This window comes from Trematomus bernacchii, unplaced genomic scaffold (assembly GCF_902827165.1).
Source record: "Trematomus bernacchii unplaced genomic scaffold, fTreBer1.1, whole genome shotgun sequence".
Classification (NCBI taxonomy): Eukaryota; Metazoa; Chordata; class Actinopteri; order Perciformes; family Nototheniidae; genus Trematomus; species Trematomus bernacchii.
This window is the reverse complement of record NW_022987685.1, coordinates 1,224,217-1,478,401: the sequence shown is the minus strand read 5'-3', so window position 1 is coordinate 1,478,401 and position 254,185 is coordinate 1,224,217. Positions and strand designations below refer to the sequence as shown.

The following is a 254,185-nucleotide window of genomic DNA, read 5'->3' as shown; positions in this document are numbered from 1 at the left end:
ATTAAATGCATGTAAGAAAGTTGGAAAGGAGTCAAATTATCATTACAGACACAGGTATACTTATTACTTGACTTGTGAGAGAGACCTTAAAGTATGTAGTTTGGATGGGAGTTTATTTAGTGTCTACAGAGGAAGAGGAAAAGAAGGATAACCTCCGATGAGACTAGACAGGGGTGTGAGGGGATGAGAGATGGATGAGGGAGAGAAGTGAGAATAATGGAAAGGTGGACAACAACAAAAAAATAAATAATGGGAGAAATGAAAAGATGAAGGCCAAAAGAGGAGAAGGGAGAAAAAGGAGGGAGACAGAGGAAGGGGTGGGTTGTGTGAAAATGGGAAGAGGAGAGCAGCTGGAGTCAATGTAAATAATGAGAGAGAAAAGAGGAGTACTTTTACATTATCCATCTTTTGGACACAGTTGATCAGAGTTCTGTCTCAGCGTGAAGCATGGCCTCTACACCGCAAGCTAATTCACACCCCGAGGGGGACATCTCACACACACACACACACACACACACACACACACACACACACACACACACACACACACACACACACACACACACACACACACACAAGCATGCACACACTGACACTGAACAATTACAGCCAAACTCTTACATTCGCTGAGAGAACATACACACGTCCATACACATTCCAGCTAAATGCATAACTGCAAATTCATAGCCGGACAAACGAGTACATTTGCACACACACCAAAACAAAATATGCATGAAAGAACAGAGCACATAATCACATGTGCAGACATACACATGCACCCACACAGACTTGTATTACAGTGAGGATTCTGTGAATGGTCTTGCATTTTATATTAAAGCACATTATTCATTTATGAATAACATGGTGGGCGGTCCACCGTTGTCACATGACAGAAACAAAGCGGATCAAGCCAAAGGTAAAGAAAAGCGGGGTTTTTTTCCATAATGACACTTATTATGTGGTGTCACTTGACCGTGCAGGATTGCCCAATTACGTCACAGGCTGCTTGGTGTGTCAAGAAGAGTTATTTCTCAATACTGAACTGAATTACAGAACTGATGTCCCTGTAGTCACTTAGAAAGAGAAACATAGAAACAATAGCAAATGTACCCTTTAGTCTCTGGTTTTGTTATCGTCAAGAAATCCCATGGAAAGTCCAAAAGCTTTAAGTAAGTTTGTACCCTGTTTAAGGCTCATAATAAACTACCGTACCCACAGTCATGAAGGTGGGTGTGTTTTTGGACAACAATAGAGCTGTGTAGTAAAGAGGAATAAGCTACAGTTGGTCATGCTAAGAATAAACTGACAATACTTGTCCACAGAGGGAGGAAGTCAAGGAGGGTGGGTCAACAAAACGTTAACCATTAACAAAACGGGAGCTGATGCTGGTTAACCGTTTCATACTGAAAGTCAGCATTGGCCAGATACGTTTCCCTTTCCTAGACCAAATGATAACATCCATCAAGGACTTATGTTTAAAGTTCCCCGATGTTCATGGAACTTGGTGGCAGTTTGTTACATGGACCAAAAAATAAATCATCAGTAGAAAACAGGAGTGGATCAGCACCACAGGCTGGATACACAAATGAACCTTCACTGTCCTTAACATTGCGAGATATGTACTTGCCAAAAGTCTACAATCTCCGAGGGCTTTAATTAATATTTAAACTATTAAAACAAGGACACCCAACCGAACATATTGAGTTTCTCGACTACGTTTTTTGTTGTTTAATTTAACTAATCCATAACGATTGCGGCATTAGATCAACAACCTAATCTGTTGTTGTTTTCTTCTCCCCATATATCCATTGAACAAAATGGTACAAAATGCTAAGAAAAAAGCTTTCACAACAAATGTTTCTCCAGAGATTTATGACTTACATAGAAAAAGTTCCAGGAATGTGTTCCCACAGTAACATACAGGCTTCAATTACAATAGTTTAATTTATATTGCCAAAGAAAACAATGATGAAAACATCACCAAGAATATTTTTCTTCCAAAATAAAAAAATACTGTATCGGGAACTCTATTTTTCATTTTAACATTCAATTCCTCAATTCATTGATTAGCTGCTAGAAAATTAACCACTGAGATAGCTTGTGTCATTCAAATGGAGAGTCCCAATTGATTGAAGGTAAAGGTTATACATCACAGAAACAAGAGTCTAACACCCACACTGCAGACAAAAGGCAATCAAAAAACAACTAATGAATTCAATGTGAGAACAAGCTAAATAAATAATTATAGATCGAGTTTTACGTCACTGTACCAGAATCCTGTTCCATGTATTGAGATTACTGGGAATGCGATCCCACCGCTGCTGTTTCCCTCCTCCCTGCACAACATCAAAGCATCCCAGATTCAGCGCCTAGTAACCCTCCCCCATCATCTCGTAGTGCTTCTGCCTGCCTCACTACTACACTGCAAATCAAACCACAATGAAACAGAGAAAGCTACATTTTTCCCATGCAGTTTCTATGGCAATGAGAGAATAATCGGATCCCTCCGTCTTATTTCTGTAATATAGCAGAATACCATGAAGTGTGAACAGTTTCTGCCCGGAGGTTACATTCTGTTTTCCATTAAATATTAAGTTGCTTCTCTAACTTGATATAAAACTGTCGTCTTCGTCATACAACAAGATGATTTATGAGATCTAAATGTGGTTATTATTTATCTGATCACAACTTAATAGTGGAATACATTATGTGCATACAATAGGCAATTGGTATACTAGAATGTCGCTCAGGTCCAATACCTTTCTTTGGCAAATGAGAAAAGCCTTCTCCTATACGAACTACTCGTGTTTTTAATTTTCCTTTACCAATTCCTTTGTCAGGAGAAATAATGAGAATTGTCACATGTTTTACACAGATTACTTCAGAAATACCACATTTAATTAGCCAAGGTCACACCCATTTTCAGGTGATGCCTATTACTTGGTGCCAAGATGACAGCCGGCTCCCAGGGGTCCATTGACCCCTCAAATCCAAATGAATAATTAAGTTACATCGGCCCCAGCGTAAAAACTAAAAAGGTAGCAAACTAACATTTCCTTTAGTACCAAGGTGACACCTGTAAAAACTCTTCTTAAGAGCGTATTTTTCAAGCTGGTTTTGGACTGACTCCCTGGTCTCTTTCATGTATTACAGACTCTTTTAGCAGACAAAAAGACTAGTTGGCACAGCACAAAAGCCAGTTAAAAAGTAGGCTAGGTTTCTTCACACTGATTTGGCCCCTGTTGATGTTCCCTACAACAATCCCCTTTGTACTCGATACAAGCTGCACCAGGCTGCATTCATTGTACCTAACAGTAAGCACCAATAACACACAATTCCTTTCATTTTGTATTCAGAAATGCAACATGTGTTTAATTTTATGGTAGGAGGATTATTTGATACATGACAGGGGCAACCAACTGTACCAGCAGAGAATTGTGGATGTACTGTCCCCTCTCATGTCTGTTTTGTAAATACGAAGCTAACAGCTAGTTAGCTTAGCATGAACGCTTTGAAAAACAGTTAGCTTGGCTTTGTTCATAGGTAACATAAACCAACTTCTAATAAACAGATTTTACATTCTTTGTTTAAAGTGACAATGGACAGATTATTTGCTAAATCTTATCATTATGTAGTGAATTGATTGCACAGTGAACTGGCTGTACAATAATGAAGCAATCAGCGTCTACTTTGGTCCCATTCAAGCATTTACTATGTTATTGTATCTGCCAACGCGTACGATCCCTTGGGAAAGTGAAGACTCCATTTACAGCACTCAAAGGAGGGGATAGGGCTCGAGTCGACTATATCCTCAGTAGAAAAACAAAATGTTGAACAGTTCTTCATAGCCAAGATGAACCAAACTCTTTCTGACCTTGTCGACCGTTCTACACCAATTTCACAACCAGTGAAAAAAATAATTGACTTCTCATTTCTAAACTACATTCACATCACTTTCACTTCTTGGAATAACATATAGTAGAGCTTTCCTGAGAGGATCACAAGGTCTATAGACAAAATTCAACCACTAACACTATCACCGACTGATATTATTTTGTAGCTAGAAAGGAGCAACTGTGATTAGAGAAACTATCTTCGGTAAATAAAGGTCAAAACCCCAAATCTCATTTCAGAATCCTCTCGTGTGCTCAGGAACACAGCTCAAATATTGGCCATGATTACACAGAAGACTATACTAATGAAGGCATTCTGCTCCATCTCTAATCTTACAGCGTTGTTGGCTGCTGATTATTACCAAGTCGCCTCGCACTCATTGTGTCAGGCCAAGGAAGCAATTGTAAGTCATGCTGAGTATGGTCCATAGGGGAGCTGTAAAACACAACTAAATGATGATGAGGAGGATTGCAAGCAAATGAGCCTTGATAATTTGAAAGGGAAAAGATGAGCGCCGCCGCTACAATACACCGTATCTCTCTCACACCAGCTGAAATAGGCACGATAATACATTCTTTCCTTCTTCCATAAAGTCATGTTCAGGCTAATTAAAACCACACATGGATTCAGAATCACTGATACATACATGGTCGAATTCCCTCTCCTTGATGGTTTTCTTTCTGTCCACACAAGGTTAATAAGGCTTTAGCAGACATACAAGTGCATTTGTCGCTTTGCCATCTTGCCGTTAGGCCACCATCAATCACACCAAATGTCGATGGCTAAGTGCTTAAATGGGGCCGATTGTTATGGGCACAAACACACACACACACTGTGTTCTCTAGCTACTATTGCAACATCTATCCGTTTAAATAAAAGACATACTTTTAAGCAGATGCATGCATTTAAACTGTCATGGTCTGATACTGTATTACACTCAAACACACATACAAAAGATTCAGACGAGGTGGGGAAAGCTCCAACCTGCTGGGTTATTGACCAGCATTGAAATGGAGCCGCATATCAATCAGGAGGCTGAAACCAATCAGATCTATTAGGGACAAACGCAGCATCCCAGCATGTTTCCTGCTTGATCTTATTGAAATTCCATATAAATGCACCCTGAATGACGGATGTATGATGCCGATGTTACCAAAGGTGGCACTAAGCTGTCATTAGAAACTAAAAGCCAACAGCAAAACGAGAAGTGATTTACTTTAATTGTTAAGACGTCATTTATGACGTACATCTCCACCAATAATGAAATGTTTTTCTTGTTTGAGATTCTTATGCCCGTTGTTGCAGTTGTGTAATTCTTCAGTAAACGTTCATAAAGGAGAAGTAGCTGCCAATGAAACATATCTTAGGGAACAGCTAACATGAGATCTTGCAGCAGGTTTGCAACACACCAGGCAGCAGACACCAAATGGCGAATGACAAGGCAATTTCCTAAGTGATTTAACGTATTATCACAAGTATATTTTTCTTTTTGTTGCAATAATAGATGCTAAGACGCTATAGGTCAGGTTGAACACCGGGCATCTTTGAAACTCCACTGAAAAAAAGCTCAAATCAAACGTATTGTGTATACTTCATCATCTACGATACGATATACTTTATTGTCCCCGTAAGGAAATTTGTTCTGGACTCCGTCCTGCAGTTCCGCATACATGTACATATACAAACATAGTGGACATTAAGAGACATACACATATCATCAGTCATACACCATTTGAACAAACACAATACACAGACGCACATACTGACAATGGCGACCTATTGCACAACCCTCAAAAAGTACATTTCATTACATTTCACTACATTTCATTTCATGTGAATGTTAAGAAGCTTAATGGACATAGGTAGGAATGAGTGCTTATAGCGGTTCAGCCTGCTCTTGGGAACCCTGAATCTTCTACCAGAAGGTAGGAGCTGGAATTCTGGGTGGAGTATGTGGGTGGGATCAGACACAATTTTGTTTGCCTGTCTGATAATGGACTGCTCGTATATGTTTTGGAGAGATGGGTGTTTTTTAACCCCCATCATTTTCATAGCAGTCTGTACCAGGCGAGCGATCTGTGACTTTGACTGCACTGTCAAGTCACCATACCAGGCAGTAATACCATACGTCATGATGCTCTCCAACACTGCATGATAGAACAGTAACATGAACTTCTGGTCGACTCCGAAAGCCCGGAGTCGACGCAGAAAGTACAATCGCTGTTGAAGTCTAGAGCACAGACCTTGAACATGCGCCTTCCAGCTGAGTGTATTATCTAGATGGACACCAAGGTACTTATAGGAGCTGACCTGAGTTATGGGTTCATTGTGGATAACCACCGGCCTAAGGTCACCCACTGCCTTTGGGTCCCACACCATCTCCTCAGTCTTCTTCACATTCAGCACTAGATGGTTAAAATCACACCACTGCACAAATCTCTCTATTTCAGAGTGATAAGCCGATGAACTGCTGCCTTTGTGCATTAAGCCAAGGATGGCTGTATCATCTGAGAATTTGATGATATAATTCTCCGGGTGGATTCTCGTGCAGTCGTTTGTGTACAGTGTGAAGAGGACCGGGGAGCTCACACAACCCTGGGGGGCTCCTGTACTGTGTGAAGAAGCGATTTACTTTAATTGTTAAGACGTCATTTATGACGTACATCTCCACCAATAATGAAATGTTTTTCTTGTTTGAGATTCTTATGCCCGTTGTTGCAGTTGTGTAATTCTTCAGTAAACGTTCATAAAGGAGAAGTAGCTGCCAATGAAACATGTCTTAGGGAACAGCTAACATGAGATCTTGCAGCAGGTTTGCAACACACCAGGCAGCAGACACCAAATGGCGAATGACAAGGCAATTTCCTAAGTGATTTAACGTATTATCACAAGTATATTTTTCTTTTGTTGCAATAATAGATGCTAAGACGCTATAGGTCAGGTTGAACACCGGGCATCTTTGAAACTCCACTGAAAAAAAGCTCAAATCAAACGTATTGTGTATACTTCATCATCTACGATACGATATACTTTATTGTCCCCGTAAGGAAATTTGTTCTGGACTCCGTCCTGCAGTTCCGCATACATGTACATATACAAACATAGTGGACATTAAGAGACATACACATATCATCAGTCATACACCATTTGAACAAACACAATACACAGACGCACATACTGACAATGGCGACCTATTGCACAACCCTCAAAAAGTACATTTCATTACATTTCACTACATTTCATTTCATGTGAATGTTAAGAAGCTTAATGGACATAGGTAGGAATGAGTGCTTATAGCGGTTCAGCCTGCTCTTGGGAACCCTGAATCTTCTACCAGAAGGTAGGAGCTGGAATTCTGGGTGGAGTATGTGGGTGGGATCAGACACAATTTTTTTTGCCTGTCTGATAATGGACTGCTCGTATATGTTTTGGAGAGATGGGTGTTTTTTAACCCCCATAATTTTCATAGCAGTCTGTACCAGGCGAGCGATCTGTGACTTTGACTGCACTGTCAAGTCACCATACCAGGCAGTAATACATACGTCATGATGCTCTCCAACACTGCATGATAGAACAGTAACATGAACTTCTGGTCGACTCCGAAAGCCCGGAGTCGACGCAGAAAGTACAATCGCTGTTGAAGTCTAGAGCACAGACCTTGAACATGCACCTTCCAGCTGAGTGTATTATCTAGATGGACACCAAGGTACTTATAGGAGCTGACCTGAGTTATGGGTTCATTGTGGATAACCACCGGCCTAAGGTCACCCACTGCCTTTGGGTCCCACACCATCTCCTCAGTCTTCTTCACATTCAGCACTAGATGGTTAAAATCACACCACTGCACAAATCTCTCTATTTCAGAGTGATAAGCCGATGAACTGCTGCCTTTGTGCATTAAGCCAAGGATGGCTGTATCATCTGAGAATTTGATGATATAATTCTCCGGGTGGATTCTCATGCAGTCGTTTGTGTACAGTGTGAAGAGGACCGGGGAGCTCACACAACCCTGGGGGGCTCCTGTACTGTGTGAAGAAGTGATTTACTTTAATTGTTAAGACGTAATTTATGACGTACATCTCCACCAATAATGAAATGTTTTTCTTGTTTGAGATTCTTATGCCCGTTGTTGCAGTTGTGTAATTCTTCAGTAAACGTTCATAAAGGAGAAGTAGCTGCCAATGAAACATGTCTTAGGGAACAGCTAACATGAGATCTTGCAGCAGGTTTGCAACACACCAGGCAGCAGACACCAAATGGCGAATGACAAGGCAATTTCCTAAGTGATTTAACGTATTATCACAAGTATATTTTTCTTTTTGTTGCAATAATAGATGCTAAGACGCTATAGGTCAGGTTGAACACCGGGCATCTTTGAAACTCCACTGAAAAAAAGCTCAAATCAAACGTATTGTGTATACTTCATCATCTACGATACGATATACTTTATTGTCCCCGTAAGGAAATTTGTTCTGGACTCCGTCCTGCAGTTCCGCATACATGTACATATACAAACATAGTGGACATTAAGAGACATACACATATCATCAGTCATACACCATTTGAACAAACACAATACACAGACGCACATACTGACAATGGCGACCTATTGCACAACCCTCAAAAAGTACATTTCATTACATTTGACTACATTTCATTTCATGTGAATGTTAAGAAGCTTAATGGACATAGGTAGGAATGAGTGCTTATAGCGGTTCGTCCTGCTCTTGGGAACCCTGAATCTTCTACCAGAAGGTAGGAGCTGGAATTCTGGGTGGAGTATGTGGGTGGGATCAGACACCATTTTTTTTGCCTGTCTGATAATGGACTGCTCGTATATGTTTTGGAGAGATGGGTGTTTTTTAACCCCCATAATTTTCATAGCAGTCTGTACCAGGCGAGCGATCTGTGACTTTGACTGCACTGTCAAGTCACCATACCAGGCAGTAATACCATACGTCATGATGCTCTCCAACACTGCATGATAGAACAGTAACATGAACTTCTGGTCGACTCCGAAAGCCCGGAGTCGACGCAGAAAGTACAATCGCTGTTGAAGTCTAGAGCACAGACCTTGAACATGCGCCTTCCAGCTGAGTGTATTATCTAGATGGACACCAAGGTACTTATAGGAGCTGACCTGAGTTATGGGTTCATTGTGGATAACCACCGGCCTAAGGTCACCCACTGCCTTTGGGTCCCACACCATCTCCTCAGTCTTCTTCACATTCAGCACTAGATGGTTAAAATCACACCACTGCACAAATCTCTCTATTTCAGAGTGATAAGCCGATGAACTGCTGCCTTTGTGCATTAAGCCAAGGATGGCTGTATCATCTGAGAATTTGATGATATAATTCTCCGGGTGGATTCTCGTGCAGTCGTTTGTGTACAGTGTGAAGAGGACCGGGGAGCTCACACAACCCTGGGGGGCTCCTGTACTGTGTGAAGAAGCGATTTACTTTAATTGTTAAGACGTCATTTATGACGTACATCTCCACCAATAATAAAATGTTTTTCTTGTTTGAGATTCTTATGCCCGTTGTTGCAGTTGTGTAATTTTTCAGTAAACGTTCATAAAGGAGAAGTAGCTGCCAATGAAACATGTCTTAGGGAACAGCTAACATGAGATCTTGCAGCAGGTTTGCAACACACCAGGCAGCAGACACCAAATGGCGAATGACAAGGCAATTTCCTAAGTGATTTAACGTATTATCACAAGTATATTTTTCTTTTTGTTGCAATAATAGATGCTAAGACGCTATAGGTCAGGTTGAACACCGGGCATCTTTGAAACTCCACTGAAAAAAAGCTCAAATCAAACGTATTGTGTATACTTCATCATCTACGATACGATATACTTTATTGTCCCCGTAAGGAAATTTGTTCTGGACTCCGTCCTGCAGTTCCGCATACATGTACATATACAAACATAGTGGACATTAAGAGACATACACATATCATCAGTCATACACCATTTGAACAAACACAATACACAGACGCACATACTGACAATGGCGACCTATTGCACAACCCTCAAAAAGTACATTTCATTACATTTCACTACATTTCATTTCATGTGAATGTTAAGAAGCTTAATGGACATAGGTAGGAATGAGTGCTTATAGCGGTTCAGCCTGCTCTTGGGAACCCTGAATCTTCTACCAGAAGGTAGGAGCTGGAATTCTGGGTGGAGTATGTGGGTGGGATCAGACACAATTTTTTTTTGCCTGTCTGATAATGGACTGCTCGTATATGTTTTGGAGAGATGGGTGTTTTTTAACCCCCATAATTTTCATAGCAGTCTGTACCAGGCGAGCGATCTGTGACTTTGACTGCACTGTCAAGTCACCATACCAGGCAGTAATACCATACGTCATGATGCTCTCCAACACTGCATGATAGAACAGTAACATGAACTTCTGGTCGACTCCGAAAGCCCGGAGTCGACGCAGAAAGTACAATCGCTGTTGAAGTCTAGAGCACAGACCTTGAACATGCGCCTTCCAGCTGAATGTATTATCTAGATGGACACCAAGGTACTTATAGGAGCTGACCTGAGTTATGGGTTCATTGTGGATAACCACCGGCCTAAGGTCACCCACTGCCTTTGGGTCCCACACCATCTCCTCAGTCTTCTTCACATTCAGCACTAGATGGTTAAAATCACACCACTGCACAAATCTCTCTATTTCAGAGTGATAAGCCGATGAACTGCTGCCTTTGTGCATTAAGCCAAGGATGGCTGTATCATCTGAGAATTTGATGATATAATTCTCCGGGTGGATTCTCGTGCAGTCGTTTGTGTACAGTGTGAAGAGGACCGGGGAGCTCACACAACCCTGGGGGGGCTCCTGTACTGTGTGAAGAAGTGATTTACTTTAATTGTTAAGACGTAATTTATGACGTACATCTCCACCAATAATGAAATGTTTTTCTTGTTTGAGATTCTTATGCCCGTTGTTGCAGTTGTGTAATTCTTCAGTAAACGTTCATAAAGGAGAAGTAGCTGCCAATGAAACATATCTTAGGGAACAGCTAACATGAGATCTTGCAGCAGGTTTGCAACACACCAGGCAGCAGACACCAAATGGCGAATGACAAGGCAATTTCCTAAGTGATTTAACGTATTATCACAAGTATATTTTTCTTTTTGTTGCAATAATAGATGCTAAGACGCTATAGGTCAGGTTGAACACCGGGCATCTTTGAAACTCCACTGAAAAAAAGCTCAAATCAAACGTATTGTGTATACTTCATCATCTACGATACGATATACTTTATTGTCCCCGTAAGGAAATTTGTTCTGGACTCCGTCCTGCAGTTCCGCATACATGTACATATACAAACATAGTGGACATTAAGAGACATACACATATCATCAGTCATACACCATTTGAACAAACACAATACACAGACGCACATACTGACAATGGCGACCTATTGCACAACCCTCAAAAAGTACATTTCATTACATTTGACTACATTTCATTTCATGTGAATGTTAAGAAGCTTAATGGACATAGGTAGGAATGAGTGCTTATAGCGTTTCTGTCAGGGTTGAGTAAGCAGGCAGGACCCAAATGCAGATTTCCAAGAATATTCCTTTATTCCAAGGTACAAAGTAGAAACACCGAACACTACCCTGTGACACACAGTCAACTACAAACAATGAACCAACAATGACAGACAGAAAAACCAGAACTAAAATACACACAAGACCAATCACACAAACAAGACACAGGTGAGGAGGGAGGAGAAAACACAGGGGCACCAGGTGAACACAATCGGGCAAGACAGGGGTGAACACTTTTCAAAACAAAACAGGAAAACAAAGACAGAAAAAGACAAGACAAAACCCAACACAGACAGATCGTGACAGTACCCCCCCCTCAAGGGACGGATCCCAGACGTCCCAAAAAGTCCCAAAAAGTCCAAAACACTCCAGCAGGGTGGGTGGAGGGGGTCTGGAGGAGGGACGCACAACCAGGACCAACAGGGTGGGTGGAGGGGGTCTGGAGGAGGGACGCACAACCAGGACCAACAGGGTGGGTGGAGGGGGTCTGGAGGAGGGACGCACAACCAGGACCAACAGGGTGGGTGGAGGGGGTCTGGAGGAGGGACGCACAACCAGGACCAACAGGGTGGGTGGAGGGGGTCTGGAGGAGGGACGCACAACCAGGACCAACAGGTTGGGTGGAGGGGGTCCGGAGGACGGGCCCGGAAGGGGTCCCGGGCAGACGGCCCGGGAGCAAGGCAGAGTCCAAAAAGGGGCGAAGGCCACAGCGGGCGAACTCAGGGACCCGGGCATGAGAGCGAAGGCAGTGGTTGGGAGAGTCAGGAGGCCGGGCTCGAGGGCGAAGACCACGGCACTCAGGGAGCCGGGCTCGAGGGCGAACAAGAAGACGTCTACGGGACAGCTCCGGAGGACGGGCAGGAAGGCGCTGACGGGACAGCTCCGGAGGCCGGGCAGGAAGGTGCCGACGGGACAACTCCGGAGGACGAGCAGGAAGACGCCGACGGGACAGCTCCGGAGGCCGGGCAGGAAGGCGCCGACGGGACAGCTCCGGAGGCCGGGCAGGAAGGCGCCGACGGGACAGCTCCGGAGGCCGGGCAGGAAGGCGCCGACGGGACAGCTCCGGAGGCTGGGCAGGAAGGCGCCGACGGGACAGCTCCGGAGGCCGGGCAGGAAGGCGCCGACGGGACAGCTCCGGAGGCCGGGCAGGACCCAGTATCGGCCGGACAGGAACCGGAGCCGACGGGACAGGCGTAGACGGGATCCCGAACATGACAAGGGCTGGTGTCAATGGGACCCCGGATGGAGCAAGGGCTGGTGTCGACTGGACCCCCAACGGAACAGGACACAGAGTTGGCAGGACCCCCGGCGGGACAGGTGTCGGCGGGACCCCCAACAGGACAGGATCTGGTGTTGGCAGGAAATCCAGCGGAGCAGGTGTCGGCGGGGCCCCCAACAGGACAGGACATGGGGTTGGCAGGACCCACAGCGGAACAGGTGTCGACAGGAAACCCGGCGGAGCAGCAGTCAGCGGGACCCCCAACAGGACAGAATCTGGGGTTGGCAGGGCCCACAGCGGAACAGGTGTTGGCAGGATCTCCAACGATACTGGACGTGGAGTTGGCAGGACCCTCGGCAGGAGAGTTGTCGGTGGGACCCCCAACGGGACAGGACATGGGGTAGGCGTCGGCCGTAGAGCCAACAGGACACGGGGGGCTGGCGTCGGCCGGAGAGCCAACAGGAGACGGGGTGCTGGAGTCGGCCGGACCACCGACGGGACACGAGGGGCTGGAGTGGGCCGAACCACTGACAAAACACGGGGTGCGGGAGTCGGCCGGACCACCGACAGGACACGAGGTGCTGGAGTCGGCCGGACCACCGACAGGACACGAGGTGCTGGAGTCGGCCGGACCACCGACAGGACACGGGGTGCTGGAGTCGGCCGGACCACCGACAGGACACGGGGTGCTGGAGTCGGCCGGACCACCGACAGGAGACGGGGGTGCTGGAGTCGGCCGGACCACCGACAGGAGACGGGGGGCTGGAGTCGGCCGGACCACCGACAGGAGACGGGGTGCTGGAGTCGGCCGGACCACCGACAGGACACGAGGTGCTGGAGTCGGCCGGACCACCGACAGGACACGAGGGGCTGGAGTGGAATCCACAGGTGGACTGGAGGAGGCAGGAAATGCAGCAGAAGACGTCAAAGTCGAGACCCGAGCAGCGAGGCCCGGGAAGCATAGAGCCAAGGACCGCTGGCTTTCCTCAAAGTCTCGCCACGCCTGCTCATGTTCCTGAGAAATGGCGTGCTGGAACGGAACAGAGGGCGGAACCATGGCTGCCGGGGCCAGAACTGGGGCTGGAACCATGGCTGCATGGGCCGGTTCTGGAGCCGGAACCATGGCTGTTGGGGCCAGAACTGGGGCTGGAACCATGGCTGTGTGGGCCGGTTCTGGAGACGGAACCATGGCTGCTGGGGCCTGTACTGGAGCCCAAAGCATGGCTTCTGGGGGTCGGGCTGCTAGCCTGGACTTGCGACTCCTTCTCCTAGGAGCCTTTTGGAGGCTCCGTGGACCTCCAAAAGCCAGACGAGTGCCCGAGAACGGCTCCTGGACAGGAGCAGGAAATGGGGAGCAGGGGTTGACTTCAGACGGAACACACCGAGACGTATGGTGTCAGGTTGGGAGTTGGGAGGCAGGGGGCTAGCATGCCTGGGGCTAGCAGGCCGGGAATCACACGTCGACAGGAAATCCAAAATCCAGTCAGGTAAGAACTTAACTAAAGATGGATCCACTGTTGCCACCTGGTGAGCCTCTGCCAGAGCAGCCTCTCTCTGCTGAACACTGGACGCTCCCCTCCACCTACTATAGCAGCAAGCCAAAGAAAAGGTAAAATGTTGTAATTCCACCTCAAATGGATCTGCTGGGCCCATTTCTGGTTGGTTCATTCTGTCAGGGTTGAGTAAGCAGGCAGGACCCAAATGCAGATTTCCAAGAATATTCCTTTATTCCAAGGTACAAAGTAGAAACACCGAACACTACCCTGTGACACACAGTCAACTACAAACAATGAACCAACAATGACAGACAGAAAAACCAGAACTAAAATACACACAAGACCAATCACACAAACAAGACACAGGTGAGGAGGGAGGAGAAAACACAGGGGCACCAGGTGAACACAATCGGGCAATCAGGCAAGACAGGGGTGAACACTTTTCAAAACAAAACAGGAAACCAAAGACAGAAAAAGACAAGACAAAACCCAACACAGACAGATCGTGACAGTTTCAGCCTGCTCTTGGGAACCCTGAATCTTCTACCAGAAGGTAGGAGCTGGAATTCTGGGTGGAGTATGTGGGTGGGATCAGACACAATTTTTTTTGCCTGTCTGATAATGGACTGCTCGTATATGTTTTGGAGAGATGGGTGTTTTTTAACCCCCATAATTTTCATAGCAGTCTGTACCAGGCGAGCGATCTGTGACTTTGACTGCACTGTCAAGTCACCATACCAGGCAGTAATACCATACGTCATGATGCTCTCCAACACTGCATGATAGAACAGTAACATGAACTTCTGGTCGACTCCGAAAGCCCGGAGTCGACGCAGAAAGTACAATCGCTGTTGAAGTCTAGAGCACAGACCTTGAACATGCGCCTTCCAGCTGAGTGTATTATCTAGATGGACACCAAGGTACTTATAGGAGCTGACCTGAGTTATGGGTTCATTGTGGATAACCACCGGCCTAAGGTCACCCACTGCCTTTGGGTCCCACACCATCTCCTCAGTCTTCTTCACATTCAGCACTAGATGGTTAAAATCACACCACTGCACAAATCTCTCTATTTCAGAGTGATAAGCCGATGAACTGCTGCCTTTGTGCATTAAGCCAAGGATGGCTGTATCATCTGAGAATTTGATGATATAATTCTCCGGGTGGATTCTCGTGCAGTCGTTTGTGTACAGTGTGAAGAGGACCGGGGAGCTCACACAACCCTGGGGGGCTCCTGTACTGTGTGAAGAAGTGATTTACTTTAATTGTTAAGACGTAATTTATGACGTACATCTCCACCAATAATGAAATGTTTTTCTTGTTTGAGATTCTTATGCCCGTTGTTGCAGTTGTGTAATTCTTCAGTAAACGTTCATAAAGGAGAAGTAGCTGCCAATGAAACATGTCTTAGGGAACAGCTAACATGAGATCTTGCAGCAGGTTTGCAACACACCAGGCAGCAGACACCAAATGGCGAATGACAAGGCAATTTCCTAAGTGATTTAACGTATTATCACAAGTATATTTTTCTTTTTGTTGCAATAATAGATGCTAAGACGCTATAGGTCAGGTTGAACACCGGGCATCTTTGAAACTCCACTGAAAAAAAGCTCAAATCAAACGTATTGTGTATACTTCATCATCTACGATACGATATACTTTATTGTCCCCGTAAGGAAATTTGTCCTGGACTCCGTCCTGCAGTTCCGCATACATGTACATATACAAACATAGTGGACATTAAGAGACATACACATATCATCAGTCATACACCATTTGAACAAACACAATACACAGACGCACATACTGACAATGGCAACCTATTGCACAACCCTCAAAAAGTACATTTCATTACATTTCACTACATTTCATTTCATGTGAATGTTAAGAAGCTTAATGGACATAGGTAGGAATGAGTGCTTATAGCGGTTCAGCCTGCTCTTGGGAACCCTGAATCTTCTACCAGAAGGTAGGAGCTGGAATTCTGGGTGGAGTATGTGGGTGGGATCAGACACAATTTTTTTTGCCTGTCTGATAATGGACTGCTCGTATATGTTTTGGAGAGATGGGTGTTTTTTAACCCCCATAATTTTCATAGCAGTCTGTACCAGGCGAGCGATCTGTGACTTTGACTGCACTGTCAAGTCACCATACCAGGCAGTAATACCATACGTCATGATGCTCTCCAACACTGCATGATAGAACAGTAACATGAACTTCTGGTCGACTCCGAAAGCCCGTAGTCGACGCAGAAAGTACAATCGCTGTTGAAGTCTAGAGCACAGACCTTGAACATGCGCCTTCCAGCTGAGTGTATTATCTAGATGGACACCAAGGTACTTATAGGAGCTGACCTGAGTTATGGGTTCATTGTGGATAACCACCGGCCTAAGGTCACCCACTGCCTTTGGGTCCCACACCATCTCCTCAGTCTTCTTCACATTCAGCACTAGATGGTTAAAATCACACCACTGCACAAATCTCTCTATTTCAGAGTGATAAGCCGATGAACTGCTGCCTTTGTGCATTAAGCCAAGGATGGCTGTATCATCTGAGAATTTGATGATATAATTCTCCGGGTGGATTCTCGTGCAGTCGTTTGTGTACAGTGTGAAGAGGACCGGGGAGCTCACACAACCCTGGGGGGCTCCTGTACTGTGTGAAGAAGTGATTTACTTTAATTGTTAAGACGTCATTTATGACGTACATCTCCACCAATAATGAAATGTTTTTCTTGTTTGAGATTCTTATGCCCGTTGTTGCAGTTGTGTAATTCTTCAGTAAACGTTCATAAAGGAGAAGTAGCTGCCAATGAAACATGTCTTAGGGAACAGCTAACATGAGATCTTGCAGCAGGTTTGCAACACACCAGGCAGCAGACACCAAATGGCGAATGACAAGGCAATTTCCTAAGTGATTTAACGTATTATCACAAGTATATTTTTCTTTTTGTTGCAATAATAGATGCTAAGACGCTATAGGTCAGGTTGAACACCGGGCATCTTTGAAACTCCACTGAAAAAAAGCTCAAATCAAACGTATTGTGTATACTTCATCATCTACGATACGATATACTTTATTGTCCCCGTAAGGAAATTTGTTCTGGACTCCGTCCTGCAGTTCCGCATACATGTACATATACAAACATAGTGGACATTAAGAGACATACACATATCATCAGTCATACACCATTTGAACAAACACAATACACAGACGCACATACTGACAATGGCGACCTATTGCACAACCCTCAAAAAGTACATTTCATTACATTTGACTACATTTCATTTCATGTGAATGTTAAGAAGCTTAATGGACATAGGTAGGAATGAGTGCTTATAGCGGTTCAGCCTGCTCTTGGGAACCCTGAATCTTCTACCAGAAGGTAGGAGCTGGAATTCTGGGTGGAGTATGTGGGTGGGATCAGACACAATTTTTTTTGCCTGTCTGATAATGGACTGGATAATGGATAATGGCTCCTGTACTGATGGTCCGGTGCTCTGAGAGGGCATTGTTGACCCTGACATGCTGAATGCGATTGCTTAAAAACGAAAAAGCTATTTCAAGATAAAAGGATTTATACTGATCTTTATCAGTTTTTGAAGCAAGATGTGAGGCTGCAGTGTGTTAAAAGCCGAGCTAAAATCCACAAACAGTAGGCGTACATATGCCTTAGGGTCTTCCAGGTGTTTAGTGACCAGGTGTGTGATTCTATTTAGAGCATCGTCTGTGCCACGCCCTTGCTTGTAGGCAAACTGAAAAGGGTCTAAATGTACATCAACCTCTTTCTTTAGCAGCGGCACCATGATCCTCTCAAAACATTTCATGACAATGGATGTCAATGCAACAGGCCTAAAATCATTGTTTACCTTTGGACAAGGTTTTTTGGGGACAGGTTTTATTATTGATTTTTTCCAGAGGGTGGGGATGGTGTGAAGATCAACAGATTTTTGAAATATGGGACACCATGCTGATGTCAGTTCTTCTGCAAATGTCTTGAGAAGGAATGCAGAGATGCCCTCTGGCCCTGTGGCCTTCTTAGTACAGGTGTGTTTGAAAAGTGATTGGACCTTTAAAGGGTCAATCACCACCCTTTCATCCTGGTCAGTAGCAGAGATTGTCTCTAAGATGTCTGTACATTCAGAGGAGAAGTCCTGGGTTTCCAATCTCACGTAAAAGTCATTCAGTTCATTTGCTTTTTGCAGGTCATCAGAGGTACAGAGAGTTTTTTTAGCTGGAGTCATATTTGTGATTGCCTTCATAGTGTCCCAAAGTTCCTTGGAGTTCATTGTAGAAAAGTTCTGTTCAATAATTTCCTTATGTCTCCTTCTAGCTCCTCTGAGCATGTGGTTAAGCTCCTTTTGCACACATTTCAGTTGCGTTTTATCCCGGTTTTTAAAAGCTATCTACACGCCGCTTCAACTTGTAAGCAAACACAAACCATTTGTATTAATGTTGTAACTTGTGTGCACACATACTTTACAACACATAAATATTGCCCTTAACTTTGTCTCGGCTCATTCACAAACAGAAAAACACAAGCAAATTCAGGTGCAAAAACAATTGTATTCAAATGCACCTCTATACACTCTTTCTTCCTGTGTCTCACACACACTCAATCAGTTCAATATAACCTGAGGTGTTGCAAGGGAAATGGTACCAAAGTGCTATTCATCACTTCTGTCTCTTCTCCCCACAAGCAATACTGACCTTTCCCTATGATTCATACGACTGCAAACACAGACCACTAATACACTAACACACACAAGTGTACTTCCACACACATGTTGCATTTTTACACACGTATTGTGTTAACTTTCAACTTGGGGCTTTTATGCTTTTCGATTTAGTAAAACTGAGATGTTTCCCTCTTTGCAGAAATGTGTAGTTGATGGGATGTGGAACCGCCTGCAGCGGGGACTGGACCCACAAGACTTTAGATGAATGATATAATGGGCTTCAAGTAGCAGAAGTGGGATGAAAAATACTTTGGGTAATTGGCAAATGTATTCCCATTCCTTTCCTTGTAATGATGGCCATCTATCACAGCCGTTATTTTATTATTTTGTAAGGAGATTTGTATTGTTATGCTAATTACAGTTACTTATCCCCTTGCTGTTTTGCTGACTGGGACTTGCTGGAGCCAGGAGTCAGTGTCCGTTCTCATTAGTGTCCCCCGGTTTGTTAATGTAATTGTGCTGCTCCTTCAACAGTGCTTTACAGCACTTTTCTAACTTTACAGAAAAAATAAGTGTTATTAGGGCAAAAGCTAAAGTTGTACAAAATGTGAGACTGTATGGGGAAAACATCAGGGGTAGAAGTCAGTTTTGTATTTAAATAAAATAACACCAACATTTTAAAAGTTAAACTCCTTCAATCATTCTAGAGTATAGTATAGTAAAGTATACAAGAATGTTGAAGAAATTGTAACTAATCAGTATGTAAATGAGTTCTTCAGTCCGGACATTATTATATATTGTTACACAGCTTAGTTGGATTCTCGATTCTGATTGGTCAATTTGGACATTACAGAGGTTGTTAATACTCGATAACACACTGCTGCTAAGCTATGTAATGACAGTTGCACCAGGTGCAGATTTGTATGTGTTTAAAGTCTGATTTGTATTATGATTATTGATATGGTGCAGCTGGCTGAAAAAGAGGTTATTGTATGCATTTTTGTAATCAGTTGGGTAGTTTTATTTACTGTAAAACAATGCATTGTATTTGATATACTCAAACATCTTAATCTGAAAATAACCAGTAACTAAATTGTTCATACATTACATGAACCTTTGACTCTGGATTTTAAAGTCATTTAATAAATTAAGTGGTGTAAAGCAATAGGTCCCTCTGAAATGTAGAGCAGTATAAGTTAAAACGTAGCATAAAAATACAAATCAAAAAGACTTAAGGAAAGTACAAATACCTTCAGAATTGTGAGACACAGATTATACGATTTTGTGACTCCAAACACATTGTGTAATGGAAAGCTTTTATCACATTTAGATTTTAAGCTTGTTCTGGTTTTAGGGCAAAATATGAAGACTTTGTTACCACCTGACTGAATCCAACAAGCAGCTTGTCTCTATAACAACACATCAATTAAACAGGCGCCATGACGCCACCAGCAAGAAAGCACGACATGAACTAGTTCAGTCAGCAACCCAGATACACAATGGGGGAGGTAAAAATGGGGGAGAGAGAAGGGGGAGACAGAGATTAAGACGTGAGGTAGAGATGGAGAGAGCTTGAAGGGGGAGATTTGAGAGAAGGGGAAAAAGGGAAAAAAACGAATGGCACGGATGGACCAAAAGTGACGGAAGGCACAAAAGGCAGGGAAATGGAAGAGGAGACACAATGGTAGAATAAAAAGGGGGAAACGCTGGGAGTCTGAGTGGGTGAAATGAGAAAGATGGGGCAGAGGATTAAGGCAATGGGGGAAGACGGATCTACTAATGCAGATACCGTGTTTTCTCATCTTGTTTTGTACCATGCTGCGCCTCTCCATCCAATTTCCTGCCTCACTGTCAAAGCAAAGCAAATAAAATCTTTAAGGAGGATGGATTACCTAGACTTCTGGTGATGATGGAAAGATAAACGGAGGCTTGGAGTGGCACCTGACCTAATAATTGCTAAGATACAATGTCTGGGAGTAGCAGTTTGACAGGCCTCCTAAGTGGACTTTAAATATATCAAAATAAAATTCCACAGGAAAGCCAGGGTTTGCTTTTTTTAAACTACACAGTTTAGTCAAACATTGTTGAATCTACGTATTCAGGTCTTTTTTTCAATTATAGATTTGAAATAACAATACAATTCATAAAGTTTGACTGGCAATATCATTTTAAGAAAATACCCAAATATTTGCTTATTTTCTGCTGCTGCTTTTTTTCCTTGTTGCTTTTGGTATTCCTTCATAACAAGTACAAAATATGTCCTTTAATTCTGTCATGTCTAAAGTGACTTGAGAATTAATTTTTTCTTGCAAATGTTAGCTAATGTTTAACTTTTGTAATACATAAAGAAATGTTATACCTTAAAAGGATAACATTTAAAAGAATGTATATACAAACCTCTTTAATAGTGCTTGAAGTAAATGTTGTCTTCTAATTTGCACCTCACTATGTGGACAAAAGACTAATACGGAGGGTCTGCCATGATAATTAAGTGAAGCATGAAAAATGTTTTGCTTCAGGCAGACCTCAATGGTGGAATACATAAACTGATTAGCCAACAAAAGCTAAATTAATTGCATTCAATTAAAGCAGCATAGTGATAATGCTTACTTAATGATCTATTATTAAGTTGCAGCAAACAGTGAATAATTAAAACACTGAACTTGTGCACATCTATATGCCAGGACGCAATGGATTGAATGTGAATGATTTGCAGAACAGGACGTCGCTTATCATGATTTCATTTCCACAGCCTGAGCCATTCAAAGACTACATCTACTCATTAACTATTATTAGAAAACATAATGACAGTGTGCACCTAACAGATTTCATATGGAATACATATGTTTCCGAGCAGCATGTATACATATACATTAACTCTCTGAGCACACGTACCACTCACACCACATGAAAACAGCCCAACCATAATTGATGATATTAGAGGGTTGAGAAGGGCTGAATGAGAGTGTGGGTGGCTTTCACGTTGACAAGATAGAGAGCAGGCGTGGGTAGGAGTGAGTGTGTGTGTCCACTAAAGTCAAGGCAGGGGTTAATTACAGTGTTTAACCTGGTTTTTAAACTTTAGCCAAGCCAGGACTGGGAAGACTTTGACTAAAGTCCCATTTACGCATGCAGTCTATCCCTACTGTATCATATCACGCAAAGGAACATGTATCAACAGTAGCATGAACTTATTTTCAGTCAAATCTGTACTGCTGATTTCCCCCAGACCTAGACGCATTTAAGGGGAAAATGCTGATAAAAGACTAGCCTGTAAATGCCATAACATTGCAGGGACAAGCACATATGCGACAGATGAGCTTAACACCTTTTATGCTCGTTTTGATCTCTTCAACAAAGAGTCCGCTGTCAGTCTGCCCCGCCTCCAGAGGACCAGTCACTGTCAGTATACAAAGTGGATGTGAGAGGACTCTTTCTAAAAGTGAAGACGAGCACTGACATCAAGTCGATTGTATACCTAAAAAGTCTTCTGGTTCTACAAAACAACAGCCACCCTGGATCTACACCATTCTGCATACAGTACAAAGCAAACAGATCATTCAAAGATACCTTCTACATTGCCCTAGCACCTCTGAAAAATAACAACACTTACATTAGAATGGGGTTTGTGCAGCATTCAACACAATCTCCCTCATGAAACTGATTAGCAACTTTAGCCCCTTAGGCTTGAGTATCACTCTGCGATTGAGTATTGGACATCCTTACAAATAGACCTCAGGCTTTTCAGAAGGGTGGTCACACCTCCTTCGCTCTACTGTTGAACACTGAAGTCCCCCAGGGCGGTGTGCCCAGCCCCCTCCTGTTCATGCTATATACCCACGACTGCTGCCCTCAACATGAAGAGAACTCAGTTTCCGGATGGCATCACCACGATTACATACAATGATGAGAAAATCAACAATTCTGCTTAGAGCTGTGCTTTCTTGCGAAAATCACTCATTTCCATAAATGTCAAACCGTTCTTTTAAAGTTTGGAGATATTTGGGTGACAACAGCTTCTTGAAACAAAAACCTTTTTTGCACAGGGGAGGGGAAAGTTCCCTCAACACTATGACAGTTTTCTCACTTGTCAAAAGAAGAGAAAGATTTCAGCAACGGTCCTCAATCAAATGTCTTGCTGAAGGGGACATTTTTTGTATTTTTATCTACCTAAGAAAAAGTAAGCAAACCATTTTCAGCCCAAAACTTTAGTTTATAAGAAGAGCTGGGTTATAAGATTGGAAGGCTGCACCAAGGGTGGGGTGGATGAAATTAGAAAGCTGCTTTATGCCGCCCTTGTGATCACAGTCTGTGACTTAGTTATATAGCGAGGGAGCGGCTCGTAGATAATGAGCATGTACTGAAAGAAACGACGAAAGTGCTCCGGTTGGTAGCTAAGGCTGGAAGAGTGTATTCACTCTGATGTAGGTTAGGTTTGCTTTTTCAGCTCTTCTTTACACTTTTGCCATTCCTCTGATATCCGTCTCACAGACTCTTCCTCAGTCTTCCAAAAGTCAGCCAGTTATTCTGCTCTCCTATTACCTTCATTCTCTCTTTGCACCCCTAAGACACATCTCTTATGTCATGGTCTGCCTTTGATCCTACATCTGTTGCTTTCTCAGTAACTGTGTCCCTTCTTCCTTCATTTTTAAGTGCACACTGTCAGTATTTCTGGTGTGCTTCTAATCTTTTTCTCAGGGATTGGGAAACCCACTTCTTTGACACCATCTTTCTTCTTCTCTCTAAGCTTTCCCACTTCAAATAATTCAAAAGCCTGCTCTGCATCCTGCTCAGCTCCCACATAGACTGAACTGGAGTCTGCAGAGAGGGGAAAATGTTTCAAAGGACGGTGAGTGAAGCTGCGGCGGCGGCAGACAGACAGACAGTGCCCTGGCATAAAATTGGAAGGAACATTTGGGAGCCGCTTGGAAACGCTGCTGCTCTCAAACAGCCACACACACACTCACACACACACTGTGAGTGGTGGTTTAGAGACAGTGTGGGAGTGCGTACGCCTCCGTGTCCCAAAATAATCACCAGATGAGGGGCAGGGAGGCAGGGCGAGGCTGGTACAGGAAGATATAAATGGATGCTAATTGTAAGGTTCCTTCAGATTATACTGCAAACTTAAATACACTCTGTCTGTGTACGTGTGTGAAAATCATCCAGCATGTACAGGACAGTCTTTCTCACTCACACACTCTAATGGATAGTAGTGTTATGTATAAATGTAGTACAACATGGCTTTACACTAGCACACACAGATTAAGATTGTAATAACTGTATGGTCTCTCATACAGCACCGGAATCTAACCAACCAAAAGAAAACTGAGCTTCCATGTATTATTTCTATAATCCCTCTAAAATAGTTCAAAAGAGGCAAGTCTTAACTGTAGTTTTCCAGAGCTGCACCATCCTTACACCAAAAGCTGACTCTGCCTGTTTGCCTAAGCTTAGAAACTCACATTAGTTCTGTTTGGATACACTGAATTAGAAGAAGCTGCATCGCCTCAAATCCCATCACAGTTTCGACAAAAATAGTTTGCTCCTCCTACTCAAGTGTCACTGACTGACTTAGCAAAATACACTCATTTTCTTTCTAATCCCACAAGAGGCTCTTAATGCAAGAGAGGCGAGAGAGAAGGATGATGTCGAGGAGGAATGGAGGCAGCTCTAGATATAAATGGTAGATAATTACATGGTCGACTCTCTCGCATTGATGTGAGGAAAGTGCAAGAGAGCAAAGTAGAGAGGCAATCAGTGGTGGATGCACAGACACACACCCCTATATACAGTACTGTAATGATTTCGTAGAAACAATAAAAGACATGTTTTCAAATAAGAAAGACTCAGTTAAAAGCATCACTTCTGCAATGCCAGCTTTTCAGGAAATAAGAACCACTCTATGTTCCCGTTGACGGAGATTTCATATTGCAATTTTAATGGAAACCCCAATACTGACATCAAGAAAAATACACATGTTACAAAACACGTTATTGCAAAATCAGAAAACTAGACATGGGATTATTCTCTCTTTTCACAGGAAACCACACAACCTGTGACAGATGATGTAGCAGTGAGACCAAAGAGGAACACAGCTCAGCAACACCAGTAAAAATGTGTTTATGGGCCTGAATCGCCATCTGCTGCCCATACCAGGCATGACATCAAACTCTATCCTCTCCTCGTCTTACATTTCTCAGTAAGAGAGAATAGGAAACAAATTGTGTAAATGTCTAACACGTCATACACAAATAAAAATCACTTTAAAGAATGACTATTTCCTAATGTTCAGTAAGACACAATCTGCGTGTTTACACGTGCATGCCCGCCCAACCCTCTCCTTATCAGCTTCAACATCTGACAAAAGCAGACCTCATATAACTGTTGTGTAACATGGGACTTTCCTCCATGTCTATGTCATATTAATTAACCTTTACCCTGCAGTCTGTGAATTCCTTTAGGAGAGAAAGCAATGAGCGGCCTTTAGGAAGAATGAAACTCGTTTTATATCAGCAGGCAACCCAACATGGACCAAGCCTATTCAAGTATTTCCATATTTCTGGTCTGTCTGTCAGTCAGTATGTATGTTAAGTGTTTATCTGTTTTTTATAGATGTTCTCTTTTCTAGACAGGATAGAGAGAATGGATATAATGGAGAATGATACTCAACTTTACTGCTAACAGAGACAATAAGTATTTATTCTGCTGAGGACGACCATGTAATATAATAAAGCCTTGATACAATTAATTAGTGCACAAATACAATTTAGAAATGCCTGTTGTTTACTTCAGTATTCATTGTATGCTTTCTTTTACTTCTACAAAACTTCATTGTCATTTGAAAGCTAAATAGAGTAGTAACCTTGGCTTTTAAGATTTTACATTCAAAACAGATAATCTGTCAATTAAATATGATCCAATTGTATGCATTAAACCCGTGTTTTGCAAACCTTTTGGTCTGAGTTACCACATTACATAACTGCAACATAACCACCCAACAATAGGCTATATAGGCCTAAGTATAGGCCTAAATAAGTATAATCTCCACCTAGACCAGCTACACAATTAAAAGGCTGCTGCTTACACAATAACCAGCTACAACATTAAAAGGCTGCTTGCACATTAACACATTAGTAATAATATTCCAATAATACAGTTAATAACAAAATGCCTCTTAAAAGGGACTATTCTGCTGCATATAAAAGATAAGTAAGGACTTTAACTTGTAATGGAGTTGTATACAACTGTAGTATTACTTTTAGTAGTATAACAATTGAATCCACCAATGATTCAAATAGAAAAAGATGGATACAAGTACAAATGCCAATACTTCTGTGCATTTTAAATCATTCTGTGCCTCTAATCTGAGCATTACGGTACCCGGTGAGACAAACAAAGCACCAGCCCAGTTCCTAGCTCGCAACAGTGACGTCATCGCGCAGCGGCGGTACACTGACGCTCGGCGATTGGGTGAGCGAGGAGCTAAAGTGTATTGAACATTAAAAAGACAAGACGCCGATAACAAAAACAACAGCTGCGGCCGCATGAGGCCAGCTAAGGACACACTCGCACTTTTCGGGCATCCGCTAAAATGATTTCGGGTAAGGAAACCTATTAATACTCCTTTTTAACGAACTAATTTAGCTCCGGAGCAGCTTCCGCCCTGTAGTAAGTTTCTTTTGTCCTCTTCAGTCAACAACAACAAAACAAGCGAGTCCGCGTGTTGACCGGAGAGGAAGGTGTGCTGGCTTCTTTTAAAAACAGTGTAACAACGGGTGGTTTTTTATTTCAAATATTGGTCCGTGTTGCCAAAACGGGTCGGTTATCTCACTGTGAATACCTTTGGACTGTCTTGTGTCAGGGAAGCGTAACATATATGCTGCTGGCTGGGTGTGTTAGGCAGCATCAGCCATGATGCCATTTTAAAATTCTCGAATAATTAGCTTAGTAAAACGAAAGCACACTTGCTATATGGACACATTTTTGCAGCCTTGCTCTTCTTTATAATAGATATGTACTGTATAGGAACACATTTAGCTTTACATTAGAATGGACATTTCTATTTATTGTTATCTCATACAGGTCAAGTGCAGGGCAACACTGATATCAGCCAGCTGTGGTTTAATAACAATGATTCACAATAATATGTGCACAGCATGTACATCTACTTATGACTATTTCATTGTCTGCCATATGTAGTAATTCATTAATGTTTTGTATTGTTTCCCTCTTTCCAATTTTTGGGAATCTTACTTCTCTAGATGTGACGATGGCTGCACACTTTAATATTTCTGACAGTGAGTCAGACTCATCAGAGGGGGTCGAGGAAGGAGAAAATATCCAACCGTCCCCTGTGCAGGGGCAGCAGCTCCCTCGACACTCCCTCACCTTTCCTGAGCTCAGATTGACAGGTAGGAAAACTCAAGGAATTGTGTGAAAAATGAGAATGAAATAAACAGTGCTTTAAAAACTGGAAAAACACCAAGCAATGTTTGAGCATCCTTTACCACAAACTGATCCAGGTGGGACCCAAAAGTGTGTTGTATTTTCTGCTCCAGTTAACAGTATGTGCAATACCATGCTCAACGCTACTTTATAATTAAAGATCCCCAAGTGTTCCAACTTCTATTCAGTTTTGTGATAAAAAAAGAAAGCAATGCTCTTTTTAGTTTTCTGCAACAGTCCTGCCATTTGTTAGCTTTGTTTTGTCGGCATCATTACACAACAAATATTATACATTATAGTTATGTACTTGGTGACATTAGGTGAGATTGCATTTTGGGTTGAAATGTAAGCATTTAAAATGTAAATCCCCCTAGTTTGACATTGTTGAACACATTTTTCCAGCCCAGTGATAACTAATGATTTATTTTCATTCATTCTCATATAAGCCCTCATGCTCCTGTGATCAATACTAACTCCTCTCACCTTTGTTTCTTTAAAGGGACCGGGCGAACCAGGCTCAACTCAGAGTCCCACGCCTACACTGTCTCCAGAGACGAGGAGCTCCAGGCTCGGGGGGAAGACGAAGTCGGCACGCCCACGGAGGGTGCTCCATTCAGGGTACGGTCCAAGTCAGCTCCCCCTGCTCTGTGGGCAGCCAAGAAATATGGCCGGCAGCTCCGGAGGATGAGCGACGAGTTCGACAGCATGCTGGACAAAGGGGTGAGAACGAGGGGTCAGAGGGTGGAAGCCCATCTTCAGTTGTATTTGAAAATGTGGGGAATAACGGCTAAAAAAGTACAGTTTTAACATTTCAAAGGATTGACTAAATCTATGTTATTCATTTTGTTAACAAATGTTCCAACAGTTTTCAAACTCAGAGAAAATGTGATGTTTAATTAAGGTAACGGTGTGTTTTATTTGGCCGCCAGTAATGGTTTCTTATCCTTTTAGAACATGCGTCAGCGCGTTGAGGTTGTAATACATACATTTACTTATATCCAATTTGAAGGCACATTTTTATGATCTACTTTTTAGATCCTAGATGTTTTTAACTGTATATCATATCCAGTTTAAAGATTGGCTCAGCAAGCGTTCAAAAAGCCTTAACGGTTACAGGGGGAAAGCACTGCCTTTAACATGAATCTGCTTTTTTTTAATTGTTATTAATTGCAAAAACGGCCATGATCCCACTCTACTTAAGGGCATCAATTGTTATTTTTTGATTGAGATCCCCCCCTAGATAATATCACATAATGTCACATGTCTTAAACATTGTCTCTATTTTGCCCAGGAAATGAAAAAGGTGAGAAGTCCCGGGCCGGCCAAACAGATGCCACACTCGAAAACCTGGTGGAGCTACCTCTTCAGTCACCAGGAGATGGAGGGAGAGAACAACCACCATGAGAACCACACTCACCGCAACGAATAAGCACCGGGAGAGAAAATTAAGAGGGACTTGAGGTTCAAGGAATGAGAAGAAAGCAATGGGGAAGCCAGGAGAACAATCGTGATGAGAACAAAAAGACCTGCTCTGGTTGGTTTGAACAAGGTTGGTTTGAACAAAAAGATCCAAAAACACAAAGGCGTGGCCAAGTGTCCCATCCTAGTCATGTCATTTTTATACGTCATTGGTAACTACATTTAGGTAAATCTTTTTGCATTTGTGTTGGTTTTGACGTTAACTATATAGCTGGGCAGCGCACTTTGAAATGGTAAGAGTCAGTCAGGCATGAGGATGGACTGGTGGCTATCTGAACCCCATAGAATGGATAAATAGACGGGCCAAGAGAGGAGAGAAGAGCTCTTGAAAACATAAAGAAAGACCAGCATTAAGTGGATTTGAGCGGTGACTACTCAGTTTAAAAGGGGCTAACCACTTCAGTTGTCTCTCCCATCAACACTATGCAATATACTGTGGATGGAGAGATATAAATGCACTGGAATCAAAACACCCAAGGCCACCTTGAATGCTGTTAGAATTTCCTCCCTCCATCTTCTTGAGGAAATGTGTTACTTATGCTTGTTTTGCTTCGAATGTTAGTTCGTGGAGACCACTGTAATTGTGTGCCAAAATAACCTGCAGGTAACAGAGGATGGAGGATAAAATGGGAAGGATTTTTTTAGAGTATTCAGCTCAGGCCTTTATCTAACTTCCTTTACTACTACCTGCAAGCTAGTACAATTTAAACAACTGTACGTACTTGACTATCATTAACTGCTTTATATCTCAAATTTATCAAAAGAAGAACAATCTTGTACAAGGACAATCTCTAACAGAAAATACTATCTTTTGTAAGACTTCAGGTTTAGATTATATCTGAAGAAAATGACATTACTATAACATAAAAAAAAAGCACAAACCAATGTGAATTTTATCTTTTCAAAGCCTTTGATGAGCAAAAAAAATAAGACCTTGTAACTTTAATGTGTAAATATTTTGTTAATATTTTATCAAATTGCAGGGGTGCTGGAGGGGTTATGAGCTATGTGCTTTAGCCAGATTTGTATTTATCGAGTTCCTATTTTACAAGGTTACCATGCTATTTAATAAGGTTGGCCAACCTAGCAATAGGCAGTGTACAATCCATGGCTGTTGTGATAAATGTAATTGCATATTTAAATATTTGGGCGGGGATATATTAACTGCTATACAAGAAGCCTACACACAAGCCTTTGGCCTCATTTTAATCAGCACCGAGTGCATAAAGGAGGTGGATTTAGAGTAAAATCACATTTCAAACACTGGTGGAAGGGATTTAAACTTGTCTTTATAAAACTATCTGTTCAGGAAAATCAGTTTCCAGTGCTTTTAAGGTTATAAAACAATGAGTTACATGCAGGTTGGTCACTCTTTATCTGCATTAGGATCTGAATAAAATAGGATCTTAATTTATGAAGCCTTAAGTCTAAGTGCTGATCTAGATTTGCTTTTTATGCGTTATATTCTGGCTTAAATATTAACTAAGATCAGGACTTCTACATGGATTGGCTATTTGTGAATTGTTTATCAATGTGATTATTGAAAATGGTAATAGGTTTGTTCTTCTTGTGTCTAACTCTCTTCCTCTTGACTGGTAGGGTTGAGTTGTGAAGTGTTGCAGGCTGACAGGGCTGCATTTGTATCGTCTTTTAAACTAAAAAACCTTTATAGCTTTTCCTAAACTTGGTTAAACGGGAAACTTTTTTTTAATCAGAGATTTTTAGACAATCTGAAAAAGGGGCCATTGTTTTTTGAGATTCAATCAAGTTTACTATATGTTTTGGTAAAGCTCCCAACTCAATGAATACAGTTAGACTAGGCTGTTACATTAGCTACATTAAAGTGACTCCATTATTTGATATCCCATTTCATAAACAGATCAATAGGGAAATGAGGAAAGGGTGTTTAAATAAAGTGTTTCCACTCCTAGTAGACCTGTACTTTGACACAAGAACAACAGTAAATTAGCTGATAAAGAGTTTGTACACGGTGTTCAGAGCTTAGGGTCAGATATGAATTTAAAAGAAAATCATATTGTCAACATGAATGCCTTGAACATGCTGTAACTGTGGTGTACCTGTGCATTATCAGCCATATCTGTTTACCCGATTACCGCCTTAACTTTTACGGTCACTGTCACCTTTTACGCTCAAGAAAAACTGTGAGAAAAATATAAAATGTCGATTGATGGAATTCACATTGTGGTTTTGACTGTTAAACATTAGTGGCAGTGAACACACCCCAGAGGAGATACCTGCCTTGGCCCCTGGAGTTTTGCAACCATCCTTGGTATTACTTGAATCTGGAGATGTGTGTGTGTGGGGAGAAAGTAGAATTTGAATATTCCCTCTTTTTTTGGAAATTCCTTTTCCTTTTTTTTAATAACTTTTGTAAATTTTCTCTACAGCTGTGAAACTTCTTGTATATGCGGTCTTGAATAAAGAATTTTAGAGTCGTTTAAAAGTGAGTCGCTGTGTAATTCTTTAAAGTTCCCTAGTACAAAGGACAATCATATTTCTTTCAATGCAAATATGTTCATTAACAATTCAAATGCAAAGCTAGAACACAAAAAAACTGAATAATACTTTGAAGTCTAAACTAGTCAGTTTACTAGTTATAAAAGGTGGCACATATGTCAAAATGTTGTTGTTGTTGAAAGGTTCAGTGTTTCATGGATTATTGGTCATGATAAACAGTATACATGGAAAAATGTGTCCCAAATGTTACTTGAGCTCTTAGATATTTCAGTAAGTACATTTACTAAATCTTTAATACATCAGCCCAGCACATTTGATACATTTATTTCCCATTTTTTCTGGTTGTGGTATCCTATAATTGCCAGTAAAAACTAAAGAACAGCATTTAGGACGCTTCATATGAGCCCATGTGTGGTTTATCAAACCACCTGTGATGCGTCCCGGCAGAACTTGTGCCCACAGTCCAAAGCTGACAGTCTGTCCATGTCTGTGTCACTCAGTGTGAAGTCAAAAAGCTTAGCATTGTCCTTTATTCTGTCTGGATTTGAGGACTTTGGCAGCACTGGGACACCCTGCTGCACAGCCCAGCGCAACAGGACCTGCAGGGGAACAACAGACCTAAAGGTTTCCAAATAATGTCTAGAGGGGAGGCTGCCACAAAAATGTTAATTGAGAGGTATTTTATTTGTTTGTATGCGTGTGCGTTACCTGTGCAGGCGTGCGTTCACAGTTCTTTGACACCTCCAGCACCACAGGGTCAGTTACCAGATCTCCTTTCCCCAAGGAGGAGTATGCTTGAAAACACACTCCATATTCCTCACACACTTTCCTCAGCTCTGTCTGGCAGAACTTTGGGTGAAACTCAACCTGAAGAAACAATTAAAAAAACACAGTGTGCATCAGCTCTTAAAAAACTATTATACATGTGATCCATCCTCCTCCTCTATCAGTGTCCTACCTGCAGCAAAGCAGGAGGGATCTTGCAGCTCTGTATCAGTTCCCTCATGTGTGCTGGTGTGTAGTTGGACACTCCGATGGCCTTCAGCTTACCCTGGGCATGCAGCTCCTCCAGAGCGGCCCAACTCTCAGCTCTGTTACCTGCAATTAAATATTCATTAGGATCTCATCATCCGTGTAACTCAAGTACAACTAAACTGTGGAGGAGCGTGAAGAGATTGAATCTTAACTCTTAATTAGTAAAAAGCATTACATTATCAAATATTGCTACACATGGCAAAAGTTATTCAGTGTCTCTTATTACAGTATATGTAATTATGTTAGTAATGCATGTAGCTATAAAATGCATTTCTCTCTCAAATGTAAAAGCTAAAGGTAAATTCCTCTCATGTAAGGTAATTTAATCTTAAAATGGATAGTTAGGTAGAGGTGTATTTGTTGAAATGGTCTAAATGATTAGCTTCCTCTTGTCCATAAACTAATGTTGTCTACTTTTGTGAGGGTGTACCTTAACATCCCAAGTAAATACTGTCAAAAAAGTACCCTTTGAAAAAGATTAACTTTAGATGATGTGGCGCGGACCTTTACAGTCTTTTTTGCTGAACTCATTTATTGCGACTGTCCTGCTTTCGTCCACTAAAATGAAATCTGTTTTGCTGTATACCGTCTTAAGCAGCATGAATATGAATTCTTTACCAGAGTTGCGTGGGTCAGTTATCTCTAGATCCAGTGTTCCAGGCCAGTGGATCAGGTAGAGGTCAATGTAACCCATGTCCAGATCAGACAGGCTGTGAAGGGCTCCTTCCATGGCTCGCTCACCCTGATCCTTGGAGCCCAGCTTACTGCAGGAAGAAAGAGAGAAGTTGTTGAGTATTGTACGCTGTGCCTCACCATCAACTGAGCTTCAGTGCCTCAATATGGTTTCTTAGATAAAATAAGGTTATGAGGGCACCGTACAGTGTACATTTGTAGGCGTATATTTGTCATTTTACCTAGCATCAATTTGATTATATTCCAGCTGTATTCAAGACACAAGTAAACAAAAACAAAATGCAATACATTTTGCTACTATTGTACTTAATGTGCTCTTTTGGAAAGGACATGAGCCTAAACATCACCTGGTTATGAATACATCCTCTCTGGTTAAGCCATGTTTGGGCAGGAGCTGCTTAAGCGCTCGGCCCAGTTCAGCTTCATTCAGGTATACGGCTGCACTGTCAAAAGCCCGATAACCAGCAAGCAGCGCTGCATCCACAGCCCGGGAGACATCTTCAGGAGACACCAACTTGTAGGTCCCAAAACCCAGGAGGGGCATCTGAACCCCGGTTTTTAGGAGGACAGAATGTGAAGAGGAAGACATCTGATCTGAAGGCAGTTCTGCTTTTCTGTATCCTGTTGGTTTACCCAAAACTGTTAAAGAAAGAAACTGATTTTTCTTGTTGAGACAGTAGTTTGATTTTATACATCGACCTTTAGCAACAGTTTCATTCATTACAGAGGAAGGTCAGAGGGTTTTAATGTGGAATGTTTTAAAGAGGGATAAGTCATGTAGTGATGAATTTATTTGTTGCTTCTTGTTTTATGGTCCTATATTGTTTAAGTTTGTGTCAGGTATTGTTCTGTCTGTATTTTTTTTGTTGAGTTTTGTGTATTTAATCTATCCATCTATTGTTAAGTGTGTATTCTGTACCATCATTTGTGAATGTGTTGTTGAGTTTTATGCATTTTAATAGGCCAATATAGGGACAGGCTTTACACATATGCATGATAAAAAAATGCTGTTGTGTGGCATTGCTTTATGCTACATACCTGTCCCTATACAAAATATACAGTGTTCATGCAATATCAGGACATAAGGATGTAACAGTGCAACTAGTAGGAGTGCAATGTGGCTGTGACTGTATATGCAAAATACAATGCTATCTGGTAGTACAGTTTCTCATAACAGATCATGTAAACGTGGTTAATGATCTACAATGAAACAGAACATGACAAAGTACAGACTAAATGAGCAGAGCCATGCGATATAGAGGGGTCACAGGAAAAACTGTCTCCCTTTAAAGCAGGGCTGTGCTCTCTGCACCTTAACAGAGCTACAATTTCACACCAAATGTGAAAAATAAAAAAGCGTTAGGGAATTCTTATTGCATTTTAAGAGTTGCTAGCTTACAGCAATCTTTAAGTTTCCGTATGCCATTATAACTGAAGGACAGTGAGGGACATTTATGTTATTTGTGGTTGTTTGTTACTTTTGCTGTTTTAAACGTCACAGAATTACGAACATAACCGCAATTATGTTAATATTGGCAGTGTGACAGCTATTATGACGTAGTATTTATAAAAACGAAGAAACCGTTACATTACCATAGTACAGTGTAAAACGCGATTAAATGCCATATTTACAGACAATATTTTCATCTCACCTTTTCAGCACTTTCAGCGGAATACTTTCGAATTAGAGCAGCAGAATCTGAGTGACCATGCAAGGAAATCTCGCTTTATTTCTAATTTTAGCCGTTATACAGAGGAGTGTTTACAAGTACTTCTTCCTGCTACACGTGGGAGCTGACAACCATGTGACAGTTAGGACGCTGCTGATTGGTTGAAGACAATCAGAAGGTCAAGAAACCGGAAGGCGGGAATAAAGAGATAGAGAAGGGACACCTTTTTCTTTTCTTTTTTTTAAAGGAGCACAATCAAGTATCTTGTATATTAGATTGAAGAAGAAGAATATGCACTGTACACATTTATATTTCAAATTGAAGACATTTAATAAACACAATGTTTCTGTTTTTTAATTATTTTATTCTGACTTTGCATATGAATTAAAGTGTGAGGCACCAAAGAATATAGAAATAGTCTTAAAATGATGACACGGTTTTGCTCTACATGCAGCACATTTAGGCCTAAAAGGCTTCGTATGTTTCATGGCATATGGGTGACAATTAAAAGGACCACTTATAAGTAAATGTTTTCTAAAACTCTGCTCCATAGTTTCTCTTGAAATAAAACCACGTTGTACATTTTACTCATACATAATCTATATATATATATATATATTTGTATATATAATATCTGCATGCATATTTTCTATTTCAACATGTATATTTTCTATTTTATTTTACTTTCTATTCTTGTTTATTTTGTAGTTTTGTTTTATTGTAAAATGCCTTGTCTATTATGCTGCTGTAACAAAAACAATTTCCCAATTTGGGATCAATAAAGTACTATCTATCTATCTAAAAGGTTTCCTGAACTCTCAGAAGCTTAGTACATATATTTGCCAAATTTCTGAATACATCAGTCCAGTGCATTTATTACGTAACTGAGTTGTCCATATCCAACCTCTCACCTTTACCACCACTTCGTCTTTGAGAGCTAAAGAACAGCCAAATTAAAGAGGCATTGTGAATATGTGGTCTTTCAAACCACTTCTGATGGATCCCAGCAATATTTGTGTTCACAGTCCAAAGCTGAAAGTCTGTCCATGTCTGTGTCACTCAGTGTGAAGTCAAAAAGCCTGGCATTGTCCTTTATTCTGTCTGGATTTGAGGACTTTGGCAGCACTGGGACACCCTGTTGCACAGCCCAGCGCAACAGGACCTGCAGCGGAACAACAGATGTCAGTGTTTGTACAAAAATACTGTTAATCAAGAGGCTCTTTGTGTGTGTTTACCTGTGCAGGTGTGCGTTCACAGTTCTTTGACACCTCCAGCACCACAGGGTCAGTGACCAGCTCTCCTTTCCCTAAGGAGGAGTACGCTTGGAAACACACTTCATACTCCTCACACACTTTCCTCAGCTCTGTCTGGCAAAGCCTTGGGTGAAACTCTACCTGAAGAAACAACATAAAAAAGAAAATGTGTGAATTGTCTCTTTTAAAAAAACTATTATACATGTGATCCATCCTCCTCCTCTATCAGTGTCCTACCTGCAGCAAAGCAGGAGGGATCTTGCAGCTCTGTATCAGTTCCCTCATGTGTGCTGGTGTGTAGTTGGACACTCCGATGGCCTTCAGCTTACCCTGGGCATGCAGCTTCTCCAGAGCGGCCCAACTCTCAGCTCTGTTACCTGCAATTAAATATTAATCAGGGACTCAATCAAAGATAAGATTCAAGATGTCAGTTTATCTCCCTCTTCCATAATGTAGCTGTACTTGGATAACACTGACCATTAGTGAAGCAATTGTTTATAAAACATTTGATTCATTCACTAGGATTTTGAACAGAGATTAGCCGCTTTCACACCAAGTACTTTGCCGTACTTAGTGCCCCAGGGCACTAAGTACCAATCGCGTTCACACCGGAGTACTTTTCCCTGAGGGAAGATTACGCAAATGAGCAGCTGACGTCACTTCTTCTTCTTCTGCTTTGGGTTTACTGGCAGGCCGCAAACAACTTCACGGCGTATACTGCCACCAGCCGCTTTCACACCAAGTACTTTGCCGTACTTAGTGCCGGCACTTAGTGCCCCAGGGCACTAAGTACCAATCGCGTTCACACCGGAGTACTTTTCCCTGAGGGAAGATTACGCAAATGAGCAGCTGACGTCACTTCTTCTTCTTCTGCTTTGGGTTTACTGGCAGGCCGCAAACAACTTCACGGCGTATACTGCCACCAGCCGCTTTCACACCAAGTACTTTGCCGTACTTAGTGCCGGCACTTAGTGCCCCAGGGCACTAATGGCGCATTTCCACTACACGGTCGGCCTCGGCCACACTCGGTACGGCTCGGTACGGCTTGGCCGCGTTGGGCCTTAACAGGGCCGACTCACTTCATGCTGCGCTTCCATTACAGTTTAGGAACTGGGGTAGTTACTATAGTAACGCAGTGTAGGCGGAGCCGTGACGTCATCTTCAATGAGAAATCCAGAAACACAACACAGCCGTTAGCTGTGAGCACTCAGAGCTCACAGCTCCTTATATATGTTCAGAAACTCGACAAAAGTTAAACAAGTACACACCACAGACTGCCTGTGTCATGGTGAATACAGTCGCTGCCTTATTTATGTCTGTATAGGCCGTTGTTGTGAGTGTGGACGGTCGGGGCATATACTGCGTTAGCTTAGCCAATCTCCATCTAGAAAAACACGAATTTTAAAAGGTTTTTCGCCTGCCGTCTGTCTGCAGACTTGACAAAGCATTAATTCATGGTTTTTACTAACCGGTATCAGTATGTTGTTACTTCGGCATCATTTTGAAACGTGTATTACAATTAAATCACGGTCAAATATGTCCATCTTGTTGTAGTTCTAGCCCTCTTGCCAGCGCTCCTCTCTCTAGTTTAGCATACTCAGCCCGACTCAGCCCTGTTTGTTGGCCCCGATAGAACCACAATTTTCTAGGGCCAGAAAAGAGGGGAAAAAGTGGCCCCGCGCCGTGCCGCGCCGGAACGAGGCCTAGTGGAAGCACAACCAAAAAAGGGGACGGCACGACACGGCACGCTTAAAGCGAGCTACGCGCTGCAATGGAAATGCGCCATAAGTACCAATCGCGTTCACACCGGAGTACTTTTCCCTGAGGGAAGATTACGCAAATGAGCAGCTGACGTCACTTCTTCTTCTTCTGCTTTGGGTTTACTGGCAGGCCGCAAACAACTTCACGGCGTATACTGCCACCCGAAGTCCCCGGCCGGAAGTTCCCGGAGTTGGGGACTGGCTTCAGTAGAAGCTGCTGGGACTCCCAGCAGCTTCTACTGAAGCCTTCCGAGTAAATCGCCAGAACGCCGACACCTCCTCATCACTCCACCGCTCCCATGGTGTTTTTTGTGTTGCCATAAGTTATTCTCTCTCCGTTGGTGCGCGGGGCTAATGCTAATGCTAATAATGCTAATGTCACAAATACAATGGCGGCTTCACAAAACTTTTCAGAGTTTTACGGGGAGTGGTTTGCAATTCGCCCAGCCAATAGAAATTGGTACTTTTTTGGTACCACCTCTCTAGCAGGCACTAAAAATGGGGGTAAAAGTTCCCGGCACTAAGTACTCTTTTTGGTGTGAACGCGACATAAGGGGTACTAATGGAACTAAACGGGAAAAGTACGGGGAAAAGTACAGGGAAAAGTACGGGGAAAAGTACTCCGGTGTGAACGCGCCTAATATGTTTACACTGATGTTACAACTTCTACTTAAGTTAAAGATCTGAGTACTTCTTTCACCACTGAACACATGCATACGCAGTTATGATTTCAATTACATTTTTGTACCTGAGGGAAAACGTTGACTTTATCCGGATTCTTTACCTGGGTTGCGTTGGTCAGTCACTACACGACCCTGTGTGCCAGGCCAGTGGATCAGGTAGAGGTCAATGTAGCCCAGGTCCAGCTGAGCCAGGCTGCGGAGTGCTCCTTCCATCGCTCCCTCCCCCTGATCCTTGGGGCCCAGCTTACTGCAGGGAGAAAGATCACATGATCAGGGTTATATACAGCAAACGATTTAGTTTCGAATCAATAATCAAATATTCCAGCTGCATTCTATATGTATGTTTTAAATGAGTTATGGACCAACCCATGTATATCACCTTGTTATGAACACATCCTCTCTGGTTAAGCCATGTTTGGGAAGGAGCTCCTTCAGCACTCGGCCCAGGTCAGCTTCATTTCGGTAGACGGCTGCACTGTCAAAAGACCGATAACCTGCCGCCAGCGCTGCATCCACAGCCTGATAGACATCTTCAGGACCCACCAACTTGTAGGTCCCCAGACCCAGGAGGGGCATCTGAACCCCAGTATTTAGGAGCACGGAAGGTGAAGAGGAGGAAGACATCTGATTGTGCTTTTTGGCACCCTGTTAGGACAGTTGGTCTACCACAAACTGGTAAAGGGAGAGATAGTTAGGTAAGAAATACATAGAAAATATTAATTTACTTCAATGAAAAATCAGTAACTGTAAATACAATTGTACAATGTTCCATGTCCTACAGCTTTCTGTGTATTACAGAAAGGCATTCCCACCATAAACATGATCCTGGGAAAGGACCCTGGAGTCCCTTGCCCTAATACCATAGGGAACTGGGTAGGAATGCCACTAAATAATGATTAAAGATTATAATCTCACCTTTTAAGCCTTTTCCCTTCAATTAAAAGAGGTGAATAAGAAGGCAATAGCATGTCGCGTTTCACGTTTAAAAAAGTAAGTCAAAAGTTCATAAAGGCAAACGTGAAATTACTTCTAATGTTTACAACTACTCCTTCCTGCTATGCGTGGTCACATGACAGACATGTGATCTTTGAGGCGGTTTTCTCATGGGTTTTCTCCGTCACCATAGTAGGCTCGTTTGAGATGAGCGAGAACGACGCAGACCTGCGCAATTGCGACCGCCGTCTTGCTAGTGCTTTGCATGAAGGTTAGTAATTTTGTCCGACTTGCTCACTTGATGAGACTGCATGAGACGTTGAAATCTCGCGGGACAAAGACGCCGGCAGCCACTCCGAGCTGTCCGACTTCAGGCGAGCTTTTTGAGACCTCCCCCAGCTGCAATCGGCAGCTCATCTCAAACAAGCCTAGTGACTCCTGCTCTGCCGCTGGTGATTGGAAGAAAATCTAGCTTATCAAAGTAGGCCTAACGATCCAAAGGCGGGAACTCACTTCTTCCAGCGAATCATGGGGCGAGGAGCGTTTGATTGACGGTCATGGTTTTAACCGTTGGCGTGCTGGTGGTGGAGGGGGAGGTACATTGCTGCTAGACGACCTACCAACTTCATGCCCACCGTTTCTCTAGATATTACGGTAATTTCAATAGAGCGCGAATGAGAAAAACAATATTTTTGGCAGTTATTTCATATACTAAGTAAGGAAATGTTATCGCCATAAATATTGAATTATAAATGTGTGCAAGCTAGTTAGCTAAATCAATTTAACATTTCCGGTTATGTTGAACTGTATGTTGGTTGCCCTCTGAACCAAAAGTCCATCAATAAATAAATGAATAGCTTGTTTTTGTGATTTTGTTTTCCAAATCATGTCAGGTCAGTCATGCCACTGCAGGCCTTCTCCTCCACTTTTGCTGAAACTCGATTCTTCAGAGCTGGCAGTTTTATCTACAAGTTCAAGATAAGAGGAGGCTGCAGCTTCAGGCAAGACACACATTGTCCTTTACATCTTCACAGCCCCGCCTTATTTCTTGATATATGTTCTTCCCTTCTCCTGTTCTCTTTGTTGATAAGAGCGAGACAAGTCAGCGGATACATCCCAAGACAGCCCAGTACAGTCTTGCTGTTTTACTCGAGGCTTAGCCTAAAGGGGAGCAAAGAGAAAAAGGGACTATTGTGACATAATGAAGGAACCAGTCCAAAACCAGGCCAGCTGGGATTACTATGCTAGTAATAACATTGTCTAAAGTAGCTGTTAGTTACTGGTCGCACATCTTGGTGCTTATCATTCAAATAGTGATAAGCGTACCTTAAAAAAAAGAGAGAAGGCTCTATTAGAGCAACTAAAGACAGGAATTATTTTCCTTCTTTCTTGAAATCAGAGAAAAACAACACTAGCCCATAAGCCAAACAAACAACAGTAAGACTATTAATGGTATCCACTCTTATCTCCTTCCCTACTTTCCTTTCCTTTTTCCCCTCGAGATTCAATCCCGCAAAGCATTGCAAAATGTTCCTAAATCTTAAAAGCAGTTGGGGAGATGGCTGAGCTTCAGGCAACAGAGGAAACATTGATCTTTTCTCTCCATTTTAACTTGTTTTCTTCTAACACTACTGCCTGTAATGGCTGCTGACATTCTGATGTGTGTCTTATTTTGTTTCATCTGTGAAAAGAGAAGAAAAAGTGGATCAAAGGCCCCATGGGATCTGTCTGCTTTGATTCAGGGATAAAGCCTTAGAATAAAAGTCCTAACTGATCCTGAAATGCCTTAAGGCTGCAGAAGCTTTTCAGAAAAAAAAGTGTAAAAAGCATATTGTGATGTGTTTATTTTTCATCAGGGGAGAAGAGGTCATGGGAGGAAACTGCTTCAATCAGGAACTGGAGGTAATTATGGGCGCTGCACAGCACTCACATGTGTTTTGTTCACACTATTCTTAAATTAAATGTCTAATTTCACACTTAACTGATCCCTTCTTGTTCACAGTTTTCTTTTTCCTTTCTAACTCCCTCTTTTTCTGTTTTTAGGAAATTATCAGAACGGTTCTTGGCAACCTGGACAGTCTCCAACCCTTCTTTAGTGCCCACTTCAATATCTTCCCCTGTATCCTTTGACATATTTTATTCATGAACAGTATTTATTTTTCAGTCAGCTTTCTACCTATCCCATTGCTGTGTATCTCTCTACCACACTTCCAGCCTGTGTCACCTTTAAACATGGGCACGAGCTCACCAATTTTCACCAAGTGCATGACACAACTAAAGTTCAGTCTTGAGATCACCATAATTCATTTTGATGCTTTAGCAAATTGCACGGTAGCATCTTTGTTCATTATACTGCAAAACACAGATCAAGGAATACATCTCCTGAAGCATATTCACTGGATATTACCTGTATTTTGTTAACCGTGAGTACCAGATAAGAAGCGGTGGGAAGGGGCGCGTCAGGTGGTGCCCAAACACGGTGACAGGAAGCTGGCAGCCTACCCCTACTGCCTGACCCTCTACCTGGAGAAAAACATGCAGCATGGTGAGGGCTGGGAATTCATAAAGGGGGAACGAATAAATGTTATTAGCACAAAGACATGGGCATCTGTTTTTAACTGATTGTCCTGCTGATGTAGCTGTGTGATACAGAACAGACATTGTAGGTCTTAGTACAGAACAGTACACAAACAGACACACAACATACAGTACTATCAGGCGCTTTGATGGCTCACATGTAATGTATCTTGCAGAGGAAGCAAAGCAAGCAGAGGAGAAGCTGAGCTCAGTGAGTCACACAAAACATAGATGAAATGTAGGGTTCATGTTTTACTATCAAACCGTCTTTGTATCTAGTAAAAGGTATAACTGCTGCATGTTTTCTAGGAGAAAGACGCTGCTGTTTCTGAGCCCCGGTCAAAGCGCTATAGAAGATGTTCACCACTAGAGGAGGCCATACTAAAGGACTTCAACCAGGATTTTGAGACTAAAAGCAAGGCTTCTGCGGTCGGGTGAGTGTGTTTGCAGTAACCTGAAGCTACATTTACTCTCACATTTAACCTCACAGGGAACCACGACTAAGTGTTTAGAAGAGCAAATAAATGTATGCATTGACTAAAAACCTACCCTGTGGTTGCAAAGAGGGTCACATATGGGCTCCTTAGTGAACTTTATGAGTTTAAGATTTGTTTCTGAATATGTATTGTCTATATTTGACCAAAATCTAATACTAACAGTAGTCGTATGCACCCGAATATGCACTTATATTTCACAATGTGGCGATAGAAAGAAGTGTTTTTATTCATAAAATCACTGGGACATCTATTCTGCCCTGCTTCACACACAGAAACACACACACACACTAACACAGAAACACACACACACACGCTCCAGTGATTCTTGCAGTTATGACACAGACAAGAGGCGAACGGGCGCCACCTCAATCACACTGACAGTCAGATCAGTGGGGCGCAAATGATGATTTTAGAAGCACACACACACAATAACTAGTTTGTGTTAAACTTATATAAACAGAAGTGTCTCTTCTTGAAGGACACACACTCAGATGCACAAACTGTGTAAACATCCTGCAAGCAGCAGAGCCTCAAGCATCATTACCAGCTCACAGGAAATCAAACTCTCATTGCATTATATTCACCACGCTGACCATTACACTTACATGTCCTTACAAAGGTGCTACACAAATACAACACACACTTGTATTCTCACAGGCTGTGAGTGATGCCCTGGAGAGACAGATGGTTTGTTTTCCTGTTAAACCTGCTGGAAAAATGGGAACAGAGAAGAATGAGTTTGAAAATGACTCAGTGAGCAGTCAGACTTGTCAACAAGGGGCATCTAACAGAGAAGTGTTGGTGTTGGCTGCGTAATCCGCCATTTAATCTAACATCATCTAACTGAAGGTCTTTGGAGGCCATGCACTTTGGAGGCACGAGACCCACCAATTTACTATTTGAAGATGAGCTTTTTTAAACCTTGCAAAGTGGAGCCCCGTTGTTCATTGACAAAAAAAACAGACTATTTTCAGATTTATTTCTTGTAAATGTATTTATTGTTTTTTCTTTGATTTCTCGCAAATTTACGGGATAATATTTAAGTTTTTTTCTGGTATATCTGTGACTTTTTAAATGTATCGTTACCACTTACATCTGAGAGAATATCCTCTCTTTTTTCCATAAAGGTATGACTTAGAAAGTAGAAAGCTTAGTTCCTCATGTATTTTAACTTGTTGTTTTTTTATGTCCAACTCTCAGCAGGCTCTCTCTGGATCGTCCACATACACTCAGAGATGCAAAAGAAGATGCAGGATGCTTTGATGAGGTGATTTTTTAATTACGTCTACAAAAAAAGTCCACATCAAATCTAACTGCTTCACTGATTTGACACTTTCCTAAATGTCAAATGAAGTAATTTCATCCCACAGTTGTTCTAAATAAATTGAATAACACATGTCCTTCTAATTTTAGCCATTCGTTTCCTCTCTACCACATCTATAAACACACTCTTGGAGCATCTCTGTCTGTATTGTAGCCCCAAGCTAACATTTGTGCAGACAGGTAGCATAACAAGTGTGATTAAGGTGAATAAAAGCATTACATCAGGCACAGAGTGTGTGTTTCTGGGTAATTGTGCTCCCTCCTCATCTCATCTGATCCTGGTTTCTTTTACTCCTGTCCACTCTTTTTCCCCTCACATTTGTTTCAAGTGGAAAAAAGGATTTCAACTAATCGTGTTGAGCTTTAAAAAGGATTACGCTTGAACAATGAAGGCGGTCATTAAGTTCATGGCACAAACCCACTCATGAGAAATGTCAAAAGACCAAGAGACAATATTCGGGTTATCAAAAGTACATTCTTAAGCTCATGAAGAAGTCCAATTGACCGTTAACTGAGCCCCACCACTCAGATGTACTGTTTATATGCAAAAGCCTGATTTTAACCTCTGTCTCTTTTAGTTTTTAATATTTTTGGCCAGAAACTGCATTCTTGAAATGCTGAAATGGCAGATAAACATTATTTTGTAAAAGACAAGAATCCAAACTCTATTTATGGTTTTTGCTCGTACCACAGACGCATGTACACTGCTTAAACTTATAAATAACTCTAGATCTGCATTAGATACATTTGCAAAGCTAATCTGGGACAAGTCCTTTTTGGTGGGAGGTGTGAGCAAAAGGTGAAATAAAATACATTTGACTACTATAACTGTAAAATAGATTTTATATTCTGTCCTTTTATTCTCTCCCTCAGAAAGACGCACCGCAGCAGAAACCAGGTGTCACAGTGAGAGGAAGTGGGACTCCAGGTGATGTGCATTCTGGGACAATAGAGCCCATGGAAGAGGATGAGGAAGAAGATGAAGAAGAAGATGAAGAGTCTCACCCTGGGACCCCTGAGAGGGCAGGCATTCTGAGTCGACTAGCCAGGTCTGTATGAAGCCCCTGAGCAGCCATACTAGCAAACAGGGATTTGTTAGCATGCTAAAAGCTAACGCTGAGAACAACATCATATCAGTGAATTGGCAAACAGTAAGCGTAAGACTCATACCTTCTTCAGAGATGAGGGTGATGTCACTGTTTGTAGATATGATTGACTTCAACACTCACAGGAGAAACAAGAGCTAATTGTTGCTGCACATCTGAAAGAAGAAGGTTGACAAAGATTAAAATGGATCGGGGAAATCCAGCTATTATAAGCACAGAGATGACAATATTCCTGGTTGTGTTGAGACAGGCGGAGATGACCTGAGGCGCTCAGAGAAGCAGCTCCGCTCTGACACAGCATGCCAAACAAATGGAGTCTTTTCCTGGTAATAATGATATGCAGTAGCCATTAATCACAGTGCGTTAACGTTATCTGTCTCCCTCTCTGCAGCCATGTCTTCCCCTTCTCCCTGCTCTTTGGAGACCCCTGAGGGCCACGGCACGGAGACAGGAGCTGTTACTGGGGAATGAAGCGGAAACTCGCCGGGGTTTGTTTAGTTCATGTTCTGCACAGAGAACTCAGGATTTGTTTTTTCAGGAACATTTTAATAGACCTGTTTGTCTCCCTGTATCCTCTTTTAAGAATCTGTTATATAAGGGTCATTATTCATTATTCCTATTGTTCAGACTTATGTAAGATTTTCTAATTTATTTATATATCTTAAGTATATTTTAATAAAACTATTACGTGCAGAGTTCTTTATGTGAGTTTTCTGTTGCAGCTCTTATAAGCAAATAAAGATTTTGCTTCCTTGTTTCCATTGGTAGTTTTTTGTGATTTGTATATAGCATCACCTGCAATAACTCTCTTTCAATCAGTGTGAATTCATATATATGGACATTTTTTCTTATCGATTAACTTTCATGAACTCCGACCCCCCTCCAAATCTAACAAAAGAGCAGCATGTCTTTTATTTCTTGGTTTCCCATCTTGAGTTCTGTTAGATTTAAATTGCCTTCATGATCTGCGGCCCCATTTGCATCTGATCTCTTTTCTTTGCCTACACACTGCTTTAATGATGTTTTATGTTAAGCAAGTGTTTGTTATGAATAATGTACCAGTTTAATTCATCAAACTCATCTTTCATAGGAGTGCGCTGGGTGTTTAATTCATGTTAGCACATTCCAACGGACAATGCCCGCTTATTTCCACTCTTTTGTGTGTGTGTGTGTGTGTGTGTGTGTGTGTGTGTGTGTGTGTGTGTGTCCTCATAGGTGCACACCTTGAGCTACAGTTTGTATCACCTTGTGGAAACTCCACTTTCCTCCTGTCAATCTAAATAAGCTAAGTGTTCTATCTTTGTGTGTGTGTGTGTGTGTGTGTGTGTGTGTGTGTGTGTGTGTGTGTGTGTGTGTGTGTGTGTGTGTGTGTGTGTGTGTGTGTGTGTGTGTGTGTGTGTGTGTGTGTGTGTGTGTGTGTGTGTGTGTGTGTGTGTGTGTGTGTGTTATGGACTTTTTTAGCTGACTTGAGACTGTATATGCACATGTTAATTTAAAGATCTTTCATGTTTCTCACCTATTTGCAAAAGAAACATTGAAAACATCTGGGTAGAGATTTCCTCTATGAATGTGTGTGTGTGTGTGTGTGTGTGTGTGTGTGTGTGTGTGTGTGTGTGTGTGTGTGTGTGTGTGTGTGTGTGTGTGTGTGTGTGTGTGTGTGTGTGTGTGTGTGTGTGTGTGTGTGTGTGCCCGTGTGCATGCTTGCATGTGTGTGTGTGTGTATACGTCGGGGTAAATGGGTCAACTGGACTCGAACATCATCTCAGAAACAGGAAAACTTTGCCTAATCCTCTCCTGACATTGTCATAGAGCCCAAAATAACACACACATAATCTTACACTAACGTCTACTTACACACTTTGACCACACACAATATCCTGTCAGACATAATGATACATATAAAATAACACACTCACACATCATACACTGCAGCACAGACACACACATGCATCATATACTTTCACACACACACGCTGAGATTAGAATAACAGGGCAGAAGTGGAAGCGGACACATTAATGATATTATAGTTATTCAAGACGCCACGGTTTCCACGGCAGCCGAGAGCGACGGGGCCACTCAGCGATACAAACATCAGTCACCCCGCTGACTCACACTGGAGAAATGTGTGTGTGTGTGTGTGTGTGTGTGTGTGTGTGTGTGTGTGTGTGTGTGTGTGTGTGTGTGTGTGTGTGTGTGTGTGTGTGTGTGTGTGTGTGTGTGTGTGTGTGTGTGTGTGTGTGTGTGTGTGTGTGTGTGTGTGTGTGTGTGTGTGTGTGCATCTCAGCTACAAGAGACTCCAGTTTAACAAAGTCCATTCACATCTAATTCTCTCCTGATGAGGTGCTGTGGGCCACTCAGATTTATAGTCTCTTTCTCTCTCCCTCTCTCTCTCCCTCCCTCTTTCTCTCTCCCTCTCTTTCTCTCTCTCTCTCTCTCTCTCTCTCTGGTTGGCATGGAATCAGAAGAAACACACTGCAGCTCACAGTCAACACACTAATTTACTAGTTTAGTGTGTGTACATACGTGTGTGTGTGTAGGTGGGGGGTTTAGGTGATGATGTCACACATTCCGTTTTCCATTGACATAACGGTGTTTTGGGATGGAGGGGCCATAAGATGATAATTGTGTTTTCCTTAGAAAAGTGTGTATGTGTGAGGATGTGAGTCAGTGTGAAGCGCTGGGAGCCAAAGCATCACCATCTACACTAAATCATTAACGGACAAAATGGTATTTAGTAACATTTTTGTCCATGTTGTTCATTTGGTTAACTAAAAATGAGACAAAACGATGGTGAGACGGCACATAAACGTCATTAGACACTAACTGGTGACATAAACATGTGTTATTGATGACGCAAGAAGACTAAAATGCAGTTTGGACATAAGATCTTTACCAAAAACAGGGTGAGAATAATTCAATATGATAAAAAAACAACTAATAAGGACATTTGACAAACAAGAAGCTGACAAACTTTATTTTTTAATGTATTGTAAAAGGAAGGTTTTAAGAATAGGGCTGGAGTTATTCTGTATTATTCTAGTGTCAAATAAAAAAATATGTTAGTTTATATCCCTATACTATCTGTGGCAGTTGGCCTACAGCAATTCTTTTCTACTAATATCATATATCTAAACATATATCTTTACAAAGAAAAAAAGTCCCAAATATATGGCTTCATTTAAAAAAAGAAAAGAAGGCTAATCATCTATTACAGCTAGTGATTGTAGTTTTTTAGGAAACAAACGCCAGTACAATTTGGATTAGTTTTTCAGCTGAACATTAATACACATTTGATAGTCGAGTGAGTTTATACAGCAGCAGTGTGTATTTTAGATTGAATATAAATAGAAATGTGTTTTTATGGTTCATTTAATGGAAGAAATTCATGTTTGTGTTGTTATTTTATTGAATTTTGTTGATAATACGTCTTTGTAGGTAAAAGTTGGATTGAATTTTGGCTGTGTTTTGTGAAAAGTTCTGCCAGCACATTAAATCAACATTCATTTAAAGCAGATATACTCAAATTGGTTCTAGTGTGGTGATATACCTTATTCTCATTATTGGAATGTACAACAAGTGTTTCTTTTGAGATCTTTCATGTTTTAGGACTTAAATGTAGATCCTGTTCTTTGCCATGAGTAAAACACTCAAAAAGAATCAATCAGATCCTTTTGTTTCCTGGATGAATTACATATTAACGGTTAGTTTTTCTTGGAACTGTTTGGAGAGTTGTTTAAAGGTCATAACAAACGTCTACAGTTTGTATTTCTGGAAGAATCGCCTCCAGCTGTCCCGAGTCTGATTCACAATACAAGACAGATGTGGAGCTCTTGCTAAAGCTAAAAACATACAATAAAACAACTATTATTACTGCAATATAATAAACTGCATCTGGGAACCAACCAAAGTATTACGCTGAAAGAAAATGTGACGCGGCAGTGACTGTTTTGTGACTGTGATTTTGGTCTTTGACTTCTTAAATCAATTCTCCTCGCAGTAAATCAAAATCTGTCAAATATATTATTATATTTATGGCCCAATATCAGTGGGTGTCGTATCTCCGTGGGCGTTATAGACCCGCACTGGCAACAATTCCCAACCCAGCCCAAATTCTCCCGGGAGACGTGGAAAAACTCATTGAAAAACCAAAGACGTAACCTCGGGAGATTCAGATCCTTTGCTCTTCCAGTAAGTATTACATCTGTTTCCTCACCCTGAAAGCCACTTTAACCACAAGGGCACAAAAGACACTCATTTTGGGACATTTTAATGTCATCTGTGGTCCGATTGGAACGTCAGTGACCTTTGTGACATGTCACCGAAGTGTCCAGAAACTGCCCAACAAATAATCAAAGTTTAATAAAGGAATAACCCGCTGTAGTTCGGACAGTGCGGTTGCTAAGCTGGCTCCCTCCTCCACATTTTACCCATCATGTGCCACACAGAGTTGACCCAAAGCAACAATATCTTCTGACCCGACTCTGCCCTTCCTCCTGCAGCCACAAATGGAAAACCCAGGCAGTGTGTGTGTGTGTGTGAGGTCTCCCACTCACTTTATTTATTAGCATCAATCAGGCCGAGAAGATAATTGTTTGTGTGATTTTGCGTAGCCTGTGCGTAGCCTGTGCGTAGCCTGTGCGTCTCTGTGCATGTGTGTGTGTGGTAAAGCTGTGTGTGTTCTCACTATTGTGGTGGTGCGTTGATGGAAAACCTATCTAGTTTTCCTCTGTGTCACAGCCGTGGTCCCCCTAAAGGTTGAAATCAGAGGGGGAGGGTGCAGGGACAGAGAGAAAGACGCTTACACACACCAAGAGGAAGACGTTAAAGAAAAGAAGGCAATTTTAATCATTTTTTGTAATCATTTCACTTTTTGCGTGCAGGTTGAGAGAGAGGGACTTGTAGAAAAGAAGGGAAAACATTAACACACTGTCAGCTCTAATTGTGGGTGTGTCCACAGCTATAAGTGCCTTCACTCTTACCTGTGGTACTTATATCCCTGCATGAGGCGAGCAGACACACACACCTGTCAGTCGACTCACCTGCACTCCAGAAGCTAAACTCTGCTCCACATCTCCAGGTAAGAAACACTGAGCTGCTTTTTACACCTGGAATGAAATTGAATGCATCATGTTGGTGGAATAGACCTTTAAATCATCTGTTTCTGTCTTGAAATAGTTGCTTTCTTATAGATTGTAATCTTTTTTTTGTTATTTGAATTGAACATGGAAGGGGGGTCCATTCTTATTCTGCAGAACTCTTCCCTGTAAGTTAATAATAATAATAACAGTTCCACTGCATTCATGCACATTTTTATATTGCCCAAGTAAAGCTTATTTCATTATTTTTAAAATTAGCATAAGTTTTGCTGTGTTTAGAGGGTTTTATTATGAAACTACTGACTACTCAGCTGTCTTCTACTGTCATGACAATAGGTGTTTTTGTAAAACCCAGTATTGTTTTTATCTAGATGCTGGACTATAAAGATATTTTGTAAAGAAAATGGATTATACTGTGTGTCTCCTTTTAGTCTGTGCTATTACTAGACAGTATTCTTTGTGACCATTTTAACTTAGCAGAGAACATGCATGGGGATTTTTCTTACTTAAAAAAATAAAACTGTATTGAACTACATCCTATTGGCATTGTTCAGTGTCCAGTTTATATAGAAGGGGTTTCAGGCACTTGACTTGGCAGAAAAAGCTGACTCCACTCATGTATCTATATCAGCTATTTATAGTATTCAAAATAAAAATGTCACCTGCAGCTTTTGGGTCTGCACCTTACATGAACTGAGGTGTTCAAATACTGTAATGTACATTGAAGAGAATTAAGAAGTCCTATTTCTCCTTTAACTTTCCTAATATCTGTAATATCCAAATCTAGATCCTTGTAGCATTTTGCTGCCTTTACAGTTCTGAAGGGCGTTTTAAGAAAGCTTAAGGAAGAGTTTTTTTGTGTCATTAATTCCTTCTATTCACACCTTTAAAATGATCTTTAAAGGCAGCACTGAGAACATGATTTTGACAATGTTTTTGGTAGTGTGTTTACAATATCTTTAAGGATCTAAGAGTATTCATTCTTTGGGCTGTTTTGGTGATCTTGGTCTATATTACAACCCACTTTCCTCAAAGACAAACCTACCCTTCAGGCGTGGAAACCCCACATAAGAGGAAAAAGCGGAGCATTTCCCCTGCCTCTCCAGCTGACACGGGGTTAATGAGCTCACACACACAGTCCTGACCCGTTAATTTGCCCGTGCCACCGGCGTTAATGGCGTCCCCAGGGGTCCTTCCACCATCACCACGGAGGCAATTCCTCCCGTCGGTGGGAAGTGGGGCTGGAAAGAGCTGCCATTTTACAGGGCAAGGGTCAGGATCACCAAATTCTCAGGAAAACATGACTTTATTGTTTACACACGTGTTGGAGTGTGTGTGTGTGTGTGTGAGGGGGGTGTGAGCATATATGCACACATACATGTTCCCATTCATGCTTATGTGGGTTAACAGGGAAAAGACTGATGCCTTACTCTATTTTAAAGAAAGCTTTGTATTGTGATTATGCTACCGCTGCCGTGTGTGCAGCTATGTGTACGTTTGCACGAGTCAGTCAGTGTGAGCTGTGTACGTATACGTGTGTCAGCAGGTAGCTGTGAAGTGAGGCTGACACAAAAGATGAACTCTGTATTGTTTTTATTCACATTAGCTGTGACACACCGGCAGGCAGACGAGCAGGGTGGGAAATCACCCTGGTAGATAAGGGAGGGGGCTCTGGGCTTTGATTTGAGGGGAAAGTTCAGCAGGAGAAGATCACCTCAGGTTGAGGGAACTCAGGGTTTGAGAAAGCTGCGGCTCCTTTCGTTTATTCAACTCATTAAACAGGATTAACTAAACTCACAATTTTAACTAAAGTGAAAAATGATTTGTGTGTCCACATCATGATTCAGATTCGCTCCTAAGTCCTACCTTTTCCCATGCTACAGTTTCATTTCATTTAAAAAACAAAACTGGTGTTCTTGTTCAGTTTGTTTGTAGTAAAAGTCTAAAGAGGATCAACTCTTGCTGAGATTGGAAAAAAATATTTGTTTTGCTTGAAAACCTCTTAAAGACCATTAAATGTCAGATTTTCTATAAATCCTAAGGTCTTACCGTACATACTTTGCTTTTTTGTTTGGGTCCTCCAGGCTGCCGTCCAGATGTCGCTGTGCACAACTTCACATTTCTGCATGCTGGTCCTTCCAGTGATGTCACTGCTGCTGTTCTTCTCTCCCATTGGTTGGAGCTACGATGGCCTCACCCCAGGGTGTCACCTACATCGTAAGTAACCCACTGCCTTTCAAGCCAAAACCGCATACATTTATTTGCACATTTTCCTTGAGTTTTTTTTTAACTCCAACTCTGCGGCTTATACCAGTTTATTGCAATAAATATAACAGTGTTGCTATATTACTTACAGTCCCACACACGTACACAGTGCTTGATTCCCTCCACCCTTTCTCCTCTCTCCAGCCTTCAACGTGACTATCCGCAGTGACCGCCGCGGCACGTGTAAAGGCACCCACCTGGTCTACGCCTGTGTGGGCTACTGTGAGTCCAGCGCCTTCCCCTCCAGATACTCAGTGCTGGTGGCCTCCAACTTCACCCACAACATCACCTCCGCCTCACGATGCTGCACCATCAGCAAGGACGCTAAGGTAAAAAACTACCTTCCAAAACAAAACAAAGGCAATGTCAGTAACTCTACATTTTGGCACATTTTTAATGTCTGGCTTTTCCCACCTCAGGTCAAAGTTCGCCTGGACTGCCCTCGAGGTCGTCACCATGAAGAAATAGAGATCCTGACCGCAAAGGCGTGTCGATGCGACATGTGCCGCAAGTCCCGCTACTGAGACATCAAGACAATATGCTGCAGTGTACCATAGGACCAAAAACTAATTTAGTCAGTTAAGCCGTAGAAACTTAAAAATGATTGAAATACAGGTGTTTCAGGGATAAACCATCATTTTCCTATCTCTACTCTAAGTATTTTGAATGTTGAAGAAAATGCCCTTTAAACTATTTAAGTGAAAAATAATCAACTAAATTACTGTAAATTAATTAATTAATTTCCTTCATTCGTGTTCTGAAAGAATAAAAAGAAGGTGGATGGAAAATAGCCAAAAGATGAAGGGTCTATGCAGATCTCCCATGTCATCAAAAATGTTTGACTACATTTAAGTATAGGCAGAGTAACCCCTGCTCACGATTATTCCCCAAGAACATTAAGATTTAAATGAGAAATTCACATTTTTAAAAGTCTAAAAGATTTGTGTGAGTGTGTGTTTGCGTGTTTTTGTGTGATGTGTACAATGTGATGTAAGGGAGGTTTTTCAAGAAAACTTGATTGATGCACATTTGTGTTTAAAGGCGATATAAACCATTCTGTCACTCCAGGATTATAACCAATCAAACCCCTAAAAAGACTGCCTTCACCTTATTTAACATGTTCAAATAGGCCAAAAATGAATAACAGCTTTACATTACAGTTAAGACAGTCAAGCCATCTGCATAAAGGTTATATAAACAAATAGTTTCACCCATTGCAATAACCACTAAACACAGACCAAAGAGACCAAAGAATGTACACATTTATTTATATTTATGAATTTGAAACTAAAGGACATTTTGTAAATAATATGTATTAATGAAACTAAAGAATGTTGGAAATGTCAATTTAATGAAAATAATGCACTGTATAGTTTGCAATGAAATTGTAATTCAATAAATGTCTATTCTGCAACAGTAAAGTCATATTGTGGACATTAGATTTTTCTTCTAACTTTCACACATTTTTCCATAAATGAATGAGACATCACATTGACTTGCATTCATTCCCTGGTGACTAACCCTTACCGTAATCATGGCAACTTCATGGTCCCCAACCTTGACCCTGTCCTTAAGCCAAGTCTTGGGCCTCACATTAAAGGTTATACTTTGTGGGGACTTGGATTTTGTCCCCACAATGGAGGAGAGTCCCCACAATGACAGTGGTCCCCAGTTGACCCCTATCCCAGTTTGTGTGTACAATGTATTTGTGTCTGTTTCAGTTTCAAGTAAACACATTAACCTGATTAACATAGAAATATGTGAGTACAATATCAAATTAAATAATTGAAAAAATTGAAAAAGTATTTCAATCCATTTCTAATGTGCAACTGTTAAGTAATTGTTGTGGACATTTGATTTTCATTCTCACTTTACACACACATATGCACTTGTGTCCATCATCTAATAAGACATAAATGAGTTCCCTGGTGATTAAACAATATCAATTTAAATAATGAAGATATTGAAAGATATGGCCTTAAAACTTACTTATTTTTTTACTTTTATTTAACAAACATCATAGTGTATTTAGGGGATTAAGGGATCAACATTATTTCTAATAGACTCGAAGATTCCCGTATATGTAACAGAAAATGTAGTTTTCCCAAAATATTCCCGCCCTTCTCCATCCCCGTTAAAGGTGGGGTAGGTAATTTTGGAGAAACCGGCTCGAGATCGCTAGAATTTGAAAATACACAACCGGAAAAAATCTGCCACTTCCTTACAGAGCCCCTCCTCCAACACACACGAACGTGCACATGACCAATGAGGGCACGAGATAAGTTTGTGCACAGATGGAAGGCTGACAGGCAGGTAGGCCATCCAGTTACTTTAGCCGGGCCGGCTCAAATGATTGGTCGTGCTTTTTACAGTACTACGGCTTCCACAGATTACATTTTTTTATGTATTTATTGTCAAAGCATTTAATATATTCATTGCTATCGGGATATTAAGAGCATTCCATGGAATATAACAAAAAGTGTTTCTGAAATAAATTACATACCCCACCTTTAATACATTATTTTTAACCTCCAATTTTGCTTACATCAAAATCTAAAAACTGATATTTTGAGATATAATGCTTTCTCTGGTATTTTCTTCTTTCTTAAATACAGACATATAATCGTAAACATACACATCGTATACAGAAAGACACACTTTTAGGTGTCAAGAATCACACTTTTTACAATGTCTTATTTTCATAATTTTATTCAGGTTCATTCATTTGAGTAAAACTGTTGATAACATGGTTAGCTGACGCAGCATCCTGCCCCTCAGAATGTCTCACACTCTGCGTCCTGCGTGGAGCAGATGGCGCAGTGGCAGTGCAGAGCCATGGGGTAATGGTAGAGGGGGGAGACGTTGGGCTGGCACCCCGGCAGGCGGGCCGTCATCTGGCGGGTCCGATTGTACGTACACACTCGGTGGTGACGGTGGATGTAGGGAGGATCCAGTATAGGTTTCTACAGGGTTCACACACACAGGTGGCTACTTTGCTCTCCATCAACTGTTTTACTAGACATTACTTTCCCATGCACTAATAATGTCAGTAAATGCAACATGTTTCTGAGATGTCAACCAAATCTGACCAACAGATTAAAAAGGCTAGGCTACAGATACATGTACAAAGGAAAGACCACATCATTGGACAAACACTCCTACTTTAAAGGTCACAAAAGACTTAAACAGGTTTTGAGATATGGGTGAATTTCTTTGGATGGGATTTATGATCATTTGAGTATGCACAGCTGCATGTAAACAGGAATATTAATGGCATATTAAATTCCAATAGCCATGTTAACAGCTTTTAGGAATATTATCTTTTTCAGTATAATCTTTGAATCCTTTTGTGAGTATATACATAATGACTGGAGTTAAGATTTCTTATCATCAGGAGCCTCCCTCTGCTGAGGAGGACAATGAAATGCTGTTGAATGTCCTGGAAAAGTAAGTCAACTTACATCATGATTTTAAACTCTAATATTGACCTTTGCCATGTGACTGTTGTTGCTGATTCAGAGCTCTTTCTCCTCTAATGACTTTGAATCGGACTGAGTTCCCCTAAGATCGTTTTTTAAATGAACTCAGAGGTTACATTTGAATCCCTGCAAAAGAGAACAAGTTCATAAAAGGTTCAGTACCCTCCCTAACTGCCCGGAGGGATTTTAATACTTCTTACGACAATGACATATGGGTCATAGACGAGAATTAGTCATGGGCCTTCTTATGGTTTGGGTTGAGTCATTAGATTTCTTAAGATTCCAGTATTATGGAATCTTTCAACAATAGCAGCGGAAAAAGACTTTGGTTTAATGTGACTTTTGTTCTCTCACTTTTTATATGTGTGTGTGTGTGTGTGTGTGTGTGTGTGTGTGTGTGTGTGTGTGTGTGTGTGTGTGTGTGTGTGTAAATGTTACCTCCCAGGTTTGACAGCGCCCCCAGCAGGCATCTGTGGTGATACGCAGCCCCTTGCAGCCCGGCTTCTGGGCCACGAACGAGAACTCTCTCACGGCGCAACCTCGGAAGCCATGAAGCGGTGTCGTCACGGCAACGCACACCTCTGAGGCCACGGCAACAACGAGGACGAGGAAAAAGACGGACAGGGGATGGAGATACATGCTGGGGATGATGATTGGAGAAAGAAAAAAATTCAAAAAAAACAAAGTAACTTTATCATATATCAATATTTTGCCCAGCTACAGGTGACGTCATGCACCAGTTCAAGGTATGACATTTATGTTGTCATATTAACAGACTAAAATATTCAGTTTGGCCTCTTAAATGAAAAAATTATGAATTGCTGGAGGTGTTACAGCCAATATTGTACATCTATAAAGAAAGATGATCCACAAAGCTGAATTTCAGAGCAATGTTTTGACATTCAGTATGACTCTCAACTCCCTCTAGTGTTTGTTATGCTAACTGTAGTCAATGGTACTAGTGACCTATACTAAAAATGTAATACCCATTTTTATCCAAACTAAAAATAGAGTAAAACATTTCTAATTATACTACAAATGACAAATCGGGAGTGTAGTTACTTAACACATAAAAAGTAGTTTTCTTTTCTTGTTTCAATCATTTCTTTAATACTACTGGAGACATCTGCTTAATTACTCTTCAAGCAAACCACTTAAAGTGCGCTGTAAACCGACTGGAATCAACTCAACTCAGCCAGACTGTAGACTGCCCGACTTGAATGAAGAAATATTACACTGAAATAAAAATACTTTCTGCATGATGTGGATACTTTTATAGGCAATGAGACACCCCACTGTGAGTACAATGACTCCACATAGGCTACGAAAAGTGCACTGTGTAACATAGCCTGGTAACATCATTATGTACACTTTCTGTCCTTTCAGCAGTTTTTAAGACTCTTGAATGAATTATTAAAACATGAATGAACCCCTACATTACTTATTGAATGAAGAAAAAAACACTTCTCACCTTTTCAGCTGGAGATCTTGCAGAGAATGGAGCTGCTGGACTGCGGTGTCTCTCTGTCCGGACAACAAGCAGTGAATGGAACCAATCTGTCCTTGTTGTTGTTTTTAGAAGGCCATTAGGGCGGACGGACACTCTGACATCATAGCAATTACAATGAAATACCATTAGAGACCCCAAGCCAGAAATAATGGAGACTCCCTGGAAAATCCTGATGCTTGTCTATGTTTTCTTAACCTCAGCCTGTATCTCTCTGTGTGACTGTGAGCAGTTCCAACTTTGGGCTACGCTCAGTGATGTGAGGACTTTCAGAACTCAACCTGACACTTACTGTGACAAAGGATTAGTGACATGGGTACAAAGGACGGGACTTTTTAAACTCTTACCGGGTGATTTCAAACTTTTGACACCATGTAATTAGACCAAAAGGCTAGGACTTTAAAAACTCCTGTCAACTCCAAAGTTAAGGGTTTAAACCAGATAATATGAACTAATTTGACTAATTGTCTCCACTTCTGTCACATGGACATCTTCTCAAAGTTGCATACAATACAATTTTGCATGTGTAAGCCCCATAAAAAAAATATATATACTTAACATGACAGTTTTTCAACATTTTGCAAACCATGTTGCTTTAGACTTTTGGGCATGTTTTTTCTGCAGTTAGACAGCCATTGACTTCCATTCACTCTTCCATATGTCAGGTAGCTCTTCATGCAACAGCTATTTGGCAGATTTGATGTTAACTGTGGCACAAATAACACAACTCAACTAAGTTTAAAGTCTACTAATAGATTCTGACCCAAAATGGAAATCAATGGAAATCAATGGTCTCCTGGAAAACTGGTTTTTACAGATATTCAGCTTATAAAGTTGGTAAGATTCGTACATTAGTCAACAGTTGATAATGTACATATTCAGCAGGCAGAAAGCTACATTAGCAATCTCTCCTTTTAGCTCTGTTTTGGTCTCCACCCACTCCGGAGGGAAATATATGGCTATTAAGCTATTCCAGTAGCTAAGTGTTAACTTTACCTGTTGTTTGATGCTAGGCAGATAGTCTACAGTGGGTTTATAAAAACATGCTAAAAGAGGCAAAAAAAAGTTCTTAATGCACATTGTACCTGTTGATCAAAACATACATTTAAGGAAGTGGAATTCATATTATCCAATAGCAATTCATGAATGTTATTTAAGAGACAAAGAGGTGACACAAAAAACAGCAGACTCCCAGAGTGTTTTCTCAAAGTGAAGTTTCATTTTTAGCACATAGTTTTTTTTCTCCATTCTACACCCCCCTGTAATACGTACAGTAGTAAGCCTCTCTACATTCAACCCCCCCACCGCTTTGTTGGTCCCCAAAATATACATCTTCTTCTGCATTGACTTAATCATCTTCTCTAAGGTTTTTCTTCAACACAACAAACACAGACCATTGGGCAGACAGTGCAAATCTAGAAATTCAGTGAAGTTGCTACGTAATGCAGTTGTAGGTTTCGGTAACATTATATTCTCATTCTGTTACTGTTGCTCTGACTTATTGCCATTCTATCGTGTCTAACTCTACGTCTTTTCTCTCCTCTGTCTTTCTCCTCCTGTTTTTTTTTTTAATCTACAGTATACCGGCTGCTTTCATTGAATCCGTTCACACCTCCCCTTTGATTTAAAACATTTTGTTTCAATTCGGCCTCAGAGGGGATATGTGACAGAGAATGAAACCAGCGTCCGATGTCTGTGCGGCGATACCCGAGCTCTCTTCTCATACTTTCCATTTCTGGAGCGGTTCTAGAATTTACGGCAGGTTTCTAGAAGTACAGTAGGAATATGACTGTTGTTTGATATGAGTGAGGATTGTAGAAGAGCGGGAGCGTGGGGTTCCGTTTTCCCCGAGTCAGCTGACCGACTGACAATAACAATCAAGAGGGTTTGTGAGGAAGCTAGCCAAAACTAAAATCATAAAGTAAGCTGAGTTTTATGACAGTGAGGTCAAGTTTTGTCTCTTTTCAGTTGTGTTTTTTTTTTGCCTGAATCAAAACAACGTTTGAAATCCTACAAAAGGGGGCCTTGGTGATGTTTGCAGGTGCAGGCTGCTGTTTCACCTAATGCAGCATTGTATTTTCTGTGAAGGCCATGGAACACGTCATGTGCAGAAACAGGACAGAAATAGGCTTATGTTCCTAAGTTTTGGGTCCTTCAATAAATCATTTAATTTTGGGATGTTCCTTAAATTAAAGCTAATTTGAAATGTTGAAGTTGAGCACTCAATTGGAACAAACACTTGATTTTCTTTTTGCCCAAGACTTATGAATTTTAATAAGGGGGACCTCTCAAGGCTTCTGAAAAAAACATGAAAAAAAAAAACACTCTTTGGTTGATCTCTGTCCACAAACAGGCCTAGGAGTTTTGTTTGTTTGAATGGGTCACAAGCCAGATGGTTGGGAACAAATAGTACATGTGAATTAATTATAATTCCGGTTCCAATTTCAAGCTTTTTCTGGAACTCTTAATTGCATGATATGCCATTAACCATTTTAGTGTCAAATTAGTGAATCCAAGTTCACCAAATTAACTTTCATGCACACATTTGAAAATATGGCTGCCAAATGTGTTAGACTTGAAATTATATGCAAAGCAGCAGTTTTAACATTTGAAAGCAATACGTTTTTTGTTTTTTTCAACAAAGCAATGGAAGAATAGGTGATTGCAGCCTGAAAGGAACACAGTTGGCCAAACTCAGACTTAAAGTGTTCAGAAAAAACCTGGAAAATTGCTTTAAATGCTAAATCAGTCGTGTACAGCTCAATAAAACTTGCCAAGTGGATTTCAAAACCGTGTTGACTCAGGCATGATTGGATGTGAGTTTTAAAAAAAAAACTGCTGGTTTGAAGGGTTTTTGAATGTTTGGTTACGAAGCAGCCGACAGGTAGCTCTGCGTCTCAAGCGTCAAAAAAACAATCAATCGATTTGTTTCACGATACATTCAGATTCAAACCCTGTCCCTCAGGAAGGAGAGAAGGAGAGAGAGAGAAAAAGAGAGAACAGTTTTTCTCTCGTTCTCGATCGCTCTGTCTACACTCGTCTCCTGCTCACTGATTCACTCACCACGCACACGCACACGCACACGCACACGCACACGCACACGCGCACACACACACACACACACACACACACACACACACACACACACACACACACACACACACACACACACACACACACACAACCTGACCATCATCTTCAAATAAGGTTACATTTCCTGATCAAATAGAAAATAAATAGCATCAGTATCAGAATTCCACAAAATGAACAAGATCATACAAAAACAAAGAGAAATTAACAACGTAATTACAAAGCAAAGATTCTTTAAATAAATGTACACAGAAAGTACCTTTAAGACAATGTGAATATCAAGGACGCAACAGGAGTAAAAACAAGAGTGGGGGGTAAACATTTGAGAGTGACACCCACTTCCTGTTTAACCCCCTAAAAAACACAGATTATCCTGAAAGAATGAAAATATTGCTAAAATATTTTTTTTCCAGTTTTTTTTTCCCCTTTCTATTCACCGCGTCACTTTTTCATCATGATCAGACAAGAATCAACTGATTTTTCTCGGTTCACACCAAGTCGCCACCTAGCAGCGTCAGGTCTCTGCCTAAAGGAACAGACGCTCCGGCTCGGAAATCAAACTGGATGTGTGTTTTTCTTTTTAGTCTGAAACACTTGTGGTGCGCTTCATTTGTACCCCGGTAACCTCTGTGTGGGGTGGGGTTTGCTATTATGCATGGATACATTTTTGGTTAGAAATTGGGGGGTTAAAAACTTCAACTTTGCGATAAGTATGGAAGCAAATTAGTACATTGTAAACAAAAAAAGACAATTGTGTGCTGCAAATTTGAAATAAAAGGTACCCTGTGGAGTTTTTGTTTTGATTAAGCGGGCCTGTTATGTTTCTATTACGCACAAGGGGCAATGTGATTCCCATCATGCTACCAGTTTCATGCTATTCCATTGTTTGTGTGCGAAAATGTGCAAAGAAAGTTAGCAGTGTGCTGCTAAAACAGGGAAGAAGAAAAATGCTAGCAGGTAAACATGGATGTAAACAATTAAAGAGTTCAAATATCTAAAAATCAAGTGTTTTATAAGGAGGTCATCACATTTGGTATATGTGTTTTGTTGAGCAACACTGGATTTAAAAACAACTTTGTTTACAAGAAAGCTCCACTTGGCAGCCTAGCGCAAAATTATCTCTAAATATGGAATGTTTTTGGATTTGTTACGAGATACCCCTTTTAAATTAAGCCCGCCGCACCACAAACATCCCGATTTTCAAAGTAAAAGAAAAACAGCCACCACCAGTCCAGTTCATCCCCCTACTCTTTAAGGTCTGTTAAAGGGGAACTCGGCTGAATTCCAGCACTCACCATGATGGCCGCGTACAGCCAACGTGTGAACCCAGAATTCCAGCCGGCCTTCCCCTCTATGGTATCTGCTACACTAGTGTTTCTCCCATAATACACTACAGAAATATCCAGAGACATATGTATATATATAAAAACATTATCATCATCATCATCATCATCATCATCAGTAGTACTTAGAGTAGAGTAGTAGTAGTAGAGTAACAAGTAAGAAGAAGGAACAGTATTGTACTTTATATCATCATCATCATCTTCATCAGAGACTTTAGGTCCGACCAACCCGGCAGAACCAGCTGTGTGTGTATGTGTGTGTGTGTGTGTGTTTGTTTGGGGGTGTGTGGAACAAAAACGGGATGAAATAATTTGATGCATTTTTTTTGTTTGATACATTTTCTCTCTGCTCTGTCTACTCATATTTACAGTAAATATGTACCTGCGACTATGTGTGTGTTTCTGTGTGTTTCTGGTCTGTGCAGCAACAGTTTCGGGACATTTGTGTGAAATTGCTTCCTTTGTTTTATTGATGTATTGTGCTGTCCACGCATGAAATAAGCATCTCTGAGCAAAAGATAAATACGCGGCCACAGTACAGACTCGGTTGGTTAAATATCAAGACAAGTTAGACACGTTAAACTTGGTAAGTGTTGCACCAAAAGAGAAATTTCATCTCTTATTTTGAGGCTGATTTTAAGCAGGCCAGCTACCAATGTTTGGATACTGACCTGCAGTTAGGAACCAGCCGCTGATTAAAATGACAGTCTGCACTTTTGGGCAATATTCATCTTCTGATCTGCGACATGATGTGTGTACAGCAAAAAGTGAACCACTTTCACACAACTCTGTCAGAAAAGAAAGGTGCAGCCTTTACCTCGGATCACTGAGCTTGTGCGCTTTTTCACAAAAAGCCACGCCCTCCATGATACAAGATAAAAAGAGCTGTGGATTTGTTTTGTACCTTTTCTCTCCCAACACTTTTCACCATCAACCTTGTGTCGTCTCCCTGTCCCCTAACCCCGTGCTATCCATTCTCCGTGGAGCAGCACCTAGGTGGCGCTCTCCCCGGCTCCAGAGGAAGAGGAGGCCCCGCTGGGCTTGGGCTCGGGCTGGTCGGAGTGAGCCGTCTGCGGGGACGAGGGGCTCGGCGGGTCCCCTCTCTCGCCTCGCTCCTGGAGGTTTCGCTGGTTCCTGGCGGCCTCTGTGAGCATCTGCATCCGGCGGTCCTGGTGCTCCTCCAGACCCCGCCAGAGATCGGCACGCTCCCGCTCCCTCTTCATCTCTCTGGAGAGGCAGGGGGGGAAGAAGAGGAAAGGAAAAGGATGAAGAGAAAGAAAAGGTGGAGAAGCCGCATATCTGAAACCCCTGGAGATATGTTGCTCTGTGTTGGAGAAACCTTCACACTTTCCTCTTAAATGTCCTTTATTATAATTGTACTATACAGACCACCTACTGCAAAGTCTATGTGCACTTCATTTCAATCTTAAAAGACAAAACATGTGGAAAAAATATCAAAATGTATCTGGTTTTCACAAATAAGGCAGACATGCAGTATATAATCTAATAACAACCATGTCAGATAATAATCTCATTTTAGTTGCAAGGAAATAAAGACTGTAAGCAATTGATGAATACATGGGAACTTAAAAAAGTAAGTTAAGTTATTTAAATGAAGCATGTTTCAATATACTTAAGTAATTCCCCAGGAGCAAAATAAAAACCGCTGGCTGAATAACATCCTTTAAATGAAGACAATAGATGCAGCCTTGACAACATCTATTGAAACAGCTGTGGCAATTGATGGGTTAATATATAAGGGTCTTATAAAAAGTGCAATTTAGGTAGAAGTCTGTCAAATATAGGAAAAGTGAATACAAATGGTATCTGAACAGCTTAAATACAAAAGACATCTCAATAAATAACCTTTACAGCTGTTAGTAAGCGTATTCATTTTTAAACAGAACCAGGATAAAGGTATCTTGTGCCCGTCTCTATGATGCAGTTAACCAGGCCATGACACCGACTCCGCACTGAACTCACACACTTCAATAGAACCCATTATATTCCCTTTAAAACCCAGTGATGAATGAGTGGAATCATGATGTGATTCATGTTGAAAAGATGACCTAAGTGATAAATACTTACGCTGTGAAATATAATGTGATGGATAATGGAAGAAATACCATTTAAAACATGACTCAGGACCTCTGATCTTCCTGTCGTTGTCACTGTACTATCCAGTGACACACACACGCACACACGCACACGCACACACGCACACACACACACACACACACACACACACACACACACACACACACACACACACACTCACTCACTCACTTCTGTTTCTCCACTTTGTAGGAGGCAGTGAGGTCATCAAACAACTTGCTGTTCATCTCCATGAAGGTCTTCAGCACGTTGTAGATCAGAGACACGATGGTCCTGAAAAAAGAAGACATCATGATGAATCTCAGCCCCATTGCATTATGGGTCAGGAGTTAGAGGTTTGCAAGTGTGAGATTTACCGAGAGGCCAACATGTGTTTCGTGGAATATGACCTGGGCATCACTCATATGTCCCTTGTAGTTTATCAGCTCTGATGCTAACGTTTTTAGCATGTACTTAATACGTATGATGGGAGGATTGTACATATGTGTCACTGCTGGAAAGTTAGTGTTGCTAAGTGATCTTCTTACATAATAGGAGTGGCGCAGTGAGACACTACGGGAACATTTTTTTTATCACGGTCAATTATGAGGTTTTTGGCTATTTTGCTTCAATAACATGTTTTCTCTCAGACTTGTTGAAAGAAGACGTCCAAAATGCAAATGTGAAATTGAAAATGAGTCAACAATCAACCGGGAAAGTTTCATGGTGATATCTATTAGACTTGTGAATTATAGAATACATCCTTTTAAAAGCAGTTTTCTCAAAATACTTTTTTTTCTTATGTTCTAAGCCAGAAATCTCTTCTTCAGTGGCTCTTACACACCAAACGTTTCCTATATTAATCTGCACTCTGATGGTTCTTATACAAGGGTTTGTTTATATATCGTTCAGAGACTGATTTTAAGAACCTTTGTGTTCTTTAAGAAAAGCCGAAACCTGTATTTTTGTATGGCTTTTGACAGTCTTTTCTGATTTATGGAGGGATACAAAGAGATATCTCATACACAAATTGCCCCTAATTTAAAATAAAAACAACATAAATTATGAGTGGTGTGTGTGTGTGTGTGTGTGTGTGTGTGTGTGTGTGTGTGTGTGTGTGTGTGTGTGTGTGTGTGTGTGTGTGTGTGTGTGTGTGTGTGTGTGTGTGTGTGTGTGTGTGTGTGTGTGTGTGTGTGTGTGACTGACTGGTTCCAGTGCTCCTTGGAGACTCTGTACAGCGTGGCGAACACCAGCGGCAGGATGACTTGACAGTTCTCCTCGATCAGACTGAGGATGTACTCGTTGTTCCAGAAGTAAAGAGCCCGCTCCGCTACCTGAAACACACACACACACACACACACACTTCCATTTAGCAAAGAGGTAACGGGATTATTTCCATCAGACAAGTGTTAGTGCCCACAGTTTGTAAAGTTGTACGATCTTGAGTGGATTGTTTTTTTCTAAAAGTGATATAATACAATCTATTTGCAATTAGGTTGATATTTTCAGGGTTATTACTCCCAAAACTGTTTAATTCTTGAACTGTATATATAACCAAATGTTTATCGTAAACTGTGTAGCCAATATACAAGACCAAACACACAGAAATTGCCAGATTAAAACCATATTGTTTGAATCCTACAGTCCTTACAGAATGGAATCACAAGTTCTATTATATCAGGCTTTAGATCTAGAGCTCTGTTGTCCCCCAGACTAAGACTTATGGGGACATTACTATGGGTGTGTGTGTGTGTGTGTGTGTGTGTGTGTGTGTGTGGTGTGTGTGTGTGTGTGTGTGTGTGTGTGTGTGTGTGTGTGTGTGTGTGTGTGTGTGTGTGTGTGTATGTGTGTGTGTGTGTGTGTGTGTGTGTGTGTGTGTGTGTGTGTGTGTGTGTACCTGGAAGTGAGGGCTGGAGATGCAGGCGGCGATCTGCCTGAAGAGCGGCTCCTGGACCCGGATGAACTGAGAGGGCTCGATTACATCCAGGATCTCCTCAATCTCCCCCAGGAACATCACCTGAACACACACACACACACATTTGTATCATCAATACATAGAGGACAGAGAATCTGCATCTTTTTATGATTTCCCTTCTCACCTCTTTCTGCGTGCACGTTTTTGGCCAGTACTTGAGCAGCCCTCTGATGATCTGCAGAGAAAATATGAAGCACATTAATATGAATAAACACGGCAGCCTTTATCTCAGCAGGGGGTCTGGCTAGCGTCCATCTGTGCCGTTAACTCAGATTCAGACTCTGGCTGGGCCATTAACAAATATGTTATAAACGTTGTTCTTTTTACTGTATTGGTTGTTGCCAAATTAAGATGTTTTTGGTTATAGCAAAGACATTGGTGAACTAGTAACAGGACTAACACTGATTATGATGTTTGATGGTCATGTGACTTCAGTTTATTACTACTCGAGTCTTACTTCATAGTTTTGTCTATCACTTATATCATTTATTTAACTGTGAGCGATGTTTGGGTAAAAAATGCGAAAGTTTTTTTATTTTTAAACTACTTTGACCAACTTGGGGAAGGCAAATCAAGTTTATTTATGTCATATCTCAACACAATTCAAAGTGCTTTACAAAAAAATGAAAGGCATTAAGATATAGTGCAACACAAACAACATTTCAATTGATCATTAAAAAGCCAAGAGATTAAAACTAAATTAAAAACAAGTTAAAATAGAATAAGACTGGAATAAAATACAAGAATAGAAGTTACGGTGCAGGGTAAGACATGAATATCTGATTTATTCTAAAGCAGTGGCAGTGAAAGTTCATTAAAGGCAGTGTTTATAGATCTTCTGGCACAACAATGATATATTATCACCGAATAATGTTGACGTGGCAAACAGGAACCAACTTACTTCACACATCGTGCAGACACTAGCAGTCATTAGGAGTCATGTTTCTGGCTACCTGGAGAACCCAAGTCCAGTATTCATTCTCCTTATAGCTCTGTTTTGGTCTCCTCCAACTCCTTAAGGAAATATCTGGTTCATGGCATGTACAACCATTGACTATGTTTTTTGGGAAATTCCCCATTAGAGAGCTAGCTGATTGAAGGCTTATTAACTTTTACCAGGAATCAGACGTTGCTTATTTTTTCTACTTTTTGTCCAGCACCATAGAGCACCTTTATTACACTTGTTTGAACGTGAAAGGACCCGGGGCCTTTCCTTTTGGTAAAGATCTCAGCAATTACTTCGGTTGATAGAAATGATGGCCAAAACTTGAAAACCAATATGCTTTAAATTTAACGAGAAAGTGTAAAACACAGTCTTACGTATTCAGTCACTGTAGCATCTTTCTCCATAAACTGCACCACACAGTAGGCCAGCTGTAAGGAAAGAGGAGATGTGGTTAGAACACACACACATACACACGCACACACACGCATATACACACACACATATACACGCACACACACTAAAACACCCAAAACACAGTCACATTCCCTGAAGCTGTCAAGGAGACAATGGGGATCTTAGCACTTATCCCTCAGGATTACACCCGGCTAAAGATCGGAAAGGCAAGTTTTCCAATGGGAGATGTGTGTCACGAGTGTGTGTGTGTGTGTGTGTGTGTGTGTGTGTGTGTGTGTGTGTGTGTGTGTGTGTGTGTGTGTGTGTGTGTGTGTGTGCTTGTGTGTGTGTGTTACTTCTTCTACATCAGCCCTTGTCTCATCTTATACGATCTGGCAATCATATCCTATTATTCACGAGTGTGTGCGTGCGTACATGCGTGCGTGCGTGTGTGTGTTTTGCGGTTGCCCCCTCCACCCAGGCCTGTTGCCGTGGCGAGTGGGCACCGTGGCGACGGAGTCTGTGTGTGCGTGTGTTTACTTCGGAAGGAGTGATGTCACACACACACAAAGTCCCTTAAGGGCAATGTGAGATAGAGGTTAGACCTCCTGTCTCTGCCTCTCTGTCTCTGTCCTATTTTTACCTTTGCCTTTTTCAACTTATTACTCTACTGGTACATTTTACGACTTTCAGATCAATATGTTCATGTCATCAATACAAAACTATGCTGGATTGTCCAATTGTAAAGTTGCACAGTAGAGGATGTGTACCGTCAGATTAATAATGTTTGGTTTTTACTTAATTTTTGTAACCGTCCATACCTTTTCCTTACCCTGTCTAATCCCTTTTCTTTCTTGTTCTATCGCTCCATCCCTAACTTTCCTGTCCCTAACTCACAACACAACAGAAGCAGAGGATAAGAGGAAGCAAAGGCAAAAAAATAAGGGCGATCGGAGAAAGGAGGGATGTTAAGTTTGACAGAAAAGCAGGAAAAATGAAGGATTAAAGTACTGATCGGTCAAACTATTTAGAGTATTAGTGAGACTTTAAAGAAGCCTCTTGGGGTAAATATGTTGGATTCTGTTGTCAGGCTTGTCATTGTGTGTACAGGAGGCCGTTATTAGGCTAAGGACTATGGAGGTTTTAATCTTTTTAAAGCTTATATTTTATTAATATTTATATGTCAAGATGACAGGTCAGATAAGGGTCTATTTTTAGGGGTGAATTCATTCTAGAGATGTTGGCTTCTTGTCTGCATATTTCCTATGACTTGCACATAAAAAAGTTGACTTTTCAATCTTTTAGCACTACTTAAATGACTCTGACAGATATAAACACACATTAGCACGATCTGTGAATCATGTAACAAATGTCAAATTGGAAATGATATTCTCCTCACTTTTTACTATCACTGCAAAAACAAAGATAAAGTGTCTTTTCTTTGCATTTTTTACCAAATAAGTGCAAAAGTAAAATCAGCCATCAAGGAAATACTTTTTTTTTTTTAGCATTAAAAACATATATATCAGCGCCACTTTAAAATAAACAGTCTTTTATGTGCTTAAAATATTAAAGCACTGCATTTGCTTTTTGCCATTTGGAAGCATGATACGTAACCATGGTAATGCTTCACATTATAGCTGTTACTACAATCCAGTGACCTGAATAAAAATGAGAAAAGGCTACGGGAAGGATGATTCAAAGTGTCTGAAAACCTTAAAGATGAATCAAAGGTGCTGCTTTGATCTAATATCTTGATATTAATATCCAGAAGTGGGTCACTCATGCAGAGCCACGCCTACGGAGCACAAACTGCTGTCCGCCATCACTGTATCCCCCGTGACCCTGTCAAACTGAGAGTGTGTTTGAGTGTGTGAATAATGTATGTGTGTGAACTACAGAGAGAGACGGGTAGGATAAATGTAGGGCACGGTGATGCTGAGCCTCAGAATACACACACATCATCTGATAGGTGTGGTGGAAACAAAATGCACACACCAAAAACTGGCTGCCATCTGCGTTGTCAAATATTATAATAACCCAAACACACATTCACGTACAGAAACACACCGAAGGCCAATGAGTGTAATTCAAAGGTGAGTCTCTGCAGCATTATCTGTGACCTAACTCTGCCTCCTAGTGGCACGTCAGAGACATTGCAGGAAGGAGACACATTCATGTATGATTGATTTGTTAGTTGCTAACTCCTCTTAATAGTAGAAAAGTCTGAAAATAAAATACAAATCAGTTTGATTTTATGACAGTTGGGGGGAGTAAGTTCTCTATAATCTTCAGTAATGCATGCCTAAGTTAGGAGAATAACTGCCCATTTTGGGGTTAATTTCGTAGTTTTGTAGTTTCAGTGGCAAACACAAAACATTCATCAAAGTTTTGTTGTTCTTTGCCTAAAAATCTAAAATCATTAGAACCTTGTCAAAATATCAGAAATAACCTTAATGTGAACCCTTGAAAGACATATAATACACATCGAAGAAATATTACGACAAATATTTACAAACTAAGACAATTAAATACTGGAATTATGCATGGGAATGTCCCTGACCTGTGCGTGGAAGATGGAAAGGGACTTTGCCGTGTGTAGCGGGATGAGAACCCGGACCAGGAACTGCTTGTGTTCGGCCTTCAGGGGCAGGGCGAAGCCGTTTATGATGCTGCAGGAGGAAAAGGGACAGGTAAATACAGTATAAATACTTCCACTTTGTGGCATTTTAACTCTTTTAAAAATCATGTTTGCTTTCTTACTTAAGAAGGTTATGCCTTTGGTATGTTAACTTTATGGACAGTAGTTAAATTGATATGTATTTACCAAAGAGCATTGCATTAAACTCCTTAACCTACTATATACTTCAATGAATGTATTCATGTACAGGCCTACAGGGCCAACTACAAAATGTCACTCAAAAAGACATACATCAACCAAGAAGAGATTCAAAATGTCTACGAAGAAACATAAAAAGACTATAAAGAGATACAAACAGACTCATGATGACTATGAAAAATTGCATAACGACCACAAAGAGACAACAAAAACACCAAACAGCTACAAACCAATCAAAATGACTGCAAAGAGACAAAAAGAGACTCAATGCAAGTGTCTCCTAGCACTTGCTTTGAGTCTCTAAAAAAAGTGGCGCAGAGACCACAAAAAAGACTACAAAAGGGGCAAAGCAACTACAGACAAATAAAAAAACGCAAAAACTATTATAAACACAAAACAACAACAGCTGAAAGAAACAAAAAGAGCCTATGAACAACAACTATGAACATGTGCAAAACAACCACAAAGAGACACAAAATAACTATGACAAACAGTTACTACAGAAATAGGGGAAAAACAACTACAAATATAAAAAGACTAATACTATATAAAAGAGACACATTAATTAACTATAGAGTCTGTGTATGTTGCTTCTATGTAGGAGCGTTGGCGGGGCCTTTCTGCATATACTGTATGTGCCCAGGGGCCGACTGCCTCACAATCCTTTCATGTTCTGTGTGCGAATGTGTGTGTTGGAGTCTATTCTTGTACTGTGTTCATTTCCAAGTGACTGGACAAATGTGTGGTCTGTGGCCACCGCTGCACTGATTGTCATAGATGTAGTTTAGCCTGCAGGGGGGCCTGAAGGGGGGGGGGCTAAACCTGGAGTGTGACTCTTATTTACCTGTCTGTCTGTCTGCCTTCATTTTCTATTAGCATCTTTGTCTAAAAGAAGATTTCTTCAATAATATCTCCCTCCTGCTGTTCCTCTGATCTTTCCCTCAGCCTCCTCTTCTCTTCTTCCTCTCCGTCTCTCTCTCTCTCTTTTACTTCCTGTACAACGCATCCTCCCTCAGCCATCCCTCTCTCCCTCTCTCCGTGTGTGGGAGGAGCTATAAATACCTCTGTTACCACCAACATGAATACGAACCTCTCTCTCTCCTCTCCTGCTCTCCTCTTCTGACTCACTCATCCTCTCTCCATCCCTCCCCCCCCCAACCCTCCCTCCATTTTCTCACCTTGGATTCATCCTCTTCTCTACCTCCCCCTCTTTTCTCTACATTAACCCACATTCTGAAACTTCATTCATATTTCATCGAACTTTTTGGGTCAGGTGAAATGGTAGCCCAGATTTTGTATGAATTTAGTGTAATGTTAAGTATTAGCTCTTTCAGACAAATCCTTCCCATCACCCTAAATATTTTGAATCCAAAAATTATTTTAATTCTCTTTACTTTTTTCTAAACATCAATAACGATTATTTAAAGTCTTATTAGTGTCAAATAATGACAGAGAAAGAAGAACTAGATTCCAGCACAGAATGCCCTTGAGAGAAATTAATATTTAGCACTGATTTGTTTGTTTGTTTTTGATTTATCAGCTTCCATCCTCTTATGTTAATTCTGTCTTCGTCAATCTCTTTGTGTCTAAACTTCTATCAACTTGTCTGTTTATGTATGTCAATTTAAAACTAATTGCTAATATCTCTGCCTCAAACTTGCTCTGAAGCAAGTCTACATTGTATATGGGACAGATTCATTCATATGTATGTATGCATTTGCTTCCTTCCACAAAGGAATGAACAACCCTCTCCTGTTATGTGCGTTAGCAACACAGAGCCACTTCCAGGGGCGGACTGGGACAAAAAAACAGCCCTGGAATCTCACCCAGACCAGCCCACGTGAATTGTCAACGGGGGGTTGCTAGCAGACTGTCAACGCTGTCGGCGCAACTTCAATGATGCCGTTTAAAAACATAGACAATTAAGGGCGGTCCCAGCCGTCAACGGCCCTTGACGACCGGTCGTTCTGTGATTCTCCAGATTCTCCAGATGGCCAGTCCGCCCCTGGCCACTTCGCACATCGCCAGCTAACTAGCCTGCTGTAAGGTAGTTTAAACTTTTACCCAGCATCAAAGTAAAAAGCTATCTTGTTATCAGAGTTAAGATAGGAGAATACCACAGTTAAAGCTGGAGAATATATATTTTTCCCAGTTCACTATGAAAGAGAGTCTTTGAGGGATTTCGTGTTCCCTGCAATGTTTTTCCCTTTCTAAACACTCGAAGATAGGCCTTACCAATCTCTTACAATGTTAGTTCATATCAAGAGACACACCTGTCTTGTAAACACATGGATAACCTGTTAAAACTTTCCTCAGATAAAGACACACAACTGAGATGAGAAAATAGATGTTATGGTCATGCTAACGTAGCTAGTAATCATCCAAGCTCAGGAAAACTAGTGCAGTCTGCAGCATATCTGCTTTGATAGTGTTCAATAATAAAAGAATGTGACCTTGAAAGGAAAGCAGAGACAGAAAGAGAAGGTATCCTCTCATGTATTTATCTCAACAAGGCCACATGCTACGTACCAACCCAGTCTCACGGCATTTCGTGTAATAGTCACGAAATACATTTAATCTATTGATTCGTGTTCACCAACACGATTTCCCCATTTTTTTCGTGTCACACAGAACGATTTCAAAAACAATGTATTTCTATTGGTAGTGTGTTTCGTGCCTGCAACACGGTCTTTTTGTCCGGTCGGGTCTTGGAAGACCGGAAGCTGTGTGGTTCATAAAAACATTTTCTTACTCAATATCAAGCCACGATTATTGTTTTTATTTTAAATCGTATAATGTCGGACTTTTTTTGCCGTCCGCGAGGAAAAGACATGGGGCTCAGAGCCTCAGAATACTGAAATCTGTATTTTTGTAATCTTTTCCTTCTAATTTGTTATTATTTGGTGCAGGCACGAAACATACTACCAATAGAAATACATTGCTTCTAAAATTGTTCTGTGTCAGAATACTTAAATCTGTATTTTTTTTTATCTTTTTTTCCTTCTAATTTGTTATTATTTACATAGTTTTTCAAATCGTTCTGTGTGGCAAGAAAAAAATGGGGAAGTCGTGTTGGTGAACACAAATCAATAGATTACATTTCGTGACTATAACACGAAATGCCGTGAGACTGGGTTGCACGTACCTAGCCAGCTAAATACTGTGGCTATGTGGTGATGCTAAAGACCTTTTGCTAAGCTAGCCATGCAAAGACTTTAGTTTAGTAACGCACAGACATGGGTTGTTTCTTTTTTCATTATTCTGCATACAGAGGGGATGAGCAAAACAAACGTTATAGTATCACAGATTTTGTTTGTATTCATTCTCCATATTCTCCCTCCCATTTCTTTGTCTTTATTGCTGTGTCTCCCATCGATTTGCTTACGAGCACAGGCAGAGAGCGGGACATGTTGTTTATTAGACCCTTGCTCTCTCCTTTCTATCTTTCTCATATTTCTGTTACTGGCTCTAGAGACAAAGCAATAAACCACACAAACCTCTGAGTCAGTTCCATTTATGTATTTAACCTCCCTTCCTTCCTGCCACCCCCTAGCTTTACTAATTCCCCCCCTGCCTTACAACTAATTTCTCACTCTGTCAAGCTCTAAACACACAGTTGTTTTTACCTGATAAGAAAGAAGCAACTAAGACGATAAATCAAAAAATAAATGCTTATTGTTTATTGTGTTGAGCTGTTGCAGTTATGCATTGTCGCCATTTTTCGTAGTTGCTCAATTGACTGAGTTACCAGCTGTCTCCTGAATAGGAGCAGCTGGCCAAGTAGAGTTTGTGTGTAAGAGTGTGTGTGTTTGTTCACACTCAAATCAAAATGCATTCATTAAGCAATGATATACTACAGTCTACTTTCCTCCATAGCAGCAGCTCTAAAATGTGTGTGTGTGATTATGGTTACGAACCTGCCGAGGATTTCCAGAAGCTCCGCGACTCCGTTGAAGTGCTCAGTTTCATATATGAACCTAAAAAACAAAACACACATGTCTTGTAATTATGCATCAGTAGATCTAGGAACCATTGTAGGTCAGCAAATGTAAAGGCAACTAAAAGAAGGGCTGCATGTTTCTCAACGCTTAAAACATATAGTGTTGTAGGGATCACATCTTTGTGTACGTTAGCATCGCTCTGGTTCCCTCAACAAAAACCCAATTCGATTTTTCAATTGGATTTTGGATAATTGCAACAAAAAAAAAAAAGCATATTATACCTTCTTATTCCTGCAGGGAATTGCTTTAATATCTGTATGTGCTGTGTCTGTTACCTCTGTGATGTTTAGATGAGAATAAAGTACAATAACAGTTTAGCAGAGTAATGCTTACCTGCACCCGTCAAAATGTAAAAACAATGACAGCGGAACAAGTTGACTGGGACAGAAAAAGAGCGCGTTGCAGTGCTGTGCTTGAATTATTTTGCAAAAATTGACAATTCAGGAACACTCAGTGAGATGAAACATGATTGTACATCACAGCACTCTAGTTATTTGAGGAGATTTATGTCACAACACGATGATTCAACACTTTGGATAGATGCAGAACGGAGATGCGTGGACTGCAAATGTTTGGCAGAATACTATTTTATTTGATCCAGAAAATACTGAATGTAGCATGTTTTGTTTCTTTAAAATGAACCGTCTTCTCTGTGTTTATTCTTGTGCACCGTAGACTTCATATTGTTCAGACTTTAATTACGAGCAGCTGTGTGGGAAAACTGTTAACGCCAGCCTCTTAGGTGTAGTTCTGAGTCAGCAAAAGAACTACAGAAGCCATCATCACTCGCGGCTACATATAAAAAAGCCAATATAATTACTAGGATTTATTCACCTAATTAAAAAGGAGATTTACACTGTTTGTGTCTGGTTTCACTACAAAAGTATAGCACATTTCGTTTTGTAAGACAATGTGTGAGGTTTTCCCTTATTTAGGATTGTGAAACACTTTAAAATGACTTGCTATAAAATCATGACGCACCAAGCTAAAAGGATGCATTACAGTGGTTATAAACGCAGCGTTTCCCCCTGCTGATGCTCTTCGTTAGCTAACGTTTGATTTATTGATGTTAAAGGGGCTATAAATAGCACCGTTAAGTCCTGTGCATTGGATTGATGGTACGCGGCCTATACCTGAGGAAGATGTTGTTGATCTGTTTGCGGATGTACGCTCGGAGTCCCAGTAATTTTCCATAGACACGGTGCAGGATGGTCTTTAGGTACTCCCTCTCCCTGGGGTCCTCGCTGTCAAACAGCTCCAGCAGCTGCACACAGAGGAGATAATTACAAATACATTATAACCTTCTCCCTTCTACATCCAAATCGTGGGAACATGGTGGTATTTTTACCCACCAAAATGAATATTACAAAGTGTTTTTTACTCCATTACTAAAACAGGATTAAAGAAAAAAGATTACACGACAAGAACTTTGGAGTCCCTTTGTCAATTTTTTATACATGCCCCAACTTAGATAACTACATTTGAGAGCGCTCCAGCAGGGATATAAGTAGGCTCTGCGATGGCTGCAAAGAAGGGCTTAATTTATTTATACCTCTCCATTTATCAAGATTTTAGAAACATCCCAGAGATTTGGATTCGACAAACTGCGAGGAGAGGAGAGGATTACCTGCAGGACAAACTTCTGGTCGACGTAGCGCTTGGCCATGGAGGGCTGGAAGTCCGGACTCTCCAGGAAACGCAGAAAGAACTCGTACACCAGCTAATGGAGGCACAAACAGCAAGAGATAAGACGTCAACTATTGTCTGCGTTTGCCTCCTGAAGGAATAGTTTGACATTTGGTGAATTATTCATTTTCTTGACGAGAGTTGGAAGAGAAGATAACAACACTCATGTCTGTAGAGGGTGGTGTCAATCTCCTCATCTCACTTTTGGCAAGAAAGCATATAAATGTTGCTCTAGGTAACGTGATGACCGCTCAAAATGGCAGCAACTTCAGGAGCTTCTTTCAAAAATCGGAGTTTAGGAACCCAAAAATCTTCAAAGTTGACATCAGAGAACACCATCTGCTCGCTTTGTGCTCAAGTTTATACCAAAAGATCCCGACTATGCGGGAAAAGAAAGAAGACTTTGCTTCATGACGCATTTTGGACTTCACACTTTTGATTCATCTCGTCCTGAAGGAGGAGAAGTGACTGTACACCACACCCAAATGTCATCTGGGCAAGTGAATTGAGAAAATGTGAATTTCTTCTTAGCGAGAGCTCCATTTTGTAAGTCCCACTGATAAAACAGCTACATAAGGATGTTGCATTGAACAGCAGATTTAACTGAACTGAAGGACCACAGGTACAATATGTTCAGGAAGGGCTGAATGTGGCATTAAAAGCAACACCTGGGAGACGTGTGCTTTAAGGCATTGTCCACAATCGCAAATACAGTATGTATAATATATAGTAGGGCCTATTTTTCAAGTAGTTACTGACACTGCATTGTGTTTCACTTTCTTTTACCTCTGCAGGAGAAAACGCATGAAAGCATGTCAATTATTCTACCATGAACAATGTACCTGCAGATGCGGCCAGGAGGCTTCGAGTGTTGGTTCATCTTCCTCAGGGTCAAACTCTGGGTTCTCGCTGGGCGGGAGGGTCCGGAAGATATTTACTGAGATCTGGAAAATGAAAAAGAGGTAGAAAGGCAGATAAGAAAGAGCCAAATGACCTATAGCACATTCCTGTTAATGTGAGAAAATGGTGTTTCTATCAGTTAGATCTAATATCATGACTTCGGTTGACCGTGTTTGATGCTGTTCTGTGTTTGAGAGGAACTGTTTAGCGTTGCAACCCGGCTGCCAGCAGAGTCATGATTAATTCAACAAATGCATTTCCATTGGCCATTTAGTGCATAAACTATATTGCAAAAAGCAAATGTGCTAAATCCCAACGCCCCAATTCAGCATTATTCTCCTGCTGCTCCTTCTCTCCATACATATGCTTACATTAAAACATTGTAAGAAAAAACTGCAGGAAAATATAGGCTCGTTTCACATGATGCACATCTAGCTTGGATTTTAAAAAGTTCATAAGCATACACTTCTGAGGGATAACGACAATAAGAGGGAAATTCTACAATATTTCCATCATCTCTAACTTTTTCTCTAACCTTCATCCTGTATTGCATTTATTCTGTTGCACTGCCTTGGGCTCTAACCTATGCACTTATTAGCATCTTCTTTTAAGGTTCCTTCCTTGTGGCCACACATTAAAGCTTCTCCCTTTTTCCTTTCATCCCATCCTCTGTCCTATCAGCATTTTCACATCCTCTGGGTATAGTGACTCCATATCATAAGCCCTATCTTCTGCTCGCTTCACCTTCTCTCCTCAATCCCTTTTTCCCTTTCCTCCTTTCTATATCCTCTGGGACTTGCGTTGGTGTGCACACGTTTTCCACCCCTCTATCGTTCCTGTCCATCCCTCCCTCTCTCAACATCTGTGCAGCCTATTGCTGCTTAGCACCCTTTGCAAATGATCTCTCCTCACTATCCTTTTATTAAAGCCTCAGCTGGATATCACACTGTCTCTCTTTCCTAGATGTCTGGGTGATGAGGATTGAAGGAACACTGTTTGTCCTTCTGAGTGCTCAAATGTTCTTCCTTTCATCTCTCCATCTGACAGTCCATCATGTCCACCCCTCTCCCCCTGCCATGGCCGGTTCTATGGGGGTGCTGTAACACTGTGCTTGGACCCCTCTGGGGCCCCCCCTCCAAAAGAATACATCTATGATAATGCAATTTCTGATAGTGTTGCAGCCAATACTGTGCTGTAATCTGGGCCTAAGATTAAAAAAAAATGTTTTTTTTCAGTAATATAATTAAATAAATTAAAACTAAGTTACTAAAACAAATTCTGTTACTAAAACAAATACCGACAAATATGAAAAATAAAAATAAAAACTATGTTTGGCTACATAAATAATGTATGTAATACCTCAACTGCATTTAGGTTAATGGTTAAGTAAGTAACTAAACTAAAATTGTAACTAAGTCATTGACACAAGAATGTTATATTATATTTTTTGTGCACTTTGATTGAACTCAAAAAGTTTAAATCTTGAACAATTAAATTAATTAAAATGTGTCCCTCTCATTCATTAACTGGCCCCAGCTCGGTCCCCCCAGTTCAATTGGTGTAGAGCCTACCATCTTTATGGCCTCGGGGTACAGAGGCTCTATGAGAACTCCTCTGCTCGTGGCCACGCTCTCCACCAGCTCGTTGAGCGCCGCACGTTTGATCTCCTTCCCCTTCAGGTCGGCCACGCAGTCCAGGAAATCAAACAGCACGCAGCACTGCTGCAGCTTCTTACAGAACAGGTCATGTAACTCTGCCACCGGGGCGTCTGCAGGAGTGAGAAGGGAGAAAGAGAGAGAAGGAGACATGTTAGACAAATAAGTTCAATGACAAAAAGAAAAAGTCTGAGCCAAATCCGATGGCGTTCCTCAAAGGCGCGTTGTGTTTGGTAGTGAATCGTTTGACAAAGTGGGAGTGTTGGAGTACACAGAGATGTATTCTCCAGCCTACATCGTCTCTCAAAGGTAATGAGGGAAAGAGCAGACTATTACTCTATAAACACATTTGTACACACCCACACACAGAGGCTTCCTCCATGCACACACACACACACATGTCCACACACACTTCTTCCAGAGGGCTGTGTTGCATCTCAGTCCTATTACCTGTCGGATTGGTTCCACAGACCGGTTCGTCACAATGAAACGTCCTGCTGCCGGCCGTCTGATTAAAACCCTGTTCCTCCAAAAAACAACTCTTCTCACAGATGTAGGGAAAGTGGCTGATAGCTATGGATTCCTAAACTCATGCAGTGAGTTTAAAATTGATTCCACAGGCCCAACGGGGGGATAATCTTTAGCAGCTAAGCATTGTGAGGCAACATGCTAAATGTAAAGAAATGAAACATTAACATAGAGTTACAGGCTTTGACAGCAGCCAAATGGGAATGCTTGGTTCTTTTTCTATGAAACCAGATGATTGATGACTCAAAAGCTAAATATAGCAGTGAAATATTCAACGTTTAAATTCCTCTATAAGTGAGATGTATGTGAGGTTTGGTCTAGCAATAATATGCTGATCTATTTTGAGATAAATCATATGAAAAGGCACGAGGTATCAAAAACGTCTCGTCTTGGCAAAGGTTTTTTTCGAGCAGAGTGTTGCAGGTGTTTAGGCTTTATATATATTCATGACACGATACATGACCCGTTTGTTATAACTGCTATAAACGTAAGAGAGGGTGAGATGGACAGATATTATAGACGGATTCATTTTGAATAAACTGTATGTTTGCAGCTGTGAATAATTTTACAGCTGAAATGTGTATGGTACAAAACCTTGCCTTACATTATATTATAGTATATAGTAATGTACAGTATTGTTGATTCAGAAATGAATCAATAGATTGAAAATAAATAAGAAAAATGTGCATGAATTGACTAATGGAACAAATAATGTATTGATTAATCAATAAAAAAATAGTCTTTAGTTGCAGCCTTAGAGAAAAAGGTCTTTGCAACCCCAAAAATGAAAGTGGTCGCAGCTACTCTGTGATGTGACTACTTTTTAAGATTTAGATAGATGTGGGACAAAGAAAAGCTCTGCCTTGGTGACTTCATTAGATTCTCTTTCAACTTAAAACACAATCTAATACAAAAGCATCCCTAACTACAAATAATATAGAGGGAAATTACATTGACTTCTTCCTGACAGCGTCAACAGAAACTGATAACTCCGTGTACTGACAGTCTTCAATTAATAATCTCCCTCTGTCAGAGAGAAACAATGCAGATTTAGGCTGGGAAGCAGTCTAGACTAACTGTGCAGTTGGAAGGAGGACAATCCAAGACACACACACACACACACACACACACACTCACACAGCAGGAGCAGATTAGATTTAACCCTTCTTAACCCCAAGGTGGGAAAAAGAGGATGAGTGAGGGGGGGGCTGACTGGAGCTCCTCTAGCCCCAGACCCCCTCACCTCTTGTGGGCACACCATGACCATCTGCTCCCTCTGGCACAAAGCTGCACAACAATGGACCAGGACGGCCCTCTGCTCAGTGTCGTGGCACAAGACACACATTTCAGAGAACCAATCACATTTGACTTTTTGTCAATCAGATTATTCTGACTATGCCTTAAGTACTTGGATATTTGTACAGGATTTATATTAGGTTTAAAACATACCAAAACTGATTTGCTGTTTGATCAAGTCTCAGGTTTGTGATATGGAAACACCCACAACTAGTCAATGCAATATTGGGGTCTCACTAAATGGCAAATATGAATAACCCGCCATTATTTCACACGTTTATCATTATCTTTTCTTCTCACGTGTCATTTCACACCGTGGCAATATTAGATACTCAGAGCAAGTGCTCCTGAAGGACTGACACAGGAAAAGCATAAAATGTGTAGGCATGACTCGCAAAATGTCCTAAAAAATGATGTGCTTCCAAAGAGATCACATTTCCATAACTTTCTGACTTTCACCTCTATGTGTTTTTGGCAACATTCTGTTCAAATTGACAACAAAAATGGTCTTCTTTAACAGCACATTCTAATTAACTTTACTTTAATATGCAGACGATTGTGTGTTGTTCGTGTATAAAGACGACGACGCGACTTGCATGCTTCTTAATTTTTGTACATTCTTGACGTGACTTAAATAAACAACCTCTGTGACTTTTCTTTAACCTTCCTTTTTGCATCTAGTCTTGAAATCTCTGAGAGCCATTGAGCTGTACTGAGCGGGCAATTTGTTCTTGAATTGCAGCCATTTCTCAGTGACTGAACAAACGTGTGACAGACAAGTTCACACTATTTTAGAACTATTTGTCACGAAAAAACAAGTGATAAAAAATATCCAAGAGGGTGAACTGCTTATTTTGACTCTGCTTTGAGAGCGGAGGACAGTCTAAACCTCTGTATTTGTGAGGTTTTGAGATACCAGCAGCCTCCTCTACCTCCATCCTTTCCCTTTTGTCCTCCACCGCTCCGTTTCCCTTCCTAATCTGCCCCTTCCTAACCTCCTCTCCTGATTTCTCACAGCTCCTCTCCTCTCTGTCCACTCTCTCCTTCCCTCTGTAGACAGACTGTGAAGGTGAAATCTAATCCATTTTTAATGGAGAGTAATTGTATGAAGATGTGCCGTGCTGGGACTGAGAAGGAAGAACAGAGCGAGGTGAAAAGATGAAGAGAAAGGAAAAGCATGCGTGTATGTTTGGGAGGCAGAGAGTGTGATAGGAGGTGAGAATAAGAGAGGCAAGATGAAGGGAATGGAGAGACTTGGTGGGTCATGTGACAGCAAGTGTGGGAGAGAGCAAAGGAAAGGAAAGTGAAAGAGAGTGGAAAGTGTTGAGGATGACAGGCACAGACAGAGACACATATTTGAATGGCAAAGAAATGGGCTAAAACTATTTTCTAGTCTGTGTTCGCTAAACTGCCCACCAGGAATATCTTACTGTCCATAAAAAGCTTACATTTGGAATAAAAAAACAGCCAGTGCACAATGAAGCAAGCGACAAAACAAACTGAGCTAACTCTGAGTTAAGTGGATTTGAGTTGCTATATTAGATCAACGCAGGTCACTACATTCAAAGCAGCTTTTAATACCATGTCAGTGAGAATATTAACAACATCCTCAGTGAGTGAGTCATCTGTAACTGCGCTATTTTCATGTTTCTGACAACCCAAATTGGTGTTTTGAAAGCCTAACTGTGACTTTAAAATCCCAAACATTGAGTGCCTGTAGTTACATTTCACTCCTTCATTTATCTCATCTTCATTAAACTCAAAAAGTCCCTCGAGTTCCAAACTCATATCGACAACATGGCGCACCATTACCAAAGTTACATTGCGCAATTATAAAAGCATGTTCGAAGAGTCAGTACGAAAAGCAATTACGCTTTTCATTCATTTATTTTTTTATAAAGAGTAGTGCTGATACAAAGTGCTAGCAGCTCTGTACTACTCTACTTTTAATCTTCTGCATGTGACAGTGCAGATAAAGGGTCTTTTCAAAATGCACAAAGAATGACTTATCTATTAGTTTGTGTTTTTTATTCCACTTTGGTCCTTATCTGAAGGATGTATAGCTCCATCTTGCATGTGGAGTCATGTTTAGCAGTAAAGCCAGATATCCTGCACATGCGATGTCATACAACGGTTCCTAAGTCAGCCTTGTAGTTGTCTAAGAAGAAGTGCAAACCTCTGGAGAGTTAACTCAATGAGAGATGCCCTCTCCACGGATGGCTGAGTGCAATGGGAGCCCTAGGTGGTAAAAAAGCAATTACAAAAAGAGAAAGTTGTAACAGTAACACAGAGTCCAACAGTCAGATTGAGACATACTGCCACAAGATAAGAATACATAGACATAGTCCCAATAGCAGTAATCACATTACTCCAAATCCAACATTGTGTTTTAAGTCTAGAAAGCCACTGCATCACTTTAAACTGCAAACAGTGTATGATACAATCGGCCATTAAATAAGGAAACATTACATCTAGTGGAGTCTCATGAGAAATGCTCCCCACTTGTCACAACGTCTGCCTCGGTTATGTTTATTCTGCCTCTGCTGTCATAAATGACGGAGGGCTGCAGGAATAAGTCTTCCAGTTGCCTCGTCTCAAAGTCAATGGCTTTTGGAATGGCTTTTGCTTTGATGCCTGAAATAAGGTCTGTGGGTAACTCAAGCTAAAGAGATATAAATGTGCTTCATAAAACAGGTCAGTAAATATGTGTTTCAGGAAAGGTGGTTGCTAATAAGTGGAGATTATACAGGTTGTAATAGCTATTCAACGCCATGTAATTAAGACTGGGAAACACTCCACTAAGTGAGTTTAAAGGCACATTACCTTGGATTGTGCGCAGTAGGAATTGTGAAATAAACGAACCAGGATTAGGCAAACTTCCAATTAGGCCTACGTCATGACTGCAGCACTCATATGAGTTAATAGGGTTTGGGTCTATTTTCAGTGGCGCATTTATACACATTTAGAGCACAATCAAATATTTGCAGCAGCAGGTCGGTGGGTGTAGAGTCAAAATACACAAGAGTTTCTGTTTGTTCGTATGTCACCTAGTGCAACAGTGTGACTCATTTTTAACTATAGATACTTCCGGTACACAGCAAATACTTGTTTGTAGGATGGAGTCATTGTTAGTTCTGGGATTTATTGTTAGTTCTGGGATTTGTTGACAGTAAGAAAATGAAGGCACCTCTCCATACGCATCCTTTAAATACACGGAGGAGGAAGAAAGAAAAAAAGACCTGGAACACAGCGAGGGAAAAGATGTGACGTAGAAAGGATGGTGAGCGCGAGAGGAGGGGGGAGAGAGGGATGGGTGGGTGGGAGGGCATTGGTGAAAAGGAGCAGCAACATATAAGAATGAGCAATGCCTACAGCTTTGAAAAACGCACACATACACACAGCTGCACAAATCTAAATATAGTGCTGCTGGAGAGAGACACAGCGAAGAGAGGAGAGGAGGAAGACGAATCTGGGGAGGAAACGGGAGGGGGGAGAGGAGAGCGGCGTGGGGGTTAAAAGATGACATCATCCCCCTGCTTCTCTCTCATCTTTCCATCACCAGGGTACCTCCCTTCTTTTCCTCCCTCTCTCCTTCTTTGCCTTCGTCTACTCCACCCATCAATCTCTCCGAGGCTTTTTTTTTTTTTAGCAAGTGCAGCGCTAGTCTTTAAATAACAGTTATTCTGTGTGTGTGTGTGTGTGTGTGTGTGTGTGTGTGTGTGTGTGTGTGTGTGTGTGTGTGTGTGTGTGTGTGTGTGTGTGTGTGTGTGTGTGTGTGTGTGTGTGTGTGTGTGTGTGTGTGTGTGTGAGAGGGAAAGACAGCTTCTGTTTTAGCCACCATGCAAGCCGCCTCTGCACCTCTGTCATTAGGCACACACTCAATGCACAGACACAGTGACGCAGGGAGGAAGAAAGGGGGAGGGAGGGGGGGGGGGGGGAGAAAGAGATAGAAGGGGATAGAGGCAGATAAAAAAAAAAGGGAAGCGAGAGAAACGCAGGTATAAATAGAGGAAGGGAGCTGCGGATGGCAATCAGAAGCAAGGCGCCTTGCAGAGTAGAAGTCAGAGCAGTATAAATATCACCTTAAGGGGTTTAAGTGACGCTTTAAGTCCATCTCTAAGTAATCCAATCCTCCTTATAAACCATCATAGTACAACACTTTATCCTACTTATAAGCAGCCTGATTAGAAAAAAGGAAAAATGAGCAGGGATGTTATCGTGTGTGATTGACGACAACCCACTCGAGCCTCCTCAGAAGACTGAAGAGCAAACAGCAATTTACCTGCCGAGAAAGAACTGGACAAATCGTGCCGCCGCTTTGAGTTAGAGCAGGAAATACTCGGAAGTGGCGGATGGCACTGAGAATAGCAAATGTGAAAAGTCTGCTAATGGTAATCAAGCTGAACATGCTGACAGATATAGAACGAAAATGAGCCCACGTTTCAGATCTCTGCTTAAGATGTTTTATTCCCTTTTAAGTGTGTGAGATTTCACCAAACTAGGAACAGATTTGTATTGGTGGACAGATTGGGCAACGGAACACTTCATTTGATTTTGACTTATCTAAAATGTACACTTCACTTACAAAAACAACAAAAATCGAGACTGGTTTCTAAATGCGACTTCTTTCCAGTGTCAATACTCTCACCTAAAATGACAATGATTGTTGTTGATCTGTCTTGATAGAAGCGTGTGCTCTCGGGGTGACTATCATTTAATATTACCTCAACCAAATCTGTTTCTGTTTGTTTCTCAGCAGGATTAGGGGAACTCACTCGCTATAAAACTTAATGGAAGGATGTAGAATTGGCCAGAGAACAACCTATTACATTTGGGAGCAGATTTGAAGCACAAGGGCAGATACACAAACAATTTTTCACTTTTGGAGAGAGCATTTGGCCTTGGCAGAGGTCTGTGAGTGCTCCTCTAGATTTGGAAAAGTGGCAATATATTTTCTTTCTCAAGGTTTTGCTCATAGTGACGACCGCACAGAAAATGAAAACCAACCCTACAGAGAGTATGGTGTCGGATGTGGTTTCTTTTGTCGAAGATGCAGATTGAATTACGATTTTCTACGGGGTGAATGCAGGGTCAAAATCAATTTCTGAAAAATAACAAAACGAAATAAAGGCTAATGCTAATTTATGGAAAGACCTTAAATAGCACTAGATTTTAAAACACGCCATAAAGTCTTTATATAAAAAGGTACGCATAGAAGTCCCATTCACTTTTTAACAAAGAGCGTGAGAGAAGGCTAAATCACAGCAAAAGATTAAGAGGTGCGCTAAGCCCATCTTTAAATAATCCAATGATACTAATAATACACATTTCCAGCACACTGCATAATGAAGCGAGACACACTGGGTGTTACAGGCTGTGCTTCATATCTGTATGCCTTGTTGTCTGTAATTGTTGCTTACTCTCCCTATAATTACCCAAATCACTATCAATAAATACATTTCAATTAGTATCAATAAAAACAGGCTTTTTCACAGGTCTTTGGGACCTCTTTCATCCAAATCTCCTTGACCGCAGAGTGACTTTCAGCCTTTTTTAGATATTGACGTTCTGCTCTAAAGCAATATTTGCTGAATGAAATGTAAACACAAATTTGAGAGGGTTAGCAAACAAATATGGTAGACGGTTATCCCGGCAGGAGACATCCTCAACATTTGATTAGCAGCTTCGTAACCATCACTTGTTGAATAATAATGTGTTGTAGCAGGCTCACTGCTGCAATCAAGCACACAGCTCTCATTTGGGCTATTTGTGATTCATTGCAACATGGCCTTTAATACAGATTCACAACATGTCCCCTCTGCATGTCCAGTAAGAGATTGTCTTTGTTTGCTTTGCACTGCCTCGAAACAACAACAGCATATTGAATAGTCCATCAAGGTGAAAACTATTAGCCCGATTATTAGCATAAACCTTCAAGAATCAACTCTTATTCGTATACATGGCAGAGTTTATTGCAAAGCTAGCCGTTTTATTACTGTCAACTTAATGTTCAGCTATTTCCTCTCTCCTCATCCACTCCATTTCTTTCATCACTTTCTCCCCCACTCTCCCTCTTAATTGATCCGAGACCGTCATAGGGCAAACAACTACTCCATGCCTTCTGTAACCCAATACCAGGCCCATCCAGCTGGCCTCTCCCTCACACACACACTTATACACACACTCCAAACACACACAGGGAGACATTTAATCTCCCACATACAATCTGTGTGAGAAGGTGGCTGTTTTACAGTAAACAGCACATTTAAAAAACAGAGCCTGCCGTGCATTCATCGTTATAATGTGGGCAAACACTTCCCAGACAAACAAGAAGGAACAAACACATCCTCTCAAGCAGATAATCATGTGACCTAGATCATGTGAGGTTATGCTACATGTTGCACTGGGAATAAGTCATATTTGACTAGTAGTATTGTGGCCTGTAGGAATAAAATCCAAACAGGAAATACACATGAAAGCTGTGGGCTTATTATTAGAAGATACGACATGTTACAACATTATTAAACTATCATTTTTTATGTCATTAGATATTTCTGAGCAACTTTAAAAAGAAAAAATACAAAAGGAAAGATCCAGTTAATAAGAATTCAAATGTATTTTTGCTCAATTCCATAAACTCAAAAGTGTTTGGACGAGAAAGGAACTTGGTAGTGTCCAAAAATTCAAATCTTCTGGAAAGATGTTATTAGATGTTTAGCATCATGTCCCTTTGAACGTCAAACGTTGTGTACTTGGAATATATCCAAAGGACTTCCAACAGGCAACAAAACAGACCAAACGTTTGGACTTTAGACTTCTTCAAGCCAAGAGGGCTATCGCTCTGTGTTGGAAAAATGTGGTTGCTCCATCACTGAAGATTTGGATGAAGGAGCTTTCGAGTAGTGTTGGTCTAGACTTTGTTCAGCTTTGTTCAGAACATTATGAGGATGGGAATGTGGACTGCCTCTGAAAGGAAATATGTGAAGTTTATATTTAATTTATTTCATATGAATGCCATTTAATACTAGTGCAAGTTGAGGGTGTGTGTGTGTATATTGTGTGTTCTAATATATGAAAATGCCAATAAACATATTGGGAAAAGTCTAGTACTGCCAGTTGATTATGGTGGAATATTATGGTGTGAATATTGTAGTATAATGACCAATACTGGGGGATTCTGGTTACTCTATGACTCTTTTTAACTTGTATTATTGTTACAATATTTGTGTCAAATGTACCACTATCCGATAGTTGTCATTTCTGTCTGCATTTCTTTCTTCACTTTTACCATCATGTTACTCCACTGTTTTCAAGAACTCAACACTTTTTAATGTAACTACAGTATAGCCTGTTATAACAAAAGGTTGTATCCTAGCTACAAAAGCCTCCATTTTTAGCTTTAGATTCTTCTTAGGACATTTCAATGGCTGCCAACAATAACATTCTACATATCAAATAAAACTGTCAGCAAAGCAGAGGATAAAAAAAGGTTTTCATAGTAGAATTGTAGAGGAGCACAACGGATATCTGCTTAAAATGACCCTCACAATAACAAACATCTTTTTTCATTTCATTTCATATTACTGTACAAGGGAAGTCAACTGAAAAGATATGGTAAGACATTGAAAACGTCCTTTATTTAAACTCTCATAGATAAAATAAAAATGTTCCTTCAGTAGTTGAAATTGCAATATCCTGTTCAGGATGACCCAGACTACGACCAGACAAAAATTGAAATGATTTTACTATCCGACTCCAAACTAAATTGAAAAGTGAGCAGCCCTAATATTTCAATGGGAAAGGTTCCTCTCTCAAAGGTTTGTGTGACCGGTCCTTCACAGCGAAGTGAAAATCTAATAGGATTTTTATTCAAATTCAAAGAAATAGTCTTATTCAATGAAGTAACGATAAATGAAAGAATGTGTGAAGTAGTCACACATAACAATCTTGCATTTATTACACTTCAAACACATCATTTTTTATTTAAAAGCTTACTAAAAGAGTCTTTTTGAACTTGTACAATGCATGGCAAAGCGCGTTCTTAAAATGGTTCTCTTCCCTGTTTTATTTCATGAGATGGTCTTTAAGATTTTATAACGGGAATGTCTGACGGCATGTTTTCCTTCTAATCCTTTCATTGTTAGCTGTGAAAATGGCCCATTTCTGAGTAGATTATGAAACACAAGCGGCAGTGTATTTTTGTTCTTTCGCAGACAGCAGTGGGAGCATTTTAAATGCATTTCCTCTCGTTCCATTGAAACAGAAGGCTTGTGAAAGCACACTCTGACCCGTTAAACAACATCCAGTGGGCCGAAAGCATCATCCAATGTTTAGATGCAAAAAGATTGCACACTTGCTCTGCAACACGGATCATTCTTTCAGATTTTAACAGGAGCTATGAGCACATCAACTGATGCTTCACTTTACTATTATACCTACAATGTCTAACAACATTACATTCTTCCTGTTATCTCACTCTGGTTCAACTCGCCATCTGTTCCTCTGTGCAACAAAGACAGATTGAATTACATTGTCTGTAGTGCTCTTCTTATATCTACAGGGTGTTTCTTGGCTTTTAGAGACACTTTAATGGTAACGCCAAGTCAACCAACAGGAAGGCTTTCGTGCAGGTACGGGAGATTTAACACTCTCTCTAAGCTCACACAACATCCTTTAGGGCTTCACACAGTTATTCGAAGCCAATCAGCAGCCCTTTGAAAAGCCACTTCTGCTGGCAGCCAGCGTCTGATTGAAACCATGGATCTATAAAGAGAACTGGATACTGCGTTGGAGGCGGGCTCTCATTCATGCCTAGGAAAGTTGCTCAGTGTAGCTTAAATTATAGAGTATAACGTTTTAATTAGTCTGTCTTTTGGTGATATCCAACTTACTCTCTCGGGTTGTTCACAAGAAAGATAGCACAAAAATAACTCTGGATTCAAGCATCGGTGAACTGTTCTTTTAGGACCTTAAGGATTCGAAATAAGGGCAATTCAAGTTCGTTCTATTAGGTTGATTTGTACTGAAGAGAAATGATCTGCTGACTTACAGATGGGTCTTTCCCAATGTCTCAATGGGGGAAAAGTCTTGGCTCAACGGCATTACGTGTTGGTAGTTGTAATTCCACTGTTTGGGCAATGGCCAAGATCCCTGGCTCTGTTCCTGGGCTTAATTGAAACATCAAGTGCAGAAAGTAAGTATCATGCATCGCTATACTTTTATCAATATTTATTTTTGCATGGATAAATAGCCATTAAAAAATGCTGTTAAATAGGTAGAGTATGCTCCCAAAAACTCAGTCCTTATGACTTTTGCCAAAATTTGAATCCAATCCGATAAATGCTGTAAAGGTTTGCAAGCAGAAGGGTGTTTGCACAAAACGTCTTTCAATGACTTGATGCGAGTGCTCTAGTGTTAACGACTTTTCTGTTTCTGAGGATTCAGCAGCCAGATGACGAGCTGGAGCCGAGCATGTGGATTCATTTTTTTAAAAGCAATTAGCCTGCTGCTCTCCTGCTTTCACGTTGATGTGGTAGATGATAATAAACAACGAGGTATCAATTTTTGATGAGAAGAAATTCAACACCACGGTTCAAACAGCTGAGGTAAGAAAAACGGAAAATGGAAAATAAACTGGACTATTTCATTTTTTTTGGCTTCAATTCTCCTGATCAGATAGACTTTGAGTAAGTAGAGAAAACTAGAACCTCCACTGACACACAGTTTACAGAAATAATTTTAGTATGATCATCTTGTGACTAAAGATCCACGTTTGATACTGCCCTAATTTGAAATGTACAAAATGAGACCCATTGTCTCTTTTTATAAATCTTAGCAAAAGCTTTCTAAAACATTGCAACATGTGTCATGTCAGCCTCGTGGTACATTTGACTGAAATCACAAATGCAATGCAAGACGAGGGATGGTAGAATGTGACGATGGGCAGAGACGAGCAGAAAGTCTGTTTTGTGTGTTTCTCTCTGAGCTCCTGCTGAGGTAGCTGCTGGCAGCAACACTGTTCCCCAAGATCTCAAGATAGAGCAGAAAGTGTCCCATGATCACTCTGCATACATACCAGCTTTACACAAACACACACTCGGCTCTTAATGAATGCTCGGTGCATCGGTAAGACTTCATCCTCGCTCAGAATAGAATCACTGACCTACTGCAACCACAAATGTCAAACCTATTCTCAACCTACATCACTAATCGTGCTGATTTAACACAGATCACAATTCTATTAGCAGTTACATTACTATGCATGATACTACTAACTTCAGTGAATGGACTTTCAATCACAGTGTTTCTATTCATAGTCTTTCACTACGATAACGATGTTCCTACTGTGACATAAGCATCCAGTGACGTTACTTGTGCCTGAGGCGGGGAGGTTTCTGTCCTTGCTGATGAAGTGCATGTATTCCTCCAGTGGATACTTTTTCACAGATAGTCACACTGTGTGTAGAGCGTATTTTCACCTGGATGACTCATAGCTACTGTAAGTCAAATCAAAATGCAAGCCCAGTGGTCTAGCGAAGAAGATCGCGTACAGATTGTGGCGCATGCTGAGTGCATATATAATGTGTGATTCACAGTATACAGATAAGAATTGCAATTTAACACATAGAGGGAGAGGACAGTAGAGGAAGAGGTGGAGCAGTCTTCAAATTCACTACAAGTGGGCTTGAAACGGAGCATATCTCAAGGTCAAAAGAAAGGAATATAGTGCTGCCTCTTTTGTTAGTTCAATCTCTGTTTTTTTAGAATCGTATTTTACAATAATCACCTCTTCTTTGCTAACGGTCTTTGGTGTATAAGATGAGTTTGTTTATGTGTTGTGAGATGTATGGGCCTGAATGTGACCTTAGTCTGTTAGTCTGTTAGTCTGTTAGCCTGCCAGCGACGACAGTACAGCCTCCATGACGGGAGAACTGGTGTCTGCAGCCCCAGGGGAGAGCCTCGCAGCTGGGGAGGAGCGCTGAGCGATCAGCCTGCTCTCTGGTGAGACAGAGCTGCAGTGTATCGGAAGACATGGAGGAGGAGAACCGGGAAAAAGCCAAAGACCAATAATAATCCACTCTAAAGCAAACAATAATGATTGTTGGGCTGTGACTAGTTATGTATTCAAATTACATAATCAATGAATTTGATATCTTTGAGTTAGTTAAAATCGGTAATTTATTGACACACTTAATGATTCCAAAGGCGTAATATCTGAATCAATTATAAAGAGATGATGTGTAGAATCTAACATTTATTTGGTTGCTGTTTGGGTTAACTAGTCATTTTTAACCTTTTTACATTTTCAACTAACCTCTCAAACACTGACAAGAATCTATGAGACATACTAGATGTTACACCAGCCTGGCAAATTCATGTCATTACAACAAAAGGCTGGTATCATGGCAGAATTTTATCCCATTTATTTTGGTTACTTGTTCTTAAAGGTGGGGTATGTCATTTTGGAGAAACCAGCTCGAGTGCGCTAGAATTTGAAAGTACGCAGCCGAAAAAAATCTGCCCCTTCCTTCAGACTTCCTTACAGAGCCCCTCCTCCAACACACACGAACGCGCACATGACCAATGAGGGCACGAGATAAGTTTGTGCACAGATGGAAGGCTGACAGGCAGGTAGGCCATCCAGTTATTTTAGCCGGGCCGGCTCAGATGATTGGTCGTACTTTTTACAGCGCCACGGCTTCCACAGATGACATTTTTTTATGTATTTATTGTCAAAGCATTTAATATATTCATTGCTATCGGGATGTTAAGAGCATTCCATGGAATATAACAAAAAGTGTTTCTGAAGTGAATTACCTACCCCACCTTTAACAGTACTCTAGTCTAACAGTCTTAAACTAAGGTTGTTGTTTTTTTACTAAATTGCTTTAAAGCTAAATTGATCTTTAGCTAACTTGCTGTTTAGCTGACTCACAGTTTAGCTAACTTGTTGTTTAGCTAACTCGCTGTTTAGCTAACTTGTTGTTTAGCTAACTCGCTAACTTGCTGCACAGACAGACAGACAGACAGACAGACAGACAGACAGACAGACAGACAGACAGACAGACAGACAGACAGACAGACAGACAGACAGACAGACAGACAGACAGACAGACAGACAGACAGACAGATCTGGTGGTTTTGTAACTGTGTGACACTGAACATTTTAATTTGCCTCTGTTCCAGATAAGTTTATCAAGCCCTGGTGCCTCTGTGTGACTCAATCATCATCTCTTTTGGGGCCCTGTCTAAAAACATTCAGCAGTACTTACATTAAAGCTCCATTTAGAAATTTAAAACATTTAGACAGAGGAAAAACAGGGCAAAACACTTAAAACAGAGCGACTGCTAATGGCGGTAAAGGGAATGATCAATCTGCTGAGAGTTAACTACACAAAACGCCAACTGAAAGACGAGGTAGGGTTGGCTTTAACTAGATTTGGGGCTGTGTTTTTATGAAATAGACCTTGAAGGAAAAACTTAAGAATTCTGTGTATAAAACAAGTATTTCCAAATATATCCATTATATAAACTGTATAAACTCTCCACTGCAGTACAGCACTGGTCCAAGAACACAGTGTACAGAAAGGGATGCATGTGTTTGCTGCAGGCCTGTGGCCAACATGAGAACACTGTAAAAGGGATTAAATGGACCCTTTCTCATTCACCCTTTTTGTCCGTTTAATTGGCTGCCTTGACCGTCGCTCCTGCTCTTTTATTGTTCGGTTTAGTGTTCAAGCTGCATTTTGAGAGGTGATGACTAATTAATTGACATGTTTTTTGTTCTGCCAAACTTCTATAAACCTGCCTCGTGTACTCATACTGCTGAAGTGTCTGTTCCTTGTTTTGTTGTATTAAACACTACTACGGATAACTCATATGTAGCTGACAATGATGAAAAGTGTAGCTAAAATGTATATATTGCAAAATGTTTTTATCCAACAAAATATTCTGCTTCAATCCGTATTAGTTGGCGTTAAGCCTTTCAAAAACAACATTCTGTACAGCAAACAAAAATCAGTCTGCTCTCCCGCTTACTGCACACAAAGAAGAAGCAATTTAACAGCAACAGCTATACAACCAAAACAGAACATCATTGGGGTGATGATGCAATATAAACACAACAGCCAGATCAAATATAATAAATGTTTACATGATACCAGACTGCGTATACAGAACTCCCTACATTTTTCTTCAGTAAGTTTGCAGAAAACAACACATTTTCTGGGTAATATATTTCACACACTACTGATGACAGATCTGCAGAGATGCAGGCTGTGACTGCATTGCATTTTGATCGATTGAGGCAAGGAATCAGTATGTCTGCCTCTTCTCTGATGGATTCCCTCCTGTTGTGACTGTTGAAAATTGGTCCAAAATATAGAGTTCTTGCTTTTTCTGAGACTCACATTTAAAACTTGGTGTTTACTGTTTGTATTTGTATGCTTTTCCTTCTGTCAAAGCATTGTTACTGTAGTGAAAATGTTAAAGTTGTTGCCTATTTTTCAATAATACAACATCACACAACTATAATTGTACATACAAAGGCAATGCTTATCACTAGTGGCTCTTTTTTGAAAGTTTGAAAGTGATGAGACTATGTCATTTTCCACATTTACCTTTTTTGAATCTTTTTCTAAACTTTTATGTTTCATATTCAGCCTGAAGATGCAATCAAGACAGAAGCTTTGCTCAGGGCTTAAAGTGAAAGAGATCTGCCGATGCTAACAGGAGGAGCAGTTCAAATTAACGATGGGAAAGGGATTCCCTGGAGGTTAAAACACCCACAAGTCTGCCTACACTTGGCCTACATACTGCCCGTTACAGACTTCCCCTCAGCAGGCTTTTCTCCTGCTCCGTGCTGCAGGATCTTACTATCAGCTTCTCTGGGGGATCCAGAATCAGTGCCGCAGCGGTGCAGCAGCCATGTGATAACTGGGACTTCTATCCATGCACAGAGAGGTCGGAAGCAAAGGTGCTGTAAAGATGCAATGAAAACCCTCCATCATCATGCTGCACACGCCCCTCGATCACGCGCCTCACAGGAAGTGGAAGCCAGTGAAATGAGGTGTAAAGACACATACACGCACCTCGTACCATCTCTAAAAGCAGAAAGGTCTCCTATTCATGGAGGGTTAATGGGACGAGATTGCAGGCTACATGAAAGAGGGAGTAACCTTTTAAAGAGGCATGTGTGAAGACTCACAATGTAAGGCCCACGGGTCACAAAGAAAGAGACGGATAGAAGAAATATATAGCAATACAACAGAGAGCATAATAGAAATGGGGAAGGCATGTCTTGTTTGCTGTGTGAACCATAAGAAAAAGGTACACAAATATTGATTTCTCGGTGTAAACAATGTCTAAACACTAGCAAGAAAATATGTTTTAAGGGTTAAATCGAGAGAATGATAAAAAGTTGAGTATCTAAGTAACTTTAGTACTGCACTTTGAAATATTTATATTACACTTGAGTATTTCCATCTCCTGCCGCTTTATACTTCTACTCGACTTAAACATAACCTCCTTCTTCACCCGCTGCAACATTAAAGTGCATCAATAATCATCATTTAATAATGTTATATATATTCTTGAGAGGAGCAGAATGAGTACTTTTGTACTTCAATTTCGATGCTAATACTTGTTGCAGCAGGACTTTTACTTGTAACGCTTTTCTAGACTGCGGTATTAGTACTTTTACTTAATTAAGATCTGAGTACTTTGTCCAAACCCAACAAACAGAAGCATATTCCTCCAGAGGTGGAACTAACTTTTACAAAATATACCTTTTACGTTAAGAAAACTGACCATCATGGGAACAAGGAAAAGCTCTGGAACAAATCCCAATTACAGGGCAGATAAACAAAGTATTTTCTACTTTCGTTAACATTGCGAGATGCACTGGGCCTTGGTGGAGGTCTGTGCTCACCGAGTGCCCTTCTACTTTGGATTATGGATTCAGCTGTCATTCTCTTTTTGTTTGATTAATAATTTAGTGTCTAAAAAGGTCAGAAAAGGGTGAAAATTGCACAACCCAAGTGCCCAGAGTCCAGATGACATCTTGAATGAAATGTCTTGTATGGTCGAACAACCATACAGAAACCCAAAGATATTATAATTTTAAACCATATTCAACAGGGACAAACCAGCAAATCCTCAAATGTTAGCAGCTGGAAAAGGAAAATTGTTGCATTTTACACCTCCTACTTTTCTGTGATTTACTTGTGTTCTTACTGTATCACTTCAAATCTAGATTTATAAGAAATGCAGACAGCACTAAGGTATATTTGAAACTGAAAGCCTTGCCCTCATTCTGAGAGGTTATTGAATGAGCACAGATCAAAGTGGATTCTGTGTAGTAACAGCAGCTCAGCAATGGCACACCTGCAGGTAGCGCAGGAATACCGTGTGAAATATCTTATAGCCTCAATTTCTTAAAGTACATTTCCTTGATTATTTTGTATTTAGTTTGAGGTTTGTCTAATAGAGGCAGCAATGGTCTGTCATAGAGGAACTCGTCAAATGGGGAGATGCTTCTACAACTTCCACATCAACCAGCCAGAGACAGGCTGATGGTTGGTGTTTCAATGAGTCTGTTAGTGACTCTGCAGACCTTGATGTCAACTTAAACTAGCACAGTTTGAAGCATGTTTTTTATAAATGAACACACTAACTTTCATATTCAACCAGATCACAATGCAAAGTTGTAATCGATGATTTAGAATAATAATAATACATGGTATTAATATATCGCTTTTCCTGATGTTCTCCTCAACGATTAATGCAAAAATAACCACTTTAAGTCTAGTGTTTACCAGAGATGTGCTTAAAAGTTTATAGCAAATAATTAATTTAGAATAAAACCTTGACCAAGAGATTTGTAGTAGCCTAATTTAAAACAGTTAACAATTTGGGTATATTGTCAAATACAGGTTTTAATGTTTTTTTAATCATTGTAACTGAAATTATTTAGGGTTGGGCGGACAAACAATATATCTGAAGACATCACCTTGGACTTCGGGGAACTGGGGTGGACTTCTTTCACTTTTTTTGTAATTGAATTAGCAAATTAATAATTATCCAGCAACCGCCCTTTAAAAGAACCCAGAACAGGATTGGATCTTATCAGGCAATACATAAAAGCCATCACCTCTGCCAGATGGACAAGGACAATATGTAGTGGACACCTATCAATAAAAAAAAAGCAATACATCACATCTGCTCCCTAGGAGGTGCCTTTCACTTTAGTATAAAGGTGTTTAAACAATGAAGATAGTGGAATCAGTGAGTGTATGGTGACCTTGTTGGGGGCCTATCACTATGACATATTGACCCATGGTTGCTGGTGGAGAGTGTCTCACCTTTGAGCAGGGGCAGCGGGGTGAGCTCCACCTGGGAGCTCTGGTACCGGAACTGGGAGGAGCTGTGGGACCTCCTCTGCCGGGCTCTGCGCATCGACCTCCGCGGGAAACCATCCACCTTCTCCGCGGACGGCACCGAGAAGCTGGTGGTCGGAGAGGACGGGCTGGAAGGAGGCAGCTTGGTCGTCTCCATGATGGCTGTAGACGGCGGCCTGTGCGCCTTGGTGTGTGTGCGTAAAGGGGGACGCTTGAGAAAGGGTGAAAGAAGTGAGGAGTGGGTGGCTATCTGAATCACAGATGGATAATCAATTGATCAGAATGATAAAAGCTCAAGGAAGGAGGAGGAGAGGAGGGGGGGAGAGATAAAGGGGGGAGAAGGTGCAGAGGCGGAGGAGAGGTGAGGAGAGAGATTTTCTGGATGTCCAGTCCCGTGCTGTGCGCCTCGCTGTCTCTATCAGAGCCGCACCGGAAACGGCAGCAGCATCATCCCTGATTCTTCGGTTTTTCACACACAGATGTAAAATCGCTTGTGTATCATCCCCGTGGAGGAGTAGCCCGTGCAGCTACCAGATGATGCTCAGACAGGCGCGCCTCCCCTCACACACACACGCCTCTCTGCTGCTGTATTGGCGTCACACACACAGACTAAGTCATGGGCCTAAATTCGGATATGTATTTCTTTAACTGAGCTCCTGTTGTTGAGAAATCACTGTATCAAGCACCTTGCCTGTTTATCCGGATCAAAAACAAACAAACGGACCCCGGGTCAGTTTATAGCTGAATCTCCTCGATGATGCTCCTTATCAATACAATCAGTGATCGGTCCTGGCGGTGGATGATGATATCATAAAATCATCAATCTGGGCCCACCTCGGCTGCCGCATCACTGTTGTCCTTCTCGCTCGTTTCAACGGATCCTCTTTCGACCGTTACAGCGGCCGCACCTGCTGTGTGTTTTATTTATTTTTGTCTCACAGAGGTGGATAATGTTGCGGTTCAAACCTCTTCCACACAACCTCCTCCTCCTGTATCAGGGCGGGGAAACCAACGCTCCCTCACCGCGCCGACATGTGCAGGTCCTCCGCCAGCGGCCGATGCAACACCGAGCCCCGCTGCTGCTCCGGCTCTACCTCCGCGGGGAGAGGGGAAGAAAATAGGGGAGAAATAGACAGAAAGCAGCCGGTCCTCCTGGAAGCCTTGAGTTAAAAAGACCGAAGGCCCGAGTTATACAATAGCACCCCGTCTAGGTCTGTCAGACTGACGCGTTTTGCTCCTGTCCCCCTTCTCGGTCCCGTTATCCGGTCGTCCTACAGCGCCTCAGCGAGCTGCGTCAAGAAGCACGCAGTGACTCAGAGACACACAGGAAATTAGGCGTCAGGACTTTCAAAATAAGACGAGATAAAGAAACTAAAAAGTGTGTGTTGGTTTCTAGGAGTTGAGTCATAGCAGGAGGCAAAAATAAACCCTGCTCTTCTTCCTCTGCACTACATGTGGTATGTAAGACATATACATCAACTCAGATTTGCATGGTCAATTTAAACTAATAGAAAATAAAATATTGTTATATGCACAAGAATAACAGAGAAGCAGTCAAAATGTTGGATCTCAGGCTTCCCACAACCATGTATAAAAAATTATATGTTTTAAGTAAAGCAAAATAGAAATCTGAGACATATAAAAAGTGTAACATATTCTGTGTAATATAATGAAAAAATATTTAGTAGTGAAATAGTATAAGGTATTGCAAGTTAACAAGCAAATGTAACTGTTTGTACCTAAAATCTGTAAACAGAAATGTAAATGTGTATGCATAGTAAGTATTAGTAAATATGTAAAGGGAGGTGTTAACAGTTTGTAAAATAGATAATACATTAATAGTATTTTGATACATGGCCCTATTAAAACACTTTAAAACATTAATGTTTAAGCTTTGAGGAGTGGATATTTTTGCTTTAGCAACTCTAATATTGCCCAAAGAAACTGACAACAAACAAAACGTACCAATTGCTGTACAATGAACATGGGACTTCTGGGGGTCTATTGGGGCCACTGTGTGTGGATGTTGTCTGGATTGCCCAATGAGTAATCCAGCATTGAATTACATGGATTTCTGTTCGATTTTCTCCACCAAAATACAGCAAGATGCATCACAATGCTGATCTCAATATTTTAAAAGGATGATCTTGCATCCAATTGCATTCAATCATTCAACAAAGAGGGCATAACAGTGGAGGTTTCTCAAGCACACCAGGGTCTTCCATGCATAACCTATTATCTCCAAAAATATGTTTTTGTTTGCAATATAAAGCTTTTATTTTGAAAGCTATAACCGGATGCTCAGTTATCTCCCTCTGACTGTTGCCGCTGCCCGCTGGTTCCTCAGCCTAAAGGTGGTGCAAGGAGAGAGAGGAACGAGGCTCCTCAATGCGGATGACGCTATAGGATGGAGTTATTTATTTATTTGTTTTTATTTATGTGCCCTGGCTTTGCCATTCAAACGTGTTTAATTTTAAACAGATACATCATTAGTGGTCCTCTGCTGTCACTGCATCACCAATAGCATCACCTAGGCTCTGCCAAACCTCTGGCTGCGATATCACCCTGTTATGAAATATTTCCTGCTTCTCCGGTGAGACGCTCCTCGGTGTTTCTGTCTGACTCCCCTCCTCCCCTCCTCCCCCATCCCTCCCTTTCCCCTTTTCCTCGCTTCCTATTTGAGGTGAGCGTGTGTTCGCGGGGGTTGTAGTTGACTTTGAGGATCAAGTCCCATCTATTGTCTACACTAAGCCACTTGTGCCCTCATTCACAGACACACGCGCGCGCTCTCTCACAAATTCAAAAGAGCAATAACCCACGCGCATTCATCCCCCCCTCACGGTCACACCTTGGCTGCTAGTGTGTGTGTGTGTTTGTGTGTGATAGTGTGTGTTTGAAGCATAGACTGTATATATAAAGGTTTGAAGCCAGCCTTGAACCTGCTCTTCACACCATAAACACACTCCAGCCGTATAATATTATATTCAGTACAAGGGCGTGCGTAATACCACGCGCCTGCGCCCTATTCGCACCCCCCCTCCTCTGTGCTGTGTCGCAGATGAGCTCAGCCGGTTGCCTTCTGGGAAAAATACCGGGGGGACCGGCAGTCCGGTAAGAGGCTGCTCGTCTGCATCTCTCTTCTGGCTGTTAATACTGCACTGACATTTAGAAACACTGTTAACAGAGCTTTATTATTGCACTGCACTCTATAACTGTGTGCAAATATATCAAATGTTATATCCAATCTGCTAACATTTGCCTAAATGCTAATAATATCCAGTATAAAATCTATAAATAAGAGTAAACAATGGCAGTGCTTTGAGAATAATGCTAAAAACATGCTACTCTAATGCTAACATGCTGGACATTAGTGTAGGTGTTAGTGTGCTAACATATTCTAATGAGCACAAAACACAGAAAAAAGTCAGTAGCTTTTAAAAATATTGGTCATTTAACAGATTACATGATTCTCGAGAAGAAGCATCACCAAAGTTATTACAATAATTAATTTACTGTATGCACCAAATGTCAGATAAATCCATCAAATGGATGTTAAAGGTCCCATGTCATGCTTTTCTGGTTATTACCCGTCCCCTTGTGAGCTTTTTCTGCATGTAAACGGTCTGCAGAGTCACAAACCCTCAAAGTACACCCTGTAGCGAGTAAAACTCTAACACAGAAAACACCTGTCTGCTGCCCCAGAACGCCTCGTTGGAGATTTATCTTTTTCCAGTTTTTACTTCTTGGGTATAGTGACGTATTTGGGTATAGTGACGTAACGTAACATCCGCGGAGCCGTTACGCTTGGACCAATCCGCGGACTTCCTCACACACACACACACACACTCGGCGGGAAGTTGCGACACACCGCGGAACCCAGCCTGAGCACACACACAAACTCCCAGCCAGGCTGCGGGTGTGTGTGTGTTTCGGGCTGGGTTTCGCTGTCTCGCAGGGCCACTGGGCTCACAGGGAGGGGGGGGGCAGGAGCTCCAACAAGCCGTTTAGGACAGAGAGTGAATACACCTACTATACATAGATGCTGTATGAGAAACCAATGTGAGTTTAGAAAATTGCACAATATAAATCTATTTTAGTATACCTCAACAATGGAATTATGATCAGTAGAAATGGCCATGACATGGGACGTTTAAAGGAGGCTCCGTAAAAGATATGGCGTAATAAAATCAAGGTGCACAGCCACTAATATATTGAGTATAATATGTCTTAAAGACTTTTAAAACACAAACAAAGCCAACCTGAGCACTTTACTGATAAAAGTCAAGGGATCATCTCTGGGGACCATGAATATATGTACGAAATATCATGACTAAATGCATCCAGAAGGTGCTGAGGTATTCAAGCTGAAATACACAGAACAACAACATCCTTAGAGGCACCCCACTAGCAGGGCTAAACTATTCCTGTCCAACACAATCTGCATATTGATGTCCTATTAATCTTATACTATGCAACTCGTGTCAAACAATTAACTTATGGCCACATAACACATATTTGAATGCTGAAATAAAAGGTGTACAAGTTGCATAGAGAGTAGAAAAGGTTCCCAAAGTTGGTTATATAACATCTTAAGTTAGCAAATTAATTGCTTATTAATTCAACTGTCCATGGATATCATTTGAATCAAAACATTCTTGTAAACTAAGCAAAACTACACAATACATTTTTCAATAAAGATGTTTTATTCGCAACTAACTTTTGTATTACAACCAGTATTAAAGGATAAATATATTGCTCTAATGCACGGTAAATACAAAAAAGTCATAATTCACTCATACACTTCTATGTGGAGCACATGCATCTATATCCCTTATACCTACAGATATAAAGCTGAATATTCTGCCACATAAATCATCATTTGAAAAACAAAATCGTCATTTTCATACAATCATGATGCATATGTCTATATATTTCCTAACTGTCATCATATAAAATTGCCTATGTAATCATTCCCATTTTTCACCAATAGGGAGCCCCGGCAAAAAAAGAGCTGCTGGCCCTTTAAGACCGTCTGAGGTTATTTAGTAATGCTCACATTCATTTAGAAACTGGTGGATAAATCAAATAAATAATATAGATACCCAAACCGTTAACTATTAGAAATGAATCAAATCACCACACATGGGCTGCAGACCCACCCACAATCTGGGGCCCCTGAGGGTTTGGGGCCCTGGGCAGTGGCCTATTTGTCTTGTGATCTTCAAGCAAAGCTGATAAAAGAGCCAAATAAAAAATTAGTCATAAAGTAGCACGCTTACAGTAAGTACAAATAATGCATTTATATTATTTTAAAATGAAGAGATTTTTATTATCTAAAATGTAGAAAAAATAAATAGTGATAGCTTTAAAAAGGCTCCGCTAATTGAGTAAATTATCAGTAGAAATGTGTGAAAAGTGTATGATGTGTATTTTAGAATAGTTGAAACAAATTAGAACGTTTCCTGCCGTTATAAAACTACCATACTCGCCAGGGCAGGGCTGTGTGGTTTACTTTGGAACATCGATGTCCACACATTCAGCTCCTGACACAGATTTTCCTAGAATTAGCAGGGAAGTGAGTACACCGCCCAATTTCCAGGGTTTGAATGTTGAATCATGTTTGCTGTGTCTTGTCTCTTGATTAAGGAAGGGATAAAACACCCACCTACCTGACTTAATTCCAAACTGAAAAACTGTACTTGATGTTATTGCATGGTTTCGTCTCAAGTATCTTGTAAAACTATGGACAAGGGGCACATTCATTGAGTTTTTGCTTGTGTAGAGTTTTAGGAAACTGAAGCAGAGTTCCATTCTCTGAAAACTCAGCTGGATCATATAAAAAAGGCAGAATTTCACAAATTCAAATGTTTTGGTGTGAAAAAAAAAACCTGATAATGCTACAATAACATAATTACGGTTATCTCTGCTCCACATTTATAACAGAGAGGCTGCATTACAGAAACTGGAGGTGATAGCAGTGTTTAAATACATTACTAAAAACATATAAATTAAAAGAGCATGTGTTCACGTTGTGGCATGCCTTGGCACTGATGACTAGTCCCGCTTAGAATCCACTCATTGCCCTCCAGGAGCTCAGAGAGGGAGAAATCTCTCGGGGGATCCCCCAGTGGTGGCAGCGAGGGTGGGGGCGGAGGTATGTCAAAGCTGCTGGAGGTAGTCAGAGGCACGTAGAGGGGGCTCGGGACGGTGAGCTGGGAAAGCAGAGACGCAGGATTGAGGGTCAGTTGTCGACTATTTCTCGGCTTTAAGGCAAAAGCTGAGGCAGGGGGCGGCTCTGAGAGGGACTTAAGAGCAGGTTCTTGAAGAATATGCGGTAAAAGAGAACACGGCAGAGTGGAATTTCTGCTCAATTGTTCTGTATGAAGCTGGTGCACATTCATGAGACAGCCTTGCACTGCTTTTCCTGCCTCTAAATGGGAGTTTACGTTCGATGAAGGGGTTCGAAAAGGAGCTTGTTTCATTAGAAATTCATTCATTGAGAAACTAGCATTTGCTAAGCTTTTATGGATGTTTGCTTGCTCAAATTTAGTTTGAGTGGGTGCAGGGAGGGAGCTAGAGGGGTTGAAAACAAGGCTGGTGCACACAGGAGGAGCATTTTTTGGCGGCCTTGATGCGATTATAGGAGGAACCTCGTAAAACAAAGAGTGAGGAGCAGGGACTGCAGAGAAAGAGGCAGCGTAAGGAGCCGATACAGAGCTGAAGAGTTCAGGAGCTGAGCCACTAGGTGAGGCTAATGTTGAGGTTTTGGGACGAGGAGTTGAAGAGGAGAGTTGTTTGCTTTCACAGGCGGCTGAGGGGGGAACTGAGAGGTGGGTCGAGGAGCCGGATAAGGCGTCTTTGAGGAAGCAAGGCTTGTGGCACTCCAGAGCCGTTGTATAGAGGTTGAGGTCTTTCTTCAATGTGGCAATGTCCTTTTTCAGGGCTGAGTTTGATCTCTCCAGACTCTGAAGCTCCTGAGAAGAAGAGTGGAGGGGAGGGAAGAGATAAGAGGGACAGAAATGGCAAAGAGTTAATGTCAAGCTGAGACTGTGGTGGAGGAAATACCAGGGAATTGTACTTCATTTGTTTGATATCAATCCAGTACAATTGTGTAAAATGCTTACGCTCCGTTAAAGACAAACATTAAAAGGTACATTTAAAAGATAAATATTATAGGAAGCAACACAAAAGGGGTAAAGATAAGCATTCAAGAAAAAACTAAAGGATTGCATTCAAGGCGATTGCACATATTGCACAGGGGTGTAAAGTATAAAAGTGTTAACATCAAAACATATGATCAAAATTAGGAGTGAATGTGGCAAGTGGTAAAGGTGGAGCTTTTGTATCCATACTCTTAGGGTAGCTTGTGAATTTCACCAAGGTACGTTTATGTCACTCTTCTTTAAGACTTCTCCTGACTGCTGCATTACAAAAACAACCTCCTTCTAAAGTGGAACTTAGAAGGAGAACTGAAAAATGTCTTTCATTGACAGAACTGCAATTTTAGTATAAAAGGAGATAGTAGGTAATGGAGGGACAAAACAAAACAAAGTCCCCTGCTCCCCGAGTCAAATTCCAGCTAACATCCCTGAAATATAAACCTGCTTTTATTTATACTTTAATATAATAGTTTAATAGTTTTTTCCTGAAATATCAATCAAATAAATTCCCACTTTTGTTTTATGGCCTCATTGGGTTTCAGTGCAGCCGGAAAACACTTTTCTTCCATAACAGCCAGCATTCATGTCCAATGAGCATCAATAAGTGCAAGTGCAGACTTGAATTACACTCTGAAGAATAGTGTTTCACTCAAGGATAATACCTCTACAGTATACTCATGGTCACAGGCAGCAGTATGCATTTGTGAATCACATGCGCTGACTCTTTAAACCTCTTTAGTTGACGGGAATAATACTGGTTTGTGGCAATGATGCTTCTTCAAAATTAACCTTGAAGACATGCAGAAAGAAAGTGAAAGTATGGACTCCTGCCACAGAAAACACACGCACACCCATTCATAAATGTATACCTGATCCAACCAGATAAAAACAGTTGAGTGGAAAATCATGCCAACTGGAAGTAATGTCAAAGAGAAACTCCCCCAACCAGGCGGTTAGCTACGGCGCTCTGCATGTGAGGATTTCATATCGTCAAAATGAGAGTCATATAAAACACTTTATGGGTGTGTGTTTTGAGACGTATTCATGGGTTGAAAGTAATCAATCATGTGAAAAATATATGAAAATCAGCTTGTAAGCTTAAGTCATATACATTGAGAAATAAACCAGGATTTTCTCATGTGCTTAAAAAAACTAAATTAGTATGCAAAAAGGTAACGTAGTAAAGACATTAGATTCTTATATTAACCCCTAACCCTAGCTCCATGACAAAACCTTAAAACATGCATCATATATGATGTTTCAGAGGGATACAACAAAATGTGTAGTATGTGATAATGACTTATTTAAGACCCACATCTAGAAAGAGTTTGCAACAGTGTACTTTACAAAGTGTCAGAGTCAGGACCCCTATTGCTTCATCAAATCCAAACTGAAAGTTCACCCACAATGTATGTGTGTCTCTGTACCACAACCTGTGGAATTTGCCCCTCAGGAAAAGTGTGTGTGTGTGTGTGTGTGTGTGTGTGTGTGTGTGTGTGTGTGTGTGTGTGTGTGTGTGTGTGTGTGTGTGTGTGTGTGTGTGTGTGTGTGTGTGTGTGTGTGTGTGTGTGTGTGTGTGTGTGTGTGTGTGTGTGTGTGTGTGTGTGTGTGTGTGTGTGTGTGTGTGTGTGTCTCTCTCCAGCAGAGAGGAAAGGCAGGGCCAATAGGGAGGGAGTGAAAGCCCTTCTTCTAAAGCAGAGTATTTCCAAGAAATGGCTCCAGCATGCTCTGGGATTACACAAGACACACACTCACACACACACCGCAAGTCACACAGCCGGTGTGGGTGTGTGGGTGTGTGACAGAAGTCTAAGGAAGGAGGGAAGGAACGTTAGGAATGATTGTTTCGAACCTCATGAAGTTCGTCCGCTCTCTCCGTTTGTTTTCTCCGGCTCTTCCTCGCAGAGTCTCTGTTTTTTTCTGTTTTTCTCCCTCTTTTTCCTCTCACTCCTTCTCTCTCCTTTAAAAATAAATGCAGCACACAGTAAATCACACAAATCTAGGATACTCTGTCTACAGTATACGCTGACACTGTGTGTATTTAAAGTACATGCTGCACAATCCCCTTCCGTCTTGTAAGGAATTTCCTCAAACAAGCATTTTTGGCTTTCTGAAAGATTGAATAGTTCAAAAGGTCATAAAGTCACAAGTCAAACCCATCACATGAAATTTCACATGGTTTCTTAATTAAAGCAGGACGTTTTTGGGTTTGAGTACGTGAGGTTTAATTCATGAGCAATGCAGAGATAAAAAGACAAGGTCAACCAATGAAGTGTAGACGTAAGTTTGTCAATAAAAGAAATGAAGCTCTCAAAGCTACATTCTCCCAGCACTGTGCTCGTCTTCAGTTTTTTTCATCAAATGAACCCAAAATGGAACGGTATGCACTAGTTATACCTCTAAGTATACCTTTCTTGCACTACTCAATACTGCTCGTCATACAGTTTTTTACATTAATTATTTGACCGACCGTCTATGATTCGTGTAGTTATTGAATTGCTCTTTTTACTGCACTGTTAGTGTACAGTTTTATTATTATGCTGCTGTGTTTATTGAATCTTTGTAACTCTGACACAACAGTTTCCTTCGGGATAGGTAAAGTCCTATCTTATCTTAATAGGAGGTTGTCAAGTGCATTAAACTCAAAATGAAAATGAGCTAATGTCAAATTGGAAATGCATCACTCTAAACAACTTAAACCCCTTGTTAAATAAATTAGTTTTGTTATTATGTGCACTTTTTCTCTATATTCTTCTATGTTTGCACAGCTGCCTGCCAGGCTTCTAAAGCACCACATTGTTAAAAGAAACGCTTGTGTTAATAAGTGTTTCATTTTCAGGTGACTGGCTGATTCTATTTAAAGTATTTTTGGCAGGGGGGGGGGGGGGGGAGATGATGTGCAGTGAATATCCCAGCTTGGACTTCCACAGCATATGGTGTCCGTCTCGACCAAGAAACCCCCCGGTTAATGACCCATTCTTGATGGGAAATGTGACTAATAGGACTAATAGTCACAGGGACTTACACTGTATCTGAGCTGCTCAATGGCACTCCAAAATAAGTTCGAATGTGCTTTAAAATAGACCAACACAAGAAATGCATAAATCAAAGTGAAATAAGATTTATGTAATCAACATTTTAAATTATTATTGGCTATGTAATTCATTCACATAAAAAATAACCTATCTATATTTGGATATATGAAACTCCTCGCACAAGTAACGCAATAATAGTTGGTATTAGATGATCTGATGCTTGATTGATTGAGAAGTACTCACAGATCCAGGGGTGTTGCTCTCCTCAGCTGACTCCGAGCCGGGGCTAGACAGATCGTACCCGGTCTCCATGAATAACGGGGACATGTCTTTTCCTCGGTTTGCAGGATTCACCGAGCCTGGATCCTCCGAGCCATTCAAACTCTGAAGCTGAGAAAACTAGCGAGCAGCAGCAGCTTGGAGTAGTTTTAAGGACTCTGAATGAAGGAGGATGCTAAACCTGTAATGCTTAATTTGCTAAATAAAATGATGCTTGATGACTTGTTGCTTCTGTAAATGTGTGTCCCCGAGTGAAGCGCACCGGTGCTTTAAGCGCATGAGGTTTGGCACCAGACGGCTGATGATGCAACATGGTGATGCTGATTCTGTTTCAGTTTCACTTTATTTTAAACTGACCCATTGCAAGAAGGTGCTGCAGGGAGGGAGGGTGCTGCATTCACGGTTCAAGTCTGCATCACGCTTTTTGTCAATAGACTCAGTGACAGAAACCGGATGTTTAGGTGGCAATAAGAAGAAAAAGTGAACTGAAAATATGAACATATTATATGTCACTGATGTTGATGTTTCAATCATCCATATTTTGACAAATCTCCCCCTAATCTATTTGATTGTCTGTTTTCTGCAACTAGCTAATGTAGGCTAACTTTTGAGTGCCATATAAGTACATTTTCCATAAGCATCCCACAGCTGCGTTGTCTTGCCTAATATTTTCTGTGGCATCATTATAAATTATTGGGAAAATGTGTTGGGTACACCGGAAGAGGTCTAGGCTGAATCTGAATGACCATATAAAGATGAAGGATGCTCCTCCTTCACGTGCGGGGGATTTCTCAATCGTTTTTGCCAGGAAATCCAATGCCAAGCCCCCGGAATATATCCAACCGGTTTTACCGCTTTTCTGCAGGATGTGATTTAAGATGTAACTCTTTGGCTTAATATCTTCTTAAGAAAGGAAAAGGAAAACATAGCCCACATAAAAAGGTTTTACATTTTATACTTATTGGTTTACAAAGTTGATATTGACATCCTTAATACTTTTATGTGACAGTAATGTTCATTTGGAGAATAAGAATTTAGTATTTTTAAGCACTTAAAGAAGGTGAAACCTGTTATACAAGGGTACTACAAACGAAATATGTATATCAGTGTAATTAGAGTTGTCAAATTATATTGCAAATTGATAACGTCTTCTATTATTATTTTTTAAATTCAAAAGTTAGCTTTAAAATATGTATTTTTGAAACAAGCGTTGACAAGCTTTATATTTTTTGCATGTCATTCCACGCGGGACACACGGTGGCGCCAAACGGCCACTACTGCAAGGCCGCACCTTAAAATGGTCACTGACCAATCAACAAGCTTGGAAGGTCTGCAACAACGCGTTCTACCAATCAGTCTCCGCGTGGCACAGGATCATAACTACAACCTCTTCCTGGTTGACAATGCTGCGTATGGATGCTAAATATATTGAATACAAAGCTATAAATCAGTAAAATCGTTTTCTATAACATCTGCAGTTGAGCGGATACTTTCGCGATGGGTTTACTAACGATTTTAAAGAAGATGAAGCAGAAGGAGCGGGAGATGAGGCTGCTGATGCTGTATCCTTTCTGTAACTAGCTTAGCTGAGAACAAGGTAGCATACATGTATGTATAGCAACGTGAATATTTTAACTTTATTGGTGTCAACAACTTAAAATCGTGGACAGCAAATGATATCAGTGTGTGATTAGATACAACAGGATAACGGTTGTGTGTTTGTGAGGTTTGTTTTGCGCATTTTGTGCTGTATCATGGTACCTTGCTAGCACTGTTAAGTTAACTAAATGTGGGTGAATGATAAAGTCCTATTCATTCATTCATTACAATTAATATTTAACAGTGAGGGGTATGTGAGAGGGTTGTTTCTTTAACCTGGTGCGTGCAGAGGTCTGGATAACGCGGGGAAGACGACCATCCTGAAGAAGTTTAATGGAGAAGACGTGAGCACCATCTCCCCGACGCTGGGCTTCAACATCAAAACACTGGAACACAAAGGGTAACACGCGCACTTAACCATGCATAAATAAGCTATAGCATATGACGCACTTTCCACCTGACATACTGCACGGTTTCTCTCTATAGGCAGTTTTTCACATGTGTAAATATTTAATTAAATGCTGGAATAACTGAACATGGGACCACTTTTTCTGTATATTTCACTATTAAATTGTAAGAAAAGACAGTAGTTTCATGACTTAAAGCACAGACTGCAGCTGACTTTAGAAAAGTGTTGCCATGCTATGAATTGGGACTTACTGAATTTATTTATGGCATACCAAAGAGCATGGTGATGTGGCTATTGAAACACTGGGAGGATATGCTATGATAACAACTGTTTGTATCTCATAAACTATCACTATTACATACTTGTGGTTATATATGAAAGTTAAGATTTAAAGATATGCACAGTAAAACATTCTTGATTTTGACTTTTAAGAAAGATAACATGTTTGTATGTATTCTGATAATTGCCCAAAGTACCAGGCATTTTCTTTACCTTTTTACATTAAAGCATTCACATATGTTTCCAAGACAGGAACAGGATACATTACCAGGCTGTATTTCTCCAGTCTACATCACAATTTCCTCTCTCTCTGTGTTTTCTAGGTTTAAACTGAATATTTGGGATGTAGGTGGACAGAAGTCGCTGCGCTCCTACTGGAGGAACTACTTTGAGAGCACAGACGGGCTGGTGTGGGTGGTGGACAGCGCAGACAGACTCAGACTGGAGGACTGCCGAAAGGAGCTAAGTTCACTGCTGCTGGAGGAGGTACAGACCAACACACATACTACAGTTTAAAAAGAAACTGCAAGAGTCCTAAAACCTGGAAATGAGTCAGCATTTTGGCAAGCACAGCCACAAACTATGAGGCATGACAGTAAATAGCTGTCTTTTTATTCTTGCAGTTTGTAGCTGAAAACCACGTTGTTTAACTTCTGTATCAATATTACATTAATCTATTTAATTGTGTGTCCTATCCATGCAGAGGTTAGCTGGTGCAACTCTGCTAGTGTTTGCCAACAAACAGGACTTACCAGGAGCCCTGTCAAAAGAGGCAATACAAGAGGTGAGACTTTTTCCAGATGAATGTTTTCACTTGAAGTACTAACTGATAAATGTATTTTCATTGTTGCTGCATCAAATTCCTCCTGTCTGATGCCTGTTCTTGTGTTTCCCTGCAGGCTCTGGCCCTGGATGACATCAAAAGCCATCACTGGTGCATCATTGGTTGCAGTGCAGTTACAGGAAAGAATTTGCTAGCTGGAGTGGACTGGTTATTAGAGGATATCGCTGCAAGGATCTTCACCACTGACTGAGATTGTCCCTGATTTCTTTAACAGCTGCCTCATGTTTAATGGGTGACACGACTCCAGTTTCATCCGACTAGTTATCTGTATCCATAGTTCCAGAAAACATACATGGATTATTTTTGGACAGTTGTGAATACCACGTCTTAGTTTAAGAGATCTAGGGTTTGAATTTGTCAAAATGACTAAGTAACAACCTAATACAAGTTTGTTTACAGCATGCCATGTTGTATATTCACTGACATGAACCTTCTCCCAGTTGCTCTCGTACCTCGCATTAGTGTTCTAATGAATTGAAATGCCTTTTGAATAAATATTGAAAGAAAATCAAGCTGCTTCTAAAGTAATTTATTAAAAGTTTTATATGCTTGCAACACAATCCTCAATATTTTAAATGGCAAAAAGTTTTGAGTTTTTCACATTTTCTGGTTAACATTTTGTTCCCATCACCTGCCTCAAGTGTCCCTTTGTTACTGAACTAAGCATGAGGTTTGTTTCAATGCCACTTGTGTCAGAATTGCTACCGGTTGCATGTCAAACATTTTCCATTTGTCTGGTGCAGTGGTCTAAAGTAGGTAGATTTACTGTACTTTGGTATAATTTTGACATACTTGTAAATTTCACTACTTTGTACCTCTTCCTCACAATTCAGAGGTAAATAGTGTACCTTTACTCCACTACATTTTGTACCTTAACTACTTTACAGATTAATGTGAAATAACACTTAAATATTGTAGTTAAACCTGGGGTAAAATGCAAACTACCCTCTAGTAAAAGTAACACCTATAAGCAAAACATGATTGAGAAATGGGCTAATCTGAGTACTTCACTTTTGATACTAATACCGTTGTACTTCATTCGAGTAACATTTTAAATGCAGTACTTTAAATTGTAAAGGAGCATTACAACACTCTTCTACCCAATTACAAGATCCGAGTACCTTTCCCACCACTGATCTGGTGTCAACTAATGCAAAAGCAATTTACTATGACACTATCTTTGACACTAAAACTGGTTACTTGCATTTTCACACAAAAAAAAATGCACTTAAGTCAAACTAATCAGAAGTTAACATTTCCTTGTAATTTATCAAGCTATACATTGCTCACTTGTGGTTGGAAAAAGCTGGATGCCAATTGTCCTTCGATCTTTACTGTACAAACTTCTACACCACGCCATTTCAACTGGGTGTTAATAAAGTATCACAGTTAAGAGTTGTCACACTTATTTATTATCAAATTCCAGCAATCTGGAAATACAAGTAAGGATTTAACTGCACTCTAAACTATAACATGTACAGGAAAGGCTGTACCACAGCTTGGCAAACTGCAGGATTGTGTTGCAGAAGATGGCTTCGGATCTCTCTTCATGACAACCGGTTTCTGCAAAAGAAGAAAAGTTTTAGAAGGCTAGCAAAAAAAGCAAAACATGTTTTAACAACCATTTGTTTATGTTCTGATCAGAGAGGTAACCAATCAGTCATGAATTTTCAGACTGGGGCGGTAATAAGAAACTCATCACTTCTACATGCTACATTTATTTGTTGAATTCTTACCTTAAACCTGAAGCAGTAAGCAGCAGATCCAGCTGGAGTCTGAAATGACAACAGAAGACTTAAAACGTGTAAAGAAAAGCAAGACACTAAAGCATTTCATCTTTAAATCAGTTCGGTAACCAATCAGTCATGAATTTTCAGACTGGGGCGGTAATAAGGAAATCATCACTTTAGACATGTGCAGCAGCTCTGAAAGCAAATATGTTTATAATTTACCTGCATTGGTGCTGATCCCCACTCACGATTGAATCAGATGGTGATACACCTGCAACAGGTAAAAAAAAAGAGGCTAAGTTAGCAATCCCAGCGAACTCTGATGAAATCAGAACAATTTTAATTCTTGTTTAATTCAAATGTTTGATCAGGGCAAGGACAAAATTATTCATATTAATTCACACTCTGTCACGTGTAAGGCCAACAGGTGACCGCTCCACATATGCAGGACGGCATGAGTTGGCAAATATAACTTTAAAGTGTCTCGCATCAGAATAATTAAGTCCAGTCACAGTCAATCAGTACAGGTCTGTGTAATTATCATCATTGAGAGACACTGCGGTAACAGCAAACGAGCGGCAGCCATTATTAATAAGAGTCTAAAAACACGAGTTCATTTCACTAAATACTACACACAGCATTTAGAAAACATACGGCAGGATAGTGAAGGATTGTGAACAGCTAGCTCGGTGCTGAGCATGAGATAAAAGCTAACACCACTGGGGAGTGTAAATTGGTAGAAAAGTTGAAATGCTCAATTTCATATTAACTGTAATGTCACAGCAGTATTTTACTAATCTTACAGATTATAAAAAAGGGGTCTAGATAACGGTTTGAAGAAGTTTAATGGAGGGGACGTGAGCACCATCTCCCTGGCGCTGGGCTTTAACATTAAAGCACTGTCGTTAAAATGTGTAAAGTAAATTAAGACACTAAAGTATGTCATCTTTAAATCAGAGAATTACCAATCAGTCATGACATTTCAGAATGGGGCAGTAATAAGGAAATCATCACTTTAGAAATTAGACTTGTGCAGCAGCTCTGTAATCCAACATTTTAAATGTACCTGGAGCAGTCCTGCATCTGTTCCCCACACACGACTACAGTCAGACGGCGTCACACCTGCAACAAGTAAAGGACGAGTTATTCAAAGCCACCTCACATGAAGCAGAGCCATTTGACTTCTCGTTTAATCAGTTCGGTAACCAATCAGTCATGAATTTTCAGACTGGGGCGGTAATAAGGAAATCATCACTTTAGACATGTGCAGCAGCTCTGAAAGCAAACATGTTTATCATTTACCTGCAGCAGTCCTGCATCGGTGCTGATTCCCACACACTCACGATTGAATCAGATGGTGTCACACCTGCAACAGGTAAATAAAAAGAAGGCTGAGTTAGCAATCCAAGTGAACTCTCCTGAAGTCATAACTAGTTTAAATCTTGTTTTATCAGAGGGGTAACCAATCAGTCATGAATTATCAGACTGGGGCGGTAATTAGAAACTCATCACTTTGATGCAAGGAATACTACAACACTGAACATCAATTACTCACCCTGCACCTCACAACTTGTGGAGGTTTGAGAGGCATGTTTTTTCAAAAACTCTAGGTAAGACAGGGTGAGTAATTGATAAGTATATGGCACCAATAATCACAAGATACTTACATCAGCTTGAAACTATGCAATGTGTCTAGATGTTGAGTATTACGAAAGCAGAGACATTTCTTTATACACGAGGACTCACCTGGGCAAACACCTTTGTTGTCGAGAAGTGAGCATCATAATCCAGAGAGACATCTGCAAGAGGTAAACGTCACGTGTTGGCACAAAATGTTAACAGTCTTGAACTGTTTAAGTTGACGTGTACTGATGTCAGATATAGATTTTCTCAACAGGAATTCAGACGAACGAGATTCCATATATACATCTCATTATTTTCAGCACGCCTGGAATAATGGCTGTTGGTTCTGTGTTTAGAGTCAGGACAGCTTACCTTTGAACTCAGCAGCACAGCTCTAGGCCTTCAGTCAATTCATCTGTTGGCAGAATACGGGTACATGTTAACTGTATGCATCTACATTTCTCCAATTTAAAACACAAGTTAGCTACATCGACCAGGAGGCAAGATAAAGCTCAAATTAAAACAGATTTTAAATAATGCAGTTTCTCAGTTGTTCGTGTCGTTTCACATCGGTTCAAAGTGAGCTAAGTTCATCATCATTGGAACTGCATTATGAAATGACATGTAGAATAAAATAAAGAGTAAAGGAGACTCACCCTTAAACTATTCACACATGATTTCTTCAGTCAGTGAGTCTTACATGTTGAGATGTTCATGAGCCGTACATGTGTCGTCCTTGCCTAAAGCATCTTGAGAAAATCAGAGCAAGTAGAGAAAGAGAGACTTTAAACCACCTGCTTGGAAAGCAATCATTTATATCAGTTCATTTAAGGGTAATCGGATTAAAGGTTGACATCACTGAAATCAGACATGCTTGCCTTTTAAACATTCATCAATTGTTGCCCTTTTGGAATTGGATAGTTTATTTCTGCTGAAGGCAAGCTCACCTGCAGCAGTCCTGCATCGTGCTGTTCTCACACATCACTAGAGTCAGATGGCATCAAACCTGCAACAAGTAAAAAGGGATCAGTTACTCCAAGCCACCTCACATGAATCAGAACCATTTTAATTCTCGTTTAATCAGTTCGGTAACCAATCAGTCATGAATTTTCAGACTGGGGCGGTAATAAGGAAATCATCACTTTAGCCATGTGCAGCAGCTCTGAAAGCAAACATGTTTATCATTTACCTGCAGCAGTCCTGCATCGGTGCTGATCCGCGAGTCAGATTGCATCACAGCTGCAACAGGTAAAATAAAAAAGTTAAACTTGAACTCGCATGAAATCAGAAATATTTGAAATCTTGTTTTATCAGAGGGGTAACCAATCAGTCATGCATTTTCAGACTGGGGCGGTAATTAGAAACTCATCACTTTGACGCAAGGAATACTAAACATTTTGAATATCAATTATTCACCCTGTTACTTTCATAACGTTTCTTCCATTCCTCCAGTGAATTCATTTTAGTGACTTAACAGCACATCCGTTTAAAAAGCATCTCACAACTTGGGGAGGTGTTTGAGACGCATGTTTTTTCATGAGTAAGGAAACAGGGTGAGTAACTGATAAGTATTTGGCACTATTAATTACAAGATACTTACATCAGCTTGGGCCATCCTGATGGCTGGGGTCCCCAGTTCACCATTGATGTTTATCTTTAGAGGAAAAAGACAGTTACGCTGCATACCGGTGCACAGATCTACTTTAAGAATTTATCAGAATATCGTTCTTGACACAGTCTTGCACTACATCTCACTAAAAACTGAAATTGCCCCCATTACAAAATTATATTTAATCTTAGCGTTTCCATTCAGACGGTTGGTAACCCCAACAGGTCTTCACCTTATTGCCAAGGTAACACCAGTGGGTCCACCTTTGCAGGTTCTGGCATTGAACCAAGGCGTAAGACTTGTGCGGGTGTCATCACAAGGAAACTATGCAATGTGTCACTACAGCAGACATTTCTTTATATACGAGAACTCACCTGGGCAAACACCTTTGTTGTTGAGAAGTGAGCATCATGTTGCAAAGAGGCATCTGCAAGAGACAAACATCACGTGTTAGCACAAAATGTCAAAAGTCTTGAACTGTTTAAGTTGACGTGTACTGATGTCAGATATAGATTTTCTCAACAGGAATTCAGACGAACGAGATTCCATATATATATATATCTCATCATTTTCAGCACGCCTGGAATAATGGCTGTTGGTTCTGTGTTTAGAGTCAGGACAGCTTACCTTTGAACTCAGCAGCACAGCTTTAGGCCTTCAGTCAATTCATCTGTTGGCAGAATACAGGTATATGTTAACTGTATGCATCTACATTTCTCCAATTTTAAACACAAGTTAGCCACATCGACCAGGAGGCAAGATAAAGCTCCAAAATGTAACAGATGTTAAATAATGCAGTTTCTCAGTTGTTCGTGTCGTTTCACATCGGTTCAAAGTGAGCTAAGTTCATCATCATTGGAACTGCATTATGAAATGACATGTAGAATAAAATAAAGAGTTAAGGAGACTCACCCTAAACATTTCTCAGCATGTCCTCAGATTCACACATCCACTGGTGCGAGGCCCTGAATAAGAAATTAACTTTAGTAGAGTTCCAAATATTACTTTTGTGGCAAATCACGATCCAAATGTTTGATCAGGGCAAGGACAAAATTATTCATATTAATTCACACTTGGTCACGTGTAAGGCCAACATGTGACCGCTCCACATATGCAGGACGGCATGAGTTGGCAAATATAACTTTAAAGTGTCTCGCATCAGAATAATTAAGTCCAGTCACAGTCATTCAGTTCAGGTCTGTGTAATTATCATCATTGAGAGACACTGAGGCCACAGCAAACGAGCGGCAGCCATTTTTAATAAGAGTCTAAAAACACGAGTTCATTTCACTAAATACTACACACAGCATTTAGAAAACATACGGCAGGATAGTGAAGGATTGTGAACAGCTAGCTCGGTGCTGAGCATGAGATAAAAGCTAACACCACTGGGGAGTGTAAATTGGTAGAAAAGTTGAAATGCTCAATTTCATATTAACTGTAATGTCACAGCAGTATTTTACTAATCTTACAGATTATAAAAAAGGGGTCTAGATAACGGTCTGAAGAAGTTTAATGGAGGGGACGTGAGCACCATCTCCCTGGCGCTGGGCTTTAACATTAAAGCACTGTCGTTAAAATGTGTAAAGTAAATTAAGACACTAAAGTATGTCATCTTTAAATCAGAGAATTACCAATCAGTCATGACATTTCAGAATGGGGCAGTAATAAGGAAATCATCACTTTAGACATTAGACTTGTGCAGCAGCTCTGTAAACCAACATTTTAAATGTACCTGGAGCAGTCCTGCATCTGTTCCCCACACACGACTACAGTCAGACGGTGTCACACCTGCAACAAGTAAAGGACGAGTTATTCAAAGCCACCTCACATGAAGCAGAGCCATTTTAATTCTCGTTTAATCAGTTCGGTAACCAATCAGTCATGAATTTTCAGACTGGGGCGGTAATAAGGAAATCATCACTTTAGACATGTGCAGCAGCTCTGAAAGCAAACATGTTTATCATTTACCTGCAGCAGTCCTGCATCGGTGCTGATCCCCACACACTCACGATTGAATCAGATGGTGTCACACCTGCAACAGGTAAATAAAAAGAAGGCTGAGTTAGCAATCCAAGTGAACTCTCCTGAAGTCATAACTAGTTTAAATCTTGTTTTATCAGAGGGGTAACCAATCAGTCATGAATTATCAGACTGGGGCGGTAATTAGAAACTCATCACTTTGATGCAAGGAATACTAAAAAAAATATAATATCAATTATTCACCCTGTTACTTTCAAAAAGTTTATTCCATTCCTCCAGTGAATTCATTTTACAACCTTAGCAGCATTTCTGTTTACAAAGCATCTCATTACTTGGGGAAGTGTATGAGATTCAGGTTTTTTCAAGGCAAGCCAGGGTGAGTAACTGATTATAAGTATTTGACTAATCACAAGATACTTACATCAGCTTGGGCCATCCTGATAACTTGGGTTCACAGTTCAGCATTGATGCTGACCTTTAGAGGAGAAGTGAGCCACATGTTCCAGAGAGGCATCTGCAAGAGGTAAACGTCACGTGTTAGCACAAAATGTTAACAGTCTTGAACTGTTTAAGTTGACGTGTACTGATGTCAGATATAGATTTTCTCAACAGGAGTTCAGACGAACGAGATTCCATATATATATCTCATCATTTTCAGCACGGCTGGGAATTATGGCTGTTGGTTCTGTGTTTAGAGTCAGGACAGCTTACCTTTGAACTCAGCAGCACAGCTTTAGGCCTTCAGTCAATTCATCTGTTGGCAGAATACGGGTACATGTTAACTGTATGCATCTACATTTCTCCAATTTAAAACACAAGTTAACTACATAGATCAGGAGGCAAAATAAAGCTCCAAAATTAAATAACGCAGTTTCTCAGTTGTTCGTGTCGTTTCACATCGGTTCAAAGTGAGCTAAGTTCATCATCATTGAAACTGCATTATGAAATGACATGTAGAATAAAATAAAGAGTAAAGGAGACTCACCCTTCAACTTTTCTCAGCATGTCCTCAGATTCACACATGATTCCTTCAGTCATTTCATCTGTTGGCAGAATACGGGTACATTTTAACTGTATGCATCTACATTTCTCCAAATTTAAACACAAGTTAGCTACATCGATCAGGAGCTCCAAAATTAAACAGATAATAAATAATGCAGTTTCTCAGTTGTTCGTGTCGTTTCACATCGGTTCAAAGTGAGCTAAGTTAATCATCATTGGAACTGCATTATAAAATGACATGTAGAATAAAATAAAGAGTTAAGGAGACTCACCCTAAACATTTTCTCTCAGCTTCACAGATCCACTGGTACGAGGCACTGAATAAGAAATTGGGACTTTAGTAGAGGTCAAAATATTACTTGTGGCAAATCACGATTCAAATGTTTGATCAGGGCTTTGGTGACAAATTGCCATGTGACATTATCGTCCAGATGTTTGATCGTTTTACACCATTTCATGCTTTCAAACAGCATTTCTTCAAATTATTGAAACTTACATGTTGAAAGATTCCTGTGTCGTCCTTGCCAAAAGCATCTTGAGAAACTCAGACCTAGCAGAGAAAAAGAGAGTTTAAACCACCTGCTTAAAAATGTAATTATTTCTATCAGTTCATTTAGCGGTAATCAGATTAAAGGTTGACATCACTGAAATCAGACATATGCTTGTCTATTTATTATCATATTTATACCCCAAGATAGAATAAACTCTTAAAGCCACATTTCACTCACCTCAGTGCACTTGCAGCCGATTAGAAGAGCCGCAGGCCAACCTAAAGAAAGATCAGAGGTTAGCCATATATTGGGATGTGAAGCTTAAGGCCCCTACACACTAAAGGGCTCATGAGATTAACGGCAAGACATTTGCTGACAAACCAAAAAATCAGTTTGATTATTGCATTACACGATATATTAGGTGGAGCCCATGTGCTGCTCAGAATCTGTTAACGAAGTGTATTCAGAGCTAATTCGGCAGGAGAGTTATGCTACTCAGAGTTTGAGTTATGTTTTCCACAAAAGATTTCAGTGAGAGAGTTCAATTGAAACATCACTGTAGCATGAGACTCCATGTTACACCCTGCTTTCACAGCCATTTAACCTGTTAAACCCCATCCCTGTTTTTCAGGTCTCAGGCTCGAAAATGACATTCCCAGAACAAATGACCAAATCTTCCCTTCTAAAAAGGGGAAAATTAATAATCTTTTTTCTCAAAGTAATAATAAACCTGTGAGTTGGATGTAGAAAAGTCAGAATCAATAGATGTTTTTTATTTTAAAGAAAATTCAGATTGAACATAGTAAAAAACTGTAAATTATAGTGTCCTTCCAAAAATTATTTTTACTTAGTGAAAACTACCCTTGGATGATGGTAAGGTAGACTAAAATCTTTAGGAATCCAAAGTACAACATACAAGTACCCTGTATCAAGATTGATGCAAAAGTGACATTTTACCTTTTTAGAGAGGTTTAGCAAAAAAAAAACTCCACCTCTGGGGTGATTTGGGCGTTTTTGCCGTTTCTCTGGAACCCATTGGTCGATTTTGATGATTGACATCTATTTTTAACCGTTAGAGCCAATAGAATCGAAGGGGAATTTCCACATACACACCAACGTTACCAAAAAAAAAGTGGGGGCTATGCGCATGCAGTTTCCCCAAATCTAAACTTCTCACGCTCTGAAATGTGAAAACGGAAAAGTAGGTTTATCAGAAATCCTTTCAAAGTGACAGACACATTGGATTAACCTTCAGCAGCGTTTTTATGCCATTGAAGACAACGACCAAGGTAACACATATTCTCGTTTTGGCTACCTAGCATCACGTGTTTTGATGTCTGTTTTTGTTAATATTGTCGCGAGTTCTTATCATAGAGTGATGATTTAGGTACCTATCTATTCTGTGTCTTCTCACGATGCTAATCGATATGTTGGATGTGCAGTTACGATAAGTAATAAGGGTGTTATGAGTGAGTTTCTGTGCAAACAGCGTTAGCATTTTTTCACTCGTGGCTAATTCAGAGGCTCAGCGTTAGCTTTGTGGTTTTTTTTTGCACAAAAAAAAAAAAGATCAGTTAGCTGAGTTTCTTCCTGTTACATGGATATGAAACATTCATAGTTTATTAAATATTAAGAAGCCCTCAGACGCTGTTTCCTGCAGATGATGCGTTTTTCACCCCGGTACCGGGGGGATGGGGTTCAACAGGTTAAAGAACATTTGACCATATATGTTAACGAGCCACGTGTGTGGATAATTTACCTTTGCAGCAAGCAGTCTGTGGATCGTTCTTCCCCATCTAGAAACAAAAAGGAAGAATGCTTTAGCAAGGTGTAGCTAGCATGTCATTTCCTCTGTAGGCCACCACGTGACCGCTCCACGTGTGCAGGACTTCTTATTATACATCCATGTTGCAGAACGACATGAGTCGGCAAATATAACTTTAAAGTATCTCACATCAGAATAATTAAGTCCAGTCACAGTCAATCAGTACAGGTCTGTGTAATTATCATCATTGAGAGACACTGCAGTAACAGCAAACGAGCGGCAGCCATTTTTAATAAGAGTCTAAAAACACGAGTTCATTTCACTAAATACTACACACAGCATTTAGAAAACATACGGCAGGATAGTGAAGGATTGTGAACAGCTAGGTCGGTGCTGAGCATGAGATAAAAGCTAACACACCACTGGGGAGTGTAAATTGGTAGAAAAGTTCTAAAGCTCAATTGCATATGAATTGTAATGTCACAGCAGTAGGTTACTAATATTACAGATTATAATAAACACGTATTATTTAACAATGAGGTGTGCGAGATGATTGTTTTTTTTTAAACCTGGTGCATGCAGAGGTTTAAGGGAGGGGACGTGAGCACCATCTCGTCCACGTGGGGATTTAACATTAAAGCACTGTCGTTAAAACGTGTAAAGTAAATAAAGACACTAAAGTATTTAATCTTTAAATCAGAGAAGTACCAATCAGTAATGAAATTTCAGACTGGGGCTGTTATAAGGAAATCACCACTTTAGAAATTAGACTTGTGCAGCAGCTCTGTAAACCAACATTTTAAATGTACCTGGAGCAGTCCTGCATCTGTTCCCCACACACGACTACAGTCAGACGGCGTCACACCTGCAACAAGTAAAGGACGAGTTATTCAAAGCCACCTCACATGAAGCAGAGCCATTTTAATTCTCGTTTAATCAGTTCGGTAACCAATCAGTCATGAATTTTCAGACTGGGGCGGTAATAAGGAAATCATCACTTTAGACATGTGCAGCAGCTCTGAAAGCAAACATGTTTATCATTTACCTGCAGCAGTCCTGCATCGGTGCTGATCCCCACACACACTCACGATTGAATCAGATGGTGTCACACCTGCAACAGGTAAATAAAAAGAAGGCTGAGTTAGCAATCCAAGTGAACTCTCCTGAAGTCATAACTAGTTTAAATCTTGTTTTATCAGAGGGGTAACCAATCAGTCATGAATTATCAGACTGGGGCGGTAATTAGAAACTCATCACTTTGATGCAAGGAATACTAAAAAAATTAAAATAATATCAATTATTCACCCTGTTACTTTCAAAAAGTGTATTCCATTCCTCCAGTGAATTCATTTTACAACCTTCACAGCATATCTGTTTACAAAGCATCTCACGACTTGGGGAAGTGTATGAGAGTTTTTTCAAGGCGTCAAGGCAAGCCAGGGTGAGTAACTGATAAGTATTTGACTAATCACAAGATACTTACATCAGCTTGGGCCATCCTCATGACTTGGGTTCCCAGGTCAGCATTGATGCTGACCTTTAGAGGAGAAGTGAGCCACATGTTCCAGAGAGGCATCTGCAAGAGGTAAACGTCACGTGTTAGCACAAAATGTTAACAGTCTTGAACTGTTTAAGTTGACGTGTACTGCTGTCAGATATAGATTTTCTCAACAGGAGTTCAGACGAACGAGATTCCATATATATATATACACACACACACACACACATCTCATTATTTTCTGCTGTTGGCAGAATACGGGTACATTTTAACTGTATGCATCTACATTTCTCCAATTTTAAACACAAGTTAACTACATAGATCAGGAGGCAAAATAAAGCTCCAAAATTAAATAATGCAGTTTCTCAGTTGTTCGTGTCGTTTCACATCGGTTCAAAGTGAGCTAAGTTCATCATCATTGGAACTGCATTATGAAATGACATGTAGAATAAAATAAAGAGTAAAGGAGACTCACTCTAAACATGTCCTCAGCTTCACACATGATTCCTTCAGTCAATTCATCTGTTGGCAGAATACGGGTACATTTTAACTGTATGCATCTACATTTCTCCAAATTTAAACACAAGTTAGCTACATAGATCAGGAGCTCCAAAATTAAAACAGATAATAAATAATGCAGTTTCTCAGTTGTTCGTGTCGTTTCACATCGGTTCAAAGTGAGCTAAGTTCATCATCATTGGAACTGCATTATAAAATGACATGTAGAATAAAATAAAGAGTAAAGGAGACTCACCCTTCAACTTTTCTCAGCTTCACAGATCCACTGGTACGAGGCACTGAATAAGAAATTGGGACTTTAGTAGAGGTCAAAATAGAACTTTTGTGGCAAATCACAATTCAAATATTGGATTAGGGCTTTGGTGACAAACTGCCATGTGACATTATCGTGCAGATGTTTAATGGGTTTTACCCAATTTTATCCTTTCAAACAGCATTTAAACTTACATGTTGAGATGTTCATGAGCCGTACATGTGTCGTCCTTGCCAAAAGCATCTTGAGAAACTCAGACCTAGCAGAGAAACAAAGAGAGTTTAAACCACCTGCTTAAAAATTAAATCATTTTTAACAGTTAATTTAAGGGTAATCAGATTAAAGGTTGACATCACTGAAATCAGACATATGCTTGTCTATTTATACCACAAAACAGAATAAACTCTTAAAAGCCACATTTCACTCACCTCAGTGCACTTGCAGCCGATTAGAAGAGCCGCAGGCCAACCTAAAGAAAGATCAGAGGTTAGCCATATATTGGGATGTGAAGCTTAAGGCCCCTACACACTAAAGGGCTAATGAGATTAACGGCAAGACATTTGCTGACAAACCAAAAAAATCAGTTTGATTATTGCATTACGATATATTAGGTGGAGCCCATGTGCTGCTCAGAATCTGTTAACGAAGTGTATTCAGAGCTAATTCGGCAGGAGAGTTATGTTTTCCACAAAAGATTTCAGTGAGAGAGTTCAATTGAAACATCACTGTAGCATGAGACTCCATGTTACACCCTGCTTTCACAGCCATTTAAAGAACATCTGACCATATATATGTTAACGAGCCACATGGTGTGGATAATTTACCTTTGCAGCAAGCAGTCTGTGGATCGTTCTTCCCCATCTAGAAACAAAAAGGAAGAATGCTTTAGCAAGGTGTAGCTAGCATGTCATTTCCTCTGTAGGCCACCACGTGACCGCTCCACGTGTGCAGGACTTCTTATTATACATCCATGTTGCAGAACGACATGAGTCGGCAAATATAACTTTAAAGTATCTCACATCAGAATAATTAAGTCCAGTCACAGTCAATCAGTACAGGTCTGTGTAATTATCATCATTGAGAGACACTGCAGTAACAGCAAACGAGCGGCAGCCATTTTTAATAAGAGTCTAAAAACACGAGTTCATTTCACTAAATACTACACACAGCATTTAGAAAACATACGGCAGGATAGTGAAGGATTGTGAACAGCTAGCTCGGTGCTGAGCATGAGATAAAAGCTAACACACCACTGGGGAGTGTAAATTGGTAGAAAAGTTTAAAAGCTCAATTGCATATGCATTTTAATGTCACAGCAGTAGGTTACTAATCTTACATATTATAATAAACACGTAATATTTAAGAATCAGGTGTGATAGGGTTGTTTCTTTAACCTGGTGCGTGCAGAAGTCTGGATAACGCTAGGAAGACGACCATCCTGATATCCTGATGAAGTGTAGAGAAGCAGTCAGTGAGCACCATCTCCCCGACGCTGGACTTCAACATCCAAGCACTGGAGCACGCGCATTTATACGCCCGAGCGCGCACACAGACCTATGACACAGACACACACACACAGTGGGCCTTAGTTTAAATAAACTATACATATGACGCACTTTCACACTCACGTAATGGGGGACCCTGATGTAAACAAGACGAAAGTCTTTCTCTGGTCTGCATCCCCTTAACAATTGTATGTGTTGAGATGTACTGTACTGTACCCAATATACAAGCTGTTAATAAACTTTTCAATCAATCAATCAATCACGTAATGCTCGGTTTCTCTCCGACCAAAAGGTAGTTTATCACAGGTGTGGCTATTCAATTTAATGGAATACCGGGAATTACTTTTTTCTATATCTTTCATTTTACTATAGTGTAAGAAAAAACAGTCGCACATTTTTCATTTTTACTTTAAGTACAAAGTGTAACTGACCTTCCAAAGTACGCCATTGGAACATACTACTGTGTACTTGAGCTTTGTCAATGTTGATTATGTATACTGCAAAATGCCCCCGGATGCATTAGGACTTCCTGGTATTTTTGGCATAGGGGGCTATTGCATTCGACCTGCTAGGACCATGGGGCATACTATAAGGTTTTCAGGCATACTATAAATAGTATGGTAGTGTTGGTATTGAAACGCTGGGAGAATACAGTATGATAACAAATGTCTGTATGTATCTCAGAAACTACAAGGAGCACTAATAAAACTTCGGGGTTATCTATGAACTCATATCAAGTTGAGAATCGCAAATAGCACAGGACAGTGTAAAAAAACATTAATATAGAAGATGAGAAACAATGTTAGTGTTTTTCTTAATTTTTTTTATAAATAGCTGCAGAAGTCCAAAAACGTGGAAATTAATGATCATTATTGCAGCCACACATTCTGAGGAATGACAGATAATACATTTATTTTTGATTCTTTCACAGTTTGCAGCTAAAAAACCATGTTGTTGTCATTAATCCATTTAATTGTGTGACTCCTATCCATGCAGAAGTTAGCTGGTGCAACGCTGCTAGTGTTTGCCAATAAACAGGACTTACCAGGAGCCCTGTCAGAGGCAATACAAGAGGTGAGTTATCTAACATTGTTATATTCCTTTTTTATGAAATGTGTATCTTATATTCACTCTTTCTGCTTCAAATTCCTCCCGTCTGATGCCTGTTCTTGCTGTGTTTCCCTGCAGGTGTGGGTGGTGGACAGCGCAGACAGACTCAGACTGGAGGACTGCAGAAAGGAGCTAAGTTCACTGCTGCTGGAGGAGGTACAAACCAATACACACATACAACAGTTTAAAAAGAAACTGCAAGAGTCCTAAAACCTGGAAATGAGTCAGCATTTTGGCAAGCACAGCCACAAACTATGAGGCATGACAGTAAATAGCTGTCTTTTTATTCTTGCAGTTTGTAGCTGAAAACCTTGTTTAACTTCTGTATCAATATTACATTAATCTATTTAATTGTGTGTCCTATCCATGCAGAGGTTAGCTGGTGCAACGCTGCTAGTGTTTGCCAACAAACAGGACTTACCAGGAGCCCTGTCAAGAGGCAATACAAGGTGAGACTTTTTCCAGATGAATGTTTTCACTTGAAGTACTAACTGATAAATGTATTTTCATTGTTGCTGCATCAAATTCCTCCTGTCTGATGCCTGTTCTTGTGTTTCCCTGCAGGCTCTGGCCCTGGATGACATCAAAAGCCATCACTGGTGCATCATTGGTTGCAGTGCAGTTACAGGAAATAATGTTAATTTTGTATTTGTATAAACAGCTGCCTCATGTTTAAGGTGTAACATGACTCCAGTGTCATTATTGCACTGTGCATTCATCTGTATCAACACCTATTTTTGGACAGTTGTAGATACCATGAAGAGATCAAAGGTGAACATTTGGGAGAACCCAATTAGCAGTTAGAAGCAGTTTCAAAGTAATTTCTCAAATGTTAAGGTTAACATATCCCATGATGTTTTGACTGAAAAATTGTTTCCACAACTTTACAACCAACTCCAAGGTTACTTGAATCTGAAGGCCAGACTACCCTTGCAAGTGTCAGTTAATGAACCAAGTGTAAGCATGAGGGTTGTTACACTGCTACTTGTGATCAGATTTGCTTGAGGCTGCATGTCAGACACTTCCATTTGACCGCTGTCAACTATTTATAAAAAGAGTCATGACTATTGTTCTGTACCTTTGACAGTAAATCTTCATATTTTTTAAATGACCAGTGTCTAACTTTCAAAGAAAAAGCATTTCATATTAATGTCAAGCTATACATTTTTCTGTTGGGGTTAGAAAAAAAAAAAGGCTAATTGTTTTTAAATCTTTAGTCAGTTGCAAACTTTTACACCATGCAGTTTTAGCTCCCCAGTTAATTCTCTTGCATGGTGCCGTCCCAAAGTATTTCACACAAAATGTAGTTTTCGTACCATTTTTTATTTGATAATAAATTGCAATCTGGAAATACACATTAAGACAGGAGGCAGTCAACTGGCCACCAAACATGTACAGGAAAGGCTGTATTACAGCTTGGCAAACTGCAGGATTGTGTTGCAGAACAAGATGGCTTGGGATCTCTCTTCATGACAACCGGTTTCTGCAAAGGAAGAAAACGTTTTAGAAGGCTAGCAAAAAAAAAAAACATGTTTTGACAACCATTTGTTTATGTTCTGATCAGTTCGGTAACCAATCAGTCATGAATTTTCAGACTGGGGCGGTAATAAGGAAATCATCACTTTAGAAATTAGATTTGTGCAGCAGCTCTGCAAGACAATATTTTTTTAAATGTACCTGGAGCAGTCCTGCATCTGTTCCCCACACACACGACAAGTCAGACGGTGTCACACCTGCAACAAGTAAAGGACGAGTTATTCAAAGCCACCTCACATGAAGCAGAGCCATTTGAATTCTTGTTTAATCAGTTCGGTAACCAATCAGTCATGAATTTTCAGACTGGGGCGGTAATAAGGAAATCATCACTTTAGAAATTAGACTTGTGCAGCAGCTCTGCAAGACAATATTTTTTTAAATGTACCTGGAGCAGTCCTGCATCTGTTCCCCACACACCACAAGTCAGACGGTGTCACACCTGCAACAAGTAAAGGACGAGTTATTCAAAGCCACCTCACATGAAGCAGAGCCATTTTAATTCTCGTTTAATCAGTTCGGTAACCAATCAGTCATGAATTTTCAGACTGGGGCGGTAATAAGGAAATCATCACTTTAGACATGTGCAGCAGCTCTGAAAGCAAACATGTTTATCATTTACCTGCAGCAGTCCTGCATCGGTGCTGATCCCCACACACACTCACGATTGAATCAGATGGTGTCACACCTGCAACAGGTAAATAAAAAGAAGGCTGAGTTAGCAATCCAAGTGAACTCTCCTGAAGTCATAACTATTTTAATTCTTGTTTTATCAGAGGGGTAAACCAATCAGTCATGAATTATCAGACTGGGGCGGTAATTAGAAACTCATCACTTTGATGCAAGGAATACTAAACATTTTGAACATCAATTATTCACCCTGCTAATAAAAAAAATTCCTCTACAGTGAATGCATTTTAGGACCTTAACAGCACATCTGTTTACAAAGCATCTCGCAAGCCAGGGTGAACTGTTTATAAGTATTTGACTAATCACAAGATACTTACATCAGCGTTGGCCATCCTCATGACTTGGGTTCCCAGGTCAGCATTGATGTTAACCTTAAGGGAAAGAAAAGAAAGTCAAGCTGCATACTGGTGCACAGATCTGTCCAAGAATCGATCAGAATATAATTTCTCTTCTTCAATTTTACACCAAGTCTCACTAGAAACGGAAATTGCCCCCGTTACAAAATTATATTTAATCCTAGCGTTTCCATTCAGACGGTTGGTAACCCCAACAGGTCTTCACCTTATTGCCAAGGTAACACCAGTGGGTCCACCTTTGCAGGTTCTGGCATTGAACCAAGGCGTAAGACTTGTGCGGGTGTCATCACAAGGAAACTATGCAATGTGTCACTACAGCAGAGACATTTCTTTATATATGAGAACTCACCTGGGCAAACACCTTTGTTGTTGAGAAGTGAGCATCATGTTGCAAAGAGGCATCTGCAAGAGACAAACATCACGTGTTAGCACAAAATGTCAAAAGTCTTGAACTGTTTAAGTTGACGTGTACTGATGTCAGATATAGATTTTCTCAACAGGAATTCAGACGAACGAGATTCCATATGTATATCTCATCATTTTCAGCACGGCTGGAATAATGGCTGTTGGTTCTGTGTTTAGAGTCAGGACAGCTTACCTTTGAACTCAGCAGCACAGCTCTAGGCCTTCAGTCAATTCATCTGTTGGCAGAATACGGGTACATGTTAACTGTATGCATCTACATTTCTCCAATTTAAAACACAAGTTAGCTACATCGACCAGGAGGCAAGATAAAGCTCCAAAATTAAACAGATGTTAAATAATGCAGTTTCTCAGTTGTTCGTGTCGTTTCACATCGGTTCAAAGTGAGCTAAGTTCATCATCATTGGAACTGCATTATGAAATAATAGTCCAGATGTTTGATGGGGTTTACCCCCATTTCAAACAGCACGTTTGATTTCTTCATTCATTGAAACTTACATGTTGAGATCTTCAGGCGTCGTCCTTGCCCAAAGCATCTTGAGAAACTCAGACCTAGCAGAGAAACAAAGAGTTTAAACCACCTGCTTGGAAATGAATCAAATTATTTCTATCAGTTAATTTAGAGGTAATCAGATTAAAGGTTGGCATCAATGAAATCAGACATATGCTTGTCTATTTATCATCATATATACCCCAAGACAGAATAAACTCTTAAAGCCACATTTCACTCACCTCAGTGCACTTGCAGCCGATTAGAAAGGCTCAGGCAAACTTAAAAGAAAGAGCCTTCATTCTTGTATGGCCTTGAAACTCTAAAAAGAACAAAATAATTTATTTTAGCACATGGCCCTTTGAACTAGCAGTTTCCATATTTATTTTATATCACATGGACAGTTTTATAATTAATAAGTAAGTTAATGCAAAATAGCTCAACATTAGATTATTGGGCTGAAAAGACAGCATGAAGTTCAACTAGACGGCATTTGCTAACAAACCATAAATCAGTTAGATGTAAGTATTGCATATACAATGCATTAAGTGGAGCCCATGTGCTGCTCAGAATCTGGTAAAGAAAATTCTTCAAAGTTGATTCGGCAAGAGAGAGTTCTTATAGTCATCATCATTGCAGCACAGAGCCAAGTTATGGCTAATCTACCCCCAAAAGGTTAAACATGATATGTACCTGATGAGGAGAGACTCGCCACGGTCTTCTCACACCTGCAGACAAACAATAAAAAAGTAATGGGTTTAAAAAGTCAACTTCAAATGTGCTCTCTGACAATAAAAGAGTTATGCTACTCAGCGTTTGAATAGTTTTCCACAAAAGATTTCAGTGAGAGAGTTCAATTGAAACATCACTGTAGCACGAAACTATCTGATAAAATAGATGTTGACGAGCCACGTGGTGTGGATAAATTACCTTTGCAGCAAGCAAGCAGTCTGTGGATCTTTCTTCCCCATCTAGAAAAAAAAAGGAAGAATGATTTAGCCTTATACATTCATGACTTTAGCAGGGTGTAGCTAGCATGTCATTTCCTCTGAAAGGCCAACACGTGACGGCTCCACGTGTGCAGGACTGCATGAGTAGGCAAATATTTTAAGTGTCTCGCATCAGAATAATTAAGTCCAGTCACAGTCATTCAGTTCAGGTCTGTGTAATTATCATCATTGAGAGACACTGAGGCCACAGCAAACGAGTGGCAGCCATTTGTAACATGAGTCTAAAACACGAGTTCATCTTGTGTTTTTCACTAAATAATAAATGCAGCATTTAGGAAATATGTTCTCATGCATGTTGACACCAACACCAGATGAACAGAAAGAGTTTTAGTGTTGGATGGTGAAGGATTGTGAATAGCTAAGCTCAATACTGCAGATGAGATAAAAGCTAACAGCCCACTGCCGATGGTAAATTGGTAGGAAGGAAAGCTTAAAAGCTCAATTGTATATCAAGTGTAATGTCAAAGCAATAGCTCACTAACCTAACATATTATAATTAAGACGTTATAAATGCAATAAGTATTACTGCTCAATGAAGATATCTTACCTTGAACAGGAGAGAGGAGGAAGTGAACGAGGAGACGGTCCGTCCGCCTTTTATGTCCTGCCATGACTCCGCCCACCGGGAAACTTTTACCGCCAAACCGGCTAAAGTCTTTCCACAAGCTAATTTAAATTTAGAAAAATACACAATGTTTGTATTTAAGATTACTTTCGGTTTAAGGTAGTGGACATTAGTATATAAAGCTAAACTATAATTTAAACACGAGTAGAGTTTATTGAACTGCGTCATTTCCGTTAATAAATAGTAATATGTTTTACATCCACAAGGTGGCGGCAAAGACACCAAAACACCAAAACTACTACAATTCTGCAGCTGAACAACAAATTATTTCCTGTAAACCAGTTTAAGATAAAAGTTTGCATAAAAACATCTCTTCAAATAGGTTTAAATTATTTGGATATCACCTCTGTGCCTTGTGACTCAAATGCTATGTGCACAATTTCTATAAACATGAAAATTAGTCTTGAATGCCCAAATGAAATATATGTTAGATACAACGGCTCAATAAGAAAGATGAAAAAGGGAATTGAATTAGTTAATTTGAACTATTTTAACATTACTAATAACATTTTATTGTTTTATTTTTATTTCAATATTTACTAGAAATATATATATATTTGTTTAATGTATTTTTTTCTTCCTGTAGACACATAGTAGGAATATCTGTTAGAACTCAAACGACATTTTACATTTCATCATTTAAAGTTTTTGGAAAAGGGAAGTAGCCTTTAACGCTCAAAACTCTAGCAACTCTCATGGTTTGAAGGCCAAGCTGAAACGTATTGGTGTTCAAAGGGTTATATGTTCCCTTGTAAAGGTTATATTTAAGATTAGATAACTACATATTTACATTCCTTATCGAAGCTCAGCAGGTTCGAGATAGATCTGCTTATGGATTTGAGCATTTTCATTGGTCACTATTTGATGCTACATGATGCTGTGTTTTACAACTTGTTCATTTAAACATGAAAGCACACCCAGTATAATAAATTAAATCTTTATTTACTCAGAAAAGTGCTTCTTGTTGCTGGTTCCGGACTGCAGAAGCAATGATTAGGATACAAAAGGATTGTTAAATAAAAAAATTAACAACATTTTTAGAAGTCCTTTTCAGTCTAGTCTGCAAGAGTACACATGACATCCAGACACATACTGGACAACAGGAAATTAACACAGGCCTATTGTACACATTTCATATTTCATTGTGACAATGTAAATCATTAATACATTAAAAATGAGTGGTACTAAAACACATATAACCAACTTTATGTGCAATGTTAACAATAAAAGCTATGGTGATTTATAACCAGGCTATAAATTATATAAGTTTTTCTTTGAAACACTCCCCTGCCCTGCCCCTTCAGGTTAATAACCTTCACCAGAACAAACAGTGAGGAAGTCAAACACATGTGCATTTCATTTGTGAAATTCAATAACCTATGTTTAGATATGTTAACAGTGAGTCCTTGTTTAAATGTCTTAACATTGGTTAAAATAAATTCAATTTCTACAAAAGTAATAACATAAATGTGTGTTAATCACTACCAAAATGTCTAAATAATCATCAGCTGTGTGTGTTCGTCTCTCCTTTCATTAATGATTAGCTCTCAGCCTTAAATGGCAATGATTAACAAACAGAAATGTAAATATCTCCACTTATCAGTCATTGCTACACGGTTGGAAATGTCCTTCCCTTTGGTTACACGTCAACACTTTAGTAGTTTCATTGTGCTAAACCAAAATGAAGGAGAGGTCATTAGTGCTCCAAGCTCTTAATAGTGAACCGAAATGAAGGAGCTAAGATGTGATTGGAATTTGCAACATAGAGGAAAACCACCTTAACTCAGTCACATAAAAACAGGCTTTTTACATTTAAGCCAGTCCCATAGACTTCAATGTAAAATTAACAGTATGGCTTCCTCACATCATGAAGTAAAACTCAATCAGGGGCCTTCATCTCGAAAATGTCCCTCAAAGAGACACTTCAAAATGGCCTCAAATTGACATAAAAAAATGTCTCATAATCCGCAGAATGTTCATGTTTTGTACGATTCATTAGACTATAAAGTGAATGTCACAGGCAGGATTGTCCATCATAAACTGCATAATCACGATTTGAATAACTAAATATTAAGTTTTATTGTCCATGTCTCTCCCAAGTTCTACTGAAACTCGGCCAGCACAGAGTTGTGTTGATGTTTCTTCTTGGATGAAGGTGAGGATGCAGATGTTGGTGAGGATGATGTCACAGGAGTGAGGGTGACGCTGTACAGGTTGGTGATGAAGGCCTCCCAGCCGCGGCGAAACGCTCGGTCCAAAGCCTGATCGAAAGAGGAGGGTAAAGGTTAGCAATGCAATCAAATAATCCAAAATAACAACCTGGAAATGACTACATGATAATAATGTTTGTAATATAACTCATTGTGTATTTGTTAGGGTGACGTGGACGTACAGTAGTGATGTGGTGTCTTTGCTGTTGTCATTTTGACCTTTCTGTTTCTCCCCCTTGACTTTATGATTCTGTACCATCCTCAAAATCAGTTTAAACCCAGTTAACTATTAATTTCTCTTTATTTATGATGCAAACGTTATTCTGCATACATGTTTTGAATTGTTTGCATTCCTCCCTCTCGCTGCTCCTTTGTTGCACTACTTAACACTGTAACCACACTGTTGTGAAATAACACAGTGGAATATACATGTTTTACAATTTACTACTGCAATGACTGGCTGCCACCTCATTTACTGTATGAATTCACATACATCTTTTGAAATTGTATAATTATTATTTTACTTTATTCCTATTTTTGAATTTTTTTATTTTGTATTATGACATTGCACTGCTGTGGGACGAATTCAAGATGTCTGGATCTCACAAAACTCACATTTTTATTTGTCAACTGACATGCTGTGAACTTACTAGAAGACAAGCAATAGGTAGAAAACATGTTAAAGTGAACAAATGGACTGTCTCGTCTCCATGGGTTGTTTAGGGCTAAACTTAACATTTATTGTCCTTATCTAATAATCGATTGGTCTATTCAATGTCGAACACTTTATATAATTGTGTTTTTTTATCATTTTATAAACTAATATTGTGCAGAGGTCAGGCTGTGAGGGTGGCTCTGATTGGTTAACAGAGGAATGTTTTTATGGTGTGAGCCTAGCAGGCGGGTCAACACTGCCAGACTTGGTTCCACTGATAAAAGGACTCGATACTGGAGCCACAGGAATGTCACCTCTGCGCTGTGTGTGTCTAAGAAAGCAGAAAATGGTCGGGAACATGTGAATCAGGTGAGGGACGCGCAGCTCCGTGGCTTTTAGTGAGCGTCCCCCCCCCGTTCCTGCTCCATTTCTGCTGGTAATTAAACGTGACGTAAAGGAAAGAATCCTGCCAGAGGAAGGGAGTGAGCTGGTGACATGCACCGATGGCTGCTGTACCTTGACCCCGCCGGTGGTTTATTATTAAGGGTGATAGTTACCATGGTGATTAATAGCCCAGCATGTGGAGGGAGAACTTTACCCCTCTGTTCGACAAACCCTGAGGGGCTAAACATTTAACCAGGGGGGTGACGCTGGGCTATTAAGCATCCAGAACATGTCTTCTTCCAGACTAATGGAAAGAAAACATAACAAATATAAATGTAGGTGTTTATTTGACTAATTTTGTAACTTGTGTCGGTAGATTTCGCCTCAGTTCATAATAAGATAATACCTTATTTGCATATGTAAACATAACATTTCCAATAAATGGGAAGAACTCAAAGAAAAAACGTATTCTACTCGGGAAGTTTTATTATGTTATTTTATCAGTTGCACCTATGCACCTGTAGTGTCTTGCAAAACATATGGATTTTGCAATTTGTATTATTTTAAAGGCCAATTTCTAAAGATAATTTCCATAATGTAAGCAATAAACTGGGAAGTGTAAAGGTTATATCTATTTGTTTATTACTTTTTAAAGTGTTACATACAGTATGCACCTGTAGTGTCTTAGAAAATGTGAATATTTTACAATATGTTTTTATCAAAGGCCAACTTCCCGAATTACATGTTTTCCTTCACTTCCTAAGCACTAGATAGTTGTGTTAATGTAAGCAATAAACTGGGGGTATATCTATTAATGTATCATATTCAACTGTAGTGTCTATCCTTTATAAAAGTAAATCAATTCACACACATCATCAGGCTCTTTTTCTAATTTCTCACCTTGCGATAATTCTTCACCGTGTTCCTCTTCACCTCCTTCAGCCCCTCCTCTTGCTCCTTCTTCATCCTCCTCTCCTCCTCTCCCTCCTCCTCCATCCCCCTCTTCTTGTCTCTGATCAGGACCTGGTCGTCCTCATCCTCTCGAACAGGGAAGTGAACCATCGTGGACTCCTTCCCCTTTCCTGTCTCCACCTGGATCATCACCCTGGTGTCTGTACTCTCTGTGCCCGCGCTCGGCCTCTCCTCCTGGGCTGCGTCCTGCTCCACCCTCCCCTCCTTCTGCTTCCTCCTGGAGCTTCTGTTCCACCTGCTGCTGCGGCGGCTGGGTTTCCTCTGGAGGAGAGTCTCCCCGTCGTCTTCGATCATCCCTTCGTTGTGGTCAAACGCCTCCACTTCCACTTCCTCTTTCTCAGAAACATGCACCACACTTGGGCTGCTTGCCTCTCTGTTGCTGTCCCCTGTCTCCTCCACTTCTTGTCCCCTCACCTCCTCCCCTTCTCCAGGGGTCTCTGGCTCATCGAGGCGGCCGTAGAAGCCACTGGATTTGTCCAGAAACTTTGGGGCCCGGATGGAGCTCCGGGCAGAGTTTTTCCTCGAGTTCTTCCCAATTGTCATCTTTCCGTCTTTAGTTTTCTTGCTTTACAGCTCCTTTTTTGTCACCTGAAAGATAATTTGGAATAGATGAGAGATTAACACCGTTACATAACCCTCACCTCATTCTTTGGGTGTCTTTTTACACACAATCATTCCATAGTAGCTGTCAGAGAATCTCATACGAGCCAAAGCAAAAGCAGAGAGAAATTGCCATGAAATGAGACCAGGACGTCAAATAATCTTAGTGTATGCGTAACTGTTCGCATGCTGTGAATGGTATGCATTGAACTACATAACATACTGTAGTATCTGCCTTATAATCTGTCACAAGACGTTCAGCGTTGTACTAGCAGTGCTGTGTGTGTGTGTGTGTGTGTGTGTGTGTGTGTGTGTGTGTGTGTGTGTGTGTGTGTGTGTGTGTGTGTGTGTGTGTGTGTGTGTGTGTGTGTGTGTGTGTGTGTGTGTGTGTGTGTGTGTGCGTGCGTGCGTGCGTGCGTGCGTGCGTGTGTGTGTGTGTGTGTGTGTGCGTGCGTGCGTGCGTGCAGGTCATAGTCAGTGTTATCAGGGTTGTGATGTAAAGACCCAATGTTCTTACAGCAAGAGACAAACACAGATTCAGACTTTGTCCCTGATTTAAACAGTTGGATTCTGTACAGCAGCCAAAATCAATGACTCCATATTGACGGCCAAAGACAGCCCGACTGTGGCTAGTTTTTAGTTAGTAAAATCCACAAAATATGAGAAATATGAGAAAGTTCAGTGCTACAGAGGTTATTTTCCATCGGCCATCTCTGTTGAAGTGCATGGAAAACTGTTTATCTTGATTCAATATAGCTTGCCTTTAAATGTTTCACAATCCAACCCTGCATTGTCACAAGCTCTATTTCAGTTATATATTTTTTTTTTGTATCTGTTACAAGTAGTCCTGTAACAGAGTATTTCCTGTCCGGCACACAAAATCTTACTCAAGTAAAAGTACAAAAGTATCAGCATCAAAATAAACTTAAAGTACCAAAAGTAAAAGTACTAATTGTGTGTAAAGTCCCAGTTGAGAATCATATATATCAAATTACTGGAGTATTATTCAGCGTTCATCACTGCTGTTTAAGGTGGAGCTAAATGAATTACTTCATATACTGCTGCTGGATATCTTAACCTATAATTATTTATCATAGTTTATGTATTTATAATTACCTTAGAATCTAAATATGTAAAGTATAAAGTAGCATAACATAAAAAAGTACCCCAAAATCGTACTTAAGTATACAGTACTTGAGTAAATGTACTTCACTGCATTACACCACTGCCTGCCAGTATCTACATTTCACAAAAAGATGATTAAAGAAAACATATTTGTAGTTACAGTTTGCCCTTATGCTGACTATTTTTAAACAGCAGCTATTGTAAACAAAAGTACTAAGACAGTTCAACAAAAAGTTTGATGTTTTGGGAAGTACTCTTATTACGTTTCTTGCCGAGTGTTACATCAATATCAGTCATGTCAGAGAGCTATTCAAATCTCCCCTTCTATCTCTCAGCAGGAGAGCAAATACTAAAGTCAGTTCAGTGACTTTTGCGAGAATATTTTCTAAGAGGGTACAGATATGAAAACAAGTGACATGTTTTCTTACATAAACTAACTTATAGACACATGATCATTAATCTTGAAGGTTGTCATAGTGTAGCAATAAGCACAATGCAAGTATAATATAAGAAGTCTTACGTGATCTCTCTCTGTCGTCTCGTCTCTGCCTCTGTGTGAGTTAAATCTCCTGTGTGGGTTTGAGTGAATGACTCAGGATACTCCCCTAACACACAGCGTCACACACCCCCCCCGACCTGCAGCTCTGTCGTCAGCAGAGCAAACGCACACACACACAAAGAGCACACACACACATGCAGCAAAGCACTCTCTTTCTGTAACCAAACACACACACACACCTTCTCTTCACATCCTTAAACACATGCTAACTTGGAGATAAAGTTCTGATTCACAGCTTCAGCTGCCTTCACTCACATACGGGCCTCGTGAGCGACTGTTAAAATATTCCAACTGACAAAACATCCTAACACCTGAAGCAAACATCCTACTCTCATATCAATCATTAACCAGAACGTCCTCAGCTGTTACGGATAAGCAGAGCAGAGATGTGACCTTCTAAAGGTTTTCATAAACTTCTACAGCACATAACTCATTGGAGCAGGGGTGTCCAAACTACGGCCCCGGGGGCCAACTGCGGCCCGTTGTCCATATTGTATAATGGAATATGGCCCACACCTCAAATTTGTACTTTTCCTATATTGTACATTAAAATATATATGTAAACACATATTACACAGTAGTATTTATCTGTTAATAAGACCAACATTTCAAATAAATTCAGTCAATTCAAGTTGAAAACATTTTCTAACAAATCTTAGTTGATAAAAATAACTTATTTGCATAACCATCTTGAAATAGACCCTTCCTATTTCCCCTTATTATGAGCAATCTGAGGCTTCTGTTTTAAGGAATGAGCTGCCAACACTTTTTGTAACAAAATAAATGAAAAACCTATGGAGAGCTGTGATGTAAGCATATTGAAGTATCAAGCATAATTGACCTACATTTGATTGATTTTGCAAACTTATAACTTAATGTATGAGGCAATACACCTCACCTCTAGTGAGGAGCCCAGCCTTTCGTATATTTTTTACCTTCTTCTACGCACAAAATTCTTTATTATTCCGCCTGTTATTTTGGCCCTCTTCTTCTCCCACATTCCACATCGCAGAAACTCCGTTCAAACATCAAAACGTTCAGCTCGGTCGGGAATCGATGGCTATTACTTTTTTCATTCATAACTTTCATAATTCCCGAGATATAGCCCATAATTCATCAAATTGTTAACATTTTAACTTTAACATTGCGCAGCTTTTTAAGGCAGAGTGCGTGATGTCAGAGTTAGAGTGGAGGACAGTTTGAAATTTGCCTTCATATTTTTTTTTTAAACTGCCATAATTCCCAAACCCTACATTCCTGAGACATAATTTTTCATGACAAACGTAGGAAAACATCTCGTAGCTTGAAAAATGACAAATAATTAAGCAAAAATAATTAAACAAAATGCCTCTTGAGGGCATGAAGTGACAAAAACTTTCAACATGTCTCCATTAAAGCCCATTATAATTTCAGGCTGATATTTCCTCACAGCAGCAGCCGCACACCTTTAGTTAATCTGCCAAAAAGGCCACATTATTAACCCGAAAGTACACAGAAAGCACACTTCAGATACTCAAGGTCCTTGAGATGCTTCACGCTTTGAAATTTCACCGATATCTATTACGGTTCTTCAACAAAACGTTCACATGTAAGACGTTTATCTCTCATTCAGAACAATGGAAACCTTTGATCTCTGGACGCCTCGTTAGCTCAAATATAAACACCTGTGTAATGGAACACGATGATGTCATAACTCCAACTGACATGCTCAGAGCAGCAGACTTCAGATAATGATTAATGGTCCTGCCCTCAACAGCTCTACGTCAATTATGGGGTGTCATCATATGCCATAAAAGACAATGTCGCTTTACATTAACTCCTATGAAAATGTTCAAAAAGTACTCAAACTTCACATGTGTGCTAACAGTCCAGCCGTGAAGACATCTACGGGACAGTTTTGAGATTTCTTCAACTGCCGTTGCCATGGCAACACAATGCTCGCCATGAAACACGGTTTTCTCATAACTTCAGTGAAAATGCTCCAAATGGCCCAAAACTTCACAGGTTTGGTAACGATGCAGCCATCAACATATCTAAGCGTATTATGGGATGTCATCAAATGCCGTTGGCATGGCGACAGATCATTCACCATCAAGTTAGTTCAAAAGTTTGCAGTTCAAATATTCTGCTGCTTTTCCAAGCCTTTTTACTTTCTTTTCTTCTCTCATCACACATTCAAGCCCCGAGTGTTCATGTATCATTTCAATCTAAATTCTTCACTTTCTTCTTACACATTACATTTCAGCATAGCAGTTTAGCGTCAGCTTTTCAGCATAAAGCATTCCCACTAGCAATTTCTTCAGGAATTGCATTCTCTAGTTCTGTATGTGACCCTCCTCCCAATCCATAAACCTATTCAAAACAACAGGTGGCAGTTTTTTCTCGAGCTGAAGTTTATTTATCTCACTGAGATCATTTTGTATGAATTTCAAGACCCTCTTCTAATATAAGTACCATAAATAATCTTTGTTCCATGGATACTTTCTCGAATCCTTCATTCTTTAGCCATGTAATCATGAACGATGAATCATAATTAAGTGACACATTTGATAACAAGGATGACATAAAGTGAAAGGGGCAGGCTACAGCTGAACATGACCCTGTTCACAGTTTACATATCATTTTACAATAAGCAGTATTTTATTTCACTGTACAGTATTACATTTTGTTTTATCTCATTCTATGCACATTGTTTGTCTTATTCCCTTTTACCTGCACTATAGTGTAACTTGCACCATTTTATAGCACTTTCTTTCTTACTTATTTCCTTTATGTCTTGTATTTCATATGTTGCACAGTTTGAGGAGCCTGGTAATTAAGAATTTCAGAGCCAACTATTGATTTATCACAATCGAGCCTTTGAATCTTGATTTTTTAAATCTAAAACAATGGAGATCTATATCGGTTGCAACACGTCATTTAAAATCCATATTGCCCATGGGAAATGAAGCCATTATTATTCTTCACAAACTCTACGGTGTGATTAATTTGATAAGACAATTTCCCACTAATGCGATTATCCCTTCACAAGATAGAACAATCACAGAACATGAAGGATTCAAGTAGCTTCACCCCAAAGACCCAGCAGCACTTATTTTTAAATGTCTTCACATCAAAAAACGTATGTTGGTTTGAGGCATAGTGTGACCTACGTTCAAAATGGCTGCCTCTAAAAGGACATTATTTGCCTTCCTTTCATTTACATTATGTTATAAAGTTCTCTTTCCTGATAAGGTGGTATTTGTTTATGAAAGGTATGTGTTTGTAAAATAAGCTTGAATGTTATCTCACTGTTTTTATGCTAACACTGTGTCAGGGTGTGTGTGTGTTGAGTAATTATCCACATGTTGTTCTAAGGTCAGTTTGAGGATGTAAAGCTCCCACACGCCTACTTGAACATGCACACACATGCATACCGTGACACACCAACAGAGGGAAAACACACACCGGCAGTAACGCACACACATTAAATGAGATGTGTGTTATTTAAGGATGAAAGCATGACAGAGTATATGATGATAGTTTAAGGTCTACAGTAACGAAACTACTTTCTACTGTCACAGGTAGTCTAGTCTGTGAGGGAATCACTGTGGATGAAAACATGGCGTGCGACTATGAGTTCAGCTCTTACTCACCTACCACTTCACCCTCATCGAGTGTCTGTCTGTCTGTCTGTCTGTCTGTGTGTGTGTGTGTGTGTGTGTGTGTGTGTGTGTGTGTGTGTGTGTGTGTGTGTGTGTGTGTGTGTGTGTGTGTGTGTGTGTGTGGCGCTCAGGTAGACTCACCTCCATATATAGTCAGCTTGCGGGCACAGGGGGCGTAACAGCTGTCAATCACAGCGGCCTGTAAAAGCCTCAGCTATGTATCCTCGCCCACCGGGGTCATCATCGCTGACGGTGAGCGGACGCTGGAAGCAGGTAGCCATGGTTACCGTCTGTCAAGCAGGGACAAGTCAGGGTTTGGTACTGTAATCACAGGATTTGGTGACAGTTCAGGAAGACCTAAAACAGAGATGTCAGAACATAAGCATAGTCATGGATGGATCACTGAAGAAGATGACATGTACCATTGAGTAAGAGAATCAAAGAGACCATAAAATGTATATATATAACAACATCTGCAAATAGATCACAAAGAGACACATAACACATATAAAGACAGACATAAAATATCAATAAAACAAATACAAAGCGAAACAAAATGATAACAAAAAGACACCAAATTACCACAAAGACACAACACACCTAAGAAACAAAAATGACTGTAAAGAGACATAACATGACTCAAAAGACAATACCAAGAGACATAAAACAACTACAAAGAGAAACAAAACTACTACAAAAAGACACCAAACGATTACAAAGTGACACAAGATTACCGCAAATGACGAAAAAACAGGAAAAGAGACATGTGTCTTGCTCATGTGTAGGAGGGGGTGGGGGACGACTTTTGTCTCTGCTGTCTCATACTCCTGGAGCTGCTGTATGACAGGCTGTGAAGAGGCACAGTTAGTATTACCTGACACACAACAGATGTGCTCCTGGCTGCCTTTCAGACCCCATTAAACAGGCGGTCTACACTGTTACAGTCAAGTCAGCATTTCTTATAATAGTTGGGGTCAGAATCCAAAATGTGTTATGCAAGTGATTAGGAAAAGACAAAAGCAATGTCTGCCATGTTTATCTGCAGTGAAGAGAAAAATCATATTGTATTAGAGGTCTTTCAGCCTTCATACACACTTTTGCCGAAACAATCACATATCAGCAGGTGATACATATAAAACTCACATTTCTTCCATCCATTTTGCCTGCAAACACCAAAGAGCAACATTTAAACATGAGCATAAATCATTGAACCTTAAAGAAAACAATGACAAAACATGTTTTACATTATTAATGTTTATTTTCAAGGTCAATGACAGACATCATCACATTGTACCATGTGTAGAACAATATTCTTACAATAATAAATACATAATACACCAGTAGAGGAATGACGTACAGGCACTAATTACATTAAAGCAGGCACTAGCTGTTTTTACACTATCATACAACAGTAGCTGAGCAGCACTGCTTTGAGCTGGGATGTTATTTGATCTTTATCTTCCAAATTCTGAAGGTGTAATGGAAGATAATCAAGCAAAATAGAGAAGTTCAATATATATTTAGAGCGTTTACACAGCTAGTGAAATTACCAGGGATTCCCTGCCTATAAAAGGCAAATTCTTGTCTTTTTCTTGTCATCAGCGATTATATAACACAGACGACATGTTTTCTATCTGCTTATTGCATACTGTATTGGAATTTCTATGAGTTTCAGTAGTGTTGATCCCTTAATTCAGGGCTCTTAAATTGATTCCGCAAGCCCTACGTTTTTAAAAAGCATCACTAAAAATATACATATAAAAATGCAGGCTAGAACAAGCTGTTGTGAAAACCAGCATTAACACTGAAGCCACACGGGGGTGGAACCGTATCATTCTGTATGTGTTGTTGTTGTTGTTGCACCACACTGTTGCTAAGTTGCACCACTCATGTGTGTAACACAGGTGTGTGAGAACATCATTAATACAACTATTTTTCTATTATTATAGCATATTTATCTGTAAAGAAATGCACCACTGATCCACAATACGATTACTGTACTTTGATTGCAAATGCATTTTGATTAGACAGGTTGCATAAAAGATTATTATCATGCCTATGATGGTGATGGTTTTTACTGCCGCCAAAGAGGTTATGATTTCAGTTTGGTTTGTTTTTCTGAGTCAGGAAAACTTTTGGGAAACTTGATAGAAGGGTGAAAACATTAGCAAAGGAAAAAGGTAATTCCGTAACATTTTAGATACAAACCCTGAAATGGATACAACACACATATAATTTTTTCCAATGGAAACGACCTAAGCAGAAGTCTGTGCTTTCCGACTGCTCATGTGGTCTGTTTACAAGTGATAAATAATCTGCTCTAAAATGAATAGGTTCTTCCTTTGCCCACGCTATATCCCTTTCCACAGGTTTCATGGAAGTCAGGCCAGTAATTAATCCATAACATTGGTATAAAAAACAAACTAAACTGAGAAAATTACCTCCTTGGTGGACGTAACTACACATCTATATGGTTGAGTACAGACTTACAGACACCTATCCCGCGTAATAGAAGCCATGCATGAATAAAGTGCTCCGTTGCAACTGTACCCCGGTCAGAAATCAGTGAAGATGTGAGGCTGCACTAATGGAAACAGAGCCATTTAAATACCTAACAACCATCAGGCGTGAGTCACACTGCAGGATTTACATTGAACACAAGTAAACAAGTGAGTGATGCAAGCATGGCTCTTTGTAATGAGCTTAGAGGAGAAATGTCCTGGTGGTGTAACAGCATGGCTTTGCAAGGTTTAAAAATGGCGCCCCCATCAGGCAACCTCCAGAATCGTCCTCCACTGGACTGCTAGACAAAGACACTAACTCACTGTAATAAAATAAAACCTGATACATACAGTAACATACACTGTTGTGACAACACACACACACCCACTCAATATATACACACACATACATTTACTATCTGACACAAAAAAGATAACAGATAATACACCTCTAACAGATATTTGTTCTTGTTTTACAGTATTTACAACGCAGTTAAATATGCAGCATTATACAGCGGAGTACAGTGTGTGTGTGGTTGTGTGTGAGTGTTTTTTTGTGTGTTTATTTGTGTTCCTCAGACCTCCACTGCACGGTCAGAGCCCAGACCCTGAGCCTGCAGAGCCTCCTCCCTCTTCATCTTGGGCTTCTCTGTCCGAGTGTGCCACACCAACACCTGCAAAACACACAAGAAATTAATACAAAATCCTAACTCAAATGTGTGCATTCATTTGATAAAAGAATAATTGGAAAATTGTGCATTTTCTTGAGTTGTGTCAATGTTAGGGTAACATTAGTGGCTGTCCTTGTAGTGTGATTTAGATCACTAAAACATGTTATTTATTAGATTAAAACCCCCAAAAGTCTGGTAAAGTAATATTTTTGTGGTTATATGGTATGTACTGGGATCACTAATATAAAGCCTCAAACTGCTACAGCACATATGGATGAAATAAATGTCATCCTCTTTGTAGTGTCCATGTTGTTTCTATATTCTGACAGCTCATAAACACATTGAAGAAGAAAAGGTGAACAATCCGAGCCCTTGAATTCACACACACATCATCCCGGATGCTCTCTATTCCTCCCTCTCTATCCTTATCTCTCCAACACACACATAACACACTCGTACTTTAGAGCAGTTGTCTGCTTTGGGCTCCAGCTCGTCCATGGTGACCAGTCCCTGCAGGAAGCTGCTCTCCAGGAAGCCCATCGGTGCTTCTCCGTCGAAACAGGACTCGGGATTGGCCAGGACCAGTTTGAGGGACACGGCGAAGCCCGCCATGTCCATCGGGAAGGGACGACTGGGACGCCAGCCGGTGTGGAAGCGCACCACCTTCAGAGAATCATCAAGAGCACAAATATAGTATTCTGTAAAGGTAGACATTTTCACACATAGTTTTTTGTACATTTGCCAGTAAATTCATGGTTTTCTTAAAAGAAGCAGAACACATTGTGATCGTTATTTATCTTAGTATGAATCCACAACATGAAAAGCACCGACCTTTCCTCCCTCGATCACGGGCCTCTCATATTTCATCCCTCCAACCAGCCCCACCGGCCACACAGACACTCGCTCGGTACTCCTCATCTGAAGAAACACAAGAGGAACTTTGCTTTAATACTGGAATATTTTAAAACAGACAGCAGATTTCTTTAAACATTGGTAACAAACCAAATCAGTTGAGGATCATAAAACTAAACATTGTCCAGCACCCACCTCTTCAAATATCTGCAGGCTGTATGTGTTATCGTCGTCGGCGAAGTAGACCACTCCCTGCTGGTTGTCTCCTCCCGGCTGAGCCCTTCTGTCCTCTCTGAGCCACCGTAGCCCCTCGTTCCTCTGCTCCACTCCACGAGGCTTCAGCCAGCTGGGGTCATTCTGAGGGGGACGGATTAAAAATACTTGTTTTTTCATAAATCAGGAAAAACAACGCAATACCAAATCGCCAATTTATGCGTTTTATTTCACACTGTTGCGATTTCGTCTCCGCCCACCTCCTGCAGTTTGCGGTCCTTGGCGGTGGGCATGTGGAGGTGTGTGTAGGTCAAGCCACTCTTCACCAGGAGGTCGGACACCAGCGGCGTCTTGTGCGGCGAGTCCTCCACCACGATCCAGTGCAGCTGAGGAACATGGAGGAAGGTCTGCGACAGGCGGGTCAGCTCGGCCTTCTGCACCAGCCTGGACAGAAATCAGAGAAGAGGAGTGTTAGTGTGGAAAAGAGAAACGGACAGTAATAGAAGAGAATGGAAGGTAAGGGGGGTGTGGAAAGAATGTAGGGAAATCCGGGCTACCTTGCGTATGTTGGGGTGATGACAAAGATGGTGGGATTAGTTATAGGTTTCTGTGGTTTCTTGGTAGCCTCCGAGTTCCTCATCTGTTCCTGAAGACGGTGCAGCTCCCCCCGCAGTCGTGATATGGTACGGTCTTTAGGCAAGTCATGCTCTGAGCAGTCGCAGCGCTGACCTGCAAAGAGTCAGTCACAACAGAAAAGAAAGTTAAAGAACAAAAGTAAAACAGGATTTTTGTTGCGTTGTCATCTTGGTAATGGAATAGCTGCATTATATTTTAGTTGTTTTGTCCTTTTTACTAAATATGTTACTCGTGATGATTAAGGTACAGTCTTCTTAACCTTTATTAATGTGGAATCAATCTATAAATCAATCCTGGACACAGCCTATAAAAGTCTTGATTTCACAGCAGACAAACATGTTATTGTAGGAAAAGCACATGTGTATTTACTAACATTAATCCCTGGTGTTGTGCACACTGGCTTGAATACTGCTATAGGGCACTTTATAGTAGTGATCCATCATTAATGTCATAACATTTTTTACATGTGATTTCCTGTTTTGACAATCTCAAAAATGATGTTAAAAAAAGGTCAATTGAGACTTCTTTTGAACACTTACCAAGCTGCATCAGAGCATAGACAAGGCCAAGCAGCGAGACCATGAAGTAGAGCACAAACACTGTCTTCAGCTTCAGCTTCATTCTTGTTGCCATGGTACCCTGACCAGCTGAAAGGATGACAATACAATAATACTAAACTTTATTGGTAAAGCACCTTTCATACAATTATAGCAGCAGAATTCACAATAACTGAAAATAGGCATAGAATGAACTTAAAAACAGTGATGGAAAATAAAACAGACTTTATGATAGTAAAAGAATAAGATACAATTAAAAAAATATAAAAATATGAGTTGAGAAAACGCTGAAATGTAATAGACAACAAAAGATGGAAATACAAAAACAGTAAATACAAAATAAAGTATACGAGACATTAAAAACATTACTAGGTCGAGGCAGTGGAGATTGTAACTGAATATTTTAAGGTGTTCAGGTGTTTTAAAACGTTCCAAATTTCATATAGCATTCCCCTCCATTATTAGCCTTAAATATAACATTTCCAGCTCTAAAATGTAAAAGCTGAGGAGGTTTTTATACGCTGTTTCTAAGAAGGTCGAAAAGATGCTTGATGGTGAACCAGTGTTAGCTAAACTGTTAGCCTGTCATTTTGCTTGACAGAAAACAGCTCGAGTGTCATGTTTACGCACTTACCAGAGGCGGGAAAACGTGGAAGACAGAGTTGAGTTATAAGATTAAAAGTTTATGTCATCTTGGAGAGGTGAGCATCCATTCATTCGGCTACAGCTACATTAGCTCGGACATCTCTATTGCAGCAATGTACCAACAACTTCCGGTTTCAGTGCAACACAGTAAGGAGTCCACCCACCCCCCCCATAAGGGGAGCGCATACAATCACAAGTAGTTCCACATTAAGCCTGCAAAATAGCAATAAAAAATGTGTTTTGACTTAAATTATTATTTTATGTGGCTGCCAATTATTCCGAAACCAAAATAGTTGTATAAAGACTACACATATTGAATCAATAGCACAGAATCTGAAAGCCCTTACCCCTAGGCCCCGAACATGTTTTGTCATGGCTGCCAGTCTTAATAGTTCCAGACCCTATTTCATGTTGCTCAATTTACCAGATAACATATTACATCTTGGGTAACCCATAAAGTATGGCTTTGTAGGTCTCCTTCAGATATATTCTGCATTTATGTTAATAATTAACTCTAATAGCTCTTCTCTTAACTGTTTAATGAGCAAAAGTTGTCCATGGAGTCAATATCATGTCTCTTGTAAATGTATGGCAAATAAGCTACTCATTCCTTAGAATAATGCATGAAAACAGTAGGAGTTGTTACTGTGTTAGTATATTTCTGAAAATACATCTGTTTTTAATAAAGATGAAAGTGTACAGACAATGAAAAAACAAAAGGGGCATCTCGTGAAAAGTCAAACAACTTTCCTTTATTTGTAACATACAAATAAAACACTGACAAGGCAGAATGACTTAGTTTTCCCTTTCATTGTCGTTTATGGACAGGACTGTAACGCTCACTCTCAAACATGGAGTCTTACTTTTTAACATGTTTAAAAAGTGTTTTACGTGTAAAAGGCAAGAAATGAATATGAAGATGGATCCACAACAGCTTATATACACACAGACACAGAGAAAAAACAGAAGGACCTGGGATTTTGTGAGGGTATGTAACCATTTTCTAAAATAAAAATACTCACTGACTTAAACTAAACTGGTTAAGTTCAGGCTCATTTACCTACTTAAGATATTTTGACTTTAATTGAGCCTTTTCTTCTTTTTTTTTTTTTTTTTAAAGACAGCCCGCCTATCTGGATTTAATGTTACTGAGCACTGATCGACAGTCAGTTCAAACTTTTTGTCATTCATTTTCACATTTCCAAGGCATTTGAGCTTTTTCCTTTCACTGTAACACATCATTAAACTCCTTGAAGTTGTGTTATCACATTCTTCGGATCAGTTTCTTTAAATACTATGGCATGAAACACAAAGAAAAACTGACTCCAGATCAGAGCTGTGGCAAATCACATCCAGCGAATCTGCGGCTGTTAAATAAAACAGATGAGGTTCCATTACGTTTGATTAACCTGAGAGAGACTGTCAGTCGGTTGATTCACTACCACTATGTACACCATCCTCTTTTTTGTAACCTATGCAGTAAAAAAAATGACTTTATCAGAAGGTAGTCTAAAACAAGCAATATGTTGTTTAATCATTTTTGTTGTTCATGATAAAAACAAGCATGACACACCAATATGTCGTAGTCTGGAAACAACTCGAAACTCTCACCCCAGGAGTTTTTGGTGATAAATAACACGTTTGTTCATGTAACGGAAAATATTTCAGTATCTAAATTTAAGAAAGTGTCCGTTAACTTCACATTTCAGTCTCCCCTGCTTCACACTTTCACCAGGCATTAATCGATAAGGAATCTCAAGTTGAGCCTTGATATGACCCGTTTTAAAAAAACTTCTCAAAAACGTACCATTTGAAGCCCTTCACGGCCAGACCAGATAGACCTTTACACCCACAGTAGTGTTAAGATGTACATTTTTACACCTCCAGCCCACAAGTCAAAACTGACTACAGTCATGGAATTAAATAGTTTAGTGATGGTTTCTAGATGGGGCTTAAAACTCAGCCGACCAGCATTTAAATCTGTCCAAAAATACCCTGACTGCTTTGTAAACAGATATGAAATCAAACAGATAGAAGCCTTTCTCGATGAACTGCCTATTTTATATCTGAAATCAATAAAGAATCTGAGCAGAAGCATTAATTTGCAAATCCAGCATGGACATTTTTAGAGTTTAATCTAGAAAGTAATGGTCAGATTGATCGATAATGGAAAAAAAATCCACGCCTTAACTTTATAAATTTCAGACAATTGCTCCAATCTCATTCTTCCAACATGCACTGATGTGAATGGAAGATTTGTAGGAAATATTAAAGAAATGCCAACGACACACTCACAGAAGCAGCATGGCTGTTGATTTATCATGATTACTAACTATTTTAAATGCCGTGATGACTGAGGAGACGAAGAGGAATAATGGCCGTTAAAAACTCTTTCAGTGTTCTGAAATTAATTCTATGAGCCAATCTTTGACCCTAACAGCTTCAGAGGCCACGTTAGGAAACGGTGACTTCTACCAATCCTCATCCATGTAAATCAATATGATTTGCTCATGCTAACAAAATATTTAAGAGAAGGGATGGAGGACTGTTTTAGTATTATTTTTTTAAATACGGCTAAAAAGGTAGCGTCAACATCAACTTGTTTATCATCAACACCTCTAAGAAACAGAGTGAACGAAGAGGCGAGCTGGAGTGATGCAACGGAGGCGGAAACATCGTAAAGAAGGATGGAATTTACAGAAGTGAAGCACAGGACAACACATGGTGGAAAAAGAAAACTCAAAATGAGAGCGATGTCTTGAGCAAAGCAAGTTGAACATCTGAATGAGCATACTGGGATGATATTTGGGATTATTGGGAAGAATGAAAATGAAGGAAAGGGCAATCTTGGAGATATTGTGGCGTAAGTTTAAAAAAAAGCATCAACTGAATGGAGAAGCCGAGTGGTGCTAAAAGTGTATTTGTATCTGGTGTAATAGTGGGCAGTTGCTGCTAGCTGCAGTGCTTTGTTACCTAATCAGATGGGTTTACAGTAAAGCATTGTAGATCAGACTGTTTTTCTGGGACTCAAATGAGCACATCCAGCCTAATCCTTGAACCCTGGTTCAGTGAAAGAAGCTTGTAGGGGTCCCAAATAAATCCTGGGCTGTATAACAGAAACTGACCAACTCTATATCTGCTTGAAATTCAAGTTTGTTTGCGTGTGGACATGATTTGTTTAGAAAGAAGTACTGTAAGATCGGTTTCTGTAATACAGCCTTAGGCCAGAGTTGAAGTAACACTGCAAAATGATTGAAGACAGTACAGCACGTGAGGAGGTGAGGATGGGATTCATAGATTTGTTCGTGAACTACTAATTGTCATTAACTGGGAGAGAATGAGAAAAGCTTGGACTTTAAACCAAGAATAAGAAAGAGAGAAAGGAGCTATGTGTGAAAGCTCACACTGCATACTCCTTTAGTAGCAGGAATACACAACAACAACAAAATCTCAATCCATAATGCGACAACAATATCTGAAGCCAGACATTGCACCATCGGTTCGTTTTTAACAAACTGAAAACGCTCGCAGAGTAGCAGCTCGAGCTTTCACACACAGCCAATGAAAGTTGCTGGCTTTTAACCAATCGGAGAGAAGGATGGAGCTGATGCGGGATCAGTGGCAGCAGCCCCCGCAGTGCCCGCCCCCGTGGGTGTGTCCCGCCACGGCCTCGCCGTGTTTGGTCCGCCGGCTGAGGATCTCGTAAGAGCAGTCGTCGCCGCAGCAACCGGACATGCTCGGCGAAGTCTCGTCCATATCAAACCTAAATGGGTGGAGTGACAGAGGGGGTCATAAAAGTCCATTTATGAACACATATGGCAGAAAAATCTGAAGCATACACAATGGGGATTATGGGCATTATCTGCAAACAAAATAAATTAAAATAAGAGATTTCCCCGAGTTTTAAAACTATTGGAAACTTTAGGTATTAGTGAGATATTATACCTTTAACTACAACTAATTCTCACTCACTACCTACAAATAACATTGACTGACTTCATCTTGAACTTTTAACAGTGGGATTAAAGAAGCCTGTAGAATAATGAGCTGTTGAGTAACACTCCTACTCCAACTCTGTTGGCAAATATGTTTTAAATAAGGAGAACAATTCAGGTCTTTTCTTTTATTTCCTATTTTTCCATCTTTAAAAAACAAGCCCCGAGTAGAGCCTGTGTACTCACTGTAAAGCTTCTCTGAAGAACTGGTACGCTCCATGGTTGTGTTTGAAAACTGTCAACATCACTTTCTTCATCTGTGTACTGGAGGGAGAGAGAAAGAGGAAACATATTTACCTTTGGTGTAACTTAACTAAAGCTGTGTTTGCATTCAGTTTTGCTCACAAACGCACATTGTCTATGACTAATGGCGCGTTTCCACTACAGCGCGGAGCACGGTTTAAGAGGGCTGTGACGTCAGTGACCCGTTTTTGGTTGCGTTTCCACTTGGCCTAGTACCGGCCGGCGGGTCCTAATTCACAGTTTTTCTGGCCTCATAAAATCGCGGGTCTAGGGCCAGAGACAACGAGGCTGAGTCGGGCTGAGTATGCTAAACTAGAGAGAGCATCGCTGGCAAGGGGGCTACAACTACAACAAGATGGACATATTTGACCGTGATTTAATTGTAATACACGTTTCAAAATTATGCCGAAGTAACAACATACTGATACCGGTTAGTAAAAACCATGAATTAATGCTTTGTCAAGTCTGCAGACAGACGGCAGGGGAAAAACCTTTTAAAATGCGTGTTTTCTAAATGGAGATTGGCTAAGCTAACGCAGTATATGCTCCGACCGTCCACACTCACAACAACGGCCTATACAGACATAAATAAAGCAGCGACTGTATTCACCATGACACAGGCAGTCTGTGGTTTGTACTTGTTTCACTTTTGTCTAGTTTCTGAACAGATATGAGGAGCTGTGAGCTCTGAGTGCTAACAGCTAACGGCTGTGTTGTTTTTCTGGGGTTCTCATTGAAGATGACGTCACGGCTCCGCCTACACTGCGTTACTATAGATACTGCCCCAGTTCCTAAACTGTAATGGAAATGCGCCATAAAGTGAGCCAGTCCTAACGAGGCCTAGCCATACCGAGCGAGGCCGTGTAGTGGAAACGCGCCATAAGAGGTTAAAGCATTTCCTTCCTCATACAACATTGGCAAAGCTTCTGACTGAAAATGCTAAAAATACAACTGCTAAGACAGATTTAATACACAAAACATCTGCATTTCACACATCATGACTTTAACTATAATGGCGGCAGTTGATTTTACCTGTTAGCGATGAGCTGTAGTATCTGGATGAGGAACTTTCCGAGTCCTTTCCTCCGCACTCTGCTCTCTAACTGCACCTCGTAGCTGGAGAGGAGAGACAAAAAGTTAGACCACAGTGAGCATATGGTAAAAAAGGTGAGAGTCCAGAATTTAAAATAAATCCACTTTGAAACGTACCAATATAAAACCTCCTCCCCACACTCCACGTCAAATCGGAAGTGAGAGAAGGCCACAGGGGCGGAGTCTCCGTCGCGGGCCAGGAGGTACCACGCCCTCTCGTCGTTCATCTCATCCCTCTTTTCCCGCTCCTTCCAGCCCCACTCGCTCTGCTCGTACCTGCAGAAGTATAGAAAAAGAAAATGGGTCAGCTCAAAATGAAGTAACCTGGAACGGTAATTTGGCATTTCTCCCCATCATTAGGCTGCCCTGAAAGGACACGATTTCTAAATGGAATACATTTAGTTTCGACTTACAGAGTGCCATTTGCTAAATTGAATACTGCTCTGGCACAGTGAGATTAATTCAATTTCTCTGCCTCCATCTTAAATGTGTCTGCATTACATCTGCTCTCGTTGTTACATGTCACCCTCCATTTCATCTGATCACTTTTTCCTATCTATTTTCAGCCGTAATGTACCACTCATCAGTTTGGATGTTTTAAAAGTGGGCTTGTATGAGGTACTTATCCAAGGTCAAAGTCAGTTTCTCCATACTGGGGGTGTTTTGACCACCAACTACTGTTAATAAAACACTTCATATGAACAAGCACTCATACAACCCCACTTCAAAGCATTTGTGTGCAAGAGAATTTGAAATCAACATTTAAAAAAAGTCTGTAGTTTCCACTTCTTCTAGTTTCAGCAATCTACAGCTAACATCTACACAAGCATGTTGCTCCATGTTTAAGAGGGTCCCTCTGTTCCTGAGCTACACCTTGAACTACGAGAACAGACTTCTTACAGTGTCTGCATGTTGGCTCTGGTGAGTTCGAAGGCCCACTCCACAGACAGCGGGTTCAGGGTGGTCACTCTCTTACACTCTATCTGCAGGTTCAGCCTGTTGAGGAGCACAAGACAACAGAGTCAATAACACCAAGAAGTGTGTGAGAGACGAAGAACAGACAGAAATACCACCCGCAGACCAACCAAATGGAACAAGTATGTATTTCATGGAATACTGAATAAGTCCTTTGTAGCGTACAAAGTATTACGTACCCGTTTCTGTCGTATTTTTTGAAGGCTGGGAAGGCAGCCAGTGGATCATCAAGCTGTGACAAGAGGAGGATAAATTAGCTTCAGAGACTTTCAAAAACACAAATATGGAGACAATTAAATACCACCCTCTTTTTTGAGTTTAGGACAATATGGTAAGGGTTGACTATTGGTGCCTTCAGAACATATTTAATGATTTTTGTCTTTTAAAAAAAAATTACTTTAAAACCAGAAAAAGTCAAGAATTATTGTGATATCCAAAAACGAAGACGATGTCGATGAAATTGTGTTGGTCCCTAATAATAACCGTCCACAAAGTCAGCTATTCTTAGCCCTGAGAGTATACATAGTTTTATATTAATAATGCCCCTCTTCTTGTACAGATTATGAGACATTTGGCCCCTGGGCAGACATGTGAAATATGCAGCTGCATTTGCAAACAAATAAAAACATACAATACATCTGTTCAGGCTCAGTATCAGAAGATACTGAGATCGCTATATTTAGAACATTCTTACTGTTGAATGAGCCATTTGATTTCTCCTAATGACAAATGGTTGCAACAGAAGCGCTAATTGAGATTAAATATTCAAAACAAAACCCGTTTAGTATGCAGCCATACCAAGGAGAGTTGGTTTATTTGTATTTTGCCAATGATAATCATGAAAGCATTCTAAGAAAACAGTACGTTTCAAAGTCTTAAACATTTTTGTAACCTGTTTGTAACTCGGACATCCAGATATAACGCTTGACTTCAGCAGTCAGGAATGTAACAGGAGGTTGAGAGGAGTGTTAAGGCCACACTAATATACAAGTGTGTATTAAAAAGTTATAACTATTGGTTATACTAGCAATGTAGTATCCACAGTAGGAGTTGAACAGGGTTTATAAGTAAGGACTTTCGAAATGTTAAATCAGTTTACTTTGAATTGGAACAGCTTTGTTTGCAGTATTGTGTTTAATTCTCAGTGAACTTATAATTGGATTTAACTTTACCTGGAGTGGTGTTATTTGGATTGTTGAAAGTATTACATATGGTGAAGAACTTTTAAGACTAAAGAAAAACCGAGCAGAATCTGAACCCGCCAGAAATGTGTTTTGTAAAACAGTGAATACACCATTTGTTCTTTTAGTACATAGTAAAGATTTATCACTGTTGGCAGGAGAACTAACAAGAATAAAAGTTACTTTGGGAGAATTTGTTGCATTCCTCCTCTGTTGGCACATCAACAGTGGAAAGGGGGCGGGCGAGAGAACAGCATGCGACACAGCGTGCCCCATTTTGGGACAAAGTGACATAGAAAAAGTAATAAGCGCTGTCCCGCCTGTACAGAGCCTGTTGAGGAAGAACAGCTCGAGCGGAGTGTGTGAGCTTTGTTCCCCTCCGGGCTGCAATAAGGTTTATCTCGAGGCCACCTCCTCTGCTGAGTGTTCTACTACAAGGCCAGGATTTAATAATGCAGATTAATTATGCATTAAGAAACATATGGCACTGCGTTTGGCTTTTCCTGTGGTTTACATCAATTAGGGGTGAATTCAGAGCAAAGGGGCCTTCTTATCTTTCGCTGTCATTACATGGAACCGTGTCTGTTGCTGTAACTCAACAAAACATGATAAAAATCACAACTCACAATGCAAGCTTTAAGTGTGGTGCTCGATGAAATCTGTGTGTTGGAAAATCAAAAAATCAGTGCCACATAGTGGATGCTTTTATGTGAAGCAGTTAGCTGAAAAAGTGCAGCACGCAAAGCCATTATCAACTGACAGAACTCCAGATTTTGCACTCGTTGTAGAGTCAGTGAGCAGCTCGACCTCTGTTTTTGAACTAGATGACCACGAAGGTTTCCTAAAAGCTCTCCTCCATGTGTTCCACTCCCAAGGCAACAATCACTAGTTAATCTGCATCCAGACTTACCTTATTGGCTGCTTCCACCTTGGCACACACGGCATCCATAGCTGCCCTCTCTTCTTGGCGCCGGGCTTTCTTCTCCTTTGCTCTGTTGGACTTTCTCTGGAATCAGAAATAAGGAAAAGGTATAAATTGCTTTGAAGTGGTAGGCAGACATGTAGAAGAGAAAAGCACCGACAGAGGAACGTTAGATAATATGGAAGAGAGGAGGATTGAAAGGAGACACATGGAATAAGTGAAATTGTGGGGGAAAAAGGACAAACAAATATACAAAAAAAAGGAATGAAATTCTTTTTTTTGCATTTTTCTTCTGCATCTCCTATGATCAGATGTTATGTTATATTCTGTCTTTCCTTGTGTGCAAACCTCATTTGCAGCAGTATTTATAGCACTTATATAGGACTCTAGTTTGAAATGTATAACTGTTATAATATTGATCATCCTGTCTATAAAAACAGCATTATTCAGTCACATTGGTATCAGTAGCTTGTATGAACAGTGTTGTCAAAGCTGTGTGAAACAGTGGAGTGTAAATATTGCTGAGGTTGCATATTCCAGTGTGTATGTGGATGATAGTATTGGAGAAATTCTCTGATACTGATACTTTAATTAAGCGTCTCTTCTTGGCTTGATGTCCAGTGCTAGTATCAGCAATGGTGCAGCCATAATTCACACACATTACTGCATCCATGCCTGGCAACTGAGAACACACGCTTTGAAAGCTGCTATAAACAGGTCTCCACCAGGTGCACCACCATAAATACTGATTATTAGCCTTCTTCAGTTATTGACACATGCTTTTTATAGAGAAAAGGCACACTAACAACATAAGTTTTACTAGACATTAGGGATGCAACTGACAATCATTGTCATTGTCAATGGTCTGCAATTCATTGATTTGTTGTTTGGTCTTTAAAAGTCAATAAATGGTGAGAAATGTTGATCAGTGTTTACCAAAGCCAAGAACTATGCTTTCAAATCAAAGACAGATATTCATATTTTAAAAGCTGAAATCTGTAATAAACTTTTCTCCCCTTCAATAATTACACAGTATTATATGTTAAAAGGGATTTGGGAAACATCACAGTGATAATCAACATTTCAGGGACATGTTTACAGTGCAATAAAGTCTAATTGATACATCATGGACAAACAATGGCAATTGACAAACCAGTAGGAATAAACTAAAAGCCTTCATTAGATGCAGACTTGAACAGAAAAGGTTACAATTATGGGAAGGAATGCACTGAATTGCCAACTCCAGCTCACAGCATAACTCTGTCTCTGTACCAAGCACAGACAGGCTGCAGACTGATGAAACACGTGGATTGGTTTATCTGGAGAGAAAGTGGAGGATAAACTCAGGAGACTAGCTCAAGTTAATACAACTAACTCAGCTGTATGGCATGAGTTCAGGCCTTGCTGGGTCTGAGGAGTACATAATTCACACCCAACATGTCTGAATTTAATATACCCAGGTGGGCTAAAGACAGCACACTGTGGCTTGTGTGTAAAACACACACACTCAAGCTATTAGCAGTAATAGCTAGCAAAGCCCTCGTCATTAACATGGCATTCCTAAGTGGCTAACACAGCTAGCACGCTAACAATGGCAACACATTAGGAGAAGTTAACAGAGCATGGCTGCCACGACAATGCAGTAATAACTCTGAAATGCTACATTAAGCTATGTGTAGGCTTGGGCTAATGTTAAAATGCTATCTTGAGGCAGCTAGCATGCTAACAGAGCAATATAAGCAGCCCCGCTGCCAACCAACACCTTCGGCTACACACATCCACCATGGTCTCCCTCCTTTCTTTCTCTCCTCACCATCACGCATTTACGAGCACAAAACATCCACCTTTCATTGTAGCAACTCAAATTAAGCAAAACACCGACACACTCACCCCCATGTTGCAGCTGTATGTGTGCGATCCCCTGGAGAAACACACCTCTATTGTCCCCGTGGTTCACTGCTGCTGAGTTATTAGTATCGCCAGACACAGAGAAGGGGCCAGATTAATATGACAATGATAGATAGTGTGCTAACGAGGCTAGCTGGCTATTAGCACCGAGCGGCGGCTGTGGGAGAGGCGGCGGCAAAGCGCAAATTTGATTAAAACGTCAATGAAAAATGAGCTGTTTTTGTTCTCTTTAAATCGGATTCGCGCCAAGAGTGCGAGGCAGAATTTATTACAGGTCCCTTCCTTGCCCTTTTCTTTCCTCTCCTCTCTCTGTCGCCTCCAACGGTGGTGCGTTCACGTGCTCACCACAAGCCCCTACTTCTGAGTCCCTGCTGCAAAGGTTCTTTAACAGTTACCTATCTATCTATATCTATCTATATGAACTGGATATGTATTGCTTGCAGTGGTGTGAATTAACTAAGTACATTTAGTAGAGTTTTGAGAGACTTGTACTTTACTTAAGTATTTCAATGTGTGCTACTTTGTACTTCTACCCTACTACAATTCAAGGTTAAATAGAGTCATTTTACTCCACCACATGTATTGAATATATATTGATTTGCAGATTTTGATTAATAATAATGTAAAAATATAAACAACACTTAAAAAGGACTTTAGTTAAACCTTGAATAACATTCACAAGCTACCCTGCTGCATCTTTGACAAACACATTAATGAATCATTTAACCTTGCCAAACACCATTTAGTATAAGGAAACATTCACAACATTATAGAACAGCTTTGACATTTTCAGACCACATCCACAGTCGAAAACATTTTTGTATATCTGCAAATATTGTGTATTGTTATATCAGATACTCTATAGATATATGTCTATCTATTGTTAGTATGTATGTATTTACTGTTTCTTTATTTATATTTGTAATTCATGCTGCTTTAATAAGGTAAACAGATCCACGGTGTGACCCATGTGACAGTTCTCTATATGCAGCAGAACGAATCCCTGTGAGTTCATTATTATCATATTGTTGGATCATTGTTTACAATAATGTCCAAGAGGCACTTTAGTGTATGTTGGTCCAATTAAAGATAGTTCAAACTGTTTTGGCTAGTTTTTCCCATATAATGATTCATATTTGATCAGTTAATTATAGATTTTGTATCAAAATGATTAAACTGTGAAGAAACGTGAAAGTTTAAAGGAGCCGAAAATGTCGGTAGAAGTACCTTAAAAAATGAGTTACCATTGACTGTAGTTGAGTAAATGTTCTGATTCATTAAATGCATTTATCTTTAAACAAATACAGCCTGAAAACTGAAGAAATATACTTTTTTAACCAAATTAATAGATTAAGAATACTGAAATGTAGCTACAATCTCAGTTTATATGTGGGCATAGCCCTTAACACGTACGGTGTTTACTCACCTTGCACCTTACATTAGATACTTTGCTTTGGTATTTATTATCAGCATGGCCATGCCTTTCACAATAAATACTGTATAATCATTATCTAACTAGCACACAATACTTATTTTTACTACACAGTACACACACAGGAAAAACTTGGCAGCGGTGGGATTTGAACCCACGCCTCCGAAGAGACTGGAGCCTTAATCCAGCGCCTTAGACCGCTCGGCCACGCTACCATGGAGTGTCATTTCTATGTGCCTAATAAATCCCACCGCATTTGAACGCACCACTACTTTAGCGCGAACATGGTTTCTTAGAAAGTGACGACAGACCCTCAGAGGGACAGAGAGGGTCTTTATAAACCAGCCTAATAACATTTAGGCATAACAGTGTTTTACATTTTAACAAGATGTTTTAATTGTAACAATAGCCCATCATAATGACAAACATAAATGTAGGGAATTACATATTATAACACAATTAGGCATACAAAAGTGATTGTAGGTACAGATTTTTAAACCACTTACAGTACACCCTGGTATTTTTATAATCACAATTGTCTTTATCATAATTTATTTCAAGGGTTCTACCTTTTGTAAAACGAATGTGCCAGCTTCTTAACACGTTCACTGGGCAAATGTTAAAGCTGTGAGATATGATTTTTTTAGATGTACTGCTTTTGTTTAGACTATGTGTTGCATAATGGTCATATATCCTTTGTCTGCCAATACTGATTTGTGATTTTTAAATACCATAGGTATTTTTCAGGGATGAATGACAGAGATCATGTCCTCAGATGTTGGGAATGAGATGGACTCACTATTTATGGTGGGACACCTGGTGGAGACATCAAAGCGTGTGTTCTCAGTTTCAAGGCAATGCAATCTAATTCAAATATGTGATACACTGTACATTTTCTGAAATGCATGAATAAAGCAACAATATATATGAAGAGGGTCTAGGGGCTGCTTGGACTTTTGCCCATTTGTATTTAATTAACAAATAAATAAACCCAGAGGGTGAATTTTACCCCCAGTAGATTCTTCTGAGATGCAGAGTATCACATTGGCCACTAGATGGGGATGTTTAGTAGGAAATCACTTGGTTCATTAACTAAGCTCCAGACAAGACAAAAGACTAGAGAATAGTAAATAAATACTAAGCTACCTCTGTTTCCATTTTCCAACTGTAGGCCTTATTGGCTGGTGAAGCCTAAGAAGCAACCACAAAAATGTAAGGAACCATAAGTCACCCCTAAGACCCTTATGAAAGGACTTCAGAAGAGACTCAATTAAACACATTCAGCACATTTTTCCTGAGGGGTGGAAATTATCCTACATCTTAATAATAATCATCTTTAATTGGCACATTGAGTATAGTTGGTATGTTATTTACACTTTGATCAGCTGTCTGCAACACTATTGTGCAGTAGGCCTATTTCTTAGGTTTCTACAGTTTGGGGTTTACTGTAATAAGGTCAGATGAAAACAAAAAGGCTGAGCAGGATTACAATCTGTTCAAAGATCACCAGAGTGAAACAAAGAGACTTGTATTACTTCTGCAACCAACAAATCCTCCATAAAGCAGCAAGTATTCTCTCAAATTAATTATCTTAGTTTTTATAAGGAAACAAAATGCAAAATAACTTTTAACTCGTCCATTAGTTTCCATTTTCACGTATGTATTTCAAATTGGAGCTCATTAGTGTATTTGTTTACTGTGTTTCTCTTTGTACAATTATGGGTTTCTTAACAATAGCTCTTCAATAAAGTTGCTTTGAATTTTAGGAAGTAAAGGGGAAAATGGTTGTTGTTGTTATTCATCTTTCGTAAAACAACCCAAAAAAGGGTTAAATATTCCTCAGATTATGACTGTGTGTTCTTCTTGGTGTGGTGGGATATGAGATGGCCACCCTCAAAAGCCATACCCACTTTTTCCATAATGCAAATAAAGGGGTACACACACACACACAACAACACACACACACACACACACACACACACACACACACACACACACACACACACACACACACACACACACACACACACACCACACACACACACACACACACACACACACACACACACACACACACACACACACACACAGCTCGCAGATGGCAGTGTCTAAGCCCCGCCTACAGTCTTTTGTCTTCAGGGTATCTATCTCTCTGCTGTCGGCAAACAAACTGTCTTCTTCCTGACAGTAGGGGGCGCTATGAGGCTCTGAGAGTCTATAGAGGACTGCTGCTCATTGTAGGACTCATACAGAGGTGAATCACTGACACACAAACACACCAACTCATCCTGCAGTTTAGATTATAGTCTATAAGTATTTCATACTTTCTACATTCTCTGTGGTGTGTGCTTGCACGGAGGACTGGATAATGAAATTCAAACTGCCCCTCTCCCATCTCCACCTAAATATATGCTGGCACACACACATACGCACTCACATACATACACAAATAGATCCCTCTCTTCAGCTCAGCAAAGTGTGTGTTGGATTGCAGACCATAGATAGATGGATAGATGGACTGATAGATGGATAGATGGATAGATGCATAGATGGATATATGGATAGATGTATAGATGGATTGGATAGATAGATAGATGGATAGATGGATAGTTTGAAAGGACAGGAGGGAGAATGGAGGATGAGGATGATGAGGATGAGGAGGCCTCTCTCAAAGCAGCGAGCCCTGCAGCACAGAATTACAACACATAGACTGGACAAGCGGCCGCTATTCTTCTGAGATGAAAGGGTTGTGCACTTTTTTCTACACATGATGTATGTTTCATGGCGGGGGGGGGGGGGGGGGGGGGGGGGGGGGTGTACTAATCTATGTCCGGCTAGTGAAGCAGCATGAGTCAAGTGACAAGTCTGCTTCAACCCTATTAAAAAACAGTCAGCTGTTCTGGATTGACAGTTTAGCCTCATTTTATAATTTAATGTAAATGTTGAATAATCGAGAATGTCATTACGGCCCATATCCTTATTAGGGACAAAACAAATCTGTATAGACAAACAGAAATACAAGTTATAGAAACAATTGTATTCATGATTTTAGGACTGTCCCTTTAAGCATCACTGTCAGCTTTGCAGACAAGATAGCTCACACGCTAACTGGCAGATTGTCATGGAAGTTGCTAAGTACATTCATGCAGAATGCATAATGATATTTATACTGCAATCTCTTAGTGTGAAAACATAAAGATGAGACACAAGACTGGGTTCAGCATCAAATATCTCCAAACCAAAGGGTAATACTACTGAAAAGGTAGAGAATAATTAAAGTAGAACACTGGAAAAGAAATGAAACATTGACTTTAATTAAATGTATTATGTCAACAGATTACACATAATCATATTAGGTTAGTTGGAAGCAATAATATTAAGTTGAAACTACTATTTATTTATGTTTATTTAATATGATTGCTCTCAACTAAGCTTATACCATTATGTGTAATCTGTTGACATAATTGTTAGGCCTTGAGATAAGATGAGTTTCTAATCCGTTCCACACTGTGTTTTACATCCTTATATAAATTCATTTTGACTCAACATATGATCTGTTATGTCATAAATGCTTGTGTCAGACTATAATGAGTCATTGAGTGTGTCGTAGTGCAGCAGCAGTGGCTGTGATTTGGCATTCAGTGCATGGAAATCATGTAATAATGAGTCCACAATGACATAGTGCATCATCCACTGTGCAGGTGAGTATTAAACATTCAGACATGCATGGTGGTCCTACTGTGAGACGGCAGCAGGAAGATTCTATCACATCCGATTCTAAATCTCCTGAGGTAACAGAGAAAGTCAGAGGATTCTTAGAGGGGGAGGGATGGGAGTCAGGGGGAGGTGTAAGGGAAGGAGGGAGAGAACTGTATGGACATGTGGAGAGAAATAGGGAAGACGGAAACAAGTGAGAAGAGCAAGTAGATGGATAGACAGGCAAGAAGAAGGAGTGAGACAGGTGGAGAGAGGAAGGAGGTGGTGAGGAGGAGGGGGGGAGGAAAGAAGTGGAAACAAGAGTGAGCTTAAGGGAGAGTGGGAGGGACGATGGAAGAGAAACCGAGCGAGGAGAGGAGGGAAAGGGACACAGAGTGACGAATGGAGAAGGAGGACAGAGGAGGAGGAGAAGGGAGGACAGAGAGGAGGAGAGGAGGGGGGTGGAGGGAGGGGGGGGGGGGGGGGGGAGAAGGAGAGCAGTTGTTCATTAGAGAGGATGTGTTAGGGACGGGAGGACTGAGAGAGAGGAGAGACTGTGGAAGGGTGAGTTTCATGGACACTGACTAATGAGAGGAAAGGAAGGAAGGAGGCGAGAGGAGAGGAGAGGAGAGGAGGGGAGGGGGGGGGATGAGGTGGCAGGGGTGAAAATGAGACTGGAGAGGAAGAGGGAGTAAGAGGAGAGAAGAGGGGGGGCCTGGAGGTGAGCGGAGGGAAACTGCTTTACCACTGTTGGGTGAGGATGGGGGAGGGGAAGGATCTGCACGTACGCACACACACACACACACACACACACTGTGGAAATCTAAAGCGACACGAGAGGAAGACTCCAAGAGAGGGAGGCAGGAAGGAGGAAGAGGAGGAGGAGGGGTGAGGGAGGAGAGGAAGAGGAGGGAGGGAATGAGAGGAGTCATCAATGTGGAGAGTAAAGTATAAGGGGAAGCAGACGAGGGAGGGGGAAGAAAGCGCAGGAGTTAAATGGAAGGGGAGAAAGCAGGGAGGCAAGGGGAGAGGAAGAGAAGAGGAAGAGGGGCATGGGGTGAAAGAGAGAGGAAACAGGAGGAAGAGGAGAGAAAGTATTGAAGAAGGAGATGACAGAGGGAAATGAATACATAAGTAAAGAGAGAAGAAGAAGACAGATAGAGGAGGTGCAGAAAGGAGCAGGGACAGGGGGGGGACAAACAAAGAGAAGAGGGAGATGTGGAGGAGGAGGTGGTGATGCCAAAGAGAGAGTAGAGAGAGAAAGCTGGAGGAGTGTGTAACAGGCTGTTACATGTCAGCAGCAGGATGTGTGTGTGTGTGTGTGTGTGTGTGTATGTGTGTGTGTGTGTGTTTGTGTTTGATTGGCAGCATCAGGTGTGAAAGATCCTGCTGCACAGATATCAGTAAAACAATCCCTATTTCACTCACACACACACATCCACCTGTGCACGTACACACTCGTACGGGAAGCACTAGGCAGAACTCTTTTGAATTGTTCGACATTTTAAATATAAATAAATTATTTGTGTATTAAGGTGTATTCATCTGAGTAATAGTCAGGACTCTGTCTCTCACATACTTAAACACACAAGGTTCAATCGTACCCCGGTCTCCTGCCCCTTTTCTCTCCACCATGTATACATCAGTACAAGTCTGGACAGCCTGCCTCAGCACACGGATGCACAGCTGACGAATCCCTCCGCCGACACACTGGCAAGTAGTCCTTAATTTATGGGATTTTGAAAGATTGCAGATTAAGAATCGTTCAAAAACTACTTCTGTTGATTTATAACGCATTATAAAATGTGTTCTACAATTACAACTGTGCATCATTATCATATAAACGGGTTGGACTGTATGCCGTTTTAAAGGATATTTTTTATCAGCACGACATGTTGGTTAATAATTCGTGTCAATTTACACGTGTATGGCAAGTGGCAACACAATCTAAAATTGAGAATAGGCTACATTTAATAGTTTTGTAGGACTACTTTTTGTCAATCCAAACGGCTGTTGTGGTTGGGAGAGGCGAACGCATCAGGGCGGATGTCCACCTTACTTTTCCCCGGGTGTTGTCCGTCTCCCCGGCGCACACTCACGGCTGCTTCCATCTATCCATGCAGTTCACTTCATTGTACTGGCTCCGCTCATCAATTAGGCGAGAATTAAGCCTTTTTAGATGCGATAATTGTCTTTAAGCGCGTCGAAGAGGAATATAAACTGTGAACAGAGGCGCAGATAAGTTTTGAGTGCGAGGAGAGCGGAGAGAAACGAAACACAGGTAGGAGAGCGACTGCTATCTCGACTTCCAACTATTATCGTTACTAATGTAACGCGAGGGTACTAGCCGCAAGCTAACCGGCTAACGTTAGCATCCCGACGACCAACTAGACTTCAGGTTGCACTTTAGAGAGAGAGGGAGGCAAATATCGCCTGGTTTTTATTGTTTGACCTCCAAAAATTACTCAGGACCGTTCAAACTACTAAACGTCCCGAAAGAGACCGACCACTCGAGTTATAATAATACGGAGAGCGAGTTTTCACTCCAGCAGACAGTAGCGTCAGGAGTAGTAACAGCAACGTAAGCGTGCGGAAAACAAAAGGACTTCACATGACTGCTCCGCTAAGATGGGGAAATGTCTTCAGCTAGCACACCTGGCTCCACTAGAGCACCAGGTGCTAACCCACCACCTCATATGTTTGGTTTAGTAACACATTAACTAATGTATAGTAATGTACATGTATACTTAATAAAGGAGTCCCCATACTATTATGTTGGTGTTACCTTTACTTTAAAACAAATAATAACACTATAAGATGGAAAAACGTACTAATTATATCTACGAGCATATTAATTGTCACGTTAGAAGCGCCACGATTGTCAATACGAGTCCAAAATGATACATCAATAAGATAGTTGAACTAAACATTTACACATTTATGATGTATAGAAAAAACACTTGTTAAAATGATTTACTAAGTATAAGCAGGTGGTTGAGCAATAATTGACTACATCCTGCCTGGTGGGGTTGGCTGTTATGTATTATAGATTTATATCTTATAACAGTTGTCAGAGGTCGAGGCTATAGTAGCAGTGTTCGAGGCTACCACCAGCCCCCCCCCCCCCCCCCCCCCCCCCCCCCCAAAGTAACTCTGAAAGTGAACAGAGGCGGGATTATAGCTTCATCTTCGAACCCTCTGTTGCTTTAGTTTAATCGATGCGTCAAATTTAAATCCATCGAGTTAGATGTAAATAAACAGGGCTATGTTTATGTTTGATGCCGTGAGTTTGCAGTGAAGTTAAGGGGACAGCTGTTGTAGTGTCGGGGGGCCACCGGCAGCCGCGACAGACAAAGACTCCCAGAGAGACTCAGACACTTGTATTGTCTAGCGGAGTTTGCTAGATGTGAATGAATCTGCCCCTCACCCTCTGCAGAGGAGCCATAACTACTCATGTTTTATCTGGAGAATGGGGGGAATAAGTTCATGATGTCGCCCATATGGCATGTAACTCCACGCCCGTGCTTTGTTCTAGTCGTAGTTCAAGTTAGGTAAACAGGAGTTGCTGATGGGATAGAGGACAGCAAGTATAAGACTCGTTATGCTGCGATCTGTGAGTGATATCGCTCATTGTTTTGTAACCGCACTGAGTTGTGTACCAGGAGGGAGGGAGTTTAGTTGGGTTACTTTCTGTGTCCTGAGTTGACTGTCTAGTCTTTGTGCTGCTGTGAGTCTCACTGCCCGGAGATACATAGAAAAACGAGGCTTGGCCACGTAATAATATAGCACTGACTGTGGGTGACACTCAAAATAAGAGTCCCCTCCACACTGGAGGGCTCATGTTATTTATGGCTCGGTTTTTCTTTCACTTTGTTTTGCAGATGCTTCTACTTGTCTGTTGTGCTGTTTGCTCAGCATGTATGAGGAGGAGCTCCTTCAAGTAGTTGATAAATAAACAGCAAAAAGTATATAACTATTTTGTTAATCGACTTATTGTTCAACTAATTCTTAATACAAGACATAATCAGAACATTCTGTTATAATAAGCCTCTTGTATACATTTTCTTATTTACTCTGCTTATATATAGCTGAATAGGATTAAAAAAACAAACAAGAAATGTAACCCCTCGACTATGAGAAGCTGGGACATGAGATGGACATTTCCCACTGTATTTCTGCAGTTTTATCTATAAGAAGAGAACTGTTGGATGCAACTCTACATATGAGCATCACCATGGTTTGTCAATGAATCATTTGGTTCATCAGATGGTTACAGTAATGCACCCTACAGATCTGCCAAATCAATATCACTGGTACTTACTCGCAGACCTTGTTAAGTGGATTGGATAATGGCCATACTGGACTGATTCTCATTAAATAAAGCTTCTCCGCAAGTCTGTTTTTATTTACTTGGTTACGGTGGTCTGCCTGCTCATATTTTATTGCCACACTAATCCCTAACATCCTGTTACCTTACATAAAATGATCCCACATGGTCAGGTATACAGACATTACATTGGTAAAAGAGAGCACTGGAATGTGAGCTCAAGTGTTTCTTAATGGTCTGGGGCACTAAATGGCCCTGTGTTCTGTTAGTGGGTGGTGCCCCCATGGCAGCAGCATCTTCTTAATTAACTGGAGTAATAAAGGAGGACGTGAGTTAATCAGTTTGAGTCCTGTGTTGAACAAGAACAAGGGCCTCTGGATTGTGTGTTGAGGTTCCTTGAAGGTCAATATGGTGAGAGAAGATCAGAACGAGAGCAGAAATGTAGCCAACAAACCAATGGCCCATTCATCACCTTACGTCCCATATAACTAATCACACTGTAAGCACATTTTTTATTAGTGAGACACCGAGATAAGAGCCTGATCAAACCACAAATGTTAATTAGTCTGGAACCTTTCTGTTAATTTTTTTATTTCCAATGAGCATTACTTGAAATGTTCAGCCCTAGTTTTCAGGCAACCAAGTTCTATCTACTGATGAAAATGAGGGTTTCTGGGAGAGTTGTTGAGTGTGAACATGTTCTCATACAGTAAAGTTATGTTGGGAAATAAACTCTGCTGAAGGGGAAATAATGGGATTGCTTCCAATGTAGCAACATAAGGTGCTGTTCTACGTTTCAAGAGTGATTAAGGCTTTATAGGGTTTCAAGTGAAATCCTATCGCAGCCAAATATCTGCCAAGTGATACAAGTGATATTTTTATGGGAGATTGCATCACATGTAAGACAGAAATGGGTTTTTGTTGATGAACGGTGTTCTGTACGTGCCGCCATTCCATATTCAGGGTGTGTGTGTGTTTGTTGCAGCCATGCCCTCAGTGATGGAGCGCTCGGGGTCCGGGGTCCTGTCCAGGAGCAGAGCCAAGACAGTCACCAATGGCAACAGCCTACCACACTCTGAAGAGGAGAGCAGTGACGAAGAGCATGCTCATGGTACAACACACAGAAACACTAAACAGAATTATAATCTACTGTTTTAACCTGAATTTAATGGGGGGGGGTTACTTCATATTGTTTGGTGTTGTATTAGGTATCCATAGTGAGTGTATTACCTAGTGGATGACACCCCTTTTTCAGAGAGCAGACTGGAATACTAGAGCAGATATTAAGCAATGAACTGCAGTGGATAAGGGCTGCAGCCAAACTTTAATTTACCGTCAGACAGCCCTTTCAGACAAGACCTGAAGAGGCAGTTTAAAGGCAAAGTGGAGAACATATTTTAAATAAAGCATACAATGATTTAAATTTACATTTGGGTGCTGCCAGATTCCATAGAAGTACATTGCTTAGCTTTTGTGCTGGTAGTCCTGTGTGTCTTTCAAAACTGGGCGCATGCCGACCACCATCTCCTTTAATTAAAACACTGACTGCTGATAAGTACTGAATACAACCCCCAACAGACATCAGAGCTATCCCTTCCATTACTGCGATTAAGTTTATTGTGTAATATGTATAACAGTTGACATTTCCATTGTGCAGATACATAAAGTCAGCTGTTGGGTTGCACTGCTGCAGAGCTTCTTCAGTGCCTGCACACTGCTCTCGTCTGTCCTCCTCTCCTCCTCCCCTTCCCACACTCTTCCATCATCTGCCCACATCCATCTTTCATTCCTTCTTCACACAATGACTGCTCATGATCTTTACATGTTCAGTTATCTCACTAGACACATGTACTCGAGATATCTTTATAGATTAAACCGTTAAACTGGAGTAGTTGGGGAGCGATTAAAAGGCTCCCAGTTTTCTGCTGTTGATGTAGGTCTGAGACTTTCCATCAAAAGCCACCATCCCTAATAAAATGTTTCCTAATTTCTCGCCTCCTTTTATGCCCCTTCTTCCTTTCCTTCCATCCAATCTGCTTTACTCTTGCCCTTCCTGTCTCCTCCCATTCCTTACCATGTACTCCAGTTTCTATCTTCCCTCACTCCTCCCTTCCTGTCCTCTCTCCCTGAGGAAACAGTAATCTGTCCTCCTCCTCAGCTGCTGGCCTGCCTCTCTCATAGTCCCTCTTTACCACAGCACTAATGACTTAATATCTGCCATCCGCTGTCTTCCCCCCTATCTGTCACTTAGTGGTAAATATGCTTTAAATTGAACATTATCATGCATTAAACTATTTATCAAGACATATGCTAGTACTATTTCCATATGAACTTCTTGAAGAGACAGATTATGTGATCTCATTCAAATGTTTCTGCTATCCTGGTTGAACCAAACTGATCGAAACACAAATGTTTAGAGTACATATTATTAATGGAATCGGACTGGGATCAGGGCCAAAAACTATAGTTAGGACATTCCTATTACTAATAATGTTAATGTTTTTCTTATGAGTATATCTAGCTCTGCAACTTCTTAAAAAATCTACAGGAATAATTGTCCCCATCCGCTACTATCTCTACTTCCTGCTGGGCAAAAAGAAACTGATATTCTTCTTGTGTCTCTCTCGGCAGACAGTATGATCCGAGTGGGAGGAGACTACCAGGCTCAGATACCAGAGTTCAAACCAGGTAAGCTGAAAGAGGGAAGCATGAGAGAAAGGGAGGGAGGAAATCAGGGCTGAGTAGTAAGAGACATAGAGGTGAGGAAAAATGTGGAGGGCATAGAAATGGAGGAATGAAAGGAATGCTGATGATGAGAGAAATGAAGGTCAGAAGACCAGTTAGTGTCTGCCCATTTGCATGTGTTTGCCTTTGCTCAGTAATGGAAATTCAATGTGGATTGACAGCTTAACATAGAAGGTGGGTAAGGAAGGGTTGGACCCAATAATGCAAACGTCTTTGAAGGGGTTTGCTTTGCAGTGTTCAAACCCTTTATTTGATTTACTTATAGAACATTGTAGTGATATTAACTCTAGGGAAATGTGGCTTATTATCACATCCTGATTCATTGTATGATTAGTAGAGCAGACGAGGGAGAAGCAGCAAACCAGCCTCCAGTTTAATGTCTTTTTGGAAAACACAGGTGTTGAATTCCCAAAGCGGCTGACATGCCACTGTCTTGTCCTCTTCTTTCTTCACTGACGAAAATGGAGCCAAAGATGGAGCCTAAACAGGAGAAATCATGCAAAGCAGAGGGAGAAAGAAAGTTAATATAAGGGTTGCTAAGTAGACAATCAGTAGTGTGCATCGTGTCTTTGCAACTCTTGAGTCAAGTGGACTGTGCTCATTAGTGATGTGCACCGGAGGCACCTGTTATAAGAGCCAATCCTCACCAACCACCATGAAAAAATAATCAGCCACCAGAACCCGACCCAAACCACAAACTGAATGCCTCATATTATCACAAGGTTAGCACTGACACAAGCAGACAACAGATAGAGACTTGTCTGAGTCATGTACAACATGATCTTTCTGGTTGTTGGTCGACTATCGGTTGGTATATATTTTTGAATCCAAATTAACCAAAGTCATTCCAGGTTGGTAAAGGCCTGTTTATAGGCAAGGTAGATAGGTAAAACCATTCTAAAATGGCAGTTTCTTCAAACCGCTGTTGGTGTCAACTTCAAAAAACAAACCTCCTTTAAGCATGGAGAAGGGAGGAAAAGAGATACACGTCTTTAAATGTGATCTACTTTTTGTAAAAGCACAAAATGTCCTTGTTTGTTGTTTCTCTAACAGACAGTTCAAACCGCTACAATGAGAAGGACCACAGGAGCATGTTGGTCTGGTGTCCCAGTGTCATGCTGTCTGATGCAATGTGTAAGCTACTCACACACACTCACCTCCTTCTTTAGTGCAAGCCTGTGACCTTCACTGTAATGGCTATTCGCTCACCAAAGAATAGCCATTACAAATCTCATTCTGTGTTTTCTCTGTCTCTTGCGCTCTTTTCCTAGCACTATATCTCCTCATGTCCTTCTTTTCCTCTATTAAACCTATGTTTCTTTCTCATCTTAATCCAGTGGACGAGTACATCCTAATGGCTAAAGAGAAACATGGATACAACATGGAGCAGGTACGTACAGCAGAGGAACATCAGCAAGTCTCTTTCTGCTCTCACTGCTTGTGTCTCTCTCTTTTTGTTCCTGTCCCTGCTTGCCTCACCCTGTCTCCGTCTTGTCTCTCCCCTCAGGCTCTGGGCATGTTGCTATGGCACAAACACGATGTGGAGCGCTCGCTTGCGGACCTGGCCAACTTCACCCCGTTCCCCGATGAGTGGACAGTGGAGGACAAAGTTCTGTTTGAGCAGGCCTTCAGCTTCCACGGCAAGAGCTTCCACCGCATCCAGCAGATGGTGAGAGACAGAAACACACTTTATTCAGAGGTCTTTTCTTTTTTTTTCAATGAATGTCAAAAATAAACAGACTGTGCTCCCTATTTATTATCTTGATTACTGTGTTTGTGTGCAGCTTCCAGACAAGCTGATCTCCAGCCTGGTGAAATACTACTACAGCTGGAAGAAGACCAGGACCAGGACCTCCGTCATGGACCGAGCGGCCAGGAGGCTGGTCACCAAGAGAGAGAAAGAAGACAGGTGAGACACACCATGAAACTTGGTGAAGAATTCATATTGTACGACGCACTAAGCATGGAGAAAACACAAGTTCAGAAACTCCTCTGAGGAGTGACATTTACAAAGACACACAATGAGCATCCTGAAAAACAAGGCTCATGAATATTAATCACATGCTTTGATATTATCTCTTGTCATTTTCAGTCGACATTCTCAAGCATTTTAGAAATACTTGTGATGAAACCAGACATAGTTAAAATGTCAAGAAGTGGTTTAACCGCGGGTTGTTGGACTTAATTGTCTTTCTTCTTGTAGTAACGATGAGGTTGAGGAGGCAGACCCCGGCAGTGACAGTGACTTTGAGATTGACACCAAGAAAGAGGTGAGCAATATAAAACTTAACAGAGGTTATTGACTGTGTGTGGCATGCTTATGTCAACAATCTCTCTGTTTGTATTAGTCATGACTTGCCTGAGCCAAATCAATGCCTTCTGTCTGCAATTTCAACTTCATGTATTAAACATAAATCTAAAGCAGCCTTCCTGCATTGCCTGATTCTTAACATTTGTGATTCCACAGGCGGTGAAACCAAACCCCAACAACAGCCACGCAGACAAGGCGGCCGCCAGCCGCTCGGGGCCGCTGAAGAAGGAGAACCTGGGGGCTCAGTACCGCCACCACCCGCTCAGAGCCCGCCGCCGGCCCCCCAAAGGCATGTACCTGGAGCAGGAGGACATCATGTCGGTGTCCGCCTCACACAACGCCGGGGTGCTGACCATACGGCAGCTGGACACACAGCTGGTGTCGCTCAAGAGACAGGTATACACCGAGTCTGAGTAATCTGCCTTCTGTTGCATCTAATGCCATCAGTGTGTATGAATGTTTTAAAGCAACATTCAACATTTTTATCAACAGTCGCACAGCCCTTTTTTTTAAGTGAATCTTCATTGCATTTCCCTGTATTTCTGTACAGTTGCAGATAAAGATTATGACACACAAATATTATACGTTTTATACTAATTGTGGAGTTTGGTCTCAAAATGAGTTTGCATACAGAGCACGTATCTGTATTGACACGGCGGTCTAGCAGAAATGTAACTGCACCATAAATGAAATGATACTACCGAAATACCAACAAAATCAAACATGTTCCCATTAGATTGATGACATCCTAAAACGTGATGACGTAACTTCAAAGCTTCTTTTGAAAGCCTCTAAATAAATGTGTGTAAAAAACCAAACACTTGGTGCAGCCATTTAGCTTCATTTATTTGTGTTTTGTTTTCAAACCTCAAATAGATTTGTGTACATGTAGAGGAAGTTTTAGGGAACTCACACCTGCATGAAAAGAGGAAAATGTAACGCCTCCTCCAAGGCTTTATGGTGCAACAGTATATTAATAAACTCTTTTCTCTGTGTCAAATGATAATGAATTCAGTCTCAGTGAGGGGTCACTTTGATTTGTACTGTTAGTCTTACATTTGGCAAGCAGCTCCAAACATTAGGAAATGAATTGCTCGTGACAGTAGACTATTCCTAAAGTACAACTGCATGTTTTAAAGTAACAGAAGCCTTTTAGTGTTTATGAATAAACCCCGCCCCTTCTCTTTCCTCCCATAGGTCCAGTCCATCAAACAGAACAACAGTTGTTTGAAACAGGGTTTAAATGAAGGTGTGGCGAATTTAAAACCGTCTGAAGTAAGTTTCTTTTTGTATAGTGTTCTTTCTACATGTCCCTCCTTTACATCCATCTATCCCCTCTTTGATTTTTGTTTCCAGACTTTGTCCTTCTCTCTCATTTATTCACTCTGCCCTTCCTCGACTCCCTCCAGATATGATTTCCCCCCTGGTGGGACTGAGATGAGTCTAATCTGCCCTTTCCTCATGATGTCCTTTTCCCTCCTATCTTGTCTTACCACCTCCCTCCCTCTCTAATCTCTCCTCCTTCTCCTCTCACCCTCAGACTGCCCCCAAGATGAACTCCCGTTGGACCACAGAGGAGCAGCTCCTGGCTGTGCAGGGTGAGTAAAGGCTGCTGCAGCATCCCCCCCCCCCCCCCCCATACTGAGATTCAGATTCCAGCTGTACTTTAAGTGAATTAAAGGAGAAGTAAAGCAGCTACTGTTCCAAATCAGTGTTCATTGCTTTTAGTCAATTAAAGGCACAGTTGTCTCATAGAGGAGCCTTCAAAGTGGCTCATTCATTAGCAGAGGAGCTGAGGAGGCATCTATTGTTTTTTGTCTCGGACACATAGCTGTGCACGCCGGGGCGTCCATCTGCATCAGTCGTGGGGAAAGTTCTGAATGATTGAATGAGATGCATTTTGTCAGAAAAACGGATTACTAGCTGAGCAGCTGCAGTCAGCCAGTGTGCCTTTGAGCAAAGCGTTAAACTGCAGCTGCTCAGAGCAAACAGAAGAAGGGAAAGCAGAAGCTGAAGACTTCAGTGACTCGTTTGCACTCTCACATTCCAATGTGGGTCATGTTAAAACCTATTTCTGTTGGGATAATCCAGATGTAGCATTTCTCTGATAAGATGTGGGATGTGTGGTTATTATTCAGGTTTTAAGAGCTTTTGTTGGACATGTATACAGCGCATTTGGAATATTATAATTTATTTACGGTCAACATTTCTGTTCAGAAGGAGGACAAAGCCTTCTCTAAAACGTTATGAAAGCCTTGGACATTAACAGGTTTTTGGATGTGCGCACAAGGAGAGGTGGTTGAAGGAACAGAAGAGCGAGGCTGATTAAAGTATGCACGGCTACGTGTCATTTAGAAAATGAACTTTCCTTTCCCAGGTTAAGAGCTTAGTGGGAAGATTGTCTTTGACATAAGGGCAATATTTAGTGCATGTAAACGGAGTCAATCTGTGGATACATTAAAGCAGGTGCACTCAGCCAGCCAGCATCAGATGATGACACACACACACACACACACACACACACACACACACACACACACACACACACATACACATACACATACACATACACATACACATACACATACACATACACATACACATACACATACACATACACACACACACACAGTTCTGTAGGCTTTTGATGGCGAGGCGTTGGTTGTGAGCGATGCACAGACACAACATTAACCAGTCCTTCTTCCTCGTCTCCTTTCCAGCTATCCGTCGCTATGGTAAAGACTTCACAGCCATCGCCGAGGTGATCGGGACCAAGACTCCAGCTCAGGTGAGCCTCCTGCCCCCCTCCCCTCTTATTGTGACCTCAGCGTCACCCTTCATCTATACCGCAGTTTACTCTGTGAGCTTTTCATCTCCTCTCCCATCTCTTCCTCATCCCTCTGACTAGATCAGCCTTTGTCTTTATAGATCTCTCCATTATCCCTCCTTTCATTTGTCCACTGACCTTTAACCTCCTCCTCCGTGTCCTTGAACAACTTTCCTTCATTTCCTTCTCCTTCCCTCCTCAGGTGAGTTCGTTCTTCGTGAGCTACCGGCGCCGCTTCAACCTGGACGAGGTTCTGAGGGAGTGGGCGGCCGAGCAGGTGGCCACCGACCGAGAGCAGAGAGACCCCCGCAGGAGCAGTGAGGAGGGGACCCCAGCAGAGGGGGGGGCAGAGGAGGACGAGGTGAGCACTGACAGGACAGACACGTGATATAAAGAACACTGTTAGTTATTTATAGCATTCAGATAATCAAGAAGAGATGTCTCAAAATGTCAAACTATTTTGAAATTCTGAATGATTTTAATCCGAGTAGATCCTCGCCTCAGTGATCATCCGGGCGAAGTTACTTCTAGTCATCCATATCTCTCTTATTATACCACACAACAAATCAGTCACAAGTTAAAGTGGAAGCGTGGTGTACTAAACAATACTAGAAATACCCAATGGCTGTTTAGTTCTTACTCACTTTCAATACATGACACCACCTCTGAGTCCGAGCAGGGATGAACCCTGAGGAGAACAGAGGGAGACAAACCTGCAAGATAAAAAATGTGCGTCAATCTCAGGAGCATGGACTTAATGCTGAGTCACACGTTCATCTGAGTTTAAAGTGACGGTGCTGAAGTGGATGAAATGAAAGTGTAGTGAACAGAAGGAGCAGGTGGTGTAATATGAATGAGCCTCCTCTTCCTCACATCTCACTTCATCTTCTGTCCCCCCCCCCCCTCAGGTGAAAATGGAGGACTCTCCCTCGGACTCGGCCGGCGGCTCCTCTCCGCCCTCCTCCACCCAGACCCCCTCCTCCCTCTCCCAGCCTCCCCCCCTGCTGCGCCCTGCTCCTCCCTCGGCCCCCCCCCAGCCTCCTCCGCCAGCCCCCTCCTCTGCAGACGCGCCCGCTCCAGAACCGAGCGCCCCACAACCACCCCCCCCCCTCCCCTCATCCGGCCCGCGGTGACCTCCTCCTCCACCCCCCCCACCGGGAGCTCCAGCCTCAGGGCCTCACCCCCCAGCTCCTCCTCGTCCTCCGCTGCAGGCCAGATGCCCCCGTCACTCGTCGGGCTCAAAGTGGAGCAGCCCAACTCGCACTGATACACACACACACACAATAGGTATAGAAACACACACACACGCAAACAGACACTTCCTCCACCCTTTAACTCCATCACATGACCACAGGATCCATCAAACACACTCGGGCGACATCACAGCTCTCCCCCCCCCCAGCCCCTTTACTGTACCAACAAACACCTACCTCCAGATCATCGTTCACTAGCGCATACACACACACACACACACACACACACACACACACACACACTACAAACAAGCTAGGAACTGAAATCTACCTGCACACTAAACAAAAAAAAAAGAGACACTGGATCATCGAGCTTCTGAAGGAAACCCACCTGCTCGTTTCCATGGCAACAGCTGAACTTCTGGACGAGTGTGGTTGAACACACACACGGACACACACATACTAAATGTATATCTATCTATACTGTAGGTTCCACTAGGCAGGTTTTAGGTCCTCCGAGAACAACCTTCAGGAAATTTAAATAACGAATAAATGTTCGGTAAGAAAGTGATTGAGAGGATGTGAAGACACACGCCTTTCCCTAACGAGCTGCGCTTTAAAACTCGGGACCCTCAGAGAGGAAAAGGTACGGCTTTGTACTCGGGGCTGTGCTGTGACTTTACCGTCACAGATTTCAAGAGCTGAGATAAAGGAGCAGCAGATCTCCCTCCTCTCTCTCTTACTAGTATTAACTGGAGTGATGTTTTCTGTTTTTTGACTAGATTTTAAAGTGAGCTCTAGGTAGGCAGTTAGTTTGTAAGTAGTTTAGATTATGATGATGATTATTGACTGAGCACTAAAGAAAATCAGTTGAACACGTGTGATTGGATGCTCAGTGTTAAAGCCACACTGCTTTCTGTCTGGAGGAATTGTTCCAGTAGCTAACCGCTAACTCTGGTCACCGCAGAGAAACATTAGCCTCTGAGGTAAATATGTGTAGAGGACAGGTGTTTAAAGCAGGTTTACAAATGTCAAGGGGACGCCTGACCTCTCACAGATAATCAAACCCTGAAATATAAAATGTTCTGCCAAAGTCTGTTAATGCTTTAAAAGCTCATTGCTTCCTGCATGTTGGACGCGGTAAAGGAGTGAAACAAAAGATGGTAATGGGTTCATCGGGAATTTTGGGAAACAAGCATTCGCTTTTTTTTGCTGGCAATGATACTGAAAGTTTGATTCTCAAAATACAAAACAAAGAAATCTTCCTTGTTTTGTTTCTACGTTTGCCTGTTCATGCTGCTCTCCACTCAGCGTTTAGTTTCCCGCGGCACTGAGCAGGATCACAGCGGCCATCACTTCGTGCTCGCCTTTTGACTTTCTTAATCGTTCCTTCCTCGAAAAACTGCTCGTGTGTGAACTGTATGTGAGAAGTTGTTTACATTGTGGAAACTGAACTGTTTGTGTTTGAGAAATGTCTTTTTTTAGAATAAAGAAATGACCAAATAGTAAAGCTTAATGCCATCTCTTAAGCAAACGAGCGTATTGAGTGAAACTGTCAGAGCCTGGTGTTCTCATCAGCTGTTTTCAGATGTCAGCTGTTGTCAAACCTCTGTGGCTCCAACAGGTTGGGCCACCTGCAGCAGCTTCACATTCCTGAGCAGAGTGAGCTCAGTGGGGCCAGTCTGAAGGCAGATAACTTCATGGCTTCTGGACATACAATAGTTTGAAGATATTCTACCTCGGCTACAGTGACACCTGGTGGTAATTCCTTTAAATGTGGCACAAATGACCACTTGGTCAAAGTTACTATGACCCATCAAAACAAATGTTTGGCCATCATTTAGGAATTTCGTCTAATTCACAAATCAAATGTTAGTGATGGCGGTGTAGAAAGACATGATGTAAACTAACATGAAGGCAGAGGCTCACATATTCTTGGTGGACGATCTGAATATGTCTTACGAGTAAATTAATCAACAGATCTGTAAAACTAAGTTTATTAACAAGGAATAATTCACAAGCACCACTTTAAATCTCTGTTTAAAAAAAAAAGAAAGAATTCATCATAAAAAATGGCCTTAGGACTACAATACCAATTAGTGGACTAAAAGGAGCAGCCTTAAATATTGATACTCCATGCAGGATGCCTTTTTAATATGGCAGCAGGTCTCAATAGATCTCATTTCATTTGATATACTGTTGGGTGATATAACTTGTGATAGCATACTCAGAGTTTTAAATAATCATCTGTAAAGTATCCATATAAGTCATTATATTAATGTGGTGCAGTAATTACAATATTCACCTCAGAGGAAAACAGGTGCAAGGGGGCATAACATAGAATGGAAGTACAAGTAACTTTAATTATACTTAAATGTACTTAGTTACATTTCACCCAGTGCCAGTGTCAATGCAACAGTAGGCGGTATGTTTAATTCCTTACATCTAGTTAAATACAACAAATAAAGATATATTGATTATGTAACTGTTATGTAATTTCACACAGGAACTGCTGACTGTAACGTAACATCAAAAGTCTGACAAAATAAATATATACTTACGTGTATAAATATAACTGGTGCAATGTTTCTCTGAAGCTGAGGAACACTTCCTGCACAGCTGAAAGTGACCCAGTTCCCACTCACACACACACACACCTGCACAGGAAACAGTCGGTTGACGCCCCCTCCTGCTGATGTGGAGCATCACAGCGTCTCACAGATACTGAACATATTCATCTTGTTTATTCAACGGGCTCCTGATACCAAATACTGTCTTAAATGCTACCCACCAAATAGTAATAAGCAGCAATTCACATTTTTCAGACTATTAATGGAATATTTCATCCCCAAAATGGCCCTTTTTACATGAATGACTCACCAGTTTGTTTTGTTGCATGACTAAAGAGTTTTAGTGAACATATGGTCATGTTGTTGAAGTATTCTTTTAAGCAGCAATTCCAGGTTTTTCCTATTGGTTTTCTCTGGGATTAGAGCTGAATTACCTCAAAAAGGGGGTTTACATTTGAAATTTAACAGAATATATATTCATATCATGAGCCTGTGAAAAAACCTTGATTTGTTCGGACTCTTTAGCACAATTAAAGGTGGGGTAGGTAAGCTTGAGAAACCGGCTCGAGATACACTTTTTGTTATATTCCATGGAATGCTCTTAACATCCCGATAGCAATGAATATCTTAAGTGCTTTGACAAAAAATCCATAACAAAATGTCATCTGTGGAAGCCGTAGTACTGTAAAAAGCACGACCAATCATTTTAGCCGGCCCGGCTAAAATAACTGGATGGCCTACCTGCCTGTCAGCCTTCCATCTGTGCACAAACTTATCTCGTGCCCTCATTGGTCATGTGCGCGTTCGTGTGTGTTGGGGCTCTGTAAGGAAGAGGCAGATTTTTTCCGGCTGTGTATTTTCAAATTCTAGCGATCTCGAGCTGGTTTCTCCAAAATGACCTACCCCACCTTTAACCTAACCAATTGAGGCTCTTCAAATGGGGAAACTTTAGGACACCTTTAGTCTCTAGTCATGTGCTCAGAAAAATTAAAATGTTACCAATCATTATGTAGCGAAACATAATCTGACATGACTGAAAGAAGAGGTTTTTTTGTCTGAAACAAATGTGTCTTGCTTTCGGCATAATGGATTCCAGAGGCAGACTATCATTATATCATTGTTTTTATTACTATCATTGTAATTTTTCATCATTTTGTCTTTGCACAAAAAAACAAAACAAATAATACATTTTTCAGGAGTTGATCACCCCTCCCCAAACCCACCACTACAGTTACAGTTTGCTCAAAACACATTTAAAATCAATGTCAATTACAGCAATGTAAAACGAAATAATGTAAAATAAAATCAACCCTGAAAGAGATAATATAACAGCAACAGCCAGAATAATAATTAGAATCCAATACCCAGCACCTTAATACAATGATCAACTTTTAAAGAAAAAAAATCTGACGTATTAAAAACTGAAAACTAAAATAATAAAACGAGTGTGTCATTGTGAGAAAGAAATAAAGTTACCAGGAGACGGGACCAGGCATTGTCCCCCTCGCCCCCCCCCCCTTCTCTAACCCCTCTTCTTGGGAGAAAGGAAGTGACGTCATCTGGTTTGAACGTGTGCTGTGATACGAGAACGTTTGGCGAACAAGTCTCTCTGCTTCCATAAGGCCTTAAAAATGAACAGATGAACGGGAGAAAGAAAAAAAAAAAGGCCGAGCAGTAGTCGTCACCACCGCCATCTTTAAATACATCCATCTGCACTCGAGGGGGGGGGGGTTGTGTTTAATCCGATAAACTATGAGCTGTGTGTTAAAGGTGCACTACACAGAAAAAAAAAGGCAGCAATGATATGATCCGACGTGACCCTTCACACACCCCCCCCCCAGAGAAATCCAAATCTGTACAAAACCCCCGAAATTTCCAACGACACAAAAAATATATTATTAAATCAAAAGTAGAAGAAAATAATTCACCATTCGTCGTTGTCGATTCTTTTGTCTTTTTTTTTGTCTTCCAGTGATCTTTTATAATACACGCACACACACACATACTGTTTGTTACATACTCCAAAAGGTGTGTGTTTGGGAGTAGCAGAAAGCGGATGTGGGGGGGGTAGAAATGCGTCGGTTCAGGGTTGACATTCTGGATATGAAGGCGCGATGCCAACCGAAGTGACACCAACAATTACAAAAAAAAAATAAAAAATACAAATAAATCATTCGAGCATTTATGTGCTGACAACAAGAACAAACCCTTACATTTAAATTCTACAAAGAAAGGCAACGTCAAATCAACAACCCCGTCCACGAACTGTCCGTCCCTCCCTCGTTCACCCGGATGCCCCTCTTTTCCAGTGCACAACTCTTTTTTTAAAAGCCATAAAAGAAGAAGAAATTAACAAAACAAACAAAAAAGAAAGACTTGAAGAACAATCGATGATGTCATCAAGACTCGATGAGAGAAATGAATAAGTGAGGAAGACAAAGGGAGTGAAGGGGCGAAAACATGGATGTGTTTGTGCCGAGGTTGAAATTAGAGGGTTGAAGTGTGTGTGTGTGTGTGTGTGTGAGGTGAGGAGGATGGATCAGGCGGATTTATAAAGTTCATTTTTAAACAGGAGGGTGAAGAGGGTCCTTTAACCAACAACAGCATAGTCTTTCCATCCAAAGTCCATTTGTGTGTGCGTGTGTGTGTGTGTGTGTGTGTGAGAGGGGGGGTTTCAGCAACCAAAGTCCCGGCTCAGTTGGAGTCCATTCAGTGTCGGAGGAGAATCAGAACAAATTCAAATCTAGACTCCTGTCATGAGTTTTCCAGCAAAATAAGGCTCCAAACTTTCCATCAATCCTCACTTGTTAGAGATTCAGAGAGAACGTTGGCTTTTTTTTTTTCCATCAGCAATTCCTCCACTCACTTTGTCCTCCATCTTAAACCCCCCCCCCCCCCTCCGATTTTTACCCGGTTGTCTTTCCTACACAAAAAGAGCTGGCAGCAGAACCGTGCAGAATAAACTGAATAAATAGGAAGAAGTGACAGGAGTGGTCAAAGTGATCAAAGTGAGACGACTAAATAAACAGAGAGAGCAGAGCGGACATGCAGAAGAGTGGAACGTCTAAGTAGAACGTGACGAAAGAAAAGCCCAGCGGGGGAGAGAAGACCCTCGGTCTATAAGTACTTCACGACTCAGAGGACACGGACTCAGAGTTTCTAATGGCCTCGTGAACTTAAGGAACTTCTAGAAGAGAAAGCTTTTCTAGTCTCAAGAGGAACCGATAGCCCTACTTCAGACCTTTGTCCACATAACAATCGGCTTTCTTTTTAAAGTGATCCCACCCTGTAGCTTACCTCCTGACCTCCACTTACAGCATCCTCCTCCCTACCTCCCCCCTTCACCCTCCCACCTCTGAACCTCTCTCCTCCGCACTCACAGTTTGAGCTCGTTGGCAATCTTTGAGGCAATGTTCTTGAAGGCGATGGAGGTGCCGGAGATGCGTTTGAAGCGCACGCCGTTGAGGGAGAGCCGCGGCAGCTTGCACACCTCCATCTCCCATTGGACGAAGTCGTCTCGCGCGGGGTTTCCCGACACGCACAGCAGCATGTAGCGCTCGCGCAGCTCGTACTCGCAGCTGTTGGAGTCCAGCACCTTGCGGATCTCACGCATCATCTCCGCCGGCTCCATGGACGACGTGGTCTTCATGGACCAGGTGAAGCGCAGCGAGCGAGGCTTCACCGACTCCTTCTGGAGGCCGATGGCCGGGGGGGTGCCGGTCCCACCTGAGGGGGGAGGAGAGGGGAGATAAGAGTAATAATCAGACAAGAGGCAAAAACTACAGATTATGTTTTTCTTTATTGCCATCATCAGAGCAGAGTCCCTAAAGCAAACCTACCGGTGTTACCAGACCCTGGGGAGGAGTTGTTCTCATCGTTGTTGGAAGAGGAGAGGACCCCGCCGGACGTCTTCTCCGACTTGTCCACTGTGCTGCTCAGCATAGACCTGGGTGAGGGGTGGGAGGGTGGGAGAGAGGAAGAAGAAGAGAGGTGGAGGAAGACAAGAGGAGAAGAAGGAAAACAAAGAGAAGGGAGGGTCAGGAAGAAAGGAGCAAAGAGAGAAAAAAAGTGAGAATCGAGAGAAATATTTAAAAAGTAGAGACAAAAATAGGAGGGGAGGAGGAGGAGGAGGGAGAAATGATTGAGAGGAAGAGGGAGATAATGAGGTTGTGGAAATGAAAACAAAAGCAACATGTCTTTGAGTTCCCCTGTGTGTGTTTGTGTGCGTGCATCATCTCTAGAAATATAGATTAACACCTGAAATTGAAATCTGCTCGCACACAAACACACATGTGGGTCCTTTAAAATGTGATTTCCCCGCACACACACATGCAGGTCCACACCAGCACACACTCTCAGGGATGCTACCATTCACCGCTAATCTCCCGTCCCCTGATTGGTCAAGCCATTATCACCACCACCAACCAATTTAATCCCAGTTTGCAACCCGTCCCCATTCACAACAAGCTCAGAGATCATCTACTGATATGCTCCAGTCTACTGATTGGCAGGCGGGTTTGGTAGAGTCTGGGGGGTTTGTAGGGGGTTTTCGGGCTGCTCTGTTTCTCACCTGCTCCCCTCATCCCGACCCTCTCCCTCATACGGACTCCTCGAGAAAAATTAACAAAAGTTTAGTCTTTTTCAGGGCTAAGTGCAACATCTGGACTCTTACACAGATAGTCAGTCAGTCGCTGCTCGCCGTGCCAGACTGAACGTTCCAACTCAAACACATCAAGCGCCAAAATATCTAGTTTCCACTCCAACTGTTCAGATTTAATTCAACTTCACGGCGCAGATCCCAGTGCCAGTCCACTCTGCCCTCAAGAGGAGGAGGGTTTGATGGGTTGAGTTGCACCAGCCATCTAACGTTTATGTGTTAAGTCTGTCCTAAGTTATTAATCATTTCTAAAGTGTAAATACTGCTGTGTATCAGGCAGTGTTGTAATTTTGATGGACTTATATTCATTTTGAGTTGCATTATTGTTGTGTATTGTAGCGTGTGTTTTTGTCCTATATGCCAGTTGCAAAGACACATTTAATGCAAATCTAATGAACAAAAGTTGTCTGACTCTAAATATAACTGCCAATTGTTTGGGAAAATGTGGGCAAGGAAATTAGAAGAAGCTGATGCAACCAGGAATAGAATGGTGTGAATAGAAATTAAACTGAATGAAAAGTTTGAACAAATGTCAAAGTTTCTGCATGTTGGATCAGAGTGGAAAGGCATGGAATGGAATGGGTTCCAACTGAATGGAATGCTCGTAACAAAATGTAACATTGTACAATTTGGAACAGAATGGAATGGAATGGGTTGCAACAAAATACAATGTTTGGTGACAATGTAACATGGAGCCATTTGGTACAGAAGGGAATGGTTCCAACTTCCAAAAAATGGAATGTTGGTAAAACAATCTAACATGGAACAATTTGAAACGGAATGGAACCAGCAGAATGGAATGTTGGTAACAATGTTATATGGAGAAATTTGGAACAAAATGGAATGTGGGTATTACAATGTAACATGGAGCGATGTGGAACGGAATGGAATGGTTTGGAACAGAACAGTCGGCACGGTGAGGGCAAGTCGTTAGAACTAAAAGGAGGTTAGGAGCATTATTGATCCCAGCACTGCATTAAAACCTGTATTAGTAACATTTGACCTACACATATGTGTTATAATATAGAATTTTTAAACAGCCTATGTAACACACACGCACAAGGTCTCTCTCATACCATCAGACTGAAAACACACAAGACAAACTCAACAGAGAAAAGCAGACGACAACGAAAGACGGAAAACAGCTAAACACGTGCAGACAATGGAAGGAAAGTGACATGAACATGACAAATTCAACAGTTTTTGGTCTTAAATTCATTCTGTAGTGGGAAAAGACATCATTCCTCTTTTGCCCCATTAAAATAAAACATGTAAAATACCTGCTGCAACAGAAACATGGTTAAATAATATTAAACATGGGAAATGACAAGTGGGAGGAGTGGAGAAATGTTACACAAGGGTTTTCTTAAATAATATAATTGGTGAATAATGTAAAAGTAGGTCATTTGTGCCATTTTGCATGCTCTGTATGATTTAGCTAGATATGATGGGATGCAAAACAGCTCATAGACGAAGGCTCTTTGACATAAAATAAAAAAAACATGATTATTTAAGTCTTAATATCTTGCTTTAGTTATTGAGCAATTTCACTCTCCCAAAATAGAGAGCAATGTAACTAAATGTACTTCGAATCCATGTAAAATGTAATTTTAAGCAGATGAATTATTTATTACTCTGGTATTTCAAATGTAATGATTTATGAGAAGCCTTTAGAAGGACAAAGGTAAGGTAGTGTATCACTACACTGTGATAATAATAAAATAGTACAACTTCTAACCACCAGGTGGAGCAATGGTCCATATTAGAGGAACATTGACCAACCTGCTGGTAAAAAGCACTCAAAAGCAAGTGAGACAAATGTGGTTGTGAAATGTGTTCAGTATGTACATATATCAATGTGTCATGTTTTAGTGCAAGCAGCTATATGAGCATTGAGACAAAATGTGTGTTTATGTCTGTGTGTGTGCATCATGTGTCGTCTGTATGAGTTGACAGCATGAAAGGGTATTTTCCAGCCAGAGTAGGTCAAAGCCATCCAGTTCTGCTGCTGTTAGAGAGCCAGTGCCAGAGTGAGAACAGAGCGATGGAAGAGAAAAGGAAGTGTGCAGCCTCCAGAAAAGAGTGCAGCCTTGAGAAACACTGCAACCTCGTCCCTCCCGGGTCCTCTCCTCCCCTCTACCTCAGCTACAACCATTATATATCTTATCATATATGTCCTCCCCTGTGGGATCCTCACAAACGTACACCAACGACTAAAAAGTAGCTTTTAATGGAAAGTCTAGTGATCAACTGATGAAAGCAGAGGTGAGATGGGTGGTAGTTTGGTATGTGGCGTTAGCTTTGATAATGGTTAGCAACAATCCTAGGAAGACACAAGTAAGACTAAGATGACAAAACGCTTAAACACTAAAATACTAATACTTAGGATATTACATCATTACTTTTAGGATTTGGAAACAAAGATCTCCATTAAGCTCAAATTAGGACACTGTTACCTGCATCTGAAGCTAAGAAATAGAGAATAAAAAAGGGAGTAGTTTGATCCATTACCATTAAGACTTGACCTAAATCCGGGACGCTATAGGGGGAAACAAGCTCACACACTATCTAGTAAATACATGGAAAAAGAGGGGTATGAGGATGAGGAGGTGGATGGGAGGGACGAAGAGGAAGAAGGGTGAGGTGTTATTGTGCCGCGTGATGATGGAGTGAGTGAGTTAAGTATGGCTGAGTGACGGGAAGTTAGTCAAAAAAAAAAATGAATAAATAAATCAGAAAATGGGCCAAAACACACAAAACCAGAAGGCTACAAAATAAAAAAGGGGCCAACCACAGAAAAAATAAAAAAGGAGAAAAGATAAAGGCTCAAGGCAGAAAAGGAAGATTTAAACAAAAAGCTGCACGAAACACCAAAAGGGGAGGAAATATATATATATATATATGTAAAATATATATGAAGAAGAGAGTATACGGGTATATATCATGGGGTTATATTTAACGTTGGGGGTGTTGCCTACCTTCTTGGAAACCTGAACGAGAGATTTCTACAAAAACAAAAGAGGGATAAAGAAAGAAAGAGAAACAAACGTATATATAAAAACGTTTAGAATTAGAGAGACAAGCTGCCCTTTTGAGTAGCAAACTGACCAACACAGTCATTTGGGGTTGAAGCAACAAGCAACATTAAATAACGGAAAATAAAAACAAAAATCATTGTCACTGACGTCGACTTTCAATCCCTAAATATGGGACGTGTGGTGTTGAACAGACATTATTAATCGCACACAAAAACACCTAAGAAGGATTTAATGAGCTCTGTGGGAAAATTCCATTAAGAGACCCAGTTTGAACAGTCACCCCCCCTCCCTCATCCCAAAATGAAAATGAAGCGCTCTTCCTGAAAAGAAAGTGTTTGTGTGAGGTGAAGAGTTAACACATGGTAACCACAGAGAGGAGGGGAGAGAAATCCACCTCCTGAACACACAAAGACACATTTCAAATGAAAAAGCACAAGTTAAGCAACAACTTAATCTTGAACACACATTGAGAAACTTAATCTAGCACACACACATACACACACATGCAAGTACACTGATTTGTGTGAAGGACTACCGACCAAGCAGAAAAGTGCAGTGATGAGGTTATATGATATGTTAATCAAACACATAGCTTTAGTGTTATGTATATGTGTATATGTGTGTGTGTGTGTGTGGTCAAACTGCACAGATGCAACACAATCTCTCTGTCTCCACCACTTCGACTTCCTACCAGCATGCCAAGTTGCGTGTGTGTGTCAAGGTGTCCCCACTACCGGTATTTATAGTTGAGGGAAAAGTGATATCTCCGGTGTAACCATGGATACTGTCGCCACGGAGCTACAGTATCTCTGAGTGGGAGGCCTAGAGAGTGGCTGCGCCTGTACCTCCGCCTCACACACACATGCACACACATGCAGGCAAGACACTTTATCATTCTCCATTTCTGTAGCTTTCAAAGCTCAACTTCTGTTATTTTTAAGCTCCATTGCGTACACTCTTCCTCTTACTCCCTTCCTCACACACATTTCCACCTTTAAACCCTGACTTGCTGTCACTTCCTCTCCTCCACGTGTTCAATTCTTTCTCTGATAATAATATGACAGTTCTTTGTCTCCTGTGCACTACTTTCCTCCCATTCTGACTGGTGTGCACAGACTTCATCATGCTCTATAAGGATTTAGATGACCTTTTGTTCTATAGAAACTAGTAGAATCCAATGCACAGACAAGGAGAAACATCAGGCCAGTTGTCTCAAGCCACTTCAGTCAAAGAGTTAGTAGATACTTGTTGGGTTTTTCCTTCCCCTCCACTTTTGTCACCACAATGCCGTCTTCACCTCTCTGTATTTACACAGCAGAGTCAGATCAAAGGGACAAAGCCAGAGAAACATTCAAAAACATCTACATAAAACTAGTTTAGCTCTGATTACAACGAGATACCCATGAGAGCAGTTTCAGGGCTGCAACCTTGCAGTGGAGGACTGAGATGAAAACTGGGCCAGACGTGGAACCGAAACCAAAATTACTCCTCAGTCACCGCCGCTGCAGGCAAAATTATAGAGGAGCCACAGCTGTTCCCTTCCTCTCCCTTTCTACTCTCAGCAGAGTTACAGATCAGCACAAGTTTAGTGATAGGGGAGAGACCAGCCCCTCTCAAGAAATGCTCCAGTGATGATATAGATGTACGTGGAGAAAACGAGCACATGAAATGACTTGTAACGTAAACCTAGTAATTTTCTCCTTTAAAGCTGAAACCTCACTACTCAGAGAAAGCTTCAATCTGTAAAAGTACTGCATGATAATATACAAATGTTCTTTTGCCACATATGTCCCCCAGTTTTGCTACTTCCTTTCTCCGAGTATAATTGTAACTTTCCCCACTTTACATTTCCCCATGCTCCTCCCTCTCTTTTCCGCCGCTCACCTGCGTACGAACTTGGATGTGAACTTGCTGAAGATCCCCGTGGCTCCGTGTGTCCTCCGGGCCTGGCTGTTGCCATGTGACAGTGACGGGGACGCCGGGCCCCCGGGATAGGCGGAGCCCTGCTGGTCCCGGGCCCCCCGCTGCTGGCCTGCGTGGAATGTGCTGCGGATGCCCACCCCTCGGGAGAAGTTGGTACGGTCTGACACGGCAGCGCTGCTGATGTTGTGGGCAGAGGGGGAGGCGCCGGGAGGCCGCTGAGTCGTGGCACTATAGAGGAAGAGTGGGAAGACAGAGGTGGGGAAGGAGGGTAGAGAAAGAGAGAGGTGGAGAAGACGAGGCGAGAAAAGATTGGAGAGGAGAAGAGTTTGGAAGGTGTGATGAGAGAAGCAGCAGAGGAGAGGAGGTGCAAATGAAGAAGAAAGCAAGGTGGTGTGGGAGGAAGTAGATGGAGAGGGGATGGGAGTGAAGAGGAGAGGAACAAACAGTTAGACAAACATCTCGTTCTGTCTGGAGTGCTACTTACCTGAGTGTAAGGTCATACAAGTATCAACCTCTGCTCGCCCTGATGTTTCATTTAATCCCTTAAGTCAGCCAAGTCAATATTTAGGGCCACGTTTAGGTCACAGAGACACCGTTTTAATCCTCTTTGCTTTGACCGTGGGGCAATGCATCACAAACTCCAAGCGCTCTCTCTCTCACACACAGGAAAATAAACAACACATACACTTGAGCTTAAAGCTTGCATTTGCTTTGTAGGCTTGTGTGTGAGCATCTTCCAGCAGTACACCTGCAGCAGATGGCAAACACAACAGACAGAAATTGCAAAAAGCACCCACGCTAAAAACAGTGACAGAGTGGAATGAATTAGAAGTTAATACGAGTGGACCATCCGCATTAGAGGGCTGCAATGGGACTACCATAATACATAACACACGTTTCATTTGCAGGATAAGGTTACTCCAATGAGAAACTAATTAAAGCAGTCCCATGCAGACCTCTAAAACTCTACAAAGAAAAGGAAAGAGGCAAGTTTACACACTAACACTGTAATGAACAGCTTTAACAAGTCCTTCAATTTGATGTGGATATGTTAAAGTTGTGCACGAAAACACAGAGACTCTATGGATAGGATAAAAAGGCTGGATCAAGAGGTTAGTGGAGATCAGTTTCACATATTATTATGAAGATGGCTGTTGAATGCAAGGAGAAAAATAGCTTTTCCATTTTGTTTTAAATATAAAAGCACTGCATTGTCACTTAAGGAGAAGAGTAGTGTCATCCTGTAATTATCAGCAGAAGGTGTGTCATCAGGATGATTTTCATGCTAGTAAGCATACTTCATTTGCATATAGTCCAGAGCACCTCTAAGTTATACAAATGTGGAGCTGCCTTTGTACAGCCTTGCTGCCTCATTACAGTACATCATGAATACTCGTGCAGTAAAATAGGTTGTTAAAAATGATGTTAATTCATGAGTGGTGTTTTTTAGAAGGGTAATTGGGGACAGCTGGATAAAAGAGGAGTGGGTGGGACATCAGGTCACAGACTATGTTCTGAGAAAAGGGTCCTAACCCTCACTGAGGGTACAGTCTATGTTTTGGAGTGGTACCTTCTCTCCAGCGTTCCCAACCAGGTTCTGAACATCCCAAGCTCACTGCTGAACGACGCATGCAACAGAACAAGACTTCAACATGGAGCAGACAAAAAGCACAAACAGCCAGTCTGACATTTGTGGTGGGTTTCCACTATACAACCGTCTCAAGAAAGGCTGGGTTCCCTGATTCTGAACTAATATACCACTTGTTATAATATTTAAGTAAAGGATTGTTTTGCTACTCCTAGTTTGCAGGGACTTGTATTGAACTGATGCTGTAACCAGTAAAAAAAAGAGTGGCCAAATTAACTAAAAGTTCAATCTTATTTCCACTTTAAAGTAGCCAAGGAACATTTTCAAAGACCATTATAATGTTATGTATAATGTCCACGGTATAAAGTGACTCAAGGGTCAGAAAAAGTGGTATAAAATATATCTGTATCAAAGCAGCCTTTGAAACAGACACTATCAAGCAGGCAACTTAAGCAACACACCAAAAGACAAGTATAAAGACGGCCGACACACACAGATGATCAACAAGACAGTCAGGTGATTACTGCTTCATTCATACAACGAGACACGCCACATTACATTAATGAAGACAGGGTTTTCTCAGGCAACTTCATAACTAAAAGGGGGGTTTACAAAGCAGATTGAGTGTGAATGAGAGCACTCGGCAAACTCTGAGAACAACAGAGGCTGTGGGAAAATGTATTGCTACTATTACTTCTTTACACAGGATTGAGCTTGATTTGTACACCCTGGGAAAATCCTTCTGTCCACAAACACAACATGTCAGAAAACCAAATGTATATTATGCATATTACATAATATTATACATTTATACATGCAACAGTAAGTCAGATACCATTTCAGAAAAAAACATGCATCGTCACAATTATTAGATCTGTATTTTTTGTTGACCACAGAACACTTTTGTTTATTTTAGCTGGCAGGCCATCCATTGGAATCAGAATGCAGAGGAGTGGGGCTCAGAGAGGCACTCTATGAAACTGTGTTTACCAGATATTAGGAATATATTGTCCATTCAAATCTCAAAAATATTAATATTTGACTATCCATCTGCGCAGATAAAGTACACCTTTACTCTTTATCAGACCACCATTAGACTTTCTCTGGTCCACATACATTTTGAACTCTTATTTGCCTAGGAGATTGTTGTTCAGCATCCAAACAATTGACACAGACTCTCACTAATGCACTTCTGTGGGCAAGATCACCAGTTAGCAGGTCAGCTGTAAAGGTCTGAACAGCTTAGAAATGTTCCTGCAAATGTCAACTGTTGCTGAATAATGTTTTTTTACAACAACAGAGTCAATTAATCAGGGGTAGGTTGAGGTTATACTTTGGACTTTTCCACACTTTACTTCTGTAATGTCAACATAAGCTTTCTAGGAAATGTTATCTCATTCAACTTTCTTATCATATTTGATTTCTTAGACTAAGTTTCCAGATGTACAGCACATAACCAATGTTATATAAGGAGCTGGCCTGCACACAGTTCACCAGCTGTGTGTGGAAACCTGATTCCTGCTGCTTCATACATGTCTTTTCTCTGAATATGTCTGTTTTTCTCTTAAGCCAGGAAACCGAACACCTTATAAAACAACAAAACAAAACATCTCCTGTCTGTCAGAGGTCGCTGCAGTGAAAAACCTGCTCATCTAGTTCTCAGGCTGACTGCTCAGTTATGGGTGGTGTGAAGTATGCGAGTGACTGATTGGCCAGTGTTGCAGAGTTTAGCTTGTGCTGGCTGTTGCTAAGTAACTGTTAAGTCTACGGTAGCTGGACGTCTCACTATGGTGATGCTGTAGTGGTAAATATATAAATGTGGAAACTCAGAACAACCCTTGATATCACCAGCAACTCCACAAGGGTTTCATGTTAAGTATTTAACGCCGTCTCTTTGCTGCTACACTAATGCCAACTACTTCCTTCTTCTGGTTTGCCTTATGGGGGAAACAATTATAGTTAGGAAGTTTGCCAGATTTAATTGCATACTTTTCCAAAACTGCACACAAGTTACTCATCATTGTCGATCACCAATTTACCCTTTTGGAAAGGCTTGATCTCTTATATGTAAGGTATTTCTTCAGTGCATTTTTCGTGATATCAACACCCAGTAATGCAGGAGGCAGGTTTAGGTTGATAAAAAGACCATTCCAAAACAAAAAGCTATAAAACATTTGAGAATAAATGAGATGCATGTGAATGTGCATGTAAGTGAGGTGTCTGTTGGCAAGTGGGGCTCTTTGTTTTAGGTAAAACACCTACTCTTTGATACATTTCCCTGCTTTGTGAAAGGCTTTTTCTATGTCTTAAAAGCACTATGACGTCATCAAAGAGTTGTTTTAATGCAGCAGTGATGGAAGGTTTCAGAGCCCACATTTGATCCCTTCTTCTTCTCTCCTCTTTCCTTCTAGTCCATCCAGTTCTTGCGGGAAGGATGATGATCTGTGCCGAGTTAATGAGCTGGAAGGGGCTGAGGCAGGGAGAGTGTGTGTTTGAGTGTGTGTGTGTGTGTGAGTGAGAGACTTGCCTGGGCCGTGGTGCGTGCAGGTCAGAGGGGCATGGATGATTGGAGGAGGAGAGCGACTTTTGATGACGGGGACGCGAGGAGGAGGAGGAGGAGGAGAGGACGGCAGCAGCCGAGGCAGTGGAGGCGCGGGAGCCCGGAGTGTTTAGGCTGAGAGGAGGGGGGAGGGATTGGAGGAATACCCCGCCCAACACACACACATATGCAGACACACCGACAGAACGTGACAGACACGGGACAAACACACCAAAAAGGTGACAAACACAAGCATACACACATTCACACAAACACAGTGGGCGGGGTTTGTGTGTGGATGGGCGGGGAGGTGAGGTGGAGCATGGTTAGAAGCAGCACTTATCAAACACAGTAAGGGGGAGGGGGGGGGGGGGGGGAGAGAACAGAGGAAGTAGAGACAAAAAGAGACAGAAAACACACAGCGGAAAGGACTGGAACAAAGAAGAAAAGTTGGTCTTTTTTTGTTGTTAACATTGCTTCATGGTGTTTTCACATAAAAAAAACAATCAGAGGGCACCATCAAAGGCTGACTGTGTTCCTCTTCTGTTTTCATGTGAAATCCACCCGAAACAAAAAGGCAGCACACAGAAGACAAACACACAACACACTTTTCTATTGGCTAGAAAGACTGGAATCACTCAAGACAAATAATGTGGACAAAGTCAGGTTACAAATATTACAGAAATGTGCAAAGCATTGCTACGCAGGATTAACTCCAACTACATTTGTCTAACAGATCCCTTTCAGCGTGTAAATATCTTTGTTTATCCATCTTAAGGTACAGAGTGCTTATTTGAAGATATCTGCAGTATACATTTTTTGTAAAGAACTGTGCCATACAAATAATTGTTTTGTTATATGCGAACATCCAATTTTGATAAGTTAATTCTTTGTATTTTTGCTCACTGGGAATATTTGCTTGTTTTTGGAGTTTATTATGATGTAAATAAATTGAGTGATGGTTGGACAAAAAAGACAGTTTGTGGATGTCACTTTGGGCTCAGCAAAGTATACATTTCTAGATATTTTACAGACTGAATGTTAAATAAGTGAATCGGGAAAATGTACTTCTGATTAAGGAATCATTAATAGGAAATAATTCAATCAAGTTTGCTACATTGCTATGAGATAAATATTTAAAATCTATATTAAAACCAACATTGCTGGTGCTCCCTTTCAGGTTACAGTTAGGGTCCTGACTTTCTGTATGAGACGAGTAGATGATTGGCAGAAAATAAAGCTTCTCTCATTGTTCTGTTTAAGAATTATCACTCTGACTGAACTTGACATTTTATAGATCTGACCTGTCCCATTCCTCTCCAATCCTTTTCTACTGCTAACAATCTAAACAAGATGTGTAACAAAGCATAGTTTATTGAATAACTTGAGCAAAAACAGCACTGGCTGTTTCCTGAACTTTCTAGTAATTAGCTACAAAGCTCCGCACATAACCGACAGCTCTGACTTGACTTTATACACACACACACACACAGTGAGAGACAGCGCAGAGTGGTACCAGAGAGAGAGAGAGAGAGAGACGAAGAGAGGGCAGAGGAATGAGCAACGAGAGAGAGGGACACTTTTATAGAGGTCAACCAACAGCTGCTAATTACACAGAAAATAAACACCGAGACAAACGCACACTTTCTTTCCGACGGAGATTAGTGCGGCTAGTGATGGAAAAATAACGGCATTCACTGATAGCCCAGCGTGTGGCAAGCGATTGAGCATGGGTGACATGTATGTTTAAGCCTGTGTGTGTGTCAATGAGTTTGTGTAGATATTTCTGTGTATATGTAAGCCTATTAGGAGGCAGTACAAGGACCATATAATGCCACTAAGAGTTAATATTCCATCACAAGTCCACCTAATCTCCTTAGAGAGAGAGGGGAGAATAAGAAAGATTTATATAAAGACAAGGAGGAAAATAGGAAGCTGGACACAAAGGAAAAGTAAGAGGCGCCGAGAAAATGTGACAGAGCTCAGACGCACACGAAAGACAATTAGAAAGAGAGAATTGGGAGGGTTGGGGGGTGTAACATGTTTAAAAGCCCAAACTTCAAAGCATTAATGATGATCAAATAAAGTTACTTTAAAATCAAAGCAGATGACATCAACTAAGTTAGCAGAGTCTAACACAGCTATTAGACCCACAGTGCTAAAAACAACCCAAAAAAATGCTGTCTCAAATGACCTCATCATCACGGCATAGTGCGTAGACTAGGAACAAAAATACAGTTATCAGGATTCAATAAAACATTTTAAATGATGTTATAGGTTAGGCACTATTCCAGGGACAAAGAGGTCATTTGAGAATCATGAACAGGCAATAAAGCAGTAATGACAATGAACACTGCATCACAGTAGGGATTATGGTTTGGCTTAATGTTTAATGTTCATGAGAAAGCACACAAAGCATATGGCTGGTTAAGCATGAGTGATGGTGGTATGTGTGGACGCGTATTCGGCACAGTACGATCCCGGGTCTACTCAAAGTACCGCAAAAAAGTGTTTTTTTATAATAAAATAAAGATTAACCCACAATCGAGCAACTCCGAAATGTTGTATTTTTATTTTGGAATTGTTTGAAGTGGTAAAAAAAAAAAGGAGATCTGGAAGCATGAAATGAGCGAGGGGAAAGGGAGGGAATATTACACAAAAAGGAGGGAGGGGCTTGATTTATGGCTAAACCCAAAGGCTGAAAGTAAGCTTGCTTTTGACTCTTTATTACTTTAAGATTATTGTCATTTGTTGAGGTTCATACCTACTAAAACCTTCTTTCCCTGATTGGACTTTGGGCAAAACCTTTGATTAAACTGGGGGAAGTTCATTGGAACAGAACATTTTGTTAAAAGGAGAAGGATTAGATTTGAATGCCAAAAGAGGTCTGTGTGTTAGCATATGTCAACCTGCGGGTGTGTTTACCGAGTGGGTGTGTGTGTCCATCGAACCCTGCCTGTGCTCTGAATGGCCCTCCACCACCAGGGGTAATCTGTAATCTACTGAAGGGTTGGCCTAAATTCCCAAGGGAGCCAGATTTCCTCTTCCAGGAGGGCTCACCCCACCCCGGGGGGAGAGAGCTGAGGGCCTCCCTGAGCCAGCTGGCAGAGCATTGGAGAGACCGGCCAAGGTCTGGAGCTCAGACACCAAGACAGCTGCGGGCCGGCTTCATTCACAAACCAGAGTGTGTTTATAGTTTATGTGTAAGTGCAGTGCATCCTCACCAACACTGAGACTCCTTGAAATAGAGTGTGTGAGACACCAGTGGTGCGTCTCTTTTTACCTCGTGTGTGCATGTGTCTTTGTGTGTGTGGGTACCTGTCCTTGCCGTTCTGGATGCCCTGGCCCAGCGTGGATCTCTCAGTCAGAGGAGAGTTCCGACTACGACCGGTACCGGTGGACAGGATGCTATTCTGAAGGGAGAGAGGAGGAAAAGAACAGCAATGTTAGAAATATAGAAATGTTTAGGATCAAGACATTGAAAAATAAGTGATTTAAGTCGGATGATAAAAAGTGATATATTATCACAGGAAAAAGCGTCCCGCAAGCTTCGTGATTGGCACGGATTAGTGAAATTAATTACATGACAATCGGGCCTTAAGAGTATTTCATGTAGCAAATTAAATTTCCTGCAGCTTGTCATGGTAATGCACAATCATACAAATTAAAAATCTAATTGGGCAACTTATTAAATCACAGAAAAGGCGTGAAGTATAATCCAATATATTATATTTGATTGCATTCCTAATGTTTTGGATAGCTAACAGTTTATTCCTTTTATGGTCCTATATACAGATCAGACTATATATTACAAAATTAGAATCTTTTAATCGTTGCAGTTCTTATTTATGAATTGTCATTTAGAGAACCCTCTCTCCTTCACAGGGTTTTTCCACTACCCGACACCATCTTCTCGGGTTGAGGTGAGGTGGAGCTATACATGGAATTACACAATGTCCAGGAAGTCAACACGCTAATCAAAATCATAAAGTGGTCCCTCCCTAAATTAACAGGAGGGTGACACAGATATTAAGAACAGGTCTTATCAGGCAACTGACAGCATCGCAGGTGAACGATGGTGAGTAGGGACGTCACATTTCATTACTGCATTCTACAAACAATCTATAAAAGCCCTTCAGTGGAGAGTCACAAAATACCCTCAATATTCTTACAATTTTTCAAACTTTTTAGTTGAGTTTATTCTCTAACATTTGTTTGAATGTGTCGTATTGAAAGTGTCATCTGTTTTAAATTACTCTGCTGGCCAGAACTGTAGAGGAAGTTATAGAGGTTCCTACAAGTGTTGATTTCATCAGCTATTTCTTAGTCCCGTGTTAAATGTCCTCGCTTGTTTCAGCACATGCACCTCATTATAATGAGATTATGATTACGCTTTTGTTTTTTTAAACTAGAGTTTAGTCTAATCTTTTTTGTCAATTGTCATCATTGTTTTATTCATTAAAGAAAGGTTTCTGACAAACAGGTTCAGTCATAGTGTTTTGTTGTTGAGTTGGTTGATACCCGGAAAAATAAAAAAGGCAATTTCACAAAAGACATTTTGACATGTCACACTAGGAAAAGCACAGGCTGCGTCAGTTTCAGGGTCCTTAGTACCGTAGATGCCGGTCACACTCATCATGGCTGACTGGAACACTTGTGCCTGTAACACCTGTGCCTCCCTTACACGACATAGTGTGTGCTGGGAAAAAGGTCCACAGTTTCTCTTTAACACCAAGAAAATAAAGTATTGTGGGTGTGTAAAACTAGGAATTGGCATTACATAACTGGTGGTTATGAGACAAGAACAATGTCTCATTAAAGATGACTAAAATAACAGATCAAATTGACGTGACGCACACTTAAAGGTCGTTTATATTATATAGCCGTTTATTCAAGATAGTTTAACTAGTATCTAGCATTCGATTTGATCTTTGGACCTAAGATAATATGTAGCTGAAGTTTTACTTTCATTAAGGAGCAACTCGTTTTCTCTTTCATTAAAGTTGCTACAATTACAGTATGTCTTTTTGTTGAGAATCTGTATGTCTGTACATTTGAATGTTTGTGTGTTGTGAATGTGAAGTAAGCAGTGTGTGTGTTGGGTCTCACGGTGGAGGGCGTGGCACTCTTCTTGCGGTCAGTGGGGACCAGAGGGCTGGCCGGCACCTTGGTGGTGGAGCTGCCTGATGAACCTTTCCTCCCAGCATCCTCTCCTGCAGTCCGGTTGTCTGTTTGACCCCCCCTCTTAGAGTAGGAAGAGCCTTGAAAATGAAAGAGAGGGAGTACATGAGAAAGGCCATCACTGGATGTGCTCTAATCAGAGACCTTTCTTCCCATCTCAACCACTTTCGGCTCTGCAGCTCATTTATGACTTCCTGTCTTCTTTCAGCTCCAATAGAAATCAGTCGGACCTTCTTTTCAATCTGCTCGTGTGGCTCCATTGTTAAATCAATCTTATCTTCCCTCTACCTCATCATTCTACTGCACATCCAGCCCATCTCTCTTACTTGAACCTTTACTCCAACATATATCAAGCCCATGTACTCAGGATGTCTGCTGCGTCTCCTCATTTTTGCCCTTTTCCTGTTTTACCTCTTATGATAAATATTTATGTCTATATCTTTTTGCGGTGACTTGTGTGATTTTCTTTTTTTATTAAACCATTTTTAATGAGCAATATGTTGGAGGAAGCCTGATATCTAAGGTTTTTGTTTTTCACTGTCCAAAAGTCCAACACTGTTATTGTGCTTATGATAGTTAATACATTGTAACCTGTCACCTCTAAATTGTTATTAAACTCTACATTTTTCAATTAAATCAAACTTTCTCCCATCTTTTACAACACGAGTCCTCAAAACGCAATGTATTGCTTATTTTAAAAACTATTTTGAAACGTTTTACCTTATCATTACCTTTAGAAGCATTAAATCTTCTATTTAACGATACAGGACTGGAGATAATTAGCAGCATACAGCATCATTCATATCATAAGATTAAATTTAAAACATGTTAAAGGAACTGACTGTTTTATCTCTGAATTTCAATACGATACCCCATCTCAGTTTCCTTCTCCTAACCCTCTCTTACATCCCCCCCCTCCTCTCCGACACACACCCGTCTCACCCTGGTCGTTGGTTCTGCGGTTTTGAGGCTTCTGGTTGGACGACACACTGCGCTGTACCTTAGAGGGGCAAGATGGACATACAGGTCAGTTTGATATCGGTTTTTTTAAGAGTTGAACTCACTGGGACGTGAGTAGAAGCTGCATACACAGCTGCTGCTGCTGTTATGTGTCTATAAAGCCATTCAAATAAAAGAAGGGGAAGGCACTGCTTCACATGTACCTGTATGTAGGTCAAAGATGTAAACTCTTAATGAGAGCTGTTTGAGAGTAAATTCCCAAAGTGTATTTGTCAAAAAATGAAGAGGTCAAGTCATTGCACTTGTCACCTGCTGGAGTCAGGAGACCTCAGTATGTGTAAGCAGGAGACGTTATGTGTTCTCATTGTACCTTGTGAGGCGGGGAGGGGGCGTTAATATTGCTTACATCACTTCCTGGCCGGGGTTTGATGCCACTTTCTTCCAGCTGCGGGACAAAGAGAAACAAACAGGTTTAACATAGAGACTGTTAGGTGGATTCAACAACTCAACTTTATTTATATATCACCTTTCTAGTTTCGATTAATCCGTTTTTGTCTATTATATGCCAGAAAAAGAGTGAAACATTTCAGTTTCTAAGAGTCAAAGGTGATCTATCAACGTCTTGTCAAAATACTGAAAATCTCTCACACAAAAAGCTCCATATCCTAAAGGCTGCCCAAAGTGCTTCCCAGAGCAAGGTTAAAACATCATAAACAAAAATGTAAAAACTAAAATAGATATTTTTAACAGACAGCATGCTAAAGTTCATTAGAACTGAGAAAAGTTGGAGGTACCTGCAGACATTGATTCACATGCGCAGAGGTAGGAGAGCAGATTGAGTGCAACTTGTTTCTTCATTTTTTTATTTATAAACCTCACTCAAAAATATTAATAATTTGTTTATATTTAAGATTTTCTTCCAGTGAGATATTCTGTTTGGAATTTAATATTTTTGAATAATCAATTTTTTTTCAAAGGAATAATTATCAGTGAATAGGTGATGATTAGAGTATTATTAATAATAATAATAATAACAGCTCACAAAACCAGTAGGGTAACTGCAGCTTCGACAGATCTGACAAACCAATTACAGCGTGTTAAATAAAGGTGTGTAGGTTTGATTAAGACAGAGCGTACCTCATTGTTCCTAAAGTCCAGTAGCAAGTATGCGGCCATCACATCATTGTACTTCTGGTTCACCAGCGAGTCTTGGATCTCTTCCGCAGAAAATCCCATCGTCAGCATGATGTCTGCATGCACAAAACGTGTTTAAAATTAGAACGGTGGAACTCTGTAGGTACATAATTCATCTTGAGAAATTTAAAATATGTGTTGAGTGTGTGCTTGGGTGAGGAAGGGAATACATTTACCATTTTTGAGTTTGTTTCCGTTCCTACCTGTCCGCCTGGGGTCCTTATAATCTGGCATGGGTTCGATATAGGGTTTGAGTTCTTCGTCCTCATGACCCACATTCATCCACCGGTCCCTCATTATTTGCTGCTCAGAGAAAACCACACAGACAGATACAGGGAGGATAAGATGTCAAAGACATTAGAAGGGGTAAAGAGCAGGGGAGGGAGGAAAGGTTAAAGAATAAAAGAGGAGACAAGAGAAAGAGGGGGGAAAAGGTTAGAACAAAAGAGTCTCACAGATAAATTACTAATACAATGGAAATGATGCAGGAACCAGCGATGCATGATGAATTCATTCTGCGTTTTTCATCTGTTTACTTCACCACTATGGACTGTCTTTTTCTAAAGGGAAATAGCCGGGTGTATTTTATCTTTGAAATGCAGATTAATCTTTCTTAAAAAGTGAACAGGGGACCTTTCATAATGAACTCCAGATGGAAGACAGGGCTAAACTCCTAAAATCTGCAAAACTGAACTATACCAATTGTAGACAATCTTTGAGGTAGGTGTAAATGGGACAGTCACAGGACTCGATTCTAGCACTAACATTAGAGTCTTATCTCAGTTTTCTTTTTACAGAGTAGCCATTGTAGTCCAAACATAGACTGTTGAAATTCAAAAATACAGTATGTTTTAATAAAAAATGAATACTAGTAAAGTGAAAGTGAAGCCTGTTACTCAGCAGCAACTAGTTGTTTGCCTTCAGCTTCCATTCAAAACTAGGTAATGTCCAACTATCTTCAGTGCTCCCACATTTAGTAACTCATAACTCTCAGACTAACAAGTATTTACTATGCCTTTAAAAAGCACTTTACACTTCAGCAACAAACTCGCATATAGCTGGTGAAGCAAGTCCAGCTGAGCAGTATAGCACTGTATGCGCTTCACCCACCATTAGTCTGTGAGTTTGACAAGTCTGACCAAAGTGATTTATTATCTTGTGTTTGTATTCTTGTGTGTGTGTGTGTGTGTGTGTGTGTGTCAGAGTAGCGTACCTCGAGGCTGCCTCTTTTAGAGGGGTTCAGAATGAGAAACTTTTTGAGCAGGTTCTCACAGTCGGTGGACATGTAGAAGGGAATCCTGTATTTACCACGCAGCACTCGCTCCCTCAGTTCCTGGAGATGGACAAGAGCATTTAAAAAGTCAGCAGTGGACTCTTAAAAAAACAAACATAAAAACAATCCTTTTTCTCTCACGTTCTCAGATTCTGTCCGAGAGCAACAGACTATCCAACTGTTTCCAGCGATTTACAGAAAACGAGAGTCTATGAAACAGTGTCTAATGATAAAGAACTTGACTCTGAATCTCATCAGTAATCTAAAGTGGCCTGAACAAGCCAATAGACGACATTAGCTGTGGTTACATTCCCAAATGATTAATAGTTTCTGAAACAAGTAGTGCATTTACCCAAGCACAAGCTGGTAGGCATTTTAAAAGGCTAACACAGTGGAAGTGTAGTTTGGAGCGGACTTTACCAAAATATATTATTAAAAATAAATTTGAATTCCCTATTTAAAATACATTTGACTTTAATAGATCAACAAAATTATATAAGCATTGAAAACTGTGCTTTATCTAATGTCCATGTTTTTTTGTTCATATTCATCTGTGGAAGGAAAATTAAGACCACTTCTACTATAGGGTTAAATCTGAAAAGTCAGGCTCCTATCTGTTGAATTAATAGTAGGAACAGTAATGTAGATTTGAAACAAAACTTCACCCAAGCAGGAGGTAATGTTAAGGAATCTGAATAAACCTGGATGGCAGTTTGCAGGGCCTCTAATATCATTATAATCGCATTCAATGTCATATCGCCTACCCAAAGTGCGTCTGCACTTCCACAGTGACTCATCTGTGTAAAGACAGAATGTTTATTTGATAGCGACAATGTGTGATAGGCGGTATGAATAATTAAGAATAACAACTCATCTCAGCGCCTGTTTGGGTGCTGAAAACCACCAACAACATTAGAAGTGCTTGGGTCGGCTTTTATTCACTTTTACACATTCACTCTCTCCTGAATTTAGTTTCTGCATTTTAGACGGCAGAAGGAACAGAAACCAGCATGACAAATACTACAACCACCCACAGAATACAGACATCCTCTTATGTAACCCACATCACACACAAATAAACTGGCTCCTCTTCCTGACCTTGAGGTTCTGTCCATCGAAGGGCAGCGAGCCGCTGACCAGCGTGTACAGGATCACCCCCAGACTCCACACGTCCACCTCGGGCCCGTCGTACTTCTTCCCCTGGAAGAGCTCCGGGGCGGCGTAGGGCGGGGAGCCACAGAACGTGTCCAGCTTGTTCCCCAGAGTGAACTCATTACTGAAGCCAAAGTCCGCTATCTTGATGTTCATGTCTGCGTCCAGGAGCAGGTTCTCTGCCTGAAGACCGATCGAGTGTGGGAGAGAGGAAGGAAAACATTAACGTGATGTAAAGAGCAGGGACATAGAGGAACATATAAAGATTTAAACATGACGGGGTTACTTGGTTCTGAATACATGTGCCAGAAAATGAAACAAATGTTTGAGTGTTATGTAATTTCTCCACATATCAAATCACTTTTCGAATCCACAGGAAGGTCAGTGCTACGTAAGTAAATGTGGAAGACAAAGTATTACAAATAGGCTGCTCGGTTATGTGTCAGTTGAGCAAAAATGTTCTCCGACATGCAAATGAGTTTGAAGATAATTATTCCACAGACAGTTCTCTTTGACACCTTTCTCCGGAAAAAAAGAACTGCAGGGTTTTTCGGAGTAATGGCCCGGGGCCTACAAGAATCACACAATGGGCAAAGCGAGTTCATTTTGTGTGTGTGTAGCCCTCACTGCCTAAAGTGAGGCAGTGAACATGAGGCTGGGGTTGCCTAGCAACAGGTGCGCTATTCTTTTCACTAGCTCTGAATACATTGCCGTCATCAACACTGACATCATCTCTAGACTTTGACCTCAGAAATAAATGAACAGTGGTCACTCTTCTTTTCTACTAACAAGTTTAATCATCTATAGCTAATTGTCATGCAAAGTAACAAAAAAACTAGTAGACAGAGCTGTAATAGCAATATAAAGAACATGAATGCAGTCGTGCTGGGTTTTTCATCTTTGGACCAAAACAGAACGATTTCCGTCTCGTTGCGCTAGAATTAAGCCTGTGCTGGATTTCACAATAGAATGCACAGATCAAGAGTGATTAGGATAAAGTGCAGGACGGTACGCATTACAATAATTGGAACTGTCTGTCCTCATGAAGTCTTATCTCTCATTCTCTCTTTTTGTGCACGCCAACCATCATTGCCTTGTAAAGAGTCAAAAATGTTTCGTGACCTTGCTGAAAGCACTGAAAATGTTTATAAATAGCTAAACGATAACCATGATTGGGGACACAACTTTGAGATGAGAGGGTTCTGTATGGTTACAGTAATCATGATAATGTTCTGTCTACAGGTCTGCCTGCTGGCACAATAAGAGGATTAACAACTCACGACCACAATGGGCGGGAAGTATTAGGTCTGCGTTTTAATTTCTGGCACCAACTGAAGTGCTTTAAAGACAGAAGGGAGAATATATGGAGAGACAGAGAGAGAGGATTATCCAATAGTGAACACAAGAGGGGAATTACGTAAGAAATAAATGTGCGTATGTATGGGTATGCGTGTTTAAGCCCTAGCACTCGAAGAGGGACATTATATAATCTTTGTAACCCATGAGTCACCTGTTCATGGAGGCAGAATTTCTAATCTCAAAAAGTGAGATCCTATGATGTTAAAAAGTGGACAGAGAGCATGCCTGTTTGCGCTTTGACACCCAATGTAATTCAATCATGTGTGTGTTCTCACCTTGAGGTCTCTGTGTACTATACACTTCTGATGGCAATACTGCACCGCTGACACAATCTGGAGAGTGAGAAGTGAGTGAGAGAGGAAGAGACGGAGTGAGAAAGGATGACAAGATGAACAAGTTTTAGAGATTAACTACAAGACTCTGACCTCTCCATTAGGGTACTTCAGAAAGCGATAATAAAGTACAAAGGGAGCACAATTTATGCAAAACTGCTTATTAATATCAATCACTAAAATATTAAATAAATGCACTTATTAAAATAAAAAGAGATTCCTGCTTCTGCACTTCAGATCTATCATGCCTTAAAACAACAGCAGCATACACTAACATACATATAAAATGACATAACCAGACAGTAGTGCTGCACGATATGAATATATCATGTGATGACGTTGTTGAATAATATTTATTGTGCTTAATAAACAGATATTAAGTGTACTCCGTTCTGCTTCTTTCAGTTTACTGCTATATACTGCTGTTATACAATAAAATGCTTAAATATTTAAAAAAAAATTCATTTAAAAAAAATTAAAAAGTAACATCGATCTGTGCACAAAAGCCAACGACAAAGAAAATATGAGTGAAGTTTCCTACTGAAACTCTTTTTGAAACTCTAAACCCATTATCGTGCAAGTTGACATCGTGATGAAAATAAAAGCTAACATATTGGGCAGCCCTAACAAAAATGCATTTTCTCCAAAACAAACAAAAACAAACCTGTCTGAATTTGGCACGGGCTTCTTTCTCCTTCATCCTGCCATGGGCCACCAAGTAATCAAAGACCTCTCCTGGGAGACGAGAGAAATGAGGAGAGCAGAGTTATTGTTGGAACCTAATACTGGTCTCTTTAAGGCCGGAGTATTAGGTGAAAGGGACATTGAACTAAGTATTGTCATTTAAAAAGAAAAAAAGTACAGGCACTTTAACTAAAATACAAATACTTAAAAACAGGCTTCTTTCTTTTGTAATAAAGTACGTTATTTTCTTTTCATACAAAAAAACGGTTTATTCGTATATATGCGTAATCAAATCAAACACGGCTTCTATGTTAGAAATAAAGAAAAAACAACAATTCATAGTTCAGCAAACATATATAATAAAATAGACATTTCTTTGTACATTTCTTTAAAATAAAATAATATTGAATACAAATTTGAAATCCTGGAATCATGTGCGTCTACATTGAGAGGACTCTCCCAGAAAAAAACTAAACCTGTGCACTATGAGGGGGGGGGGCAGCATTTGATGGTAACATACAGTGTGCCCAGCCTCAGGGGGAATTATTTCACAGTGACACGCACTCACCTCCACTGGCGTACTCCATTACCAGGTACAAAGTCTTCTCTGTCTCTATCACCTCAAACAGCTTGACTGGAGGTGGAGAGAGAAAAGCAGGAGGAGGGGGAGGGGAAAGTAAAGTGAAGGGAGAAGGGACAGGAAAGAAGAAAGCAAAAACAAAGAGATAAGACAAAAGCAGAAGTATTAATATGAGACAGGTTGAATGCATGACCTTGAAAGACAAAATACATCGCTGCGGGAAGACAGAGTGATCTCACTGTGACTCACCTATGTTGGGGTGATTCAACATCTTCATGATCCTCACCTCCCGGAAGAGCTGCGAGAGAGGAGACCAGATTTATTTTGGTGTTGCTTGTCAGTGTGCTGTTACATTTATATTCTACACATTTAAGTGCAAAATACTTTCAATAGATTTGTTATCAATTTGTTTATGAAGTACACTGTATTTTATTTGTGTCATTGCATAGACTCTTAATCAATATTTGCAGTGGGTAAAGTGACACTGAAAACATAAATATGCACTTCCTGTATGAGCATGTGTGTCAATTTACTAAAAAGGGAAACAAATATTAGTTTAAATCCCGGCACAATTTAGGATTTCAGAGCTAACAAATGTTACCTTCAGCTGCTTGTAAACTCTGATAGGATACATTCAAGCATAAAAAGTATTAATTCCAGTCTGTGCCACTCAGTCTCTTTCTGTGGTTTAGGCGAGAAGAGGCAGTTTTCACTCATTATATATTTATTTGACTCAGCAGATAAGGTCAGCAGATAACTAGGCTTACTGTAGACAGACAGTTAGAAGCCAGAGTATAACTGTTAAGGTTGCAAACAACCCAAAATGAAACACATTAAAATGTAATGTGTGTAATATACACTCAAACACAATGTTTTGTTTCATTTCACTTGCCGTCTTATTAATGTAATACCATTTTCCAAAATGGCTTTAAAAACAGTAACACATTCAGTTGTGTTTTGTTATAATTAAATTCCTAGATATTAAGAAAACAACTTGACATTTAAGGCTTACACAATGTCCCTTGATCACGTATAGCATTTCTGAATGTCCAGGTGTTATTTTTGTGTCAAAATAAAATAAAACAGTGAGAGTGTGTCTTTTCATGGGTCTTTTAAAGCCAGCACATTATTTGCTTCAGTTGCAGCATGCAGAAATGCGGCAAGACACATTTCCAAGAACCGTGCAAAAAGAACAGACAAAGCCCCCTTTGTTGGCAAAAAAACTTCAAGAACTGATAGGGAATAATATCAGGAGTTCCAAATTGGTCCCTAATGCATTTGATGTGAGTGTGTGTGAGCATTTATCACTGGATTTATGTGCTCTGAGCCTCTTTGTGACGTCTTAAAATGTTCCTGTCATGTGTCCACATTTGCACACATTAAAGATGCACGAGTGTGTGTGTGTGTGTGTGTTTTGAATGTGCACATACATGGTAAGGGAGTGTGCGTGTAAGTGGACAGACCCCACCCTGCCACGATCAAAAGAAGTAATTGCAGCTTGTTTCCTGTAATTAAAACTCTCTCTGAAAAACTAGACCACTTCAGAAAGACAGAGAGAGAAACAGAAGGGAAAAGCAAGAGAGAAGGACATGTGGGGCAGGAAGAGTGACTTGAAAATGACTTCTGAGAAAAGGAATAAGAAGGACTGAGGTTTGGATTTCGTGCCCATATGTTTGTGTCCATGTGTGTGTGGGTGTGAGGGAGAGAAAGAGACCCACCTTCTGCAAACTGGAGGAGTTGAGCTGTGTCTTATCAATGATCTTTACAGCCACCTAGAAGCATAACAACATGTGTTATTACTCTTTTATTCATCGACAATACTAGCATTGCAGCTATCTTTTTGGACATATCACACACACAGAAGAATGATAGAATCTCACACACAAACACATATTCACAGCGGGCTACAGTTGCATAATAGGGCAGTATACAGGCACACACACAAAGCTAAAGCATGGCTTTTACCCATGCTATAATGAGGTCAATAGTTCATAATCCAACAGATGATGCCAACAACAGAGAGAGACACAGAGAGAGTTAAACACAAAAAAAGGAAAGAAAAATAGAGATATGGACAGATATGTGAGAGAGATGTAGAATGAGCAGATAAAACAGAAGAAGAGAAAAGAGGACGTGAAGATGAAGCGAGGAAAACAAATAAGTATATGTCTTAACAAGGACACCGAAAAGGGAGGTTTTCTCCCACATCCGTCTTTCACCGTCAACTAACTCCTTTCTTCCACTCCTCTTTCTGGTTGTGCTTGTCTGTCTTGCCCTCTGACTCTCCCTTGTTTTCTGTATGTGCGTGTGTGCGTGTCAGCGAGTCACATGGAGTGTTATCAGGGTGTCAGGCACAGAGCTGTCACACATTGACAGAGCCCTCACACTCCCCTCACACCCCTCTCTCTCCCTCACATACACACACAGTGTACTTCAGTGGGCCTCAGACAGACCCCAGCATGGGCTCCCTGCAGACACAGCGTTTCCCTTAAAGGTACAGACCACCGCGTTACATCACATCTGGAATTCACAGTAAGCCAGAGACATTCGGGCTTCTCTATTCAAGCTGACAATGGCCATCTAATCTCCCGCAGCAGATGTACCGTCTCCAAAGCCATGCGAGGCCAGGATCTGACAGGGCCCCACTGTGTATCCCAGCGTGAACCCTCCCGTATCCTCAGCAACCAGGAAGGCAGATTAACAAATAGTCCAAACATTTAACTGTTTTTCTACTTTTAACATCTTCTATTCTAAGCAGAAGTGTTTTTTGGTGATAAAATAGCTGCTGGTTAAAGGATTTGCAGAACATTTTTCAGTTATACTACGGGGTCAGGTCCATAGCCTGCTTAAATTGTCTAATGGCAATTCCCTTATACGTTTATATATACATTAAGCACCAGATTAAAGTCTAATTGAGATTAAAAAGTAATTCATTTCATGAGTGTCCAGGCCAAAAGGGCAGCATAAACATTGTTACAACAATAAACACAATAATACAACTTTTCAGTGAAGATTTAAAGATAAATAGAACAGTCAAAGCAGTTTGGTTGGAGATGTACATACTAATCTACACAAAATGCACTTTGACACACAATCCACAGGCTAATAGTTTATATATGTCTTCATCTTAAATGTCAATCAATCACATTTTATTAATATAGCCCAATATAAAAAATTCCACATTTGTCTCAGGGGGCTTCACAGTGTGTACAACATATGACATCCTTTGACTTTATGAACTCGCATCGTACAAAGAAAAAAAATAACGATAATGAAATAATATAAATAAATAATCAAAAAGAAAAAAGATGGATCAAGGTGGATTTGATGACGCCAAAACAATTATCGAATGGGTGTCAGAATTGTTGGTGTTTGTAATTAAAGAAGCCAGTTTCTAGGTAAATAAAGTCACAATAGTAACGTTTCTCTAAAAAATGTGGCTTAAAATAAAACACTGAGTCTAGGTGACTATCAGTGGAACCAAAGGACAGATTGTCTAGCACGTGTGCACTGTGCATGTATGCCTACCTCTTTTCCGGTGAGGACGTGTCGGGCCAGTTTGACCTTGGCGAAGTTGCCTTTGCCGATGGTTTTTAGCAACCGATAGTTTCCGATGTGCGGCTGGTCGTCTGTTGTGGTCGTGGCGACGGAGTTCCGACATCGCGGCATGCTGGAGCGGCTGGAGGACTTGGTCTCCTGAGAAGAGATAAAACAACATGTAATCATCAAGAGGAGGACATGATGACTCAGAACACTAATAGAAAGTGACAGTGAAAGAGTAAGTGAAGGAAAAGTCTTTGATTTCCTTTTCAATTTAAGTCGATTGACCCATATCTTATTTCAGGATTTATAAAGAGACATTTATCTATTAAAAAGTGGATTATTATTCATTCACAGAAGTAGAACAACCAACAAAAACACATTAGCAATGAAAGAAAAACTAGGTTAGATAAATATACACACAACTCGTCAACATCTTAACAGAAACACCAGTCTAAAGCTGTTAATGGAACCCTTTACTGTACCATCATATACATTAATAATTGAGTATGAGCACATGTTACTATGAACCACTGCTACGTGCTGCAACCATGTCTAATAACACCAGGGTCAAGGTAAAGCTGGGACACTGAGTTTAGTCTCGATGTAACTCTTGTCACTGTTTTACTTTGGTTAATGTTACACTGCCTCTAGTCCAAACAATATTCACCATTTAGTAACATATTGATATCGTGATGATAAATGTATACGCTGTGTGAAGAATAAAACATTTATGATCTGATTCCGACTGTATGTGTGACTTTCTTTTGAACCTACAAGGGCCAGTAGTGTATAAAGTTATTTAAAAAGTTATTATAAAAGCAAAAAATGCTTCAGTTCATCCTACAGCAGACAGAAGGTCTTTCGAGTCATACACACACACACCCACAAAAAGAAAAACAAAACCTTGCTGTGCTGGCAAGTTTTACATGGTTGGCTACTGCGATTGGGTTTCAACTCCAGGAAAGGGTCAGAGCAATTGTGCGTGCGTGTGTGTGTGTGTGTGTGTGAGCGTGTGTGATCTAAGCGGACAGGTGACGGGGATCAGGGTCAGAGGAGAGGACGACTGGCTCCAGGGTGACGAGACGCAAACACACACATGGGGCTGTGGCACAAACACCAGCGAACAGACACCCACTCGGTGTGGGATCACAGACATGCACTCAGCGGCATAAATCACACGCACCTCTCTGAGATTTGACACCAATGAGAGAGACGGGCAAGTGAAATTCACACTGTTGGTGCGGAGTGAGGAGGTTTCGCACAAATCATCCCGTCCTCTTTATTCACCTAATTATCTCTCTCAGACTCAAACAAATTAGAGGCTCGCCCTACGTCCCAAATTACCCACAAACCACTTTTTTTTATCAACATCTTCCTCCCCACGTTACCATATCTTCAGCCATGGGAAACTTGGATAACCATGATTACTTCATTGTGCGTTTCTTGCTCCAGATGGTATGATCTAATGTCTGCGTCCCATCCACAAACCCCCCCCCCCCCCCCCCCCACATCCTCATGCTGACAGTGCAGACATGTACAAAGTGTAATAGGCCAGATTAAGCTTTAACACAAGCAGGGGGACTTGGATTAAAAACAAATGACAGTTACATTAAACCGAGAAGACAGGAAGGACCTTATGTGGGCTTGCGTGAGGGAGAAGCAAATGATTTTATTTTTGGATCATGTAAGAGAGGGGGGGGGTGGGGGAGACCGACAATGCCACATGCGGACACTATTCAAGACAATGAAACTTAATCTGACCATAGAAAGACGATTTATAGCTTTGAATCGTTTCCCAAGGCTTCTAGAAACTGATAAGGCATACTATTTTGTTTGTTTAGATTTCTGATACTCGGACGAGCCATTAATCAGGAAAATGCCTGGGCTTACAAGGCCGATTCACTTAAATATAATAATAATAATAATGATAATAATAATAATAATAATAATAATTGGAATTGTTTATTTTTGTTTTAATGCAAATATGCAAAATTCCATTCCCTGTGAGAAACCCAAGACGCTGCTATCTGATAAAAAAATGCTGTTAAATGCATTAAAACTCTAACGTTTGTCTTGGCAACGTTTTTTTAAAATCACTTGTAGAAAATGATTTAGTTGAAGTGCACTGCTGGAAGATTAGTAAACAGTGCCACTACCTCAACTACAGTGGTAAATACTTTTCATCCATCGCAGCCATTTTTTTATATGTATAAAAACGTTGGTATTTAATCACACGCATAAAAAGGAAAAAAATGATATCGACATTATATATTTGTCATCGGTCTAATGCTTGTAAACAGCTGTAGGAAACGGGACGAGTGTGCATATGAAAGTCCACAATGTCCTTTTGACTCAATGCATTATGCACTTAGGTAACCAGGATTCTGCCTAACCCGATTTCCCCCAGCTAGATTTCTGCTTGTGAAAGTTGATTCCTTGGCCATATAAAGCTCACCAGGCATTGACTTTTTACCTGTACATGTATGCATGACAAACACAGCCACAGCCTGAAAGAAAGAGCAGAGCTTGTGGATAAAAGTAAAAGTCCTTACATTAAGCGATGAATACTCATTTCAGTGTTGACACAAAGTCGTCTTTAGAAGTCTGATTCCAGTGCTGGACAAAGGATTGGTATAATTTGTAAACATTCATGCCGAAAAGTTACAACTGCATGTCAAACAGTAAAACAGAGTAAACTGGTTTCTTGTTTGCCGTCTGACAGGAAAAGCTGTCAATGCAGACTAAGACAACATTAATGTATGCCTTTAAAATCTAAAGCACAGGAAATATCAGCCTGAAGCCCTAAGAGACAAAACTTGAGTATACATTGCTTTGAAATCAACCTAAAAAAAAGTACAAGGACTTCTCTAGGCACCTATCACTAACAACAACTCTTTCCAACTATTTGAATTGAATTAGTGCATCAAGGTTCCTCAACAAAAGAAAGAGACACTTTCCATAAAAGACTATCATTCCGAAAACTAAATAAAAACAGCTCACACTTTGAAAGTAGATGTAAGTAGCATAACTAAAAGAACAAGAGAGGTACAGCTTTATGACTGCACTCGTCACTAGTGAGGTTATTATAAGACAAGGGAACTTTGGAATATGCTCTACAAGTTATCTCCCCTTAAAAAAAAAGTGAAACTTAACCAGCTTACAAAGGCTGTGTAACATGTACAACTATTACTGTACTACAACTGATAGAAAGGTCACAACACGGTGACAAACTTTCCGCCTCTGGTTATCTAGTGCTTAAATGGATCATCCATCCACCCACTTGTTGGCAGGATAAACTTGTAATGGTTGAAATTCATTAAATTCAAGTTCAAACATGTTTCCTCTGAGTTCTTTGCCTCGTCCACAGTCTGTAACTCTTTAGTCTTCCTCCTCTCAGACTCCTATCCTCTTTCATGTCCGACTATTTTTGTCTTCGGATGCGGCCTTCATGGTTGGGCAGCTGCAGGCTAGGACACACACACACACACACACACACACACACACACACACACACACACACACACACACACACACACACACACACAACACAACACACACACACACACACACACACACACACACACACACACACACACACACACACACACACACACACACACACACACACACACACACACACACACACACACACACACACACACACACACACACACACACACACACACACACACACACACACACACACACACACACACACACACACACACACACACACACACACACACACACACACACACACACACACACACACACACACACACACACACACACACACACACACACACACACACACACACACACACACACACAACACACACACACACACACACACACACACACACACACACACACACAATATAGATGTGTTGGAGGACAATAAGTGACATCATTGTTTTGTTCTCACATTATCCTCTGATGCCGTATGTGACTCATGAATACTAACTTGAAACTGCCAACATAATCTCTCTAGCAAAGAATTTACTAACTTTAGATTCCAGTGTTTTCTCATTTTGAATTCATGTTCTGTATTTACAAAGGATGTCTAACTTTTAAAAACTGAAAGTCGACCTCACTGAAAGTCAGGAATTGTTAATGACATTCACACCAAATGAAGGCACCTCGTGTGGAAGGGGCTGAGGAGGTAAATTAGAAAGCACATGGCCCAAAGACACATATATGTAACAAATCACATGACATTGTTGACCACTTCAGGCGTCCCTGAAATTAGGGCAGTAAGCAAAGCCATGCAAAACGTTTAAGCGGTTTGGCTGGCCAGCATAATAACAACAAGTTCTTATTTATACTTTAGCATGTGTACTCTATAGATGATTCAGGGTTGTAGGAAGGAGACACACCACTAAAACTGCAGCAACTTTAATTATAAACCTGTGTATATTGTGTGCAAATAATTTGTATGTCAATTAATCTGTCCAGGAGATGCAGAACTGGCTATGTTTATTATCATACATCTATTAATGGTTGTATATTTGAACTGTTTTTATATCATTTTGCATGCAGACTGGAAGAAAAGAACAAGGCGTGAGTGAGCATACAATTGAAAGCAACTGTACATTTATCTGTGAATACACTTATTTATATTTATTAAAATATTTTTAACAAGAAACAATTTTCTTATCTGATTAGATTCTAATTTTGCAGTTTAGTGAACTGACACATGTTAACATACATTTTCAAAACATGTCAATAAATATAACATTTTTATTTCCAATTTCCTGCCAGATTTTTTACACGACAGCCACTATTAAACAATAATTCAAGCCTGTCGGATACTGGCAGACTTTATTGTTCTCTGCCTACCGTGTGGAGAGACCATTAGCATCGTGTTTATATCCGGCCCTACAATTCAGACCTCCTCCCAACACATTCACACTCACACAAAGTGAAAATGCACTGACAAGATGTTTGCAGCTGAGAGCCATTTACTGCCACACTGCAAACACAAGCATGTGCACATGACCACACACGCACAAAGCAGTAATGTTAATCCAAGAAGCCAGTACTGGTTGTGTTTTAACTCAAGCCTCATTATCATTGACCTTTACTAATCTGTAGTTCTGACAGGAAGCCAGTCAGATACAACCAGATGGACATTTTTATACAGTAGAGTCCAGAAAGTGACCCTAAAGAGTGGCACATGAAGTGTGTCTAGCACGCTATCAAGAGACGGCTTGCGTCAACTCAAACGCAAGATAGGCAAACACAGGCAAAACCACCACCAACAGTACGGAGGCAAAGTAGGGTTGATAAAAGTAGATGGGGGGGCTTAAAAACTTGCACACTTTGGAAAATGAACATGACAAACTAGGCTAAGCTGAATCACCATTGTAGAAAACAACATGCTCCCTTCAGCCCTGCTTACTGAGACGCCAGATCAAGTTGATGAATTATCAGCTATAATCTGATCAGCCTGCCAGACTGTTCCCCCCATTTTCACCTTACTGAGTAGACTCACATCACATTACTCTGAAGTGACCAGTCATATTTGCCTCATTGTTTAGGTTGTTGGACTTAAAGTTAGGAAAGCAGAGGCACTGGATTATAGTGGGGAAAAGGGGGAAGATTTATTTTTAAATAAATCTAAAGTGTTAATTATGTCAAATAGTTTTTGCATGTGCTTTTGATTTACTAAATATGGGGTATTGTTATACAGACCTATCATTACTCCAATTATACACAATAACAATATGGCAACTTTCCAGACAATTTGAGCAAAAAACCAACAGGTCTCATTAGTACCTATTATTTTTATAAGCTTTTTATGCACACCTTGTTTTTTCTAAATACCTTAACCTGCTGTTAACAAATTAAATGTAATCACACCATTCCCTCTTATTTCAAATAACTACAGATGTACAGCTCTCCCTTCCTTATTGAGCATTACTTCAGTTTACCGATGTAGAATGGCTGAAGTCTGAAATGACAACCTTCGGGGGAAACCATATCAAACTTAATTACATTTAAGAGCAACGAGCTGCAAACCAATTTATGAGGTTATACTAAAGGTCTTCATGCTGGCACACTGCCAGAGCCCATGTTCACCAATTTGATAGTTATAGGCAATGTCTCCCCATGATGTGATTAACAAAACTAATGGTGTAAATAGCATTAATTACAGCCCCAGTAACCTTATTTACATTTGATTGGTGTTCCGATCATTTAGATCCCCTTCAGGTGACGCCATGTGTTTTAAGGAGGTGGTTGAATTTGATGAGATCTCTGTACACTCTGTGGAAGATAATCGTCCCCCCTTTACACTGACAGGAAGTGCTAATTCAAAAAAGAAAAAGCCAATGCTGGAGTTCATTAAAAGAGCTGTAATGTCAGCCACATGCAAGCTTATCGTCAGGCCTGTAGGCTGCTTTCATGTAACTCATTTGTCATCTGCTAGTACATGTGTCATAATGTACCACCTGCTGTAATTTGCCAGAAAAATTAGTGCAGTTAATGAGAGCATGATTCATGACATGCATTTCTTTCAATGTATTTTCTTTCTAATAAATCCAGTCCAAATGAGCCTAACTTTACTGAAGGGGTGTTAAAAAAAGAAGAAAAAAAATAACACAAGCTGTATTTTCTGCACACATTTCTTGATGCATGTAGATCTCACATTAGTGTTCTTTCTAAATGCATGGTGTTTCCAAAGTCTATGATGTGATGATTAATATTGATGATTTTTGGCAGAAGCGTCAGCCAATCGAATCATATGCCAGTACAAGCTCTAGCCAATCAAACCGCTGCTTATGTGTCAGGGGCGGGAGATTCATGTGATTGGTTGTTGGTCGAGTTTCAGACACGCCCGCCGGCAAGCTTCAACGCACGCCGCTGTGTGGACGGGCCGTTAGTCTCTCTGCGTTTCTGCGCTGGGCTAATGCTAATAATGCTAATGCGAGGATAATAAAATGGCGGCTTCACAAAACGTTTTTGGAGTTTTACGGGGCGTGGTTTGCATTCCGCCCAGCCAATCAGACATAGGAACCTTTTTCTCCCACGAAAGTACCTGCTCTCTAGCAGGGACGGAAAACTGACGGAAAAGGGGGTAAAAAGGTTCTCATGAACTCATTTTAGTTCCGGCTCTTTTTGGTGTGAACACGACATTTCGTTACTATATCGGAACTAAAGTGGGAAAAGTACTGCGGTGTGAACGCGCCTAATGCTATATGTGAAACAAACAAGCTTAGAACAAACAGGGTCTTTATTGGATACATAACACAACCAGATACGAAAGCTGCTGCATTATACTCAAATTTGTAGGTGGGAGGACACACACACACACACAATCTTCCCAACTCTAGGTCGTGATGGCTGTGTTGCCATGGAGACTTGTCGCTTGCTGAATCCTACCCTCTATCTCGGTGTTGGTTTGTTTCACTTTCATCATTCCTTCCTTTTCTCTTGCTCCCTCCCTGCCGTTCTTTCTTTTCCCTACCCTGCTATTCATATGTTTCTGTTTCTATTTATACTCCTTTAATGGCATGATGGGTTTCAAGAAAAACAAATGAGAGACAGAGTTTACTGTCCTTAAATGAGAGCATGTTTGTTGCACCATCCCAATATTATCACGGTTTGATTCAAAAATAGATTCCAGAGACAAAATGTACCATTTATTAAAGACAGACGCTACTTTTGAATTGTTCTCTTTTAGACACCATATTTTGCTTGCTTTATAGTATCTCTCAAATATAAACACAAATTATGGATGCAGCTACAGCTACTGGAACTAGCTAATTACGCAGGAAACCCCTGCAGGGAATAACCTTGGTTAGACTCATGTGAAACAACCACTCTAATGAGAGGGAAATTAAAAGGACACAAGTTAAAAAGCTGCCAAATGCCTGAGAGAAATGTTACTGCACCCGTTTAACAGTTCTTCTGATTCATCTTAGCTTTTCGCCATGATGAAGTCACCGAGGAGGCAGTTACAAACTGCCATGGGGACCAGTCTTTGTATGCTGTAAATCATTTTCTGCACTTTTTCATCCTGTGGGTGATAATGTTGACTAGAATAGATGACCACAATTTCCTACCTTTCCATCCAATATTTGTGGCAGACTGCTCGGTCAACAACTAAAATGAGTATGGTTGGAGGTCTAATTGTTGAATCAGTCTGTTTCCATTATTACGCCGCATCTTGATTGCTATCAGTAACTAAAGACTAAAAGCTGAAGAACTTTTGAAGTGCTGATGTGTGTTTTAGGGGCTACTGGCTCACAGCACTGCAAGTCTGAAAAATCATTAAGTGAACTGCACACTGTTTTTTTAAATAATTACAGTCATTTTTTGATAGCATGGTCCTTTGTCACCTCTTATGAAAGTCTGTAGGGGAACATCTAATAAACAGTATAGCTTATATAGCATAATAGCAATACAAACTGTCTGCATAAGGCTAAGGACATTTGTGAGAGGCCCTTTACTTTAGCAAGGTGGTGTCACGCTGAGTCTCAGTTTGCTGTGAATGTAGTGTCGCGTGTGTCTGCTCTTGAACTGGATTACCCCTAACCTCTTAGGTAAGTGTATATTTGTGTGTGTCCATGCGAGTGTGTGTGTCAAATCAATTCAGAGCCCCCGTTTGCTCTGTTGCTGTCACAGTTGGGACATGCTGCACAGCACTTCCTTGCGTGCCCTCGTTCTGCTGCTATGCAACTGAGTGTGTGTTCGTGAGTGTGTGTGTGTGTGAGGGCCGTGCATGTGAGCCACCAGAGTAAACGGGTCTGTTTAGCTCAGCTTTCACAGGGTGGCAGAGTTAAAAGAAAAACTGATGAAAATATAGATATGTGTAGATAGATAGGGGAAAGGGATTCCCCACCGTGTTTTATAGGAGATTTGGGCCGCCTCGCCTGAAACAAAGACTGCTGACACTACTCTATATTAAATAATAGAACTCCAAGGAAAAAAGAAATGCCCACGCAGGAGGAGTGCCACCATTATACGCAAAGACAAATTATGATTACAAGTCCCAATAGGTCTTCAATTAAAGATTTAATAAAGTAACTGTGTTCATCAAAACTTGAAAATCATTACCTTGATCATGTGGCATGCTTATTACTGGTTCTCACTCAAATATATATCTTTCTGTATTTAGGAATCAGTGTGACTCAGCAGAGATCAGGATATTTCATGTAATGGACACAGCTAATCCTGCAGGATAATAATGGTGGAAAAGGGACTGAGATTTAAACTACAGATGCAAAGTGTTCATAGTTTGGGCTACAAATTGCAGGTTAATACTAGTTTTGCTTTAAAGACCAGGGTTTCCCACATAGACTTTACTTGGGCGGGCCGCCCAGGTATATTAACGTCCGCCAAAGTATATTTCGCGACCCATTTAGGTTTTGTTTTTTTATCCGTCCGCGAGCACGACGCCATCTGCGATGGATTAACTAGTGGACAATGATCCCTCGCTCTACCCCTCCTGTACCTGTTCGCTCTGCTATCGCGTGAAGGGTCTGCTGTATGCGCTCCGCAGTAACCTTGCTGCGAGGCTCCGGCGAACAGTTGACGAGCGTGCTCCACTAGCGCACCCACCCACCAAAAGTATATTTCAGATCTGTGGGAAACACTGAAGTAGATGAGTAGGTGAATACAAATGTAGTAGTCTCATAACACATCAAACAGAACACAGAACGTGTTAGACATGGGAAATGTATTTTTGGATAGAAAGCTAATTACTAGTGTTTGGTTGTAGCATTAAAGCTTGAAAGATTGCCATCAACATAAAAGCAATTATTGAAAATCTGTTCTTTACATGATAAAAAAAAGGCCACAATCTAAATGAATGCTTTATTTATAAAGTCTACTGCTGCCTGGATCAGCTGGTTTGTTTCTGTTATTGTGTGACATTAGGTAATCCAAATGAACCCTTTAGAGGCAACAAGATCAAACACTAATACATAAATACTAATCGAGGCAGCGGTAGACTTGCAACTTCCTTGTTCGTTTTTTGTCAATGGAGTCTGGTGGCTTTGAAGAGAGCATAGATAACATTCATTTCCTTGTTGGAAATGGCTAACTGATGGAAAGTTAAAGCCTGGAAAATATTCTAAATACATGCAAACACTGACTAGGGATGAATACAACTCTCCTTCAAATAATCCAAACTATTCCTTTAACTTTTGTTACAAATCAAAACAAACATTTTGACACCGGGAGGATTCCAAGTATTTATGGATGACTAACACCAGATGACTACACAGAAAAAGGGAAAATACATTGACGCCCTGAGAAAGAAATCCACACGCCTACACCTGAATGACGTCAAGCCCTTCAAATGGCAGGTCGACAGTTAGCTGCCACACCTTCCACTCGGCTCGACTGGAAAGGCCTGTTTTACCCTTGGACAATCCGACACACAAACAAAGCACTGAACTTCACTGCATTGTTTTTTTCAACACCTAGGTGGCTGCTCGTCCTATATTTATGTTTCCACCGGAAATCCAGGTATAAATGGACAACTGCCCATGAATCAAAATGTAATTCCAATCCTATTAACAGTCAACTGTCTGTGTGCAGGGGGAAAATTAGGAAACTGCGTGTGTGTGTGTGTGTGTGTGTGTGTGTGTGTGTGTCGACAAGAACATTTGTGAATGTGATGGAGTGTCTGATCTACTGTGTGTGTCTGAGTGTGTGTTTGCGGCAGGTTCTCTGTTGCTAGGGCCCTGGCTAGCTCTGTCTTTCTGTTCATCTGCCTAGTGACTGGTCTGGTAAAGAGAGAGGCATAATTTATGATTTCCTGGGCGTAACAGCAACGTGTGTGAGAAAGCGCATGTGTGTTATAGATTGCTTACAAGATGAGTCATTCAAGGGGAGAAGGAATAAGGACAGGCAAAGAGGTGAACACTAGAATATCAAAACACATCTTCACCAGCATGCCTCACACATTCAGTGTTTCTCTCATTTATATTGAATTTCCAGCTCGCTCGCAGGGAGATTCTCTACCAAGCTCTCACACTCCCAAGGTGTCAGATGAAATACATCAAACTGTGCTCAGCTACACTCATATTTCCAATACTGTGTTTGCTTTGTCTTTCGTTGCTGTGGAGCTTGTAGGCATTTTGAACCTGCAACCGTCAACTCTTCAGTCATGGTGCGGGTTACAAAGGTCAAACTGGAATAGATTGGAAACTAGGGCGAGGGATAACCAGATTTTTACTTAAACAATTCAGTCCTAAATGGGGAAAAATGCTATTGCTAAAACTATGAAAGACATTAGCCGCGTTCACACCGGAGTACTTTTCCCCGTACTTTTCCCCTTTAGTTCCGTTAGTACCCCTGATGTTGCGTTCACACCAAAAAGAGTACTTAGTGCCGGGAACTTTTACCCCCATTTTTAGTGCCTGCTAGAGAGGTGGTACTATCCTGGGGGGAAAAAGTGCCCCAGTTCTGATTGGCTGGGCGAATTGCAAACCACACCCCGTAAAACTCTGAAAGGTTTTGTGAAGCCGCCATTGTATTTGTGGCATTAGCATTAGCATTAGCCCCGCGCACCAACGGAGAGAGAATAACTTATGGCAACACAAAAAAAAACATGGGAGCGGTGGAGATGAGGAAGTGTCGGCGTTCTGGCAATTTACTTGGAAGGCTTCAGTAGAAGCTGCTGTGAATCCCAGCAGCTTCTACTGAAGCCAGTCCCCAACTCCGGGGACTTCCGGCCGGGGACTTCGGGCGGCAGTATACGCCGTGAAGTTGTTTGCAGCCTGCCAGTAAACCCAAAGCAGAAGAAGACGAAGTGACGTCAGCGGCTCATTTGCGTAATCTTCCCTCGGGGAAAAGTACTCCGGTGTGAACGCGATTGGTACTTAGTGCCCTGGGGTAATAAGTGCCGGGGCACTAAGTGCCGGCACTAAGTACTGCAAAGTACGCGGTGTGAACGCGGCTATAGATATCGTTCAGTCTCAATACTCATCAGCCTCAATACTCAACAGCCACTGTCACACAAACCCTTTCATCACAATTCTTCACAACTCCTTCTCTTCATTTAATTTCTTGCTTTCCTATCCTGTGGCTCTTTTTTTACCAATTCTGTATTGACCAGAGCCTCAACCTTCTGTAGCATGAGTAGCGCTTTGCAGTTAAGTTTTGAGTGGGTTTCTCTTTGGTTTGCAACATTCTCACACATACACATACACAGATCACATACACATGTATCGCAGATAGCAACTCACACAGCACCTTTTTTTTAGAACTGTATAATATAACACAGAGTGAAAACGTAACTTTTGCTTGTTTGAAAGACAGGATGGAAAAGAAAGGTATTTTTACAGGGTACCTCTAGGTTTCTGGGTTTTAATGAGAATGTTGAAGCCTTCACATTGATCTTCAGACAGCTGCACATAAGATTGACTATCAGATGATTATCTTTATTCCCATCCAGTCACCAAACTCTACAATACAACTTAAAAGTCATTTTGTCCCACGGGAATCCCATCCCATTGTTCCTGCTCGATAAAAGTCAATACAAGAATAACATGACAGCCGTTGTTAACTTGGTCAGAAAACAAAACTGCACACACAGGTATACTGGAAACATATCTTCCATAAAAAGGAATTAGCTTTAGACTGTATTCATGTCAAGATTGGGTGGGAGCTTGTCCACGCCTTAATTCAACAAATCAGGTTTGGAATAATTCAGACCTTAAATGACTTCATATCATCTTGTAAATGTGTTCTTTATTTCCTTCTTCCTTGTTTTATTTCCTTTAGAGATGGACGGTCTTGTATAAATAAACCTTGAGTAAACCCAATTAAAATATTACAATCAAGCCCTAAATGCACTTTAGTTCATTTGGACGTATAGGAAATATCATTCGGACAAATAAATGTTTCAAATCCATTACACTTCAATGTGGGGAGGATCCAGCTTGCTTGGATAGTGTGCAACTACCTAAACAATGAAATGGAAGATGAAGTAACAATTGAAGAGGCAGACCAGTATTTCTGGCTGCTTTACTCTGTCTTTTCAGAAGATGTGACTCAATGAATAGAGAGGGAACATTGTAAAACAGGAAATCAGACAATCAACTGATCATGTCTGGGGAAGTGGACACAGAGTGAGAACCTACAGCAAACACAAGCTATGCAATTCCCCCTTTTGGACTAATAAGCCACCATTCTTAGATCACATAGATACTGAAACAAAACCTTCAGGCTTTTTAATTTATTATATCCGTTTTATCACCATATTGCGCAAAAAAAAGAAATCCAGGTACTCAAGGTTAAACTATTGTCACACCGAAGAGTGTCATACCTAACAGCCAGGACAAAACCTTGTGTGGCAACAGGTCAGATCAGAGCCCCTCAACATATCTGCTATTTCACACCGTCAGAAAGATGTCACAAGTCACTTCACTACATTTGACAGCTCTCTTATGATACGTGCCCAGCAACTGTTTATAGTGACAGTCAGGTTAAAGGTCCTTACACACCAAACTGACACCAAAGAACACGTCCCGACGGAACGTCGCCTCACGTCTCCTGCGTCTTGGCCATGTTTCGCACTGGAACACACCGCAAAGACTTCAGCCAACGGCCAAGTTGCACGTACGAACTGCGCATGCGTGAGTGGCAATAACTCTCCTTACCAGCAGGCGGTGGTAGTGTGTATTCGTCATTCAAAAGAGGCAACAACCGGAAGACAGACTGCGTGATACACCGAGAGAAGAAGAACAGACTGCGTGATATAAACAAACAACAAATAGCGTGTGCGTTCCATTTTCACTCTACAGCGAGAAGCTCATGGGGCTTTCCCGAACCTTTGTCGAGAGAAATGAAATCTCAGATTTGCCTTCTTAATAGTTTGTTTGGGTCCCTCACTTCCGTTTCGCTTCTCATGCACTGATTCGCTAAGCTGAACAGCCAATCAGAGTGATTTCTTTGACCGACGGCCTTTAGCCGACAGCCTCCCGATTCAACATGTCGAATCGGCGGCGGAAGGTGTCGGCACGGCCGAAAAGACACACCAAGACACACCAATCTGAGTAGGAGGCGTGTGGGGCAGTGGATAGAGCCTTGGTGTTGGGATCAGGGGAGCACAGGTTCAAACCCCACTGCAGTCAGCATGTCGTTGTGTCCCTGGGCAAGACACTTCACCCCAAATTGCTCCTGTGGGGATTGCCCACAGTATTGAGTATGTAAGTCGCTTTGGATAAAAGCGTCTAACAAGTAACATGTAATGTAATGAGTAGGGCGACACGACGCTCATCGACGGCCCGACATCCGAAATCGGCTTGGTGTGTAAGGGACTTAAGATGAATCAGTGAATTAGTATTTTACAACTTCATTGATAATCGATAACATTTTTGTTGTTTTTTTGTCAAATTAAATGAATCCATCTTCTTAAATATGAATATTTCTGGTTTCTTTACTCGTGTTGTGGACAAACCACAATATTTGAAGACATCATCTTAAATTGTGAGCAGCACTGATCTACATTGCTCACCATTTTATAGACCAAACAAGTCAACAATCATCTGCAATACTGGTTACAGCCCTGTACTCAAACAGTCTTTTTTGCAGAGACAAGGTGAGGATATTTTTGAGATAATTCATTATTTACCTGGCGACAAATTGACTATTCAGATCAAAATATACATCTATGACAGGGAAGAGGGACAGTCATGTCAACACTCAACCCGTCTTCATGTCCGGTGCCATTTTGTCCTGTATCTTGAGACCCGACACCAAAGGCTTTCTATACATGGCCTTTTAAAACAGACTGTGTTTGTGTGGGAGTATCCATCTGTGACCTTTTGCCTACAAACCCAGTTGCGGACTAGCCATGACCCCAAACTTTTTTCCTAAAACCCCTAAATCCCCACTAGTTGCTGCAGGAAGAGTAAACCGTGCATTCTGACCAACATTAGCACTACAACAAATCTACACACAGGAGGTTGTATTGCTTCAGGTACTTCACTAAAGGGTACACAAACAGGGCAAACCAGGAAGTCAAGAGTGAGCGTTATTTATCACCAAGCTACTGCCCTTTGGTTTTGTACTCAGTGTGTGTTTAAAGCTGCTACAGTCAAAAGGGTTATATAATGAACTGTATTGTTTCTGACCTCTGTTCCAGGTAAGGGTGTAGCCCTGTAGGAAAATGATTTGCCTACACCTACCAGTTTAGCTGTCTGCTTGGATTGTAATGAGAGCTCTGATCCATTATACACTCGCAGCTAGATCATGGTATCAACAGACGATTTCTGTCAGCATTTTATTTGTGCAAGAAGCGAACACAGCCTACATTTTTTTAACCATTGAGTCTCCAACACCAAGAGGTTTCCATATTGGCTGGTAGGATCATATCTGCAGTCTGGAAGGCTGTGCAGCTGATTTTACACACCTGTGATTGGCTTTCATCATTTCAGGTAGAAAACTGTTTGACAGAGGGTGCAGCTCTTGCAACAGATTCAATTAAAGTACAATATAATAATACTCCTATTGTTTATGTTTTTCAAATAACCATGGTTGTAAAAAACTGTGAAATAAAAGGGTTTTAACCACATAGTTTTTCTTCTGTGTTCATCTGCTTTATTTATGTTGCTATACTTATCAAAGCTACTGACCAACTGCTCAAACAATCCATCACACTGAATTGTCACCACAGCTACATTGGCCTACCTATAGACACTTAAGCGTCACAAATATAGAACTTGGTTTAGCTCGCACTCGGGGTGACATCACCCACTGGCTAGTCTTTCAACATGTAGACGGACAATGTTTCCATCCATCACTCAAAAGAGATTTTTTTTCAATCCGTTGATGTTTGTCAACAGCTGCCCCAAGTAATGCATGTCATGCTCTGTATCGGGAACTATAATGGTTTTCATGTGAGAATGTGCATCTTTGTCCCAATTACAATGAATCTCCAGATAAAACTGTCAACAAGATTAAGACAGATGCCGTCTTGGAAAAGGGCTTTTTTCCAGCCCTCTAATAATGTTTTTCAGAGCACAGTTCAGGGGTCTTTTTGTTTTTTAATCTTTACAGCACACTACCAGTGTGTTTGTCTATTCAAGTTAATAGAAATGTATACTTCTTGAATCTCCAGCTCTGAAAAGCCTTTGCATATTTGAAAGGTATTTATAGTGTTTTTAGAATCCCTCTGGCCTCTGCTTAAGGGTCAGTAGATTTAGGTCAAAATCGGATATGGTTTGTGAGTGAGTTTGAGAATCACCCCCTGTACCAGCACCTAGAAATGATATTTCCAATTTAACTCAATCAATTATTGATAGAGGAGTCTTGTTTCTTACAAGTTTGCATCAAAAACCTTAAAACCCTTTTTACTTTTATCACACCCCAAATGCTTCTTTTTCTCATTAAAGCTTTGTTGCATATTCAAGGTTCCCAACATTGTCCTGCATAAATACAATTCCATTTTCAAATCTCCTTTTGGATTTTTTAAGCCTTGCCTGCACAACAGAATTTGCAAATCAATATTTTCTGCAAAAAACATATGTATACATAAAAGGTATCAAGCCTTCAACAAAAGTCAACATTCTAATAGAAACATTTCTCAAACACCACCCAAACACAAAACCTAGCAATATACAAAACGTATTTATGATGGCTTCAATACATTTTTACTGTGCATATAAACATAAAGCTGTGAGGCGCAAGTCACACAAGATTGCATTAAAAAAAAGATATGTTACACATGCACTATGGAGAAATAATAGTGCATAGGGTTTCTGTACTGTACAATATAGCAATTATGTGGAACTGTCTGACTGCCTGTCTGCATTGCAACAGGTCAAAGTACTGAAAAGTCAAGTAGGAGGACATGCCCAACACACAGACTAAACATAAACCTAAATGTATTCTTCTATTCTGCAAAGAGTGGGAAATCCAGTGTGAGTGCGTAGGCAAGGCTGGTGAATCACTGCTGTGTGGCAAAGACAACAGAGAGAAAAAGCAAAGAGACAACCAGAGACTGTGGAGAAGGCCAAACAGGGCCCCTCTCCACAGCATATAGGAATATCATACTGAAGTAGAGTTAATGTTAAACAAATATCAACAGTAATATGGAGAATGATCTTAGAGTCTTACCTGCCCAGCTGTATTTTCAATGACTTGCACCAGTGGGGTCCTTGTTGACATTTTTTGAAGACTTGAAGTTGCCAAAAAGGGGGAAGGAAACAATGAAACAAAAACGATTCTTCAGTGTCTATTGTACATTTAAAATCTGTCTAGCTGAGGGCAGAGGACAATTTCCAGCAGAAGTCCAGCGCTAGCCAGCTAGCAGCACGACAGATAGCCCGTGAATCAACAAGTTGAAACCCACATCAGTGGCTAGCCGAGTTAGCCAGCTAGCTGAACCCAACTAGCAGCAACCGCACGTCCCATGTTTGTCAACAAGCACAAAACAGGAAAAAGCTAAATGTCTTCTTCAGCTTCGGTCTTGTTGTGAATACATTCAGTTTCCAGTTAGCAGTGTCAATTGTGACCAGGGAGCTACCAACCTAATGACGTTTTGGCCGGCTAGCTACTTGTGCTAGCACGAAGAAAAGTTGGTTGTATTGAACGAGACAAGGTTCAATTAGGTGGCTAGCATGCTAACCTGTAAGGTTGCTAACTAACGTCCGAGGAAGCGTCAACTGTCGCCCAAATCTACAACAAACGTTTATCCAGAGTCGGTTTCATAACACAGTGTCGACGCTTCTTTTTTTCTTTTTTTGTGGCAGGGATGTTTCCTTTCAGGTTTGAAGCCAGCTCCGGGTTCTGCAAACTTTCAGGCCAAAGTTATTCCCGGCGAGGGCTCGACCTTCCTAACTCCCACAAAACTATTCAAAATGTTCCCAGCGAGATATCCAGGGTAAAGGTATCCAAAAAATAAAAGCAGCACCATGTAAACTGGTCACATGGCAGGTGAAAAACACGAATTAATCTGTTGCGCTAGCTTACAGGCTGGCCAAAATTAGCCCATGTAGCGAATTGAGTGTTTCTTTCGAAGTAAAGTTAGCTAGTTAGCTGCTCCTCCTGCGGCCGCGGCGGTGCTGACTGCCACAGAGCAGCCCACAAAACTCTAAATCCACGGAAATCACCGGCGCTCTTCCTTGTGTTGCGTGATTGGAATAAGGTCGTTCAACAGTGCTGCACTGCAGTGTGGCGATTTACCAGCTCGTCCTGTCGTTACACCGACTGCTGTTATTCCCAAGACCCGCCGACTCAAAAAGGGATCATCAGGTTGTAAAATCCATTATTGGTATACTGGGGTTTTCTCGTTAGGAGGTGCGTGTCACGGGCGACAGGGGGAGAGAGGCGAGGAGCTGCGCCCGATTGCAGTCTATGCGCACGATCCTGCCCTGATACCGGAACAAGCTCGCGGCAACATGGCTGCTTGCACCACGAAACGATTAGAGAGGGAGGGGGTTCGTACTGCACTCGGCTCCAATCGGCTTTTTCCGAGCCTTTACTGTTGACTTAGTTTATTAAATGGCAGGTGCAGCAGGATATTCTGTGTACAATTTAAGTTTGAAAAGCAAAATCAATTTGAGATGTACATATGACATTGTTATGGGGTCCCCATATATCTGCTTTGAATGCTTCAGAAGCAATCACAGCTGAGGCAAAGATGCATTTCAACAGTTGTTTTTAGGTGCAAGATTTCCAATTGAACAGAATAAACCTACGTTAATGGCATCTTGTCTAAGATAGTTATAGAAATTAAATTCTAGCTAAATAAACTTGGGTTTTTATTTTTTGTATTGTCAATTGTATGTTATTTATTATGTGTTGTGTTTTTACTTAATCTTGAGTCTATAGGCCAATACAGTAATGATTGGTTGATAGAACCCCAGGGTCCCCAACAATAATCCACTCTTTTGACAGTTACTTCTGGTCATTTGTGAAAATGTGTACAAATTAAATTCAATCTAAGTCTCGCTTTATTAATTAGTCCTGTTGCCCTAATTTGTAAAGGGGCTCTATGTCCAAATCTAGTTCAAAATGTTAACCCTGGTGCCCTCAAACAAATTAATGTGTCAATGTTCATTGAAAGAATAGACTGAGGTCACATTTTAAAGACCTCATATCTCTTATTTTTGCTCTGCTGTTGGCCGTGGTGTCGAATATGTGTCTTCTCTGCACAGCTGTAGAAATGTAATTTGTAAAAATGTGTCCATAAATGTGACGGTGAGATGCTGACAGCTGGCACAGACATTTTTCAAGTTACTTAGCAACAGCCATGGACTGACGAAGAAATATGGCTTCCGTTAGAAGTGGTGATGTCTGAACTCTGTCAATCAGGAGGTCCGCAGAGACTAGTCACCGGTGTTCACCATCTGCACAATGCAAGGATGTTATGGAGAAATAAAAAAATAAATCAGGAAATCAAGGGGTATGAGAGGCTTGACTGGGAGAGCGTCCAACTGGCAGGATTTCCCAGTGAATCGAGGTAAAAATCACATACCTGATGATGGAAGGAGTACAAACGCAGGGGTACACAAACTCTGTTATAGGAGACAAACAACTCAGTTTTCAGTGCATTGAACAGTATTCATATAATAATTAATATCCTGTACCAGAGGGAATCACTGGGCCTTTCTTGTAACTTATCAATCATTAAACACTCACACACTAATCCAACTGACTTGGCAGAATATGTCCTTTTTTTCTTTTTCAGTGTGTTGGAGCATATCCAGTTTGAAGGTCGATCACAAGAGACCGTATTTAATCTTTTAATATATTTCTTTTACAGGTTTTTCATGAGCTGTATGAGTCTAGTTTTAATTAGTAATACTAAACCAAACCGTCATACCAAGCTCACCGGCCTAATGTTGTTTTATTCAGCAAAAAATATAAACAGATAATCAACCTTTAAGCAATCAGATCAAACCCTGAATTCATATACTTTATTCCTTCCATCTTCTTTTTTTCTGCCTTATATTTTATTTATTTACTACTAATTATGTAAATTTGTTATGGCTGCGATGTTTACATTTAACATGCTGTCCCTTGTTGTTATCTGTATCCTTTTATGTTTTGTAAATCCATACCATCTGTTGTTCCCTTTGTATTTGTTAATGTGTCTGCCTGTGTTAGCAGGAATTGTTGAAAAAAAGGGTAAAAAAGGAAAAGGGCTCTTGGTTGATTGTGAAAATGTGCGGAAGTGTCGCCACCTACAGGATGCCTGTATATATTACAAAACACTATCTATTGAAATAAATAAACATATCCCACAGCCTATCATTGAGAGACTACTTCCTGCTGTGTGTCTCATAAATATTTGGATGAAAATGCATTTTTTGGCTGCCATACTTCTTCTGTGGAGGAAAAATGCTGCACTGAGTGGGAGGTTAAACTGGAAACCGTTAATTGCATCTGATATGAGAGTATTTTTTAGTCTCATTGGACGAACATTAAAAGACATAGCATTCTTTTTATCTCCAGTCTCCTACCTCAGGCTGCCAACTGTATCCCGCCAGATTGAGGCTGTAATGTTATTTTTAATATGTGGCCAATCATTCCCCTCTAAAAGCTGCCATCCTGTACAGCAGACTGTTGATGCATCACGAGCAGGCTGTCTCTGCAGCCTTTTTGCATTTCAACATGAATCTAGCTCACTCTGTGTTAATAGTATTGCCTTACAGTGCAGCATTGACTTGACTATGGAAGGAGACAATCAAGAGAAGTACAAAAAGAGTACAAACACACATAAAATGAATGTGTGTGCAAACTCTACGGATCATCCTTCTCCTGCTTTGTTCCTGGCCTAGATTGAAATCCTTTCTAAACCCAGCAATTTAGCAGGTGCTGAGTCACAGCAGCGTGGGCTAAATTAGAGAACAAGACCAAAAATAGGCTGAATCTGTATAGACGGCTACAATCACCTTGAGAGCAAGAGTTAGTCATATCATAAAATAAATCCTTATAGAAATATATAAAAATATATGAATCTAAGCACATTATCTTTGCTGCTGCAGTGAATATTGTGTATATGTGCATGCTGCAAATATGGCTACTTATTTTATTTTTTTGAACATTTTATGTATAAATGGTTTTGCAGTTTTTGTTGTTTGTCATTTCTTGTATGAAAGCTGCTAAAAGTGTATTAATCTTACCAGCCACATTCATGACACCATTATCAGCCTTTCTGCAGAATTGAAGATAATCCTTCTTGAACTCCATTTATCTTTTATTCAAATGTCTCCATTCAGCTGTGGCTCTTTGAAGAGAGCATCAGAGGGTGACAATAGCACATGTTAGTGCTGGTTACCGGGCCAACAGGGATGTTATTAATGTGTCGTTCTGTTTTAAGTGTCAAACCTAGTGGGTCAAAATGGAAAAGCGTGTTCAAGCTGTGTTCACATGTGGCCTACTATCTTCTCAGGGATGGAATTGAACAGAAATCAAATTAGATGCAACTCAAATTCAAAATGAAGATAGTGAATAAAATAGAGTTAAGAAAATGAAATGTTTATTAAGTATTTTACAGAATAATAGCTGCAACATGAGTAGAGATTTTGGAAATGACAATACTGTGATTTTGAGTTTAACAAATTCAACATCCAAATATATAGTCCGTTATTCATTTGTAAAGAAAAAACAATAAAGTTGAATGTATCAGAAATACAAAATATACATTTTACCTGAGGAAAAAAACGTTAAACTATGTACATACAAAAATAGAATAATCTGAAAAGTTTTAAACAGAGATTATTGTTGTTATTATTTTTGAATCAACAGAGACTGAGAGATAACTTTTCTTTGATGTTTGTTAAAGTATTTTAAAACTTTATTGCTACATCTGAATACTACAAATGTCCAAACTGTACAATTTTCAATCCCAACATTTGAAAAACCCTTTAAAAACATAACGGGAAGAAGAGGGCGCACACAACAAAAGGAAACGAAGACACTCTGAAGGAATATAAATAATAAAGGTTGTGTGGAGGTGTACAAATAGCTGCAGTCAGGGAGTGAGGATCACCTCTGACTCACGCTCCTCAAACAGCAGCGAGCAGATCCTCCACGGCGACCGTCGTCAGGTCGGAGTAGAAGTTTCTCTCGTTGTCTCCGCCTCCGAACACCAGCAGGTTTCTGCCGATGGAGCCCGCGTCCATATCCACGTCTCCATCCTCCTTGAAGAGAGCGTCTGTCTCCATGGTGACGATGGAGTGTCCCGCCCTGGGGAGGGACAGCTGAGGGAGCGTCACCTCCGTCCAGCTGTTGGTGTCTGACATAAATCAAACAAAAGTGACAAATAAATACATAAAAAAAGGAAAACATACACGTAAGCCCTGTTTCATTATTCATGAAGTTAACTTCATTATTTGCTTTTCAGTCCATGGGGCCACTTCCTCTTTAAATTAAGTCACTTCTTTTTTTTTGACCTGCCTCTCACCGATATCGAAGACGAAGGCGTCAGTGAGAGCGTTGTTCCCGTTGTAGCCTCCGTGGATCAGGAACTTTGTGTCCGAGAGCACTGCACTGCCATGCCAGCTGGAACACACACAGAGAGGTTATATTACATCGAGAATATATGAAAATAAGACTTAATATGGTTTAAAATGTCTTTGAAACCAGTGCACAAATTCAAGACTTTTGTTGTTGACATCTGTGCTTCTGATACATCTGAACTGTGTGTGTTTTGCTGTACCTTCGTGGAGAGGGGGCTTTCCCAGATGTTTTCACAGCAGAGAACTCCATCAGACCTAAGCAAAACAAAAATATAATTGTTATTTTTATTATTAGGCATTTAGCGTAGTTTCATCAGAAAAACCACAGACCTCAGAGATTTAAAGGCTTGATAATACCGGGAACACTTTTATTTTAAAGCTCAAAATACAATGTCTATTCTTGGGAAAACCCAGTAATTCCCTCTGTCTATCAGTGGATTCAACCCTCTCAATGTCCTGCATTAGAGACATTAACCTTGGCTATCAGAGGAAGGTCTGATGCCTTTTATAAAAATGGAAGAAAATACTTTTTGGAAAATGACTACTGTTAATTTGGATTCGTTTATGTTTTACTGGTATTATTATTGTATTTTATAGTTTTCTAAACAGTTCCTATGTTAAGTGTATTGTGTATTATTGCTCTTTTTATTTGATTTATTTTTGGGTAGCTGAGTAAGATTAAGAAACCAGAGAGATGGAGTTGGGGGGATACATTTGTCTTGAAAAAAAATAATAATATAAAAAGGTCAAAATAAATGAACCAGGCAATGTTTTTATACCTCTATCCAGATCATTGTGTCTTGTTTGTGCGTACAAATAAATACATACATACATTTCTAATAATACCCAGCTGTGCGGCTTACCGAGGTCCAGCATGTACATGTCATTGTAGCAGACGGGGGTGTCCCATCCTCCAAACACATAGATCTTCATCTGCTGCATCACACATGCAGAATGGCTGGAAGAAAAACAAGGAACGAGGATGAGACGGGGAAAAAGGGATGTTGGAAAAAAGCACCAGCAGCTGTAATGGATCGAACCATCTTACCCTGAGCGGGGGGAGGGCTTGTTACCGGTCACAATAGGCTGGTACCAGATGGAGAGGTTGGGATCGAAGATGTAGAGCGAGTCGCTGCAACCGTCGGGCTCTGGGTTCGGACACGGGAAAACTCCGCCGAGCACAAACAGCTCGCCCCGAAACATGCTGCAGCTGTGGTAGGCCAGAGGAGGAACCTTCCCCTGAGGCTGAGGAGAGAGGAAGACTTCAAGAAACAGGACAGGCAGCAAAAAAAGGCCATATGGAGTTAAAACTAGCAACACACACCTCCACCATGGTCCACTTCCAGCTCCGTGTGTCCAGGATGTGGACGTCGTTGAACCATTTCTTGTTCTTGGAGCCTCCGAACACAAAGATTCGCCTGGAGTCCGGGTCGTAGACGGCGGTGTGGCCGATCCTGGCCTCGGGGGTGGGACCCTCTGCCAGAGTCTCCGCTGCCACCCAGGACATGTCCTCTGTTTGGCAGAGACAAGAACTCTTAGACATTGATCCACGGGAAATTAGACCCCTGCCAGATCTAAAACAGCTTCAAGGATATCTGTAGCTGTGAATGGTCCACAGACCTGTGCAGAGCTTCCACATGGGGTCCTTGCAGAACTGCATCCTGGCTCCCTGTCCACCAATCAGAATCGCTGTCTGAGCGTCTATAGGACACAGAGTCTGACCCCAGCGGCCTGACGGGCTGACCAATGGGGCTGTAGGAAAACCAAATATCAGGATAGATATAATATGTTAACACAGGACATCAAAGTTCAAACTTTAAAAGGGACAAGAGACCTCAGATGGAAAAGACCCCACCACATCTCTCTTTATCTATAAAATGTTATAGTTGTTTCCCCTCTTTTTTGTTGTATAATTGTGTGTCTCTTTGTTGAGGCTTTTCACACTTTGTCATTCTTGTTCTCTCTTTGCAGTTAATTTGCATCTTTCTTTTCGAAACACCTCTTTTTGGTAGGGTATGTGTTTCTTTGGGATATTTTAAAAACAGGTGAAAGCTACTTGGGCCAGTTCGATAAACCCTCCATGAAGCTAACCACTGTCCATGTTTTCAGTCTTATGCTAAGCTAAGCATTTCCTGGCACAAGTTCCATATATGATGAACAGGTATAAGAAAGGCATTGAGATGTCTTACTGTTGGAAAGAAGGAGAGTATGTGTATTTTCCAACTGTAGCTGTCACGTTCAAATACCTAGATGCATCACGGCCTGTCTAAGTTAAAGTTACAGAAAACCTTTGGTGGGTGGTGTGCACTAATGTACCAGGTATGGGACTGAAAGGTGAATAAACACAAGATGAAACACATCTGAAACGGTATGTAATGTGTATGCAGACTCACAGGTCTGTGTGGGAGTCTTGGCCTGCCTACTCTTCGTCCTGGCTGCACTCTGAGGAGGCGTTCTACCCACAATCCCCTGCGCCTCTCCTGCTCCGTTAGCTGTGGAAAGTTAAAAGACATTTTATTAGAGGACACAGAGAAAAGCTTCACTCCTCCACACCAAGTGTATTTAGCAATTATCATTACCAATAACACAAAGGGATAAATACTGCTTTCTTTACAAAGACTAGAATATACAGAAACAGGCATTAAGACAACTTTTTAGTGCCATTCCTTCTGTAAAACTATTTCACTTCATGAAGAGATTAATAATTAGTTTTTGACAGATTTGGTTCACAGCTACATGGGCAGTTTTGGATTTGACATCAGGACAATTAATGCAATATAATTACACTTCTCCTTGCACAACATGCAGTCTTTCACCTGTTCCCTTAATCTTTGTTGCATCTGCTCCACTGCTGAACAGCTTCTGGGCCCCTTTAGATTGACCTCTGGCCTTTCTCACAGGAGTGGTCTTCTCCACGCCGCCATTGGGACAAATGTTCTCCAGCTCCCCTGTCGTGGTCGTCTTATTTTCATCACAGTCTTCCTCTGACTCTCGCTCTCTCTTCTTGCCCTTGATCTCCCGGGCTGCGAGGGGAGCCACGATGTCCTGAGAGGGTCAACACTTGGTGTCATTTATCGTTTCAAATGCATACATTGTTTGAAATATGTGGGTTAGATTAATAAAAAAAGAGGCTGATATTAGCATCAAAAGACCAGAATGCAATGCAACACAGACATGTTTAGCTTTGAAGGGGACATGATGATTTTTATGAAGTCCCAATCTGCTCTGGTTTCAGCTCACAACAGAAACACCCAATGACTGTAAAAACTACTTGCTGAGAGGCATTGTGTTAAATGTAGAAAGAAACCTAAAGTTATTAAACATTAACAAATGTTATATTGACAAGTGTTAAGAAACATTTATTATATGTTTTAAATATGACAGCCGCAAGTAGCTCTGGATATAAGATGTTACTGTCTGAATCCGTTAATTTCTGATGGTTGTATTGGTAAATATTGCATATAATAATAATAATGGTACATTACCTTTGGTGTGTATTCTTTCACAGACATGATCTCTGGCTTGGACCAATCTGCTTTTACCTGAGGGGGGAAAAAAGGATGCTTTAAGTAAAAGGTAGAGCGTTACAGTATTCAATAAGTCAAGTAACAAACGAATAAATAATTTGTTCAGTATCCGAGAGACTCCTCTTTGCTTTGTGATGGACATGATAAAAGGCAGTTTTTGTCTGTATGCAATTTAGTCCTGAATCTTAGGGTTTATACCACATTCTATATATGGTTACATTACATACCAGGTTTCCTCCTTCCAGAGTGACATCCAATGTAACGCTGTCCGTCCAGGTCTCCTCCTCCCACTGCTCCCATGACAGACACCTGCAAGATGTAAATCAATAAATCAAATCATTTCAATTCAGATTGGAAATCACTGGAGGACAGCAGATGCAAGGGACAACCAGACACATTTACTGTAAAAAGTTATTAGTCAGATTTTAATTAAAAGGGACATGGTCAGAGTCACCCTACTTGTTATACGGGGTCAGTTTCCCGATAGTGATGGGGAAGCGGTGAGCGTCGTTGAGCTCCGCGTTGACGCAGACACGCTGCCCCCACGGCCCGCTGCTGAACAGCACCACCTGGCGGACACTTGGTGGAACTGCAACACACACCCTGCACGACCCTTCAGGGCTATCAAGGCGAAAAAGATATAAAGTCATTATTGGGTTATTTTGCTTCGATATGGGGCGTTATTATCAGCATGAAGCAATCAGTATTATTCTCTTTGTACACGGCTGATTTGATGAGGCGCTAAAGTGCAACATATAAAAAGGTTTATGACGTTTATAACATTATTTAACAACTATAGAGGTGCTGTTCAAACCGTTCAAACACATTGAAGCTAACATACACAATGTTCTAAAGACAGCAACAAGCTAAAGATGTTAACACTAATGTTATTAAAATCATTTCGTTACCTCAACAGCCTCTGAGGGGGACCGTTTACTCCGAAAACCGCATATATTCCGAAGTCTTCCATCTTTGTTCTGTCGTCCAGCAAAGACGTTTAATTGTCAGAGCTCTTATTGCTATGCTTCTTTATTTTTGCACAAGTTTAAGTAACAAAACAAGGATATGTCTGTACCTTACTCTGTACGGCATCTCCCGCCACTGATGTGTGTACAATATCTAAACTCCGCGCGAGTTCTCAGTAAACAATTAGGAGCGCTTGTTTTATTGCTGACGGTGTCTGTCGGGTGAAGTCTGCGTTGTTGAGCATTCAGCAGATCTAATAACCCGCCTATGCGGTGCACGCTGATACTACAATCGAGCATACTTTAGATTGCAACGCACGAGCCTCAAGCCAATGAAAGCCCTGCATTCAGTACCGCTGCCAGACGTCACGAAAAGCTGCGTTCAAGAGCACTTGTCCCTCAACAGCTACTTTGCATGGTTTGCACTGCTTTTAATTATTCTTTCATCATATTTAATTCCGTTTCTCTTGTTTTTTTTTGTAAAACTTAAACTTATACAGGATTCAACAATGAAAGGCAGTTTGTATGAATTGTTTTAAAATGTCGGTGTATTTATCAGAGTTGTCTTTTTGTTCAATCCTTTTCTTGCAGATGTGCAATATTGTTGGATGTTTCATTGAACAAACTTCACATTTCATTCTTTTCTGACAGTCTTTGCTTAGATGTCCTTTCGTTAGACAGCCAAAGCATATTCCTTGTGCTTTTAAGCAGTCAATCTTTTCATTGTGAGATTTTTTGTTCATCTTACATGTTTTAGAGGTGTGTTCTCCTGCACAAAATACACAGCGCTTCTGAACAGTAATGCCTTTATTATGGAAGCCTGTTTGCGCCACAGGAAAAAAAATTGAAAAATCCTGTAAGTCATTATAATGACTTAGCTATCTCATTATAATGAATTACTATCTCATTATAATGACTTAGCTATCTCATTATAATGAATTACTATCTCATTATAATGACTTAATATCTCATTATATTGACTTAGTTATCTCATTATTTTGACTTAGTTATCTCATTATATTGACTTAGTTATCTCATTATATTGACTTAGCTATCTCATTATAATGACTTACTATCATATAAGAGCAATTTTTAAATTAGCTTTCATCCCTTTACACCAAAGCAACAATAGCAAGTGTGTGGGACACACTTAGCTGAACTAATGGATACTATAATTGAAGACTACTTTAGACGCGGATTCACAAATAAGGACATTTTAGTGGTTTTGGAGGAATCACACAATATTAAACTAAGCCTACGGACACTACAGAGGAAGCTACAAAAGAACAAGCTTTGGCGGAGAAAAAATAAGACAAATCGTTGTGATGAGGATGTGTTTCACCTTTGAACTAATGTCTGAGCACAGCCTGGCAAAGTCAGAGGATGTTTATGAAATTACGGACCTCTATGTAAAACTTTGACGAATGATTATTGATGAGCTGGGGGAATAGAGTATGGTTTTGTTCTTTGCGAAAAATCGCCACCTTAATAGGCCTACCAGTATACCAATATGCTCTGAAATATTCATTGTATCCAAAATGTAGGCCTGCAGGTACAGTAGATACACTTGTACCAGTCCTCTGTCCAAGGGCTTGATTGTGACAGTGACTGCATGCATCAGTCAAAGTGTGCATGGTAACTCTATAGTCTGTGGTGCTGAATAGTACATTAATAGGTCATCTTCAACAGGGTGTTTTAGAAGATCATGCAATGTAGTGAGTATCAGTTTAATAATGTCCATATTATTCCCAATATGTAAATAATGTTATTTAATGTACTCTTTTGTATCAATGTATGCACCTTTTTTGGCACATAGCACACAGCTAAGTCATTATAATGAGATAGTTAAGTCAATATAATGAGATAGTAAGTCAATATAATGAGATAGCTAAGTCAATATAATGAGATATTAAGTCAATATAATGAGATAACTAAGTCAATATAATGAGATAACTAAGTCAATATAATGAGATAGCTAAGTCAATATAATGAGATAACTAAGTCAATATAATGAGATATTAAGTCAATATAATGAGATAACTAAGTCAATATAATGAGATAACTAAGTCAATATAATGAGATAACTAAGTCAATATAATGAGATATTAAGTCAATATAATGAGATAACTAATGGCGCGTTTCCACTACACGGCCTCGCTCGGTATGGCTAGGCCTCGTTAGGACTGGCTCACTTTATGGCGCATTTCCATTACAGTTTAGGAACTGGGGTAGTATCTATAGTAACGCAGTGTAGGCGGAGCCGTGACGTCATCTTCAATGAGAACCCCAGAAAAACAACACAGCCGTTAGCTGTTAGCACTCAGAGCTCACAGCTCCTCATATATGTTCAGAAACTAGACAAAAGTTAAACAAGTACAAACCACAGACTGCCTGTGTCATGGTGAATACAGTCGCTGCTTTATTTATGTCTGTATAGGCCGTTGTTGTGAGTGTGGACGGTCGGAGCATATACTGCGTTAGCTTAGCCAATCTCCATTTAGAAAACACGCATTTTAAAAGGTTTTTCGCCTGCCGTCTGTCTGCAGACTTGTCAAAGCATTAATTCATGGTTTTTACTAACCGGTATCAGTATGTTGTTACTTCGGCATCATTTTGAAACGTGTATTACAATTAAATCACGGTCAAATATGTCCATCTTGTTGTAGTTGTAGCCCCCTTGCCAGCGATTCTCTCTCTAGTTTAGCATACTCAGCCCGACTCAGCCTCGTTGTCTCTGGCCCTAGACCCACGATTTTATGAGGCCAGAAAAACTGTGAATTAGGACCCGCCGGCCGGTACTAGGCCAAGTGGAAACGCAACCAAAAACGGGCCACTGACGGCACAGCCCTCTTAAACCGTGCTCCGCGCTGTAGTGGAAACGCGCCATAAGTCAATATAATGAGATATTAAGTCAATATAATGAGATAGTAAGTCATTATAATGACTTACATGATTTTTTTTTTTTTTCCTGTGGCGCAAACAGGCTTCCATACTTTATGGTCTGATTTGATGTTTTGGAAAGGTTTTTGCTCTTCATTGACTCCTGGGCTTGTCACAGTAACAAAACTACTTCCCTTATAACCATGAGCAGGCTTATTGCTGGGTGATTTGTACACTTTAATAGCCCTTTTTGGCATGACATCCTGTATGTCTCCAAACATGGGGTCTGATACAATGCGTGCATGCTTTTCAATGAAGTCGACCAATATTGGAAACTTTGCTCTTGACTTATTGTGTTCATAATATGCATATGCAGTTGTTCTCCACTTTTCCCTAAGTTTAAATGGGAGTTTCATGATCACATTTCTCATGTTTGATGTGCTATTCATTTCATCCAAAAACTCAACATCTTTCATTGTGTTGCAACATCCACGAAGAAAGATAGCATAAGAATGCAGTGCTTTTCTATCTTCACTCTTGATGGCATTCCAGTTCAACATTTTGTCCAAACAAGCTGCTGCGATTAAGAGTTGATGTCCATAGTTCTCTTGGAGCAGTCTTTTGGCTTCCAAAAAGCCCTTTTTAGGATCCATGTATTGGCAACTTTTGACCAAGTCTTTAGCTTGGCCTTCTGTATACTGCTCTAGAAAGAACAGCCTGTCTTTGTAATTGTCAGTTTTATCTTCTATTGTATATTCGAACATTCTGATGAATGAAAGGTACTGTAATGGGTCTCCTTTAAAGATGGGTATTTCTCTGGATGGGAGTAATGTTAAGCGTTGCTCCTTCATTAGCATTTCAGTGATTTCGTTTTGTCGCTGCATTACTTGAATAAAGTCATTGCTTTCTGTCCGAGAGCTTTGTCTGACTTGGATGGAGTGATGCTGCTGTGCTGATGCTGCTGTCCTTGTTGTGGGCCCTGGTTGTAATACTTGGACATGACCACTAGGGGCTGCATGACTTGAGTTCATTGAATTGAAGTATATGAAACTCTTTTTATTATCCTTCTCCACAGGTTTTCCTTGGTTCTCTTCATCCTGGAAATCATCATTTTCAGCTGGCTGACCAGTGTCATACTGCTCCTCCCCCACACGAGGGTCAGGATCAGAATCATCATCCTCAGAAGCTTCCAATGTTTTAATTTTGGCTGTTGCAGCATCAATATCCGTTTGAAGCTCAAGCTTTTCCATTTTAGCTCTGATATTGGCTTTCATTGCTTCCAGGTCAGCTTCTTTTTTTTCAAGTGAATGTTTCTGTGGTAAGGCAGCAGCGCGTGATATGAGCGCAGCTCTCTCTGCCTCTGCCTTTATTCTTACTGATGAAGCTGTTGAAGATTTATTGCTGCCACTAGAACTTTTACCTTTTTTGCTTATCATGCCCACTGATATTGCTTTATGTGGACTTGACATAAGTGCAGTATATGAGCCATGGTCAGAAGGAGGCACATGCTCAAAGGAGGCAGCTCTAGCTAACCATTTCTTCATCACATCTTGAAACTCATTGAAATATGCAATTTTTGGGAGATACCAGTCAACATGATCACTTTCTTGTTCTTGCTCTGACAGCATTTCTTGCACTGAGTAATGTGAGTTTGAAAACTCTTTGGAGAGTATTTGAAAAACCCCACGACAACCTTGCATCTCAATGATATTCCCATAATCAATCATGAGTGAATCAATCTCATTTTCTTTCCTTGAGACTTGACCCAATTTTGTTTTCCTTTTTTTAATTAACTGCGCCAGCTTAGCTTCTAAAGCCTTTTCTGTGGGTCTTATTGTTCTTTTTGGTCTGACGTCAGCATTTTCCACAGGCACTTCACATTCATTCATGTTTGGGTCCATAGGAGTTTCATTCGTTTCCACATTTTCCTTTTCAGCCATTGTTATGCTTTATTGTCATTAAACATCCACTTGTAAACAGCTGTCCTTATTTTAATGTTGCGCTTTGTTATTGTGCGGCTTGGATCCGCAGCAGTAAGCCAGATAGACAAACTTATTAAAGCGCTTTTCAAGATGCGCTCCTTGAGTTACGTTCCACACTTTATTCATAAGCAAATGTATTCCACTTCCAGCATTAGACTATACTGTATTGCAACATCCACAACATGCGGCACAAGCCTTTTTCCACAGAAATCCACGTTGTCACAATCCAGAAAGTCAATGCGGTCCTTCCTTGTTCACTATGAAGTCCGTGATTTGTAAACTCACGATTCACATCCGCTCGTATCCATTCATTTCCAAGAGTATTTCATTCATTCTATAATATGGTGGCAACCATTTAATTCCACACGGATTTGTCCGTCACGAGAGTTTTTAACAATGTCGTGGCTTCCTTCCTTGTCTTTCCATCAAGCCACTAGACGCCTTAAACAGACAGTTCTAACTCGTTTCTTTCCTTTAAATTACTCACAGTTTGAAGTGTTGCTTGGCCTCCGATGGTTTAGATCAGTGGTTCTCAAACTTTTTCTGTCAGGCCCCCCCTTTGGAGAAAAAAAAAAGTCGGGCCCCCCCTGTCACTACCCGATCTGCCGCCCTGCCCTATCTGCAGTGCGCGTGTTGCGAGATGGTCCGCCATATTGCACAACCCAACTAGGACACTTGACACAGTGGCGTTTGGCAAAGCACACAAAGAAAACTCCAAAAACCGAGAGAGATGAGTTATTGTTATTACAACGTGACTTCACTATTATTTACCAACTCTTTTTATTGGGTTCTTTTATTTGGGGTTAAGTACATTGTCAGAATAAGTGATAAATGGATTTAACTTCTGTTAGACAACTATCATACTGAATAAATATTTACTGTGAATGTATGCAAAAATGTATGGCATATAGCTGTCTAACAGAAGTTAAATCCATTTCTCACTTATTCTGACAATGTACTTAACCCCAAATAAAAGAACCCAATAAATAGAGTTGGTAAATAATAGCGACTGTTACAATGAAGGCTCTATAATCAGCTCACGGCATATAGGTGTAAGCAGGGGTAAAGTGCTATTTTTATATGTGATGTGTGGACCTCACATAGGGGGGTCCGGGGGCAAGCTCCCCCGGGAAGATTTATTTTTAAATATTAAAGTTAAATGCATCAATCTGGTGCACTTTGAGAGCAAAATGAAGAGATCTATGGATACCTCTCTCAACACCCATATGAAACAGAACTGTAAACAGATTTACTATTTCTTTATGCATATTTTACAAATCACCCTTTTAAACTTTATTCTTTTTTTACTGTCATATAGTATTTCATACCTGTTTTTCATTTATTCTCTTATTTTTTTATAACTATAATGATCATATAAATGTGTGCCTCGGAAATAATTGTTTACATTAATGGTGACCAAAATGTTTGAGACCCACTGAGATAACACTCAGAGAGTCCTTTAGCTCACTGAGTCTCTGACAGGAGAGGACTCTCCTCCACTTTGTTGTTGAAAAAACTCCTTATATCCGTTAGCGTAGCTCGCTAGCACCAGAAGCTAACAACAACGATCTCCGGTACCGGTGCGCTCTCTCTCTCTCGCACACGCACACAAAATGGCTCGTTCCACACACACACAGAGCCGAGCTTTAATGAAACACAGAGACCCAGACGTAATAGTACTGTACTGTATCATATTATTTTCGAATCAATAATTTTTCAAATTATGATTTCTTTTTTTTTTAATCTTTTTTTTTGTAATAACCATTTTTCCTCCTGGTCTCTGGGCGCGCCCCCCACTTTGAGAACCACTGGTTTAGATGATGTTGCGATGTGTTTGCTCAAAATAAAATAACAAACTTTTGCACATGCAACAAAGAAAATAGGCCTTTACAATATTCAAAAGAAATAGGCAAAACTCAAATAAAATAACAAACAACTTAGGTATTCTTTCTTTCTTGATAATGCTTATATAACTTCATAACTTAAAGGGTACTTGTACGATTTGTATGTAGGTGTACGTGTACGGTTAAAAACTGTTCCTCGACGGCGTCTCTCAACAGGTTGCCCATCACTGTGGCTTTAGCACAGGTGCCGTGAGAAATGTAGTCCTTTATAGTGCGTTGACTACAGACGTCACAATTAGGTGGCCTTTCTTATAAAATCAAAATACTGGCTCTAACAATGCTGTTGAGCTCAGGCAACAAACCACTTATTTTGACCTCACACTGGTCCTCTAAATATTTTTATTTTTTGAAATATACACAATGTCACCTGACATGCTGGTGTCCAATAAAATGAGGGAATTATATGGGTGTGGCATTTTTTCTGGGGGTGGAGCAGTCCTTTCTGCAAGCAGAGCTGCAGGGGACTCAGGGCCACCACTTGGTAAGATACATTTAACTTTTTAACATATTAGAAATGTACACAACTTAAAATAAAAAATATGTGCATGAATACGTAAAGAAGTATATTTGATTGTTTAAAGACTTATTATTATAATTTTATTAATTAGCTAAAACTATGTTTTTTTGTTCGTTGCCTCAGGGCAACACTGTGCCACTTAGACCACTTTTTTCCAGGCAATATCATGCAAGTGTGCAAATGTGCTCAGCTGTAAAATGATAAACCTAGTCAATGTTTTTACTTTACCATCTACTGATATTTACTAGGGATGGGAATTTGAAAGCAAATGTATATTCGAATATTCGACCCCCAAAAAAACGGTTAACCAATTAACCGAAATGTACATATCCTATAAAAAAAATTAAAATGTGGGAAAAGAAATTACAAAAAAAAAAAAAAATGTTTTTTAATTTTGAAAAATAAATAAATACATGTTCAAATAAGTATAGAAACCAAGTCGAATTTGTCAAATGTATTGAACTGGTGATCACAGTTGACAGCTATAGGCCTACAGTTTTCATGCTTAAAATATAACATGGTTTTCTGATGGATTTGGACATAAACGCGAGTGAAGTATAACCGGACGCGAGAGAGAGAGGTCAGCACCTGCAGCTCTGCCCGCTGTGAGGGACCGGTGAGCGGAGCAAAACACACCTTGAGACCTAACACATTTAGCTCTGGCACTGTTGTATACATTGCATTATTCCATTTGATAATATGTAATCAGCTTAGGCACCTCACCCACAAAAAAAAAAAATATATATATATATTCATAACTCATATTTTCATATTCCAATACCTGAATAATTTCGAATATTTGATTAATCGTTCCCATCCCTGATATTGACAGGAAATGGACCCCAAAACATGTTATGGGCAGAAGGGACACGATCAGGCTGGTAGGGCTATTCCGTCTGACAGTGAGGACAGTGAAGGTCAAGATAGGGTTAGGCACACACACATAGACACACACACACACACATAGACACACACACGAAACGTACTTTATGTTGTATAGATTAAAAGCATTCATCCTCATTAGGTTGAAAGTTTATGTTATGGCATTAAACACTAGCTTAGTTTGTTTATACAGGTAGACTGTTTGGATGTTGGCATGGTGAAAGGTGGTAATGATCCTTGGGTCCCAGAGCTGAATCGAGTCCATCAAAATCTTGTTGAATTGAAAAGGGCCCAGAGCATTGTTTCAGGGGGACAATAACTCATTTTCGAACCTGAGGGACCCAGAAATCCTTGCTTTGCCCCTGAAGAACTGCACAGCATAGAGGGGGTTTCAAACTTTATGGCTGAAAACAGCTGCCTGCTGAAGCTAAAAAACAATGTGAACTGATGTGCTGACCCAAATCATCTCACGCAAGAGCATGTGCAGTAGGGCTGCTCGATTATGGCAAACATCATAATCTCGATTATTGGGGTCAATAATTGATATCACGATTATTAAAAACGATTATCCATTTACTTTGAAAACATCAATTTATTGGAGAAAAACAATTTGAACAGTATATTTTTAACAGTTGATTACCCTGAACTTTAAGTATAATTAGACTGAAAGACCAAAAAAAAGTAATAATAATAATTAAAAAATAATCGTTTTATTTTGTAATCGTTGCAAGCCATAATCGTAATCGTGATTAAAATACGATTAATTGAGCAGCCCTAATGTGCATCATCCTATCAAATAAAAAACTGAAGTATGTTTTATGTTTGTTGCAGCGAGGGAGCAGTTGAGGCGATCCAGACACAGCAGGACCTTCCTGGTGGAGAGTGGAACCGGAGAACTGTGGTCGGAGCTGCAGACTGGTGAGAGTGTCGGAGTGTGTGTCAGACCCCACATGTTGGAGATATTGATGATTTTGACTTTTCACCCCAGCAGAAGCAAACCCACCTACTTACTCATTTATAGAAATCCTTTGTAACCTTTCCTTCCTGCTTAAAGTCATCTCATTCTGCATTTACTCTGTTCTTAATTAATGTTATTACAAATGTAAAGTTGTAACCTTTCAAGAATACAATTAAAATATGAATATAAGGGCCAAGGATCAAGGGGCATGTCACCCTAAACTAGCAAACACAACAGGAAATATTTAGACCCTTTACTTATGTTAAAGCCCGCATTTAAAATGTACTTTGGTGAAGGTATGTCAGTATTTAAAAGTAACCAGATACAAAAGTTAGACACAGACAGACACACACACACACGGCATCAGGTTTGTGTATTTTTTAAACTATCTTTAGCTTTAATTCCACCTGATTTCATCTCCAAAGATAGCACAGGGGAGTCATTAACTCACACACACACATTTTCTATTTTGCTGTTTCATGTAAATGGTTTCCAGACTTGCATTACATTCATCACCCCATACAAAGGAACACACAGAAATACACACACATGCACATATTTCATACCCCCTAGATCCAGAGCCTTAAAACAATTGTACGAGTATTTGCTTTCAGGAAAATATGTTGCTCTTCAATCTTTGTTCTTTCTTTTCTTTCTTTGTTTCTGTCTTTCTTTCGAATACCTTTCTCTTATTCAAATGATCGTGGAGTGAAGAGACACAGTAAAAACCACTTCGACCTAAATTATACAAACACTTCACTCCAGACTGTCAAACAAATCACACACACTGACACTCACTCACACACGTTTACATCAGGGCCGCAGCTTCACCTCAACCCTGTACAAGTTGTTGAAAGACAAAAAAAACGACCTTTCCTTACTACATCCTCCCTTAATCTTTAGATGTTGCTCATCTTAAATCCATGATGTCTTTTTATGGGTCTACTTGCATGTATGGAGGCCCATTAAGTGTATCTGCTCTGTCAAAGGCTGTCAGGTGTTTTGTATTTCTGTCAGCTGCGCTCTGTTTTCCTTGGCCTCCATCCATACTCATAACCTGCCAGTCAGACGGTTAGCATGTCGAGAGTGGGGAGAAAGCTGAAATGTGAGAGCATTTCCAACATATCGCTTCTGTCATGCAAAAACATTATGACTCTGGTTTTGGTATGTTTTTCTTGTTTCACTTAGTGTGAAAGATTTGGGGTAAATGTCATGACCTCATGGGTTGTGAAACGTACTTTATGTTGTATAGATTAAAAGCATTCATCCTCATTAGGTTGAAAGTTTATGTTATGGCATTAAACACGAGCTTAGTTTGTTTATACAGACAGACTGTTTGGATGTTGGCATGGTGAAAGGTGGTAATGATCCTTGGGTCCCAGAGCTGAATAGAGTCCATCAAAACCTTGTTGAATTGAAAAGGGCCCAGAGCATTGTTTCAGGGGGACAATAACTCATTTTCGAACCTGAGGGACCCAGAAATCCTTGCTTTGCCCCTGAAGAACTGCACAGCATAGAGGGGGTTTCAAACTTTATGGCTGAAAACAGCTGCCTGCTGAAGCTAAAAAACAATGTGAACTGATGTGCTGACCCAAATCATCTCACACAAGAGCATGTGCATCATCCTATCCAAATAAAAAAACTGAAGTATGTTTTATGTTTGTTGCAGCGAGGGAGCAGTTGAGGCGATCCAGACACAGCAGGATCTTCCTGGTGGAGAGTGGAACCGGAGAACTGTGGTCGGAGCTGCAGACTGGTGAGAGAGTGTGTGTGTGTGGGGGGGGGGTTAAAATCATTTCGTTACCTCAACAGCCTCTGAGGGGGACCGTTTACTCCGAAAACCACATATATTCCGAAGTCTTCCATCTTTCTTCTGTCGTCCAGCAAAGACGTTTAATTGTCAGAGCTCTTATTGCTATGCTTCTTTATTTTGCACAAGTTTAAGTAACAAAACAAGGATATTTTTGTAACTTCCTCTGTACAGCATCTCCCGCCACTGATGTGTGTACAATATCTAAACTCTGCGCGAGTTCTCAGTAAACAATTGGGAGCGCTTGTTTTATTGCTGACGGTGTCTGTCGGGTGAAGTCTGCGTTGTTGAGCATTCAGCAAATCTAATAACCCGCCTATGCGGTGCACGCTGACACTACAATCGAGCATACTTTAGATTGCAACGCACTAGCCTCAAGCCAATGAAAGCCCTGCATTCAGTACCGCTACCAGACGTCACGAAAAGCTGCGTTCAAGAGCACTTGTCCCTCAACAGCTTACGTTGCATGGTTTGCACTGCTTTTAATTATTCTTTCATCCTATTTAATTCCGTTTCTCTTGTTTTTTTTTGTAAAACTTAAACTTATACAGGATTCAACAATGAAAGGCAGTTTGTATTAATTGTTTTAAGATTCGTCTTAATGCCTCTTTATGTCATAATGTAAAGTAACCTTGTGTCTCATTATTATTTTTTACGTCAGGGACCAGGGAAACCTGAAGTTACCTACTGTAACTCCAGCTTCTATGAGTATTGGCGTAGCCCTCTAAGGCTATCGCTATTGGGTAATCCCCCTGCGCACCCGCGCAGCACTGAAACACTTGTAGTCCACGCCCGCCCGCAAGGTGGGCCCCACCCTCGGGCTCCCTTCCGGTATAAATAGGAAGGAGGCCCGACAATCTGCTCCCACACAAAACAACTTTTCTTCAGCTATTCGTGGAGCCAGTGGGGCCCAGAACTTAGAGGGCTACGCCAATACTCATAGAAGCTGGAGTTACAGTAGGTAACTTCAGTTCTATTTCGTATATGGCTTCGCCCTCTAAGGCTATCGCTATTGGGTTAAGGGCGAAGCAAGATGTAGTCTGCGCCCCACTGGGTCGCCCCGGTACAAGAAGCACAACCACACCTGCTCAGATAATAACCCATGCCTATTGCGCCATGCGAATGGCGCATCACAGTCCCTGGAATATATCATAACATGAATATTTACCATGAGAGGACGAAGGCTGGGAATAATACATACCCGTCCGCTGTGAGAAAGTAGAGACGAAAGGTCCCACTTTGCCCAGTGACAGAAGGAGGGGGAATAGCAGCTCTCTGTGTGCAGACAGGCAGAAGAGCGCACAGCTGGGTCCCCAACATCACACACTCTGACAAGACATTCCGTACGAAATGTGTCAGGGGAAAAAAGGGGGACGTCCCTCTCATAAGAGGGAAATACAGGCCACTCTCCGTGTGCCGAGGCAGGAGAGAGGCGCACAGCTGGATCCCTGACGTCACTCACTCTGACAGGACACTCAGCACAGGGTGTGTCAGAGAGGAATGGGAGACATCCCTCAAATAAAATTGAATAAATGAACAGGGAGAAGACCAAGATGCAGCAGTGCAAATGTCTTCCACTGACATTCCTCCGTGCAAAGCCGTGGAGGAGGAAACATTCCTCTGGCTTTGAGGAGGGGGAAAGAAGCCAGCCAGGGTGATCACTCTTGACCTAAAAAAGTTTGTGATGACCTTAGCCTTAGGCATGAAGCCGGTTTAGCATAAACGGCTGTCCTCCCTGGCGATTGAGGTAGGCTGCCGTGGCCTGTTGGCTGGGCGAATCAACACATGTTTGATTGTACAGCAACGGGACGAAGTGCTGGAATACTTCCCAACCCGGAGAACAGCTCCAGCACATTTACCCCTGACGCACGGGGTCGGTGCGTGGGCGAATGAACCACCTCTGGAGACCCCTCCTGTGGGGGAGACCCCGGGGAATCCCCACGTGATCAGCTGACGTCATGCTGAGCAGCTGTATCACGGAGAGGGCTGTCACCACGCTGTGGGATGTGACACGCTGGATAGGGAGCTGTCAGTTCCTCCACTCGCTGCAGCGAGAGCCGCACTCTGTTGCTGAGTTTTATTCCACTCGCAGATAAATGAATATCTGGGGGGGAAGAGGACAACTCGAGCGAGCTATGCAGTTTATAAACCAATAGGTTAAAACAGCAGGCTTCTGCAGCGAATGACCCACCTCTGGAGTCTCCTCCTGTGGGGGAGACCCATGGGGATCTTTGAGCTTTGACAGATGTGATACGAGATGTAACGTCTGTAAAGCGACTTCCTCATGCTGGATCGAGCCTAGCAAATAGCAAGGTCGTCCAGAGAAAAAACCTCATTCTCATCCCTCCTCTCTGTGTAGTGGCTCCAGCCTTCTCTACACAAAATGCGAGGAGCCAGGGAACATCCAAACAGCAGACGATTGTCTGGTCTGATATTCCCTGAAAAGAGAAACGCAGGAATTTCCTGTGTTTCGGGATGGTGGGTATGGAAGTATGCATCATCCTTCAGGTGGAAGTGAACCAGTCGTCCTGGTGAACACATTCCAGCACCTGTTTGATCGTCAGCATGGGAATACTGACAGATCAAGGATGGGTCTCACTCCCCCGTTGGAGAGGCTTCTCTGTGATATGCTGTAATGGTCGTCATGACCGTGCTCTGTAGGAGGCATATCTGGGACAGAGGAATGCCGCGAGCTATGCAGTTTATAACCCAATAGGTTAAAACAGCAGGCTTCTGCAGCGAATGACCCACCTCTGGAGTCTCCTCCTGTGGGGGAGACCCATGGGGATCACCGCGTGACCAGCTGATGCGAATGCCGAGCAGCTGCGTCACGGAGAGGGCTGTGCGGGTTTTAGACACGCCGGAGGAGATCTCGCTGCAGTTCCTCCACTCGCTGCCGCAAGAGCCGCGCTCTGGTGGCTGAGTTTAATTCCACTCCCAGATAAATGAATGTCTGAGAGGGGAGAGGGCAGAGGGCAGCTTTTCTCCAAATTCATTATGAAACCCAGGCTTTGACAGATGCGATACGAGATGTAACGTCTGTAAAGCGACTTCCTCATGCTGGATCGAGCCTAGCAAATAGCAGGTCGTCCAGAGAAAAAACCTCATTCTCATCCCTCCTCTCTGTGTAGTGGCTCCAGCCTTCTCTACACAAAAATGCGAGGAGCCAGGGAACATCCAAACAGCAGACGATTGTCTGGTCTGATATTTCCTGAAAAGAGAAACGCAGGAATTTCCTGTGTTTCGGGATGGTGGGTATGGAAGTATGCATCATCCTTCAGGTGGAAGTGAACCAGTCGTCCTGGTGAACACATTCCAGCACCTGTTTGATCGTCAGCATGGGAATACTGACAGATCAAGGATGGGTCTCACTCCCCCGTTGGAGAGGCTTCTCTGTGATATGCTGTAATGGTCGTCATGACCGTGCTCTGTAGGAGGCATATCTGGGACAGAGGAATGCCGCGAGCTATGCAGTTTATAAACCAATAGGTTAAAACAGCAGGCTTCTGCAGCGAATGACCCACCTCTGGAGTCTCCTCCTGTGGGGGAGACCCATGGTGATCGGACGCACATGCTCGAGATGTGTTGTGGTCGTCATGGCGACGAGCCACGTCAGAGCCCTCGCCGCTGCAGCCCGTGAGGCAACCCAAGGTGGGCCTGGCAAAAGGGCTGTGAGGGAGCCTCCACACGCTGCGTTTCACTCCGGCTCTCATCATGAGGCGTGTACACGCTCAGGGGATGAGTGGAGGTGTGTGTCGTGACGTCCACATGAGGCGTCATAACTGCGCTCATGGGTTTATTATGTGTGGAGGAGACGTATCTCGGACAGAGGAATGCCGCGAGCTCTGCGGTTCATTAACCGATAGGTTAAAACCAGCAGGCTTCTGCAGCGAGCCCTGCTGTCTACTAATCAACAGATTGGTGGCAGCTGGCTTAATTAGCGAACTCTGCAGTTTATTAACCGATAGATTAAAAACTGCAGGCTCTTACACAGAGTGGGGGGTGAGAAAACACTTGATACTGATGACTCAGACAAAAAGTTTGGAAAATGAACTCCTTTTATTTTCCACACAACCCCAACACGTCAAAAACGTCTCTGCTTCCTCGGAGGCTCTGGTGGAGCAGACCAAGAGCGGGAGTGCCTCACTCCCCGTTGACCCACCGCTGGAAGACCCCTTTGTCTCTGGGGTGGCGGGGGAGCGGAGACGTGGGACGGAGCCCCTGCAGCCGCTGAAGGACCCTGACGCCGCGGCTGTGGGCGTCTCTCCGCCTGCCGCTGTGGCCGGGTCGGACGCTGCGGCTGCTGCGGGCGTTGATGCCGCTGTGGCCGCCCAGCAGGCTGGAGCCAGCTGACGTGCTGGCGGATGTCGTCCGCCTGTTCTGCAGCAGACTTCATGGACTCCACCATGGCGTGGAACTGGGGTCCGAACAGCCCATCCGGGCTGATTGGAGCGTCCAGAAGCACCTTCCTGGCCATCTCTGTAAGTGACGCCTGCTGCAGCCAGAGGTGGCGCTGAATCTGCGTCACCCACGCGGCGATCCTCGCCTGGGAGACAGCGACGGACGCGCACAGTGTGAGCGCCGTGCTGGCCGCCTTGCCGATCTCCTCCGCTTCATCAGCGGCCAAGGTGGTGGACCGCTCCACCAGCGTCACCACCGAGTTTGAGAGCAGCGCGATGTTGTTCGCCGCCGCCGACGCCTGAAAGGCACACTGGTGCACCCGGTCGGCCTAGCGGCCGACATACTGGTCCCTGGGGGAGGCCAACGTAGGGCGCCGTCCGGCGATCACGTTGGCCTGTCTCACCCCAAAAAACGCCGTCAGGCTCGGCTCCAAAGAAGGGGTGGCTGGGAAACCAGCATCTGTGAACCCCTCCACCTTGGTGAGGGGAACAAATGTGGCCACCGGAGCCTTCAGGGTCCTCGGGTTCGCCGCCGCCCCCTCCTGGTACCTCCTGATGGCGGGGAAGAAATCTCCGGTCATATCGTCCGGAGCACACCTCTCCTGAGCTGGGGGAACGGGGAGACCTCTGCAGGCGGCCGCCTTGCATATGATCTCCGGTAGTTCCCCTAGGATGCCACCTATCACCGGCAGCGCCGTGGTGACGGAGAAGGGGACCGCGTGCTTGTCCGCCAAGCCGGCACCCTGCTCCGACTCTGTCTCCCCCGTCTGGGGGAGAGGAGGGAGGGGAGAACCGTACGGTGAACCGTGGAGGGAGGCGGGGTAGGAATCGTCCGACACCTGCCCGGCACTCGGCTCCAGGGACATGAGGCCGCCGTCCACGGGCTCGAAAGCCTGGACGGGCCAATCGTCCTCCTCGGCCGCAGCAGCGAGAGCGTCCGCTCTTCGCTTCCTGTCGTCCGCGGGGAGACGGGCACAGTGTGTGCATGCGACCTGCTGGCTGAGAGCCGCGTATGCGTGCTCTGGCCCCAGGCAGGATTCGCACATCGTGTGCTGGTCGTAACCCATAATGTATCCAGAGCCACATGAGGGACAATCTCTCACACAATTGCTGCTCATGATTGCTCTGTTAATGAAAGTGTCTCTTGTGCTTCAGTAACGGGGTGCTGAAGAAAAAGAGGGAGCAGATTGTCGGGCCTCCTTCCTATTTATACCGGAAGGGAGCCTGAGGGTGGGGCCCACCTTGCGGGCGGGCGTGGACTACAAGTGTTTCAGTGCTGCGCGGGTGCACAGGGGGATTACCCAATAGCGATAGCCTTAGAGGGCGAAGCCATATACGAAATAGAACCAATGGATTTCCTCTACGTTCTGCACTTAACTTTTTCAATCAAGATTATTACAATATGAGCTCTCTTATCTCTGATCTTGTCATTTGTTTGTGTTACTAATGTCTGAGGTGTTGGCAGTTGGCTCAAAGCCTACAGATGGATCCACTGAAGCCCTGTGGTTAATGTCCATTTTATGCAAATCTGTTGTGCTAAATGTTCCGTAAAGGCAGCAGCTTTTTCAAATTTCCATCAAATCAACTTTAAGCAACTTAAAGAGCAAACCAAGCTGCCTGTGAGCGCCACTCACACTAAAAGGTATGTTACAGCTACTTATTAATAAATAAACACTGAACAAATTACCCTTCTCCAGGTTTAACTGTCTTTATTATCCTCCAATAAGAAGTTTTGATGTATTCCCTGGACCATGTCTTTCTCTCTCTGCAGTATGAACGGATCCACTGTAAACTCTTTTTCCTCCAAAGGATATATTTGGAATGACTGTGATCCTTATTATGATGATGACAATGATGGTGCTGGCAAATTAGGGGGTCCTTCTGCTGGCTTCATCATCCTCCTCACCACTTACTGCTTTGAATTCCTCGTTGGTGGTCCGTTAAACCTTTGGCTCATGTTCCACATCCTCGGCCAAAGGTAAATATGGTTTATGTAGTGACATAGCATGTAAAACCTTAACTTGATCTAGTTAGGGAATAAAAAAAAAGGGTTAAATAAACGATTTATTATTTGCTCAATTCAAAGGTCAAAGGTTAGCGGTGTCCTTCATGCAGACTTATTCCCGCTCCACCTGACCATCGCCCAGCTGATGTTCTTCATGGCTTTTCCTCTGTTTTTTATCAATCACTGGCTGTGGCGTAGTGTTAATGTGCTGGCTGTCGTGACCTTCCTGTCCTCCATGGTGCTCATCATGAAGCCTCTGCTGCTCTGCCTGTCGTGTGTGGAGGGGTACGTCGCTGTGGTGCGACCCATCCTCTATCTACGGTAAGACCACACACATGATGATGTCCTTAGAGATGTAACATAAGACCTATTTGTTTATTTTAGAGTGGCTCTGGGGTTGGTAACGGTTGATAACACTGTCTAATAATGGGCCTTAGAGTAATAGCAGTAAAGACATGACACCATATTCATTGTGACTTCACTTAAGCAAGAAAATCAGAGCTGATAATTATATTTATGCTGTTGTTAAATGGCCTGTGTTATTATGAGGAACCTGTGCACCTTCCCTTGGAATATGCAAATAAAATCTACCTTTTAGAAAAAGAATCTGACGTTTTTTATCAGTGGACACTGAATTATTGTCAGATATTGGATTGACAACATGGGTTATAGGGTTAAAAAATAATGACTGTCATTTTAGATTTTTTCAGGTACGCCATCACAGAAACAGTTGGAGATCCTAATGGCGTTTATATATTATATGGCCATTTATAGTCTATAGAGGACTGGTATGATAAAAAATTCAGGATGATTCAGGAAATGTTATCTGTAGAAATCGGGAAGAAGTCGAACATTTCTCCAAATCGCCCTTCTGTTGTTTCTTTTATCAATTTTATTTATCTCAAAAGAAAGACACCTGATTTTCATTTTATGTCTTCGGTAATTACTTTATAAAAAGCTGTAGATGTGTACACATCTTTATATCTCTAAAGATGATTATTTGAACATGATGGTAAGTGAACCTGAACAAAAGGAACAATCTTCGGACCTGATGAATTTCTTGAAGTGCTGTAGAACATCAATACCTGTCCTCCTTCCTACTTCCCCTTCTTTTAGGATCAAGCAGCGTGGGTACAGGTGGCCATGTTTGGGTGTCTGCTGGTGCATTTACATCATCCTGGCGATCTCTTCTATTGTTCAGCGCTCCATCTTCACCATGTGCCTGGTGTTCCTCCCTACGTTCATCATAGACACCTTCTGCACCTTGTATGTTCTCAGAGAATTAAAAAAAACTCCCCCGTCCTCACAAGTTGTGAGGATGGAGGAGAGGGAAGAAGGAAGGGCGGAGGAAAAGGAAAAGGAAGTTGGAAGTAGCAAGCCGAGGGAAAAAGGAAAGATGAATTCCATGAAGAAGAAAGCCTTTGTGACCTTTGTCATCATCCAGGCCGTCGTCTCTCTCAACTACCTCCCCCTCATCATCACCATGATGATGGAGGGGAGGTTTTCAGCTGTTGTGATGAAGTGTCAGTACCGGGCCTCTGGTCTGGCTGCTGCCGCCAGCTGTAGCTACCTGCAGCCGCTGCTCTACCTGCACCGACTGGGCCGGCTGCCGTGCTCAGGAAACACCCGCTGAAACCCCCAATATCTCAACAGGGTTACCTTAAATGGTTACTTAATTCCCATCTTTGCTGTATAGAGGGATAACAACTTAAGCTTATACATTTCTAAAGCACATTCATATCGTTTGAAGGCAGCAGCAAAACATATTTTGTCTTTCATAAAAAAAATCTGAGGGTGGATTGCTTAACTTCCTTATTAGTACTTCTGTTTCCTCCTCCAAACCTGTAGCGGTGGTCAATCACCATTTTGTAAAACTGACTATGCTGAGTAGATTAATACTTCATATAATACCAATTCATAAGAATCCTAACAACCACTACACAACATTTCTTGTATTTGGTTATACTGGAAAATGTATTTTTAACTCTCTGAATAAAAAAACATCTAGTTGTAACTCTCCTGACTGCAGTGTTTTCTCTATGATATGGACAGAAAAAAAGACAACTGCATTGTTGTTTTATAAAATGCAAAATTCCAGAGCAATTTCCATCCCAGTATGCAAAGAAACAGCTTGCATGCTCAATATGATGTGTTAACGTATGGTGACATGAAAA

At 41.0% G+C, this 254,185-nt stretch overlaps 16 protein-coding genes, 2 long non-coding RNA genes, 20 other non-coding genes and 7 pseudogenes across 52 annotated transcripts; 6 read left to right on the top strand and 39 right to left on the bottom strand.

Moving 5' to 3' along the window:
* The first annotated feature begins 26,308 nt into the window (after nucleotides 1–26,308).
* badb (BCL2 associated agonist of cell death b) lies at nucleotides 26,309–31,255 on the top strand. Its single transcript, XM_034136524.1, has 4 exons — nucleotides 26,309–26,468; nucleotides 27,129–27,278; nucleotides 27,812–28,032; nucleotides 28,604–31,255. Exons 1-4 carry the CDS (start codon nucleotides 26,459–26,461, stop codon nucleotides 28,739–28,741), a joined length of 519 nt encoding a protein of 172 aa, XP_033992415.1. The 5' UTR covers nucleotides 26,309–26,458; the 3' UTR covers nucleotides 28,742–31,255.
* A 32-nt stretch (nucleotides 31,256–31,287) lies between these two features.
* On the bottom strand, nucleotides 31,288–34,968 carry LOC117487809 (uncharacterized oxidoreductase YtbE-like). Of its 2 annotated transcripts, none has more exons than XM_034136521.1 (6): nucleotides 34,650–34,968; nucleotides 33,345–33,618; nucleotides 32,923–33,068; nucleotides 32,228–32,367; nucleotides 31,978–32,136; nucleotides 31,288–31,868 (listed from the first exon to the last, which is right to left on the bottom strand). In XM_034136521.1, exons 2-6 carry the CDS (start codon nucleotides 33,584–33,586, stop codon nucleotides 31,689–31,691), a joined length of 867 nt encoding a protein of 288 aa, XP_033992412.1. In that variant the 5' UTR covers nucleotides 33,587–33,618; nucleotides 34,650–34,968; the 3' UTR covers nucleotides 31,288–31,688. The 2 variants fall into 2 exon arrangements, with proteins under 2 accessions (XP_033992412.1, XP_033992411.1); XM_034136520.1 differs by having other exon boundaries at nucleotides 31,298–31,868; nucleotides 33,345–33,636.
* Nucleotides 34,969–35,010: 42 nt separating this feature from the next.
* zgc:101765 (uncharacterized protein LOC450036 homolog) lies at nucleotides 35,011–39,907 on the bottom strand. 2 transcript variants are annotated; one of them, XM_034136519.1, is made up of 6 exons: nucleotides 39,595–39,907; nucleotides 38,743–39,035; nucleotides 38,465–38,610; nucleotides 36,158–36,297; nucleotides 35,903–36,061; nucleotides 35,011–35,829 (listed from the first exon to the last, which is right to left on the bottom strand). In XM_034136519.1, exons 2-6 carry the CDS (start codon nucleotides 38,985–38,987, stop codon nucleotides 35,650–35,652), a joined length of 870 nt encoding a protein of 289 aa, XP_033992410.1. In that variant the 5' UTR covers nucleotides 38,988–39,035; nucleotides 39,595–39,907; the 3' UTR covers nucleotides 35,011–35,649. The 2 variants fall into 2 exon arrangements, with proteins under 2 accessions (XP_033992410.1, XP_033992409.1); XM_034136518.1 differs by having other exon boundaries at nucleotides 39,279–39,658.
* LOC117487810 (membrane-anchored junction protein) lies at nucleotides 39,497–45,515 on the top strand. 2 transcript variants are annotated; one of them, XM_034136523.1, is made up of 10 exons: nucleotides 39,497–39,567; nucleotides 40,190–40,297; nucleotides 41,153–41,198; nucleotides 41,340–41,415; nucleotides 41,731–41,841; nucleotides 42,050–42,084; nucleotides 42,183–42,307; nucleotides 43,574–43,637; nucleotides 44,567–44,742; nucleotides 45,191–45,515. In XM_034136523.1, exons 2-10 carry the CDS (start codon nucleotides 40,197–40,199, stop codon nucleotides 45,228–45,230), a joined length of 774 nt encoding a protein of 257 aa, XP_033992414.1. In that variant the 5' UTR covers nucleotides 39,497–39,567; nucleotides 40,190–40,196; the 3' UTR covers nucleotides 45,231–45,515. The 2 variants fall into 2 exon arrangements, with proteins under 2 accessions (XP_033992414.1, XP_033992413.1); XM_034136522.1 differs by lacking the exons at nucleotides 39,497–39,567; nucleotides 40,190–40,297 and having other exon boundaries at nucleotides 40,941–41,198; nucleotides 43,571–43,637.
* A 5,533-nt stretch (nucleotides 45,516–51,048) lies between these two features.
* gpha2 (glycoprotein hormone subunit alpha 2) lies at nucleotides 51,049–52,859 on the top strand (the record flags this gene model as incomplete). Its single annotated transcript, XM_034136544.1, has 4 exons — nucleotides 51,049–51,168; nucleotides 51,981–52,113; nucleotides 52,306–52,490; nucleotides 52,581–52,859. Coding segments are annotated over 4 exons (543 nt in total), but the record flags the coding sequence as incomplete, so codon positions are not given.
* Nucleotides 52,860–54,881: 2,022 nt separating this feature from the next.
* LOC117487954 (glycoprotein hormone beta-5-like) lies at nucleotides 54,882–56,279 on the bottom strand. Its single transcript, XM_034136747.1, has 2 exons — nucleotides 56,079–56,279; nucleotides 54,882–55,124 (listed from the first exon to the last, which is right to left on the bottom strand). The coding sequence occupies exons 1-2, from the start codon at nucleotides 56,277–56,279 to the stop codon at nucleotides 54,936–54,938; spliced, it is 390 nt and encodes a 129-aa protein (XP_033992638.1). The 3' UTR covers nucleotides 54,882–54,935.
* Nucleotides 56,280–60,320: 4,041 nt separating this feature from the next.
* Nucleotides 60,321–97,519, bottom strand: ppp2r5b (protein phosphatase 2, regulatory subunit B', beta). Its single transcript, XM_034136760.1, has 13 exons — nucleotides 96,255–97,519; nucleotides 77,986–78,182; nucleotides 76,357–76,458; nucleotides 75,456–75,548; nucleotides 74,962–75,092; nucleotides 73,745–73,804; nucleotides 69,552–69,660; nucleotides 66,970–67,023; nucleotides 65,774–65,824; nucleotides 65,572–65,691; nucleotides 64,881–65,008; nucleotides 63,867–63,968; nucleotides 60,321–62,807 (listed from the first exon to the last, which is right to left on the bottom strand). Exons 1-13 carry the CDS (start codon nucleotides 96,445–96,447, stop codon nucleotides 62,573–62,575), a joined length of 1,575 nt encoding a protein of 524 aa, XP_033992651.1. The 5' UTR covers nucleotides 96,448–97,519; the 3' UTR covers nucleotides 60,321–62,572.
* A 3,369-nt stretch (nucleotides 97,520–100,888) lies between these two features.
* batf2 (basic leucine zipper ATF-like transcription factor 2) lies at nucleotides 100,889–107,059 on the bottom strand. The gene is made up of 3 exons (XM_034136763.1): nucleotides 106,729–107,059; nucleotides 105,303–105,410; nucleotides 100,889–103,264 (listed from the first exon to the last, which is right to left on the bottom strand). Exons 1-3 carry the CDS (start codon nucleotides 106,810–106,812, stop codon nucleotides 102,299–102,301), a joined length of 1,158 nt encoding a protein of 385 aa, XP_033992654.1. The 5' UTR covers nucleotides 106,813–107,059; the 3' UTR covers nucleotides 100,889–102,298.
* Nucleotides 107,060–108,110: 1,051 nt separating this feature from the next.
* On the top strand, nucleotides 108,111–110,407 carry arl2 (ADP-ribosylation factor-like 2). Its single transcript, XM_034136614.1, has 5 exons — nucleotides 108,111–108,326; nucleotides 108,653–108,763; nucleotides 109,375–109,537; nucleotides 109,755–109,835; nucleotides 109,951–110,407. The coding sequence occupies exons 1-5, from the start codon at nucleotides 108,262–108,264 to the stop codon at nucleotides 110,083–110,085; spliced, it is 555 nt and encodes a 184-aa protein (XP_033992505.1). The 5' UTR covers nucleotides 108,111–108,261; the 3' UTR covers nucleotides 110,086–110,407.
* Nucleotides 110,408–111,284: 877 nt separating this feature from the next.
* Nucleotides 111,285–123,894, bottom strand: LOC117487871. Of its 2 annotated transcripts, none has more exons than XR_004556445.1 (32): nucleotides 123,763–123,894; nucleotides 123,193–123,229; nucleotides 122,797–122,837; nucleotides 122,563–122,627; nucleotides 122,351–122,411; nucleotides 122,072–122,118; nucleotides 121,582–121,674; nucleotides 121,144–121,209; nucleotides 120,908–120,963; nucleotides 120,093–120,129; nucleotides 118,571–118,611; nucleotides 118,339–118,392; nucleotides 118,115–118,159; nucleotides 117,826–117,883; nucleotides 117,552–117,594; nucleotides 117,262–117,354; nucleotides 116,829–116,892; nucleotides 116,593–116,648; nucleotides 115,770–115,822; nucleotides 115,485–115,527; nucleotides 115,232–115,284; nucleotides 114,849–114,902; nucleotides 114,438–114,487; nucleotides 114,196–114,254; nucleotides 113,905–113,997; nucleotides 113,621–113,663; nucleotides 113,372–113,424; nucleotides 112,928–112,991; nucleotides 112,692–112,747; nucleotides 111,848–111,896; nucleotides 111,632–111,670; nucleotides 111,285–111,458 (listed from the first exon to the last, which is right to left on the bottom strand). It is a non-coding gene; the product is annotated as an uncharacterized LOC117487871 (long non-coding RNA). The 2 variants fall into 2 exon arrangements; XR_004556444.1 differs by having other exon boundaries at nucleotides 122,351–122,393; nucleotides 123,763–123,893.
* On the bottom strand, nucleotides 111,530–111,604 carry LOC117487986. Its single transcript, XR_004556483.1, has one exon. It is a non-coding gene; the product is annotated as a small nucleolar RNA SNORD31 (small nucleolar RNA).
* LOC117487996 lies at nucleotides 111,738–111,807 on the bottom strand (annotated as a pseudogene).
* LOC117487990 lies at nucleotides 112,573–112,645 on the bottom strand. The gene has a single exon (XR_004556485.1). It is a non-coding gene; the product is annotated as a small nucleolar RNA SNORD31 (small nucleolar RNA).
* Nucleotides 112,818–112,887, bottom strand: LOC117487994 (annotated as a pseudogene).
* On the bottom strand, nucleotides 113,070–113,144 carry LOC117487985. Its single transcript, XR_004556482.1, has one exon. It is a non-coding gene; the product is annotated as a small nucleolar RNA SNORD31 (small nucleolar RNA).
* On the bottom strand, nucleotides 113,790–113,853 carry LOC117487978. Its single transcript, XR_004556475.1, has one exon. It is a non-coding gene; the product is annotated as a small nucleolar RNA SNORD29 (small nucleolar RNA).
* Nucleotides 114,328–114,397, bottom strand: LOC117487998 (annotated as a pseudogene).
* On the bottom strand, nucleotides 114,553–114,627 carry LOC117487997. Its single transcript, XR_004556487.1, has one exon. It is a non-coding gene; the product is annotated as a small nucleolar RNA SNORD31 (small nucleolar RNA).
* LOC117488000 lies at nucleotides 115,052–115,179 on the bottom strand. Its single transcript, XR_004556489.1, has one exon. It is a non-coding gene; the product is annotated as a small nucleolar RNA SNORD22 (small nucleolar RNA).
* LOC117487977 lies at nucleotides 115,655–115,718 on the bottom strand. Its single transcript, XR_004556474.1, has one exon. It is a non-coding gene; the product is annotated as a small nucleolar RNA SNORD29 (small nucleolar RNA).
* Nucleotides 116,474–116,546, bottom strand: LOC117487989. The gene has a single exon (XR_004556484.1). It is a non-coding gene; the product is annotated as a small nucleolar RNA SNORD31 (small nucleolar RNA).
* Nucleotides 116,719–116,788, bottom strand: LOC117487993 (annotated as a pseudogene).
* On the bottom strand, nucleotides 116,971–117,045 carry LOC117487984. Its single transcript, XR_004556481.1, has one exon. It is a non-coding gene; the product is annotated as a small nucleolar RNA SNORD31 (small nucleolar RNA).
* Nucleotides 117,711–117,774, bottom strand: LOC117488006. The gene has a single exon (XR_004556493.1). It is a non-coding gene; the product is annotated as a small nucleolar RNA SNORD29 (small nucleolar RNA).
* On the bottom strand, nucleotides 118,000–118,063 carry LOC117487973. Its single transcript, XR_004556470.1, has one exon. It is a non-coding gene; the product is annotated as a small nucleolar RNA SNORD29 (small nucleolar RNA).
* Nucleotides 118,824–118,895, bottom strand: LOC117487979. Its single transcript, XR_004556476.1, has one exon. It is a non-coding gene; the product is annotated as a small nucleolar RNA SNORD26 (small nucleolar RNA).
* On the bottom strand, nucleotides 121,034–121,103 carry LOC117487992 (annotated as a pseudogene).
* Nucleotides 121,288–121,362, bottom strand: LOC117487982. The gene has a single exon (XR_004556479.1). It is a non-coding gene; the product is annotated as a small nucleolar RNA SNORD31 (small nucleolar RNA).
* LOC117487976 lies at nucleotides 121,957–122,020 on the bottom strand. Its single transcript, XR_004556473.1, has one exon. It is a non-coding gene; the product is annotated as a small nucleolar RNA SNORD29 (small nucleolar RNA).
* LOC117487975 lies at nucleotides 122,236–122,299 on the bottom strand. Its single transcript, XR_004556472.1, has one exon. It is a non-coding gene; the product is annotated as a small nucleolar RNA SNORD29 (small nucleolar RNA).
* Nucleotides 123,895–124,816: 922 nt separating the features above from the next.
* On the top strand, nucleotides 124,817–125,659 carry LOC117487824 (ADP-ribosylation factor-like protein 2). The gene is made up of 4 exons (XM_034136543.1): nucleotides 124,817–124,947; nucleotides 125,062–125,139; nucleotides 125,356–125,432; nucleotides 125,548–125,659. The coding sequence occupies exons 1-4, from the start codon at nucleotides 124,864–124,866 to the stop codon at nucleotides 125,657–125,659; spliced, it is 351 nt and encodes a 116-aa protein (XP_033992434.1). The 5' UTR covers nucleotides 124,817–124,863.
* A 628-nt stretch (nucleotides 125,660–126,287) lies between these two features.
* Nucleotides 126,288–130,054, bottom strand: LOC117487870. The gene is made up of 12 exons (XR_004556443.1): nucleotides 130,033–130,054; nucleotides 129,406–129,446; nucleotides 129,169–129,203; nucleotides 128,718–128,797; nucleotides 128,484–128,537; nucleotides 128,161–128,203; nucleotides 127,912–127,964; nucleotides 127,524–127,577; nucleotides 127,139–127,204; nucleotides 126,905–126,958; nucleotides 126,661–126,716; nucleotides 126,288–126,466 (listed from the first exon to the last, which is right to left on the bottom strand). It is a non-coding gene; the product is annotated as an uncharacterized LOC117487870 (long non-coding RNA).
* On the bottom strand, nucleotides 126,538–126,612 carry LOC117487980. Its single transcript, XR_004556477.1, has one exon. It is a non-coding gene; the product is annotated as a small nucleolar RNA SNORD31 (small nucleolar RNA).
* LOC117487988 lies at nucleotides 126,787–126,856 on the bottom strand (annotated as a pseudogene).
* On the bottom strand, nucleotides 127,029–127,098 carry LOC117487991 (annotated as a pseudogene).
* LOC117487981 lies at nucleotides 127,283–127,358 on the bottom strand. Its single transcript, XR_004556478.1, has one exon. It is a non-coding gene; the product is annotated as a small nucleolar RNA SNORD31 (small nucleolar RNA).
* On the bottom strand, nucleotides 127,730–127,857 carry LOC117487999. Its single transcript, XR_004556488.1, has one exon. It is a non-coding gene; the product is annotated as a small nucleolar RNA SNORD22 (small nucleolar RNA).
* LOC117487974 lies at nucleotides 128,331–128,394 on the bottom strand. The gene has a single exon (XR_004556471.1). It is a non-coding gene; the product is annotated as a small nucleolar RNA SNORD29 (small nucleolar RNA).
* Nucleotides 130,055–131,031: 977 nt separating the features above from the next.
* Nucleotides 131,032–136,788, bottom strand: sb:cb1058 (cilia- and flagella-associated protein 251). Its single transcript, XM_034136482.1, has 3 exons — nucleotides 136,577–136,788; nucleotides 134,260–134,919; nucleotides 131,032–132,371 (listed from the first exon to the last, which is right to left on the bottom strand). The coding sequence occupies exons 2-3, from the start codon at nucleotides 134,872–134,874 to the stop codon at nucleotides 132,213–132,215; spliced, it is 774 nt and encodes a 257-aa protein (XP_033992373.1). The 5' UTR covers nucleotides 134,875–134,919; nucleotides 136,577–136,788; the 3' UTR covers nucleotides 131,032–132,212.
* A 4,716-nt stretch (nucleotides 136,789–141,504) lies between these two features.
* b3gat3 (beta-1,3-glucuronyltransferase 3 (glucuronosyltransferase I)) lies at nucleotides 141,505–146,466 on the bottom strand. Its single transcript, XM_034136752.1, has 8 exons — nucleotides 146,324–146,466; nucleotides 145,672–145,779; nucleotides 145,054–145,225; nucleotides 144,757–144,940; nucleotides 144,479–144,640; nucleotides 144,263–144,349; nucleotides 143,891–144,094; nucleotides 141,505–143,434 (listed from the first exon to the last, which is right to left on the bottom strand). The coding sequence occupies exons 2-8, from the start codon at nucleotides 145,763–145,765 to the stop codon at nucleotides 143,336–143,338; spliced, it is 1,002 nt and encodes a 333-aa protein (XP_033992643.1). The 5' UTR covers nucleotides 145,766–145,779; nucleotides 146,324–146,466; the 3' UTR covers nucleotides 141,505–143,335.
* Nucleotides 146,467–147,059: 593 nt separating this feature from the next.
* On the bottom strand, nucleotides 147,060–156,978 carry naa40 (N-alpha-acetyltransferase 40, NatD catalytic subunit). The gene is made up of 8 exons (XM_034136611.1): nucleotides 156,633–156,978; nucleotides 154,731–154,826; nucleotides 152,819–152,871; nucleotides 152,565–152,660; nucleotides 151,782–151,940; nucleotides 151,605–151,688; nucleotides 150,516–150,593; nucleotides 147,060–150,097 (listed from the first exon to the last, which is right to left on the bottom strand). Exons 1-8 carry the CDS (start codon nucleotides 156,636–156,638, stop codon nucleotides 149,950–149,952), a joined length of 720 nt encoding a protein of 239 aa, XP_033992502.1. The 5' UTR covers nucleotides 156,639–156,978; the 3' UTR covers nucleotides 147,060–149,949.
* A 1,237-nt stretch (nucleotides 156,979–158,215) lies between these two features.
* trnal-aag lies at nucleotides 158,216–158,297 on the bottom strand. The gene has a single exon. It is a non-coding gene; the product is annotated as a tRNA-Leu (tRNA).
* Nucleotides 158,298–163,838: 5,541 nt separating this feature from the next.
* Nucleotides 163,839–176,691, top strand: rcor2 (REST corepressor 2). The gene is given in 16 exon segments (XM_034136610.1): nucleotides 163,839–164,059; nucleotides 167,091–167,216; nucleotides 168,737–168,793; nucleotides 169,904–169,984; nucleotides 170,188–170,240; nucleotides 170,358–170,519; nucleotides 170,635–170,759; nucleotides 171,054–171,120; nucleotides 171,318–171,557; nucleotides 172,359–172,436; nucleotides 172,702–172,759; nucleotides 173,882–173,949; nucleotides 174,191–174,349; nucleotides 174,897–175,016; nucleotides 175,018–175,089; nucleotides 175,091–176,691. Coding segments are annotated over 15 exon segments (1,629 nt in total). The 5' UTR covers nucleotides 163,839–164,059; nucleotides 167,091–167,092; the 3' UTR covers nucleotides 175,256–176,691.
* A 4,049-nt stretch (nucleotides 176,692–180,740) lies between these two features.
* mark2b (MAP/microtubule affinity-regulating kinase 2b) lies at nucleotides 180,741–226,101 on the bottom strand. Of its 11 annotated transcripts, none has more exons than XM_034136645.1 (21): nucleotides 224,831–226,101; nucleotides 207,740–207,907; nucleotides 205,930–205,983; nucleotides 204,461–204,509; nucleotides 204,200–204,265; nucleotides 203,612–203,682; nucleotides 202,891–202,947; nucleotides 201,203–201,439; nucleotides 200,045–200,164; nucleotides 199,008–199,134; nucleotides 198,775–198,887; nucleotides 198,044–198,082; nucleotides 197,620–197,677; nucleotides 196,606–196,757; nucleotides 194,815–194,909; nucleotides 191,485–191,631; nucleotides 187,331–187,597; nucleotides 185,387–185,413; nucleotides 182,322–182,360; nucleotides 181,591–181,697; nucleotides 180,741–181,477 (listed from the first exon to the last, which is right to left on the bottom strand). In XM_034136645.1, the coding sequence occupies exons 1-21, from the start codon at nucleotides 224,879–224,881 to the stop codon at nucleotides 181,128–181,130; spliced, it is 2,394 nt and encodes a 797-aa protein (XP_033992536.1). In that variant the 5' UTR covers nucleotides 224,882–226,101; the 3' UTR covers nucleotides 180,741–181,127. The 11 variants fall into 11 exon arrangements, with proteins under 11 accessions (XP_033992536.1, XP_033992537.1, XP_033992538.1 ...); XM_034136646.1 differs by having other exon boundaries at nucleotides 182,322–182,357; XM_034136647.1 differs by having other exon boundaries at nucleotides 199,035–199,134.
* Nucleotides 226,102–229,177: 3,076 nt separating this feature from the next.
* krcp (kelch repeat-containing protein) lies at nucleotides 229,178–234,827 on the bottom strand. Its single transcript, XM_034136643.1, has 13 exons — nucleotides 234,617–234,827; nucleotides 234,168–234,329; nucleotides 233,936–234,017; nucleotides 233,667–233,723; nucleotides 232,998–233,226; nucleotides 232,575–232,673; nucleotides 231,802–231,933; nucleotides 231,506–231,693; nucleotides 231,230–231,426; nucleotides 231,045–231,139; nucleotides 230,382–230,436; nucleotides 230,127–230,224; nucleotides 229,178–229,958 (listed from the first exon to the last, which is right to left on the bottom strand). The coding sequence occupies exons 1-13, from the start codon at nucleotides 234,676–234,678 to the stop codon at nucleotides 229,729–229,731; spliced, it is 1,686 nt and encodes a 561-aa protein (XP_033992534.1). The 5' UTR covers nucleotides 234,679–234,827; the 3' UTR covers nucleotides 229,178–229,728.
* Nucleotides 234,828–254,185: the final 19,358 nt, after the last annotated feature.

Coding starts and splice junctions, on each gene's coding strand:
- badb (XM_034136524.1), top strand. Junction 27,279..27,811: donor TCCTGAGCTCAGATTGACAG/GTAGGAAAACTC, acceptor GTTTCTTTAAAG/GGACCGGGCGAACCAGGCTC. Junction 28,033..28,603: donor ACAGCATGCTGGACAAAGGG/GTGAGAACGAGG, acceptor TATTTTGCCCAG/GAAATGAAAAAGGTGAGAAG.
- LOC117487809 (XM_034136521.1), bottom strand. CDS start 33,586: ATGTCTTCCTCTTCACATTCTGTCCTCCTAAAAACCGGGGTTCAGATG. Junction 33,069..33,344: donor GAGGATGTATTCATAACCAG/GTGATGTTTAGG, acceptor TTCTTCCTGCAG/TAAGCTGGGCTCCAAGGATC. Junction 32,368..32,922: donor AACTGACCCACGCAACTCTG/GTAAAGAATTCA, acceptor ATTTAATTGCAG/GTAACAGAGCTGAGAGTTGG.
- zgc:101765 (XM_034136519.1), bottom strand. CDS start 38,987: ATGTCTTCCTCCTCTTCACCTTCCGTGCTCCTAAATACTGGGGTTCAG. Junction 38,611..38,742: donor GAGGATGTGTTCATAACAAG/GTGATATACATG, acceptor TTCTCCCTGCAG/TAAGCTGGGCCCCAAGGATC. Junction 36,062..36,157: donor TCCCTCCTGCTTTGCTGCAG/GTAGGACACTGA, acceptor TTGTTTCTTCAG/GTAGAGTTTCACCCAAGGCT.
- LOC117487810 (XM_034136523.1), top strand. CDS start 40,197: ATGCCACTGCAGGCCTTCTCCTCCACTTTTGCTGAAACTCGATTCTTC. Junction 42,308..43,573: donor AGCAAGGCTTCTGCGGTCGG/GTGAGTGTGTTT, acceptor AACTCTCAGCAG/GCTCTCTCTGGATCGTCCAC. Junction 43,638..44,566: donor ATGCAGGATGCTTTGATGAG/GTGATTTTTTAA, acceptor TCTCTCCCTCAG/AAAGACGCACCGCAGCAGAA.
- LOC117487954 (XM_034136747.1), bottom strand. CDS start 56,279: ATGTATCTCCATCCCCTGTCCGTCTTTTTCCTCGTCCTCGTTGTTGCC. Junction 55,125..56,078: donor GGCGCTGTCAAACCTGGGAG/GTAACATTTACA, acceptor TGAACCCTGTAG/AAACCTATACTGGATCCTCC.
- ppp2r5b (XM_034136760.1), bottom strand. CDS start 96,447: ATGGAGACGACCAAGCTGCCTCCTTCCAGCCCGTCCTCTCCGACCACC. Junction 65,825..66,969: donor ATGCTACAGTGACTGAATAC/GTAAGACTGTGT, acceptor TTTTCTCTGCAG/ATCATCAGAGGGCTGCTCAA. Junction 63,969..64,880: donor TCCAAGGAGCACTGGAACCA/GTCAGTCACACA, acceptor TTCTTTTTTCAG/GACCATCGTGTCTCTGATCT.
- batf2 (XM_034136763.1), bottom strand. CDS start 106,812: ATGTCCCCGTTATTCATGGAGACCGGGTACGATCTGTCTAGCCCCGGC. Junction 105,411..106,728: donor AGAGCAACACCCCTGGATCT/GTGAGTACTTCT, acceptor TTATTTTTAAAG/GAGAGAGAAGGAGTGAGAGG. Junction 103,265..105,302: donor GAGCGGACGAACTTCATGAG/GTTCGAAACAAT, acceptor TCTTCTTCTCAG/GAGCTTCAGAGTCTGGAGAG.
- arl2 (XM_034136614.1), top strand. CDS start 108,262: ATGGGTTTACTAACGATTTTAAAGAAGATGAAGCAGAAGGAGCGGGAG. Junction 108,764..109,374: donor AAAACACTGGAACACAAAGG/GTAACACGCGCA, acceptor TGTGTTTTCTAG/GTTTAAACTGAATATTTGGG. Junction 109,836..109,950: donor CAAAAGAGGCAATACAAGAG/GTGAGACTTTTT, acceptor GTTTCCCTGCAG/GCTCTGGCCCTGGATGACAT.
- LOC117487824 (XM_034136543.1), top strand. CDS start 124,864: ATGCAGAAGTTAGCTGGTGCAACGCTGCTAGTGTTTGCCAATAAACAG. Junction 124,948..125,061: donor TGTCAGAGGCAATACAAGAG/GTGAGTTATCTA, acceptor GTTTCCCTGCAG/GTGTGGGTGGTGGACAGCGC. Junction 125,140..125,355: donor GTTCACTGCTGCTGGAGGAG/GTACAAACCAAT, acceptor CTATCCATGCAG/AGGTTAGCTGGTGCAACGCT.
- sb:cb1058 (XM_034136482.1), bottom strand. CDS start 134,874: ATGACAATTGGGAAGAACTCGAGGAAAAACTCTGCCCGGAGCTCCATC. Junction 132,372..134,259: donor CGGTGAAGAATTATCGCAAG/GTGAGAAATTAG, acceptor TCTTTCGATCAG/GCTTTGGACCGAGCGTTTCG.
- b3gat3 (XM_034136752.1), bottom strand. CDS start 145,765: ATGGCAACAAGAATGAAGCTGAAGCTGAAGACAGTGTTTGTGCTCTAC. Junction 144,941..145,053: donor ATCACCCCAACATACGCAAG/GTAGCCCGGATT, acceptor ATTTCTGTCCAG/GCTGGTGCAGAAGGCCGAGC. Junction 144,350..144,478: donor GCCTGCAGATATTTGAAGAG/GTGGGTGCTGGA, acceptor GTGTTTCTTCAG/ATGAGGAGTACCGAGCGAGT.
- naa40 (XM_034136611.1), bottom strand. Junction 151,941..152,564: donor AGAGCCAACATGCAGACACT/GTAAGAAGTCTG, acceptor ATACTTCTGCAG/GTACGAGCAGAGCGAGTGGG. Junction 150,594..151,604: donor CTACAGCTCATCGCTAACAG/GTAAAATCAACT, acceptor CTCTCCCTCCAG/TACACAGATGAAGAAAGTGA.
- mark2b (XM_034136645.1), bottom strand. CDS start 224,881: ATGTCAACAAGGACCCCACTGGTGCAAGTCATTGAAAATACAGCTGGG. Junction 198,083..198,774: donor TGGACTTTAGGAACAATGAG/GTACGCTCTGTC, acceptor TTTGTCCCGCAG/CTGGAAGAAAGTGGCATCAA. Junction 181,698..182,321: donor GGTCGGGATGAGGGGAGCAG/GTGAGAAACAGA, acceptor CCCCTCACCCAG/GTCTATGCTGAGCAGCACAG.
- krcp (XM_034136643.1), bottom strand. CDS start 234,678: ATGGAAGACTTCGGAATATATGCGGTTTTCGGAGTAAACGGTCCCCCT. Junction 231,934..232,574: donor CAAGACTCCCACACAGACCT/GTGAGTCTGCAT, acceptor GTTTTCCTACAG/CCCCATTGGTCAGCCCGTCA. Junction 230,225..230,381: donor AAAGCCCCCTCTCCACGAAG/GTACAGCAAAAC, acceptor TGTGTGTTCCAG/CTGGCATGGCAGTGCAGTGC.